Below are 288,358 nucleotides of genomic sequence, written 5' to 3'. Positions count from 1 at the left end.
TTTTTGGAACTCCACTTGATCTACAAACCACTTGTTGTTTCAAGCCACAGAGCAGGCTCTACAGAGTACTGAGGCCTGATTTATAGCACCTGGTACCAGCTAACCCCTCCCCCTTACTCAGCTACTCAGGAAGGAAACTGCAAGGGAAAAATGGTTTTAAATAATGTCCCTCATGCAAACTTTGTAGCAAGCAAGCAATCAATACATATATCACATACAATGGCCCCCCACTTTGTCACACACAACACAGTAAATCAATCCGGTTTTTGGAACTCCACTTGATCTACAAACCACTTGTTGTTTCAAGCCACAGAGCAGGCTCTACAGAGTACTGAGGCCTGATTTATAGCACCTGGTACCAGCTAACCCCTCCCCCTTACTCAGCTACTCAGGAAGGAAACTGCAAGGGAAAAATGGTTTTAAATAATGTCACTTTTGCAAACTTTGTAGCAAGCAAGCAATCAATACATATATCACATACAATGGCCCCCCACTTTGTCACACACAACACAGTAAATCAATCCGGTTTTTGGAACTCCACTTGATCTACAAACCACTTGTTGTTTCAAGCCACAGAGCAGGCTCTACAGAGTACTGAGGCCTGATTTATAGCACCTGGTACCAGCTAACCCCTCCCCCTTACTCAGCTACTCAGGAAGGAAACTGCAAGGGAAAAATGGTTTTAAATAATGTCACTTTTGCAAACTTTGTAGCAAGCAAGCAATCAATACATATATCACATACAATGGCCCCCCACTTTGTCACACACAACACAGTAAATCAATCCGGTTTTTGGAACTCCACTTGATCTACAAACCACTTGTTGTTTCAAGCCACAGAGCAGGCTCTACAGAGTACTGAGGCCTGATTTATAGCACCTGGTACCAGCTAACCCCTCCCCCTTACTCAGCTACTCAGGAAGGAAACTGCAAGGGAAAAATGGTTTTAAATAATGTCACTTTTGCAAACTTTGTAGCAAGCAAGCAATCAATACATATATCACATACAATGGCCCCCCACTTTGTCACACACAACACAGTAAATCAATCCGGTTTTTGGAACTCCACTTGATCTACAAACCACTTGTTGTTTCAAGCCACAGAGCAGGCTCTACAGAGTACTGAGGCCTGATTTATAGCACCTGGTACCAGCTAACCCCTCCCCCTTACTCAGCTACTCAGGAAGGAAACTGCAAGGGAAAAATGGTTTTAAATAATGTCACTTTTGCAAACTTTGTAGCAAGCAAGCAATCAATACATATATCACATACAATGGCCCCCACTTTGTCACACACAACACAGTAAATCAATCCGGTTTTTGGAACTCCACTTGATCTACAAACCACTTGTTGTTTCAAGCCACAGAGCAGGCTCTACAGAGTACTGAGGCCTGATTTATAGCACCTGGTACCAGCTAACCCCTCCCCCTTACTCAGCTACTCAGGAAGGAAACTGCAAGGGAAAAATGGTTTTAAATAATGTCACTTTTGCAAACTTTGTAGCAAGCAAGCAATCAATACATATATCACATACAATGGCCCCCCACTTTGTCACACACAACACAGTAAATCAATCCGGTTTTTGGAACTCCACTTGATCTACAAACCACTTGTTGTTTCAAGCCACAGAGCAGGCTCTACAGAGTACTGAGGCCTGATTTATAGCACCTGGTACCAGCTAACCCCTCCCCCTTACTCAGCTACTCAGGAAGGAAACTGCAAGGGAAAAATGGTTTTAAATAATGTCACTTTTGCAAACTTTGTAGCAAGCAAGCAATCAATACATATATCACATACAATGGCCCCCCACTTTGTCACACACAACACAGTAAATCAATCCGGTTTTTGGAACTCCACTTGATCTACAAACCACTTGTTGTTTCAAGCCACAGAGCAGGCTCTACAGCGTACTGAGGCCTGATTTATAGCACCTGGTACCAGCTAACCCCTCCCCCTTACTCAGCTACTCAGGAAGGAAACTGCAAGGGAAAAATGGTTTTAAATAATGTCACTTTTGCAAACTTTGTAGCAAGCAAGCAATCAATACATATATCACATACAATGGCCCCCCACTTTGTCACACACAACACAGTAAATCAATCCGGTTTTTGGAACTCCACTTGATCTACAAACCACTTGTTGTTTCAAGCCACAGAGCAGGCTCTACAGAGTACTGAGGCCTGATTTATAGCACCTGGTACCAGCTAACCCCTCCCCCTTACTCAGCTACTCAGGAAGGAAACTGCAAGGGAAAAATGGTTTTAAATAATGTCACTTTTGCAAACTTTGTAGCAAGCAAGCAATCAATACATATATCACATACAATGGCCCCCCACTTTGTCACACACAACACAGTAAATCAATCGGGTTTTTGGAACTCCACTTGATCTACAAACCACTTGTTGTTTCAAGCCACAGAGCAGGCTCTACAGAGTACTGAGGCCTGATTTATAGCACCTGGTACCAGCTAACCCCTCCCCCTTACTCAGCTACTCAGGAAGGAAACTGCAAGGGAAAAATGGTTTTAAATAATGTCACTTTTGCAAACTTTGTAGCAAGCAAGCAATCAATACATATATCACATGCAATGGCCCCCCACTTTGTCACACACAACACAGTAAATCAATCCGGTTTTTGGAACTCCACTTGATCTACAAACCACTTGTTGTTTCAAGCCACAGAGCAGGCTCTACAGAGTACTGAGGCCTGATTTATAGCACCTGGTACCAGCTAACCCCTCCCCCTTACTCAGCTACTCAGGAAGGAAACTGCAAGGGAAAAATGGTTTTAAATAATGTCACTTTTGCAAACTTTGTAGCAAGCAAGCAATCAATACATATATCACATACAATGGCCCCCCACTTTGTCACACACAACACAGTAAATCAATCCGGTTTTTGGAACTCCACTTGATCTACAAACCACTTGTTGTTTCAAGCCACAGAGCAGGCTCTACAGAGTACTGAGGCCTGATTTATAGCACCTGGTACCAGCTAACCCCTCCCCCTTACTCAGCTACTCAGGAAGGAAACTGCAAGGGAAAAATGGTTTTAAATAATGTCCCTCATGCAAACTTTGTAGCAAGCAAGCAATCAATACATATATCACATACAATGGCCCCCCACTTTGTCACACACAACACAGTAAATCAATCCGGTTTTTGGAACTCCACTTGATCTACAAACCACTTGTTGTTTCAAGCCACAGAGCAGGCTCTACAGAGTACTGAGGCCTGATTTATAGCACCTGGTACCAGCTAACCCCTCCCCCTTACTCAGCTACTCAGGAAGGAAACTGCAAGGGAAAAATGGTTTTAAATAATGTCACTTTTGCAAACTTTGTAGCAAGCAAGCAATCAATACATATATCACATACAATGGCCCCCCACTTTGTCACACACAACACAGTAAATCAATCCGGTTTTTGGAACTCCACTTGATCTACAAACCACTTGTTGTTTCAAGCCACAGAGCAGGCTCTACAGAGTACTGAGGCCTGATTTATAGCACCTGGTACCAGCTAACCCCTCCCCCTTACTCAGCTACTCAGGAAGGAAACTGCAAGGGAAAAATGGTTTTAAATAATGTCACTTTTGCAAACTTTGTAGCAAGCAAGCAATCAATACATATATCACATACAATGGCCCCCCACTTTGTCACACACAACACAGTAAATCAATCCGGTTTTTGGAACTCCACTTGATCTACAAACCACTTGTTGTTTCAAGCCACAGAGCAGGCTCTACAGAGTACTGAGGCCTGATTTATAGCACCTGGTACCAGCTAACCCCTCCCCCTTACTCAGCTACTCAGGAAGGAAACTGCAAGGGAAAAATGGTTTTAAATAATGTCACTTTTGCAAACTTTGTAGCAAGCAAGCAATCAATACATATATCACATACAATGGCCCCCCACTTTGTCACACACAACACAGTAAATCAATCCGGTTTTTGGAACTCCACTTGTTCTACAAACCACTTGTTGTTTCAAGCCACAGAGCAGGCTCTACAGAGTACTGAGGCCTGATTTATAGCACCTGGTACCAGCTAACCCCTCCCCCTTACTCAGCTACTCAGGAAGGAAACTGCAAGGGAAAAATGGTTTTAAATAATGTCACTTTTGCAAACTTTGTAGCAAGCAATCAATACATATATCACATACAATGGCCCCCCACTTTGTCACACACAACACAGTAAATCAATCCGGTTTTTGGAACTCCACTTGATCTACAAACCACTTGTTGTTTCAAGCCACAGAGCAGATACGATTACAGCGATACCAGATGTTTATAGTTTTTTTTTTATGTCTTATGGCGTTTGCACAATAAAATACTTTTTGTAAAAAATCATTCACTTTTTGTGTTACCTTATTCTTAGAGCCAGAACGTTTTTATTTTTCAATCAATAAAGCCGTGCGAGGACTTATTTTTTGCGTAACGAACTGTAGTTTCGATCAGTACCATTTTTAGGTACATGCGACTTTTAGATCTCTTTTTATTCCATTTTTTGCGAGGTGAAGTGACCAAACAATTGTGATTGTGGTACGGTTTATTATTATTTTCTTTTACGGCGTTCACCATGCGGGATAAATAACGAAATAATTTTGTAGATCAGGTCGTTACGGACGCGGCGATACCAATTATGTATAGTTTATTTGTTTGTTTATATATTTTTATTAATAATAAAGGACTGATATGGGAAAAAGGGGGGATTTTTACTTTTAAAACTTTTACAACTTTTATTTTCTTATTTTTACACATCTTTTTTTAACTTTTTTTTAACTTTATTACTTCGTCCCACTATGGGACATGAGGGCAGGAGGCCCTGATCGCTATTCTAATACACTGCACTACATGCGTAGTGCAGTGTATTAGAGCTGTCAGCTACTCACTGACAGCAAGCATAGTGGGTCCTGACTTCGTCAGGACCCACTAGGCTTCCGTCGATGGCAGAGCCGGACGCCATTGTTTGGTGTCCGGTTGCCATCGTTACCATCGCCAGCCGCTATCGTGTAGCAGGCCGGCGATGGTAGCTTAACCCCTAAAAAGCCGTGATCACTATTGAACACGGCTTTTAAGGGGTTAATCAGCGGGGACACAGCGATCGGTCCCCATTGTAGGAGCTGTGACAGCTGCTGTACGAGACAGCAGCTGTCACAGCTCCTGCATGTGTCCGGAGGACGGCCGAAATGGCCATTACTCCCGCGACGTAATAGTCCGTCGCTGAGCGCTAGCGATACAGTTAGCGCAACGGATTATTACGTCGCTGAGCGGGAAGGGGTTAAGCTCCTCATCAGAACCCCTCCAAATGAGGAAGACATCATTTATGTATCTCTTCAACTCCACAACTTTGCTGAAGTGGTGAGACACATAGACAGAGTCCTCCTCAAGGATCAGCATTATTGTTAATAGTAATAAGAAAAGTGATACCACAACCCCGTGCAAAAGTAAAAGGAAAATAACACGAAAGTGAGTGGCAACAAAAGTCAAGAAGAAAGGCGAATGACAATCGCACTTTATTGTTTAGCAATAATACAAAACATATATATATATATATATATATATATATATATATATACATACATACATACATACATACACAAAAGTCAAAAGTAGGAGCAGCACTGTGATTATTTGCCTATGAAGGCCGGTGCAACGCTTCCAAACAAGGAGTGACCCCCTCCTTGTATAGCATGCATCCAAGAAAAAGAGAACGAAGCAGCACTCAAAAAAACTTGGGTTTATTCAACCAACATCCACTGCAACGTTTCACTCTCTTTATGAGGGCTTTTTCAAGTCAAATGTGTTACAGCATACACGTGTATATATAAGGGGCAAAGCCCAAGCAATCAGTGTTAACAAATTAACATATAGTTCAGAGAAAAAGTGTACACATATAATAAATATACAGTGACCAGTGAAACCAATCTCAAATTACATATAGTAGTTGTCATACAATACAAAAAAGTACAAAATCGATGTTTTATAAATAGCATATAAAAAACAGTGTTTTATCTTAAAGTGCATAAACAAGGTGCAGTTAATTTAAAAACAAAATCAGCTGGTACTCACCGATCTACAGAGAAAAAACAATCATTGGACTCATATGTAACACACATTGTAAGTTCTCAGTGTTCCACAGATCAAACTGCGCATGCTCACAAGCAATGTTTCCATTGGATCAAAGTAGACATCTGACTTAGTCATCACCATGGAAACATGGAACAGCAAGTTCCAGCAAACTCTCGCGAGAGTCATCAGGCAACACACGAGCATCATCCCCTCTCCAGTACTATATCCCCCATCAAAACGTGGAGGTAATAGGGAATTGTCCTTAAAACGACGTGGGTTACAGTGGATCACAAAACTTAATTCCGTCCATCCATATGGTCTAAATATATATTATCCACTTAATGTCTTTAGATAGAACTAATGAGACTAAACTCACTCTTTTTGCCATTTGCATGATATCTTTGGATCCCCTATATATGATGAATGTATATGTAATGGCAGGAAGGAGGTGAAGGGAAAGTGAGCCCTAATCTACCCACCGCCCTGTCCCTGCCTACTTGCAACGACCCGCCCTAGGCGACGAGGTACAACTGGGCGGCGGTCCCTACGCTGGCTAAGTGCACTGGAAGACAAACGGGGAACACGCAAGGGAAGGGGCAGTAGCCACGGAACGCCACGAGGAAACGGGGCGGTGAACGAACAGTCAGGACCAGGACGAAGTGAGTACACCCGAGCGGGCACGGAGACAGAAGCAAGCCAGGGCAAGCAAAGCAGGTCAAGCAGAACTGCAGCAAGGCAGAAGCACGGCAGAAGCAGGCTGGAGCAAGCAGCAGTGGGGCCAGGAATCCAAAAGAATTACAAGCACTGAGGGAGAGCACAGGGCAGGTAATAAAGGGCAGGGGGCGGAGCTAACTCCGAGAGACCAGGCCGCGATAGGCTCTCCCACTCCTGAGCCTGCCACCCTGGTTGGTGGGAGATGGTGTCAGTCGAACAGGTCTGGCCTCAGGTGTGGATTGATTAATCCCAGGAGTATAGCTAGATGAAGTACCTGGCAGATCCCTAACAGTACTCCCCCTTTTATGAGGGGCCACCGGACCCTTACTAAGGGGACCCGGTTTAGTGGGGAAGAGGAGGTGGAACCTCCTGATCAATACCCCAGCGTGAACATCACGGGCAGGTACCCAAGTCCTCTCCTCCGGCCCGTATCCTTTCCAATGGACCAGGTACTGGAGGGAGCCCTGGACCATCCTACTGTCCATAATCTTGGCCACCTCGAATTCCACCCCCTCAGGGGTGAGAACGGGAACAGGAGGTATCCTCGAGGGGGACCAGGACGGGGAGCAGCGTTTAAGGAGGGAGGCATGGAAGACGTCATGTATGCGAAAGGATGGGGGGAGCTCCAGACGGAAGGATACAGGGTTGAGGACTTCAATGATCTTATAAGGTCCAATGAATCGGGGAGCAAACTTCCTGGACGGGACCTTAAGGCGCAAGTTCCTGGACGACAACCAGACCAAATCCCCGACGACAAACCGGGGGTTAGCAGAACGTCTACTATCCGCCTGAATCTTTTGTGCGCTCTGGGACGCCTCTAGGTTCTTCTGAACCTGGGCCCAGACAGTGCACAGTTCCCGATGAACCTCCTCTACCTCAGGATTATTGGAACAACCAGGGGAGACGGAGGAGAACCTTGGGTTAAACCCGAAATTACAGAAAAACGGGGAGACCCCTGACGAGTTACTGACCCGGTTATTCAGGGAAAATTCAGCAAGGGGAAGGAATGAGACCCAATCGAATTGGCAGTCCGAGATGAAACACCTTAAATATTGTTCCAGGGATTGGTTGGTCCTTTCCGTTTGGCCATTAGTTTCGGGATGGAAGGCGGAGGAGAAGGACAGATCAATCTCCAACTTTTTACAAAAAGCTCTCCAAAATAAGGAAACAAATTGTACCCCTCTGTCAGAAACGATATTGACTGGGGCCCCATGGAGACGCAGGATGTGTTTCACGAACAAAGAAGCTAACGTCTTGGCGTTAGGTAGCTTCTTAAGGGGCACAAAGTGGCACATCTTGCTGAAGCGGTCGACTACCACCCACACCACCGACTTACCCTGAGATGGAGGCAAATCGGTGATAAAATCCATGGAGATATGGGTCCAAGGTCTCTGGGGAATGGGCAAGGAACGTAGTAGGCCCGCAGGTCGGGACCTAGGGGTTTTGGACCTAGCGCAAACCTCACAAGCGGCGACGTAAGCCCTAACATCTTTAGGCAACCCAGGCCACCAATAGTTTCTGGTAATGAGGTGTTTGGTGCCCAAGATGCCAGGATGACCAGATAGAGCGGAGTCATGGTTTTCCCTGAGTACCCTCAGCCGGTATTGCAGGGGAACAAACAGTTTGTCCCCAGGGACGTTCCCGGGAGCTGCACCCTGATCAGCCGCGATATCAGAAGCTAAATCAGAATCCGTGGCAGAGACGATTATACCAGGGGGTAAAATACAAGCGGGATCCTTCTCGGAAGGAGGATTGGCCATGAAACTACGTGACAGAGCGTCAGCCTTAATATTCTTGGACCCAGCCCTATAGGTAACCAACAAATTAAATCTGGTAAAGAATAGTGCCCACCGAGCTTGTCTAGGATTAAGCCTCCGGGCCGATTCTAGGAAAACCAGATTCTTGTGATCCGTAAGGACCGTTACCTGGTGTCTGGCCCCCTCCAGGAAGTGCCGCCACTCCTCAAACGCCCATTTAATGGCTAGAAGTTCGCGGTTGCCAATATCATAGTTACTCTCCGTGGGCGAAAACTTCCTAGAGAAGTAAGCACAGGGGCGGAGATGGGTGAGGGAGCTGGTACCCTGGGACAAGACGGCCCCCACTCCCACCTCAGAAGCGTCAACCTCCACAATAAATGGCTCCTCTTGGTTGGGCTGAATCAGCACGGGGGCCGAGATAAAGCACTTCTTGAGAGTCTCAAAGGCCTGGACGGCCTCAGGGGGGCAATGGAGGACATCGGCACCCTTGCGGGTGAGGTCCGTAAGAGGCTTAGCGACGACCGAGAAGTTGGCAATAAATCTCCTGTAATAGTTGGCGAACCCTAAAAAACACTGTAACGCCTTAAGGGAGGCAGGTTGGACCCATTCCGCCACAGCTTGAACCTTGGCAGGGTCCATGCGGAATTCATGAGGAGTGAGGATTTGCCCTAAAAATGGTATCTCCTGTACCCCAAAGACACATTTTTCAGTCTTAGCAAACAGATTATTCTCCCGAAGGACCTGGAGCACCTTCCTGACATGCTCCACGTGGGAGGACCAGTCCTTGGAAAACACCAGTATGTCATCAAGGTACACAACAAGAAATATCCCCAGGTAATCTCTCAGGATTTCATTAATAAAATTCTGGAAGACAGCAGGGGCATTACACAACCCAAAGGGCATGACCAGGTATTCGAAATGACCCTCGGGTGTGTTGAACGCAGTTTTCCACTCATCCCCCTCTTTGATGCGGATAAGGTTATATGCCCCCCGTAGATCGAACTTAGAAAACCATTGGGCTCCCTGAACCTGATTAAAAAGATCCGGAATCAAAGGAAGTGGGTACTGGTTCCTTACGGTGACCTTATTCAGGTTACGATAATCAATGCACGGCCTAAGACCACCATCCTTCTTCCCCACGAAGAAGAAGCCAGCACCTACAGGAGAAGTCGAGGGGCGAATGAAACCCTTGGCCAGGCATTCTTGGATATATACCCTCATCGCTTCACGTTCAGGACATGAAAGATTAAATATCCTACCCTTAGGAAGCTTGGCACCAGGCACCAAATCGATGGCGCAATCGTAATCTCTATGGGGGGGCAACACCTCAGAGGCCTCCTTGGAAAACACATCGGCGAAGTCCTGAACAAACTCAGGAAGCGTGTTTACCTCCTCCCGGGGAGAAATAGAGTTAACAGAAAGACATGACATCAGACATTCATTACCCCATTTGGTGAGATCCCCAGTATTCCAATCAAACGTGGGATTATGCAACTGCAACCAGGGAAGACCTAATACCAGATCAGACGATAATCCCTGCATCACCAGTACAGAGCACTGCTCCAAATGCATGGAGCCAACCAGGAGTTCAAAAACAGGGGTATGCTGAGTAAAATAACCATTAGCAAGGGGGGTTGAGTCGATTCCTACTACAGGGATAGGATAAGGTAAATCAATACAAGGCATCTTTAGAGACATAGCAAATTCCACAGACATGATATTAGCAGATGAGCCAGAATCCACGAAAGCACTGCCCGTGGCAGACCGGCCAGCAAACGAGACCTGAAAGGGAAGCAAAATTTTATTGCGTTTCACATTAACGGGAAATACCTGTGCGCCCAAGTGACCTCCCCGATGATCACTTAGGCGCGGAAGTTTTCCGGCTTCTTATTCTTGCGCCTGGGACAGGTGTTCAGTAGATGCTTGTCGTCCCCACAGTAGAAGCAGAGACCATTCATTCTGCGAAACTCCCTACGTTGTCGAGGGGACATGGGGGCCCCGAGTTGCATAGGTACCTCCGAGTCCTCCGTGGAGGGGCGAGGAGACGGGACCTCGGGGGGAATCGCAGAAAAGTCAGAGGGGAGCACACTGAAGCGTTCTAGCTGACGTTCCCTGAGACGTCGGTCAAGTCGTACTGCTAGGGCCATAACCTGGTCAAGGGAGTCAGGCGAGGGGTAGCTAACCAGCAGATCCTTCAGGGCGTCAGATAATCCTAACCTAAACTGGCACCTTAGGGCCGGATCGTTCCACTGAGAAGCTACGCACCACTTCCTAAAATCAGAACAGTATTCCTCAACCGGTCTCCTACCCTGACGTAAGGTCACCAGCTGACTCTCGGCTAAAGCAGTCCTGTCAGTCTCGTCGTAAATGAGTCCGAGGGCAGAGAAAAAACGATCAACAGAGGAAAGTTCAGGGGCGTCAGGAGCCAAGGAGAAGGCCCACTCTTGGGGCCCTTCCTGGAGTCGGGATATGATGATACCCACCCGCTGGTTCTCGGAACCTGAGGAGTGGGGCTTTAGGCGGAAATACAGTCTGCAACTCTCCCGGAAGGAGAGAAACGTCTTACGGTCCCCTGAGAACCGGTCAGGTAACTTGAGGTCGGGTTCTAGAGGTGAGGTGAGGGGTACTACTAAAGCAGCGTCACCCTGATTGACCCTTTGGGCCAGGGCCTGGACCTGTAGGGAGAGGCCCTGCATCTGCTGGGTCAGGGTCTCAAGGGGGTCCATGATAGCGTCAGCGTAGGAGAAAGGGTAGACTAGGTAAGGGCTTGTAATTATGTAATGGCAGGAAGGAGGTGAAGGGAAAGTGAGCCCTAATCTACCCACCGCCCTGTCCCTGCCTACTTGCAACGACCCGCCCTAGGCGACGAGGTACAACTGGGCGGCGGTCCCTACGCTGGCTAAGTGCACTGGAAGACAAACGGGGAACACGCAAGGGAAGGGGCAGTAGCCACGGAACGCCACGAGGAAACGGGGCGGTGAACGAACAGTCAGGACCAGGACGAAGTGAGTACACCCGAGCGGGCACGGAGACAGAAGCAAGCCAGGGCAAGCAAAGCAGGTCAAGCAGAACTGCAGCAAGGCAGAAGCACGGCAGAAGCAGGCTGGAGCAAGCAGCAGTGGGGCCAGGAATCCAAAAGAATTACAAGCACTGAGGGAGAGCACAGGGCAGGTAATAAAGGGCAGGGGGCGGAGCTAACTCCGAGAGACCAGGCCGCGATAGGCTCTCCCACTCCTGAGCCTGCCACCCTGGTTGGTGGGAGATGGTGTCAGTCGAACAGGTCTGGCCTCAGGTGTGGATTGATTAATCCCAGGAGTATAGCTAGATGAAGTACCTGGCAGATCCCTAACAGTATACTGATCTTTTCCCTTCCTTTGGGCAGTCCTTTTAAATCCTGTTGATATCATATACAAGTGGATATTAGACCATTTAATGTGTTGATTTTGATCATATTTCTAGGTTATTGTAAAGTGACATTCCCCTTTTTCTCTTTTTAGATATCTACTACATTGATGTAACTGGAATGTCACGATCTGAAGGCAGTGTTTTTGGACTCATATGTGATTGATGGTTCTATATATATATATGTGGATGTTATTATTCATAGTAAGTGAATTAAGCGAAACACATAGATAATTATCTTCAAATAATGATCCATTGGTTATATTCTGACATGTGGTACAGCAATGTCATAACAGGTTTTATACTATTTCTAAGTGGATTCATTTGGATTCATCTACTGGGGGAATATTTCCATAATTGAATAAATATTTTATATCCATATTAAGGTCGGTGGCGTCTGGGTTGGCTAAAGATGGGATACAGATTCTTTATTCCTTTAAAATAAAATCATGATATAAATATGTAAAATATAAAGAATTCCTTATCGATATATATGACACGATATATATGGATGAATGTAGATATGGTCCAAGCTAAATTAAATAAAATAAATGTACACAAGGCCCCGGGACCAGATGGGTTACACCCTAGAGTTCTTAAAGAGCTTAGTTCAGTTATTTCTGTCCCCCTCTTCATAATATTTAGAGAGTCTCTCATGAGTGGTATAGTGCCAAGGGACTGGCGCAGGGCAAATGTGGTGCCTATTTTCAAAAAGGGCTCTAGGTCTTCGCCGGGTAATTATAGACCAGTAAGCTTAACATCAATTGTGGGGAAAATGTTTGAGGGGCTATTGAGGGACTATATACAGAATTATGTGACAATAAATAGTATTATAAGTGACAGCCAGCATGGTTTTACAAAGGACAGAAGCTGTCAAACCAACCTGATTTGTTTTTATGAAGAGGTAAGCAGAAGCCTAGACAGAGGGGCCGCTGTGGATATAGTGTTTTTGGACTTTGCAAAGGCATTTGACACTGTCCCTCATAGACATCTAATGGGTAAATTAAGGACTATAGGTTTAGAAAGTATAGTTTGTAATTGGATTGAGAATTGGCTCAAGGACCGTATCCAGAGAGTTGTGGTCAATGATTCCTACTCTGAATGGTCCTCAGTTATAAGTGGTGTACCCCAGGGTTCAGTGCTGGGACCACTATTATTCAACTTATTTATTAATGATATAGAGGATGGGATTAATAGCACTATTTCTATTTTTGCAGATGACACCAAGCTATGCAATATAGTTCAGACTATGGAAGATGTTTGTGAATTGCAGGCAGATTTAAACAAACTAAGTGTTTGGGCGTCCACTTGGCAAATGAAGTTTAATGTAGATAAATGTAAAGTTATGCATCTGGGTACAAAAAACCTGCAAGCATCATATGTCCTAGGGGGAGCTACACTGGGGGAGTCAATTGTTGAGAAGGATCTGGGTGTACTTGTAAATCATAAACTAAATTTCAGCATGCAGTGTCAATCAGCTGCTTCAAAGGCCAGCAAAATATTGTCGTGTATCAAAAGAGGCATGGACTCGCGGGACAGGGATGTAATATTACCACTTTACAAAGCATTAGTGAGGCCTCATCTAGAATATGCAGTCCAGTTCTGGGCTCCAGTTCATAGAAAGGATGCCCTGGAGTTGGAAAAAATACAAAGAAGAGCAACGAAGCTAATAAGGGGCATGGAGAATCTAAGTTATGAGGAAAGATTAAAAGAACTAAACCTATTTAGCCTTGAGAAAAGACGACTAAGGGGGGACATGATTAACTTATATAAATATATGAATACAAAAAATATGGTGAAATCCTGTTCCATGTAAAACCCCCTCAAAAAACAAGGGGACACTCCCTCCGTCTGGAGAAAAAAAGGTTCAACCTGCAGAGGCGACAAGCCTTCTTTACTGTGAGAACTGTGAATCTATGGAATAGCCTACCGCAGGAGCTGGTCGCAGCAGGGACAGTAGATGGCTTTAAAAAAGGCTTAGATAATTTCCTAGAACAAAAAAATATTAACTGCTATGTGTAGAAATTTTTTACTTCCCCTTCCCATCCCACTTCCCCTTTCCCATCCCTTGGTTGAACTTGATGGACTTGTGACTTTTTTCAACCGTACAAACTATGACACTGGTGTCTTTAAGCGATAATCATGACCTGGAATATTACCCAATATAGATCTTCCGGAGGATGATATATCCTCTGGTTGTTAATGTGGTTGCTTGACACTAGTTACTCTCTTATGGTAAATGGGAGATGTTTCTCGTGCTGGGATATCGATTACTATTTATTCCATATCCCTGAGGAATTAGCCTTATGACGTTGTTCACACACACAGTGTGGATGGACTGTTCTCTCCCTTATGTGTGGATATATGTATTTTTTTTAATAATTTAAGGCTAACGCCTTCTTTCCTGTACATGTATGCATATTTACTCTATATGGATAATTTCCTCCCGCTGGATTGAATACTGCAAGTTTTCACATATAAAGATATTAGTGTACTGGCACTTCCCCTTTTCCAAGATGGCGATATAGTACTGGAGAGGGAATGATGCTCGGTGTGTTGCCTGATGACTCTCGCGAGAGTTTGCTGGAACTTGCTGTTCCATGTTGCCGTGGTGATGACTAAGTCAGATGTCTACTTTGATCCAATGGAAATATTGCTTCTGATTATGTGCAGTTTGATATGTGGAACACTGAGAACTTACAATGTATGTTACATATGAGTCCAATGATTGTTTTTTTTCTGTAGATTGGTGAGTACCAGCTGATTTTGTTTTTAAATTAACTGCACCTTGTTTATGCACTTTAAGATAAAACACAGGTTTTTATATGCTATTTATAAAACATCGATTTTGTACTTTTTTGTATTGTATGACAACTACTATATGTAATTTGAGATTGGTTTCACTGGTCACTGTATATTTATTATATGTGTATTATTACACTTTTTCTCTGAATTATATGTTAACTTGTTAACACTGATTGCTTGGGCTTTGCCCCTTATATATACACGTGTATACTGTAACACATTTGACTTGAAAAAGCCCTCAATAGAGAGGGTGAAACGTTGTAGTGGATGTTGGTTGAATAAACACAAGTTTTTTTGAGTGCTGCTTTGTTCTCTTTTTCTTGGATATATATACATACACATGCATGCGTACACATATGTGTGGAACGAAGAGTATCAATGTGAAGTGCTAGAAGATAGATGTATATTAACACCTTCCCGCAAAATCACGTATAGTTACGTGAAGGGGCACTAGTGTGGTAGCGCTTTCCCACATAACTGTACGTGATGGTGCTAGCTCAGAAGCTGAGCTAGCACCATCACCGCCGGGTGCCAGCTGTATGTTTTTAGAACCGGCACCCCAGCAACGTGATCGCTGGGTTGCCGATGGCTGCAATGGCTATCTGAGGCCTAATACTGGCCTCCCAGTCTGTCAGCAATGGAAGCCTCCTATGCCCCACTCACAGGCGGGGCCTAAAATGCTTACGGTACCATCGGCAAGATGGCGCCGGATCAGCTTCCGGCTCAGAAGCTCAGCCGGCGTCATCAGCAGTGGGTGTACGTTGTATGTTACAGCGGACACCCCGCTGTAATGGCAGGAACCGGAGCTAGCTCCAATTCCTGACATTAACCCCTTAGATGCAGCGATCTATCACTGCATCTTAGTGGTTTGTAGCAAATCGACAGACCTGCCATATGATGTCAAGGTTGCCGACTGCTACTATGGCAAGAGGAGGCCTGATCGGCTTGCTGTCAGTGAACAAGTGGCAGTTCTAATTCATTACACTACATAGGTAGTGCAATGTACTAGAACATCAGTCAAACCGTTGGAGCTTCAAGTCCCTTAGTGGGACTAAAGAAAAGTATAAAAAAAGAGTAAATACCTTGAGGGGTGTAGTTTCCAAAATGGGGTCACTTCTGCGAGGTTTCTACTGTTTTGGTCCCACAGTCGCTTTGAAAATGTGACATAGCGCACAGACACCAATATAGCGAAATCTGTACTCCAAAAGCCAAATGGTGCGCTTTCACTTCTGATCCTTGCTGTGTGCCCAAACAGTAGTTTATTACCACATATTTGGTATTTTCGTACTTCAGAGAAGTTGCTTAACAAATGTTGGAGTTCTTTTTTTCATTTATTTCTTGAGAAAATGAAAAATTTTGAGGTAAAGCTACGTCTTATTGAAGAAAAAGGATTGTTTTTATTTTCACTGCCCAATTCTAATAAAATCTATGAAACACTTGTGCGGTCAAAATGCTCACTACACCCCTAGATGGATTCTTCAAGGGGTGTAGTTTCCTAAATGGAGTAACTTTTTTTGGAGTTTTCTCTGTTTTGGTCCTTCAGGGGCTTTGCAAATGCGACATGGCCTCCGCAAACCATTCCTGTTAAATTTGAGTTCCAAAAACCAAATGGCGCTCTTTCCCTTCTAAGCCCTGCTGTGTGTCCAAACAGCTGTTTATTAACACATGTGGGGTATTGTTTTACTCATGAGAAATTGCTTTACAAATGTTGTGGTGCTTTTTCTCCTTTAGTCCTTGTGGAAATGAGAAAACATTTTCTAAACCTACATTTTCTTTGAAAGAATGTAGATTTTCATTTTCACGGCCTACTTCCAATAATTTCTGCAGAAAATCTGTGGGGTCAAAATGCTCACTATACCCCTAGATAATTTCCTCAAGGGGTGTCATTTCAAAAATGGAGGTCACTTGTGGGGGGTTTCCACTGCGACATGGCCTCCGCGAACCATTCCTGCTACAGTTGAGCTCCAATAGCCAAATGGCGCTCCTTCCCTTCTAAGCCCTGCTGTCTGTCCAAACAGCCGTTTATGACCACATGTGGGGTATTGTTTTACTCGGGAGAAATTACTTTACAAATGTTGTTGTAGATAATTTTCTTAAGGGGTGTAGTTTCCCAAATTGGGTAACTTTTGGAGGATTTCCACTGTTTTGGCACCGCAAGAGCCCTTCAAACCTGACATGGTGCCTAAAATATATTCTAATAAAAAGGAGGCCCCAAAATCCACTAGGTGCTCCTTTGCTTCTGAGGCCTTTGCTTCAGTCCATAAGCACACTAGGACCACATGTCAGATATTTTAAAAAACTGAAGAATCTGGGCAATAGATATTGAGTTGCATTTTTCTGGTAAAACTTTCTGTGTTATAAAAAACAATGATCAAAAATGAAGTTTTGCAAAAAAAAATTTGTACATTTCACCTTTACATTGCTTTAATTCCTGTGAAAATTCTAAAGGTTTAAGAAACTTCCTAAATTGTGTTTTGAATACTTTGAGGGGTGAAGGTTTTAAAATGATGTGACTTATTGGGAGTTTCTAATATATAAGGCCCTAAAAGCCGCTTCACAACTGAACTGGCCCCTGTAAAAATAGTCTTTTGAAATTTTCTTGAACATTTGAGAAATTGCTGCTAAAGTTCTAAGCCTTGTAATATCCTAAAAATAAAAGGATGTTCAAAAAATTATGCCAATCTAAAGTAGACATATGGAAGATGTTAATTAGCAACAATTTTGTGTGGTATCACTGCCTGTCTTACAAGCGGATACATTTAAATTTACAAAAATGATAATTTTTGCAATTTTTCGCTAAATTTTGGTGTTTTCACAATTAAATACTGAATGTATCAAGCAAATTTTGCCAATAACATAAAGTCCAATGTTTCACGATAAAAACAATCCCAGAATCGCTTGGATAGGTAAAAGCATTCATAAGTTATTACCACATAAATTTAAACGTGTCAGATTTGAAAAATGAGGCTCTGTCACGAAGGTCAAATGTGGCCAAAGCGGGAAGGGGTTAAATATATGTGAATGTATAAAAGGCATATATATAATTCACAGTTAATATCCTATATAGACATTAAAGACATTAGTTACCAATCTAAGTTCTACCAAAGCCCATACAAAATATAAACTAGTATCTATAAAGTTACAAAAACATTAAAATGCTGACATATAAACTTCAGTCCATAAGTACACTGAGGTGCCTGTCAAGTGCTAACAAGAATAAGGAATAAAAGAGCAAAAAAATCTTCTCAAAATAGACTCTGCCTCTTCAATTAAGACATTTTTCAACATGAATTCATACCCCAAAATATTGCTGTGACACGTGATTCTCATCAGAAAAGAGCTAAACAAATTAAAATAAGCAAAAACAGCTATAAGTACATACATAATGTCAAATGAAATAAAATCAAATAATAAAAAATATTTAAAAAAAGGAAGAGAGAAAAACTCAATAGCCCATCCCATCATTTTAAAAAGAGGAAACAACTACAGAAAAGCATTAAACACAAAGTTTTCATTAAGTCCTTGTGGAACTAAACGCCCTCATTTGTAGATTCATCTATTTTCTAATTGAGCCAATTTTTTTTCCAAAATTACCTCCTCTGGATCCAAGTTGCAGCTTGTCAATGCCTCTAAACGTTAAATATTTCCGATTACATTGATGGCAGAGCTTAAAGTGTTTTGGTATCGTTTTGAGTTTTGAGAGGTCGTCTTCATTCTTGGCTTTCTCGATGTCCCATATGTGCTCCTGTACTCTTAATCTAAATTCTATTGTCGTCAAACTAACATAAATCATCCCACAAGGACAGACTGCATGGTAAATTATTCCTACGGAACCACAAAAGATATTTTGGATGATTTTGTATGTTTTTAGATGTCTTGCATCCTGGAAATTAAAAGCCCTCTCTATATTGAGACATTCTTTGCAGGTGCCACAGGGAAAACACTTCCACCTGGGGCCAGTAGAACCAAAGGAGTAGGTATTTTCTGTAACATAATCACTGTGAACCAATTGGTCTTTTGCATTTTTAGCACTTCTTGCTTTTTTTTTTTTGGAGGACGGGACGTTAAGCTGACATTCAGGGTAAGATCTGAAAGTAGGATCGTCCAGTGTTTTTGGAGAATCTCAACCATTTGGGGTCATTGTGAATGATAAGTAGTTATCATCCTGACCAGATGGTTATCCTCTCTAGGGTGCATATTTGGACAGTGGAGGCTTTGCTCTGTTTTTGTCTTTGCCCTCTAATATCCTTTTTTAATATATCTTTTAGAGAAATCTCTTTCCAATAATCTTACCTCTAGATCTTTTTACTGTTTTTCAAAATTCTGCGCAGATGAGCAGATCCTTTTCATTCTATGGAATTGGCCAACTGGAATGCCTCTGATCGTTGCTGGTAGATGTGCAGATTTGGCATGCAAGATGGAATTAGCTACAGTCCTCTTTCTGAAAACATCAGTATTGATAATCCCATGTTCATTTGCCTGAATTTTGATATCAAGAAAGTCAGCTTTACGTCCGTACTTATATGCGAGTTTAATATTGATAGTGTTGTCATTCAGTCTTTTCATCATACCTTCCAGGCCAACTGCCGTAGCTTCCCAGATAAATAGAATGTCTTCTATATATCTGATCAAGTGGTGTAAATTTTCAATGCCAGGTATTGGTTATGATATAAAAAACTTCTCTTTCAAAGTGTCAAAGTGACAGTAACATATATGAGTAAACGGATAGTGGACAGTGGTAATAAACAGCCTGTTTAAAAACACACTGCACTGTCTGAATTTTTAAAATAAGAAAAAACAGTAAAAATATTAACCCTTTTTGGTAGCAGATGACTGCTGGAACTACTGTAGCAACAGGTTTGGTGTTATTTTAAAGACTATATATGCAGGGGGGTGCATAAGTAGGTATACAAGGGGAGATATTTCAAACAGTCTAATTACAATTTTGTGAGACAATTTGGTATAAAGAAACACATGGAGATGCCATTATTAGAAAAATAACTTGGTCTGATTAAGCGAACTTCAAACCTTCAGGTGCTGTTAATAGGCACAACTGTGTTTACTACTCAACAGAAAACCCCCTTGCAAGAATTGAAGCACATTTGAATCAACCTGGGGTTACAGCTTGGGCGGCCCTTTAATTTAAAGGGTACTTGGACCTATCTTTTACAGTACAACGGTTACCTCAGATCTGTACCTTAACATGCTCCAAGAAAATTTAATACCACAATTGCAGTTGGAGCATAAAAATGAAGACTTCTATTTTTAGCAAGATGGAGACCCACCCCACTATGCTTTAGCAGTGCGTAATTTTCTTGATGAAAAATTACCCAATAGGTGGATAGGTAGACGAGGCCCTGTTGAATGACCACAACGATCACCAGACTTTACCCCGATGGACTTTTTCTTTAGGGAGTTATCAAATATAAGGTATATTCAAGAAAACCTTGCACAGTTTATAACATAATTCAGTTCATAAAAGCTTGCATGCCAAGAAATTAATGCCAATATAGAACTTTGTGCCAAAGTGTGCTTGAGTGTAAAAAATAGATTACAGAATTGTGTAAATAGTGAGGGCATCAATTTGAGCATATAAGAGACTATGCTTAATTGTTTTGTTATATATATATATATATATATATATATATATATATATATATATATAAAAATATATATATATATAAATATATATATATATATATATATATATATATATATATATATATATATATATATATATTCTTTATCACTTCCACTGCCACAACTACAAGTGCCTGTGACTGTATGCCTGATCGTCCCAGAAAGTGAAGTAGCAATGGATGGATCCAAACTGATGTTGATGCATGAGGGCTTGTCCACACGTAATCTAATTGCTACAGAAAATTTCAATTTCGCATAAGCTAGCAGAAATTCAGCTGCGGAAAAACCATTTCCTGTGCTTTTAGTGCGGATTTTGCTGCGTTATTTTCAATGCTGTGAGATGGTAATATCTCCTCTGAAAAAGGCAGCAATTCAGTCCACTTACCGCAGCAGGAATTGACAAGCGGTACGAAAAATACGCATCACATGTGAATTTCTCACCAACTTTGCTGCTACTGTATTCTGCTGCATATTTTCCATCTGAAATTCCGGACGGAAAATACGCAGCAATTCCGTTATGTGTGGACAAGTCCTAATAACGCTCTATAACTGCTTGACGCAGAACAATACACCAATGTTTGGTGGCACTATTAGTTATATGCAAAATAATGAGTGACGTCACGACCGTGCCTGCAGGTAACGTAGAAAAACTGGAAAATAAAACAGGTCTGCCAACATCCAGAAGAATCATGCAGTGTTGGAGTAATATAGATTAATTCTCATATAAAACAGTGGCTATGCGTTTCAACTCCGCACCAGCGTCTTTATCATTCCATTGCAGTAGTACAACAGAGATGCAGTTAAATAAGAGATAAAACACAAAAAAAGAGCCAAAAAACTGGTGACAGATTACACAGCCAATCAGAGATCCGCAGAACAGCACAGTTAAAATATGCATGAGTAGCAGTGAAACTGTAGTGATGTTCATTAACCCCTTCCCTCTTTAGCCACTTTTGACCTTCCTGACAGAGCAACATTTTTCAAATCTGAAATGTTTCACTTTATGTGGTAATAACTTCGGAATGCTTTAACCTATCCAAACGATTCTGAGCCTGTTTTCTCATGACACATTGGACTTTATGTTACTGGCAAAATTTGCTCGATACATTCAGTATCTAAATGTGAAAAACACCAAAATTTAGCGAAAAATGGCAAAAATTAGCATTTTTCTGAATTTAAATGTATCTGCTTGTAAGACAGGCAGTTATACCACACATAATAGTCGCTAATTAACATCCCCCACATGTCTACTTTAGATTGGCATCGTTTTTTGAGTTTCCTTTTATTTTCTAGGACGTTACGAGGCTTAGAACTTTAGCAGCAATTTCTCACATTTTCAAGAATATTTCAAAAGGCTATTTTTACAGGGGCCAGTTCAGTTGTGAAGTGGCTTTTAGTTTTTGTTGTTGCAGAAATTCAATTTTAATCCATTTTTTTTGTAACACAAAGTTTTACCAGATAAACGCAACTCAATATTTATTGCCCAGGTTCTGCAGTTTTAGTAAATATCCCACATGTGGCCCTAGCCTGCTTATGGACTGAAACACCGGCTTCAGAAGCAAAGGAGCACCTAGAGGATTTTGGACACTCCTTTCTATTAGAATATATTTTAGGCACCATGTAAGATTTGAAGAGCTCTTGTGGTACCAAAACAGGGGAAACCCCCCAAAAGTCACCCCATTTTGGAAACTACACCCCTCGAGGAATTTATTTACGGGTATAGTAAGCATTTTGACCTGACACTTTTTTTGCAGAAATTTTTGGAATTAGGCGATGAAAATGAAAATCTACATTCTTTGAAATAAAATGTAGGTTTAGCTAATTTTTTTTAATTTCCAAAATAACTAAAAGAGAAAAAGCACCACAGCATTTGTAGAGCAATTTCTCCCGAGTAAAACAATACCCCACATGTGGTCATAAACGGCTGTTTGGACACACGGCAGGGCTCAGAAGGGAAAGAGCGCCATTTGGCTTTTGGAGCTCAAATTTAGCAGGAATGGTTTTCAGAGGCCATGTCGCATTTGCAAAGCACCTGAGGGACCAAAACAGTGGAAACCCCCCACAAGTGGCCCCATTTTGGAAACTGCACCCCTTGAGGAAATTATCTAGGGGTATAGTGAGCATTTTCACCCTACAGGTTTTTTGCAGAAATTATTGGAATTAGGCCGTGAAACTGAAAATCTACATTCTTTCAAAGAAAATGTGGGTTTAGCTAATTTTTTCTCATTTCCACAAGGACTAAAGGAGAAAAAGCACCACAGCATTTGTAAAGAAATTTCTCTCGAATAAAATAGTACCCCACATGTGGTAATAAACGGCTGTTTGGACACACGGCAGGGCTGAGAAGGGAAAGAGCGCCATTTGGCTTTTGAAGCTCAAATTTAGCCATGTCACATTTGCAGAGCCCCTGAGGGGACAAAACAATGAAAACGCCCAAAAAGTGACCCCTTTTTGGAAACTACACCCCTTGAAGAATTCATCTACGGGTGTAGTGATCATTTTGACCCCACAAGTGTTTCATAGAATTTATTAGAATTGGGCAGTGAAAATAAAAACAATCCTTTTTCTTCAATAAGATGTAGCTTTAGCGCAAAATTTTTCATTTTCTCAACAAATAAAGTAAAAAAAGAACCCCAACATTTGTAAAGCAACTTCTCTTGAGTACGGCAATACCCCATATGTGGTCATAAACCGCTGTTTGGGCACACGGCAAGGAACAGAAGAGAAGGAGCGGCATTTGGCTTTTGGAGCACAGATTTTGCTGGATTGGTTTCTTGACACCATGTCGCATTTGCAAAGCCCCTAAGGTACCAGTACAGTGGAAACTACCCAAAAGGGACTCCATTTGTGATACTACACCCCTTGAGGAATTGGTCTAGGGGTGTAGTGAGCATTTTGACTCCACAGCTGTTTCATGGATTTTATTTGAATTGGGCAGTGAAAAGAAAAAAAATTTTTTTTCCAATAAGACGTAGCTTTAGTGCAACATTTTTCATTTTCTCAAAAAATAAAGCAGAAAAAGAACCCCAACATTTGTTAAGCAATTTCTCCCGAGTATGGAAATACCCCATATGTGGTTATAAACTAATTTTTGGGCACACGGCAGGGCTCAGAAGGGAAGGAGTGCCATTTGGCTTTCGGACTACAGATTTTGCTGGATTCGTTTCTGGTCGCTATGTAGCATTTGCAAAACCCCTGTGGGGCCAAAACAGTGGAAACCTCCCAAAAGTGACCCCCATTTTGGAAACTACACCCTTCAAGGTATTCACCTAGGGGTGTAGTGAGCATGTTAACACCGCAGGTGTTTTGCATAAATTAGTGTGCACTCGATATTGCAGAGTAAAAATGGGATTTTTCAATAGATATGCCAATATGTGGTGCCCAGCTTGTGCCACCATAACAAGACAGCTCTCTAATTATTATGTGTTTCCCGGTTTTAGAATCACCCTACATGGGGCCCTAATCTTTTGCCTGGACATTTGACAGGGCTCAGAAGTGAGAGAATACCATGTGAAATTGAGGCCTAATTTGGCGATTTACACAGAATTGGTTCACAATTGCAGAGGCTCAGATGGGAAATAATAGAAGAAACCCCCCAGAAGTGACCCCATTTTAGAAACTACACCCCTCAAGGCATTTATTAAGGGGTGTAGTGAGAATTTTCACCCCACAGGTCTTTTCCATAAATAAATGCGCTGCGTATGGTGCAAAGTAAAAATTAACATTTTTCCCCAGAATTGCCAATTCAGTGGCAAGTATGTCGTGCCCAGCTTATGCCACTGGATACACACATCCCAAAAATTATTAAAAGGGTTCTCCAGGCTATGGCGGTGCCATATATGTGGAAGTAAACGCTGTAGGGCTCAGATGGGTGGGGGCATAGTCAGGGGGTATAATAATGGGGTAAACAATAAAATAATCCATAGATGTATTTTGCGCTGTGAAGCAATCATTTCTGCACAGGCCAGTGTCGCACTGATAAACGGTGTCTTTACTTATCCCCCTTTTGGTCCACACTCCGCACAATTGCAGTTTGGAGAATTTTGTTAGGAAGTGTTGTCCTGGTATAATACGGGCACCCTCGCTTCTACCACATATGTTTGGGCCCCCCTTCCTGGTTCCATAATTTTAGGGGCCCGATAAATCGCCTCTTGAAACAGACGAAATGTTCCCCTCTGATCTGCACAACTGCATATTTTTTATTTCCTGACTTATGGAAGCCTTAACTAATTTTATTTTTTCATAGACATAGTGATATGAGGGCTGTTTTTTTGCGGGACGAGCTGTAGTTATTATTGGTACCATTTTGGGGTACATGCGACTTTTTGATAATTTTTTATCCTATTTTTTGAGAGGCAAGGTGACCAAAAACTGAAATTCTGCCATAGTTTTTTAGTTTTTTTTTATACAGCGTTCACCATGCGTTATAAATTACATGTTAACTTTATTCTGCAGGTCAGTACGATTCTGGCGATACCTAATTTATAGCACTTTTTTATGTTTTACACCATGTTGTGAGAACCATAACTTTTTTATTTTTTCGTCAACGGAGCTGTATGAGGGCTTGTTTTTTGCAAGACGAGCGTTAGTTTTTATAGGCACCATTTTTGGATACATGCGACTTTTTGATCACTTTTTATTAAAATTTTTGTAGGGCGAAGTGACCAAAAAACAGAAATTTGGGCATCATTTTTAAAGTTTCCCTTGAAAACAGCTCCGTATTTTCAGACGTTTTTGGCTCAGCGTGTGAACATACCCTAAGGGTATGTGCACACGTAGTGACCAAAAATGTCTGAAAATACGGAGCTGTTTTCAAGGGAAAACAGACCCTGATTTTCAGACGTTTTTTGAGCAACTCACGTTTTTCGCTGCGTTTTTCGCGGCGTTTTCGCAGCGTTTTTTACGTCTGTTTTTGCAGCTGTTTTGATTGGAGTCTATGAGAAAACGGCTCCAAAAACGTCCAAAGAAGTGTCCTGCACTTCATTTGACGAGGCTGTATTTTTACGCGTCGTCGTTTGACAGGTTGTCTGCACAGTACATCGGCAAGCCCATTCAAATGAATGGGCAGATGTTTGCCGACGTATTGTAGCCGTATTTTCAGGCGTAAAACGATAATACGCCTCGTTTACGTCTGAAAATAGGTCGTGTGAACCCAGCCTTAAAGAGCAACGGGGTGTCTAATGACAATGACCTGCAACGATCGTCCTGCTCAGGAGACGTGCAGGCTCAGACCATCTCATGGACCAAGAGGGTATATGATATGGAATAATCTAAATGTAGGATCTAGTAAGCCCGGATAGGCGTTAGTAAGGTAAAATTAGTAAAACTATCATCATAGGAATTTGACATCAAATAAAACTAAAGAGGCATGATAGCAGCATCAGATGTACATAACCAAAAAGGAACACAAATATTGGGGAAGGTGGGGAGAGCAGCATGGAATTATATAATAATACATAGTAAAACAATATGATGCACAGCACCATGGTAATTATTAAGCGACCCATGGTTACTATGGGGTATTTCAACACTGACAGGGACAAAAGGAACTCAGGAAAGGGAGAAATAAGGTCTACAGGGAAACGTACAATGATGGGAGTATTCCATTTCTAAATAAAATGGTGGCATAAGGTATGTTAAAAATTAGATTCAATAACATTATTGAGCCGCTTTGGATTCAGAATGGACATTTTGTAGATCCAGTAATCTTCTTTCTGCGTTTTCTGCGTCTAATAAATCTATTTAGAGCAGAGGCTGATAACTGTTCGATGGGGATATAGATATTACATCAAAGGCACAATTGTGGGCTGCAGCACAATGACTGTAGATGCTCTTTTTTATATAGCCTAAATTGGTATTGGATCTGTGCTTATTGATTATCATATGCAAAGGCTGTATAGTGCACCCGACATACTTTAGTTCACAAGGGCAGCGGAGTAAATATACCACATATCCACTACTGCAATTTAGAAAGGATTTAATGGGTCATAGATTTAAAAGTACCCACTCTATGTGAGAAGCTTTGGCAGCATATACATCGTTGTTTTCCATGGTGGGAAACATGTTCTGTACAGGAGTTTTCTTCACATGTAACCTACTCGGTACAAGTGCGTTCCTCAATGTCATGGCCCTCTGTAACGCCTATGGCCGCGGCTTGTCGTTCTGACTTACACTCTGACGGCCGCGGCCAAGGACGTGTGAGTTCTCGGCGGTATCTCCCCCCTGAGAGACGCCGGCACTAACTTCCTGGTTCAGTGACAGTCTCCCGCAGAGAGCGTGCGACCGCGTGTGCACGGCCTTAAAGGGCCAGTACGTGTCCAGTTGCAGTGAATCTGCAATCAATCCAGAATGCTGCTGGACTATAAAAAAAGCTCTGCCCTCTTGATAATTGCCTGAGCATTGTTGTGTTACCTTAGTTTGTCTTGCAAATGGTCTCCTAGTATTTTCCAGTTCCCCGTGTTACCTGTTGCTGCTACCAGTACCCTGTATCCTGTGCTACCGTTCCTCTGTGCCGTCTAGAGTTGAAGTTGAGTTGAGTCTTGCGCTGCATCTATTGTGTTACATCCACCAGGTGTCTGCCTGCTGCCGGAGCCTCATCTTAAGCCTGAGGGTATGTGCACACGGTAGCAGGCTTTTACGTCTGAAAAGACAGACTGTTTTCAGGAGAAAACAGCTGCCTCGTTTCAGACGTAATTGCTCCTTCTCACATTTTGCGAGGCTTCTCTGACAGCCGTAAATTTTGAGCTGTGCTTCATTGAGCTCAATGAAGAACGGCTCAAATTACGTCTGAAAGAAGTGTCCTGCACTTCTTTTGACGAGGCTGTATTTTTACGCGTCGTCGTTTGACAGCTGTCAAACGACGACGCGTAAATGACAGGTTGTCTGCACAGTACGTCGGCAAACCCATTCAAATGAATGGGCAGATGTTTGCCGACGTATTGTAGCCTTATTTTCATAATACGCCTCGTTTACGTCTGAAAATAGGTTGTGTGAACCCAGCCTTAATCACCGCTACTGTCTACATTGCCACAGGTACCTTTCTGGACTATAGACATTGTATTGTACCTGGTTGGCCAGCTGCCTTTCTGCTACGCGATACAGTCCAGTGGATCCACACCCCGCATCGTGACACCCTCCTATATGTCATTTTAGGTTTTTTGGGGCGTATCTCTTTTAGATAGGAGTCACTGCTGATGATGTGCCAATGAGGGTATGTTCACACGCACTAATTACGGACGTAATTCGGGCGTTTTTGCCCCGAATTACGTCCGAAAATAGCGCCTCAATAGCGTTGACAAACATCTGCCCATTGAAAGCAATGGGCAGACGTTTGTCTGTTCACACGAGGCGTATATTTACGCGCCGCTGTCAAATGACGGCGCGTAAATAGACGCCCGCGTCAAAGAAGTGACCTGTCACTTCTTTGGCCATATTTAGAGCCGTTATTCATTGACTCCAATGAATAGCAGCGCCAATTACGTCCTTAATGGACGCGGCGTTCAAGCGCCTGCACATGCCGTTACGGCTGAAATTACAGGGATGTTTTCAGGCGGAAACATACCCGTAATTTCAGCCGTTACGGACACTGTCATGTGAACATACCCTTACGGGCAAGGATATCTACAATGGGAGATTTTTAATTACCCAGATATAAATTGGTGTCATGGTTCAGCTACAACTACAAAGGGGAGACATTTCCTCAACTTGTTGCAGGAAAATGTTATGGCCCAATTTGTAGAAGACCCGACTAGAGGTGAAGCTCTGTTGGATCTGGTCATTTCAAACAATGCAGAGCTTGTTGGGAATGTCACTGTTCGTGAAAACCTCGGTAACAGTGACCACAATATTGTTACATTTTACCTTTACTGTAAAAAACAAACACAGGCTGGGAGGGCAAAAAAAACGTAATTTTAAGAAGGCCAATTTCCCCAGGATGAGGGCTGCAATTCAGGATATAGACTGGGAAGAACTAATGTTAAATAATAGTACAAATGATAAATGGGAGATCTTAAAATCCACTTTGTATAATTATAGTGCAAAATATATTCCTATAGTTAACAAGTATAAACGACTAAAATTGAACCCCACATGGCTTACACCTTCTGTAAAAAGGGCAATATATGACAAAAAAAGGGCATTTTAAAAATACAAATCTGAGGGTAGAGCTGTAGCCTTTGTAAATTATAAAGAGCTTAAAAAAATCAGTAAAAACATAATAAAATCAGAAAAAATACAAAATGCAAGGCAGGTAGCCAAGGATAGCAAAACAAATCCCCCAAAATTACAAAAAGTATATAAATGCAAAAAAGTCAAGGTCTGAACATGTACGACCTTTAAATAGTCGTAATGGGGAGTTGGTCACAGGGGATCAAAAGAAGGCAGAGCTACTAAATGGGTTCTTAAGCGCTGTATAAGAACCCCTCCCACAACGAGATCAGGGGTGATGATGGTTGTCAGGGCAGCCCAGGGGCCTAATAAAGACCCCGAGGACTGCCTTCACTCTGACTCTGTTAAGCCCTGCCTGTGGCAGGGCTTACCGAAGCCTGTAAAAATGACAATATAAGATCTAAAGATCGCTGGTTTAAGTCCCCTAGGGGGACTAATAAACTGTGTCAAAAAAAGTGAAAATAAGTTTTTAGTAGTGAAAAGAAATAATAAAATATTAAAAGTTCAAAAAAAAAAAAACTTTTTCCCATTTTTTCTCTAAATTAAAGAAAAAATGAAAAAGTAAACAAAAATGGTATCGCTGCGTCCATAAAAGTCTCAACTATTACGATATAGCATTATTTAATGCGCACGTGAACGCCGTAAAAACTTAAAATTTAAAACGCCCAAATCATAATTTTTTGGTCAACTTTTAAAAAAATGTCAATAAAAAGTGATAAAAAAAATTTGTATGTACCAAAAAATGGTACTGATAAAAACCACAGTGCATCCTGCAAAATATAAGCAGTCACACATCTCAATCGACGAAAAAATAAAATTCTGTCTCTCAGAATGTGGCGACACAAAACCATTTTTTTTTAACAAAACTTTTTTTTCTTTAAAAGTAGTCAAATATAAAAAAAAAATATATAAATTTGGTATCACTGTAATTGTATTGAGCCACAGAATAAAGTTAAGTTGTCTCTTCAACTGCATGGTGAAATCCATAAAAATGAAACCCAAAAAACAATCGAGGAATCGCAGTTTTTCCAATTTCAGCCCGCAAATATTTTTCTTCCAGTTTCCCAGTACATTATATGGTACTTTAAATACTACCAATAGAATTTACAACTCCTCCCACAAAAAAATAAGCCCTCACACCACTCTTTTGATGGAAAAAGAAAAAAGTTATGGCTCTTGGAAAGCGGGGAGTGAAAAGCGAAAATGAAAAATCAAAAGAAGCCTCAAACATCAAGGGGTTAATAAAGGAGGAGTCCGTCAGTGTCTGTGTGTTAGGCAAGCACAGGCAATCATTGCTGTGAATGAGTGCGGCTGCAGCTAGACAATTCTTACATTTATTTGGGATATACCAATTTTTTACACATCATTTACAAACCTTTGACATTACTAAAGTTGTCTTGACGTTAAAGAGCTTAAAAGGGGTTGGATACAGTCCTTGAAGACCTCAGAGTGTCATACACAACTTTTCAGGGCAATTAAGGCATTTTCGATTCGCAACAAATTTATTCGGATGGAATGTAATCTGACAGCCGGTACAATAGAATCGAGCCAAAACGAATTTCTGTAAATTTGCTCTCCTGTGTTTCTGAATAATTTTTGAAGTGTGGCAGGGCGCATTATCCTTTAGCTTTTTTAGCACTTTGTGCTATAGTAGCTCTTCTTTGAGATCAGACCAGACAAATGCGCATCAATGAGCCTTGGGCATTCATGGACCTTTCACCAGTTCAGCGGTTGTGACTACTTGGACCACTTTTTGGAGGTACTAACCCTACAAGACCTGCCATTATGGAGATGCTCTGACCTAGTCATCTAGCCATTACATTTTGGCCCTTGTTGCTCAGGTCTTTACGCTTGCCAATTTTTCCTGCTTCCAATACATCAACTTCAACAAATGACTGTTCACTTGCTGCCTAATATATCCCACCTCTTGACTGGTACAACTGTAACAAAATAATCAGTGTCATTCGTTTCACCTGTCAGTGGTTTTAATCTTATAGACCCCTAAATAGTGGTAATAGGGAGTTGGTCACAGGGGATCAAAAGAAGGCAGAGCTACTAATTGGGTTCCTTAGCTCTGTATATACAACTGAAGAAAAAGCAGCTAATGTATTCGGTGCTAGTGCTGTTAATACATAAAATGTTATACTGAATTGGCTGAATGAAGATATGGTCCAAGCTAAGTTAAATAAAATAAATTTGCACAAGCTCCGGGACCAGATTAGTTACACCTAAGTATTCTTAAAGAGATTAGTTCAGTTATTTCTGTCCCCTTTTTCATAATATTCAGTGATTCTCTAGTGACTGGTAGAGTGCCAAGGGAATGTAAGCTTAACATCCATTGTGGGAAAAATGTTTGAGGAGCTATTGAGGGACTATATACAGGATTATGTGACAAAAAAATAGTATTATAAGTGACAGGCAGCATGGTTTTACTAAGGACAGAAATTGTCTAATCAACCTGATTTGTTTTTATGAAGAGGTAAGCAGAAGCCTCGACAGAGGGGCCGCTGTGGATGTAGTGTTTTTGGACTTTGCAAAGGCGTTTGACAATGTCCCTCATAGACGTCTAATGGGTAAATTAAGGACAATAGGTTTAGAAAATATAGCTTGTAATTGGATTGAAAATTGGCTCAAGGACCGTATCCAGAGAGTTGTGGTCAATGATTCATACTCAGAATGGTACAGGTTATAAGTGGTGTACCCCAGGGTTCCGTGCTGGGACCACTATTATTGAACTTATTTATTAATGATATAGAGGATGGGATTAATAGCACTATTTCTATTTTTGCAGATGACATCAAGCTATGTAGTGTTGTTCAGTCTATGGAAGATGTTCATAAATTGCAAGCCGATTTTGACACACTGAGTGTTTAGGCATCCACTTGGCAAATGAGGTTTAATTTAGATAAATGTAAAGTTGTGCATCTGGGTACCAACAACCTGCATGCATCATAAGCGAAAAAATAAGGACAAGGAGTCACAGCGCCACAGATAATAGAAATAAGTACAACATTTTATTTAATACAATATCATACACGAAACAAACAGTTAAAAACAATAGCGAGGATCTAAAATACAATATAAGTGTGGACCACTCAAAGATAATGATGTTGCCACGAGTATGCTGTATAGAGCACACAATTGAAACGTGTGTGCACCAGGCAGTAGCAAAAAAACATATGTCAGTGATATGTCATCGCAGTGTCTCACCTGTACTATAGAAATATATAGTTCACATAAGTGAAATAAAGTGCTAAGTAAAGCCCTAATATCAGTAAGGAGCAGAAGAGACACTAGAAGAAAACATCACACCGAACATAAGCTACTTCATTAGGTATACATGAGTCAAAGAGAGGAAATATCCTGGCATGTTCTGTAGTGTAAGTCAAAGCCTGCCTGGGATCACAGATAACTTAGTAAGAAACAGTCTTACCCATGGAGGTGAAAACGATAAGGTGGTCCACAAAATAAAGCCAAGTGTAATGACGCCCCGATGCGCGTTTCGCTGGTACAGATTCCTCAGGGGGTATTAACTGCTCTATGTAAGTGTCCAGTTTATATATGTGTCCCCTAGTGCTCAGCGGGTGTGTTCCGGTGTATCCCATCGTCCGGTCTCTGGCGCATGCGCGTGAGTATACCTGAAGCCACGAGATCTCCGTCGCCTGTTGTCACACCCCCACTGCGCCTGCTTGCCTCCGAGGACGCGTCTCTAGGGAGACAGCGCAGGCGTAGTGCCCGTGTATAGACGAGAGGGGAACGGGGCAGGCACAACCCCGGGGAGGAGAATACTGCTGAAAGTATGTACAAGTCTATTTAATATGGTAGTGTAATGAGTTATAGATCCAGAACATGCCAAGGTAAGTCCCCTGATTGTATTCAAAATAGCATAAAAAAATGTGAAGACAAAAAGACATTGCGCATACTTAACAATTATATGAAAAGCATATATCCAGGATAATACCATGATAGTATGCAAAAGGCTTTTATATCGATGATGAAGTGTCAAAATATATCTACTAAAAATGTAAAAGATGAATTAATCTACATAAATCGCGACAAAGTGAATAATACAATCAAAAACCGCAAAAACAAAATGCAAAGAGCAATAATAAGATATAATAAAGAGCTGAAAAAATTTGAGTTAAGTACATGCAGACCATGTAAGGAAGGCGCGAATTAGAAAAAACTTATAAAGCTCAAAAAAATATAAAATAAAAATTAAAAAATGTGTATTAGCCATAGGAAATATAACAACCAGGGAAAATATAACAGCCAGGGAAAAAACAATTGTCAAATTACACAGGATCGGACATGATGGTTGCATTTAAAAAGACATCATAGACACGAGGAGAAAAAGATCTCTTGTTATGAGAATGTTGCTAGATGCTAGATGCTAGATGGTTGCTAATACGTCTTCAAGAACACCTCAGAATCGAACACTATATAAATCCTCTAGCGAAATCTGGACATAAGTATAAAACAAACAATTAATAACACATATTAAAAATGAAAGACAGAGGAGCTTATAACCACTTATATTTCAGTACAGGACAAAAACAGCCCTATAAAAAGGCAGCGAAACTTAATTTCTCATTGAGACCATGTGGAGTCATGGTTCCCAAGGTAACAATGCACCTACATTCCTTTTGTGCAAGCATCTCCACCTCTGACACCACAATGTATCCTATCTATACCCCATGCCAAAAATGTTTTGGGGTCACATCCATGATATAATTTTACGTGTTTGGGGATCGTCTTCAATACTGTTAGATCATCTATCTCCTTTGCGGCGATTATGTCCCGTACATGCTCGCGGACACGCATTCTCAGTTGTCTAGAGGTTAGGCCTACATAGACCTTTGGACATCCACATGTCGCATAGTAGATGACATGAGTTGTGCTACAGGAAATATAGTGCAAGATTTTGAACCGCCATCCATTTTTAATGGAATCAAAGAAAGATGTTCGTGATACATTAGGGCACTCCACGCAATCCCCACAAGGGAAGCAACCTTGAACTGGACCTCTGGTTGAGAAGGGGTTCGGCTGTTTTGATATGTAGTGGCTTTTAACTAGCATCCTTAAGATTTTTGCTCCTTCTCGCTGTCATCTGAGGGTTTGATGGTAGGGCAGTCGTCAGAGTCGGTTCCAATTGTAAAAGGGGCTAATGTTTTTGTAGTATGGTTCTCATTGTTTGCCACTGATTATTATAAGTGGAAATGAATCTGATCTTATTGTTCGCCACATCTTTCTTATTAGTTCCTATCGGGTGCAGGAGTTGTTTTTGTTCCATTTTTTTGGCCCGACTTTACCCCTGCTTGATGCATCTCTGACTATAGCCTCTATCGCTGAATCGTTCTTTTAAGTGCTGCGCTTGGTTCTCAAATTTTGTCTCCGAGGAGCAGATCTGCTTCATCCTCAGAAATTGACCCACCGGGACAGCTTTAACAGTGGAGTATACGTGTGCCGAGGTCGCATGCAGGAGGGAATTGACCGACGTCTCTTTCCTAAAGACGTCAGTCTGTAGTCTTCCCTCCTCATCTGCCTCAATGGACACATCCAGAAAATCTACCCTTTGTCTATCAAGGATGTAAGTGAGCTTTATGTTCAAGGTATTGACATTTAATTCCTGCATAAAGCTAATAAGTTGTCTTTCTGTACCTTGCCAGATTATGAACACATCATCAATATAATGCAACCAGCACTGCACATGGTCAGCGGCGCAGGCGCCATCACCATGCACAACCTGCCTTTCCCAAAAACCGAGGAACAGGTTGGCGTATGATGGCGCGCACGCCGCACCCATGGCAGTGCCTTGCTTTTGAACATAAAAGACATCCTTGAAGACAAACAGGTTGTGAGTAAGGATGCATTCCAAAAGTTCAACAACCAAATCACACACCTGGCTGTCCCGGTTGCTCATTCCCAAGAAGAAGCGGACCGCATTAACCCCATCCTGATGTCGAATGCTCGTATATAACGACTCCACATCAGCTTTAACTAGGAACATATCTGTCTCCAGGGATATTCCATCTATTCTTGTGAGTACTTCGGTGGTGTTTTTCACGTATGAGGGTAGGCATTCAACTAGTGGCTTCAAGTAAAAATCAATAAACCTACATACCGGGTCACATAGCCCCCCCAATCCCTGACACTATCGGTCGACCTGTTGGATCCACCACGCTTTTGTGGATCTTAGGAAGGAGGTAAAAAGTGGGGGTTCTGGGGTATTTTACTGTGAGGCCATCAAACACCTTTTTAGGGATTATCCCCTTGTCCAAAGCTGTATTTAGAATCTTGTCCAGCTCAGAGGAGAAAGGGCATATCGGGTTATAAGTGAGTTTCTGATATGTCTATTGTCTCTCAGCTGGCGAAATGCTTCTCTCTCATATAATTTGATTGGCCAAATCACGATGTTCCCCCCCCCTTGTCCGCTGCTTTGTATACCACATCATCAAATGACTGTAGTTCGTTCAAAGCCGCCCGCTGAACGGCTGTCAAGTTGTCATATTTTTTGTTGATGGAGATTTGTTTAAAATCTTCCATCACTAGTTTAGTGAAAATCTCCACTTGTGGGCAGAGGGACAAGGGGGGGGGGGGGGGACCTTTTTGATTTAGGAACAATCGAAATTGGAAACCCACCTTGTTCGGAGCGGATTTGTTCTTGTAGTAGTTCTTCCAGGGCTAACAATGCTTCTTTTTCCATCGTGCTATTAAGGCCAACGTCAATTTCACCCCTACCATGACGTTTTTTCAAAATCAGCTTCCGTGAAAACATTAAAGATCTTTTACCGCTGTAAAAAAATCAAATGAATTACTCGGGGAGAAAGTAAGTACCGTACCAAGGATATCGCATTGTGTGTCAGAGAGGATATGCGTTGACAAATTGATTACTTCCAAATTCTTAGATTTTTTTTTCCCTCCTAGATAGGGGGATGGAGTCTTTCGTTTCGCCACTTGCCTTTCTCTGTTCCTCTGAGGGAGACTCAGATCTTGTCTATTCATTGTGTCCCCATTCAATCTAATACCTGTGTGTTCATCATTGGAGGTCTGGGATGATATCGACCCTGATCTAGATCGAGATCCTGGGCGTGATCTTCCATTTCTCCACTTATAGCCACCTGGATATATGCTTTATAAGCTGTATAAGATTACTGTCTGCTGGGGCCATGTATCTAAGCATCTTACCATGACTACATGGTAAGCTTAGATACATGGCCCATGTAACATTACACCCTATATCTAAGCCTACCACATGTGTTGCTAATGGGGCTTTTTGTGTTTGCTTCTTTTTTACATTTTCAGTTGTTGGACTACTTTGGATTCAAGGACTACTTCGATGACGGCTTAATTTATTCTCAATAAAATGGTTAACAAGGGTTGTGTTGAGTTTTTTATTTCAATAAAATATTTTTTCTATGTCTTTCTATTTTTTAAAACTTTATTACTACTGCCTTAGTAATGGCCGCTGGTTGATTAACAGCATCTATTACTAAAGCGGGGCTTAGTGTTAGCCGGTGCAGAGGATAACACTAACCCCCATTATTACACCGGTACCAACCGCCACCAGGGGTACCGATAAGAGCCGAGTACCAGCGATCCAGTACCTGACCATCTGTAGTGGTGGCTGGGCACTGGGGCGACCGCAAGCTGGTATTATTAGGCTGGAAAAGTCCAAAAACAGTGGACCTTCAGTGGTAATGCTAGCCTGCTGCTGCTATGTTTGTATCTAGCTGTTTATGAAAAATGAGGGAACCCCACATTGTTTTTTCCAATTATATATTTCTTTATTTCTTCATTTAATTATTTATTTTAGATACAACATAGCAGCAGCAGGTTAGCTAAAAATAGTAACACATAAAAAAACAAAGCAATAATTATACTTTCCTTTCCTGGGTCCAGCGCTGGAGCCGCAATGTTAGTGAGCTGGGCCCTATATCTAAGCCTATCATATGTGATAAAGTCTGCTAAGCCACTGTATCTAATCCTCTAATCCTATCTCTAGCTATAGGGGTCATAGTGCTATAGATATGCTGTTTTATATATATATATATATATATATATATATATGTACACCGTGTTCCAAATTATTATGCACATTGGATTTAAGTGTCATAAACATTTAATTATGAGTTTTTCAATTAAACTCATGGATGGTATTGTGTCTTAGGGCTCTTTGGATCATTGTAATCAATCTCAGACACCTATGATAATTAGTTTGCCTGGTGTGCCCAATCAAAGGAAAACTACTTAAGAAGGACGTTCCACATTATTAAGCAGGCCACAGGTTTCAAGCAATATGGGAAAGAAAAAGGATCTCTCTGCTGCCAAAAAGCGTGAAATAGTGCAATACCTTGAACAAGGTATGAAAACATTGGATATTTCAAGAAAACGTAAGCGTGATCATCGTACTGTGAAAAGATTTGTGGCTGATTCAGAGCACACACGGGTTCGTTCAGATAAAGGCATAATGACGAAGGTTTGTGCCAGACAAATTAATAGGATTAGGAGAGCAGCTGCTAAAATGCCATTGCAAAGCAGCAAACAAGTATTTGAAGCTGCTGGTGCCTCTGGAGTCCCGCGAACCTCAAGGTGTAGGATCCTCCAGAGGTTTGCAAGTGTGCATAAAGCTATTATTCGGCCACCCCTAAACAATGCTCACAAGCAGAAACGGTTGCAGTGGGCTCAGAAATACATGAAGACTAATTTTTAAACCGTGTTGTTTACTGATGAGTGCCGTGCAACCCTGGATGGTCCAGATGGATGGAGTAGTGGATGGTTGATGAATGGCCACCATGTCCCAACAAGGCTGCGACGTCAGCAAGGAGGTGGCGGAGTCATGTCTTGGGCTGGAATCATGGTGAGAGAGCTGGTAGGCTCCTTTAGGGTCCCTGACGGTGTGAAAATGACCTCTGCAAAGCACGTAGAGTTTATGACTGACAACTTTCTTTCGTGGTACAAAAAGAAGAACCGTGCCTTCCGTAGCAAAATTATATTCATGCATGACAATGCACCATCTCATGCTGCAAAGAATACCTGTGTCATTGGCTGCTATGGGCATAAAAGGAGAGAAACTCATGGTGTGGCCCCCATGTTCCCCTGGCCTCAACCCTATTGAGAACCTTTGCAACATCCTCAAGCAAAATATCTATGAGGGTGGGAGGCAGTTCACATCAAAACAGAAGCTCTGGGAGGCTATTCTGACATCCTGCAAAGATATTCAAGCAGAAACTGTCCAAATACTCACGAATTCAATAGATGCAAGAATTGTGAAGGTGATATCAAAGCAGGGGTCCTATGTTAACATGTAACTTGGCCTGTTAAGTTTTTTTTGATTGAAAGAGCTTTTGATTTCTGTAAATATGACCTCCTGATGCTGCAAATTCAACAAATGACCATTTTAGTTCTCTTTACAACCTTTAAAAAATTTTGATCTCTGTTGTGCATAATAATGTGAAACAATGCATTTTGAGTTTTTTGCTTCTAAAAAAAAATGTTATCATTAGGACATTTTTTCAATAAAATTAGCATTATACTCCAACAGTTGATGGCTTGCAGATTATACTGACTGTCATTTGCATCGACTTTTTAGGAAAATCAGCGAAAAATTACATTTACATAATAATTTGGAACGCGGTATATATATATATATATATATATATATATATATATATATATATATATATATACAGATGTAGCCGTCTCTACCTTGACTTTTAAGGTTTAAAATAGACTGGTCATTGAGGGGTTAAAGCATTAAATAAAGAATGCCTAGATCTCTTATTTTGACTTTTTTTTAATGACTTTTCAATGGCTTTTGTTGTGTGCTATCATGCTGCAGCAAGTTATCAGAGTAAAGCTTACCCCTTCCCGCAAAATTATGGGTCTGGTACGTCGGCATAACAAGCAGCTTCCCGCAATCCGCTGTACCAGACCAGTCATGAAGATGAAGCGGGCACAGGAGCTGTGCCCGCTTCATTTTCATGAGGTGACAGCTGTAATATACATTTGACATCCCGCTGCAACGGCGGCGATGGCAGTTATCGCCGATCGCCGCCTTTTAACCCCTTCAATGCGTCCGCCACATTGAAGTGGTTGACAGAGGGAGGGGGCTCCCTCTGTACCCCACCGCAACAGATCGCGGGTGGCGATGGTTGCTATGGCAACCAGGAAGCCTAGCAACGGCTGACTGGCTGCCAGGTAAGGAAGCCTGCAGGAGCTAATAGGTAAGCTATATTCACACGACAGGGTCCGAGTGTCGGCTGTTTTTCTCGGTCGTTTTGCATCTGTTCCAATTCCGTTCTGGGCTGTGTTGTCGTTTTTAACGGCCGATTTTGACCAGTTTTGCATCTGCTTTTTTTCCTGTCCATTTTAAAATCTGTAGATAATGCCACACACTGCCCTCTGTAGATAATGCCACACACTGACCTCTGTAGATGCTACCACAGCCCCCTGTAGGTAGTGCCACACAGCCGCCTTGTAGGTAATGCCACACAGACCCCCTTGTAGATAGTGCCACACAAACACCCCTGTAGGCAATGCCACAAAGCCCTCCTATAAGCAATGCCACACAGCCCCCTTGTAGGTAGCGCCACACAGACCCCCTTGTAGGTAGTGCCAAACAGACACCCTTGTAGGTAGTACCACACAGACACCCTTGTAGGTAGTTCCACACAGACACCCTTGTAGGTAGTGCCACACAGCCCCCCGTAAGTAATGCCATACAGCCTTCCTGTAAGCAATGCCACATAGCCCCCTTGTAGGTAGTGCCACACAGACTCTATTGTAGGTAGTGCCACACAGACACCCTTGTAGGTAGTGCCACACAGACACCCTTGTAGGTAGTGCCACACAGCCCACTGTAGGTAATGTCACACAGCCCTCCTGTAAGAAATGCCACACAGCCCCCTTGTAGGTAGTGCCACACTGCCCCCTGTAGGTAATGCCATACAGCCCCCTGTAAGTAATGCCACACAGCCCCCTGTAGGTAATGCCACACAGCCCCCTGTAGGTAGTGCTACACAGCCCCCTTGTACATAGTCACCCCCCATAGATGGCACCCCCCTACTTTCCTGTAGGGGACGGCACCAGGAGAAGTCCCTCACTTCACTGTCCATATATGGACAGTGAAGTGTGGGACTTCTCCTGGATTGGAATCCCCAGCCACAGCGGTGAGGATTCCGCTTCAGAAGTCCCTGACGTCACTGTGTCCATATATGGACAGTCAAAGCAGGGACCGCTCCTGGAGCAGAATCCTCGGCCACATTGCCGGGGATTCCGCTTCAGAAGTCTGTGATGTCATTGTGTCCATATATGGACAGTGAAGGCAGGGACTTCTCCTGGAGCGGAATCCCCATCCTCATCGCCGGGGATTCCGCTTCAGAAGTCTGTGACGTCAATGTGTCCATATATGGACACAGTGAATTCATGGACTTCTCCTGGAGTGGAATCCCCAATCCCCGGCCACAGCGAGCAAACAAATACCCTCTTCCTCCTCCTCACATGTACTTCACACTGTGAGGAGGAGGAGAGAGAGCGACAGAATACACGGTCGTCACTTTGAGCACATTTAATTGATGGCCGTGTATTACACGGCCCCATAGACTGCTATGGGAGCAGGGTGGCCTTGTGAATGGCCGAAAATAGGGCATATCCCATTTTACAATCAGTTGTGTGAATAGCCCCATTAGGAGTCTATTGTTCCTACTGCGGCCGTGTGAATCAGGTCTAACTGTCAGATGGAAAATGACAGTTACAATACACTGCACTACATAATTAGTGCAGTGTATTATACTGGGGATCCGAAGATCAGATCTTCAAGTCCCCAGGTAAGAGTAAAAAAATAAAAGTGAAAAAAGTAAAAAAAAATGTTTAAGAAAAATAAATAAATAAAAGTTTTAAGTAATAACTATAAACGCCCTGAATGAAAAAAAAATGTAAAATGAAAAAACTATACATAATAGGTATCGCTGCGTTTAGAATGGCCTGAACTATAAAAATATCACGTTATTTTTACTGCGCGGTGAAAACTGTAAAAAATATTTAATAAAAAACCATGACAGAATTCCTTTTTTTGGTCTCCTTGTCTCAGAATTTTTTTTATAAAAAGTGATCAAAAAGTCGCAAGTACCCCAAAATGGTACTACACGAAAACTACAGTTTGTTATGCAAAAACAAGCCCTACCACAGCGATAGCAACTAAAAAAATAAAAAAGTTATGGCTGTCAGAAAATGGCGACACTAAAACATGAGTTTCGTTAGAAAGTAGTATTTTTATTATGGGAAAGTAGTAAAACGAAAAAAATAAAATATATAAATTTGGTGTCGCTGTAATCGTATCGACCCACAGAATGAAGTTAACATTTTGTTTATACTGCCCGGTGAATGCTGTAAAAAAAGAAGCAACAAAACAGTGCTAGAATTGCTGTATTTTGGGTTCCTTTGTCTCCCAAAATTTTTTATAAATAGGGATAAAAATTTTTTTACCCCAAAATGGAACCAATAAAAATTACAGCTAATTCCACAAAGCCCTCACACAGCTCCGTCAACGGAAAAAGAACATGTTATGACTCTCAAAACGCAATGATGCAAAACGGTGCTAAATGACGGACCAGACTAATTTTAGAGGTCCAGTCGTTTTTCACTAAAAGCCCACATCATAATTTGCTAGACCCCACACGTGGACCCCGTAGATGCAGCGGAGATGAGGAAACTTTAGGGCCTTGTGCTGCTTATAGGGCTAGTGAAGAAGTTAAAGATTAGGCAATACTGGAGCTTTTTAATTTCATGGCCTAATTCCACTAAATTCGGCAAAAAATATGTGGGGTCAAATTGCTCCCTATACTGCTAGATAAATTCCTTCAGGGGTGTAGTTTCCCAAGTGGGGTCACTTTTGGGGGTGTCCACTGATTTGGTCACACAGGGGCCTTTGGAAATGTGACATGGCGCCGCAAACCATTCCAGCAAAATTTTGAGCTCCAAAAGCCAAATGGTGCTCCTTCCGTTCTAAGCCCTGCCGTGGGTCAAAGTTTATTGCCACATATGGGGTATTGCTGTGCTCAGAAGAGGTTGCTTTACAAATGTTGGGGTGCTTTTTCTCCTTTATTTATTGTGAAAAATCTGAGCTAAAACTAATTTTATTAGAAAAAAACGTTGATTTTCATTTTCACGGCCTAATTCCACTAAAGTCAGCAAAAAACGGTGGGGTCAAAATGCTCGCTATATCCCTTGATAAATTCCTTGAGGGCTGTAGGTTCCGAAATAGGGTCACTTTTGGGGTTTGTTCACTTTTTTGGTCCCACAGGGGCTTTGGAAATGTGACATGGCACCCGAATACCATAGTAGCAAAACTCCAAAAGCCAAATGGTGCTCCTTCCCTTCTGAGCTCTGCCGTGTGTCCAAACCGCAATTTATTACCACATATGGGGTATTACCGTAATTGGAAGAAATTTCTTTTCAAATGTTTTTTTTTGTGTCTTTTATGCATTGTAAAAATTGAAAATGTAGAAGTATTTTTGCAAAAATTTTAGATTTTCATTTTCACGTCCTCATTCCACTAAATTCAGCAAAAAAACAAACGGTGAGGTCAAAATGCTCGTTATATCTCTTGATAAATTCCTTGAGGGGTGTAATTTCCAAAATGGGGTCACTTTATTTATTTTTTTACTGTTTTGGTACCACAAAACCTCTCCAAACCTGACATGGTGCCTAAAATATATTGTAATAAAAAGAAGGCCCCAAAATCCTCTAGGTGCTCCTTTGCTTCTGAGGCCTGTGTTTCAGTCCATAAGCACACTAGGGCCACATGTGGGATATTTCTTAAACTGCAGATTCTGGGCAACAAATATTGAGTTGCGTTTATCTGGTAAAACCCTCGGTGTTACAGAAAAAAAAGGATTAAATATGAATTTCTGCCCAAAAAATTTAATTAGTACATTTCACCACTATTTTGCTTTAATTCTTGTGAAACACCTAAAGGGTTAAGAAACTTTCTTAAAGTTGTTTTGAATACTTTGAGTGGTGCAGTTTTAAAATGGGTGATTTATTGGGTTTTGTATTGTATGGACCCCTCAAAGCCACTTCACAACTGAACTGGTCCCTGAAAGAATAGCCTTTTGAAATTTTCTTGAATATGTGAGAAATTACTGCTAAAGTTCTAAACCTTGCAACGTCCTAGAAAAGGAAAACAACGTTCAAAAAACTATGGCAACATAAATTAGACATATGGGATATGTGAAATACTAACTATTTTGTGTGGTATTACGATCTGTTTTACAAGCAGATACATTTACATTTAGAAAAGCACACATTTTTGCAAATTTTTTCTACATTTTGGTGTTTTTCACAAATGAATATTGAATTTATCGACCACATTTTTTCACTAACATAAAGTACAATATGTCACAAGAAAACAATCTCAGAATCGCTTGGATAGGTGAAAGCATTCCAAAGTTATTACCACATAAAATGATACGTCAGATTTGAAAAAATAAGCTTCGTCTTTAAGGCCAAAACAGGCTGTGTCCTGAATGGGTTAAAGATGGCTACATCCGTGTGTATATATATATATATATATATATATACATACACACGTACCCATTTTTTTGGGGGGGACACATATGTATTGGCGCTATTGCCCCTGACGTTTTAAGACCTGGCTTCTAGTGCTACATCGTTGGGTGACTTAGGATGTCGGCCATGAGAAGAAGTTTGGGGGGAGGGCCAAGGAAGACTTTTGCACCAGGGCCCATGAGCCTTTAGCTATGCCCCTGCTGATAACATTAGGACTCTAGTTACGCCACTGCCCCCCATAATGGACTTTCCCAGCTCAGAAGCAGGTCTCATACAGCAGTCAAAATCTAGTGATACTTGTGCTGCTCACATATATACAGTGAAGGAAATAAGTATTTGATCCCTTGCTGATTTTGTAAGTTTGCCCACTGTCAAAGTCATGAACAGTCTAGAATTTTTAGGCTAGGTTAATTTTACCAGTGAGAGATAGATTATATAAAAAAAAACAAAAACAGAAAATCACATAGTCAAAATTATATATATTTGTTTGCATTGTGCACAGAGAAATAAGTATTTGATCCCCTACCAACCATTAAGAGTTCAGCCTCCTCCAGACCAGTTACACGCTCCAAATCAACTTGGTGCCTGCATTAAAGACAGCTGTCTTAAATGGTCACCTGTATAAAAGACTCCTGTCCACAGACTCAATTAATCAGTCTGACTCTAACCTCTACAACATGGGCAAGACCAGAGAGCTTTCTAAGGATGTCAGGGACAAGATCATAGACCTGCACAAAGCTGGAATGGGCTACAAAACCATAAGTAAGACGCTGGGTGAGAAGGAGACAACTGTTGGTGCAATAGTAAGAAAATGGAAGACATACAAAATGACTCTCAATCGACATCGATCTGGGGCTCCATGCAAAATCTCACCTCGTGGGGTATCCTTGATCCTGAGGAAGGTGAGAGCTCAGCCGAAAACTACACGGGGGGAACTTGTTAATGATCTCAAGGCAGCTGGGACCACAGTCACCAAGAAAACCATTGGTAACACATTACGCCGTAATGGATTAAAATCCTGCAGTGCCCGCAAGGTCCCCCTGCTCAAGAAGGCACATGTACAGGCCCATCTGAAGTTTGCAAATGAACATCTGGATGATTCTGAGAGTGATTGGGAGAAGGTGCTGTGGTCAGATGAGACTAAAATTTAGCTCTTTGGCATTAACTCAACTCGCCGTGTTTGGAGGAAGAGAAATGCTGCCTATGACCCAAAGAACACCGTCCCCACTGTCAAGCATGGAGGTGGAAACATTATGTTTTGGGAGTGTTTCTCTGCTAAGGGCACAGGACTACTTCACCGCATCAATGGGAGAATGGATGGAGCCATGTACCGTCAAATCCTGAGTGACAACCTCCTTCCCTCCACCAGGACATTAAAAATGGCTCGTGGCTGGGTCTTCCAGCACGACAATGACCCAAAACATACAGCCAAGGCAACAAAGGAGTGGCTCAAAAAGAAGCACATTAAGGTCATGGAGTGGCCTAGCCAGTCTCCAGACCTTAATCCCCTCGAAAACTTATGGAGGGAACTGAAGATCCGAGTTGCCAAGCGACAGCCTCGAAATCTTAATGATTTACAGATGATCTGCAAAGAGGAGTGGGCCAAAATTCCATCTAACATGTGTGCAAACCTCATCATCAACTACAAAAAACGTCTGACTGCTGTGCTTGCCAACAAGGTTTTTGCCACCAAGTATTAATTCTTGTTTGCCAAAATTCTAGACCTTTCATGTCTTTGACAGTGGGCAAACTTACAAAATCAGCAAGGGATCAAACACTTATTTCCTTCACTGTATATATATATATATATATATATATATATATTTGAGAAAAGTTTTATACTTTGGTCTGCTATTACTCTGTGAGGTTTCCCTTGGTGTGATAGGTCCTTATTGAGTAATTAAATACAAAGAAGCATTATTTTTCTATTTTAAACTTTCCTAAAAAGTATCTGGTCGACTTTTCATTTTTATCTCGTATAACACTACATTAATGAAATTAGATTTACTCAAAGAAAATAAAGAGCACAAAATCATATAATTTATTTCACATCATCATTTAGAAAACCTTCACCTTGAAACCAACTCCTTTTAATCTCTCCACACCTATCAGTCAGTTTATTTAAAATCTAGGGATTAAGAGGCCAATTTTAATATGGAATGCAAGGAAGGATGCATTGCTGACAAACTGATACTGCCATCTGTTCCTCGACCAGGTGCACAAGGTTCCCATGAAACATGTCATTGTTGCTTCAGAAGAAAAGTAATGAGAAGAAATAAGTTCATGCATACTTGATACGCAGATTTAATCAATCTTGGAACATTTTAGAAGAAAACAGGAATTTAGAAATTATATAAATTAAAAATACTATTGAAGAAGAAACATCACTAGATAGAAAATACAATAGATGAAATGTAACAATAAAACAGTCTATTTTAAATGATTTAAAGTGTAGGTTCTTACATGTTTCATATAGTTTGCAATCCAGTCACAGCTCAACAAAAATGAGCTCTAAGAAAGATACTATTGCTACTACTACTACTACTACTACTACTACTACTACTACTTAAAATAATAATAATAATATTTTGCAACATTTCTTATTACTTCAGTGTAACTTGACTAAAAGATTTAAGCAACTTTGCAAATAGTCTCTTAAAATTATCATATAATTTTGTGTATCCAGCTCCTATGCAAGCCTAATTCCATGGTAACAGAATACAAAGCTGCGTGTATAGTCTGGTCCTGCAGACTTGTATTTCTCTTCCTTCTGTCCTCTACTTCTACAGTAGGAGAGGGGGCAGTAGGTAAGAAGGTAGTAATACAATATAAAAGATGCATTGAAACAATAAAAACATAATTTTTAAAACTTGCATATGAAGTGTTTGACCGATAGCTATTAATATGGGGCAGTTTCAGGTGACTGAATTCATGATATGGCTCCTTTGGGTAAATTCCCCTAAGAAACACTGCAATTAACTCCAAGGTCTGATTCATTACCCCACCTAAATATCACTAGTTAATGCATGATCTACATACCATAGAACATTATCTCCTTGCAATTGAAATTTTCCATCTCAGGCACATGCACACTAGGGATAACTTCATAAGGAGACATTTCACCTATTAGTATGTTTCTTGAGTGAGTGAGTAACCTACCTGTAGGAAACCCACCTGTAGGAAACCCACCTAAACATGTGGCAAACATAGCCCTTGGTTAGATTTGAACCTAAGATCTCAGTGCTGCAAGGTATCAGTGCTAACCACTAAACCACTGTGCTCAACACACTCCTGAGTCTGTTTTTTACGCCAGCATGAAAAAGCTGGCTGCCTAAACTTCAGAGAGAGTGGGAACTGGAAAAGGATGTTGTTCATCCACTAAAAAGAATGAATGTAAGGAAAGAACATTAGTCCAATCGTCTTAAAGAAGAGACACAAAATTTCTGAGAAAGTACTCCAGAACATGATTGATGCTTTCCACTTAATCATTGCATTGGTTGTGGTGGGCAGACGAGAAGTCTAAATTAATGGGGTTTATCCCCATGGACAATCCCCACTATTTGGAAGGGTTCTTTGACAATAAGCTGATCACATAGTTTAGGATCCCAGCGATCAACTATAATCTATGGGGAAACCTAGTGGCAATTGTTCAATTACCCTGCAGCGCCACTACAGGAAAAATTAAGCATTACACAGTGTTGATTCACATCAATGGGTCGTCTGTTTAATGCAGGACAGAGCGAGGGACACTCTTTGAAACTGCACTCCACTCTGGCCAAGAGATGAGGATCCTGAACAGAGGACCCCACTCTATTAACCCAGAATTCCCAAATAGAGTATATGAAAATGGGGTTTCTAAACTGGATAACCCCTTTAACTTCGAGTAACTTACAGAGTGTTTTCCAAAACTTAGAAGTGAATTGTACACCTCTGTCAGACACAATATGCTTAGGGAGTTCATGCAGGCAAAATACAGTATATGTTCAAGAGAACAGCCAAACGAAAGAAAGGCCAGGTAGGGGTATGAAGAGTGCCATCTTCGAAAAATTATGAACAAAGACCCAGATCACGTTACAGCTAGAATAAACTAACAAGTCGGTAAAAAAATCCATGAGAGTGTGTGAGTGCATTTAGAGTAGAAAATAAGCAAAGGAAGAAGCGATCCTGTGGGTCTTAACCCTTCCAAGACCGAGCTCATTTTGGCCTTCAGGACCAGCCCCATTTTTTCAAATCTGACATGTGTTACTTTATGTGGTAATAACTCCGGAATGCTTTTGCCTATCCAAGCGATTCTGAAATTGTTTTCTCGTGACATATTGTACTTTATAGTAGTGGAAAAATTTGGTCAATAAATTCATTGCTTATTTGGGAAAAACACCAAAATTTAGAGAAAATGTGCAAAAATAATGATTTTTCTAATTTTAAATGTATCTGCTTGTAAAACAGATAGTAATACCACACAAAATAGTTACTATTTCACATATTCCATATGTCTACTTTATATTTGCATAGTTTTTTGAACATTATTTTATTTTTCTAGGACGTTACAAGGTTTAGTACTTTACCAGCAATTTCTCACATTTTCAAGAAAATTTCAAAAGGCGATTTTTACAGGAACCAGTTCAGTTCTAAAGCGGCTTTGAGGGCCTTATGTACTAGACAGACCCCATAAATCACCTCATATTAAAAACTGCACCCCTCAAAGTATTCAAAACAGCATTCAGAAAATGTCTTAACCCTTTAGGCGTTTCACAGGAATTAAAGCAATGTAGAGGGGAAATTGACAAATTTTTTTTTTTTTGCTGCAATTCATTTGTAATACATTTTTTTCTGTAACACAGAAGGTTTTACCAGAGAAATGCAACACAATATTTATTGCCCAGATTCTGCAGTTTTTATAAATATCCCACATGTGGCCCTAGTTTGAAAATGGACTGAAATACCGGCCTCAGAAGCAAAGGAGCACCTAGTGGATTTTGTGGCCTCCTTTTTTTAGAATATATTTTAGGCACCATGTCGGGTTTGAAGAGGTCTTGTAGTGCCAAAACAGTGGAAATCCCCCAAAAGTGACACGGTTTTGGAAACTGCACCCCTCAAGGAATTTTTCTAGGGGTATAGTTAGCATCTTGACCCCACAGGTCTTCTGCTATATTTATTGGAGTTTGCCTGTGAAAGTGAAAATCTACTTTTTTTCTGAAAAAATATAAAAAAAAAAGATATTTGCAAGGAATAAAGAATAAAAAGCACTCCAAAACTTGTAAAGCTACTTCTCCCGATTACAGCAATACCCCATATGTGGTACTAAACTGCTGTTTGGACCCACGGCAGAGCTCAGAAGGGAGGGAGCGCCATTTGGATTTTGAAGCGCAGATTTTGCTGGATTGGTTTTCAGTGCCATGTTGCGTTTGCAACGCCCTGGAGGGAGCAAAATGGTGGAAACCCCCCAAAAGTGACCCCATTTTGTAGACTACACCCCTCAAGGAATGTGGAAAGAATGCTGTTCCAGAACTGGGCTGGCTTCTTTAGATGTTGTTTGGCAAAGTCTAATGTGGCCTTTCTATTTTTGAGGCTGATTAATAGTTTGCACCTTGTGGTGAACCCTCTGTATTTGCTCTCATGAAGTCTTCTCTTTATATTAGACTTAGATACTGATATACCTACTTTCAAGAGAGTGTTCTTCACTTGGGTAGATGTTGTGAAGGGGTTATTCTTCACCATGGAAGGGATTCTGCGATCATCTACCACTGTTGTATTCCGTGGGCGTCCAGGCCTTTTGGAGTTCACGAGATCACCAGTGGGCTTCTTTTCCAAGAATTTGGCCACTCCTAACATTTGTGCTATCTCTCTGATGGATTTCTTCATTTTTTTCATGATAACAATGGTCTGTTTCACTTGCATTGAGAGCTTCTTTGACCTCATGTTGTGGGTTCACAGCAACAGTTTCAAAATGAAAATGCCACACCTGGAGTCAACTCCAGACCTTTTACCTGCATAATTGATGATGGATTAATGAGGGAATAGCCCATGCAGCCCACTAAATAGCTTTTGAGATAATTGTCCAATTACCTTTGGTCCCTTGAAAAAGAGGCAGATACATATAGAAGAGCTGTAATTCCTAAACCCTTCCTCAAATTAGGATGTGAATACATAGTTACATAGTTAGTACGGTTGAAAAAAGACACCACATGTCCATCAAGTTCAACCAAGGGATGGGAAAAGGGAAGGGAAAAATGTTCACACATTCACATAGGAGCTGATATTTTTTCGTTTTAGGAAATTATGTAAGCCTTTATTACCCTCAAATTAAAGATGAGAGTCCGCACTTTAAGCCCATATCGATTATATAACTGTATATTCAATATATTTTGGTAAACAGCTAAAATGCCAAAACTTCTCTGTCCAAATAATTCTGGACCTAACTGTTTGTATAAGTATATATATATATATATATATATATATATATATATATATATATATATATATATATATATATATATAATATATATATAATATATATATATATATATATATATATATACACAAACTAACTGATATATATTTATATATAGCTATGTATGATCGCACGGAATATATATCTATGCTAACAAAAAAAACTATTGATATATTTTATATATATATGTTGATATAAATATATATATAATTATATATTTCCTACCTGCCCATTCTAAGTATTCTAGTAAAAAGAAAGAAGGTAGATAGATAGATAGATAGATAGATAGATAGATTGATGATAGATAAAAACATAGATGAATAGATTATATAGATAGAAATCTATCTATACAAAAAATGTAGTGTAGGTGAAACACTGTAATTTTTTTTAACACTATTCTTTTACTGCCAGAAGTTTTTAAAACAGACACAGATGTGATCGCTGTCATAGGTTCTCACAGCGATCACATGATCAGGGACCTCACAGATTGGTCCCTGATCTTCTGCCCAGTGACCAGGGCTGTTGGCAACAACGAGGGCACAGGGCTGTGTGCACGCGATCGTGCGTGCACACTATATTTTCAATGGAAATACATGTGATCATTGTGATTGGTTATCAAAGCGATCACATGATCAGGAATCACACAGACTGGTCATTGATCTTCTGCCTAGCGCTGTTGGCAACAGCCAGGGCTGAGGGGTGTGTGCACGCGTTCATGCCTGCACACTATATTTTCAATAGAAATACATGTGATCGTTGTGATTGGTTCTCAAAGCAATGACATGATCAGGAATCACACAGACTGGTCCCTGATCTTCTGACTAGTGCTGTTGGCAACAGCCAGGGCAGAGGGGTGTGCACGAGATCGCGCGTGCACACTATATTTTCAATGGAAATACATGTGTTAGCTGTGATTGGTTCTCACAGCAGTCACATGATCAGGTACCACACAGATTGGTCCCTGATCTTCCGCCCAGTGCCCAGGGCTGTTGGCAACAGCCGGGGCAGAGGGCTATGTGCACGCGATCGCGTGTGCACACTCTCTGAAGCGCCACCATAATTATTCTATATGGTGGACTTCAGAGACACCAACAGCTGGCCGTTAAAACACAGCCAGGGGTCAGGAACCACTAAAGAGAGTCCATAATTGTTTGCCTAAAGGTTTGAAATTTCAAGGGGTAAAATTAGTTAGGAATAGCTGGAGGGGTGGGGATACTGTTATAAAATATTAATAAAAAAGAGACCTTCTGGATTTATACCCTGGGAATTATATTCCCTTGAGCTAATGTAAATATTAAATTAAAGTTCGGTTTAAATTAATATACTTGCACTATTGGATAGAATACAGATATTATATCTTCTTTTATCCTTTTATTTGTATGGGTTTTATATATATTTAAAACTTAGACTCAACATTTGTATTGGCCTTTTTGGCGACACGGGTCTTGATTTAAAACCTTGGTTATCCCCTATTGGTCTTATTCACTGTGGTATGCTGAGTGTTCCATGTTTTTAATTTCATATCTATTTTTATTTTTTATTTTTTATTCTATTATTTTTAGCCCCATATGTGCACGAATTAAAAAATTTCAGGTAATGAAATTTATCTTGTCATTTTTTTTCAAGCTTCTCATTTATTGGCTTCTTTTATTAATAGGCCACAATTGGCAATTTGTAATTGAGCATTGTGAACATGTGATCTGGTTCTTTACCAGCTTCAAGTCACTAGAATTAACAATTTTATGAATGGCTTCTAACCAGATTTGATTGGTTACCTCTCACGTGTGGTCTGATGGAACCTATCACATAATAAGCTTTCATTTATGTATTTGTATATGTTTGCATTATGGGTGTTTACAACACATGTTGGATCGACCCAATTGAGGCTTTTCATTTACTCTAAGCCTTGTCTATTGTAAAGTTAGTGTTATATTTTCGCTGGACATTAGCCCTTGTATAGTTTTTTGGTTATAATCTATGAATGGAGATTATCCCGTTATTTCATTGGCTGTCCTTATCACGTGATTTTCACACACCTCTTGATAGGCCCTTTGTCTGGAGTTTCTATGAATGAACTTGGAGTATTCCTTTATTGATCGATATTGGTCATGTGACCTGAGACACATTTAGGATACTTAGTCGCCTTTGTATTAAATGTAGTTTGTTGTGGTTTTAATGGGGTTGTCAAGGCATGGGGTGGTTTTTCATACTGATGACCTATCCATAGAATAGGTTATCAGTATATGATTGGTGGGGGTCCAATACCCAGACCCCACACCGATCAGCTGTTCCGGCTTCTTTCGAGCATTGGGAGTTAAGTTAAGTGTTTAGTGCCAAAAGCAGATGGCTCTGTACACTGTATAGCGGCCATGCTGGGTTACAGCAGCTCTGCTACTATTCACTTGCAGTTTTCATTCAGCTCAATTCTAATAACAAATATAAAAAATGTCAAAATACTCACTATACCACTCACTGTGGTGTCAAAATACTCGCTATACCCCTAGATGAATGCCTTGAGGAGTGTAGTTTCCCAAATTTAATCACTTCTCACTATTCATTTCTCCTGTAGGCTCTGCAAATGCAACATGGCACCCAGAAGCCAATCCAGCAAAATCTGCGCTCTAAAAGCCGAATGGCACTCCTTCGCTTCTGAGACCTGCTGCCTGCCCAAATAGCCATTTACAACCACATATGGGGTATGTCCTTACTCAGGAGAAATTGCGTAACATATTATGGCATGTTTTTTTATTACCCCTTGAGAAAATAATTTTTTTGGGACTAAAACTACATATATAATTTTATCATTTAAATTTACTCCTTGATAAATGCCTTGAGAAGTGTAGTTTCCCTAATGGATTCACTCTGAAAAGGGGGTGTTCACTATACTGGTACCTCAGGGGCTCTGCAAATGCAACATGGCAATTCATAACTGATTTTGTCCCTAAAGAATTCTGTTGTGGATATAGTCTTGAAAATGCAAACAAATTGCTGCTAAACTTTTAAGCCTTCTAACGTCCTAAAAAACTAAATGAAAGGTTGTTCAAAAAATTATGTCAACATAAAGTAGATATATGGTAAATGTTAATTATATTGTGTGGTATTACTACCTGTCTTATAAAGAGAGATATTCAAATTTCAAAAAGTGCTATTTTTTAAAAACAATTCTCTAACTTTTGGAGTTTTTCACAAATCAACACAAAATGTATCGACCAAAATGTACCACTAACATAAAGTACAACATGTCACAACAAAGAAATCTCAGAAAGTTCTTCCCACATAAAGTGACATTTATCAAATTTGAAAAATGCGGCTCTGTCAGAAAGGCCACAACTGCGTGCGGCAGTTGGAGGTTAACTTTTTTTATTGACAGATCTTACAGAGTTGTCATTTGACATGATTTATTATAATAGCACCTTATGAAAACTGCAATTTAATCGAAAGAGTTTTTACTGAACATACAATAAAAAGACAAAAAGGTTCAAATAAAAATGCAATTCTACTTCGTAGGTGTCATACCATAGTTATGCCCAACTCAAGCTCTGTTGTAACTGATGCCCAACAGAAGATAACATCTATTTAAGAAAATCATGAAAGTAGGAGATTTCCCACTGTAGTTCTTTTAATCTCTTTCTGCTGTCAGCATGACAGACACATGCTCCTTCTCTGCCTTTGCAACCTTAGGACTAACCCTACACGTGCATTATTTACCTCTAGTGCTGTATTTTGTCGCAATGCTATGACTTCTTTCTCCACTTTCACCATAGACACCAGGCAGCTATGTAGTAAACTGGGACACACAGTACCAAACAGTGGGGAACCATATCAATAGACATAGGGGAGTCCCAACAAGTTCCAAACTGCTGCCGTTTAAGTGGTATTTAATTGCAGGAAGCTATAAAGTTGTCATATGACATTGTTCATAAACTCTTATATGTTATAAAATCTTTAAAATATATTAAATAGCACACAATTTATTGCTGCATTTACTATAACTGAAATGCCATAATATCAGGTAGTATAAACTAACAAGATGCATGTTTGAATTGAAAGAGGCCTAAAACTGCCTGTTTTGCCCCCCATGTGTCCTTGTTAGTTACTCTATTCTACTTTTTGACTCCACTTTACAAGCCACATTTCTGGATTATGAATCATATTGAAATATAAAAAATATTTTGGAATGCGAAAAATGAACTGACGCCAATTAGCTTAGTCTGAATATAACATTTATTTTTGAATTCATTTTAAATTAACCATCCAAACCTCAGAATTGTATATACTATTTTGTACAATAATGATTCTTTTTCACACTCAACCATTTATAGCTACAACCAAGTGGGCTGCCAATATGGGCAATGAAAACACTGGTGCAGGAAGGTTTATTTTGATAGCATTAATCATGTTTTCATGGGATTACAGACTTTGTACACCTGCATTATACAAGAGGTTTTTAAATTAATGGCCCAAAGCATAACTTTATTTACAAATTGCTTAGACTTGGCTCTAAGGAGTGATTTAAGTGTGTTTTTCCCCCCAGAAACCAAACAGCTTCAGTGCTCCAGTGCTGCGCATTTTAGCAGACACAGACAAATCTTTATGTTATGTATTTGTACGTGTTTACTACTTACACAGATTTATAAGAAAAATATTTATACTATGGTCTCTGGATTACGCACAAATTTAAGTAGGTAAGTAATGACAGAGTAGGCATTTTATTTATTAGATGGGTTGCTAAATAACTTGCTTTTAGAGATCTGTATTTAGTCTACAAAAAAGAGTGGTAAAAAAGTGTGGAAAACACATGGGTGCCAAATATATTGGATACACTGTAAGCAGGGTGAGTATTTGACTAAAACTGAAAACAAATTGATTTCAAGTAACAAAGACATACATAGTCTATACAATTTATTATTACTTATTATTGTCCACCTTATTATTGTCCATCACCACTACCGGACAACTGATGACCTATCCTTCGGATAGGTCATCGGTGCCAGTCCGACATCCAGACCGGGCACCGATCAGCTGCTCCAGCTGCCTCCGGGAACCGGACGTCCATGCCGGAAAAAAGATGGCTCCAGTCACTCAATAGCGGCTGAGCTGCAACACTGCAGCTCTGCTCCTATTCAAGTGAATACGAGCTGCAGTTCGGCAGCACGACCGCTATGCAATGTACGGAGCCAACTGCTGGAAGCTGTAAATAACATTCTATAATGAGGATGGGAGCATCTTCAGTAGCCTGTACAGTACACAGTGTACCAGAAATTTAACATGGAGCCGCCCTCACCTGGTGTCCATAGGAACAACTCATCCTGGAGCAGGTAAAGAGCAGTACAGGACATGTAGTACCGTATTGTAGAGAGGCGCTACTAGACAGCCAATCAGGGCATGCACTGCATTACAGCAGGTGTTTAACCCGTAAAATGTGCATGCTGATTGGCTGGATCTTCCAGCCAATCACATGTGTCCGAGATCCATACATTTTGTGGCATTGTATGTTGAATGTGGTTTCAAGTTACAATGGCCCAGGAAAGACAATTGTAAGTTGAAAAAATTGTAACCTGAGGCCATTGTAACTTGAGGGACCACTGGAATATGAGCATAAAACTAATACAAATAAATGTATACAAAAATAAAATATTAATTAAAGCTGATATAATTTTTTTTTCTTTAAAAGTCTCTCATCATTTATAATAAACAAAAAATATATCTTATACTCCAAGTCATAGCCTACTCTTCATAAATAAACTAAATAAATCAGATAATCATAAGAGATTAAAGATATATATATATATATATATATATATATATATACATATATATACATATATATATATATATACATATATATATATACATATATACATATATATATATATATATATATATGTATATATGTATATATATATATATGTATATAAAACTATAATAAATACTGCACTGGATTATATGCAGTAAAGCAGATAGTGAACTCTCAGCACAATAAAAATCAGGTCCAATGCATTTAAATAGGTGTTCATGCCAAGTTACCATGAAAATATACATGGAGTGGTGGAAATTGGTAAGGAGAGATACCAATCACTACAAATTTGAGATATCACCTACAAAATCTGGTACAATAAATATTTATATTCATATAGGTTTAAGGTTGATGTCACAAATATAAAATTAATTCATTTATTAGTAAAAATGCATCAAAATATACCCACCAGTAATTAAACTGGGTAGTATAAGATACAGAGATATTGTGATTGGCTAGAGGACATGCCAATCATATTTTGAATCTAATAAAGCGCCAGAAGCCAGGCACATCCACCCCTACAAGAAGCCGAGTAATTACTTGATGAAATGGCTGTCGGGACATTAGGGCAATATCAGGGACAGTACAACAGAAAAACTCGAGCAAAGAGAAGGGAGTCCGGGAAAGCTTTGTACACCGGCTTCCTCAACATAGCAGTCAGTTTTCCCCCTGCACGGCAGCAAGCACAATAGCTGTGCAGAGTGAAGGAAAAGTCGCACCGCTACTTTGTAGCGAAACATTGTTTAAATTTACCTACTGTTATTTCTGCAGTTTAGTCAGCGGTGCAGAGATTTATATACCTGATAAGACGAAGCCCAAAGAATAAATCACAGGCCCCCTGTGAAGGACTAAAGAGTGGATACAGTGTGCTCAGCGAACTGATACAATATAAATCCATTTAACAAACAAGCTTTATACCTGACACAAATAAAGTGTTTATCTGCTATGAATTAACATTAAAAAAAAGACATTCACAAAACACTTATGCTTGAGCTGCTTAACCCTCTAACTACAATACCACATAAGATCATACATTTAGTGAGACTCCAGGATGTCAAGGTGAAAATCAAGTGTAGAACTTTTATTCCATAGAAGGTGACGTTTCGCTTCAACACAAGTAAACCTTTCTCAAGCTAAGTCCTTGGGCAATAAATATGTCATATTTTTGCCTTGTTTTACATATACCCTCTTTCTCTAACATGAGATATCTTAATTGAAGCAATAAAAGTTATATTTTTTAGCATACTTTACCCTTCACTTCTGGCAAGGCAAAAAATATTAATTTTTCCTGAATACACTTCCAGAATATTGAGGCACCATTATAGAAACCGGCTAGAAACAATCAACACATAATAAACACTAGTAGGTAAAGTGACTGAAATTGAGTATCCCTGCAGAAAAACAAAGAAAAAATACAGAAAAAGTAAACTATGTTTGTAAGCAAAACATTTTACCCTCAAAGGTAATACAAAGAAAAAGTCCTAGTGCACAAGCACCACCGTATGTCTGGGGGAGGCAAAAAAAAGGATAATACGGAATCCCTGTGCTTGATATTAAGAAATATTTCAGGAAACCTGCTGATGTAAACAGAATGTTCAAGTGGAGCAGAATTCTTCAATGCAAGAAGAAGCAGGAGCCTTGGAGTGGAGTGGTACAGAGATCTTCTGGGGAATTTTCAACTTTTCCAGTAAAGAAAAAACATCATCCACTCAATGCAGCACCATTGTAATACCGGTTCTTCATATCAGGAGTTTTACAGGGAACCCCCACTTGTATTTTATATGAGCAGCTCGCAATGCCTGCGTGCTCGGAGAAGACTGGTGGCGAGCTTGTAATGTAACATTTGAATATGGATCCAGAAGACGGCCGCGTCTCTGAGCTTCAAACATCAAATGTTCCTTTATTTTTTTAAAAAGGTTTTATTTATAATTTTACAACAGTACAAACATTACAAGTGTAAACTGTGGTAAACATCAACTTCATTGGTTGGCTAACAAATCCTCTTGTTTTTGTTTTTTTTGGTACAAATCTATGACAGTATCATGAGGAGTTGTCTCCCAAAAAAGGAGACGGGGCCAACAGAGATATATATAAATATCGATAAGAGCAACCAACGAAGATAAGGGCAGTCACACAACCCAGTCATACAACAGACATCCATACTGTCTACTCGACTCATCCCAATCACGTACAACGACTCCTATCAAGAGAAGGATGTGACCGCTGTTTCAGACGTATTCAGCCATCTGGCCCAGATTTTCTCAAACTTGTAAGAACAGTTCCTATGAATATACAACGTTTGTTACTAAGGCACATATTTATTAATAAGCTGTAGCCAATGTGCAATACTTGGAACCTCTGTTGCCTTCCATGACATGATGATGACTTTTCTGGCACAGAACAAAACAAATTGAAAGAAAATCTTATCACAGTATCCCGGCACCACCTCATTTATGATCCCTAGCAGACAAACTTGGGGGACAAGAAGCCTAGGAAATTGAAAGTGCAGAAATGCAATAACCGCTGACCAAAAGGGTAAAATCTTAGGGCACAGCCATACACAGTGAAAATACGTGCCAACATCAGATTGACACCTAAAACACGTATCAGATTTGGAGATACCAATTATTTTCAGACGTACTGTAGTATTGGTAATAAGCTTACGTCTAGCAATTTCCACAGTATACGAACAAAGACATATTGCTAACTTAGACCAACATTGTTATATCATACATGTTTTCACTGCAGATAACATTACAATTATCCATACAATGTTCTCTCTTAAGATGCAACTCATTGATATGCACTTACTGGCTACATACGGTCAACTATAATATATAGTCATGCCAACGAATTTATTATATGTTCTTCTGCGAAGGTAAAATTTACATTTACCACTTTGACATTGTGTCATTTTCTTTCACATCAAATTATTATTAACTACCTGTCGGTTTATATCATGTTCTTCTCATAAGAAAACGCATTCTACTCTTATATATCATTAGACCTAATTCACACCCCTTACGATGCGTTAATGTTTATTTTCTCACATGAATTTTATATCATATATGAATTTGCGACATTGCAATAATACTAACAGCATATGCAGTTTACATTTATATCTATAACTGCTGTCCATATACAGAAGCTCTTTGTTGCGGTACTGACAGGTTTCTAATGTACACACAGGCTTATGCCTTCGATTCACGGGTTTCGTTCAGTTTAGGACTTAGCAATAGTTTCTTGTTCGTTGTGATGTTTCTCCACTTCTCAAACACAATCTATTATTTGTTTTGAATAAAGTTTTTTTTATTCTTTCTGCAATAAGATCAATATCTAATACAACTATATTTAACATACTAGTAAGAATAAATTATATTATCAGATCAACATATGCCATATAATACTAATATTTTTTATCTATTTGGGACTTTAGATTATTATAAACATCCAATACGACATAACTTTGACATACTTTATTAATATTAATATTACAATTAAGTTATTGACCTTGATACACATAAACTTTATAACCATAGATCTTTGAACAACCACAGACTTTGAACAGTTTACCATATTATGCAAATACACAATTATCTGTTTTTTCTTCATCTCTTTTTTAATTGCTTCTATATACTAATATTTTTAACGTTTTGATTTGTCAACATGTCATGTTTGTTTTTCATGTATGTATAAGTACAAGTAAGGCCGTGTGTCTTAGTCTTTCCCGTATCAGTTCATCAATGACAAACGGGCTCACCTATTATCAACATCGTTGACGTTATATCCATATATTGTGCCTTCTTTATAAATAGATTAACATTATATTTTCGACGTACACACAATACTAATGTATTGATTCTATTTTATCCATTCTTTACTTACTTGCCCGATAATCGCTAACCACTCTTTAACTGACGCTGCTTGCCAATTATTGACATTTGCATAATGGCTCCAACAGCTGATTGCTCAGCATATAGGGAAACCTCAGACACACGGTCACTACCTTACTTGCCATGATTAAGAACGCAGACCGCGTTCGAAACGCGTATGCTCAAGTTCAAGTCCTGACTACTTGCATCTAGGGACTGCGTCTCCCTTCCGATTTTACAATTTTTTCAAATAAACATGGGACTCTCATTTCCCTTTTAAACTATCATCAGCGCTGGATCACTTTCTTCTCCATATTGTTGTACTGTAGTATAGTAGATTCTATGCAGAAATCTGGGCTGAATGAGGAAATCCCTACCACTCACAGCAGTATCAAAGAAGGATAGTTCCACCTCTCGCAACTCCTCACTCAAAAGCTCTATCAAACAAACAAGGTCCCACAGTGTGCAATGGGTGCTCTGGACCAATTAGCTCAATCACTAACATGCTTGTGCTCTGGCTTCTCAAGTCTGGACTGAGCTTGTGAGCGCACCCTGGTGGTCACTGTGGAGCAGGATGGCCGAATGTGCAGACATCTCTTCAGAGAAGGGCGTCAACTGGATGGAAGTAGTTTGATTACAGTATCCCCCCTCTTACGTCCCCTCCTCTTGGGACCAGAACGAGAAAGAAACCTCTTAATGAGGGTAGGAGCGTTGAGATTATCCTCTGGTTCCCAGGACCTTTCTTCTGGACCAAACCCCTTCCAATCTACTAAATAAAAGGTTCTTCCTTTTACTTTTTTTAATGTCCAAGATCTCCTTAACCTTGAAGGTGTCTGAAGGGCCACTGGAGGCAACCGCAGGGCTTGTAGTCTTGGTAAAGCGGTTCAGAACCACTGGCTTCAGTAGAGAAACATGGAAGGAGTTGGGGATCTTGAGGGTAGGAGGCAGCCGAAGCTTGTAGGCGACAGGGTTGATCTGCTGCAGGATCTCGAAGGGACCGAGGAACCTAGGAGCAAATTTGTACGATGGCACCCTCAGTCGAATATTCCTGGAGGACAGCCAGACCTTCGTGCCAGGAAGAAACTGAGGGGGTTCTCTTCTCCTTGTGTCCGCCTCCCGCTTCATGCGGTCAACCGCCAGCAGGATGGAGGATCAAGTCTGCTGCCAGATCTGCAGATCTATCAGCAGCTGGCACCTCGGACGTATCAGTGACCGGGAGAGGAATTTGTGGGTGCTAGCCATAGACAATAAGGAACGGTGTATTCTGTGTGGACTCGCTGGTATGATTGTTGTAAGAGAACTCAGCCCATGGAAGCAACTGCACCCAGTCATCATGCTGTTTGGAGATGAAATGGCTTAGGTAGTTCTCTAAGATTGATTGATCCTCTCAACCTGACCATTAGACTGAGGATGGTAGGCCGAGGAACAGTCCAACTTTATACCTAGGAGTCCACAGAGGGCTCTCCAGAACTTTGAGGTGAACTGAACCCCCCGATCAGACACAATATGCTGCGGCAAGCCGTGCAGGCAGAATATGTGTTGGATGAACAGCTTGGCCAGCAGAAGGAAGACCGGTCAGAGGAACGAAGTGGGCCATCTTAGAAAATCGATCCACCGCCACCCAGATAATACTGTATCCAGCAGAGAGAGGCATGTCCGTAATAAAGTCCATAGTTATATGCTGCCAGGGGGCATTGGGCACAGGCAATTGCTGGAGCAGACCAGCAGGTCTGGAGTGAGCGACCTTGTTGGCTGCACATACTGAACAGGAAGAAACAAAGTCCATAATATCCTTGGGCAGCGTGGGCCACCAGAAATGACGAGCAATCAGATCCCGAGTCTTACGGGTCCCCGCGTGACCTGCCAGTCTAGAGGAGTGTCCCCAGCAGAGGATTCTTTCACGGTCAGCCAGGCGCACAAAAGTCCTCCCTGGAGGAATGTGTCCAACTTGCAGGGGATTGGCAGAGACAATGCAAGACGGATCAATGTTGTTCTGTGGAATCTCCATGGTGTCTTCTATCTCGAAAGACCAGGACAAGGCATCGGCCCTCACATTCTTGTCGGCCGGGCAATAATGGAGCTCAAAATGGAACCTGGTAAAGAACAGTGACCACCTGGCCTGATGAGGGTTCAGCCGTTGGGCCATCTGAAGTTAGGTAAGGTTCTTATGGTCCGTAAAAATCAGGATGGGATGAGCTGCGCCCTCTAGTAGTTGTCTCCACTCCTCCAGAGCCAATTTGATGGCCAGTAATTCCAGATCCCCAATCAAGTAGTTGCGTTCTGCAGAAGAGAAGAGCTTAGAAAAATATCCACATACCATTGACTTGCCCTTCGAGCCTCTCTGGAACAGGAGTGCACCAGCACCGACAGAGGATGCGTCCACATCCAACGAGAACTACAGAGAGATATCCGGATGATGGAGGATAGAGGCTGACGTGAAGGCATTCTTCAGGCTATTGAATGCGGACTCAGGAGTCCACACCTTGGCACCCATGCCCGTCTTAGTAAGGTTAGAGATGGGAGAATGCAGTGAGGAGAAGTTTGGAATAAACTGCCTGTAAAAATTGGCGAATCCCAGAAAGCGCTGTATGGCTCTCAAGCCTTGAGGACGTGGCCGTTCCAGAATAGACTTTACCTTCTCAGGATCCATCTCAAGACCTCGATTCGAGATGATATAGCCCAGGAAGGGTAGAGCATCTTTTTCAATTTAGCGTACAGACGATTCTCCCTTAACTGCAGCAAAACTTGACAGACATGTCTCTGATGAGTCACAGGATCTGGAGAAAAAATCATGATTTCATCAAGGTAGACTACAACACAAACATATAGGAGGTCATGGAAAATGTCATTAACAAACTCCTGCAAGACCGCGGGAGCATTACACAGGCCGAAGGGCATTACTAGATATTCATAGTGTCCATCACGGGTGTTAAATGCAGTCTTCCATTCATCACCCTGGCGAATCCGGACTAGGTTGTAAGCCCCACGCAGGTCTAGTTTGGAAAAAATCTTGGCACCACGTATACGATCAAACAGTTCTGAGATCAGCGGATATTTATTTTTCATAGTGATCTGGTTGAGACCTCGGTATTCAATACAAGGACGAAGAGAACCATCCTTCTTTTTGATGAAGAAGAACCCGGCTCCTGCCGGGGAGGAAGACTTCCGTATGAAGCCCCTCTCCAAGTTCTCTTTCACATAGGCGGACATGGACAGAGTCTCTGGCAAGGAGAGAGGATATACCCTACCACGGGGAAGGGATGCGCCATGAGTCAGCTCGATAGGGCAGTCATACGCCCGATGTGGAGGCAATGGCTCCGCCTCCCTCTTGCTGAAGACGTCCGAAAATGCAGCATAATGACCCGGCAATCCTGCCAATGACCGAGGCAGTGAAGGCTGAGCCGAATTAATCTGCACCAGGCATTGGCTTTGACACTCAGGGCCCTACTGGAGAACCTCTCCAGAATTCCAGTCCAGGACTGGGGCATGTAGTCAGAGCCAAGGCAGGCCCAGAAACACAGGGTTATCAGCTTTGGATAGGACAGAGAACGACAGGAGTTCGGAGAGAAGAGCTACCACTTGGAGCCTCAGCGGCTTGGTCACAGCTATAACTGGGTCTGGTAGAGGTAGTCCATTCACTGATGCAACTGTCAATGGCCTCTCCAGAGGGGTAGTGGGTAATTGAAGAAGATCCACCAGGTCTCTACGGATGAAATTAGCAGCGGATCCAGAGTCCAGATACGCAGAGACCTGATGCGTTCTCTCGCCGGACACTATGGTCACTGGTATGGACAATTCTGACAGAAGTCCTTTCTTACCCAAGGTTTCCTCTCCTAGCAACCCTAGGCTTTGGGATTTTTGAAGACAGAGGCGCACAAGATGGCCACCGAGGCCACAATATAGACAGAGTCCCGAAGTGCATCTGCGTTTTCTCTCCTGGGTGGATAGCTTACACTGGTCCATCATCACAGACTCCTTAGGAGGATCGACATCTGAGGACAGCAGGGGTTGCTGCAAAGTAGGGACCAGACTAGGAAGGCCCCCCTCCCGACTAACCTCTTGGAGACGTTCTTGGATCCGCATATCAATCCGGGCGGACAGAAGGATGACGTCATCCAGGGTAGATGGTAGATCTCGAGCGGCAAGTTCGTCCTTAATTTTAGGAGACAGTCCATGCCAGAATGCAGCCACCAGGGCCTCATTGTTCCATAACAGTTCTCCCGCCAGGGTGCGGAAGTGGATGGCGTACTCACTCACAGAGGTGACTCCTTGGTATAGGTTAATCAAGGAAGCCGCTGCAGATGAGACCCGTCCAGGCTCCTCAAACACCATGCGAAAAGTCCGGAGGAAGTCCTGGAAGTCACGGGTCTCTGGTCCTTGTCTCTCCCAGATAGGGTTCGCCCATGCAAGAGCCTTGCCAGTGAGGAGAGAGATGATGAAAGCGACCCTTGCGCCGTCAGATGAAAATGTCCTAGTATACAGGCTGAAGTGGATCTGGCACTGGTTCAAAAATCCACGACAGGTACCTGCATCTCCATCATAGCGGTCCGGAAGTGCCAAAGAAGAACACGGGTCAACAGTGCCAGGAGGTGTAGTCTGAGGATCAACACTGCCAGGAGGTGTAGTAGGAGGAACGGCAGGTCGTGCCTCCTGCCGATGTGTGACAATGTTCAAAGCCTGGAGGAGCTGGACCTGTCGAGACCGGAGGTCTAGCATATCCGCCCGCATCTATTGTGACATCGTCATGGTCTTGGATCGACAAGCGGGATCCATGGCCTGGGCTTACAGTCACGTAGGGTTCGTGGACCCACTGGGCCGTACCACCTTGGCGGTATGGCAGCTGGCCAACAGGGCGCAGGCCAGAGTCTATAGTTTATATAGGGTACCTGTGGCAGCTTGGACAGTAGCAAGGCAGGCTTGGCAGGAACTAGGCAGCAGGTAGACGTCAGGCGTGGAGAAGCAGGACAGGCGTGGTATACAGCACAGCACAGCTACAGCTAAGCACGGCACTAGATCAGGATACAGGTTACAGGAACAGGAAACACTGGGAGCAGGAAAAACTAGGGGACCATTTGCAAGACAGACTAGGAATACAACAACAAAGCTCAGGTGTGGGAGGATGGGGCTGGGACCTTCTTATAGCCCAGGGTGCTCTGGACAAATTAGTTCAATCACCAACATGCTTGCGCTCTGGCTTCTCAGGTCTGGACTGAGCTCGTGAGCGCACCCTGGTGGTCACTGTGGAGCAGGACGGCTATATGTACAGACATCTCTTGAGAGAAGGGCGTCGACTGGATGGAAGGAGTTCGTGGTTAGCGACCATGGACATTACAGCTACACGTGCATGCTGAAATTGTATGTAGTGAAAAAAGGCACTTTTGGATACATCATACCTATCCCCAAGATCTGAGAAAGACACAAATGCAGTATCGGCAGAGTACAGCTGGCCCACAAATTTAATCACGGCCTCCGCCCAAATTACCGCCCCGGCAAAGACTCAAGGTGGGATAAATGAGGGTTGCCCCATAAGGGAGTTCTAGGGGTGTATGAGGAGGCATCAGGGTCTGCAAGCAAATCATGCACAATTTTCCACACTCGGGCAACTGTTTGAATTGGAAGGGCCGTCGAACATGGCAACCTATAGTTACATAGTTACATAGTTACATAGTTAGTACGGCTGAAAAAAGACACATGTCCATCAAGTCCAACCAAGGGAAGGGAAAAGGGAAGGAAAAATTTCTACACATAGGAGCTAATATTTTTTTGTTCTAGGAAATTATCTAACCCTTTTTTAAAGCCATCTACTGTCCCTGCTGTGACCAGCTCCTGCGGTAGGCTATTCCATAAATTCACCGTTCTTACTGTAAAGAAGCCTTGTCGCCTCTGCAGGTTGAACCTTTTTTTCTCCAGACGGAGGGAGTGCCCCCTTGTTTTTTGAGGGGGTTTTACAAGGAACAGGATATCACCATATTTTTTGTATGTGCCATTAATATATTTATATAAGTTAATCATGTCCCCCCTTAGTCGTCTTTTTTCAAGGCTAAATAGGTTTAATTCTTTCAATCTTTCCTCATAACTTAAATTCTCCATGCCCCTTATTAGCTTCGTTGCTCTTCTTTGTATTTTTTCCAACTCCAGGGCATCCTTTCTATGAACTGGAGCCCAGAACTGAACTGCATATTCTAGATGGGGCCTCACTAATGCTTTGTAAAGAGGCAATATTACATCTCTGTCCCGCGAGTCCATGCCTCTTTTAATACACGACAATATCTTGCTGGCCTTTGAAGCAGCTGATTGACACTGCATGCTGTTATTGAGTTTATGATTTACAAGAACACCCAGATCCTTCTCAACAAGTGAATCCGCCAGTGTAGCTCCCCCTAGGACATATGATGCATGCAGGTTGTTGGTACCCAGATGCATAACTTTACATTTATCTACATTAAACTTCATTTGCCAAGTGGACGCCCAAACACTTAGTTTGTTTAAATCTGCCTGCAATTCACAAACATCTTCCATAGTCTGAACTATATTACATAGCTTGGTGTCATCTGCAAAAATAGAAATAGTGCTATTAATCCCATCCTCTATATCATTAATAAATAAGTTGAATAATAGTGGTCCCAGCACTGAACCCTGGGGTACACCACTTATAACCGGTGACCATTCAGAGAAGGAATCATTGACCACAACTCTCTGGATACGGTCCTTGAGCCAATTCTCAATCCAATTACAAACTATATTTTCTAAACCTATAGTCCGTAATTTACCCATTAGGCGTCTATGGGGGACAGTGTCAAATGCCTTTGCAAAGTCCAAAAACACTAAATCCACAGCGGCCCCTCTGTCTAGACTTCTGCTTACCTCTTCATAAAAACAGATTAGGTTAGTTTGACAACTTCTGTCCTTAGTAAAACCAAGCTGGCTGTCACTTATAATGCTATTTATTGTCACATAATCCTGTATATAGTCCCTCAATAGCCCCTCAAACATTTTCCCCACGATGGATGTTAAGCTTACTGGTCTATAATTACCCGGGGAAGACCTAGAGCCCTTTTTGAAAATAGGCACCACATTTGCCCTGCGCCAGTCCTTTGGCACTATACCAGTCACTAGAGATTCTCTGAATATTATGAAAAGGGGGACAGAAATAACTGAACTAAGCTCTTTAAGAATTCTAGGGTGTAACCCATCTGGTCCCGGAGCCTTGTGCACATTTATTTTATTTAATTTAGCTTGGACCATCTCTACATTCATCCAATTCAGTATATTAGCCGATATATTAACAGCACTGGCAGCGGCTACATCAGCTGCTCTTTCTTCTGTTGTATATACAGAGCTAAAGAACCCATTTAGTAACTCTGCCTTCTCTTGATCCCCTGTGACCAACTCCCCATTACCATTATCTAGGGGTCCTACATGTTCAGACCTTGGCTTTTTTGCATTTATATGCTTGAAGAATTTTTTAGGATTTGTTTTACTATCCTTGGCCACCTGCCTTTCATTTTGTATTTTTGCTAATTTTATTACATTTTTACAGATTTTATTAAGCTCTTTATATTTTACAAAGGCTACAGCTGTACCCTCAGATTTGTATTTTTTAAATGCCCTTTTTTTGTCATGTATTGCCCCTTTCACAGAAGGTGTAAGCCATGTGGGGTTTAATTTGAGTCGTTTATACTTATTACCTGTAGGAATAAATTTTGCACTATAATAACTCAAAGTAGATTTGAAAATCTCCCATTTATCATTTGTTCCATTATTTGACATTAGTTCTTCCCAGTCCATATCCTGAATTGCAGCCCTCATCCTGGGGAAATTGGCTTTCTTAAAATTAAATGTTTTTGCCCTCCCATCCTGCGTTTGTTTTTTACAGTATAGGTAAAATGTAACTATATTGTGATCACTGTTACCGAGGTTTTCACGAACATTGACATTCCCAACAAGATCTGCATTATTAGAAATGACCAGATCCAACAGAGCTTCACCTCTAGTCGGGTCTTCCACAAACTGGCCCATAAAATTTTCCTGCAACAGGTTGAGGAAATGTCTCCCCTTTGCAGTTGAAGCCGAACCATGACACCAATTAATATCCCGGAAATTAAAATCTCCCATTATCACTACAGTACCCGCCTGTGCAGCCCGCTCCATCTGTTTATATATCTGACCTTCCATCTCCTCAGTTATATTGGGGGGTCTATAGATTACACCAAAAGTAATTTTTTCAGTGTTTACCTCCCTTTCTAGTTCCACCCACAAGGTTTCAACCTCCTCACAGTCTTCACCCACTATTGTCTCTTTCACACTCGCCTTCATATCACTTCTCACATACAGACATACACCACCACCTTTCCTATTTGTCCTGTCTTTACGAAAAAGTGTAAAACCCTGTAGATTTACAGCCCAGTCATGTGAAGAGTCCAGCCATGTTTCAGCAACACCAACTATATCTATATTTTCTTCCAGTATCAAGGCCTCCAGCTCCCCCATTTTACTTGCTAGACTTCTGGCATTTGTGAACATACACTTTAACTTGCCTGTCAGTTTTTCACTTTTATTATCAGAAATGTGATTTGACATTAATCGGTCCTTTTTATTTACACTGATGTTTTGTAACGAAAGGATCTCCTTATCCTGTTGTCTAGTCCTCTCCCCACATTCTGTTTCTCCCCCCACCAATATAGTCTGACCCCTCTCTAACCTGGCTACCCCTTTTTTTTCTACATTGACCTCCCTCCTCAGCCCTAGTTTAAATACTCCGCCACCCAAGCTAGAATTCTCTCCCCCAGCACAGCGGACCCCCTTCCATTTAGGTGCAAATCATCTGCAGAATACAGTTTGTACCCCAATGAAAAGTCAGCCCAGTGCTCTAGGAACCCAAATCCTTCTCCTCTACACCAAGACTTCAGCCATGCATTTAACTCCCTAAGCTCCCGCTGTCTTTCCTGTGATGCGCATGGCACAGGCAGTATTCCTGAGAATACAACCTTGGAGGTCCTTCCCTTCAGCTTGTAGCCTAGTTCTTTAAAATTATTCTTAAGGCTCCTCCACCTACCATTTATTCTGTCGTTGGTACCGACATGGACCACGACAGCTGGATCATCACCAGCCCCTCCCAGCAATTTGTCCACCCGTTCCACCACATGCCGAACCCTGGCACCAGGGAGACAGCAAACCATTCGGTTGAGGTGGTCTTGGCGACAAATAATTCTATCCGTCTTCCTGATTATAGAATCCCCTACGACTATCAATTGTCTTGGCTTACCTGCATTACCATCCCGCCGACTACTAGCTGGGCTGTTCTCCCGGCTGTTAGGGAGATCAGTATCCACTAGGGCTGCCATTTCTGAGACTGACACCCTCGCATCATCACCCAACTTGGCAATTTTGCCTGGAATGTCAGAAACCGGATCGGCCTTCCTTGTCTTTGACCCCTTTCTACTGCCCCTAACTACATTAACCCAGCTACTTACCTGATCCTGCTCACCCATGTCTTCACCCTCCAGTTGTAACCCACTAACTGCATGCTCTGTGAGCAGCAAGCTCCGTTCAAAATTGTCTATCCTCCTCAGTGTTGCATTCTGCTCCTCCAGATCTCTAATACGAGCTTCCAGGTGAACAATATGCTCACATCTGCCACAGAGATATTCACCCTGGAACTCCGGCTCCAGTCGTGCATACATATGGCAAACTGTGCACTGAAGAAAACCTCCAATCTTGCTGTCCATTATCCCAGTTACAAAAAAAACAGCGAACAGGTGTTAATCAAAAAGATAAAGAAGTAGAAGAGCACTTACTTGGCCTTTAACTCCTCTTTTGAACTCCGGTTTTTGGAACTCCACTTAATATACAAACCACTTGCAATTCAAGCCACAGAGCAGGCTCTACAGAGTAGTGAGGCCTGATTTATACCACCTGGTAGCAGCTAAGCCCTCCCCCTTACTCAGCTACTCAGGAAACTGCAAAGGAAAAAAAAGGTTACAAATTATGTCACTTTTGCAAACTTTGTAGCAAGCAAGCAATCAATACATATATCACATACAATGGCCCCCCACTTTGTCACACACAACACAGTAAATCAATCCGGTTTTTGGAACTCCACTTAATATACAAACCACTTGCAATTCAAGCCACAGAGCAGGCTCTACAGAGTAGTGAGGCCTGATTTATACCACCTGGTAGCAGCTAAGCCCTCCCCCTTACTCAGCTACTCAGGAAACTGCAAAGGAAAAAAAAGGTTACAAATTATGTCACTTTTGCAAACTTTGTAGCAAGCAAGCAATCAATACATATATCACATACAATGGCCCCCCACTTTGTCACACACAACACAGTAAATCAATCCGGTTTTTGGAACTCCACTTAATATACAAACCACTTGCAATTCAAGCCACAGAGCAGGCTCTACAGAGTAGTGAGGCCTGATTTATACCACCTGGTAGCAGCTAAGCCCTCCCCCTTACTCAGCTACTCAGGAAACTGCAAAGGAAAAAAAAGGTTACAAATTATGTCACTTTTGCAAACTTTGTAGCAAGCAAGCAATCAATACATATATCACATACAATGGCCCCCCACTTTGTCACACACTACACAGTAAATCAATCCGGTTTTTGGAACTCCACTTAATATACAAACCACTTGCAATTAGTAAGTTGGTGAGGCTTTCATATGAGCTTATGAACGTCAATGCTGTAACGGCGTTGCCCCTATCAATGTCAACCAACCACCGGTCATATACCAATTGTGAAGCAAGATAGTAGAGGTAGAGGTGGGGCTCTGCCATCCCTCCCAGGGACTTAGGAGCTTGGAGAATGTTAAGGGCAAATCTGGGGGGACTGCCGCACCAGTAAAAGGTGCATCTGATACCATCCAGACGTTTAAAGAATTTTTTTGGCAACAGTATTGGCCACGCGTGGAAGAAATACAGGAACTTGGGGAGATAAATCATTTTAAAACATTTCTTTGTATTGGGTTAAAAAAATTAAGGCATACAGTTAGCAATAAGATAGTTACAGTGTTATATTGACCCATAATAAAGGGATTGCATAAAACAAAAGTAACAATAAAAACGTATAAATTAACAAACTATGGTGACATAGTTAGAAAAATTTCCAATGTATACAAAGAGTATGATGCATGTAAATAAGCAATTATATAAGACCAATGTTGGAGAGAGTAGTAATACCACTGAAATGTACAATAATATACATGATATTTTGACTAACAATAGTTCTGAATAGAATCCTTATTGTATTTAGAGTGTAGCCAAATATCCCAATTTTGAAGGAACCGTGGAAACCTGCCTAGACTTAGGGTATGTTCACACGTACACGTCCGTAACAGCTGAAATCACGGAGCTGTTTTCAGGCGAAAACAGCTCCGCAATTTCAGACGTAATGGCAAGTGCAGGCGCTTTTCGCTGCATCCATTACGGACGTAATTGAAGCTGTTTTTCCATGGAGTCAAGGGAAAACGGCTCCAATTACGTCTCAAGAAGCGACAGACACTTCTTTGACGCGGGCGCCTTTTTTACGCGCCGTCTTTTGACAGCTGCACGTAAAAAAAATGTCCGTTGGCACAGAACATCGTAAATCAAATGAATGGGCAGATGTTTGCTGCCGCTTTGGAGCCGTATTTTCGGACATAATTCGGGGCTAAAACGCCCGAATTACGTCCGTAAATAGGGTGTGTGAACCCAGCCTTAGAGCACTTGTTTTTTCAGACGTGCAGTTGTCATTTACCAAATTGATGAATTCTGCCAGTGAAGGAATGTCTGAGTTTTTCCAATATTTTGCAATTTTTAGTCTAGTTGCTACTATATGGAAAACGACTGTCCTAAGGTTATTAGGAAATAAGTCAATGTCAATAGAAAGTAAGCATTGTAAAGGGGATAAGCGAATATTAATTTCACAGATAACTGATAGTAAGTGTCCAACAGCTTTCTACAGTTCGTTCACAACAGTACATTCCCATCATATATGTTTCATATCTGCTCCAGCTCTCTGACATCTCGAACATTTACCTTCCGTTCCTTGGTATAGTTTTGCTAATTTTTTGGGGGTCTAGTATCATCTATAGAGGATTTTTGTGGCGTTCTCCATATGATTAATGCATGAAAGCGGTTTGGTCTGGGTGTATAAGGGATAAAATAACTTTGTTCAGTCTCATAGCCAAGATCTTGGCAAGTATTTTTATGTCTGAATTAAGGAGGGATATGGCCTGGTAGAAATCAGGAAGGGTTGGGTTCTTCCCTGTCTTCAACAGGACAACTATAAGCGCCTCCTGCATAGAGGCAAGGTACCACACTTCTCAGCTGCTGAATATAACTCCGGAATCTAGGCACCAGAATATCTAAGTCAGTTTTATACCAGTCAGCCCCCCACCCATCAAGACCAGGTGTCTTACCCAAAGGTAACGACTGAATAGCAGTAGTGACATCCTCCTCAGTAATCGGGGCATCCAGTTCAGAGTTCTATACATTTGAGAGACACCACAGCTGTATGTCACCCAGGAAATCCCGGACCACTGAGGAGGCACGTCCCTGCGAAATATGAAGGGTACAATAGTAATGACAAGAAGCTTCGTTAATTTCCTTAGGAGCAGTACAAATAGTACCATCTATCGACAGCACAGATGGAATAGAGGAGCCACGACGCTTTGAGCGGGCCAGATATACCAGCAGTTTACATTTTTGTCCCCTAATTCTAATTTGGAAGCCTTGATGGGCAACAAGTGTTTTTGTGTTTGCTCTGTGACCAGGGTGAGAAGATCTTTTTGAGCTTTAACCCATTTAGCCTTGGAGACACTCTCAGGATCAGCCATATACTACTGCTCAGCTCTCTGCACATCTGCCTTCAATAAGGCCTCTCTCTCTTTATGTGAGCGCCCATGCTTCGCCACCCCCGCTATAAAAGCCCCTCTGATTATGGCTTTGTATGCATCCCATTTAACTAAGAGGTATGGGTGTGAGGCGTTACATTCCCAATAATTGTCATGTGCCCTAGAAACCAGTGTCTTACCACAGGAGAAGTTAACCAGGCAGGATGAATTCTCAATACATTTGAGTCAGCCGGAGGGCCTGCCTGAAAACGTATAGACGTAATTTCGGGCTGGAAATCTGGGGAAGCCCAGACGAGGTCAATGCTAGAGAATGTTTTATGCGACGTGGAGTAATACGTATATTGCCTATTCAGCGGGAATTTCCAACGACACACCATAAAGTAGAGGGTTAGAGACCAGGAGTAAAGATGTTCAGAGGCCGAGTCTGGACCACTTGTTCAATCCACCGCGGCAACAGGCACATCATTAAAGTCTCCTAAACAGAGGAGAGGGTACACTGGAAGTTGCATAAGTTTACCAGATACCAACTGTAGTAAATTAGGATCAAGGGGAGGGGGGAAATATAAATTCACTATATTAAAGGCAAAACCATGTAAAATACAGTGTATTATGATATACCTTCCGAAATGGTCACTGGCAACTTGCAACACCTCGATAGGGAGACTTTTGACTATTAAAATGGCAGTGAGTAGGTGGAATGAGTTGAATGGTATCCCCTGGCAACCCAAGCTCGCTTAAGGGTGAGGATCTTCTGCCTGCTCAATTGTGTTTCCTCTAAGCATATTAGGTGCGGGATTGCTTTTTAACAAAATCCAGGTCTACTGCTCATTTAAATTTGCACATTCCATCTCAAAATTGTAATAGGTGCCATAGTATCTTTAGAGGAGACACAAGTGCCCGCAACCATCTGCTACAAGGAACTGAAGGGGTGGATGAGTCAAGAGCACACAACCATACACACACAATCGTACTGAAGCCACAATAATTTACAAAAACATTCCCAAATTAAATTGTAGACCTATACCCACTATCTGTTTAACCCAAGAACAGTGGTGCCTGACTAAGCTACTAATAACTAGAAGCAGGGTCCCGAGACCTGACTCTGTAAGGGAAATGTACACGTAGTACATCAGAATTCTTGACAATCCTGCAGTGTAGCGACATCAAACCAGTCATCTGGAAGGTAAAGCTGCTGATGAAGAATCCGTAGAACTGCTCAGGTGGGGAGGTCCTCCCTGCTAAGTAGGGGGGCACTTCTGCCCATGCCAGGGCCTCATCTGGAGTCGTAAAGAATCTAGTAGTAGGGTGATCGACAACCATCAACCTGGCCGGGTAAAACATGGCATATTTGCCCATTGAAGAAGATGTCTACTTTTTTTCTGGTAGCTTGAATAATGGCATCCCTGTATCGGAAGTGTAAGAGACAGGCCAGCAGGGGTCTAGGAAAGCCCCCAGATGGGCCAGGCCGAGCAGGAACACGGTGCACCCTTTCGATGGTGAAATATGGGGAGAAAGTATCTGCATCCATAAGGGGTTTAAGCCAGAGTTCCAGGAATGTTACTGGATCTGAACCTTCCGTTTTCTCAGGCAGCCTGACTATACCTATGTTATTACCTCAGACGGTTTTCAAAGACATCAGCCCTATCAATGGAAGCAGAAATATGCCTTTTCAGGTTAGCGATTTGCTCCGCAATAGGGAGCAACATGTCCTCAACATCAGAGATTCTATGCTCTGTTTCAGTGGTACGCTCCCTGATCTTATGCATATCATGGAGTAAAATAACAAAGTCCTGCCTTAGTTCATCCGCCTTCATAACCAGCATGGATTGACAGGAGTTAATAGCCATTTGTATCCATATGCGAAGATGTAGTATTCGGATCTGGAGGTGAGAGCGGCCGTGGAGGACTCATGGATCCTTCAAATAGTGATGGGGACGGTGCAGAAGAACTGGACCCTGTTCTGGAGAACCTCTCAAGTTTTTCTGCCGCGCTGCTTTGTATTTAGGATGTCAGCAAGAGGTGCAGTCCCATCTAGGGCAGACAAGGACGAATATCGTGAAACAGACTCATCATCAGAGGAATGCCTGAAACATCTGGCAGAGATTTGCCTCCTCCTCTCTTCCTTCCACCTCCCACAGCTACTTCAGTAAAGATAGCCAGGTACGACTTGACGTATTTGATATTAATAGAGGCTCCAGCCGGTTATTTTATTTGCAGGTCTCCGCTACTGTTGCAGGACTGGTGAGAGCAAAGGGAGACAGTACAAGTACCTGCAAGTTCCTCTCTGCAGGAGCCTACGACAGCTGATTTAAGATGGTGCTGGCTGCAGGATATTGCCTGCACCAGAAAAAAACTGCGACTTCAGGCCACACCAACCACCAATGAGGACAGCTGGAGCCCGGCTCGCAGGAGGTACAGGTGAATTACCACCAGGCTACTCCAACGAAGGCTCCGTACAGCTCACATCCATGCGCCCTGCCAGGTCACCTTTTCGGGCGCGTATATGCACCACTCAGGCACTGGAGCAGTCAAATAATGAAGGGGATATGTTCCGGACGTGTCACAGACCTTCCCCTCCGTGGATCCCAGACACAGGCGGGAGGATGGCTGTGTTCTAGTCAGGATTGTAAGTCAGGGTTCTCGGTGTGTTCCTCACCATACGTCTGCTCAAGTCAGCATCTGGCCAAGCCCCTCTTGTAGGTAGTGCCACAGCCCCCTTGCAGTGGCCTTCATTCTAGGGGCGGAAAGGCAGCTGCTGAGTCGCCGGGCCCTGGCGCATCTGAAACACAAGTACGGGAAGGGAGCCAACGCAGCGCACCCTTCCACCTGCTGGAGTGATGCGCCCTGTGCAATCGCACAGGTCGCACATATCTAAGGCCGGCCCTGGCTGTATGCGATGGTCGTTGCGACGACGATGCCCGCTGTGTCTACATGCTGGGCTGCCATGGTTAGACGGGTCTGTATGAGAGCTCGGTGACGTGGATTCAGATGAAGAAGGTGACCATCTATGGCGAGGCTGGTGCCTGCTAGAACGGCGGGATGATCTATGTCTGGACGAGCGACTATGGGGAGATCTCGGGCGACTATGGTGGGATCTATAATGCCTGTCACGTGCGCTCTTCCCAGAGTTAATAGAAGGAGAACAGGCGGGAGGTTAGGAATGGCAGGAGCAGTAGGCCCCAGCGAGGGCTGTTCCTGCTCGCAGGGAAAAAGGTCTTCACCACTATCTTCCAAAGTAAAATCTTCTCCATCCTTCAGTGGAGGAGGGGAGGTATCGTATCAATTGCCGCTGGATGTTGCCTGAGGCTCAGCGGGCATAGTGGCATCTGTGCCTGATCAAAACGTTGTGTTTTTGTCCTTGCCTGATGAAGAAACCGGTCCGGTCTTGAAAGGCGTAGCATTCATTACATGTATTTTATTTTTCCAAAAAAACGCAATAATAAATGGATAACAGATCCTATCTGCAGTAGTCCAGAAATTCTTTGAAATTCACACAAGCAACTTAATACCGACGGAACCAGCCGGATTTATCTTTTGCACTGGGGAGGAAAAGCGCCGTTCAGTGGGATTCTCTTTGTCTATCGAATTCCGGTAATCAAAACGGACCTAGTATGGTATCCAGTGGGGGAGGGGAGCACCCATCGGTAAGTGGTGAATGCCATGTGTGCAGTAGCGCTCATGGCGGTGCTCCGCGTGACCGCTGGGTGGTGTCTAACCAAACCAAGGCCGGCTCCTTCATCCTGCATACGAATGCAGATGATTTGTTGAAGCTCTTGCCGGTCCATAGCAGCTACAACTAATCAAGCAGATACGATGTGATGGATGTACAGGTAACGGCTAAAAGAGGTGGGAATTACTTGTGACCAGCAGTTTTGTTTTACAAATGGCGGTAGAACCGCCCCTTATCCACCCGGTTTATCCACCCGCTGGTCACTAATTGGCTAAGCCCTATTGCACCATTTTCAAACATTCCCTTAGCCTGCCTCGATTCACTTAACCCCTTATCCGCTGCCCTCAGTCTCTGGCCCAGCGGCTTTACGCCTGTGGGCCTTCAATTACGAAGCTATTCTATTGCTTCTGGAAGGGGGTAACACTGTAACATGAATTCCTACAACTCCTTTGTACAGAGCAGCAAGCAGTCCTTTTGCCATGATGATACAGCCTCCTGTTTAATGGCCAGTTCACACTTTTGTTTAGTTTCTTTTATTTTTTTACAAAACCAACAGTGGATCCTAAAGCAAGGAGAAGTGTAATTGAAAGCTTTATAGTTCTCTATTTTAGATCCATTCCCGGTTTGGTCTAAAAAAAAAAACATTATGCAAAATATGCAGCAAAATGCATAGTGTGAACTAAGCACAAGTTTGTCAAAATCAGCCAGTAAGCTCACATAAGCTGAAAATTGCCAAGGCATGGGTCAAGTCTGCTTACAACATCTAATCCTGTTACACGGGCAGAAATTCTGCACAGCAAACGAGCGCCAAATGACAATACAGCATATTGATCGGTGCTCGTTTGCTCCATTCAAACAAAGTAATGTATGGGATGAACGATTGTTAATACAATTGCATGGGAGATATATTACACAGGGAGATGTGCTTCCAACAAGCGATCTACAGTGAAGGAAATAAGTATTTGATCCCTTGCTGATTTTGTAAGTTTGCCCACTGTCAAAGACATAAACAGTCTATAATTTGTAGGCTAGGTTAATTTTACCAGTGAGAGATAGATTATATAAAAAAAAAAAAAAGGAAATCACATAGTCAAAATTATATATATTTATTTGCATTGTGCACAGAGAAATAAGTATTTGATCCCCTACCAACCATTAAGAGCTCAGCTTTCTCCAGACCAGTTACACGCGCCAAATCAACTTGGTGCCTTAAATGGTCACCTGTATAAAAGACTCCCGTCCACAGACTCAATTAATCAGTCTGACTCTAACCTCTACAACATGGGCAAGACTAAAGAGCTTTCTAAGGATGTCAGGGACAAGATCATAGACCTGCACAAGGCTGGAATGGGCTACAAAACCATAAGTAAGACGCTGGGTGAGAAGGAGACAACTGTTGGTGCAATAGTAAGCAAATGGAAGACATACAAAATGATTGTCAATCGACATCGATCTGGGGCTCAATGCAAAATCTCACCTCGTGGGGTATCCCGATCCTGAGGAAGGTGAGAGCTCAGCCGAAAACTACACGGGGGGAACTTGTTAATGATCTCAAGGCAGCTGGGACCACAGTCACCAAGAAAACCATTGGTAACACATTACGCAGTAATGGATTAAAATCCTGCAGTGCCCGCAAGGTCCCCCTGCTCAAGAAGGCACATGTACAGGCCCGTCTGAAGTTTGCAAATGAACATCTGGATGATTCTGAGAGTGATTGGGAGAAGGTGCTGTGGTCAGATGAGACTAAAATTGAGCTCTTTGGCATTAACTCAACTCGCCGTGTTTGGAGGAAGAGAAATGCTGCCTATGACCCAAAGAACACCGTCCCCACTGTCAAGCATGGAGGTGGAAACATTATGTTTTGGGGGTGTTTCTCTGCTAAGGGCAAAGGACCACTTCACTGCATCAATGGGAGAATGGATGGAGCCATGTACCGTCAAATCCTGAGTGACAACCTCCTTCCCTCCACCAGGACATTAAAAATGGCTCGTAGCTGGGTCTTCCAGCACGACAATGACCCGAAACATACAGCCAAGGCAACAAAGGAGTGGCTCAAAAAGAAGCACATTAAGGTCATGGAGTGGCCTAGCCAGTCTCCAGACCTTAATCCCATCGAAAATTTATGGAGGGAGCTGAAGATCCGAGTTGCCAAGCGACAGCCTCGAAATCTTAATGATTTACAGATGATCTGCAAAGAGGAGTGGGCCAAAATTCCATCTAACATGTGTGCAAACCTCATCATCAACTACAAAAAACGTCTGACTGCTGTGCTTGCCAACAAGGGTTTTGCCACCAAGTATTGTCTTGTTTGCCAAAGGGATCAAATACTTATTTCTCTGTGCACAATGCAAATAAATATATATAATTTTGAAAATGTGATTTTCTGTTTTTTTTTTTTTTTATATAATCTATCTCTCACTGGTAAAATTAACCTCGCCTAAAAATTCTAGACTGTTCATGTCTTTGACAGTGGGCAAACTTACAAAATCAGCAAGGGATCAAATACTTATTTCCTTCACTGTATATTTCTGGCTGCATAAAAGATTAGAACGGCCGATATACAAGTTTTGCTCATTTGTGAGGTGATTGCTATTCTGTTTACACAGGGCAATGATCAGTAACGAGTGTTCATGCTAATGCTTGTTCGCCCGATCATTGGTCTGTGCAAAAGGACTTTGAAAGGCAGCGTGAAGTTCTCTGACAAATTGAGCTTGTAACAAGTTGCTGTTTATTTGAGGTCTATGCAAAGCAACAATCCTAATATTTCTTTATTTCCAGAGGCAAAATTGCATTAACTCCAGTATATCTCATGTTAGCTCAGCCATTTTTGTACCATACTTCTTCTTCCTTTAGTTTCAGATACTAGATGAACCTATTTTTTTTTTTCCACTTTTGTGGATAAGCCCAATGCAAGACATAATACAATGCATCCAGAGACTATTCAGATGCTCAGTTACCTCTTTATTATAAAATGGATGATATTATTTTTGTTCTCTCTCTTTCGCTACAAACATCAGGTCTATAGTAATGTGTGCAAATTTATTGAAAATAAAAAGCTAACATACTGTACTTTGCATACTGTACTTTGCATACTGTAAGTATACAGACCCTTGGCTATCCCTCTTATAGTTGAGCTCAGGTGCATCTTGTTCCCACTGACCCTTGAGATGTTTCTACTACTCCAGTTCCTTGGACATGATTTAGAAAGGCACATACTTATCTATATAAGGTCCCACAGTTGACAGTGCATGTCTGTAAAGGCACAGATCTGGAGAAGGGTACATAAAAGTATTAATAGTTTTTTAAAATTAATTAATAAAATGCAAAGTGAATGAATAGAAAAGAAATCTAAATCAAATCAATACACTTGCATACAGTTTTTGAAGAAACGCGGCAGGGAGGTTGTTCCAAACCTCTTGGAGAACTAACCATAGATCTTCTGTGTATATAGGCTTCCTCAAATCTTTCTGTCTCTTCATGTAATCCCATACAGGCTCGATGTTGAGATCAGGGCTCTATGGGGGACATATTATCTCTTCCAGGGTTCCTTGTTCTTCTTTACGCTGACGATAGTTCTTAATGACATTGGCTGTATGTTTGAAATCTTTGCCTGTTAGAGACCTTGCTGATGCAGTATAGCTAACTACCTTGTGTCTTGCTGCTGTGCTCAGTCTTGCCGTGGTGGACCTGTGCCATGAAACTGTCTTCCACAACCCCACCTTTGTAGGAGAGTTTGGCTGTTCCTCACCCAGTTTTAAGCCTCCTACACAGCTATTTCTGTTAGGGTATGTTCACACCACAGCGTCCGTAACGGCTGAAATTACGGGGATGTTTTCAGGAGGAAACATCCCCGTAATTTCAGCCGTAACGGCATGTGCAGGCGCTTGAACGCCACGTCCATTACGGACGTAATTGGCGCTGCTTTTCATTGGAGTCAATGAATAACGGCTCCAATTACGCCCCAAGAAGTGACAGTTCACTTCTTTGACGCAGGCGTCTATTTACGCGCCGTCATTTGACAGCGGCGCGTAAATATACGCCTCGTGTGAACAGACAAACGTCAGCCCATTGCTTTCAATGGGCAGATGTTTGTCAACGCTATCGAGGCGCATTTTTCAGACGTAATTCGGGGCAAAAACGCTCTAATTATGTCCGTAATTAGTGCGTGTGAATATACCCTAACAGTTAATGACTGTGTTTCAACCTACATATGAAATTGATGATCATTATCACCTGTTTGGTATAATTAGCTAAAGATACACTTTACTATTATCCCTGACTTTGTGCAAGTGTACCTAGAATAATTCATGCTATATTGAAGGCAAATGGTGGTCACACCAAATACGTATTTTTTTTTTATTTCACTTCTGTTCATTTACTTTGTATTTTGTTAAAAAAACTATTAACACTTCTATTTTTGAAAGCATTCTTACTTTGCAGCATTTTTCCACAACTCCCTAAAACTTTTTCTCAGTACCGTATATTGTTTTCCATAAAAAAGGTAATTGATCTCATAGAATCTAAAAAGAAGGTTAGTCATTACTCTGTGTCTTAAAGAGGCTCTGTCACCAGATTTTGCAACCCCTATCTGCTATTGCAGCAGATCGGCGCTGCAATGTAGATTACAGTAACGTTTTTATTTTTAAAAAACGAGCATTTTTGGCCAAGTTATGACCATTTTTGTATTTATGCAAATGAGGCTTGCAAAAGTACAACTGGGCGTGTTGAAAAGTAAAAGTACAACTGGGCGTGTATTATGTGCGTACATCGGGGCGTGTTTACTACTTTTACTAGCTGGGCGTTCTGATGAGAAGTATCATCCACTTCTCTTCAGAACGCCCAGCTTCAGGCAGTGCAGATCTGTGACGTCACTCACAGGTCCTGCATCGTGTCGGCCACATCGGCACCAGAGGCTACAGTTGATTCTGCAGCAGCATCAGCGTTTGCAGGTAAGTAGCTACATCGATTTACCTGCAAACGCCGATGCTGCTGCAGAATCATCTGTAGCCTCTGGTGCCGATGTGTCCTCACTCGTCTGACACGATGCAGGACCTGGGGAAGTGACGTCACAGCGTGATCTCTCGAGAACACGGCTGTGTCTGCACTGCCAGAAGCTGGGCGTTCTGAAGAGAAGTGGATGATACTTCTCGTCAGAAAGCCCAGCTAGTAAAAGTAGTAAAAACGCCCCGATGTACACACATAATACACGCCCACTTAGACTTTTACTTTTAAACACGCCCACATGGACTTTTGCAAGCCTCATTTGCATAAATAAAAAAATGGTCATAACTTGGCCAAAAATGCTCGTTTTTTAAAAATAAAAACGTTACTGTAATCTACATTGCAGCGCCTATCTGCTGCAATAGCAGATAGGGGTTGCAAAATCTGGTGACAGAGCCTCTTTAAGCCTCTGTTGTGGTAGAAAGTTAAAGGTATTCAGAAGAACAAGCTGTGAGGGAGATTACCAGGATGGTCAAAACTACATTTCCTCCTACCCTAAAAGAGAATAAAATGAATTTTTCATAATCATGACATTTTTTATGTCTGATACGTACAGAGTGAAAACACTAACATTAGTATTTGTCCAAGATGTTCACTATCTCAAGCAGATATAAGGTTAAATGATTTTTTGCTTTAGAAAATCTATTTGTATACCCTTTTATGGAATTCTGAGTTAATAAATGGGCGTTCAGGACCCAATACTTTTGGCCACAGCAAGGAGCAGCTACTAAAAGCGTCTCACGCTCTGGAGGACGTTAATGGGAAAAAGTGAACGGCTTAACTTCACCAGCAGTGGCACTGTTTGAAAATTGAGCGCTTGGTACTGGGATTGCTGATCGCTGGGGGTCCCAGCAGCGGGGCATGCTGTGATCAGCTAATCATTGTTCAAAGCAGACGAGCCCTTTACATTTCATACAAAGCAATTCAAACTAGGACTTGAATCAGATGTTTAATTTACCATTTATTTTTTTAACTCTAACTTCTTCTAAATCAAAATAAGGCAGGTTTATCAAAGTTGTGAAACTACAAACTGTCTAAAGTGATTTACTCTATGCCATATTTGTTAAACATCCCAAAGACTTTTAAGACACCTGAGAATTTTTGTGCTTTGTCTTTGAAAGGGGGTGTAACAATGCTGTGGCTTATTTAATCTTCATTGTAAGATATTAAATACCTGCCTACAGAGGACGATAATGCTCGTCCAGAGTGGCGGGTACTTCGCGTATTAGGACGAGCATTCTCGTCCTGTGTGACAGCCGTGTCCGCGCACAATCAGGAGCAGGGTAAAAGCTGTAATACACAGCCGCAGCACCGCTCTAACGGTGGAGATAGGAGAAACCTCTTCTCCCCGCTGTTAACCGCTTGAATGCCACTGTCAAAGCTGATCGCAGCATTCAAAGTAAATAAGAGGAGGGAGGACTGCCCTTTGATCGTGTCACAGAAAATCCCTGTGACGCAATCAAATCCCATAACTTGTATGGCCAGACAGCCTAGGGTCCATTGAAGGACCCCAGGGCTGTCTGACCATATTTCCAGTTGTTAGGGCATACTGAGGTATGCCCCAACAACTGCCCGTGTACAATCAGTACACAGACTAATGTACTGGCATATAGATGTATGCCAGCACATTACAGTTAAAAAATCTAGTCCCAAAACATTAAATAATATAGACATATTTGGTATTGTCATGACCGTAACAACCTGTAGAACAAATGTATAACATTATTTATGATGATCGGTGTATTGTGTAAAAAATAAATTCATAAAACTGCAGCGGAACTGCTTTTTTTCTGCATTTTCGCCAAAATCTAAATTGGTATAAATTAAAGATAATGTATTTATACCAAAAAATGGTACCTACAAAAAGTACAACTCGTCCCGCAAAAAACAAAGTCTCATACAACTATGTCGTACAAAAAATAAAAAAGTTGTGAGCGTCGGGATGCAAAGAGGGAAATCGAAAAATATTGTTCTGTCCTCAAGGCCAAAATTTGCCGTGTCGTTAAGGGGTTGAAGAGGTTTTTCAACGAAAAAACATTTATTACTTATCCACAGGATTTATCACAAATTTCTGATTGGTGGGGCTCCCACCTTGGAGACCCCTACCTATTTGGAGAACAGGTGTGCCCTGAGCCGTGTTCCACCAGGTGACGTAGCTGACAGGTGAAGTGCCGCATCCAGATAGTGCTTAAATGGAGAGGTGGCAGCACATGTCACCAAACAAGTTGGTTCAGCTGTTTCTGTAACTTCCTAAGGCCCCATGCACACGACTGTAAAAAACCTCCGTTTTTGCGGACCGCAATTGCGGTCCGCAAAAACGGAGCCATTCACTTTCAACAAACACTGACACATTTCTGTAGCACTACGGAAGGGTGTCCGTGCCGTGGAAATGTTCCGGGAATTATGGAACATGTCCGTTCTTTTGCATTTTGCGGGCCGTGCTCCCATACTTTGTATGGGAGCACGGCCCGAAAATGCGGCTGTCAGTCGGCGGCCGGCTGTGCCCGCAATCGCGGGACGTGATTGCGGGCACGGTCGTGTGCATGGGGCCTAAGACTTGCAAGGAGAAAGCTGCAAGCATGCGCAGCCACCTCTCCATTTAATCTCTGTTTTGATGCAGCAGTTGGCAGTGAGTGAGCTCTTCTTAGTGGTAGCTGCAAGTCGCCAGAATTGTAAAATTTAAGGCTTTGGCTGTATGAAAAGAAGCAAGGGGTTTTTAACGTAATCACACATTTTTGACCACTTGCAATTTTTTTGAATACTTAAGTGTTTTGCTATAAACATAATACCTAAATGATGATTTCCAAACATTACATTGTAAATTTGACACCTGTTTCAATGTTTTAGGACCACAACACCACAAGTCAATGGTCGTCATTAAATAGCATAATAATGAACATCTGTATTTGCAGACCTGACCTAAATAGAAAAACACATATGGTTTATTAATTTATATGTTAAAAATGGTTGTTTTTTAGTGGCAATTCTAAACTATGCTGTGTTTTACTTGGCTCTTAATACAGCTATGTGCGGAATTTCAATGAAAAATTATCTATTACTTGGCCTGAAATATATTTGGAAAGCTTAAGACCATATGATATTACACATATTTTGTACTGAACATTGCAATGAATTAATGAGCTAAAGTTCAGTGTATATTGTGACATTTCATGGAGAACTCTGTATGTACTTTATGTGTTAACCATTGGTTTAATATGCTTTAGTAAAAAGTAATAATTTATTCCAGTGTAGATTAATTCATCCATGCATTTTAATTGAACATGGTAATATGGCTTCATTAAAAAGAATCAAAGTTATGAAACTATTGAACCGTGTCCTGAATAGAGATGGGGAATAAGTGTAAATCTACTTTGTCAGACATTCGACCTTTAACCCCTTAAGGACGCAGCCTCGTTTGGGCCTTAAGGCTGAGAGCCCATTTTTGAAATCAGACATATTTCACTTTATGTGGTAATAACGTCGGAATGCTTAAACCTATCCAAGCGATTCTGAGTTTGTTTTCTCGTGACACATTGGGCTTTATATTAGTGGTAAAATTTTGACGATATATTCAGTGTTTATTGGTGAAAAATTGCAAAATTTTGATAAAATTTATAAAAATTAGCATTTTTCAGAATTTAAATGCATCTGCTTGTAAAACAGATGGTTATACCACCCAAAATAGTTACTAGTTCACATTTCTCATATGTCTACTTTAGATTTGCATAGTTTTTTGAACATTCTTTTATTTTTCTTGGACGTTACAAGGCTTAGAACATAAACAGCAAATTCTCATATTTTTAAGAAAACTTCAAAAGACAATTTTTTAAGGTGCCTGTTCGGTTCCGAAGTGGCTTTGAGGGGCCTATGTATTAGAAACCCCCATAAAACACCCCATTTTGAAAACTAGACCCCTCAAAGTATTCAAAACAGCATTTAGAAAGTTTATTTAACCCTTTAGGCATTTCACAGGAATTAAAGCAAAGCAGAGGTGAATTTTGCAAATTTCATTTTTCTTGCTGAATTTCAATTGTATTAAATTTTTTTCTGTAACACAGAAGGTTTTACCAGAGAAACACTACTAAATATGTATTGTCCAGATTATGCAGTTTTTAGAAATGTCCCACATGTGGCTCTAGTGTGCTTGTGGACTAAAACACAAGCCTCAGGATCAAAGAAGGACCTAGTACATTTTGAGGCCTCTTTTTTTATTAGAATATATTTTAGGCAGCATGCCAGGTTTGAAGAGGTGTTGAGGTGCCAAAATAGTAGGAATTCCCCAAAAGTGACCCCATTTTGGAAACTACACCACTCAAGGAATTAAATTATGGTTGTTATTACCATTTTGACCCCACAAGTTGTACACAGCACGTATTTGAATTGGGCTTTGAAATAAAAAAAATGAACTTTTTTCCAATAAGATGTCATTTTTCATCAAGATTTCTTATTTTCATACAGAGCGTTAGTTTTTCGGGACACGTGTCACATTGATATATTGTGTCCTTCCTTATCCCCCTCTTATAGAAGACTTTGCATCTCTTTTGACTTTTGCCCTTCTTGCCAGTTTGGGGAATTTCTCCTGGAAAGTGTTACCCTGGTACGATGCGTGTGGCCTTGCTTCCAGAAGTACTGGGTGCCCCTTCTTGGTCCCTAAAAATTAGTTTCTTGATAATCACCTCTTGAAATTCCAGGAAAGTTCCCGTCTGGCCTATACATCGACATTGCACATATGCACATATGCATTGTACAATGCCATCTGTATGCTCTGCAGGGCCAGCTTCTTATACCACACCGCATGGCGCTGTAGGGCTTCAGGACTTGATCTGACAAGTCCACCCCTCCCATGTACCTATTGTAGTCCAGGATGCAGTCTGGTTTGGGGGTCTCTGTACTGGTACCTCGTACAGGTAAATGGGTACTGGTGTGGCCATGTATTGTTGTCAATACAAGGACATATCTCTTGTCTTGTACTTGACACACAATATGTTGCTGCTAGAATGTGCCCTGCTCTCACCCCTTCTGAGTGTTTGCCCAAGCAGAGTCTTAGGGAGGCCTCTCAGATTTCTTCTAGCAGTGCCGCATGCCGCAGAACTTCTGGATGTGAGGCACTTGAAGAGCGGAACGCTGGTATAAAAATTATCCAGGTAGGGGTGGTAACCCTGGTCCAGCAGTGGGTGCACCAAATCCCACACAATTTTTGCATTAACTCCCAGTAAGGGGGGGGCATTCTGGGGGCTGAATACTGGTGTCCTTTCCTTCATATATCCTAAATTTGTAGGTATACCCTGATGCACTCTCGCACAGCTTATAAATCTTCACGCCATACCTTGTCCTCTTACCCGGGACTGGCGGAATTGAAGACTCCATTTAAAATGTACCAAGGACTCATCAATAGAAGTACACTTCTCGGGGGGGGGGGGGGTATGCTTGGCAAAACCGGGCACTGAAATGGTCAAAGCTGGGGTCATCTCGGGGTGGGCACTTCTCATTATCAGTATAATGTAAGAAGCGAAGTATTGCCTCATTGGTTTGTTTTTTTAGGTTCCAGTTCAGTTCAGAACTTGCTTTGAGGGCCTATATATTAGAAAACCCTATGAAATACCCCATTTTAGAAACTAGACCCCTCAAAGTATTCACAACAGCATTTAGAAAGTTTATGAACTTAAGGTGTTTCACAGGAATTTAGAGCAAAGTAGAGGTGAAATTTACATTATTTTTTTTTTGTCAGAAAATCCTTTTTATACCATTTTTTTTTATAACACAAAAGGTTTTACCAGAGAAACACAATTCAAAATTTATTGCCCAGATTCTGCAGTTTTGATAAATATCCCACATGTGGCCCTGGTGTGGTAATGGACTGAAGCACCGGCCTCCGAAGCAAAGGAGCACCTAGTGGATTTTGAGGCCCCCTTTTTATTAGTCACCATGTCCGGTTTGAAGAGGTCTTGTGGTGCCAAAACAGTGGAAACCCCCCAAAAGTGACCCCATTTTGGAAACTAGACCCCTTGAGGAATTCATTGTAGTTTTCATGGGGTGCATGCGGCTTTTTGATCAGTTTTTATTCTATTTTTAAGTGGCGTGGTGACTAAAAAACAGCAATTCCACAATTGTTTTTTTTATTTTATTTTTTTACAGTGTTCACCATGCGCTATAAATGACATATTCAAATTATTCTGCGGGGCGATACGATTACGGCGATACCATATGTTTATAGTTTTTTTTTATGTCTTATGGCGTTTGCACAATAAAATACTTTTTGTATAAAATCATTTACTTTTTGTGTTACCTTATTCTAAGAGCCATAACTTTTTTATTTTTCCATCAAGAAAGCAGTGAGAGAACTTGTTTTTTGCGTAACAAACTGTAGTTTCGATCAGTTCCATTTTTAGGTACATGTAACTTTTTGATCTCTTTTTATTCCATTTTTTGGGAGGTGAAGTGACCAAACAATTGTGATTCTGGTACAGTTTATTATTATTTTCTTTTACGCCGTTCACCGGGATAAATAACAAAATAATTTTGTAGTTCAGGCCGTTACGGACGCGGCGATACCAATTATGTATAGTTTATTTGTTTGTTTATATATTTTTATTAATAATAAAGGACTGATAAGAGAAAAAGGGGGATTTTTACTATTATTACTTTTAAAACTTGTAATTTCTTATTTTTACATATTTTTTTTTACTTTATTACTCTGTCCCACTAGGGGACTTGAGGGCAGGAGGCCCTGATCGCTATTCTAATACACTGCAGCTACTCACTGACAGCAAGCAAAGAGGGCCCTGACTTTGTCAGGACCCACTAGGCTTCCGTCGATGGCATAGCTGGACGCCAATGTTAGGTGTCCGGTTGCCATAGCCACCATCGTGTAGCAGGCCGGCGATGGTAGCTTAACCCCTAAAAAGCCGCGATCGCTATTGAACGCGGCTTTTAAGGGGTTAATCAGCGGGACACAGAGATCGGTCCCCGCTGTAGGAGCTGCGGCAACTGCTGTACGAGACAGCAGCTGTCACAGCTCCTGTATGTGTCGGGAAGATGGCCGAAATGGCCTTTACTCCCGCGACGTACTATTCCGTCACTGAGCGCGAACGGGGCGGTCAGCATGATGGCATAATACGTCGCTGATCGTTAAGGGGTGAAATCAACTTCACACTGATTGTGGACGATCAACTCACCAATTAGGAACAATAAATAATACATCACAGTTCAAATAATATATAACTTTTTTTCCTGATTCCAAGCAGTTTTGACTTTGTCTCTCATATTTAATTACTTTTTAATTTACAGATATACTTTACAATGATCAATATTACATATTTTTTTTAAACTTGTTTTATTGAACACAAAGCTTGCATTAGAAAAACAACATTACAGCATGATACACAATGCAATAGAAAGAGGAAAAGTACATGCCGGCCAATGTGCATACAGTACAAAAATAGATCTCAAACAAATGTACCAAAATATACCTCAGCAGATCAATAATTGTACATAACATCAAGAAAAATAAGAAATATACACTAGAATTCAAAAGTTTGGGGTCACCCAGACAATTTTGTGTTTTCCATGAAAACTCACACTTATATTTATCAAATGAATTGCAAAATGACTAGAAAATATAGTCAAGACATTGACAAGGTTAGAAATAATGATTTTTATTTGAAATAATAATTTTCTCCTTCAAACTTTGCTTTCGTCAAAGAATGCTCCATTTGCAGCAATTACAGCATTGCAGACCTTTGGCACTCTAGCTGTTAATTTGCTGAGGTAATCGGGAGAAACTTCACCCCATGCTTACAGAAGCCCCTCCCACAAGTTGGATTGGCTTGATGGGCACTTCTTGCGTACCATACGGTCAAGCTCTATTGGGTTGAGATCTGGTGACTGCGCTGGCCACTCCATTACAGATAGAATACCAGCTGCCTGCTTCTTCCCTAAATAGTTCTTGCATAATTTGGAGGTGTGCTTTGGGTAAATTGTCCTGTTGTAGGATGAAATTGGCTCCAATAAAGCGCTGTTCACAGGGTATGGCATGGCGTTGCAAAATGGAGTGATAGTCTTCCTTATTCAAAATCCCTTTTTTCTTTGCCACTCTGCCCTGAAGGCCAGCATCCCGGAGTCGCCTCTTCACTGTAGACGTTGAAACTGGCGTTTTGCGGGTACTATTTAATGAAGCTGCCAGTTGAGCGTCTATTTCTCAAACTAGAGACTCTAATTTACTTGTCTTGTTGATCAGTTGTGCAGCGGGGCCTCCCACTTCTCTTTCTACTCTGGTTAGAGCCTGTTTGTGCTATCCTCTGAAGGGAGTAGTACACACCGTTGTAGGAAATATTCAGTTTCTTGGCAATTTCTCGCATGGAATAGCCTTCATTTCTAAGAACAAGAATAGACTGTCGAGTTTCACATGAAAGCTCTCTTTTTCTAGCCATTTTAAGAGTTTAATCCAACCCACAAATGTAATGCTCCAGATTCTCAACTAGCTCAAAGGAAGGTCAGTTTTATAGCTCCTCTAAACAGCAAAACTGTTTACAGCGGTGCTAACATAATTGCACAAGGGTTTTCAAGTGTTTTCTAATCATCCATTAGCCTTCTAACACAGTTAGCAAACACAATGTAACATTAGAATACTGGAGTGATGGTTGCTGGAAATGGGTCTCTATACACCTATGTAGATATTGCATTAAAAACCAGACGTTTGCAGCTAGAATAGTCATTTAGCACATTAACAATGTATAGAGTGTATTTCTGATTAAATTAATGTTGTCTTCATTGAAAAAAACTGTGGTTTTCTTGCAAAAATAAGGAAATTTCTAAGTGACCCTAAACCTTTGAACGGTAGTGTATATATATATATATATATATATATATAAATATATATATATATATATATATATGATGCCAAATTACCACAAGGCCCATCCCACGCAATTATCCTCTAACATCCTTTCCAATGATAAACGTACTGTTCCCTTCGAATCATGAGTCAAGGGGGAAGAGATCCAACCATCACAGATTTTTCTGAACTTGAGGGGGCATTTCCTATTACGGATACTACTCTTTCAAATGAAATTGTTTTGTTAACCAGAGATTTCCATTGTGCTATCGAGGGGGACCTATCCGCCATCCATCTCAGGGCAACAGCCTTTCTAGCCATGAACAGAGTTTCTCTAAGGAAAATTCGTATATGATGCTACCAGCAGTCTTCCTGCAGCAAACCCAACAGGCAGACCTCTGCTGTTTTCGGTACAGGCAATGAAGTGATACTAGTCAGGATGGAAATAACTTCTTCCCAGAATGAACTAATATACGCACACTCCCAGATAAGAGGCATGAAATTTGCCTCTGGAGAGTGACATCTGTGACATTCTGAGTGCGGCCCATTCGGTGTAGTCTAGTAGGAGTGAGGTAGCATTGATATTTTATGTATAGTTTGGATAATCTCTTATTTACTGAAGGAGAAACAAATAAATGTGACTCCAGTGCCTCAGACCACTCCTCCTCATATAAGGAGGGTATGATAGTTTTCCAGGCAACCTATACAAGGAGTGTTTGAGGGTTAATTTTTGTCTAAATTGCAAGTATCGGAAAAATTGGATATGGTCCTGATTATAGCAGTCCACCATTTGTGTAAATGACCTAAGTATGTTATCCTTATAGTCATCACCTAGACAGAGAATTTCTCTAGATTTCCAAAAGTCAGCCCCTTCCGTTATTTGTAATTGGGGAAACATTGGGTTGTCCCACATCGGGGTGTCTACCACCAAATCCCTAAACCCATATATCAACTTGGCTGCCTTTCACACTTTATGTGCAAGTCTGTGAAGCAATAGTAATTTCCCTTTTAAAGAGTGTGGGACTTTACAGGATAGGCCAAAGGGCAGACTGCTTCAGTACATGCCCCAAAGCATATTCGAAAAGGGTTCTTGTATTGAGTTGAGCCAGGTCTTCAAGTAGCAAAGCTGACCTCTCAAGAAATAAAAATAAAAATCAGGTAGCGCCAAACCCCCCTTTATTTTTGGACGCTGTAGTGTAGTAAGGCCAAGTTTCCAATGAGAGTTTCCCCAGACAAAATTGGACATCTAGGAATGCAATTTATTAAAGAAGGAAGAGGACCATTTGCATGCTCCAGTAAATACAGGTCTTTGGTAAAAGGATAATTTTTACCAAATTTACCCTGCCGGCTACCGAGAGGGGCAAGGTCTTCCACGCCATGAATTTCTGAATAAAGAGGTCCTCCAGAGGGTATATATTTTTAGCATGTGAACCAGCAGGGTTTTTCGTTATATATATTACCAGATATTTAAAGCACGTAACAACTGGGAGATTATAATAAATATCTGACCAATCTACCTCCCACAGAGGCATTAGAGCAGACTTGGCCCAATTGATCAGGGACCAGAGAAGGACCCAAATTGATTTCCAATATCAATGGCCCTAGGAAGTGTAGTGTATACTGCAGACATGAAAAGAACCAGGTCATCCACATACAGACTCTCCCTATATCCGATTGTCACACCCTTAAATACGAGGTCTTGGCGAATCTGAATAGCAAGGGGTTCTATGGCCAAAGCGAACAGGAGAGGAGATAATGGGCACCCATGTCTGGTTCCCCTACCTAGCTCAAAAAATGTCGAACCAATTCCATTTACCAGTATGTTTGCTTTAGGACTATTATATAAAATGGATACCCATTTAGAAAAACAGGGGCCAAAGCCAAATTGATCCAACACCACATGTAAGTATCTCCATTGCACGGAATCGAAGGCTTTGGCTGTGTCACAAGAAGCCAATGCCCAATGCTTTTTCAAATAATGTAAGTAGATTTAGCAGTAATGCATATTTATTTATATTTAGTGGCTTAGGTGGCATTAGTGTTCGCAGTGTGCTGTCATCATTTTCTTGTGTGCTGAATAGCATTAAATCTGTTTGCTAAAATTTTGGCCAGTAATTTATAATCTATATTAAGAAAAGAAAATCGGTCTGCATGGCACGCACTCCATGGGGTTTTTGTCAGATTTCAGCAGAATTATAGTAGTGGCTTTGTATAAAGATATAGTTAAATTACCCTTTTCAAAAGCCATTTGATACATCTTAAGCAATTCAGGGCCAATGATCTCAAGGTATTTAGAATACCCCTCAAAGGGATGCCATCTGGTCCAGGTAATTTCATATTAGCCATGTCCCTCACAGCACTTTTCAATTCTTCCAATATAATGTCACTGTCCAGTTGATCCCTATGTTCTGCGGATAACTGCGGGAAAGTGATCCTCACCAGGTACTCAAACAGTGCTCCATCCGAATACCAGCGTTGATAAGCATACAGGTCAGCGTAGAACCTGTGGAATCTGTCCCTAATCTGCTCTGCACTACTAAGCTCTTGACCATTCTCATCTAAGATTTCAAGAATGGCTGGTGAAGATTGATTATTATGCACTAGATGTGCCAATAGTCTATTTGACTGATTCTCCAATTCAAAGGCATTTTGATTAAGGATAAACAGTTTCCTATCACTTTTTTCTTTAAGATGTAACAAATATAATCTACCCACCTGCATCCACATTTGTCTTTGTCTATTTTCCTCAGATGGGTCTGTAGTAAAGGATGATTCTAGTAATTTACAAGATGCGGCTAGTCCCTCCTTAACAGATCTAAATTCTTTTTTGATGAAGGAAATTGTGGATTTCAGACACCCCCTAAGGCACGCTTAAAAAGTATCCCACTTATGTAAGGTATTAGTCTCATCATGATGAATATCCAGAAATTGGGTCAACTGATCAGGAATGCGATCATTCGGACCGATCAGAGATATCCAAAAGGGATGAACTCTCCAGTTTATTTTACTGGCTCCTCGATCATATAATTGAAGTATTGCCTGTAGAGGTGCATGATCCAAAACATTAGGTGGGGCATAGTTAATATTGGACAGCATAAGGCATATAGAGGACGAACCAAACATATAATCAATTCTAGATAGTGCTCCTCTAGATGGAGTAAAGCATGAGAATTCCCAAGAATGAGTGTGTTTTACTCTCCACAATTCCATCCATCCCATCTCATCTATCAAACTCTGCAATTTTGAGGAAGATCTTGGCACTGGGACACTACCCTGGGGCACAAATTTATCAAGAGCAGGGTTCAAGAGCATATTAAAATCCCCATACATAGAATTTTAGCCTCTGGATAATTGGAGGCAAAATTGGCAGCCAGTTGCAGCATCCCCATGTTAGCAGTAGGTGGAACATATAAACCCAAGATCACAAAAGATATACAATTTATATAAGCATGCACAAAAACATATTTTCCCTCTGGGTACACAAGTGACCTAGTTGCATCCTAATGCACTGAGCGATGAATTAACAATGAGACTCCTCGAGAGTAGGACGAGTGGCAATAGTGTCTTGCCCCTGCATTCAGATGCGTCTCCTGGAGACATAAAATGTGTGGGCAAAATTTCTAAACATGCACATATACCGCAAGTCTCTAAGTATGGCCTTTTTCTGTGTTTTCGTATATGTCCCCTTGTTTTTATCGGTTCTGTTGGGATTTACCAAAACTACAGATATTCCACGACATCACTTTTAGTTCAGACATTGAAGCAGTGGCTGATTAAGTAGACCATAGGCCCTGGGCTGTTCCACAAACTTGGGCCCCCTTCCCCACCGCCACACTGCCGTGTGTATAGTGAACACCACCCTTTTGTGTGAGCATTGAGAAATGGTTGCTACGACTCCCCCTGTCAAAGGGCTGTGTCCCTACATACTGACAGTCTCCAACCATCGTTGACTCACAGTATAACACCGTGTAGGGACACTTCCTCTGACAATGGGAATGGTAACACACATTTGTCTATTAGTCCTGGGTACACAATGATATGTAAATACAAGGATTTCCTACAACACACATGTCAGGAGAGGGGACAGATTCCCTATAGATCCAGTGACTCCCAAGTCTTCTCTGATGGGAGTCGTTCTCTTTTCTTCTCCATCTGATGCAGACCATTATGGCGACTTCTCCTGATGAGACATATTTGCCCATTACTTCTGCAGCCATTTCCAGCCTTTATAGAAACACACAAATTTGGAGACCAAGGCCTAGAACCATACATTAAAGGGAACCTGTCACCAGCATTCCACCTATTAAACCAGCAATGCATGGTGGTAGTGGGTGAAAAATCATTTCTATATAACCTATAATTGTCTTCTTAGTCGACTCTGTAGCTTTAATATTCAGTTTTTTAGCGTTCCCACACCGTATGCAAATGAGCAAAAAAGAGTCATATCTTCATTTGAAAAGAGTCATATCTTCATTTGAAAAGAGTCATATCTTCGTTTGAAAAGAGTCATATCTTCATTCCTCAAGTCTTTCCGAGTATTTCCCGCCTCCTTACTTTTGATTGACAGCTCCTCGCCTTCTCCCAGCACACAAAATCCTGCGCTTGTGCATTGATGTCCTCTTCTGGTGTGTGCGCACAAAGGGACACTTGATTATTACGATAAAAGGTGCAAAATGTTTGCAGTCCGTTATTTACAGTCGGAGGAGGAGTTTAGGTGAGGAGATAAAGGTAATGAACTTTTGATAGCAGCGGCCAGTGAGAGATAAGTAAAGTTCAATAGGTGAAATGCTGGTGACAGGTTCCCTTTAAAGGGGTTGCCCGGGCACAGACCGGTTTTTATACTGATGAACTATCGATGTGCCTGGACAACACCTTTCACTCAGACTAATAAATTTGTACCCCAGACTAGATAATAGAATACATACAGACCCCAGACCTTCTAATCTATTGCAGTCCCCAGACCAGACCCGCCTAAACAAATACAGACCCCAGAACAAGCACCCTAAATAAACACAGACCTCAGGCCAGACCCCTAAATACAGACCCCAGACCTGATCCCCTACACTAATAATGACCCCGGACCAGACCCCTAAATTAATACGGACCCCTAAATAAAGACCCCTAAACTAATACAGACCCTAGACCAGGACCCCTAAATACAGACACCATAAACTAATACTGACCCCAGACCCCTAAATACAGACCCCCTAAACACAGACCCCAGACCTCAAACTAATACAGACACCAGACCTGACCCCTACACTAATAATGACCCCAGACCTGACTCCCTTAATACAGACCCCAGACCAGACCCCCTAAACTAATACAGACCCTTAAATAAAGACCCCTAAACTAATAAAGACCCTAGACCAGGCCCTCTAAATAAAGAACCATAAACTAATACAGACCCCAGACGCCTAAATAAAGACCCCAGACCTCAAACTAATACAGACCCCCTAAATACAGACCCCTAAATACAGACCCCCTAAATACAGACCCCAGACCTCTAAATACATGCCCCCTAAATACAGACCCCAGACATCAAACTAACACTGACCCCCTAAATACAGACCCCCAGACCTGACCCCTATACTAATAATGCCCCCAGACCTGACTACCTTAAGTAATACAGACCCCAGACCAGACCCCCTAATCTAATACAGACACCAGACCAGACCCCTATATACAGACCCCTAAATAAAGACCCCTAAACTAAAATAGACCCTAGAACAGGCCCCCTAAATACAGACCCCAGACATCAAACTAATACAGACCCCCTAAATACAGACCCCAGACCCCTTAAACTAACACAGACCCCTAAATATACAGACCCTAAACCCCTTAAACTGATACAGACCTCAAACCCCCTAAATACAGACCCCAGACCCCTTAAACTAATACAGACACTAAACCTCCTAAATACAGACCAGACCCCTAAATACAGGCCCCCTAAATACAGACCCCAGACCTCAAACTAACACAGACCCCCTAAATACAGACCCCAGACCTGACCCCCTACACTAATAATGTCACCAAACCTGACTCCCTTAAGTAATACAGACCCCAGACCAGACCCCCTAATCTAATACAGACCCCAGACCAGACCCCTAAATACAGACCCCTAAATAAAGACCGCTAAACTAAAATAGACCCTAGAACAGGCCCCCTAAATACAGACCCCAGACGTCAAACTAATACAGACCCCCTAAATACAGACCCCAGGCCCCTTTAACTAACACAGACCCCTAAATATACAGACCCTAAACCCCTTAAACTGATACAGACCTCAAATCCCCTAAATACAGACCCCAGACCCCTTAAACTAATACAGACCCCAAACCTCCTAAACACAGACCAGACCCCTAAATACAGGCCCCCTAAATAAAGAAACTATAGTGGTTACACATCCTTCCTCTTCCTCTCCAGGTCAGGAAAATATCATAGTCAACATAACTTTACATGTTCCCGATCAATAGAAGTGGATGCAGCATTTGAAAGGTAACTGTTATTAATGATGTGAGCCTCCTGGCTGCAAAATTAGCCATTCTTCAGCTTCCTTTGAGTCCCCAGAGAAGACGATTTTTCTCCCATCAGATATCTGGAGACGAGCTGGATAAGCCATTGAATAAGGGATGTTTAAATCCCGCATTTGCTTTTTCACTGCAATAAATGTTGCCCGCTTATTCTGCAAAGCAGCCGAAAAAACAGGAAATATCAAAACGCGGGAGTTCTCATATTGAATATTCTGCTGTTTCCAAGACATCTGTAGGATCATATCCCAATCTTTCCAATTTAAGAGACGTGGATTGGTGGTAAGCCGTTCTACTGCAAATGCCGACGAGAAATATGCATCAGGAAAGGTGCACCAGAGCCATTGCTCAATAATGGTTCCAGGTATGGATCCCTCTACCCGTTCCAGAAGCCCTATAATGCGAACGTTGTTTATTTCCGAACGATTCTCCAAATTGTCGCATTTCTGTTGCCACAGCTCCACTTTTTTCTCCATCGCCGACAAGCGATCAGGGATGCGGGCAGTGTTGTCTCCAATAGTAGAAATGCGATGTTCCATCTCCCTCACCCTGTTCCTGAACTTCTGAACATCATGACGGAGCAATCCAAGATCCACCCTCAACTCTTCTATCTTCCCAGCAAGCGAGGTGGTAGACAAATTAATAGCCTGCAGCAGTTGTTCATATACCTGCTGTAGCATTAGATCAGGGCCAGTATCTGAATAGACAAAATAGACGAGGAGACAGCACTTCCAAAATATGTCAGCTTTTTAATCACCCGTGCGACGTTTCAGTCCAGCAGGACTTTTCTCAAGAATAGGACAGGCAGCAGTACCAGGCACTGCCGCCCATATGGCGGAGCCAATTTGCCTGTATAAGCAATGAAGGGACACATAGTTACATAGTTAGTACGGTTGAAAAAAGAAACATGTTCATCAAGTTCAACCAAGGGATGGGAAAAGGGATTCGAAAAATGTCTACACATTGACATAGGAGCTGATATTGTTTCATTCTAGGAAATGATCTAAGCCTTTATTAAAGCCATCTACTGTCCCTGCTGTGACCAGCTCCTGCTCTAGGTTATTCCAAAGATTCACAGTTCTCACAGTGAAGAAGGCTTGTCGCCTCTGCAGATTGAACCTTTTTTTCTCTAGACAGAGGGAGTGCCCCCCTTGTTTTTTGAGGGGGTTTTACATGGAACAGGATGTCACCATATTTTTTGTATGTGTCATTCATATATTTATATAAGTTAATCATGTCCCCCCTTAGTCATCTCTTTTCAAGACTAAATAGGTTTCATTCTATTAATCTTTCCTCATAACGTAGATTCTCTATCCCCGTTATTAGTTTTGTTGCTCTTCTTTGTATTTTTTCCAACTGTAGGGCATCCTTTCTATGAACTGGAGCCCAAAACTGAACTGCATATTCTAGATGAGGCCTCACTAATGCTTTGTAAAGTAGTAATATTATATCCCTGTCCTGCGAGTCCATGCCTCTTTTAATACACAACAATATATTGCTGGCTTGTGAAGCAGCTGATTGACATAGCATGCTGTTATTTAGTTTATGATCTACAAGTACACTCACATCCTTCTCAACAAGTGACTCTTCCAGTGTAGCTCCCCCTAGGACATATGATTCATGCAGATTGTTGGTACGCAGATGCATAACTTTACATTTATCTACATTAAACCTCATTTGCCAAATGGATGCCCAAACACTCAGTGCATCCAAAGCAGCTTGCAATTTACTAACATATTCTATAGACTCAACAATACTACATAGCTTAGAAATAGTTCTATTAATCCCATCCCTATATCATTAATAAATAAATTGAATAATAGTGGTCCCAGCATGGAACCCTGGGGTACACCACGTATAACCGGGGACCATTCAGAGTAGGAATCATTGACCACAACTCTCTGGATACGGTCCTTGAGCCAATTCTCAATCCAATTACAAACGATAATTTCTAAACCTATAGTCCTTAATTTACCCATTAGACGTGTATGAGGGACAGTGTCAAATGCCTTTGCAAACTCCAAAAACACTATATCCACAGCGGCCCCTCTGTCTAGGCTTCTGCTCACCTCTTCATAAAAACAAATCAGGTTAGTTTGACAACTTCTGTCCTTAGTAAAACCATGCTGGCTGTCGCTTATAATTCTATTTTTGTCACATAATCCTGTATACAATTCTTCCAGAATGACTGCGGCCACTCCATTGTACTGATCGGAGCAGGTCCCTGAGGTCTGACCGCCATCAATCAAAAAATTATTTTCTATGCTGAGGATCGGCCATCAAAGTTATAGTCAAGGAGAACCACTGCGATTTTCCAAGATCACCTTGTCTACCTGCTTATTTATTACAACTATTTGTGAGCCATTTGCCAGGCTTCTAACACAAATTTTCACTTCAGCGACTTCATTGTTCTGTGTGTCAGGGGACCCGGGGGTCAGAGGCCCAGTGATCAAACATCGAAGGCCTATGCTAAGTCACTGAGAACCCCTTTTAGTTATATTAGAAAAGGAATCAAGGTAAATATATAACAAATTAGCTACTGTTGAGTGTGTTGTAGGATAGATATAGACAAGAGTAAGCAAGAGAATAGCTTATAGACTAACAAAAGCAGCCAAGATGTTCCATATGTGTCCTGATTACAGTCCTACAGCAAAGATACTTCCTAAACTTTTCATTTAGTAGCCAATACAAGTATGAACTTTGACAATGAAAATTATAAGTTCCTAAATAAGAACATTGTCAAAAATTAACTACCGTAAAACACAGTCTGTATATTTCAAGATCCCTGACAGACTGCCCCCACACTGTAATAAGGACACTAGAATTAACAAATAGCCTTTATTAATTTAGTCTGTATCAGAATTCTTTATGTACAATGATTAGCCAGGATTTAGACAATTACCCTGCCATACAAACATTAATTTCTATAACTTACGATAATGTGACATTAACTTTGTCAAAACAAAATTAATTTAAACTATGTGACAAGATATTGTTTCGTGGGATATTCTAATATAAAGCATTCACTTATCTTGCCCAGGGGAGTGTAAGTTATAAAATTCCTGAACTTTAAAATATTTGAAAAGTTCTCGTTGTAGCCTCATTTATTAGGAAATGTAATGCTCGAATACTCATCCTAAGAAATATGTCATTTTGAAAACATAAAAATATAAAAATTATTACTCAATACAGCTTCAATAAACTTTTCCAATCACGCATTAGGAACCATCAAAGTCCTGCTAACATAACACAAAATGCTAAATTTTTGTCTGCTTTTTCAGGAAATAAACTTCTGGTTCTTGTTTAACCATTTTGCTAGATATTTTTTTATGTTCACCATATTCTACACAGGCATAAAGTACCATCCCAAGTACCAACACAACAAGCAAAATGTATAATTTAACTGACACACATAAAAATGTGCTGTATCCATACGCTATCACAAATCCCAAAGATTCCCAAAGACGATAATTGGCAAAACCAGCTTCTTTGTGATCATCAAATAATAGTCCATAAAGTGCTGGAAAATAAAAAGTACAAATTATTTAGAAATATTAACATTTTAAGGTAGGTAAAGCAATAAAAGCCATAGAAAACAATATTGGATATGATAAAAAAATTACACAAAAAGGAAGGTAGCTCTTTGACACATAATAATAGTGGCAAAACAAGCTATTAATCCCCAAAAAAAGTATAATAAAGATAGTGCCCCACAATAAACAGTGACAAAGACATAAAGGCAGGTTTACTAAGACTGGCGTTTCGTGCGCCAGTGTTAGCACTGAAGCAACCCTCCAGTCCCCCCCCAAAAAAAAAATTACTATACATTGAATATGAATAATCAACTCACCTGCTGCCCCGCTCCTGAATGATCAGACCTCCATTCCTGCATCCTGGGTCCCTGTTTTCCACTTTAAAGATAGCCGCCGCAGTCTTACATTTTGCTATCAAGAGTATCTTCAGAATTCACGAGAAACACTTCCACCCCTCCACTGCCCTGCACTGGACGAGCGCTGATGATGTGGGTGATGTGTCTTGCAGCTCCATCGTCATTAGCTCTCGTCCATCGGAGGGCAGGGAAAAAGGGGTGAGGGAATGTCTCAGACTACCAAAGAAGCTATCCATAGCAAGGTCTGAGAATGCAGTGGCCATCTTGAAAAGCGGAAAACGGTGGCCAGATCATTCAGGAGCGGGGCAACAATTAAGTTAACTCTACATTTCCAATGTGTTTTCATTTTTGGAGGGGGATTGGAGGGTCAATTTAAACCTGCAAGATGCAACTAATTTATTAAGAGTCACGCGTCTCTTAATAAAATTGTTGTATCTTCTGCTGTCTGTGCACCAGAAAGGAAAATCTATGCCAGTAAATGTGTTTAAACCTTAATGGCCCCACCCCCTTTTGCAAAGCGGCACTCACTTTTTTCTAAAGTGCCATGACCTATGTAAGTGCACCAAAAGTTGCAAATTGTTTTGCGCAATTGCTACTTTTGATGCATCTGCGCCTTTTCTTTGGCAGTAAACTGAAATAAATTCCCCGCATAGTGCCCCACAATACAGATAGTGCCCCACATTTAACCCCTCAGTGACCAGCCTATTTTAGGCCTTAATGACAAGTTATTTTTCACGTTTTTCCATCGTCTCATAAGAGCTATAACTTTTGTATTTTTGCGTCGACATAGCTGCAAAAGGTTTTGTTTTTTGCGGGACAAGTTGTATTTTTTAATAGCACCATTTTGGGGTACATAGAATTTATTGATTAACTTTTGTCAACACTTTTTTGGCGGGGAATAGAAAAAAACCCCAGCAATTTCGCCACACTTTTTTCATCCTAAATTCACGCCGTTTACCGTGTGGTATAAATAACACAATAACTTTATTCAGCGGGTTGTTAAGGTTCCAACGATACCAAATTTATATCGATTTCGTATGTAGAGTTTTACTACTTTTTTTATTTTTCTACTGATGCAGTTGTATGAGGCCTTTTTTTTTTTTGCAGTAGACTTACAGTTTTTATTGGTACCATTTTGGGGTAGATGCGACTTTTTGATAACTTTTTATCACATTGTTTTTATGGCGTTCACCGTGCGGGTTAAATAATGTAATAACTTTATAGTTTGGTCGTTATGGACGCGGCGATAACAAATATTTGTAACATTTTAATATTTTTTATTTTTTTTTAATAATAAAACATTTTGTAACTGGAAAACTGTGTTTTTCATTTTTTTTTCACTTATTTTTTTTTATTAACTTTATTAAACTTTTTTTTTACTAGCCCCACCAGGGGACTTCACTATGCAATCCCCCGATCGCATTTAAAATACACTGCAATACTTTTGTATTGCAGTGTATTACTGCCTGTCCGTGTAAAACAGCATCTGCTAGGCCATGCGTCTGGCATGGCCTAGCAGGCATAACTAGTGGCAGACCTGGGGGGCTTTATTAGGCCCCCCGGCTTCCATAGAAACCACCGGCATCCTGCGATCTTATCGCAGGATGCCGGTGGGGTGAGAGAGGGAGCTCCCTCCCTCTCTTCAAAACCACTCAAATGCGGCGTTTGCTATTGAGCACCACATCTGAGGAGTTAAACTGGCGAGATCGATACTGATATCAATGTCGCTCGTTCGAGCAGCGCTGCTCCCATAGCAGGGAGATTTAACGGCTCCCTGCTTTATTTATTTATTCCGATGCAGCGCCGTGGAAAGGCGTATGCATCGGAATAAAGCCCATTGGTGGCCGCCGTGAAAAGGCATATTGGCGGTCACTAACGGGTTAATAGTGTTATACAGAGAGTGCCCCACAATAAATAGTGTCAAGCAAAAAGCATCATATTGAGCCAAGCAAAAGCAGCCAGCAGCTTAAAGACTATCCACACCTTTGATGGACATTTATTAAAATTTTTTAATAAACAGGCCAGTCAGTGTCTTGGTGTCTTGGTCTTTATAAAAAATTTGTTTTACTTTTTAAAATACAGCTGCTCTGTATTCTCTTTGAACAGCAGCCGTATCTTTCGCTATGACCTGAATCCGTCAGTCCTTCGAACCTGACAGGAACTGGATTTAGCACTACGTACAGGTACTCTGAATAGAAAATACAGAGCAGCTGTATCTTAAAAAAGTAAAACTAATTTTTAATAAAAACTAATTAAAAAGTTACACCAAACACACTGAATGACCAGTTTATTAAAAAAAATAATTGAAAATAAGCCCCTCAAAGGTTTACATAGCCTTTAAACAAGGAATCAGGTCTCTCCCAGACAACCGGGGCTGCAATCTGTAAAATAACCTGAAAAAGGGGTGGTCTTGCCCTGCCAGCAGAACAAGCAGGTCTCGCTAGAAGGCTGATAGCAGCCGCCCCTAATGGCAGCTTGCTGCATGACTTTATTTTGTTTCAATTAACTTCACTGACAATTGTATAAATATATTTCCAGGGAATGACCCCTTGTGCCCGCTGCAGACAACAAAAACTCTATAATTTAATACTATGGCTGTGTGTGTAGGGGTGGGAGAGAAGATCTGTTTATTGAGCGGCAAATTTATGTATTTTGTTTCCAGTAAATGGTCCCCTTTAGTATATTGCAAATTAAAATACCCTCTATGCATTAGCCTTGAAAATACAATACTAGAAAGCAGGAAATAAAGCTGATACTTTAATACTTTAATACTTACAATTAGTTTGAGTCTGCCAGATAGCATCTGCCATTCCCCATAAAGCAGGATATATAAAGAACATAGCAAACTGATTTGGATGAGGCTCCCAAAGTAGTAATGCAATTATAGTTGCAAAATTTGTGACTGCAGCTAGTCAAGAAATAAATAACAGACAAATTGAATGGATACTGGACAGACTAAGTGTTTACAAGGCAAACTGGAAATTACATTGTTAAAACTTTATTTTCTTTGTCTTTACATTGTGAATAGACATAAGCAAATCTATTCTAAGCTAATTAAATTCAATCCGAATTTCTCAAAAGTTTCAGCTTCGGCAAAGTCCAAGACGTTTGGGTTTTGCATGAATCGTGGCTGCCAGTCGCTATTTCACAGATTAGAAAAAGAAAGAGGGGAGAAAAAGACATTTAAAAAAAATACCATGCTCCACTTGTCTTCAGGTGCGATGCATCTCTGCCAGCCTCCTGCGATTATGTAGTTTTTGTCCCATGTAACCGCTTCTGCGATGCATCCCTGGTGGCCTCCTGAGATGATGTTGTTTTGTCCCATTTGACCGCTGCAGTCTATCACAGGCTTCAGCGGTTACATGGGACAAAACAACGTAATCTCAGGAGACCGGCAGGACGTGTCGCTTCAGAAGACCAGGGGAGGTGAGTATGGTATTTTTTTTTATGTTAGGGGTGGAATCTTGCGTGTCCGATTGTACTGTTTGACTCTCTGATGTTTTCTAGGACTGTATCCAACATTGTATGTTTACCAATATTATTATAATAAAGGAAAACTTTAATTTAAAGAAAAAAAAGATAGTCCTAAAAGACATCAGAGCGTCAGACAGGGCAATCAGAACACTTGCAATTCGTGGCAAATTTATCCGGACCAAATCAAATTGGACAGCCGATTTAATAGAATTAAACGGCCGATTCAACAGAATTGGACGGCCGATTCGTGTATAATATCATGGCCATAAATTTAAAAAAATTGCCTGTCTGCATTTTGCTGATTTGCTCATTTTGTACTATGGAGCTATATTTGACACATATAAGAAAAATTAGATGACAATACAGATCCATATTTCAGCCCCTAGGGAAATTCACATAGTGTGAATCCCTTGAAACTAGTGAAGTTGAAACTGACATTTTTTTTGAAGATGGGACAAACCCTTTTAATTTTTAAACCCAGAAAGGGTACAAGTTGTGCAGGAAGGTGAGCATTTGTGAATCGTATATCCGTAAGTAAAAAAAAATAATTTGCAAACAACACATTTTCCAATCTATTAGTTAGCAATTTTCTTACCGAAAGAAAAAAGAAATATTCTCCCAGTGTATTGAGAAAGTTTTCCAAACAATAGGGAACAGATGGCATTGGTTGCTGCAAAGCAAATCATCACATATCCAACAAAATGTATCCCAAGAGAGCAGGTAACATAAGACTGGAATCAAGAGATATAATAATTTTACTGACAAATGCATTTGTGAGAATACACTCAGTAGAAAACATCAAGTACTGTATGGGCATCACACCAGGCTCTATGCAGTAATCTGATGTAGGGAAAACTAATTGTCCTACTGCATTATAAGTGCTCAGCTAAGCAGCTAAGGATGTGTTAATCAATACACTTGTCAACCCTTTCTATTAACAATCAGCAGAATTGCTAGCTTGTGTATAATTGTAAGTGGATGAGACATAGTGCTTCTCAGCTTAAGAGGGTTCACTGTTGTATCAGTCTAGGCAATCTTCTATAAAAGGGGTGGGGAACGTCGGGCCAGCGAGCTACGCTTTTTCCGTAAGTCCCATAGAACTGAATGGTAGTTACGGAAACAGCATAATTTGCATGCTACGCTGCTTCCGTAACAGACATTCACTACTATAGGAGTAACGGAAACAGCGTAGCTCAGAGAGCTACGCTGTTTTCTTCTTTATGGTCGGAAAACAGCCGGAACACAGAGAGGTAGTATGGGGTTTAGGGGGCCCTTTTCTAGAGATACGTGCAGGTCCCAGGGGTGGGACCCACATCTATCTGGCATTTATGACGTATCCAGAGGATACGTTATAAATGTCCCTGATGGAAAAACACCTTTAAGTAAGTCGAAACAATTCACTGCCTCGAGCAGTTCTTTTCAAATCTTACCATTGCAAAGAGTCGACTACGCTCCATACTGACCGACACATCCTCAATACCGGCTAACATCACACGCTTCACCAAAGAGAAGCAGTTCCAGTCATCACATTGGGGGTGTGTTATTTAAAAGTTTGACCAAATTGAGCAGGCTCATTTTTAAGTTGATAATTTTGTTTGGCCCCTCAAATGATGTTATAAATATCCAAATGGCCCTTAGCAGAACAAAGGTTCCCCACCCCTGTTCTATGAGCTAAAATCAGCAGAAACTTTTCTTTTCTGTGAGTTTGGTACAATGTATCAGTGTCAATAAATTATATGGACTTCAGACTATTTAGCTTACAGATGATTGTCTAGACTGGATATATTAAAGCCCTTACTCTGTAAAAAAAATTATCCTAAGGCCTCATGCACACGACCGTATTTTTTCCCACCCGTAAATACTGGCGTAAATACGGGTCCGGTGTCACACGTATTCCACCCGTTTTGCACCAGTATTTACGAACCCGTGCCCGTAAATATGGGTCCGGTGTCACCCGTATTCCACCCGTATTTACGGGCACGTTTTTGGCGGCAAAATAGCGCTGCACTAATCGGCAGCCCCTTCTCTCTATCAGTGCAGGATAGAGAGAAGGGACAGCCTTTTCTGTAATAAAAGTTAAAGAAATTCATACTTACCCGGCCGTTGTCTTGGTGACGCGTCCCTCTCTTCACATCCAGCCCGACATCCCTGGATGACGCGGCAGTCCATGTGACCGCTGCAGCCTGTGATTGACCTGTGATTGGCTGCAGCGGTCACATGGCCTGAAACGTCATCCAGGACGTCGGGCCGGATGTCGAGAGGGACGCGTCACCAAGGCAACGGGCGGGAGACCGGACTGGAGGAAGCAGGAAGTTGTCGGTAAGTATGAAAGTCTTTTATTTTTATTTTTTACAGGTTTATACTGATCGGTAGTCACTGTCCAGGGTGCTGAAAGAGTTACTGCCGATCAGTTAACTCTTTCAGCTCCCTGGACAGTGACTATTTACTGACGTCGCTTAGCAACGCTGCCGTAATGACGGGTGCACACATGTAGCCACCCGTCATTACGAGAGCTCCATAGACTTCTATGGACTGTCCGTGCCGTTATTACGGCCTGAAATAGGACATGTTCTATCTTTTTCAACGGCACGGGCACCTTCCCGTGAGAAAACGGGAAGGCACCCGTCGCCAATAGAAGTCTATGAGCCCGTTATTAGGGGTCGTAATTACAACCCGTAATAACGGGAGTTTTTACGGTCGTGTGCATGAGGCCTAAGTATATGTAAAAGATTATCAAGCTTTATTTACAAAAAAACAGAAAACTTGAAGCTGAACTGAAATTGATATTTCAAATTCCTGCGAAAAGACTTACCGTAGCAAATGTGCAAGACATTGAGAAATAAACCCTCCATGTTGAGAAGACTGTTTGTGGTTAATATTATCATTTATATTATTTCAATATTTATATTATTTCACTTCATGATGTCTCTATTAATTAAATAATTATAAAGAAAATAATAAGTTGTGTAAAAGACAAATAAAAAAAACAACCTACATTAACCTCTAACCACACCATGAAGGGCCCCTCACAAGTATATATCAAAACCTATATATGAACCAGAAAAAGAAGGACATGAAGCCCATAATATATAACAATAACATCTTTATCATATATAAATAACAAACGTATCATAAAGACATCTTTAAAAAAAGTGGGAAGAACAATACGGGCTAGATGGAAGAAAAATCCTGACAAAGGTACAGGCGAAATGCGCGTTATATATTATTGATCTATTGTCACCATTTACTATTCTCACCCCTAATGTTAATAAGCCCTCACACCTATTTATCGTATCTCGGGTTTATATATCTGGGCTATGGTGTAGGCATATAGCCCATTTACTTGTAGTTTGATTAGCTGTCTGGTACTCATGACACTCTGGGAAAAAATGAAATCAATTTCCTGTGTAAACAGGGCAACCATCAGCTGATGAATGAGCAAACGTTCATCGGATGATCATATAATTTATGCTGCAGAAACTATTATGAGCGATCGTAGGGCAAACAGCTGCTGATTTTCAGACGTTTTTTAAGCCACTCGCAATTTTCACTGCATTTTTTACGGCCGTTTTTTGGAGCTGTTTTCAATAGAGTCTATGAAAAAGAGCTCCAAAAACGTCCCAAGAAGTGACCTGCACTTCTTTTTCGTGGCCGTTTGTTTACGCGCCCGTTTTTCAAAATGGCAGCGTAGAAAAACGAGCCATCGGAACAAAACACAGTTTTTCCCATTGCAATCAATGGGCAGATGTTTGGAGGTGTTCTGCTTCGAAATTTTTCGGCCGTTTTTCCCTTAGTCTGGATTTGGATGGAGAGATTAATTTTTTCTGTCCCTGGATTTTTGTCCCATCTTGTCCATATTGTTCTGCTCACCTTTTTAACTGTGTCTTTTTTATACAATTGTTTTTTATATTTAATAAAGATATCATTATCATATATTATGGGCATTATGTCCTTCTTTTTCTGGTTTGCATAAATATTTTCATTTAATAGTCAAATAAAGGCATCAAAGATTAAAACAGAGTCTTGTTGCCAAGGGAAGTAGAAATAACCCAAAAATATTTTCAACTACATAAATAATTAGAAACTTAAAACTGAGGGCGCGGAGCCTGACCGCGGAGAGTGATGGCAGCTTAGTCTCTCGGCTCCTCACACACATGATCCAGGATTGCTAAAATAGCAAGGCACGAACTCGAGAATGGTAAAAATTGGCAAGCCTGATACCAGGGACGCTAAAAATTCACAAAGGTCAGGCGGACTTGCACAAATTTTTAAAAATGAAGCCGTCCCAGAAATTAAAAATGGTGCCGCCCGCGGCCATGGAACCAAGACAGGACAATGACTCGGACGACGATAGTAATCAGGAGTCCGTCGCTGCTTCCACATCCTCACGCCAGGAGAAAGCTCCGATCTCCCGAGCATACTTAAAGAAAAATATCGTGCAGGCCCTAACGCTGATGATGAAGGAACTTGCAGATATCAAGGCGGACATCCGCCATATTGCAAACCGCGTGGAGCACTTGGAGTCCGTGGTTACAGACTCGGTCAGTTATTGTGATTCACTGGGCCACAAAGTGCAGCATCAAGAGGCTCAACTTAATAGAGTAATGACGCTTCTGGAGGATCAAGAAAATAGGAGCAGGAGGAAGAATGTACGATTCAAAGGCATACCTGAATCCGTGACATCAGAGGCACTACAAGCTGTGGCCAGGAAAATCTTTGCCGATATGTTGGGCCAGGAACGTGCTTCCGCAATTGTGATCGAGCGGATCCACAGGGCGCTACGCCCTGCACCGAGGGCGTCTCAACCCCCTAGAGATGTTGTATGTGGCTTACTTAGCTTCGTGGATACCTCGGCCATTTTACAAGCAAACAGAGCACGGGCGGACTTCATGCTGGATGGCGCGAAAATTCAGCTATTCCAAGATATCGCGGCCTCCACTCTAGCAAAACGCAGAATGATGCGGCCTCTCCTTCTTAAACTGCAGGACATGCGGCTCTCATACAACTGGATGTATCCCTTTGGCCTAGCCATATTGAAAAATGGTAAACGCCTTATTATTCACACTCCAGAGGATTTACAAGACACCTGGGAAAAGCTAGGAATCGCTCCTATGGCAATCCCCTCCTGGATGCTGGCCCATACGGACTTACATCTGCCGAGTCTACCACAGCTCACACCATGGGTGACAGCGGGAAAGATGCGATCTCCCAGGTCTAAGAAAGGCAAAGCGAGGAATGAAGATGGAGACTTTCCCTGATCAGGGCCTTCCCTCCCTGACCCCACATGTGGTTTGTAGGACTTATTTGCTTTCTGTATACTAGGCATGGGAACAGTGAGTATGTCATAGCAGGTTTACTGAGTTCCCTTCATGTGACACATTTAGAAATAATTTAGAAACTGTTTTTGCTGTGCTTTTGTGTAAATAGTGGGAAAACTGATGTGTAGAGTATATAGTGTATATACTGGTATTGTGTGTGTAGACTGTGTAGCAGTATTGTGCGTAGTGTATGTTGCAATATTATAGGCAGTGGCGTAGCTATAGGGGTCGCAGCAGTCGCAGCCCCTTGCACCACATCAATAAAAAGTTACTATAGTAACTCGGGCCACGGGCCCCTGTTACTATAGTAACTGACAGTACTTACCCTCCTAGTTCCGGAGCACAGTGGAGGTCCTGACGTCACAGCGCTGTGTGCAGCGCATGACGTCACAACGCTATGCGCCGCGCACAACATCGTGATCCTGGATAGAGTTAGGACAGAGCTTCCGCCGCGGCTGAATAGGAGGGTAAGATTAATATCCGTCTGCTGAAGCTGATTGGCGGGGTCCGACTCCCGGGAGCCGGCCAATCAGCTGTTTTGAAGGGGCCGCAGTGTTTGTACGAGAGCTGCTTACCCTTCATTCCGGTCACTTCATTCCGGTCACACTGTGAATCGGTGTCGGCGATTCACAATGTGAGCGAGTAAGGGAAATGAAGGGGAAGCTGCTTCAAAACAGCTGATTGGCGGGTCCCGGGAGACGGACCCCGACACATCAGCTATTGATGGTCTATCCTGAGGATAGGCCATCAATGTTTAGGGACTGGACAAGTCCTTTAAGCCCACGATGTAGCAGGTTTAGAGGGCCCATGAGACAGGATCACAGATTGTGTGATGCTGTCTGCTGGGCCCTGTATCTAAGCCAATCACATGGTAGGCTTAGATACATGGCCCATGTGTGATCCTGTCTGATGGGCCCTGTATTACTGTATAAGATTACTGTCTGCCTGACCCTGTATCTAAGCCTACCTTGTGGTAGGCTTAGATACAGGGTCCCACAGACAGTATCACACATGGGCCCTGTATCTAAGCCTAACACATGTGTTACTAATCGTTTTTTGTGTGTTTTCTTAAATATTTTAGATTCCAGGACTACTTCGATGACGGCTTTTTTTTATTATCAATAAAATGGTTAATGAGGGTTGTGTGGTTTATTTTTATTTCAATAAAATATTTTTTCTATGTCTTTGTGTTTTTTTTAAAACTTTATTACTACCGCCTTAGTAATGGCTGCCGGCTGAGTGACAGCGTCCATTGCTAAGGCGGGGCTTAGTGTTAGCCGGTGCAGAGGCTAACACTAACCCCCTTTATTACCCCTGTACCCACCGCCACCAGGGGTGCTGGGAAGATCCGGGTACAAAGCAGTAATTGACCATCTATAGTGATGGTCGGGCAATGGGGCGGCCGCAGGCTGTGGAAGGCCTTATACAGTGGCCCTTCCAACCCTGGTAATGCTAGGCTGCTGCTGCTTTATTGTATCTGGCTGGTTATGAAAAATGGGGGGGACCCCACGTCATTTAAAAAAATAAAATACAAAATAATTGGAAAGAACGATGTGGGGTCCCCCCTAATTTTCATAACCAGCTAGATACAACACAGCAGCAGCAGGCAGCATTACCAGGGTGGTAGGGGCCACTGTTTTTGGCCTTCCCCAGCCTAATACTACCAGCCTGCGGCCACCCCGGTGCCTGCCCGTCACTACAGATGGACGGGTACTGGTTCGTACACGGCTCTTCCCAGTACCCCTGGTGGCGGTGGGTACCGGGGTAATAATGGCGGTTAGTGTTAGCCTCTGCACCTGCTAACATTAAGCCCCACCTTAGTAATGGAGGTTGTCAATCAGCCAGCAGCCATTACTAAGGCGGAAATAATAAAGTTTAAAAAAGTACAAGCACATAGAAAAAATATTTTATTGAAATAAAAAAACACAACCCCCATTAACCATTTTATTGAGAATAAAAAAACGCTGTCATTGAAATTGTCCTCGAATCCTAAGTAGTCCAACGACAGAACCTCTAAAAAAAAAAACACAAACACACAAAAATAATTAGAAACACATAATAAAGCAAAACAATTATTATTCATACCTTTCCTGGGTCCAGCGCTGGAGCCGCAATGTCATCGTGTGCCCTGTATCTAATCCTATCATGTGTGATACTGTCTGCTGAGCCACTGTATCTAATCCAATCATGTGTGATATTGTCTGTTGAGCCACTGTATCTAATCCTATCATGTGTGATACTGTCTGCTGAGCCACTGTATCTAATTCTATCATGTGTGACACTGTCTGCTGAGCCCTATCTCTAATACTATCATGTGTAATACTGTCTGCTGAGCTGTGTATCTAATCCCATCATGTGTGAAACTCTGCTGGGCCTTATATCTAATCCTATCATGTGTGATACTGTCTGCTGAGCCACTGTATCTAATCCTATCATGTGTGATACTGTCAGCTGAGCCACTGTATCTAATCCTATCATGTGCTATACTGTCTGCTGAGCTGTGTATCTAATCCTATCATGTGTGATACTCTGCTAGGCCTTATATCTAATCCTATCATTTGTGATACTGTCAGCTCAGCCACTGTATCTAATCCTATCATGTGTGATATTGTCTGCTGACCTATGTATCTAATCCTATCATGTGTGATACTCTGCTGGGCCTTATATCTAATCCTATCATTTGTGATACTGTCAGCTCAGCCACTGTATCTAATCTTATCATGTTTGATACTGTCTGCTGAGCTGTGTATCTAATCCCATCACGTGTGAAACTCTGCTGGGCCTTATATCTAATCCCATCATGTGTGATACTGTCCGCTGAGCCACTCTATCTAATCCTATCATGTGTGACTGTCTGCTGGGCCTCTGTATCTAATCCTATCATGTGTGATACTGTCTGCTGAGCCCTGTATCTAATCCTATAATGTGTGATACTGTCTGCTGAGCCAATGTATCCTATCCATAGTTTATAGGGTCGTAGTGACACACACACACACACACACACACACACACACACACTTTTTTGGGCAGACACATATGTATTGGGGCTATTTCCCATGACATTTTAAGTCCTTAGTGACGCCCCCGGCTGCTAGTGCTGCATTGTTGGGTCACTTAGGAGACCCAGCGATGCAACTGAAAGCTGCAGACTGTCGGCCATGAGAAGTTTGTGGGTGGGGGGGACCCAATAAGAACTTTTGCATCGGGGCCCATGAGCCTTTACCTATTCCCCTGATTACAGGTGTATGCAGTATATATCAGTATTATATGTGAGTGTAGTATATAGCAGTATAATAGGTGTGCAGTGAATATAATGGTACAGAATATAATATGTCTACAGTTATAGCAGTATTTTTTATACAAACAATATGTAGTGGTATTATATGTGTACACACATATAACACCGCTATTTAATGTACAGAGTATAAAGTGATTTGATTAATTATACTTGCAGTATATGTTGGACTCTATATGTACAATATATGGCAGCTATATATATATATATATATATATATACATATACAGTACATGGGGGTATTATTCAGTCACTATGTGGTTATGGTGTGGAGGTATTAATCAGTAATAGTATGGGGGTATTATTCAGTCACTATGTGGTTATGGTGTGGGGGTATTATTCAGTAACAGTATGGGGGTATTATTCAGTCACTATGTTGTTATGGTGTGGGGGTATTATTCAGTAACAGTATGGGGGTATTATTAAGTCACTATGTTGTTATGGTGTGGGGGTATTATTCAGTAACAGTATGGGGGTATTATTCAGTCACTATGTTGTTATGGTGTGGGGGTATTATTCAGTAACAGTATGGGGGTATTATTCAGTCACTATGTGGTTATGGTGTGGCAGTATTATTCAGTAACAGTATGGGGGTATTATTCAGTCACTATGTGGTTATGGTGTGGTGGTATTATTCAGTATCAGTATGGGTGTATTATTCAGTCACTATGTGGTTATGGTGTGGAGGTATTAATCAGTAACAGTATGGGGGTATTATTCAGTCACTATGTGGTTATGGTGTGGAGGTATTATTCAGTAACAGTATGGGGGTATTATTCAGTCACTATGTGGTTATGGTTTGGCGATATCATTCAGTAACAGTATGGGGGTATTATTCAGTCACTATGTGGTTATGGTGTGGCAGTATTATTCAGTAACAGTATGGTGGTATTATTCAGTCACTATGTGGTTATGGTGTGATGGTGTTATTCAGTAACAGTATGGGGGTATTATTAAGTAACAGTATGGAGGTATTCAGTAACAGTATGGGGGTATTATTCAGTAACAGTATGGGGGTATTATTCAGTCACTATGTGGTTATGGTGTGGCGGTATTATTCAGTAACAGTATGGTGGTATTATTCAGTCACTATGTGGTTATGGTGTGATGGTATTATTCAGTAACAGTATGGAGGTATTCAGTAACAGTATGGGATATTATTCAGTAACAGTATGGGGTATTATTCAGTAACAGTATGGGGGTATTATTCAGTAACAGTATGGGGGTATTATTCAGTAACAGTATGGAGGTATTCAGTAACAGTATGGGGGTATTATTCAGTAACAGTATGGAGGTATTATTCAGTATTAGTATGGGGTATTATTCAGTAACAGTATGGGGTATTATTCAGTAACAGTATGGGGGTATTATTCAGTAACAGTATGGGGTATTATTCAGTAACAGTATGGGGTATTATTCAGTAACAGTATGGGGTATTATTCAGTAACAGTATGGGGTATTATTCAGTAACAGTATGGGGGTATTATTCAGTAACAGTATGGGGGTATTATTCAGTAACAGTATGGGGGTATTATTCAGTAACAGTATGGAGGTATTCAGTAACAGTATGGGGGTATTATTCAATAACAGTATGGGGTATTATTCAGTAACAGTATGGGGTATTATTCAGTAACAGTATGGGATATTATTCAGTAACAGTATGGGATATTATTCAGTAACAGTATGGGGTATTATTCAGTAACAGTATGGGATATTATTCAGTAACAGTATGGGGTATTATTCAGTAACAGTATGGGGGTATTATTCAGTAACAGTATGGGGGTATTATTCAGTAACAGTATGGAGGTATTCAGTAACAGTATGGGGGTATTATTCAGTAACAGTATGGAGGTATTATTCAGTATTAGTATGGGGTATTATTCAGTAACAGTATGGGGTATTATTCAGTAACAGTATGGGGGTATTATTCAGTAACAGTATGAGGTATTATTCAGTAACAGTATGGGGTATTATTCAGTAACAGTATGGGATATTATTCAGTAACAGTATGGGGTATTATTCAGTAACAGTATGGGGGTATTATTCAGTAACAGTATGGGGGTATTATTCAGTAACAGTATGGGGTATTATTCAGTAATAGTATGGGGGTATTATTCAGTCACTATGTGGTTATGGTTTGGCGATATTATTCAGTAACAGTATGGGGGTATTATTCAGTCACTGTGGTTATGGTGTGGAGGTATTATTCAGTAACAGTATGGGGGTATTATTCAGTCACTATGTGGTTATGGTTTGGCGATATCATTCAGTAACAGTATGGGGGTATTATTCAGTCACTATGTGGTTATGGTGTGGCAGTATTATTCAGTAACAGTATGGTGGTATTATTCAGTCACTATGTGGTTATGGTGTGATGGTGTTATTCAGTAACAGTATGGGGGTATTATTCAGTAACAGTATGGAGGTATTCAGTAACAGTATGGGGGTATTATTCAGTAACAGTATGGGGGTATTATTCAGTCACTATGTGGTTATGGTGTGGCGGTATTATTCAGTAACAGTATGGTGGTATTATTCAGTCACTATGTGGTTATGGTGTGATGGTATTATTCAGTAACAGTATGGAGGTATTCAGTAACAGTATGGGATATTATTCAGTAACAGTATGGGGTATTATTCAGTAACAGTATGGGGGTATTATTCAGTAACAGTATGGGGGTATTATTCAGTAACAGTATGGAGGTATTCAGTAACAGTATGGGGGTATTATTCAGTAACAGTATGGAGGTATTATTCAGTATTAGTATGGGGTATTATTCAGTAACAGTATGGGGTATTATTCAGTAACAGTATGGGGGTATTATTCAGTAACAGTATGGGGTATTATTCAGTAACAGTATGGGGTATTATTCAGTAACAGTATGGGGTATTATTCAGTAACAGTATGGGGTATTATTCAGTAACAGTATGGGGGTATTATTCAGTAACAGTATGGGGTATTATTCAGTAACAGTATGGGGTATTATTCAGTAACAGTATGGGGGTATTATTCAGTAACAGTATGGAGGTATTCAGTAACAGTATGGGGGTATTATTCAGTAACAGTATGGAGGTATTATTCAGTATTAGTATTGGGTATTATTCAGTAACAGTATGGGGTATTATTCAGTAACAGTATGGGGGTATTATTCAGTAACAGTATGAGGTATTATTCAGTAACAGTATGGGGTATTATTCAGTAACAGTATGGGATATTATTCAGTAACAGTATGGGGTATTATTCAGTAACAGTATGGGGGTATTATTCAGTAACAGTATGGGGGTATTATTCAGTAACAGTATGGGGTATTATTCAGTAATAGTATGGGGGTATTATTCAGTCACTATGTGGTTATGGTTTGGCGATATTATTCAGTAACAGTATGGGGGTATTATTCAGTCACTTTGGTTATGGTGTGGAGGTATTATTCAGTAACAGTATGGGGGTATTATTCAGTCACTATGTGGTTATGGTTTGGCGATATCATTCAGTAACAGTATGGGGGTATTATTCAGTCACTATGTGGTTATGGTGTGGCAGTATTATTCAGTAACAGTATGGTGGTATTATTCAGTCACTATGTGGTTATGGTGTGATGGTGTTATTCAGTAACAGTATGGGGGTATTATTCAGTAACAGTATGGAGGTATTCAGTAACAGTATGGGGGTATTATTCAGTAACAGTATGGGGGTATTATTCAGTCACTATGTGGTTATGGTGTGGCGGTATTATTCAGTAACAGTATGGTGGTATTATTCAGTCACTATGTGGTTATGGTGTGATGGTATTATTCAGTAACAGTATGGAGGTATTCAGTAACAGTATGGGATATTATTCAGTAACAGTATGGGGTATTATTCAGTAACAGTATGGGGGTATTATTCAGTAACAGTATGGGGGTATTATTCAGTAACAGTATGTAGGTATTCAGTAACAGTATGGGGGTATTATTCAGTAACAGTATGGGGTATTATTCAGTAACAGTATGGGGTATTATTCAGTAACAGTATGGGATATTATTCAGTAACAGTATGGGGTATTATTCAGTAACAGTATGGGATATTATTCAGTAACAGTATGGGGTATTATTCAGTAACAGTATGGGGGTATTATTCAGTAACAGTATGGGGGTATTATTCAGTAACAGTATGGGGGTATTATTCAGTAACAGTATGGAGGTATTCAGTAACAGTATGGGGGTATTATTCAGTAACAGTATGGAGGTATTATTCAGTATTAGTATGGGGTATAATTCAGTAACAGTATGGGGTATCATTCAGTAACAGTATGGGGGTATTATTCAGTAACAGTATGAGGTATTATTCAGTAACAGTATGGGGTATTATTCAGTAACAGTATGGGATATTATTCAGTAACAGTATGGGGTATTATTCAGTAACAGTATGGGGGTATTATTCAGTAACAGTATGGGGGTATTATTCAGTAACAGTATGGGGTATTATTCAGTAATAGTATGGGGGTACTATTCAGTAACAGTATGGCGGTATTATTCAGTAACAGTATGGGATATTATTCAGTAACAGTATGGGATATTATTCAGTAACAGTATGGGATATTATTCAGTAACAGTATGGGATATTATTCAGTAACAGTATGGGGGTATTATTCAGTAACAGTATGGGGGTATTATTCAGTAACAGTATGGGGGTATTATTCAGTAACAGTATGGGGTATTATTCAGTAACAGTATCGGGAATTATTCAGTAGCAGTATGGCGGTATTATTTGTAATGTTGGTTTTACAATCTATGTAAATTACTGTGGTGGGGGCTGTGGGGAAGTGTGAGTGTGGCAGCAGATGATCAGGCTAAGAGACAGTCTGCAGAGTGGCATGTGATGTACTTTGACATGTAGGTGATACTTACGTAGGGGATGTGGGCCCATAACTTGTGTACAGCCCAGGGCCTAAGATCATATTAATCCACCACTGGCATCGAGCCAGCACAGGCAGACTACTACAATACAGCAGGTAGAGCAAAGAAACCAGCCCAGGTCGTGCCGCTTCAAAACAGCGCTAAGCGCGATCCGTCCTGGACTGGCCTGAATGTAATTGCAGAGAGTGACGCCACAAATGAAACAGGCTGCCGAGGAGAAATATGGGGCAGTGCAGACTGTACTATTTGCACTGCACTGATTGGCAGTAAGAATAATTCTTTAAATATTTTCCATACTTCCATGCCTCAAAATTCCGTTTGAGATTTTGAGGCAGATTTTGTCCCTTCCTGCACGTCGTTTGCCGCGTTTTTAGCTTGCGCCAATTGAGTGCTACGGGCAAAAAACTCAGCGAAATACGCTTTCTCTGCCTCCCATTGATGTCAATGGGAGGTCAGAGGCGTAAAAGCGTGAAGATAGGGCATGTCCCTTCTTTCTCGGGAGGCATTTTCGGCTGGTTTTGACGAGTTTTGCGGAGCGATTTCTGCGCCAAAAAACTCGTCAAAATACTCCATGTGAACAGGGCCTAACAAATAAACATCAAATGTTTTCCTATTTAAAAAATGTATATATTGTGTGTTTGTGTAAAGCTAGCAATGTGAAAACTCCGATAGATTTGGGGGGGGGGGCACCTTTTTATAGTTCGCCTCAGGCAGTCAGGGCCGCCATCAGGGGGGCATTACTGGTACTCCTGTCAGGGGCCCGGCCACATGGACGAAGAAAAGGGGCCCGCCGGGCTGCCGTCGCCCCCCCTCGCAACGCTCACGGGCCCCCCCTCGCAACGCTCACGGCCCCCCCTCGCAACGCCCGCGGCACCCCCCTAGCGACACCCCCCCTAGCGACGCTAGTGAGTATGTTCCCCTATCCATCCTGATTCCCATCCCCCTGACCCCATTTGTAGATTGTATAAAGTTGGTTAAAAAGTTTTTTGGTATATTTTCGTTTTCCTAGCGTTTTTTTGCCGCGATTTTCGTAATCGCGGCAAAAATGGCGCAGTTTTGCCGCGATTATATAAAAATCGCGGCAAAACCGCGTGATTTGTGCCGCAATTACGAAAATTGCATTCAAAAAAAGATACAAAACATGGAAAGTGCTATTAGGCTATATTCTCACAGTGCGGTCAAGTCACGTTTTTGCAAAAATTGTGGCAAAAAAATGGGATTTCACCGCACTGTGTAACTAGACTAAGGCCTTATTCAGACGGCCGCATTCGGTCCGTGACATACGGAGCGTGTATCGGCTGTATCTCACAGGCTGACCACAATTCATGGAGCCGGACTCCTAGCATCATAGTTATCAGTGTTGCTGGGAGTCCCTGCCTCTCTGCGGGAATACTGTCCCATACTGTAATGATGCTTTCAGTACGGGACCGGGGACAGTATTCCCACGGGAACGGAGGGACTATGATCATAGATAACTGTGATGCTAGAAACCCGGCTCCCTGAACTGTGGTCGGTCCGGGAAATATGGCCGATACACGGTCCTTATATCACAGACCGAACATGGACATCTGAATAAGCCACTTACTTGCCTCCTATTTTTGGTGCGGATTGCGCACTGAAAATTCACTACAAATTACAATATAAGGCCTTATTCACACGAACGTGTTATACGTCCATGATACTTATTACGTCGCACGGACTTATGTTAGTGAATGGGGCCGTTCAGACTGTTAGTGAATTTCACGCAGCGTATGTGCGCTGTGTAAAACTCACGACATGTCATATACTTGCCCGTGTTTCGCGCAGCACACACCAATTGAAGTGCGTGCAAATCGTGCACGGCACACGGAAGCACTTCCGGGTGGCGCGCGTGATTCGCGCTACAGTAGGTAAAGAAGTGAAGGGAAACAAAAGCCCCCCCCCTTCTTTACTGTGTTGTAACATCAAAACAGAGTGTCATAATGATGCCGGCTGCGCGAAAATCATGCAGCCGCGCACCATATGCTGACGCCACACTGAACTTTTGCTCGGGCAAAATGCAGCGTTTTTTGCGCGTGCAAAACGGACACGTTCGTGTGAATAAAGCCTAAGGCGATATTCAGACCAACGTGTGTGAAATCAGACGTGAAGAACGGCCGTTTTTTGTGGCCGATTTGCAGCCGTGCGGGACCCGTTTTCACACATCCCTCATAGACTTGAGTCTATTGAGGGATCCGTGAAAACGCACAAAAATAGGACATGTCCTATTTTTTTACAGGCCCTTCACACGGTCCGTTAGAACAACGACCATGTGAATAGCCCCATAGAAATACATGCAGCCGTGTGACGGCCATTAAAAAAACGTCCTTCACACGGACGATTAACACGTTAGTCTGAATAAGCCCCATCTCATGTGAATGGGGTTTGTCAGAACCTCATGCACGTGCAGCATTTCACCCCACAAATAATTTTTTTTCATCTTCCCAGTACATTATGCGGTACAATAAATGGTGCCATGAAAAACTACAACTTGTACCGCAAAAAACAAGCCATCAAGTAAAAAAAATTATAGCTTTTGGAAGGTGGAGAGGAAAAAACAAAAGTTAAAATCCAAAAAATGGCTGAGGAGGGAAGGGGTTAAATAAGCTGCATGCCTATTAGCCCTTATTCACACGACAGGGTTTCCCGGCCGGGTGACGGCTGTTCATAAATCAGCCGTCACCCGGCTGCAGTAGGAACAATAGACCCCTAAAGGGCTATTCACACGACCGATTTTTTGACGGGCCGGGAAAACCGGCCGTCAAAAAATGGGACATGCCCTATTTTCGGCCGTTTACCCGGTCGCCCGGCTCCCATAGAAGTCTATGGGGCCGGGTAATACACGGCCATCACCGGAATGTTTCCCGAGTGATGGCCGTGTCTACCGTCGCTCGCTCTCTCCTCCTCACAGCGCAGAGTGCATGTGAGGAGGAGGAGTGTATCTCATTCAGAAGTAGCGCTCTATGCTGGAGGTAACACTGTGGGGGTACTGCTGTAGCGACGTCCCTGGTCTGCTATGTGCAGGGGTACTGTGTGGCAGGGCTGGGGTGTACAGCAGGTGGAAGGGGGCGCTGCGCTGGCTCCCTTCCCAAATCGCTCTGGCCCGGCGAATCAGCCTCCTTTCCGCCCTGGCGCTTCTTCAGGCATCGCTACAGCTATAGCAGCTGCTAGCGGCGACACCTACCATGGCCGATGGCGCCGCTAGCAGCTGCTGTGGCTGCTACTGCTGTAGCTTCGTCCCTGCTCTGCTATGTGCTAGCCCCACTTTAGCTCCCTGAAGGAGCGGAATCCCTGTGTGTTCGGGGATTCCGCTCCTGGACAGAGCGCTTGATGTCTCTGTCCATATCTGGGCAGTGACATCAAGGGAAACTCCTGAAGCGGAATCCCCGAACACTCTGTGACCGGGGATTCCACACCAGGAGAAGCCAGTAACGTTCAGTGTCCATAAATGGACACAGACGACAGGGGCTTTTCCTGAAGTGGAATCACCGGCCACATGGGGGTTCCCCTTCAGGAGTTGCCCCTGATGTCACTGTCCAGACCTGCCCGGCCCGGAACAGATGCAAAACTAATGCAAACCGCCCGGGAAAAACGGCGGGACACTGTCGTGTGAATAAGGCCTTAGGATATGTTCACACAATTAGCAAAAACAGTCTGAAAATACAGAGATATTCAAGGGAAAACAGCTCCTGATTTTCAGACGTTTTTTAAGAAAACTCGTGTTTGCTCATCCACTTCTCTTCGTTACCACCCAGCTTCTGGCAGTGCACAGACACACAGCGTGTCCTCGCGAGATCACGCTGTGACGTCACTCACTTCCTCCCACAGGAACTTCATCGCGTCGGATGAGCGAGGACACGCTGTGTCTGTGCACTGCCAGAAGCTGGGTGTTAACGAAGAGAAGTGGATGATGCTGATTCGTCAGCATCATACACTTCCATTCACAACGCCCAGCTAGTAAAAGAAGTAAAAACGCCCAGATGTACACACATAATACACGCCCAGATGTACATACACAATACACGCCCACTTGGACATAACTTTAAACACGCCCAGTTGTACTTAAGAAAGGCTCATTTGCATAAATATAAAAATGGTCATAACTTGGCCAAAAATGCTCGATTTTGAAGAAAAAAACCAAAACGTTACTGTTCTCTACATTGCAGCGCCGATCTGCTGCAATAGGAGATAGGGGTTTGAAAATCTGGTGACAGAGCCTCTTTAAGGCCCCTTCACATTGTATTGTTGCCCTAAGTTTATCGTGTAGTCAGGAAATCTCCTACCTTACAGTATAAACAACGTAGACGATAATTCACAGGGCTCCATTATGTCCTTTTAGCCTCCGTCGGGCTGGTGGACGTCGGTTTACCTTCTTTTTGAAGGATGAAATGGCGTAGTAAACTTTGTTATTCCGGAGTCCCCAGGCAGCATCACAAGTGCTCTACCCGTGGACTTTGTCCCTGGGAGCTCCTGACATCACTGTCCATATATGTAAAGTGACATCAGGGGATTCTCCAGGGCCGGAATCCCTGGCCAGAATGTTGCCGACGCTCCGGCTGTGTACTCAGGCTTTGTGCAGCTTCGGACGTCACTTTATGTATATGGACATCAGGAGCGGCGCCATAGTCCCTAGCGCTAGTAGAAGGCTCCAGCCCTGTTCATGGACAGTGACTTCAGTAGTTTCCCCTGGGCCATTCCCCAGGCGACGTATCCCACTATATGCCATACAGTCGGATACGTTTTAGATAAATAGATCAAAATCCGGAGCATGAACCGGTCACTGCCGGCTCCATGGTTTCCTTCACTGTAATTGACATCAGCACCAAAATAATTTAATGCGAATAACGTACAAACGTGAGCGCCACACTTTCCGTTGCCCACCTCCGGTAATGGAGGAGGGGGGCCCAGACATCATGGCTGTATGGGGCCCAGAAATTCCTGATGGCGGCCCTGCAGGCAGTAGAGGGGCTAGGTTCACCCCTGACTACGCATGTAGTGCGTGTATTAGAATAAAGATCAGGGCCTCCTGCCCTCCAGTCCCCTAGTGGGACAAAGCAATAAAGTAAAAAAAAAAAGAAAAAAAAAAGATGTGTAAAAATGAGAAAATAAAAGTTTTAAAAGTATTACAAGTAAAAATCCCCCTTTTTACCTTATAAGTCCATTATTATTAATAAAAAATATATAAACAAACAAATAAACTATACATAATTGGTATCGCCGCGTCTGTAACGGCCTGAGCTACAAAATTATTTCGTTATTTATCCCGCACGGTGAACTCCGTAAAAGAAAATAATAATAAACCGTACCACAATCACAATTGTTTGGTCACTTCACCTCCCAAAAAATGGATTAAAAAGAGATCAAAAAGTCGCATGTACCTGAAAATGGTCCTGATTGAAACTACAGTTCGTTACGCAAAAAATAAGTCCTCGCACGGCTTTATTGATGCAAAAATAAAAAAGTTCTGGCTCTTAGAATAAGGTAACACAAAAAATGAATGATTTTTTACAAAACGTATTTTATTGTGCAAATGCCATAAGACATAAAAAAACTATAAACATATGGTATCGCCGTAATCGTATTGCCCCGCAGAATAAAGTGAATATGTCATTTATAGCGCACAATGAACGCTGTAAAAAAAATTGAATAAAAAAACAATAGTAGAATTGCTGTTTTTTAGTCACCACGCCACCTAAAAATAGAATAAAAACTGATCAAAAAGCCGCATGCACCCCAGGACAACTACAATTAATTCCTCAAGGGGTCTAGTTTCCAAAATGGGGTCACTTTTGGGGGGTTTCCACTGTTTTGACACCACAAGACCTCTTCAAACCGGACATGGTGCCTAATAAAAAGGAGGCCTCAAAATCCACTAGGTGTTACTTTGCTTCGGAGGCCGGTGCTTCAGTCCATTACCGCACTAGGGCCACATGTGGGATATTTCTCAAAACTGAAGAATTTGGGTAATAAGTATAAAGTTGCGTTTCTCTGGTAAAACCTTTTGTGTTATAGAAGAAAATGGTATAAATAGGATTTTCTGACAAAAATAAACATGTAAATTTCACCTCTACTTTTCTCTAAATTTCTGTGAAACACCTAAAGAGTTCATAAACTTTCTAAATGCTGTTGTGAATACTTTGAGGGGTCTAGTTTCTAAAATGGGGTGTTTCATAGGGGTTTCTAATATATGGGCCCCTCAAAGCAACTTCAGAACTGAACTGGAACCTAAAAAAAAAAAAAAGATGCAATACTTCGCTTCTCCTAATGAGCATTGCCTACTCCAAGACGACCCCAGTTTTGACCGTTTGTATAAACGGAGACCCCTATTAGACCGTTTCAGTGCCCGGTTTTCCCAAGCATACACCACCGAGACGTGTATTTCTATTGATGAGTCCTTGGTACATTTTAAAGGGAGGCTTCAATTCCGCCAGTACCTGCCGGGTAGGAGGGCAACGTATGGTGTGAAGGTGTATAAGCTGTGCGAGAGTGCATCAGGGTATACCTACAAATTTAAGATATATGAAGGGAAGGACACCAGTGCTCAGCCCCCAGAATGCCCCCCCCTTACTGGGAGTTAATGCAAAAATTGTGTGGGATTTGGTGCACCCACTGCTGGACCAGGGTTACCAGCTCTACCTGGATAATTTTTATACCAGCGTCCCACTCTTCAACTGCCTCGCTTCCAGAAGTACTGCGGCATGCGGCACTGCTAGAAGAAATCTGAGAGGCCACCCTAAGACTCTGCTTCGGCAAACACTCAGAAGGGGTGAGAGCAGGGCACAATCTAGCAGCAACATATTGTGTGTCAAGTACAAGAGAAGAGAGATGCCACACCAGTACCCATGTACCTGTACGAGGTACCAGTACAGTAACCCCCAAACCAGACTGCATCCTGGACTACAATAGGTACATGGGAGGGATGGACTTGTCAGATCAAGCCCTGAAGCCCTGCAGCGCCATGCGGTGTGGTATAAGAAGCTGGCCGTGCACATCATACAGATGACATGTACAACGCGTACGTGCTACGTCGATGTACAGGCCAGAGAAGAACATTCCTGCAATTTCAAGAGGTGGTTATCAAGAAACTAGTTTTTAGGGACCAAGAAGGGGGGGCACCCAGTACTTCTGGAAGCGACACCACATGCATCGTACCAGGGCAACACTTTCCAGTAGAAGCTCCCCAAATTGGGAAGAAAGGAAAAAGTCAAAAGAGGTACAAAGTCTGCTATAAGAGGGGGAGAAGGGAGGACACAAAATATCAATGTGACACGTGTCCCGAAAAACGAAGGCTCTGTATGAAAGAGTGCATCAAAATGTATCATACATCCCTTGATTTTTAATCTACCCCAGTTTTACATACCCTGATGCACTCCGCACAGCTTATCCCCCTCATCTTTCCCTTCGGAGTCCTGCCATGTGCCCAGGCAGCTGATAACAGCCACATTGAGGGTATTGCCATACCCGTGAGAACCCACATTACAGTTTATGGGGTGTATGTCTCCGGTCAAAATGGTCACTACACCTCTAGATGAATGCCTTAAGGGGTGTCGTTTTTAAAACGGGGTCACTTTTTGGGAGTTTCAACTGTACTGGTACCTCAGGGGCTTCTGCATACATGACTTCGCACCAGAAAATCCCCAGTAGGCCAAATGGTGGTCCTTTCCTTCTGAGCCCTCCCATTGGCACAAACGTCAGTTTATCACCACAATTTTGGCATTTCCGCACGCAGGACAAATTGGGCAACAAAGTGGAGTGTTTTATTTCTTGTGAAAATAAGAAATTTTCAGCCAAAACGACATATTATTGGAAAAAAATAATTTTGTTTGAATTCCCAGCCCAATTCAAATAAGTTATGTGAAAAAACTGTGGGGTCAAAATGGTCACAACACCAATAAATGAATTCCTTGATGGGTGTCGTTTCCAAAATGGGGTCACTTCTGGTGGGTTTCCATTGCTTTGATACCTCTGGGGCTCTGCAAATGCGACATGGCACCCGAAAACCAATCCAGCAAAATCTGGACTCCAAAGAACAAATAGCGCTCCTTTCCTTCTGAGCCCTCCCATGGGCCCAAACGGCAGTTTATTACCAGAAGTGGGGTATTGCTGCACTCAGGACAAATTGGGCAACAAAATGGAGTATTTTATTTCTTGCGAAAATAAGAAATTTTGAGCTAAAACTACATATTATTGGAAAAAAGTTTGTTTTTTAAAATTCCCAGCCCAATTCAAATAAGTTCTGTGAAGAAACTATGGGGTCTAAATGGTTACATTACCCATCAATTAATTCCTTGAGGGGTGTAGTTTCCAAAATGGGGTCACTTCTGGTGGGTTTCCATTGCTTTGATACTTCTGGGGCTCTGCAAATGCGACATGGCACCCGAAAACCAAACCAGCAAAATCTGCACTCCAAAGAACACATAGCGCTCCTTCCCTTCTGAGGCCACCCATGGGCCCAAACGCAAGTTTAGCGCCACAAATGGGGTATTGCTGCACTCAGGAGAAATTGGGTAACAAAATGGGGTATTTTGTTCCCTGTGAAAATAAGACATTTTTATCAAAAATGACATCTTATTGGAAAAAATGTCATTTATTTTAATTTCACAGCCCAATTCAAATACGTGCTGTGTAAAAACTGTGGGGTCAAAATGGTAACAACAACCATAAATTAATTCCTTGAGGGGTATAGTTTCCGAAATGGGGTCACTTTTGTGGGATTCCTACTGTTTTGGCACCTCAACACCTCTTCAAACCTGGCATGCTGACTAAAATATATTCTAATAAAAAAAGAGGCCTCAAAATGTACTAGGTGCTTCTTTGCTTCTGAGTCTTGTGTTTTAGTCCACGAGCGCAGTAGAGCCACATGTGGGACATTTCTAAAAACTGCAGAATCTGGACAATTCATATTTAGTAGTGTTTCTCTGGTAAAACCTTCTGTGTTACAAAAAAAAATTTAATACATTTGAAATTCAGCAAGAAAAATGAAATTTGCAAATTTCACCTCTACTTTGCTTTAATTTCTGTGAAATGCCTGAAGGGTTAAATAAACTTTCTAAATGCTGTTTTGACTACTTTGAGGGGTCTAGTTTTCAAAATGGGGTGTTTTATGGTGGTTTCTAATACATAGGCCCCTCAAAGCCACTTCGGAACTGAACAGGTACCTTAAAAAAAAGACTTTTGAAATTTTATTAAAAGTATGAGAAATTGCTGTCTATGTTCTAAGCCTTGTATATTCCAAGAAAAATAAAAAAAATGTTCAAAAAAACGATGCCAATCTAAAGTAGACATATGGAAAATGTGAACTAGTAACTATTTTGGATGGTATAACCGTCTGTTGTACAAGCAGATGCATTTAAATTCTGAAAAATGCTATTTTTTATAAATTTTCTCGAAATGTAGCAATTTTTCACCAATAAACACTGAATATATCGTCCAAATTTTACCACTAATATAAAGCCCAATGTGTCATGAGAAAACAATTTCAGAATCACTTGGATAGGTTTAAGCATTCCAATGTTATTACCACATAAAGTGAAATACGTCAGATTTGAAAAATGGGCTCTGAGCCTTAAAGAGGCTCTGTCACCAAATTTTGCAACCCCTATCTGCTATTGCAGCAGATAGGCGCTGCAATGTAGATTACAGTAACGTTTTTATTTTTAAAAAACGAGCATTTTTGGCCAAGTTATGACCATTTTTGTATTTATGCAAATGAGGCTTGCAAAAGTACAACTGGGCGTGTTGAAAAGTAAAAGTACAACTGGGCGTGTATTATGTGCGTACATCGGGGCGTTTTTACTACTTTTACTAGCTGGGCGTTCTGACGAGAAGTATCATCCACTTCTCTTCAGAACGCCCAGCTTCTGGCAGTGCAGACACAGCCGTGTTCTCGAGAGATCACGCTGTGTCATCACTCACAGGTCCTGCATCGTGTCGGACGAGCGAGGACACATCGGCACCAGAGGCTACAGTTGATTCTGCAGCAGCATCAGCGTTTGCAGGTAAGTCGATGTAGCTACTTACCTGCAAACGCTGATGCTGCTGCAGAATCAACTGTAGCCTCTGGTGCCGATGTGTCCTCGCTATATCCTATGCTACTGAGCATGGACACGCCTGGGACCCCCACTTTTATAGTGTCCTGGGAAATGGAATTAAACAAGAAGTTCACTGATCAGGAACAGAAATGGATCTTGAGACACTCCCACGGGTTCTCTAGGTCTGTCAAGCTCCAGGAGAGCCATTATAAATTATTAACAAGGTGGTAGAAGACGCCGGAGCGCATGTACCACTTGGGTCTTTCAGTCTCCAGGTTGTGCTGGCGTTGTCAGGGAGCTGTGGGAACATTGTCTCACATTTGGTGGTACTGAACGCTGGTCACAGACTTCTGGAAAGAAGTGTCCCAGGAGATCAACCAGATCTGTGGTTCTGATATTCCCCTCTCCCTAGAACTGATAGCTCTGGCGTTGCCCTCACAGTCATTTAAACCCTCTAAAGCGCATCTAGCAACTCACCTATTAGCGGCAGCTAAATACTTAATCCCCCTTTGCTGGCTTCAGACTACCTACCCATCCAAAACACAATGGTTGGACAGGGTTCATCAGATTTGTAGTTTGGAGGAGTTGACCAGTTGGCAAGACCACACTCATTCACAATTTTTAAACATTTGGAAACCATGGCTAAACTATAGAAGCGGTGTACATTGATTACGCATAAACATGCTTCTGAGACGTAGCTACTACTGTGAACTTTTGATTACACTGAGCCAGTCAGGTGATATTTGACATCTAACTGTAGGTTGCATAATCTTGTTACCCCCCCCCCCTATTTTCTTTCCTTCCCTATCGTGCCATGGCTTTTTTACACTTTGATTATGTATCTCTATATATCTGACATGCTTGTTATTTGACGATGTACGGCTATTAAAAGCTATTGGCCTTCTTGTATGTGTTGGGCTGAGTTATGTTCATATCTTTGTATGTCTGTACTTTTGGTTTTGAAAATAAAAAACAGATTTGACAAAAAAAAAGAAACTTAAAACTGAAATTCTTGTCCCTCTCAGAAATAATCTGGGTGTATTGGTATACTAAAATAGACAAGTCACCGGGTTCGGATGGCAAACACCCCTGAGTTTTGTAGGAATTAAAGGGGTATTCTCATCTGTTTCCGGACTTGGGAGCTACGCTCGCTGTGCTACTCTGGAACTCCCATTCACCTTTGTGCGAGTTACGAAAAGGTAAGACGGGGAACTAGGTACCCCATTCTAGAGATAGGATGCGGGTTCCAGAGGTAGTACCTGCATCTGTTGGACATTTTTGGCACATGCTGCGGATGTGCGAAAAATATTTGAGATGAGAATACCCCTTTAAGTACTGTGATAGACAAAGTCTTTTTTTTTAATATTTAAGGATTCTATCATTAAAGAGTATGTTCCATAGGACTGGAACATAGCAAATGTGGTGTCACTATTCAATAAGAGGTCAAAAAGTGAGCCCGAAAACTAAAGGCCTATAAATTTAAACTCCATTGTGGGTAAAATATTTAAAGGTTTTCTATGAGAGGCTAACCTGGAGTATCTCAATGACAATAAACTTATAACGCAGCATCAGCATGGATTTATGAGGGATTGGTCTTGTCAAACTAATCTGATCAGCTTCTATGAGGCGGTAAGTTCCACACTGGACATAGGTAACGCTGTAGATGTTGTGAACCTAACTTTTCAAAAGTGTATGATACTGTGCCACATAAAATTGTGGGACATAAAATGAAAATGCTGGACTGGGAGAAAAAAATGTGGCTCATTAATACAAAATGGAGGGTGGTTATTTATGGTAGATCCTCAGATTGGGTCAGGGGCGTAACTAGGAAAGACTGGGCCCGATAGCAAACTTTTGACTGGGGCCCCCCCTCCCCTGGGAGTCACACAACCCCCCGCCCCCCTTGTAGATATTGCCTTTTTTACAGCCCCCCTGTAGATAACGCCATACAGCCCCCCTGTAGATAACGCCATACAGCCCCCTTTGTAGATATCTACAGAGGGGGACTGTATGGCGTTATCTACAGGGGGGACTGTATGGCGTTATCTACAGGGGGACTGTATGGCGTTATCTACAGGGGGGACTGTATGGCGTTATCTACAGGGGGAACTGTGTGGCGTTATCTACAGGGGGGACTGTGTGGCGTTATCTACAGGGGGGGACTGTGTGGCGTGATCTACAGGGGGGACTGTGTGGCGTTCTCTACAGAGGGGGCTGTATGGCGCTAACGCCATACAGCCCCCACGATAGAGAACGCCATACAGCCCCCCCTGTAGAGAACGCCACACAGCCCCCCCTGCAGGGAACGCCATACAGCGCCCCCCTGCAGGGCACAGCATACAGAGCCCCCCCCTGCAGGGAACGGCATACAGCGCCCCCCCTTGTAGGGAACGCCATACAGTGCCCCCCCCTGCAGGGAACGCCATACAGTGCCCCCCCTGCAGGGAACGCCATACAGCGCCCCCCCTGCAGGGAATGCCATACAGCGCCCCCCCCTGCAGGGAACGCCATACAGCGCCCCCCTGCAGGGAACGCCATACAGCGCCCCCCCCCTGCAGGGAACGCCATACAGCGTCCCGTCCCCCCAAAAAATGCGACCTACAGTGTTGTTGTGTCCTACAAATAACATGCATCCCCTATCCACAGGATAGGGGATACATGTGCGATCGCTGGCATCCCCCGTTTTTGCCTCTCTGCGTTTCAGCAGCCATAACTTTTTTATTTTTTCATTGACGTGGCTGTATGAGGCCTTGTTTTATGCGAGAGAAATAGTATTTTATTTTTCACACAGTTTGGGGGTTAAAAAATTTTTTTTTACGCCGTGAATATAGGAAAAAAACAATTCTCGGAATAGTTTTTTTGGTTTCTTTTTTATCCCGTTCACGTTTCACACTAAATAACCCGTTAGATTAATTCTTCAGGTTATTACGGTCGTGTAGATACCTAATATGCGTAGGTTTTTTGTTTTTATTTAGTGTAGGGGCAATAAAATGTATTTAATGCAAAATAAAGACTCTTTTTGGCACTTTTTTTATTTATTTATTTATTTGTTTTGTTATTTATTTATTTTTTTAATCCCATCAAGGGATAACTTTATTTGTAACTTTATTTTTTACTTGTAATGTATTAGCATACTTCTGTATGCTAATACATTACACTGTGTCACCATGACACAGGCTGCTGATCGGGCAGCACATTGTGTGCCCGAACAGCAGGCACACGGAACAGACAGCCCTGGGGTCCTTTGTAGGTCCCCAGGACTGACTGCAGAGGGATTCCCCGGTGTTTGATCACATCACTGGAATCCCGGTGATGCGATTAAAGAGGGAAATTCCCTTTGATCATGCCGCGGTCACGGACCGCGGTAATCAAAGGGTTACACAGCTGGGGTCCGAATGTTTGCCGACCCCAGCTGTGTTCAGGAGGCTGCTCTATGATCAGGAGCTGTTAGTAACAGCTCCTGCTTAGAGGATGAGTGCTCACACGAGCGCTCATCAGCCTGATCTGCAGCGACGCCAAAAGACGTCTCTGTAGATTAAGCACCCGCACCGCCTGACGTCAAAAGACAGTGGGCGGTCGGGAAGGTGTTAAACAAGTTCAAGATGGGCCAGGATGCTTTTCTTGAAAAATATAATATTACAAGTTATGGGAACTAGATTCTGGACATGCCACGTCAATCCTGAGAGTTATGATAGTTGCTGAAAATAATTTTTCACCAATTTTGCAATTGCCATCCATCTCATGGAAGTTTTTTGCCTTCCTCAGAATCCACACGGTAGGATTAAAGGTTGGACAAGATGGACCCGTGTCTTTTTTCAATCTTATCAAATATGTATCTACTGTATGTCAAGTATTTAAGAACAGCTTGGATATATTTTAATTAATGATAAAAGATAGAGAAAAATACCTTTGTATAGTCTCCAGCCAAGAATCCTTGTTCAAAACCACTCCACATTGTGAGAGGAATAAGAAGACACTGGCGTTTATCTTTGAGATGTGTTAGTGTTTCCATAATTTTTAGCCAAAATGATTTGTCTTTGATATCCTCCTTGTCTTCATCTTTTTTCAGATTGATATTATCCAAAAATACAGAAACCAGCAACACTGCAAGCACTCCGCTACCTGAAATAAAAATGTAAAAAAGTTTAAACTATGAAAAAATAAACTTTCCGTGAAACTTGTTAAGGAGTAGACGTACAAAGGAAAGCACTCAGGTGTACTGTTAGGCCACTTTCACATTTTGTTTCCCCTGCTTGTTTGATGTATATGCTCTTGTAGGATTGTAGGAATCAGTAGTAGGAATAAATCTTGTATCTGCATAGTGGGAAATAATCTTATTCTTTCATCAATAAATATAGGTTTGATCCCTAGACTATGGAAAATCACTCACTCTCAAACAATTAAAGATTCATTAAAATAAATTCTTTATTTGACTGAAACAAATGCAAAGTCTGAGGCGCATAACACTACATGGAGAGACTGGTTGGTTTTATCTACCTCCTCCCCATATAGATCCTACTTATAATGTTCTCAGCTCAATGCTATTTGCTAATCCCTTCTCTAAATTCCCTTTCCTTCTCCTTACCCCACTTCAAACCTGTGCTGGTACGCTGAAATACCTAGTACCCTATTATGGTTACTTGCTCTGATGTAGCATGTATTTTAATATGCTACAAGTTGAGCCAATCGATTTCCAAATACTTTTTTGTACTGATTCAACTATATGTCGTTATTGGTAACCCTAAATGCCATCTTACCTGCTATGGGAGGTGATTTACCTTAATTGTATTCTACAGTTGTTTTCTAAACTTTGTTTGTCCTAATATTCCCCTAATTTTCCTCTCTCTTCCCCTGTTTTACAAATGGTCTCTTCTTCAAAAAAGATTTAAATACATAAATAAATATAGGCTCAGTGTCTTTCAGGAATTTTTAATGGCAGTCTATGGCAGACCTGTGCAACCGTAAAAGCATACAGATAAATATGTCTTGTCTCTACATTCAGTAGGATCGTTTCAAATGGTTTTCCTGATCATAAACACCAGACGTGGTGTGAATTTACGTCTAAGGCTGGATTTATACACTGCGTTTTTTTTTAAGTTGGGATGTTTGATTCAATACTGTACTACAATGAAAATACTGTTATGGCCGTGTCGTCGGACACTGCCTCCCCGCCACCACATACATACCAGTCCCGGGCATCTTCTGGCTCCTGGCCACTAGGGTGTGCATATACTGACTCTTTCTGCCTGAAAGGGCCATGCACACGCCAATTCACCCAGCTTTCCTGGATCCCCTCCCCCTTGCTCTGTGTCTGAGCAATTAGGTTCTATTGCATTGCACTGTCTGCCGCCACCCCTGACCTACTGTTATTTATAGCTTGCCTGTCACCGTCAGCTGTTGCCAGTAGAGACTAGTCTGGGGGTAGCTACCTGGGGATTCTAGCAGTCATGCCTATATTTGCATACGTAGCGTTAAACGTGAATACCTAGCAATCCCTTAGGCCTCATGCACACAACACAAAAAACCCTTGTTGTGCGTCCATGTGTCATCCGGAATCACGGATCCACAGCAATTCACTAGTATTGGTGAATCCGCAAATCCGGTCCGTAAAAAGACCAGTCCTGAGTTTTTGTGGTCCAGAATTGTGTAAAACACGGTCGTGTGCATGGGGCCATAGAAAAGAATGGGTATGAATTGGTCATGTGCATGAGGCCTTAGACTCCGCTCCCTAGTTTATCCCAGCACCAAATTTATTGGCAACAAAAAGGGTCCACAGCATTCTCTGTTGCTCCCGTGACAGTCACCAATCACCTATGTCTACGGGCCTTGTGACAGTTTGCTCAGGCCATGAACCTACAGACATACAGATGCAGCCATCTTTAACTTGATTCTGATAACTTGCTGCAGCGTGATATCACACCACAAAAGCCATTGAAAAGTCATTGCAAATGTCAAGATAAGAGATCTAGCCATTGTTTATTTAATGTGTTAAAAGTCAAGGTAAAGACGGCTACATCTGTACCCCTGCCTGAAGTTTATGACCTGGTCCAAAAATTCTCCAGACAACGTGTCTGCCAGGATTAATTGTTTCAGTTCTTGCACAATGTGTCTTCTTGTTTAAATGCCTTGTCATCCCCCGCTGCCTCACCTGTGGCGCAAACGCCACCACCTCAATCAGCTGCCTTCAGCCCTGGTCTTTACCTGTCTATTCCCTCTCAATATAATGGCGACTCCAAGTCCTGCAGAGATATTTTGAATCAATATACAATCTATTTTGAAGTGATGACGCATCAGTTTGCTTCTGATAGGGTCAAGGTGGCCTGCATCTTGTCTCTACTGTCCCTAGAAGCTCCAGCCTGGGCATCGCCTTTATGGAAACTAAATTATCTAATCATGTCTAATATAGAAGCTATCCTATGTACGTATAAAAAGTCTTTGAAGAACCAAGTTGGACTTGATATGCGTCTTCCTCCTTACTCGGATTTCGTCAAGAACTTCATTTGTTGGACATTATGCCACCCAGTTCTGTATCCTGGTTACTGAGTTGCAATGGAATAACAATGCCCTTGTGGCCACTCTTTGTAGGGTCTGGCAGGCTGCATCAAAGATGAATTAGCAGATTGAGATTTACCAGTTTCAATTGACAATTTAATCTTCTTAGCCAACTGTATTGAAATCCGGTTTTGTGGAAGGCATCGTGAAACAGACTCTGTTTGGGAAGTACACCGACTGGAACCCACTTTTCAGAAAACTATACTAGCCCCCGTTCCAGCTCATCCTGATGAACGTATGCTGGTGGGAATACATACTCTGTAGAAGAACACCAAAGTAGGCGTACTAATAATCTGTGTCTGTACTTTGAGGTTAAGAGACATTTTTTAAGTGATTTTACGGAGAGGCCAGGGAACTTCAACGCCTAGAGCAAGTAGGAGAGGTTATCCTAGGTAAAGTATATAACTCTCAAGAATGACATTACCAGTTTTTCTGTCCACTCCTGGGGCTTGCATCCCAGTTCCAGCATTTCTGTATTCTGGCTTGCAGAAAATTTCCAAAGTAAAGCTCTAGTCTCCCGTTTTTTGGATCCCTGTGCTCAAGTTAGACAAGTTCTTTTCCTTTGCCTCAGTGGATTACTAAACCCATCTTCATGCAAGTGGGTGCAATTCGTCATTTTTTATGCTTTGAAGAATTCCCTTAGTCCTCTTCTCCAGAGCATCCCTGGTTACAAAAAAAACACTCTCCAGTTATAGATTAGACTTTTGGTCAGATAACCCGATGGGGTGAAACTTGCCACCAAATGTCTACCTGTCATTCGGCCCTCTAGGCCTTGACCTGTGAAACAAGTTTGGAACAGTATGAAGTTTTGAATTCATACTCCACCTCAGGCTATAGTATATCCATTGTCTATTCCTGAGACTGAAGCAAGGTCACACTATAGCAAGGAAAATCTGGAACGGGGATTATTCACAAATCCTTATCCACTGCTAGAGCTGTCTTCTTTGCCATTGAGAAGAAAGATGGTCCTTACCGGCCCTTCAGTAACTATCGAGCGCTTAATGAAATCACGATACAGCACAAATATCCTCTGCCATTAATTTCCTAGCTTTTAGACCTATTGTAGACCTATTGTTTAGACCTATTGTGGGAGTGAAGATTTTCACTAAGCTTGATTTAATTTGAATTTGAGAAGAGGATGAATAGAAACCTGCATTTAATATAAGAGATCAACAATTTGAGTACATAGTCATTCCTTTTTGTCTCAGTAATGCTCCTGCTCTCTTCCAAGAATGTGTTAATGACATTTTTCGAGATCTCCTTTAGACCTCCTTCAAACACATAATTATTCTGGTGTTTTAAACTGCATCAAAAAAATGCTTCTAAAAACGCGAGGTGTTTTTGGTGTCACTTTTAATTTGGTGTTATATTGTACATGCTTTTTTTCAGGCATTTTTGAGGCCCTATTCAGAAGCCTTTGGAAAAAAACAGCTTAAAAAGATGGAATACCCAGAGCATGCTGCGTTTGGAAAAAAATGCCACTGACCACAAAATTGCTTTAAATAACGCCACAAACCAAAAAGCAGTCGCGTGTAGTGCATTTTACTATATACTTTATTGTGACATCTAGCCACACATTAAACTGCACAAAAAAATTGCCGCTGAAAACGACATGAAAAGCGGACAAAAGTGCTGTGTGTGAATCCAGCCTCCCAGTTGTGTGGTGGTGTATATTTGGATTATATTCCTGTTTTCTTCCCAGATCTCAATAGTCATCACAAACGAGTGCGATTTGTCTTGCAGCGTCTCAGAGAAGAACTATCTTCAAGCAAAGCTGTAAAGATGCCTTTTTTAAGGATCCAGTTTACTTTTACTAGTTTATATAATTTCTAATTAACCACTTCAGATGGATCCATGCAAAATAGACGCAGTACGAGAGGCACAGCTAGGGGAATAGCACAGGAGGGGCGAAACACATCTGAGTGGGCCCCAAGCCTGCTGGTCCCTCACACAGTATAATGGCCACTTAGTGGCCCCCACACAGGGTAATGCCCCTATGGTTGCCCCAACACAGAATAATGCTCCCATAGCTGCCCACACACAGTATAACCCATTAGTGCCCCTCACATAGTATAATGACCCGCTAGCGTCCCCACAAAGTATAATGACCTCTTAGTGGCCCCCACACAGTATAATGCCCCTATAGCTTCCCCACACTGTGTAATGCCCCATATATTGCCCTCCCACACTGAATGTCCCCATAGATTCCCTAGCACAGTATAATGACCAGTATGGCCCCCACACAGTAGAATGTCCCCATAGCTGCCCCCAGATTATAATGCCCCCATAGTGCCTCCCACACAGTATAATGAACCTAGAGTGCCTCCCACAAGGTAAAATGCCCCCATAGTGTCTTCCACACACTATAATGCTCCCATAGCTGCCCACACGCAGTATAATGCCCCATAGCTGCCCCATACCGGATAATGCCCCATAGCTGCCCCCCCACAGTATTACCTCCAAAGCTGCCCCATACAGTATAACGCCCCAAAGCTGCCCACATACAGTATATTGCCCCCTAGCTGCCCTCATACAGTATAATGTCCCCATAACTGCCCTGTACAGTATAATGCATCCATAGCTGCCCCTACACAGTATAATGCCCCCAAATCTGCCCCAAGACAGTATTGCAGCCCCCCATACCCAGTATAATGCCCCATAGTGCCTAATAAAAAAATAATAAGATAAATACTCACCTAGCTCCGTTCCCACGACAAGTGGAGGAAATCCCTCTGCTCCTTCGCTCTGTGCTGTTTGTGGCTTGGTGCAGATAGGCACGATTACGTTACTACATCACGCCTGTCTGTGTCGAGCCGCTCACAGCTGCCATTACTTAGTGAATCCTGGAGCAAGGAGCCGTCTGCAGATATAGTTGAAACCGGGACATGTCATCGCTGGGGGATCGGCCCTGGGCCCCACCATCTCAGTGGGCCCGGGGCCACCGCCCCCTGTCCCCCTGCTAGCTACACCTCTGTGCAGTACTGAAGTGGCCTTGTCCCCAAGGATTCAAAGCCATACAGCGATATATAGAATTTGCAAATTATTATCCACAATTCATTCCTAATGTTTCTTCTATGTGGCACTCTTCTCTGTTATTACTAAAAAGCTTCTTAAGGCTATGTTCACACGGAGTATTTTGGGGGAGGAATATCTGCCTCAAAATTCCGTTTGGAACTTTGAGGCAGATATTCCTCTCCCTGCACGCCGATTTTCGCGGCAATTATCGCGCCGTTTTTCGCCCGCGGCCATTGAGCGCCGCGGGCATAAAACAGCGAGATATACGCTTTCTCCTGCCTCCCATTGAAGTCAATGGGAGGTCGGAGGCGGAAGCGCCCGAAGATAGGGCATGTCGCTTCTTTTTACCGCGAGGCAGTTTTACTGCTCGCGGGAAAAAGACGCCGACACCTCCCATTGAAATCAATGGGAGGCGTTCTCGGGCCGTTTCTGCCGAGTTTTGCGACGCGGTTTCCGCGTCAAAAAACTCGGCAAAATACCCCGTGTGAACATAGCCTAATGCTGAAGATTTGACTCCTGAGGCTGACTCAGCTTTCCTCAGTCCAAAACAAGCCTTCTCCTCTACCTCGGCTCTTCATAGACTGGATCCCAGCAAATCTGTTGTACTGGAAGTGGATGTTTCATCCGTTGGAGTTGGTGCTGTCTCAAATAGGAGATAAAGGTAATACACTTTCCTGTGGGTTTTTCTCTAAAGCCTTTTCAGCCGAAAAAAATCATGGCATCTGTGATTAGAAACTCCTGGCCATCAAATTGGCTATCGAAAAAAGGAGATATTTGTTGGAAGGAGCTCGTCGTTCCATTACCATTTATACAGACCATAAAAATTTACTGTACCTTCAGACAGCAAATCGTTTGAATCAGGCTCGTTGAGTAGTGTTCTCTCATTTAATTTCTTCCTCCTTGATTGACCAACAGGCAAGAACGATAAAGCCGATGCCGATCTCATTTCTTTGACTCTGAAGTTCAGGTTCCAGAACCTTAATACATCATAGATCCCCGTCGCATTGTGCCATTGACTAAGGCTGAAGTTCTTAATATTCCTCCTGGAAAGACTTTTTTCCTACTACCCTAAGAAAACTAATTCTCATTCTTCTAAGTTCTCAGGACACCCTGGAAAACAAAAAAACTCTGGATTTAGTCTCTCATACCTATTGTAGCCTTCAGTACCCCATGACATTAAGGGTTATGTTGTAGCTTATTCCACTTGTGCACAAAACAAAGCTTTACATCAAAGGCCTGCAGGGTTTCTACTTCCTTTGATTATTCCTGATTCTCCTTGGGCTTACATTAGTATGGATCTTATTACCGTCTTACCAAGTTCCCCTGGCTGTGCCGTGACTTGGGCCTTTGTAGACTGTTTCACGAAGATGGAATACTTCATACCTCTGCCAGGCCTGCCTTTTGCTACCTGTTTGCTCGTTCTTTTTATTGAACATATATTTCGCCTGCATGGACTCACTAAGCAAATTACTTCCATGCTCTGGAAAGCATTCTGAAACCCACCTAATGGTAAGTTATACTTTGTGTCACCTATTCAGGATAATTGGACTAACCTTCTACCCTGGTTAATATTTGCTTATAATAACAATTTTTTTTTCAGTTTCTTTTTAGTGTACAACCCCAAAGAATTCCCATGACAGTTCCTGCTCTTTTTCAAGTCCCAACAACCAGCATTTCTGATGCTGATCTCTTGCGTAACTGGCAAAAGACCAAAGAGCCAATAAATAAAGTTGTGACTGGCTTCAAGAATAATGCTGTCAGGAAGAGCAAGGATCCTTCTGAGTTCTGTCTAAGAAACAAGTTTTGACTATCCTGCAAACATATTCATAGAAACATTTTTGGGTCTCTATGTTGTCTTAAAATAAATCAATCCAGTATCTAGCTTCGTCATTGTCAGTCTTTGCGTACCCCCAATTCTTTTCATGTATCGCTCCTCAAACCTCAGGTGTTAATCATTTATCTAAGGAGATTCCATGTCCACGTCCATTAAATTCCTTGACTTCAAGAGATCCATAGGTCTACTCCTATTCCTCATTGATTGGAAGAATTTTGGTCCCCATGAGATCTCCTGGAAATCTGAGCAGCATATTCACGCTAATTCGCTCATCAAGAAGTTTTTCCTATAGTTTTCTCCTGTAGTTTTCTCACAAGTCTAAAAATAGGGGGCATATTTATGGCCACGCCCTTGGTCGCTGCCTCCTGTTCCCGCCACCACATACATACCTGTCCTGTGAATTCTGGCTCCTGGCCTACGCCACACTTTTCTCCCCCGGTCCACACTGCTTGTGGCCTCCCTGACTACCACTCTTCTTCAGCTCCTTTGTTTGCCACTCGTGCTGACCCTTACTGTCATAAACGGCCAGCACGAGCCAAACAACCCAGCTTTTCTGGATACAATAGGCGCCATCCCCCACTGCTCATTGCCTGAGCAATTAAGTTCTATAGTCTAGTTTACTAGAACTAATCTTCTATTTGTTCCAGTTGATTATCTGTTGTCAACCTTGCTTGAACTTGAGCTTGTCCTGTCTGCCGCTTGCCCTGACCTTTTCCTTGTTTACTATGAATACAGTCGGCTGTCTGCCCTGACCTCTGGCTCTGCTAAACGTAAGTAATTGTCTGTCGCTTCAATGACCTTTGCTAGTACGGACCCTGCAAATAGTCTTCTGTTGTTTATGTCTCACCTGGGTATTCTAGAGGCCAAGTCCACATCTCCATACAGAGGTTAAAGGGTGAATACCTAGCAATCCCTTAGACTCCGCTCCCAAGTTTAGTCCTATACCAAATCTGTGTGCAAGACTAAGGTCCACACCATCCCTTGTTAGCCCAGTGACAGTCACTAATAAGTTACATATACAATATTGAAGTGAATGTTTACATTTAACAGTTTTCAATTATTGGCTATTTTTTTTTTTTGGGTACATGCGACTTTTTGATCAGATTTTATTCTCTATGTTGGGAGGGGTGGTGACCAAAAAATAGCGATTCTGATGTTGTTTTTTTAATTGATTTTTTTTGGGGTGTTCATCGTGCAGGAAAAATAACATTATAGTTTTATAGTTTGGGTCGTTACGAAAGCGGTGATACCAAATATATGTACTTTTTTTAACGTGTTCATTTTTTTCCTATAATGAAAGTCTTATTATAGGAAAAAAAGCATTTTTTGCTTATATAACTTATAACTTTTTTTTTTACACTTTTAAAAAAAAAAAAAAATTATTACTTTTTTTTACTTTTTTTACTTGTCCCACTAGGGGACATTTGGACTTGCAGCTTTAGTCGCTGCTAGAGTACATTACACTACCTACGTAGTGTAATGTATTCTGTCATTGTGACGTGACAGTCACACTGACAGGAAGCCTAGGAGGAGCAGCCTCTGGCTGCTCCTCCTAGGCTTCCATACATGGCAACCCGGAGGCCATTGTCTGGCTTCTGATTGCCACGACAAGCATCGGCAACCCCCACAATCACTTCGTGTGGGCTGCCGATGTGCTTCAAACCCCTTAAATGTGGCGATCGCAATCGGTCGCCGCATTTATGGGGTTAATTGCCGAAATTAGCAGCGATGGTCCGCTGACCGGCAAGACCGGAGTGTCAGCTGTCGGGGACAGCTGACCTCCTAGTTCCCGGACACTGTCCGTTAAGCCAGTGTGCGCCGGAAACCGCTCCGCAACTGTATGTCCTGGTGTGGGAAGCAAGCCCTCTCCAGGATTTACAGTTGCGGCGCAGCGCGTGAACAGGTTAATGCTCCATGACGAATATATTTGTCATGGCATCAAACCGTCACAGACAGCTGACCATCACCGCTAGCCCGCCCGGGACCAATAAGAGCAGTCCTGGATCGGCGATCGCTCTGATGGGTCCGTGGATTTTCACGGACCAATCAGAGCAATTTCGCTCCTGGATGTACTATTAGGTCATGATGAGCGCAACGTTCGCGCTCCATGACCTAATAGTTCCTTGACGGCAGATACAGGAGCTGTGACAACTGCTGTCTCATACAACAATTGCCACAGCTCCTGCAGCAGCAGTAGAGACCGATCGCGGTGGTCACCCCTGATTAACCCCATAGAAGCCGCTTTCAATAGCGTTCGCGGCTTCTTAGGGGTTAAAACACCAGCGACGTTCTGCGACATGATCGCGGGCGACGATTTTTGCTATGGCAACCAGAAGCCTAACAATAGTAAAAAAAGTAAATATAATGTTGTATAAAATTAAAAAAATAAACGTTTATAAGTGATAAAAGTAAAAATCCGCTTTTCCCTTATCACTCTTTATTATAATTTTTTTTAAATAAAATAAATAAACAATGCATAATTGGTATCACCGCGTCCGAAATGGTCTGAACTACAAAAGTATTTAGTTATTTATCCCGCACTGTGAACGCTGTAAAAGAAAATAATAAACCATACCAGAATCATAATTTTTTGGTCACGTTACCTCCCAAAAAATTGAATAAACAGAGATCAAATATTGATGTATTGCATGTACCCACAAATTGTACTGATCGAAACTACATTTCGTTACACAAAAAACAATCCCTCACACGGCTTTCTTCATGGAAAAATAAAAAAGTTATGGCTCTTAGAATAAGGCAACACAATAAGAAAATGATTTAAAAAAAAAAAAGTATTTTATTGTGCAAATGCCATAAGACATAAAAAAAAGCGATAAACATATGGTATCGCCGTAATCGTATTGCCCCGCAAAATAAAGTGAATATGTCATTTATAGCGCACAGTGAACGCTGTAAAAAAAGGTATAAAAAACTATAGTAGAATTGCTGTTTTTTTAATCACCACTCCTCTTAAATAATAGAATAAAAACTGATCAAAAAGTCACATGCACCCCATGGAAACATGGAAACTACTTTTAATTCTTCAAGGGGTCTAGTTTACAAAATGGGGTCACTATTAAGGGGTTTCCCCTGTACTGGTACCTCAGAAGCTCTGCAAATGCGACATGGCGCCCAGAAACCAATACAGCAAAGTCTACATGCCAATTAGCGCTCCTGCCATTCTGAGCCCTGCCGTTTGTCTAACTAGCAGTTTATGACCACATATGGGGTATTGCCGTAATCGAGAGAAATTGGTTTTTAGATGTTGGGGTGCTTTTTCTCCTTTTTTCCTTGAAAAAAATTTGTACCTGTGGCGTCTAAATGCTCACTATACTCGATAAATTCCTTGAGGGGTGTAGTTTGCCAAATGGGTCACTTTTGGTGGGTTTCCACTGTTTTGGCACCTCAAAACCTCTCAAAACCTGAAATATATTCTAATAAAAAGCAGGCCTCAAAATCTACCAGGTGCTCCCTTGATTCTGAGGCCTGTGCTTCAGTCCATTAGCTCACTAGAGCCACATGTGGGATATTACTAAAAACTGCAGAATCTGGGTAATAAATATTAAGTTCCGTTTCTCTGGTAAAACCTTCTGTTTTACAGAAAAAAAATGGAATAAAAAGGATTTTCTGCATTAAAAATGAAATTTGTACATTTCACCTCTACTTTGCTTTCAATTACTGTGAAACGCCTAAAGGGTTAAGAAACTTTTCTAAACCTTGTAGCGTCCTAGAAAAATAAAAGAATGTTCAAAAAATTATGCCAACATATAGTACACATATGGGAAATGTGAACTAGTAACTATTTTGTGTGGAATTACTATCTGTCTTACAAGCAGATACATTTAAAATCAGAAAAAATGCTATCTTTTCAAAATTTTCTCAGAATTTTGCTACTTTTCACAAACAAACACTGAATATATCGAACATATTTTACCACTAACATAAAGTCCAATGTCTCACGAGAAAAAAAATCTCAGAATCACTTGGAGAAGTATAAGCATTACAGAGCTATTACCACATAAACTGACAGGTTAGATTTGAAAAATGGGCTCGGAGCTTTAAGGCCAAAACTGGGCTGCGTCATTAAGGGGTTAATCACTTAATTTAAGAAAAGAAAACAACAGCAAAAGTCTTACCTGTATAAATTCCCAAAAGTGTGTAAATTAAAGATGTAGTTGGCTTTTTCATACTGGTACTGTTTACATTGTTTTCTTCAACATATGGGCAATCATTTGCTCCGCAGTGTGTATAGTTTGGTAAACTTACATTATATCCTGCAAAAACAGTAACAATAATCAATATTTAACATTAAAGAACTGAAAGATTAACAATAAAATCAATTCCTACATTACAAAATGTTTTCCTGCATTTGAGGAAGGTTAATATATAGCATGGATGGCTGATTAAATGAGTTTTAGAAACATGACTCAATCATTGAAGCATGACCTAGTAAAATGACTAGAGCAACACCTAGTAGCTAGACAGCATGCCACCATGCAGTGCCAAAGTTGTGGGTGCCAAATAGGAGTGTGTCACGATTCAACCACAGAATGCCCTATTTTCCAGGCAGCAGCTATTCTCATTGAGCTTGTGCTCCTGACAGCTCCAGTGCTGAATCTATTGTCTAGCTTCTCTTGTTACTTGCCTTTTGAGATTCTTGCTTGATTAACTCTCATCCTTTTGGCTTTCTATAATTGCCTGGACCTTGTACTTTCTTTTTGCCAGACTATTGAGCTTCCTGTCTATAGTCTAGCTCATTGATGCCTTACTCTGCAATCTATTGCTGGTTATTTGAGTACAAAACTTGGATTGTTTCCTGACCACATCTCTGCCTTATACTACCAACTATTGACACTTATTTGTGTACCGAACCCAGATTGTTTCCATGTCTCTGCCTATTGTTACAAACTGTTGCTGCTTACCTGTGTACCGTGCCTTGGGCTGTTACTTGACTACTCTTGCTAATATCACCCACTTTCCAAATTATTTCTGACACTGGACTCTGAATCTGCTTCCAGACCTTGACAGAATAGTCGGCGCCGTTAAAACATGTTCTTTTGCATCTATGAGAATTTGGCACCACCTACCATGAAACATGTTCTCAGCTGAAAAATCTAGTGTGAGATCAACAAACAGAGATTATTGAATTGCAAAGAAAACTTCTGGATGTGCATGGCTCAACCGCAGATTCAAGTTCCAGGCATGCTACTATCACACATGCCACTAACTCGTCAAAAAACTCAGTGTGAACAGGGCCTTACCAGTAAAAAGAAAAGGGAATTGTTTACAATCAATCTTCTGACAGATGAAGCTCTAGTGTGTGCCTCTCCTTATGTAGAAAAGAATAGTAATCTTCTGAATGATTTGGAGGACTTTATCACTGCTGTTAACCACTTCCTGTCGTCATTTTAACTTTTTTCTCCCCACCTTTCAAAAGCTTTTTCATTTTCGATATAGTCCTATGAGGGCTTGATTTTTGCAGGATGACTTGTAGTATTTCGCAGCACCATTTAACCATTTATTGTGCCATATAATGTACTATGAAATGGGAAAAAAAATTATTTCTGGGGTAGAAAATGAAAAAATTAGCGATTCCTCCATTGTTTTTTGCACTTCGTTTTTACGGAATTGACCGTGCAATTAAAACAATATGTTAACTTTATTCTGTGGGTCAATACGATTACGGCGATGGCAAATATATATAGTTTTTTCTATGTTTTACTACTTTTACAAGGAAACCACTAAGTGTAAAAAATGTAATTAATTTTGTGTCGCCAAATTATGAGAGACATAACTTTTTTATTTTTCCATTAATTAAGTGTTATGAGGGCTTATTTTTTGCAGGATAAGGTGCAGTTTGTAATGCTACCATTTTAGGGTACATGTGAGGTTTTGATCAGCTTTTTATTACATTTTTTGTGGGAGATGAGGTGACCAAAAATGTAAAGAAAAAAAGATTTATATTTTTTTTACGGCGTACACTGTGCGTGTTAAATAATGATATATTTTAATAGTTAACACTATTACGGATGCGGCAATACGAATTATGTTTATTTATTTTTTTACAATGCTTTAGGGGGAAAATTGGAAAAGTTTTTTTTTAACTTTTAATATATATATTTTTGTTTTTGCATAAAAAAACTTTATTTTACTGATTTTTACTTGTTTTATTATACTAATTTTTACTTGCTTTATTAGTCTCCCTAGGGAACTTCAACCAGTGATTGTTGGATCGCTTGCACTATATACTGCAATATTAATGTATTGCAGTATATCATCTTTCTGACAGGCTTCTATTAAGGTCTGCCAGAGGCAGGGATAACAGGAGCACAAAGATGACAGACCTGGGGGCCTTCGTTAGGCTCGCAGGCTGCCATAGCAACCATCACCACCCCACGATTGGATTGAGGGGTGCGCGATAAGCTGCTAGAGGGGGTCGCCCCACTCTTTCTTATGATTTCAACTTATTGACCAAGGCATTTAACGGGTTAAACGAGCAGGATCACGCTCGGGCGCGATCCCGCTCGTTACTGTGAAGTGTCGGCTGTAAGATATAGCCGACACCCGCATTGTATGGAGCGTGCTTACTCCGTGAGCCCGCTCTATACTTCCCCTACCTGGCTGAAGCTGAACTGCATAACCTGGAAGGAAGGAAAACACTTTGTTGCTGAATATAGAGCAGAATTTCATCTTTGGGTAGCTTATACCTTGCATCCCCGAAGAGTCAATTTCGGTGAGCACTTTCAGAGCAAGTGAGCGATGAACTTTCCAGAGTGGAAACTACAGATGAGTTGAAGTACCTAATTCAATTGTGCATTGAAATTGATATGGGACTTATTGAAAAATGAAGAGAAAAACTGAGGGCATTTGGAAATGATCCTGCCTTCTCCTTCGGTCAACCAACACTGGAGACCCAGCAAAATACTGAATTTATATTTGTACCTATGTAAAATAATTTTACTCAAAAACCCTTTTCTACAGTAGGAAATGAGAGGTGACGTACATAAAATCTCTGCCTTTATTGCAAGGTTCAGGGCACTATACTGTTTATTGGCCAAATAAGATCCATAGGACAATCGCTGTCACTGATGCCTTCAGGACATTGGAATGGACACTTTTAGTATCTTGTAATGTCTTTTGGACTATGTAATGCAACAGCCACTTTCCCACATGTTATCAATGATGTTTTCAGGGACTTATTGGATTCATTTGTAATATCCTACTACCAGGATGATGTCTTGATTTTTTTCAGACAATCTTCTAAAGCATTGCAAACATGTCTGCACCATACTACAGCTTAAAAACATTGCTTGTACATTAAACTTGAGAAACGTGAGTTTTAACAGAGTGCAATTAATTTTCTAATTACATAATTAAATTTTATCTCCACAAGATCGGAGTATGGAGAATAGTAAAAACAAGGATGTTGTTTATTGGCCAACCCCAAACAATGAAGAAAGATATTTTGGTTTTGCTAACTTCTATGGAAAAACTGGAGAACTTGTTTCCCGTTCCTTTTGGTGTGTAATCTTTAAGAAGGAACTGAAAGATCTAATCAGACTCTTGAACTGTACAGTACCTTCTATAACGTCCGCGGCCGCAGACCGCAGACTCCTCTCATCCTGCCGACGCCTTCCTTCCCGGAGATGCCAATACATGTGGCCATCCAGGCCTGCAGTTACCACTAGGGTGCGCTCGTGCGAGCTCAGTCCCGGCCTTAAAGGGCCAGCGCACACACATGTTTAGAATTGTCCAATCACCTTTGACTATAAGAAGGGCCCCGCCCCATCACTCATTGCCTGAGCGATGTTGTGTTTTTCTGTCAGTCTAGTAAATGTTCTCTTAGTGTTTTCCTGTTCCCAGGGTTCCCGTTCCTGCTTCCTGTATCCTGTGATACCTTGTTCCTGTGCCTTAAAAGAGTTGGAGTCGTGTTGTGTTACACCACGCCTGGTGTCTGCTGCCACGGTCCCATCTGAGCCTAGCCATTGCTACTGTCTGTACTACCACAGTTATCCTTGCTCGGACTATAGACTTTACTTGTTACACTGTTTGGCCAGCTGCTATCCCGCTACGGCGGTACGGCCCAGTGGGTCCACATACCCACAGATCATAACAGTACGATCAGGCCATGGACCCCGCTGGTCAACCCAAGACCGTGACGACATCACAAACCATCCAGGTGGATATACTGGTTTGCCAATTACGACAGGACCAACTCCTCCAAGCGGTGAACATTATTGCACATTGGCTGGATACGCATGCTGCAGTTTCCCCGACACATGCTCCTATTGCCTCTACTGTTCCTCCTGCTGCACCTCCTAGCAGTACTGACTCCCCAACTACACCTCCTGGCAGTGCTTTCCCCCGATTTTCTCTGATACTACCTCATTGCTATGATGGAGATGCGAGGACCTGCAGGGGATTTCTGAACCAGTGCCAGATCCACTTCAGTCTACATGCCAGAGCATTTTTTACTGACGGCGCAAGGGTTGCTTTCATCGTCTCTCTTCTTACTGGCAAGTCCCTAGCATGACTAATGGGAACGTCAAGGACCAGAAACCCAGGACTTCCAGTGTTTCCTACAGATTTTTCGCATGTTTTTTTGAGGAACCTGGACGAGTCTCCTCAGCAGATGCATCTCTGCTGACCCTTAGCCAAGTGGACACCTCCATCGTCGAGTACGCCATTCAGTTACGCACCCTGGCGGCAGAGCTGTCCTGGAACAACGAGGCCTTGGGGGCTACATTCTGGCAGGGACTGTCTCCTAAGATTAAAGACGAGCTCGCCGCTCGTGATCTGCCGCCTACCCTGGTTGACTTCATAATTTTAGCCACCCGGATTGACATGAAGATCCGGGAGCGATCCCAAGAGGTTCGCCGGGAGGCAAGATTCCCACCAGAGGAGTCTATGCAGGTGGACCTGTTTAAACAGTCTTTCCAAGAGAGACACCGCAGACGCACTTCAGGACTTTGTCTGTATTACGGCTTTGGAGGCCATATTGTGCATTGGTGTCCGCAGAGGCAAGCGAAACAACCGTGCCTAGGATTGGTTGGAGAGACAACCCTAGGTGGAACTGCACTAGGGAGAGAGTTCTCCTTGAGACTGTCCATTCCCGTGACCATAGTATCTGGTGAAAAGACGCATCGGGTCTCTGCATATCTGGACTCAGGGTCCACAGCAAACTTCATCCGGAAAGACCTTTTGGATCTTCTTCAGTTGCCCATGGTCCCCCTGGGGACATCTTTGGCTGATGCCTCGGTGAATGGAGTGCCTCTGCCCGACCCAATCATAGCTGAGACCAAACGGCTCAAAACTCCAAGTTGGAGCCCTTCATACGGAGCTAATCTCATTTCTCGTTCTGCCCAAAGCCATCACCATGTGCTGCTGGGTCTGCCTTGGCTTCGACTACATGCCCCAGTTTTGGACTGGAATTCCAGAGAGGTTCTCCAATGGGTTCTCAAGTGTCGCAATTGCTGTCTGTCGCAGATCCATCTGGTCCTGTCTCCTTTGCCTTAGTCATTGGCAGGATTGCCTGCTCAGTACTCAAGAAGGAGGCTGAGATGCTCCGTCTACACCAGGCTTATGACTGTGCCATTGAACTGGTTCCAGATGTGTCCCCTCCCCGTGGACGGGTATTCCCTCTCTCCTTGCCAGAGACTCAGTCCATGTCGATCTACATCAAGGAGAATCTGAATAGCAGTTTCATACGGAAGTCTTCCTCCCCGGCCGGGTTCTTCTTTTTCAAGAAATAAGACGGATCTCTTCGGCCTTGCATTGACTACCATGGTCTCAATCAAGTCATGGTCAAAAAAAAATATCCATTACCCCTAATATCCAAACTATTTGACAACATACAAGGAGTCAAGATCTTCTCTAAACTGGACTTGCGTGTGGCTTACAACTTGATTCGAATCCGTCAAGGTGATGAGTGGAAGACAGCGTTTAACACTCGAGACGGGCACTATGAATACCTGGTGATGCCCTTTGGTCTGTGTAACGCTCCGGCGGTCTTCCAGGAATTAGTCAATGACATCTTCCATGACCTCCTCTATGTCTGTGTTGTGGTCTATCACTATGACATTTGAATTTTTTCTCCAGATCCGACAACTCATTGGAGACGTGTCCATCAAGTGTGCTGCGATTAAGGGAGAATCGCCTTTATGCCAAGCTGGAGAAGTGCGTGTTTGAGAAAAACTCTCTCCGCTTCCTGAGCTACATACATCTTTCCGATGTATCTCTACAGTTTTCGTTGGAGGTGGATGTCTCCTCTGTTAATGCAGGCTCACTTCTGTTCCAGAGAGGCTCCAAAGGGAAAGCAGTGGTATGTGGTTATTATTCTGGACTTTTTTCTTCCGCAGAGCGCAATTACTAGATTGGGAATCGGGAGTTATTGGCCATCAAATTGGCTCTTGAGGAGTGGAGACATCTACTAGAGGGTGCAGCTCACCCCATCCTGATATATACTGAACACAAGAACCTCACCTATCCCCAGTCGGCCCAACAGCTGAACCCCCGTCAAGCCAGGTGGTCGCTGCTCTTTGCTCGGTTCCAGTTTATGCTCCACTACCACCCTGCCGACAAAAATGGGAGGGCCGATGCCTTCTCCAGGTGGTTCGAGACAGAGGACACCGTGGAGTCTCCACAAAACATCGTTGATCCATCCTGCATCATCTCTGTTAATCCCCTGCAAGTTAGAGACATCCCTCCGGGGAGGACTTTTTTACACCTTGCATACAGGAGGAGAATCCTTCGCTGGGGACATAGCTCTAAACTGGCAGGGCACGCTAGTGTCCGTAAAACCAGACATCTGATTGCCCGTCAGTTCTGGTGGCCTACACTGCCCAAAGACATCGTGGACTTTGTCTCGTCCTACACGGTGTGCACGGCTAACAAGGTTGCTCACTCCAAGCCTGCTGGTCTGCTTCAGCCGCTGCCTGTGCCCAATGCCCCCTGGCAGCATATAGAAATGGACTTTGTCACGAACCTGCCCCCCTTTGCTGGATGCAGTACAGTCTGGGTGGTGGTGGACCAATTCTCGAAAGTGGCCTACCTTCTGCTTCTCGACTGGCCAACCTCTTCAACCAACACATCTTCTGCCTGCACGGCTTACCTCTGCATATCATGTCTGATTCAGTTCAGTTCACCTCAAAGTTCTGGAGAGCCCTCTGTAAATTGATGTAATGTTGGACTTTTCCTCAGCCTACCGCCCCCAGTCCAATGGTCAAGTCGAGAGGATCAATCAGATCATGGAGAACTACCAATGACACTTCATCTCCAGGCAGCATGATGACAGGGTGCAGTTTCTTCCTTGGACCGAGTTATCTTATAAAAACCACACAAGCGAGTCCACTGCTGCCACACCGTTCTCCATCGTATATGGCCAACACCCGCAAATTCCTCTCCCGCTGTCAGCTACGTCCCAGGTGCCCGCAGCGGACTCTTTATTCAGGGACTTCCTGCAGATATGGCAACAAACCTGATCCTCTACTCTGCTGGTGGTCGACTGCATGAAGCGTAAGGCGGACACAAGGAGATGAGAGCCGCCTCAGTTTCTTCCAGGTACCAAGGTCTGGCTGTCCTCTAGGATTATCCAGCTGAAGGTGCCGTCACACAAGTTTGCTCCCAGGTTCCCCGGACCCTTCGAGATCCTGAAACAGATCAACCCTGTCTCCTACAAGCTTCGGCTGCCTCCTACTTTCAAGATTCCCAACTCCTTTCATGTTTCCCTCCTGAAGCCTCTGGTCCTGAACCGCTAATCCAAGACTCCTGATCCTGCAGTTACCTACGGCGGTTCATCTAATACATTTGAAGTTAAGGAGATCTTGGACACCAAAAAAGTAGGAGGAGGAACCTTCTATCTGGTGGATTGGAAGGGATTTTGTCCAGAGGAGAGATCCTGGAAGCCAGAGGAAAACTTCAATGCTCCTACCCTCATTAAGAAGTTCCTCTCTCGCTTTGGTCTCAAGAAGAGGGGGTGTAAGAGGGGGTATACTGCAATGTCCGCAGCTGCAGATCACAGATTCCTCTCATCCTGCCGATGCCTTCCTTCCCGGAGATGCCAGCACATGCTGCCTTCCTGGCCTGCAGTTACCACTAGGGTGCGCGAGCTCAGGCCCGGCCTTAAAAAGCCAGCACGCACACATGTTTAGAATTGTCCAATCATCCTGTTCTATAAGAAGGTCCCTGCCCCTTCACTCATTGCCTGAGCGTTGTTGTGTTTTCCTGTGTCAGTCTAGAAAATGGTCCCTTAGTGTTTTCCAGTTCCCAGGGTTCCCATTCCTGCTACCTGTATCCTGTGCTACCTTGTTCTTGTTCCTTAAAAGAGTTGATGTCGTGTTGTGTTACACCACGCCTGGTGTCTGCTGCCAAGGTCACATCTGAGCCTAGCCATCACTACTGTCTGTGCTACCACAGGTACCCTTGCTCGGACTATAGACTTTACTTCGTACACTGTTTTGCCAGCTGCTATCCCACTATGGTGGTATGGCCCAGTGGGTCCACATACCCACAGATCGTGACACCTTCGATGCTTTGTTAGTTATCTTCAGGGTGATTGGTTGCTTACCCACAGCTGAGTTTGCATACAATTACACCAAGCATAGTTCAACATTACAAATCTTTTCTATGGCAATACAGGCCTTTACCCAGTCATTCCTGAATTACCAATTTCTACCTCTCTTACAGCACTGACTGAACACTTGACAACATCACAAAAGGTTAAAGAAAAAGTTGTTGAAAGTTTGCATGATGCTCAAAAACAAATTATACAGTCTGCTGTTAAACACCTTTAAAACAACTCTTGCATTTATGTAGGGGACAAATTGTGTCTTTACACCCAAAAATTAAAACTGTAGGTACCTTCTCTAAAACTGGGCCAGAAATATAATAGGCAATTTCAAATTTCTGCTCAAATTATTGAGCTTCCTTAGTATAAAACTTCCTGAGACTATGAAAGTGAATTCTGTTTTTCATTGTTCTCTCACCATTTCTTAACAATCCTTTTCCGGTTGGCAATTTGCCTCCTCCACCACTAGTAAATGTGCAAGGTCAAGAATATGTTGTTGAAAAGATCTTGAACTCCAAAATCTATCTTGAGAACCAGAAGAAAAGGTTCCTGTTCCTAGGCTTACAAAATATTTTTTTTTCATTGAGATCCTAACAAGCCAGCACCTATGGCATCCAGAGGACATCCTGGTAGAAGTGGAGTACTGTCAGGATTTTAACCCAGGAACGCCTGTGTCCCAGAAAGTAGCTCTTCTCAATTAGCTAAAGGCGCTGCTAAACATCGCCAATGTTGCATCTATTGTCTAGCTTCTCTTGATACTCATCTTTTGAGATTTCTTGCTTGATTTACTGTTTAGTGCCACCCTTTTGGCTTCCTATATAAGTTTGGCCCTTGTACTTCCTCCTTGCCAGACTGTTGAGCTTCCTGCCTCTAGTCTAGCTAATGGATGCCTTACTCTATACACTATTGCTGCTTATTAGAGTATCAAACTTGGATTTTTTCGTGACCATGTCTCTGCATTATACTACAAACTGTTGACGCTTATCCGCAAAAAATGCACCGTTTTTCATGTGTTGCAGTTCCATGTGCCATCAGTTTTTGTTCCGTGTGTCATCAGTTTTTCATGTCAGTGTTGGTGCACATTTTTTTATTTACTTATTTTTTTCTCAGCATTTCTTTAGCAACTGGTGCTTGAATCGACAGCACATGGATGACTCCGTGTGCTATCCGTGATTTTCACGCACCCATAAACTTCAATAGGCGACGTGGTCCACAAAATGGACCAGAATAGGACATGCAGTGAGTTTCATTTAACGGTAACACGCTGCATGAAAAATCACTGATGTCTGAATAGCCCCATTGAATTGCATAGGTCCATGTGATGTCCGTTTTGTTAACGGACAGCACACGGATGTATACAACTTTCGTCTGAATATGGCCTTATTCCTGGATACTTGATCTAAAACCAAACAAAGTGGTATTTTTTAAAACTGAGGCCTCATGCACATGACTGTAATGATTTTTACTGTCCGCAAATAAGGATCAGTAGTCATCCACAAGTCATCCGAATATAGGGAACGCTGCCGCAAATACGGTCAGTAGTGCATCCGTATTTACGGATCCACAATAAAACCCAGGTAGCAATCTTGGGTAATCTCCTGGTGTCACATAGCAACAATTCCACAATTACGGACAGCCGTAGATCCACCCCTATAGCCATCCGCAATTGCGGAAACGCCCATAAACTTCTATGGGGAGTCTGTTACGCAATTTCGGACAAAAATTGGACATGTTCTATAATTTTCGGATCATTTCTACGGCACGGACACAGATCTGTAAATATATTGAAAGGTGTCCGTGGCCAATAGAAATGAATGGATCTGCAATTTGAAAACTACGGTCATGTGCATGGGGCCTTAAAGGGAAGGTGTCATGAAATATATATATTTTTTATCATATTGCTTTTAGTATGATATGAACATAAATTGTATTTATTTGTGTTCTTGTGTTCTACTTTTTACTTTTTTCTTACCATTACTTCTCTATGGGTGCTGCCATTTCTTTTTCATCTCTGTATGTGTCGATTAACGACACATACAGAGATGGAATACGGCACATACATCCCCATAGAGAATGCGAACGGGAGCCGTTCCATTCTCTGCAGCATACGCCGTCTGTGTGGGAACGGCGCATGCGCCGCTCCCACACAGACCAAAACGAAGTTTGTTAGCAGAGCGAAATCCGGCGCCATTTCATGTGGACCGGAAGCCGCTGCTGGACAGTAAGATGACGACTTCCGGCCGCGGCTTCCGGCCATATGTTCGAGGAAGCGAAGACGCAAGGAATAAGATCGGAGGCGACAGCGGTGGCAGGAGCAGCTAATTTATGTTTGTGTATGTGATGTGTGTATTATGTTCGTGTATGTTCATGTTATACTTTCTGCTTAGCACCGTATCTAATCCTCCTACACTGTGCAGCCGCTCAGAAAATGGCGGCACACAGTGTAGGAGGTTTAAAAATTCAAACCCCTCCTTCTCCTGGCACTAGCCAGAATAAGGGAGGGGGGATTGTGTGAGGACACTAGAGCGAGTGTGTCTACCCCAAATTTGCAGCATAAAGCAATGAGGTTGCTTTACCACATTGACTATGCTGTAATTTTGGGAACTGCTCCCTCTAGTGACCAGCACATGGAAATGTTATAAATTATTATCTAATTTATAATATTTCCTGACTTGTGAAAAAATAAAAAAATAAAAACAATGTATAAACATTTAAATAATAATTGTTTAACTGAAAAAAAAATTCTAGCGACACATTCCTTTTAACCCCTTCCCTCAATTTCACGTAACCGTACGTGATGGGATGCGGTCTGTTCCCGCATTTCCACGTACAGTTACGTGAACGCTTTAAACGGTCGCCGCACCGGGATGTGTGGCGGCAGTTTAAAGCAGACGGCTGTCCGAGACAGCCTAGCAGCTGAGGATGCCGGCCGAGGACCAATCACAGCTGTCCTCGGCTGGCGATGGAGTTGATTGGTCCATCAGTGCAGATGGACCAATCACAGCTTAGTGTGATGTTTCGAACGATTTAAACTTCCGCCGCACATCCCGGTGCGGCATAAGTTTAAAAAAGACGGCTGTCAGAGACAGCCTAGCAACTCTGGATGCCGGCCGAGGACCAATCACAGCTGTCGTCGGCCGGCGATCGCTGTGATTGGTCCATCAGTGCAGATGGACCAATCACAGCTTTATTTGACTTTGACAGCGTTACATTTCTGGAAATACGGCTGTCCAAGACAGCCTAGTAACAGGGGATGCCGGCTCAGGACCAACCACAGCTGTCCTTGGCCGGCGATCGCTGTGACTGGTGCATCAGTGCTGATGGACCAATCACAGTTTATTATGACAGTTGGAGAGGGGATTTTAGTGTAGTCTCCGTCTCTGACCGCTTCACTTCTGTCAGGGAAGCGATCAGAGAAGGAGCTGCTATTGCTAGATAGATTATAAATTAGTAATTAACCATATAAATTAAGCCCTGTATCACCCAGCAGCCAATCTACTGTGCCCTATACCTGTCCTGTGCCCTATACAGGTGTCCTGTGCCCTATACAGGTGTCCTGTGCCCTATACAGGTGTCCTGTGCTCTATACAGGTGTCCTTGCCCTATACAGCGGTCCTGTGACCTATACAGCTGTCCTGTGACCTATATAGGTGTCCATCACCTGCCATCTATACCACAGTACCCTTGGTGCCTGATAATAAGACTGGTAGCCTCATGCTCTGCATCCTGCCTCGTGCGCCGCATCCAGCCTTGTGCGCTGCATCCAGCCTCGTGCGTCGCATCCAGCCTCGTGCGCCGCATCCAGCCCCCCTGTGCCGCAACCAGACCCCCTGTGCCGCATCCAGACCCCCTGTGACACATACAGGCTCCTGTGCACCAAGACGTCTGTTACTGCCCAGCGTTTAAAATAAAAAAATTAATCCCATCATTGACTCGCCACCCTCCTGTGCTTGATTGGCACCAATCAGCCTCATCAGCACTCTGCCACCAGTATCACCTGTGATGCCTGCAAATCACTGCCCACCTGTAATTATCCTGTGATACCTGCAAATCACTGCCCAGTGACATGTGTGAAAAGTGAGGTGTAAAATAAATTCACCCCTTCATTGTCTCATCGCTACCGTCCTGTATTCTGCGCCTAATTCGGACATACCAAACTCCATCCACCTGCGTTTGACACCTGTTACCCGGGAGTTTTTGTAGATAGATTAAAAAAAAATACCTTGGTTTTAGGGAATTAGTTATTCTATAAAATAAAAAAAAAATAAAAAAAAATACAACAAAAGTCTTACGTTACTTTCAACGCCAGTGACACATTGTTACTAAGTTTACAGAAGAAAAAAAAGCGTCTGTATACTGCCAAAGAGGCATATGCCATGTTCTTTGAGGACTCTGATTCTGGTAGTGGGGAAGAGGTGACATTTTTAGTGTCCTCTTCGTCTAGTGACTCATCTACTGATAAACCGCCACATAGGCGTCCAAGGGTAGGCGTCAGGAGTGCACAATTGCAGCCAAGTACAGCTGGCTCCACATGGATCCCCGCGGATAATTTTGTGCCCCAGGAGCCTGAATTCACTGCGACTCCAGGCATCAATGTAGATAACGCACTCTTCAGTGAAATTAACTATTTCCAACTGCTCTTCACTGATGACCTTGTAAATTTGATTGTGGCACAAACTAACATATATGCCCAGCAATTTATTTCCCGCAATCCAAATAGTTATTATGTCAGGCCCCAAAAATGGATCCCCACAAACCCCACTGAAATCCGCAAGTTCTGGGGACTTCTATTGAGTATGGGCATTACCAAAAAACCCACGATACGTTCCTATTGGAACAGAGACATCCTTTATCATTCCCCTCTTTATTTTCTTGCCATGCCCAGGACCCGTTTTGAAATTTTATTAAAATTCATTCACTACAACAATAACGTTGAGTGCCCTTTCCTCAAATGACCCCAATTATGATAGACTCTATAAAGTTAGGCCAGTAGTTGAATACTACAACTTAAAATTCAGTCAGGTCTATACGCCCCAAAAATGCCTAGCAATGGACGAATCCCTAGTCCATTTTAAAGGCAGATTACACTTCCGCCAGTACCTGCCCAATAAAAGGGCTAGGTATGGAGTGAAGCTGCATAAGGCCTGCGAAAGTGTGTCTGGGTATACACTGCGCTTTCGTGTATATGAAGGGAAGGATTCAAAGATCGAGACAACAAACTGTCCCCCTCTCCTGGGAATAAGTGGGAGTATAGTATGGGATTTGCTCCACCCCATACTAGACCAAGGATATCACTTGTATGTGGACAATTTTTACAATAGCGTCCCCCTCCTGAAGTGCCTTTCTGCCAGGGGCACACTAGCATTTGGCACAATTCGGCTAAATCAAAAGGGTCTCCCCAAGTCCTTTATAGAGCAGACACTGCGCTGTGGGGAAAGCAGGGCTGTTTGCTCCGAAAATGTGATGCTTGTCAAATATAAAGACAAGCGTGATGTCTTTGTTTTGACCACACTGCATGCTGATTGATCCACCCCAGTTCCAGTCAGAGGAGCCACATAGCAGACCACCAATCCTGTGTGCATCCAGGACTATAACCAATTCATGGGAGGGGTGGATCTTTCGGACCAGGTACTGCAGCCCTACAGTGCCCTAAGAAAATCTAAGGTGTGGTATAAAAAAAATTGGCGGTATACCACACCCAAGTGGCACTCTATAACGCCTTTGTTCTCTACAGAACAGCAGACAATACGGAGAATTTCCTGGGATTCCAAGAAAAAATTATTAAAAAAATGATTTTTGGAGACCAGGAAGCAGAAGGTAGCAGTGAAGGTAGCAGCACTTCTGGGATCTCCAGAATAATACATGGCCACAGCATTTCCCGGGAGTACTTCCTCCCACAGAAAAAAAACAAAAAACCCCAGAAAAGGTGTCGAGTTTGCTCAAGCAGAGGGATTAGGAAAGACACCACTCAGTACTGTATGAGCTGTCCCTCTAAACTAGGCCTCTGCATCGGAGAATGCTTCCGTTTTTATCACACCTTTGTTGATATTCGTTAAATCTAATTTTTACTCCTCCAATGACATCATATCCATTCCATTTATTTCTTAAATACCCCCTGGGCATTTATTTTCCAAATTAATTTGATATCTCAATAATACCACACCCGCCCCCCCCCCCCCCCCCCAAAATACAAATTCCCATTATACCCCTAGATGAATACTGTGCTTTGAAGGGTGCAATTTTATTAAATGAGGCATTTCTTGAACTTACTTTATGTTCTGGAGACTCTGCAAACATAAGGTGTTGCTTAAAAATCATCCATGTAAAAAGTAGGCCCTAGAAACCTACTGGAACTGTGTAAAAATTATATATGGAGTATTATTCAGCACAAGATCCAAAGACAAAATGGTAGGCCTTCCTTCTGAGCCCTACAGTATGCCCAGGCAACAGTTAATGGCCACATATGGGGTATTGGCCTTATCCGGAGAAATTGCACAACAAATTTTGGGGTGCTTTTTTTTTATTTTTATTATTATTACCATTGTATAAAAGAAAAATTTGAGGATAAAGCAGGATAAGCTTTATTGGAGAAAATTAAATTCTGCATTTTCACGGCCCAGTGTTTATAACTTCTAAGAAGCACCTTTCGAGTCAAAATGTTCACTACACCCCTAAATAAATTCCTTAAGGAGTGTAGTTTGCAAAATGGGGTCACTTCCTGGGGGTTTCCACTGTACTTGTACCTCAGTAGCTCTGCAAACGCGACATGGCACCTGAAAACCATTCCAGACAAATCTGAGCTTCAAATAGCGCTACTTCTCTTCTGAACCCTGTTGTGGGTCCAAACAGCAATTTAATACCACATATGAGGTATTCCCGTAATCGGGAGAAGTTGCTTTACAAATTTTGGGGTTCTTTTTCTCCTTTATTCCTAGTAAAAATTAAAAATGTCTACGTTTTCTCAGAAAAAAAGTCAATTTTCATATTCACGGCCGAATTCCACAAAATTCTGCAAAAAACCTGTGGGGTCAAAATGCTAACAATTCCACTAGGAAAATTCCTTGAGGGGTGTAGTTTCCAAAATGGGGTCACTTTTGGGGTGTTTCCACTGTTTTGGTCCCTCCAGGACGTTGCAAACGCGACATGTCACCGAAAACCAATCCAGCAGAATCTGGACTCCAAAATCCAAATTGCGCTGTTTCTATTGTGAGCCCTGCCGTGGGTCCAAACAGCAGTTAATTACCACATATGAGGTATTCACGTGATCACTGGGTTGCCGGTGGCTGCAAAGTTGATCGGAGGCCTAATACCTACCTCCCGGTCTGCCAGCAATGGAAAACTCCTTTACCACGCTCGGCGGCGGGGCCTAAAAGGCTTCCGGTACCATCGGCAAGATGGCGCCGCTCAGCTTCCGGCTCAGAATCTGAGCCTGCGTGAACAGCAGGGGGTGTCCGTAGTATGTTACAGTGGACACCCCGCTGTATCGGCAGGAACCGGAGCTAGCACCGATTCCTGCCATTAACCCCTTTGATGCAGCGATCCAAAGTGATCGCTGCATCAAAGTGGTTTTTAGCAAATCGGCAGCCTGCCATGCGATGGCAATGCTGGCAACTGCTACTATAGCAACAGGAGGCCTAACAATGGCCTCCTGTCTGCCATTACGGAAGCCGATTAGGCGCCGACCGGAGCCGAAGCCTGATCGGCTTGCTGTCAGTGAATAACTGACAGTTCTAATACATTGCACTACATAGGTAGTGCAATGTATTAGAATATCAATCAAACAGTCGGACCTTCAAGTCGCCTAGTAGGACTAAAGAAAAATGTAAAAAAAAGTGTAAAAAAAATAAAATAAAAGTTTCAAGTAATAACATAAAACACGATCGCCCTATTTCCCTTATCAAGTCATTTATTATTGTAAAAATATTATAAAACCATAGATATTTGGTATCACCGCGTCCGTAACAACCTGAACTATAAAAATATTATGTTAGTTGTCCCTCGCAGTGAACGCCGTAAAAAACAACCTATAAAATAATGGCAGAATTGCTTTTTTGGTCACTTTGTCTTACGAAAAGTTAAATAAAAAGTGATCAAAGTCGCTTGTATCCAAGAATGGTATCTAAAAAAACTATTACTCGTCTCGCAAAAAACAAGCCCTCAGACAGCTCTGTCTACGAAAAAATGTAAAAGTTATGGCTGTTACAACTTGGCGACAGAAAAAATACATTATTCTTACAAAAGTAATTTTATTGTGCAAAAAGTTGTAAAACATAAAAAAGTGCCATAAATTAGGTATCGCCAGAATCGTACTGAACCGCAGAATGAAGGTAACATGTAATTTAACACGCATGGTGAATGCTGTATAAAAAAAACGATGGCAGAATTGCTGTTTTTTAATTACCTTGCCTCCCAAAAAAAAGGATAACAAGTGATCAAAAAGCCGCATGTACCCCAAAATGGTACCAATAATAACCACAGCTCGTCCCGCAAAGAAACAGCCCTCATACCACTACGTCTAAGAAAAAATAAAATAAGTTAAGGCTCCAATAAGTCAGGAAAGAAAAATATGCAGTTGTGTCCGCCCGAGGGGAACATTTCTTCTGTTTCAAGAGGCGAATTATCAAGGCACTAAAATTAGGGAACCAGGAAGGGGAGGGCCGCGAACATACCCGCTGGAAACGAGGGTGCCCGTATTATACCAGGACAATACTTCCTAGCAAAATTCCTCAAACTGCAAAGGTGCGGAGTGTGGACCAAATGGGACATAAGTAAGTACACCATTTATCAGTGCGACACCAGCCTGAGCAGAAAGGATTGTGTCACAGCGTAATACGCATCTATGGATCATTTTATTGTTTACCCCATTATAATACCACCTGACTATGCCGTATTCTGCCCAGCTCACATATGCCCCACATTATAAATTGAAACACCAGTAATACTCCAAGCAAAACTACTACCAAGCAAACTCCACGCTCCAAAAGCTAAATGGTGCTCCTTCCCTTCTGAGCCCTACAGCATGCCCAAACAGCTGTTTACTTTCACATATATAGCATCGCCATACCTGGGAGAACCCTTTTAACAATTTTTGTGATGTGTGTCTCTAGTGGCATAAGCTGGGCACAACATATTTCCCACTGAAATGTCACATCTAGGGAAAAAATTTAATTTTTACTTTGCTCCATCCGCAGCACAATCATTTATGGAAAAGACCTGTGGGGTGGAAATGCTCACTACACCCCTTAATAAATGCCTTGACAGGGTGTAGTTTCCAAAATGGGGTCACTTCTCAGCGGTTTCTTTTATTATTTCACATCAGAGCCTCTGTAATTGTGAACCCATACTGTGTAAGTTGCCAAAGTAGGCCTCAATTTCGTATGGTACTCTCTCACTCCTGAGCCCTGTCGAATGTCCAGGCAAAATATTAGGGCCACATGTAGGGTGTTTCTAAGACCAGGAAACACAGCATAATAATTAGAGCTGTTTTGTTATGGTGGCAGAAGCTGGGCACCACATATGGGCATATCTATGGAAAAAATACAATTTTCACTCTGTTACATCGAGTGCACACTAATTTCTGCAAAACACCTGCGGGGTTAAAATGCTCGCTACAACCATAGGTGAATACCTTGAGGGGTGTAGTTTCCAAAATGTTGTCACTTTTCAGGGGTTTTCACTGTTTTGATCCCAAAGGGGCTTTGCAAATGCGACATAGTGCGCAGAAACCAATCCAGCAAAATCTGCACTCCAAAAGCCAAATGGCGCTCCTTCCATTCTGAGCCCTACCGTGTGCCCAAACAGCAGTGTATGACCACATATCAGGTATTGCCGTACTCAGGAAAAATTGCTTTCCAAACGTTGTGGTTCTTTTTTTCTTTTATTTATTGAGAAAATGAAAAAATTTGAGCTAAAGCTACGTATTATTGAAGAAAAAGGATTTTTTTTATTTTCACTGCCCAATCCTAATAAAATCTATGAAACATTTGCTCACTACACACCTAGGTGAATACCTTGAGGGGTGTAGTTTCCAAAATGGGGTCACTTGTGGGGGGTTTCCACTGTTTTAGTCCCACAGGGCTTTGCAAATGCGACATAGCAAACAGAAACCAATCCAGCAAAATCTGTACTCCAAAAGCCAAATGGCACTCCTTCCCTTCTGAGCCCTACTGTGTGCCCAAACAGCAGTTTATGACCACATATCAGGTATTGCCGTACTCAAGAGAAATTGCTTTACAAAAGTTGAGGGTTTTTTTTCTTTTATTTATTGAGAAAATGAATTTTTTTTAGCTAAAGCTACGTCTTATTGAAGAAAAATGATTTCTTTTATTTTCACTGCCCAATCCTAATAAAATCCTTGTGTGATCAAAATGCTCACTACACCCATAGATGAATTTCCCAAGGGGTGTAGTTTCCAAAATGGGGTCACTTGTGGGAGGATTCTACTGTTTTGTCCCTTCGGGGCATTGCAAATGTGACATGGCCTCCGCAAACCATTCCTGCCAAATTTGAGCTCCAAAAGCCAAATGACGCTCTTTCCCTTCTAAGCCCTGCTGTTTGTCTAAACAGCCATTTAGGACTACATGTGGGGTGTTGTTTTAATCAGGAGAAATTGCTTTACAAATGTGGCAGTGCTTTTTCTCCTTTAGTCCTTGTGGAAATTAGAAAAAATTTGCTAAACCTACATTTTCTTTGAAAGAATGTAGATTTTAATTTTCATGGCCTACTTCCAATAATTTCTGCAATAAACCTGTGGGGTCAAAATGCTCACTATACCCGTAGATAATTTCCTTGATGGGGCTAGTTTCTCAAATGGGGTCACTTTTTGGGGGTTTCCACTGTTTTGGCACCGCAAAAGCCCTTCAAACCTGACTTGGTGCCTAAAATATTTTCTAATAAAAAGGAGGCCCCAAGACTCACTAGGTACTCCTTTGCTTCTGAGGCCGGTGCTTCAGTCCATAACCAAACTGGGGCCCCATGCGGGATATTTCTAAAAACTGCAGACTCTGGGCAATAAATATTGAGTTACATTTCTCTGGTAAAACCTTCTGTGTTACAACATTTTTTTATTAAAAATTAATTTCTGCAAAAAAAAAAATGAAATTTGTAAATTTCACCTCTACTTTGCTTTAATTCCTGTGAAACGTCTAAAGGGTTAAGAAACTTTCTAAATGCTGTTTTGAATATTTTGAGGGGTGAAGTTTTTGAAATGGAGTGACTTATTGGAGGTTTCTAATATATAAAGCCCTCAAAGCCACTTCACAACTGAACTGCCTCCTGTAAAAATAGCCTTTTGAAATTTTATTGAAAATGTGAGAAATTGCAGCTAAAGTTCTAAGCCTTGTAACGTCCTAGAAAAATAAAACAATATTCAAAAAATGATGCCTATCTAAAGTAGACATATGGGGGATGTTAATTAGCAACAATTTTATGTGGTATAACTGCCCGTCTTACAAGCAGATACATTTAAATTTTAAATGTTTTTCACAATTAAATAATGAATGTATCGAGCAAATTTTGCCACTAACATAAAGTCCAATGTGTCATGAGAAAACAATCTCAGAATCGCTTGGATAGGTGAAAGTATTCCCAAGTTATTACCACATAAATTGAAACATGTCAGATTTGAAAAATGAGGCTCTGTCAGGAAGGTTAAAATTGGCCAAAGAGGGAAGGGGTTAAAATTTACGGCTCTTGCCTCCAATAACAATTATTTTTACGGCAGCACATTTGATGAAGATTATCCCCTTAGTGACCAGTCTATTTTAGGCCTTAACCCCTAGGCACACCACACGCAACTATACGTCTTGGTGGCCAGTGTCTTAGTGCACGAGGACGTACAGTTACTGCACGGTTCCCGATGCACACTGTCGGCGACAGTGTGCATCGGGAACCAGAAGGCCAGCTGTCCCCGACAGCTGACACTCCACTGTTGCCGATGAACGGCTAATTGCCGCTGATTTAGTCAATTAACCCCATAAATGCGGCGATTGATTGCGATTGCCGCATTTAGGGGGTTGGAGGCACTATGGCAGCCCCCATGCAATTGTGGGGGTTGCCGATGGTTGTGATGGCATCCGGAGGCCAGACAACGGCCTCTGGGTCTGCCATGTCGCGAAGTCTATGAAGACTAGCCTTTGGCTGGTCCTTATAGACTAAGGGCACGTTCAGATGTGGCAGAATGTTATTTTTCCCGCACGGAGAATAACGCAAAAAAAAGAAACGAAAAACAATGCCAGAATTACTATTTTTTGGTCACCACCCCTCCCAAAATATAGAATAGAATAAAAAGTGATCAAAAAGTCGCATGTATCCCAAAATAGTACCAATAAAAACTACAGCCCATTCTGCAAAAAACAAGCTTAAATAGCTTTTTTGAATGAAAAATAAAAACGTTATGGCTCTCAGAATATGGTGACACACAAAAAAAAATTGTTTTATAAACAAGGGATTTTATTGTGCAAACCCTGCGCAAAACATAAAAAAACTATATACATATTGTATCGCCGTAATCGTACCGACCCAGCGCATGATGAACGTAAGAAATAAAGAATTTTTTGGTCACCTTAGCGCTAAATAAAATGTAATAAAAAGTGATCGAAAAGTTGTATATACCAAATAATGGTACCAATAAAAACTACAGCTCGTCCTGTCAAAAATAAGCCCTCACACTGCTCAATCGACCAAAAATAAAAAAGTTATGGCTCTCAGAATATGTTGATACAAATTTTATTTTTTTTAACAAATAGTCTTTTCTTTGTAAAAGTAGTAAAATATAAAAACACCTATATAAATTTGGTATCACCGTAATCGTATTGAGATGCAAAATAAAGTTAAGTTGTCTTTTTTACCACACGGTGAAAGTGGTAAAAACCAAACCCAAAAAACTATTTTTTTCCAATTTCACCCTACAAAGATTTTTATTTTCAGTTTCTAAAATGGAAAAGCAAAAAAGGATCAGTCTTGCAAAGGTTAATACATTTCTAATAAAAAAAATAGACACTACAACTTCTCCCGCAAAAAATGAGCCCTCACCCCACTCTATTGATGGAAAAACAAAAAAGTTATGCCGTTTAGAAGGCTGGGAGTGAAAAACTAAAATGGAAAAGCAAAAAAGGATCAGTCCTGCAAAGGTTAATACATTTCTAATAAAAAAAACAATTACCACATGTGGGGTATTGTCGTATAGAGATTGCTTTACAAATGTTAGGTGGCTTTTTCTCCTTTATCCATTGTGAAAATGAAAAAATTCAACATTTTAGTGGACAAAAATGTTGATATTCATTTTCACGGCCTAATTCTAATCAATTCTGCAAAAGATCTGTGGGGTCAAAATTCTAACTATACCCCTAGAAAAATTCCTTGAGTGGTGTAGTTTCCCAAATAAGGTCACTTTTGGGGTGTTCCACTGTTTTGGTCAGAAAAACCATTCCAGCAAAATCTGCGCTCCAAAGTCCAAATGGTGCGCTTTCCCTTCTGAGCCCTACTGTGGGTCCAAACAGCAGTTTATTACCACATATGGAGTATTTCCGTAATCGGGGGAAGATGCTTTACAAATGTTGGTATGAATTTTCTTCTTTATTCCTTGTAAATATTACAAATTTCTGTGTTTTCAGAAAATAAGTAGATTTTCATTTTCACAGACTAACTCCAATAAATATAGCAAAATACCTGTGTGGTCAAAATGCTAACTATACCCCTAGATAAATTCCTTGAGGGGTGTAGTTTCCAAAATTGGGTCACTTTTGGGGGGTTTCCACTGTTTAGGCACCACAAGACCTCTTCATACTTGACATGGTGCCTAAAATATAACCAAAAAAAAAGGAGGCCCCAAAATCCTCTAGGTACTCCTTTGTTTCTGAGGCCTTTGTTTCAGTCCATTAGGACACCAGGGCCATATGTGGGATATTTCCAAAAACTGCAGAATCTGGGCAATAAATATTGATTTGCGTTTCTCTGGTAAAACCTTCTGTGTTCCAGATTTTTTTTTATTGCATATGAATTTCGGAAAAAAAAAATGAAATTTGTAAATTTCCCCTCTACTTTGCTTTATTTCCTGTGAAACGCCTAAAGGGTTAAGAAACTTTCTGAATGCTGTTTTAAATACTTTGAGGGTGCAGTTTTGAAAATGGGGTGATTTATTGGGGCCTTCTAACATATAAGGCCCTCAAAACCACTTCAGAACTAAACTGGTACCTGTAAGAATAGCCTTTTGAAATTTTCTTGAAAATTTGAGAAATTGCTGCTAAAGTTCTAAACCTTGTAACGTCCTAGAAAAATAAAAGGACGTTCAAAAAACAATGCAAACATAAAGTAGACATATTGGAAATGTTAACTAGTGACTATTTTGTGTGGTATTACTATCTGTTTTACAAACAGATCCATTTACATTTAGAAAAATGCAAATTTTTAAAAATTCTCTAAATTTTGGTGTGTTTTACTAATAAATATTGAATTTATCGACCAAATTTATCCACTATCATAAAGAACAATATGTCACAAGAAAATATTCTCAGAATCGCTTGGATAGGTAAAAGCAGTCCCAAGTTATTACCACATAAAGTGACACGTCAGATTTGAAAAAATCGGATGTGCTACAAGGCCAAAACATGATGCGTCCCTTTCTGCCATTTAACATACGGCGACGTCATGGGAAGTATGGAGTGGGCTCCATACAATGCGGGTGTAGGCTGTATGTTACAGCCGACACTTCACAGTAACGAGCGGGATTCACAGAAAACAGCAATTGTTGCATTGTTTTTATTTTATTTTTTACGGCGTTCACCGTGCGGGTTAAATAATGTGATAACTTTATAGTTGGGGTTGATACGGACGTGGCGATACCAAATATGTGTAACAATTTAACTTTTTTTGTTTTTTTATAATAATAAAGCATTAATCAACGAGGGTTTTTAATTTTTTTCCCACTTATTTGGTTTTATTAACTTTATTAAACTTTTATTTTAACTTTTTTGCTATTTCCACTAGGGAACTTCACTATGCTATGCTCTGATCACTTTTATAATACACTGCAAGACTTTTGTATTGCAGTGTATTAGTGCCTGTCCGTGTAAAACGGACAGGCATCTGCTAGGCCTCTGACATGGCCTAGCAGGAATTACCTAGTGGCAGACCTGGGGACCTTTATTAGGCCGCCGGCTGCCATAGAAACCACCAATACCATGCGATCTTACTCAGGGTGCCGGTTGGGTGAAAGAGGGAGCTCCCTCCCTCTCTCCAAAACCACTCAGATTCGGCGCTCGCTATTGAGCACCGCATGTGAGGGGTTAAACTGGTGAGATCAATACTGATATCGATCTCGCCTATTCCAGCATGGCTGCTCCTAGCCCTCAGCTACTGGATGTAGCTGAGAGCAGGGAGATTCAACGGCTCCCTGCTCTGTTTGTTTATTCCGATGCAGCGCCGTGAAAAGGCGTATTGGTGGTCACTAATGGGTTAAAGGTAAACAATAATATTATTGTTTATTGTTAATCTTCTCCTTAACCCGTTAGTGACCGGACCATCGTGTTTCTACGTCGGTCACTAACGGGCCTTATTCCGATGCCATAGACTTTTTACGTCGCGGCATCGGAATAAGTTTACAGAGCAGGGAGCTGTCAAATATCCCTGCTCTCAGCTGCTAGAGGCAGCTGAGGGCTGGGAGCATCCCTGCTCTGCCGGGTGAGATCGATATTAGTATCGATCTCACCCGTTTAACCCCTCAGATGCGGTGCTCAATAGCGAGCACCGCATCTGAGTGGTTTTGGAGAGAGGGAGGGAGCTCCCTCTCTCCCCCACCGACACCCGGCGATACGATCGCCGAGTGTCTGTGTCTCCAATGGCAGCCGGGGGTCTAATAAAGGCCCCCAGGTCTGCCTGGAGTGAATGCCTGCTAGATCATGCCGCAGGCATGACCTAGCAGATGCCTGTCCGTGTTAAACGGACAGGCAGTAATACACTGCAATACAAAAGTATTGCAGTGTATTATATATGCGATCGCAGAATCGCATATTATAGTCCCCTAATGGGACTAGTAAAAAAGTGAAAAAAAAGTTTAATAAAGTTAATTTTAAAAAAAATATGAAAAAAAATGAAAACCCCAGCTTTTCCCCTCACAAAATGCTTTACTATTAAAAAAACAAAATAAGTTAAAAAGTTACACATATTTGGTATCGCCGCATCCGTAACGACCCCGACTATAAATCTATTACATTATTTAACCCGCACGGTGAACGGCGTAAAAAATGTAAGAAAAAACTATGGAAAAATTGCTGTTTTCTGTGAATACTGACTTTAAAAAAATGTGATAAAAAGTGATCAAAAAGTCGCATCTACTCCAAAATGGTACCAATAAAAACTACAAGTCTTCCTGCAAAAAAAAAAGCCCTCATACAACCGCATCGGAGAAAAAATAAAAACTTTACGGCTCTTCAAATATGGAGACACAAAAACAAATAATTTTGAAAAAAAAGCGTTTTTACTGTGTAAAAGTAGTAAAACATACAAAAACTATACAAATTTGGTATCGTTGCAATCATAACAACCCGCTGAATAAAGCTATTGTGTTATTTATATCACACGGTAAACGGCGTAGATTTAAGACGCGAAAAAGAGTGGTGAAATTTCAGGTTTTTTCTATTTCCCCCCAAATAAAAGTTCATAAAAGTTAATCAATAAATAATATGTCCCCCAAAATGGTGCTATTGAAAAGTACAACTTGTCCCGCAAAAAACTAGACCTTATACAGCTATGTCGACGCAAAAATAAAAACGTTATAGCTCTTGGAATGCGACGATGGAAAAACTTAAAAAATGGCTTGGTCATTAAGGTCCAAAATAGGCTGGTCATTAAGGGGTTAATCTTCTTCTTCATTAACACTGGGTACTTATTGATAAACTTACCCTAAAATTAATAAATAACGACAATAATTGGCCAATAAAAACTGGCCTTTAAAGGGGTTGTCCCATCTTTATATACAATATTCATTGTATAGTTTAAAAAAAATTAACACGGTTTAAAAAATGTTTAAAAAAGAAAACAGTCCAGGGAAGTGGTATGACATTTACTTACATATTATGGCGCCAGCTGGTATTCAAACTGCATAGCTATGTGTACATCCACCTACTGAGCTAAGTGCTGTTGGAGACGCATGCTGAGTCACTCCCCCCATAGCTAGTTCTCTGCTCAGTGATCCTCTGTTCACTGCAGAGTAGCCAATAGAAATGACTTTCTGCCCTGCTTGTCAGGAAAGGAGCAGAGCCACTTCAGTAGAAAGACAGTATAGTTGAGAAGACTCCTTTTGCAGGGGAAGTAAGAAGGGACTATAGTGGTAGCTGCCACGGGGAGAAGGAGACTGATTCTGCTCAGAGCCCACCCTAGAACACACAGTTTAGTAGCAGCACCAAAGGGGACACATGAAAGCAAATAAAAATTAAATGTTTTCACACTGCAAATTACTTTAAAACAGCTATAGTAATTAGGTTATTTAACTTTATTTTTAAATGGAAAATTCTCTTAATTTGTTATCTCTGCTCAATCTTTTGGTTTTGATCTTGTGGGAGTCCAGATTAATTTAGCAGTCACATAGTTACATAGTTAGTATGGTTAAAAAAAATACATTTGTTCATCAAGTTCAACCAAGGGATGGGAGAAAGCGAAGGGATGAAACAAAAATTCCACACATTGATATAGGAGCTGATACTTTTTCGTTCTAGGAATTTATTTAAGCCTTTTTTTTTTAAAGCCATCTACTGTTCCTGCTGTGACCAGCTCCTGCGGTAGGCTATTCCACAGATTCACAGTTCTCACAGTAAAGAAGGCTTGTCGCCTCTGGGGATTGAACCTTTTTTTCTCCAGACGGATGGAGTGCCCCTTGTCTTTTGGGGGGTTTTGCACAGAACAGGTTTTCACTATATTTCTTGTATGGACCATTCATATATATAAGTTAATCATGTCCCCACTTAGTCGTCTCTTTTCAAAGCTAAATAGGTTTAATTATTTTAATCTTTCCTCATAAATTAGATTTTCCATGCCCCTAATTAGTTTAGTTGCACTTTGTATTTTTTCCAACTCCAGGGTATCCTTTCTATGAACTGGAACCCAGAACTGAACTGCATATTCTAGATGAGGCCACACTAATGCTTTGTAAAGTGGTAATATTATATCCCTGACCAACGAGTCTACGCCTCTTTTAATACACCACAGCATCTTCAAGGCCTTAGAAGCAGCTGATTGACATTGCATGCTGTCATTTAGTCTATGATCAACAAGTTCACCCAGATTCTTCTCAACAAGTGACTCTTACAGTATAGCTCCCTCTAGGACATATGATGCATTCAGATTTTTGGTACCCAGATGAATAACTTTACATTTATCCACATTAAGCCTCATTTGCCAAGTGGATGCCCAAACACTCAGTGTGTCCAAATCGGCTTGTAATTTATGAACGTCTTGCATAGACTGAATAATACTACATAGCTTGTTGTCATCTGCAAAAATATAAACAGTGCTATTAATACCATCCTCTATATCATTAATAAAAAGTTGAATAATAGTGGTCCCAGCACTGAACCCTGGGGTACACCACTTATAACCGGTGACCATTCAGAGTCGCAATCATTGACCACAACTCTCTGGATACGGTCTCTGAACCAATTTTTAATCCAATTACAAACTATACTTTCTTAACCTATAGACCTTAATTTACCCATTATGCATCTGTCACGATGGGTGCGTATGTTGACCCACTAGGTTGCACCACGGTAGCGGAGTAGTAGCTGGCCAAACAACAGTATACACAGTCTATGCAAAGTCCTAGTACAAGAGTACCTGTAATAGTCCAAACAGTAGCAGAGGCTTAGGTACAGATGGAACTTGATGGTAGATAATGCCAAACGCGGATGATGCTAGGCGTGGCAGAAGACACCAGACGTGGCGTATGACAGCACACATGGCAGATGGTACAACATGACTCCAAACACTAGAAAGGGCACGGTACAAACACAGCATGGGATACCGGTAGCAGGCCACGGGAACACTGGGAACAGGATAATAAGGGACCATTTGCAAGACTAACATTGGAATACACAACAACGCTCAGGCAAGGAGTGAAAGGGCAGGGCCCTTTTGATAGTCCAGGGTGATCTGGTGATAATTAATTAATTAAATACATATGTGCGCGATAGCCCGTTAAGGCCAGGAATGAACGCGCGCGCGTTCCCTAGAGACCGGTGCAGAGCTGGGCAGATGCGAGCGCTGGCGTCTCCTGGGAGGGATGCGCTGGCCCGAACATGGAAGTCTGTGGTCGCGGCCGTGGGGGGGTGAGTAAGAGCGACAGTCCACGGCCGCAGACGTTACAGTACCCCCCCTTACGCCTTCTTGGGTTCAGAGCGTGAGAGGAATTTCTTAATGAGGGTAGGGGCATTAAGGTTATCTTCTGGCTACCAGGATCAAACCCTCCCCAATCCACTAAATAAAAAGTCCTTACTCCTACTTTCTTGTAGTCCAGGATCCCTTTTAATTCGAACACAATCGAAGAACCGCTGGGAGCAACTGCAGAACTAGGATAGGAGGCAGCCGAAGCTTATAGGAGACAGGGTTAATCTGTTGCAGGATCTCAAAAGGTCAGAGGAAACTGTGAGCAAATTTGTACGATGCACCTTGGGGCGAATATTCCTTGAGGACAGCCAGACTTGGGTACCCACTATGCACTTCATGCGGTCAACTGCCAGCAGAATAGAGGACTGGGTCTGCTGCCAGACTTGTACAAAGTCCCCAAATACAGAGTCAGCAGCGGGTACCTGAGATGTAGCCGGAACAGGAAGAGGGATTCGGGGATGTTGGCCGTAGACAATGCAGAACGGTGAGGAAGTAGTGGACTCCCTTGTGTGGTTGTTATATGAGAACTCGGCCCATGGAAGAAGCTGTACCCAGTCATCATGCTGCATGGACATGAAGTGATGAAGCTAATTCTCCATGATTTAGTTAATCCTCTAGACTTGACAATTGGACTGAGGATGGTAGGGTGAAGAAAAGTCCAATTTCACGTCCAGGAGTTTACAGAGGGCTATCCAGAAATTTGAGGTGAATTGAACCCCCCGATAGGACACAATATGAAGGGGCAAGCCATGCAAGCGGAAGATGAGCAGAATGAAGAGATTTGCCAGTCGAGGAGCAGAAGGTATGCCGGTCAGCAGGATAAAATGTGTCATCTTCGAGATCCGGTCCACCACCACCCAGACAGTATTGCATCCTGCTGACGGAAGAAGATCTGTGACAAAGTCCATTGCAATTTGCTGCCAGGGAGCGTTGGGCACAGGCAGAGGTTGGAGCAGACCGGCAGGCTTGAAGTGAGCAGCCTTGTTAGAAGCATAGACAGTGCAGGAAGAAACAAAGTCCACAATATCTCTGGGCAGCGTGGGCCACCAGAAATGACGAGCTATCAGATCTCGAGTCTTACAAACACCCGCATGCCCAGCAAGTTTGGAACTCTGTGCCCAGCGAAAGATTCTCCTCCTGTCTGCCAAACGTACAAAAGTCCTCCCCCGAAGGGATGTCTCTAACTTGCAGGTGAATAGCAGTGACAATGCAGGACGGGTCTATGATACATTGAGGGGTCTCCACAGTGTCCTCTGTTTCAAATGACCTGGACAGGGCATCGGCCCTAACATTTTTGTCAGTGGGACGGTAGTGGAGCACAAACTGAAAGCGGATGAAGAACAGCAACCACTTGGCTAGACAGGGGCTTAGCCATTGAGCCGACTGTAGATAGGTGAGATTCTTGTGGGCTGTGTATATCAGAATGGGATGAACTGCGCCCTCTAGCAGATGTCTCCACTCCTCTAGTGCCAACTTGATGGCCAGTAACTCCCGATCCCCAATAGAGTAATTGCACTCTGCTGGAGAGAAACATCTAGAATAATAGCCACACACTACTGTCTTTCCTTTGAAGCTTCTCTGGAACAGAAGTGTACCTAAACCAATAGAGGAAGCGTCCACCTCCAACGAGAACTGTCGAGACACACGTCATGATGATGGAGGATCGAGGCTGAAGTGAAGCCACTCTTGAGGCTATTAAACACTAATTCTGCGTCTGGAGTTCACACTTCATTCATTTCTTTTTTGGTAAGGATAGAGATAGGAGCCATTAGAGACGAGAAGTTTGGGATAAACTGCAGGTACAAGTTGGCGAATGGAGTGGAATGGAGATCGGTACTGCCGGGAGGTGTAGCAGGAGTAACAGCAGGAGCAACAGGAACAATCGGAGCAGGTGCCATGAAGGCTGCAGCTTGTGTATCCAGCCGATGGGCAATGAAGTTCACCGTCTGTAGGAGTTGGTCCTGTCATGACCGGAGGTTTCACATATCTACCTGTATGATTTGCGATGTCGTCAAGGTATTTGGTTGACCAGCGGGGTCCATTGCCTGAGCCTACTGTCACGATCTGTGGGTATGTGGACCCACTAAGCTGCACCACCGTAGCGGAGTAACAGCTGGCCGAACAACAGTATACACAGTCTTTGCAAAGTCCTAGTACAAGAGTACCTGTAATAGTCAAGACTGTAGCAGAGGCATAGGTACAGATGGAACTTGATGATAGTTAATGCCAAACATGGTGGATGATACCAGGCGTGGCATATGACACCAGATGTGGTGTAGTAATAATAATAGCGCCAACATTTTACGCAGCACTTTACAATTTAGAGGGAACATAAACAGACAATAACAAGTGTATGACAGGAGGCGTGGCAGATGGTACAACATGACTCCAACACTAAACAGGGCACAGGAAGAAACACAGCACGGGATACAGGAAACAGGTAGCAGGGCACGGGAACACTGGGAGCAGGATATGACTAAGGGACCATTTGCAAGACTAACATGGGAATACACAACAATGCTCAGGCAAGTAGTGAAAGGGCAGGGCCCTTTTTATAGTCCAGGGTGATCTGGGGATAATTAATTAATTAAATACATACGTGCGTGCTGGCCCTTTAAGGACAGGAACGAGCGCACGCGCGCCCTAGAGACCAGTGCAGAGCTGGGCGGATGCAAGCGCTGGTGTCTCCTGGGAGGGAGGCGCAGGCCCGAACATGGAAGTCTGCGGTCGCGGCCGTCGGGGGTTGAGTAAGAACGACGGTCCGCGGCCGCGAACGTTACAGCGTCTATGAGGAACAGTGTCAAATGCCTTTGCAAAGTCCAAAAATGCTATATACACAGAGGCCCCTCTATCTAGGCTTCTACTCACCTCTTCATAAAAACAAATCAGGTTCCTTTGAAAACTTCTGTCCTTAGTAAATACGTGCTGTCTGTAACTTATAATACTATTCTTTGTCACATAATCCTGTGTATAGTCCTTCAATATCCCCTCAAAATTTTTTCCATGATGCATGTTAAGCTTACGAGTCTATAATTACTCGGGGAAGACCTAGAGCTCTTTTTGAAAATAGGCACCACATTTGCCTTGCGCCAGTCACTTGGCACCATACCAGTCACTAGAGAATCCCTGAATATTATGAAGAGGGGGACAGAAATAACTGAACTAAGTTCTTTAAAAACTCTTGGGTGTAACCCATCTGGTCCCGGAGCCTTGTGCACATTTATTTTATTTAACTTAGATTGGACCATATCTACATTCAGCCAATTCTGTATATCAACTGATATATTAACAGCACTGGCACCGGCTACATCAGCTGCTCTTTCTTCTGTTGTATATACAGAGCCAATGTACCCATTTAATAACTCTGCCTTATCTTGTTCCCCTGTGGCCAACTCCCCATTACTACTACTTAGGTGTCATACATTTTCAGACCTTGGCTTTTTTGCATTTATATACTTGAAGAATTTTTGGGGATTTGTTTTGCTGTCCTTGGCCATCTGCCTTTCATTTTGTATTTTTGCTGATTTTATTATAATTTTTTTACAGAATTTACTAAGCTCTTTGTAATTTACAAACGCTACAGCTGTACCCTTGGATTTGTATTTTTCAAATGCCCTTTTTTTGTCATATATTGACATTTTTACAGAATGTGTAAGCTATGTGGGGTTTAATTGTTTACACTTGTTACCTATCGGAATAAATTTTGCACTATAATTATACAAAGTGGATTTTAATATCTCCCATTTATCATTTGTACCATGATTTGACATTAGTTGTTCCCAGTCTATGTCCTGAATTGCAGCCCTCATCCTGGGGAAATTGGCCTTCTTAAAATTAAGATCTTTGCCCTCCTAGCCTGTGTTTGTTTTTTACAGTATAGGTAAAATATAACTATACTGTGATCACTGTTACCGAGGTTATTATGAACAGCAACATTCCCAAAAAGCTCTGCATTATTAGATAAAACCCTTTGTCGGGTCTTCCACAAACTGGCCCATAAAATTTCCCTGCAACAGGTTGAGGAAATACCTCCCCTTCGAATTTTTAGCCGAACCATGACACCAATTAATATCTAGGTAATTAAAGTCTCCCGTTATCACTACAGGACCAGCCTGTGCAGTCCGCTAAATCTGTTTAAATAGCTGACCTTCAGTCTCCTCAGTTGTATTGGGGGGGGGGGGGGGCGTCTATAGATTAGATTACACCAAAAATAATTTTTCAGTGTTTACCTCCCTTTGTAATTCTAGCCACGAGGTTTCAACCTCCTCATAATCTTCACCCACTGTTGCCTCTTTTACACTCGCCTTCATATCACTTTTAACATACAGACATAATCCACTGCATTTCCTATATGCTCTGTCTTTTTGAAACAGTGTAAAACTTAGAAAATTTACAGACCAGTTATCAGAAGAGTCTTTCCATGTTTCAGCAACACCAACTATATCAATATGTTCCTCAAGTACCAAGGCATCAAGTTCTCCCATTTTGCTTTCTGGCATTTGTGAACATACACTTTAACTTGCCTTAAAATTTTTCATTCAGTATCAGAAATGTAATTATTTAACATTTTGTGAGCATTTTTATCTTCAATTTTGTTTTGTTTCCAGGTTGAGCCGGAGGGGGAACTCACGGCGGCAATAAAATGGCAGAAAACTTCACTTTGTGCCCCCATATAGACGTTAGGCCCTGTTTATGCCACCATATAGAAGTTAGACCCCAAGTTTGTACCCCCATAAATTTAGTGCCCTCTGTAGATAGTACCTCACAGCCCTCCTCCCAGGTAGTGCAACACATAACCCTCCCAGGGAGTGCCACACAGCCCCCTACACCCAGGTATTGCCACACAGTCCCCCTTCCTGGTAGTGCCACACAGCCCCCTCCCTGGTATTGCCACACAGCCCCCTCCCTGGTAGGGCGACACAGCCCCCCTCCCAGGTAGTGCCACAGCCCCCTCCTCCTAGGTAGTGCCACACATCCCCCTTCCTGGTAGTGCCACACAGCCCCCTCGCTGGTAGTGCCACACAGCCCACCCTCCCATGTAGTGCCACACAGCCCACCCTCCCATGTAGTGGCACACAGCCCCTCTCCCCGGTTGTGCCACACAGCCCTCCTCCCAGGTAGTGGCACACAGCCCCCCTCCCAGGTAGTGCCACACAGCCCCCTCCTCCCAGGTAGTGCCAAACAGCCCCCTCCTCCCAGGTAGTGCCACACAGCCTCCCTCCCTGGTAGTGACACACAGCTACCCTCCCTGGTAGTGCAAAACAGCCCCCCTCCCTGTAGGTAGCACCTTTGGGGTTCCCTCTAGGAGTGGAATGCCCGGCCAGAGCATTGCAGATGCTCTGGCTGGGGACTCCGCATCAGGAGAAGCCCCTGATGTCACTGTTCATATATGAACAGTGTTGTCAGGGGCAACCCCAGAGCCATAGTCCCGGACAGAGCTCTACTAGTACTCTGCTTGGGACTCCTGCACTGCTTCTGGCATCGCGGTCCATATATGGACAGCGATATCAGGGGCTTCCCCAGAGACCGATTCCCGAAACAGAGCCGCTAGCGCTCTGCCTGAAACTCCTTCTCTCCTTCTGACATCACTGTCCATATATGGATAGTGATGTCTGGAGCAGAGCTGAAGTCCCGGGCAGAGCGCTAGTAAAGTCTCTGTTCCGGTACTTAGCTCTGGGGAAGCCCCAGACATCACTGTTCATATATGGCTAGTGATGTCAGGGGCAACTCCAGAGACAAAGTCCCGGGCAGAGCGATGCTAGCACTCTGCCTGGGACACTGCTCTGCTCCTGACAACACTGTCCATATATGGACAGTGATGTCAGGGGCTTCCCCAGAGACGCAGTCCTGGAGTAGATCCACTATTGCTCTGCCTGGGCCTCCTTCTCTCCTACTGACATCACTGTCCATATATGGACAGTGATGCCGTGACGATAGCAGCGTCAGCACCTGGCTGCCGAGTGGGCCCCCCCAAGGGTAGTGGGCCCTGGCATTTGCCCGGGTTTGCCTGGTGCTGACACTGGCCCTGGTCTGACCCCTCTCTATCCTAACTACCCCTTTATTTTCCCCATTGTCTTCCCTCCTCAGACCAAGTTTAAATACTCCGCTACTCTGCTAGAATTCTCCCCCCCCCCAGCAAGCGGACCACCTTCCATTTAGGTGCAAATCATCTGCAGAATATAGATTGTACCCTAATGAAAAGTCAGCCCAGTGCTCTAGGAACTCAAAGCCTTCTCCTCAACACCAAGACTTAAGCCATGCATTTAACTCCCTGATCTCCCACTGTCTTTTCTGCGATGAGCATAGCACAGGCAGTATTCCAGAGAATACTACCTTGGAGATCCTTCACTTCAGCTTGTTGCCTAGTTCTTTAAAGTTATTTTTATGGCTCCTCCACCTACCATGTATTCTGCCGTTGGTTCCCACATGGACCACAAAAGCTGGATCATCAGCAGCCCTTCCCAGTAATTTATCCACCCATTCCACCTCATGCCGAACCCTGGCACCAGGAAGACAGCAAACCATTCAGTTGTAGCGGTCTTGGTTGCAAATTATTTTATCTAGCTTCCGGATTATAGAATCCCCTCCTAATTGTATTGCCCTTTCTGCATTACCATCCGACCGACTACTAGCTGGGCTATTCTTCTGGTCTAGGGAGATCAGTATCCACTAGGGCTGCCATTTCTGAGACTGATACCCTCGCATCATCATCCAACATGGCAATTTTGCTTGGAATAAAAGAAACAATATAGTCCTTACTTTCCTTGGACCCCTTTCTAATGCCACTAACAACATTAACCCAGTGACTTGCCTGGTCCTGCTAACCCATATCTTCACCCTCCATATCTATCCCACTAGTGCTTAGTGAGCAACATGCTCCACTCAAAATTGTCTATCACATTGCATTTTGCTCCTCCAGATCTCTAATGCGAGCTTCAAGGTGAACAACATCTTCATATATGCATTAGATGTATTCACCCTGGAACTCCTGCTCCAGTCATTCATACATATGGCAAACTGTGCACTAAAGAAAACCTCCAATCTTGCTTTCCATTATCAGTGAATAATTGAAAAAGTAAGAGAAAAGAAAAGTACTTACAGGGACTTTAACTCCCATTTTCAACTCCGGTTTACTAACTCCATTTATTTCACAAGCCACTTAGTCCACCAAGCTAAATGAGAGCAAGCTGAAAAATTAGTCCTGCAGTTTGCTGCCCTACCAGGATTTCTGGACTATTAAATGACAGATCAAATAAATTTTACTGCATCTTGCAATACTTTGTTTGTACTATTTCGGAGATACAGCATACATTATACTACAGATTTTACTACAATTTGTTGGGAGACACACCCCTAACAGTTTAGCTAAGATGCTCTAATGCAATGCCTTCTGTTACAATACATTGTTGTAGGGTACAGAACTCATAAAAAATACACAAACTCTGAGGGGGGACTTTAATAAGGGTTCTATGCTAGTATTCTGTAGCACTTGCCACAAATATCACACAATTTGCACAAAAAATAGCGGGCTTTTTAATCGCTCACGCCTCTTTTCCTAAAAAGGGGGCAGGGCATAGTGAAGGGGCGGGGTCACCCAGGCCCAACACATTTACTATAATTTCTGCTAGAGCGTGATGTAAATGATAGCATTAACGTACTGACCTTCTAGTGCACAGATGGCCAGAGATGAACCTAATTTATGAATTAATGTATTAATCATTTTATTCCAGCACTGTTTAGATTAAGACTGGCATATGACACACCATTCTTAATAAATTATCCCCTGTGTTCATATGCAAATGCAGTATATAAGTATTTGAAAACTAATATGTAGTAAAAGGTAAACTTACATTTTAGCTATATGGTACATACACATACAGTAATTATGCTATTTCCTTGCTGGTATTCCCTCTTCTACTATACTTTATATAGTCAATTTCTACAATATGTCATACATTTGTACTGTATTTACCTATATCTGGTGTTTGTCCAAATATTAAAGATGAAATTAAATTTCCCCATACACCAGATGATTGAAATATGAGGAAAAAAAGTCCAAAATATTGATTGACAATATCTTTCCCAACCTTTCCAACTTTCTCCGCATATCGATTACCGCTCACTGTCAGATATGTACATTTTGCAGCCCATAATGGTGCACCTCCAAATCCCAAAATCACAGATGTTGGTATGAGGGTATACCTAGAAGATTAAAGTTTACATAGTTTTAATTTCACATTTGCTAAGACAAGCCATAATAGTAACTTGAAAAAAAAAGTATAGTTTCCGATAATCTTTATTTTTCAGTCCTTTCACAGAATATTCTTGGTGTCACCAACAAGTCACTTTACATCACAAAAAGACAAAAAAATTATTAAAACTAAACTAATCATGATGTCAATTCAATATAGATTATACATTAAATTTAACATTATAAATACAGCTTAACAATGGCGTAGCCTGAAGCTTTTGGACTCCAAAGAAAAATCTGCAAAAGGGACCCTTGCCTAACATTTGCTTTTTACTTTAATACTGGTGTCTTATTATCTTGCAGGAGGGCCATTGGGCCCCCTTAGGTACCAGAATTATACCTCTGTACCTTGCAGCTTATTGCACAAAGCCCTAAGAAGTCATATAGATATAAATGACTTAAAGGGGTTGTCCACTACCAGACAACGGATGACCTATCCACCGGATAAGTCATCAGTACATGATCTGTGGGGTCCGACACAGCTGCCTCTGCGCATCGGACATACATGCCAGAAGCAGTTGTCTCCGGTCACGGAATAGCGGCCGAGCTACAGTACTGCAGCACAGTTGTTATGGTATGTATGGAGCCAACTGCTTCGGGCTCAGTACATGGCATAATGGGCAATAACATCCAGTGCCCACAGGCCACCGGAGTGGCTGATCGGTGTGGGGTTCAGGTGCCGGACCCGCACCGATGATATTCTGATGACCTGTCTGGTGGATAGGTCATCAGTTGTCCGGTAGTGGATCTAGGCAAGTAAAGACATAATTGGAAATGGTTCCGTATATTTTGATAAATCAACCAGCTTTTTTGTTACTCACTTACTGAGTTGTGTTATCACAGTATCCCTGTATATTACTACCATTTAATTCAGACTAATAAGCAGCTGTAGCAAGGCTAGAATTGCAGGTAAGAATATTGTAGACCGCTAAATCAGTGGCCCAGAATTGTAAAGGCAGAATAAGGCTGGGTTTACACTACCTATTTTCAGACGTAAACGAGGCGTATTATGCCTCGTTTTACGTCTGAAAATAGGGCTACAATACGTCGGCAAAAATCTGCCCATTCATTTGAATGGGTTTGCCGACGTACTGTGCAGACAACCTATCATTTACGCGTCGTCGTTTGACAGCTGTCAAACGACGACGCGTAAAAATACAGCCTCGTCAAAAGAAGTGCAGGACACTTCTTTCAGACGTAATTTGAGCCGTACTTCATTGAACTCAATGAAGCACAGCTCAAAATTTACGGCTGTCAGAGAAGCCTCGCAAAATGCGAGGAGGAGGAATTACGGCTGAAACGAGGCAGCTGTTTTCTCCTGAAAACAGTCTGTCATTTCAGCCGTAAAATCCTCTCATCATGTGCACATACCCTTAATGTTCAATGCTGTCTTTACTTACCTATTGAAACAGAGCTGTTTGCACTGGAGGTAGTAGCACTGTTAGGGTATGTGCACACACACTACTTACGTCCGTAATTGACGGACGTATTTCGGCCGCAAGTACCGGACCGAACACAGTGCAGGGAGCCGGGCTCACAGCATCATAGTTATGTACGACGCTAGGAGTCCCTGCCTCGCTGCGGGACAACTGTCTCATACTGAAAACAGGATTACAGTACGGGACAGTTGTCCTGCAGCAGGCAGGGACTCCTAGCATCGTACATAAGTATGATGCTAGGAGCCCGGCTCCCTGCACTGTGTTCGGTCCGGTACTTGCGGCCGAAATACGTCCGTCTATTACGGACGTAATTAGTGTGTGTGCGCACATACCCTTACGGCCAGTTCACACCTGAGTAAATACTGCGGATTTTCAGCAACGGAATTCGTTGCGGAAAATCCACAGCAAATACAGTAGCAGCAAAGTGGATGAGATAAAACAAATCTCATCCACACGCTGCGTAAATGTTGAGTGGAAAAACCGGTCAGAAATTGACCTGCAGTGCAGAGTTTTATTCCGCAGCATGTCAATTGAATTTATGTAAACGCTGCTTATTTGTTGTGGGATTTCCCCATTGAATTGAATAGGGATGTAAATCCTGCATCAAATAGCAGTTGTCCACGCCGCAAAAAACGCAACTCAGAAAATAAAAAAATATATTAAACTTACCTAGGAGTCTGTGTTTCATCCTCCTGGGATCACGCTTCATCCCATGTGACCGCCGCTGCAGCCAATCACAGGCTGCAGTGGTCTCCTAGGATAAGACGTCATCCCAAGAGGCAGGCCGGCTAAGTGCTGCAGTTTTTCGCAGCGGACATCCTGGGCGAAAAACTGCACCACAGTGTGGTGCGCTTTTTCGCACCGGAATTCCCTGCGGCGCACAGGGCGGATACGCTGCGTGCTATTATGCAGTGTATCCGCCCCGTGTGAACTCAGCCTTACCGCTCTGTAAATAGCTCTTATTAACCCAAAGTTAGTGAGTTATTATATTGCTACTCTTTGCAGTCGCCTGGTTTGAGCTTCTCTGTAACTGCAGAGCTGTGCGCTCTTTAGATGGTAATATTCTCCCGTGCTGCTTTGTGTAAAGAACCTATTTGTTTGGAGGTTACAGAAGTAGCCATCTTTAACTTGACTTTTAACGCATTAAATACACAGTGGCAAGAAACTTTAAATTGACTTTTCAATGTTTTTTTTCAATTTCTTAAGGGCTTATTCAGACGAACGGGATATACGTCCGTGCAACGCGCGTGATTTTCCCGTGCGTCGCACGGACCTATATTAGTCTGTGGGGCCGTGCAGACATGTGCGTGATTTTTACGCAGCGTTGGTCCGCTGTGTAAAAGTCACGACATGTCCATTCTTTGAGCGTTTTTCGTGCATCACGCACCCATTGAAGTCGATGGGTGCGTGAAATCCACGCATGCCACACGGAAGCACTTCCGTGCAAACAGCGTGATTCGTGTAACAGCTGTGAAAAGGATGAATGAAAACAGAAAAGCACCACGTGCTTTTCTGTTTACAAACATCCAAATGGAGTGTCATAATAATGGTGGCTGCGCGAAAATTATGCAGCCGCGCATCATATGCTGAGGCCACACGGAGCTGTTAAGTGCCTTTTGCGCGGGCAAAACGCCGCATTTTTTGCGTGCGCAAAAAGCACACGCTCGTGTGAATCCAGCCTAAGTGATACGTTTTCACCCTGCAGGACGTTTGACTAATTTTGCTAAGATTATCGAGATATCTGTATTTGCTTAGCTCCGAGATACTAAAAAGCAGATACCCGACGTGTGTTACACCAGTCTGGAGCTAGCTGCAACTAGGGGTCATAACTGTTAATTCCCTGGATGAAGCCAGTTCCAGTTGGGAGTCCATCACGAAATTATTTTTAAAGGCTGTCTAGAGCTCATGAAGTATTATTATTATTTTGTATTAATATTTCACATTGACACAATGAATGCTAATACATTTGAAAGGATTTAGAAAAATTGCGTACAAATTTTACATACAACACTATCCCTTTTCTTGGTTAGTTTAATGTTAGATGTTGTGCACCCAAACATATTAGGCACTGTTCTCACTTGCCTTAAGCTCAGTTTACATCTCCGTTCATATTTTTGATTTTCTGTCCTGCCATAGGAACAGAAAACTAAAATAACGGCAGTGCCGATTCTGTCACATGATAGACGAAGACAGCGTGTGCTACAGCGCTGTGCTATTTTTTCTGGCATTTTTGATGGAATCTTTATCGGAAACTCCTTTCAAACCCAAAGTCCCTTTCCATCCGGTTTTCGTTGCTTTTCCAATGTCAGAGTAGCGTTGCATGCTGCGCTATTCTATTCAGAAAAAAAACTATAGCTGATGGAAAACTGACAGACCCATTATAAGTCAACGGGAGTTGTAAAACACGGATCATAACTGATCATGTCATATTATGATGATTTTGTCATGTCCATCATGTATCCTGTAAAGACTGAAAAAACTACGCCAGTGTGAACAGAGCCTTACTTGGTACCAATGTTTAGAGACTGAAAAGTGGATAATTTTCTATGTACCCATATCCTACTTATCTATGTACTTTGAGAATATAGGGGATTACATGCGTCAATAAAATGTGAGTGCATATCATCAAAAAGTTTATTTATTTCAGTAATTCAATTCAAAAAGGGAAACTCATATATTATATAGATTCATTACACACAGAGTGATCTATTTCCAGCATTCTTTGTCTTTTAATATTGATGATTATGGCAAACAGTTCATGGAAACATAAAATTTAGTCTTTTAGAAATTTAGAATATTGGGTAAAAGTTGAAGATTGTAGACTCATGGTGTCACACTGTAATCAGCTAATCAGCACAAAACACCTGCAAAGGTTTCCTAAGCCTTTAAAAAGGACTGGTCTGTTACATAGTGGTCCAAAATCCTGTTTTCAGATGAAAGTAAATTTAGCATTTCATTTGAAAATCAAGGTCCTAGAGTCTGGAGGAAGAGCGGAGAGGCATCAATCCAAGTTGCTTGCGTACCAGTGTGAAGTTTCCACAGTCAGTGATGGTTTAGGGAGCCATGTCATCTGCTGGTGTTAGTCCACTGTGTTATATCAAGTCCAGAGTCAACGCAGCTGTCTACCAGGAAATTTTAGAGCATTTCATGCTTCCCTCTGCTGACAAGCTTTATGGAGATGCTGATTTCATTTTCCAGCAGGACTTGGCATCTGCCCACACTGCCAAAAGTACGAACACCCGGTTTAATAACCACAGTATCTGTGCTTGATTGGCCAGCAAACTCGCTTGGCCTAAACCCTATAGAGAATCTATGGGGTATTGTCAAGAGGAAGATGAGACACCAGACCCAACAATGTAGACGAGCTGAAGGCCGCTATCAAAGCAACCTGGGCTTCCATAACACCTCAGTAGTGCCACGGGCTGATCACCTCCATGCCACACCGCATTGATGCAGTGATTCATGCAAAAGGAGCCCCGACCAAGTATTGCGTGCATATACTGCACATATTTTTCAGTAGGCCAACATTTCGGTATTAAAAATCATTTTTTAAATTGGGCTTATTTAACATTCTAATTTTCTGAGACACTAAATTTTGGGTTTTCATTAAGGCGCTAAAGGTACATAACAGCTCCGTGTGTCAGCAGCATATGATGCGTGGCTGCGTGATTTTCGCCCAGCCGCCATCATTATGACACTCTGTTTGTATGTTTGTAAACAGAAAAGCACGTGGTGCTTTTCTGTTTTCCTTCATAGTTTTTACTGCTGCCGTGTGCTGCGCGTGATTTTCACGCACCCATTGACTTCAATGGGTGCTTGATGCGCGAGAAACGCACAAATATAGGACACGTCGTGAGTTTTACGCAGCGGACACACGCTGCGTGAAAATCACGGACTGTCTGAACGGCCCCATTGACTAGCATAGGTCCATGCGAGGCGCGTGAAAATCACGTGCGTTGCACGGACGTATATCACGTTCTCCTGAATAAGCCCTAACTGTTAGCCATAATCATCAACATTAAAAGAAAAAAATGCTGGAAATAGATGACTCTGTGTGTAATGAATCTATATAATATATGAGTTTCACTTTATGAATGAAATTATTGAAATAAATCAATTTTTTGATGATATTCTAATTAATTGTGAAGGACTAATTATATATATATATATATATATATATATATATATATATATATATATATATATATATATATATATATATATATATATATATATATATAGAGAGAGGGAGAAAGAGTGAAAGATATTAGTGTACAGATCTCTCAATCTTTCTCACTCACTCTCCTTCTCTCTGTCAATATTTGTCATGCTCTATTATTCGAGTGCAGTGTCAGTGTGACACCAAGTGGTGGGAGATGACTATTACATATCTTATGTGTGCTTGCCGCAAATGTTTTTGAGGGTGACACAATATAATAAAAAGACCTTGAACCTGCCTTTCAGATATATATACAATGAAATGTCTAGGATTGAAGCAGTGATGAAGGGAAAGAACATACAGTGGGCATTAGGTCAACTTTGCCTAAAAAGTTAATTTTCAGTTTCTTCTCCCAAAGATTCAATCCTTTTGCTTTTGGCTTAAAACAATTTTTTTTTTTCTTAACTTTTAGGTAAAGTTTGTCTAATTCCTTTTGCAATAGATCTCTTACCCATCTCAGAGCTGTCCAACTGTATCTGTGTTCTCAGAAATGCAGATACAGTTGAATACAATGGTGAAGCAGGGAGCCGTCAGCTCCCTCCCTCAGCATTCCCTCTCTGATCCCTGCCATCGGCTGCAGACCTCACAGGCACTAGGTATTAAATGTATTCGTTTTATTAATTAGGGACACTATTTCTGCCTGTGGAGGCACTTATGCACATCGCTACTGTGTGAATTAAGGAGGCATGTGTTTGGGGCACTTAACCCCTTAATGACCAGCCTATTTTAGACCTTAATGATCAGGCCATTTTTTAAGTTTTTCCATTGTCGCATTCCAAGAGCTATAACCTTTTTATTTTTGCGTCGACATAGCTGTATAAGGTCTTGTTTTTTGCGGGACAAGTTGTATTTTTTAATAGCACCATTTTGGGGGACATATTATTTATTGATTAACTTTTATTAACTTTTATTTGGGGGGAAATAGAAAAAAAACCTGAAATTTCGCCACACTTTTTCGCCTCTTAAATCTACGCCGTTTACTGTGTGATATAAATAACACAATAACTTTATTCAGCGGGTTGTTACGATTGAAACAATACCAAATTTGTATAGTTTTTGTATGTTTTACTACTTTTACACAGTAAAAACGCTTTTTTTTCAAAATTATTTGTTTTTGTGTCTCCATATTTGAAGAGCCGTAATGTTTTATTTTCTCGCCGATGCGGTTGTATGAGGGCTTTTTTTTTTGCGGGAAGACTTGTAGTTTTTATTGGTACCATTTTGGAGTAGATACGACTTTTTGATCACTTTTTATCACATTTTTTTTAAAGTCAGGATTCACAAAAAACAGCAATTTTTCCATAGTTTTTTATTCAATTTTTACGGCATTCACCGTGCGGGTTAAATAATGCAATAGATTTATAGTCGGGGTCGTTACGGACGCGGCGATACCAAATATGTGTAACTTTTTAACTTTATTTAGTTTTTTTAATAGTAAAGCATTTTGTAAGGGGAAAAGCTGGGTTTTTCATTTTTTTTCAATTTTTTTTTAAATTAACTTTATTAAACTTTTTTTTCACTTTTTTACTAGTCCCACTAGGGGACTATAATATGCAATTCTGCGATCGCATTTATAATCGCAGTGTATTACTGCCTGTCCGTTTAACACGGACAGGCATCTGCTAGGTCATTACTAGCAGGCATTCACTCCAGGCAGACCTGGGGGGGTTTATTAGACCCCCGACTGCCATTGGAGACACAGACACTCGGCGATCGTATCGCCGGGTGTCGGTGGAAGAGAGAGGGAGCTCCCTCCCTCTCTCCAAAACCACTCAGATGTGGTGCACGCTATTGTGCACCGCATCTGAGGGGTTAAACGGGTGAGATCGATACTAATATCGATCTCACCCGGCAGAGCGGGGACGCTCCCAGCCCTCAGCTGCCTCTGGCAGCTGAGAGCAGGGAGATTTGACAGCTCCCTGCTCTGTTTACTTATTCCGATGCCGCGACGTAAAAAGTCTATGGCATCGGAATAAGGCCCGTTAGTGACCGACGTAGAAACACGATGGGCCGGTCACTAACGGGTTAAGGGGCAAACATAATATTTGGGAGCACTATTAATGTAAAGGGGCAGTATTACAGTGTGGGGGCACTAATACTGTGCAGACCCCACAGGGGAGTACTATTACTGTATGGAGGCACTATTACTATGTGTGGCACAATGGGGCACAATTACTTTATTAAGGTAATATTACTATGTGTGGCACAATGGGGGGCACTTTTACTGAGTGGCACACTAAGGGGGATCATTATTACAGTGGGGGCACTATCAGTTTTCAACTATTATTTTGGGGGGCAGTATCTGTGCGATACTATTTTTGCAGTAGTAGGACATAGTTAAAGGCAGTAGCAGGAGGGCACGTTTCTGTACAGGGTCAGGTGTGCTGGAAAAGCAAAGTGCTAAAGACATCTGGGCAGTAAACTCTGCAGAGATGAGTCATGGCCAGGAGAAGTTGTCGTGGCAGTCTGGGTTGGATGGAGAGAAAATGTTAAAAAGAGAGAAAGCGCTCAATAGTACAATAAATACAGGGGTGTAAAATTAGTAAAATCATACAAGTTGTGCTCACCAGAGTTGGTTGTACAATATGCAGGCACAACACTGAGAAGCGTATGACATGATATGGGATGGGAGTCCAATCAGTGGAATAGCTGCATGTCCACAAACAAATCAAAGAGTAGAAAGAGTAGAAGGTAAAAGGCAGGAATGAAATGAGCGCTATAATATTTATTTAAAAAACAATGCGTTTTGAGGATGGTCCGTTTATATACATGATAAAGGCATTAGTCTGGCCTCGAAACACATAATATTTTTAAATAAATGTATTTTTTACATTCATCTATACAACGTTGCATTCCTGCCTTTTACCTTCTACTTTTTGAAAGGAGAAGAAACCATGGAGGAGGAATGTAAGCAGAGAAGATGTCACCTGTGAGTCACTGGATTTAGCTATACTCTGTGTGATTACACTCTGTAGAGCACCAGTGTGGTTCTGGTTTGTGACCTCCATGGGCACTCTATGGTGATAATATTGGTCATATTGGTCTTTGTCATAGTTATATCAAGTCTTGGTGTGGGGGTATTATTTGGTCTTTGTATAGTGCAGATTTATATTTATTATTTATGTATATATTAAAGGCTATGTAAACCTTTGAAAGTGATTTTTTTTTAAAAATGTCAGTCATTGTGTTTTGTGCAACTTTCAGATGAGTTTTTATTAAAAATTATTTGTAATTTTTGACATACAGCTGCTCTGTATCCTGTATACAGAGCAGCTGAATCTTTCGCTAAGACTTGAATCTGTCAGTCTCGCGGATCTGACGGGTTCAGTGTTAGCAAAACCTGCTTGTCTCTAACATACAGGATCCACCTGTAATCTATCACATCTAAGTTATGAACTATGAGCAGCTGTATCTCAAAAAGTACAAATAATTTATAATAAAAACTAATTTGAAGGTTGCACCAAATACACTGACTGACAATTTTCTTTAAAAAAATTAAATAAATAAATAACTTTCAAAGGTTTACATAGCCTTTAAGATTTATATTAGACACCCTGAATCTTATGTAGTAATAATCATACAATAATGCATAGTATTCGTATTACATGATAATAAGGGTGACTAGTATAAATATTACACAGAGGTGGGGCTCCTAAGTACAGACCCATACAGGCACCATGCGCTGATGTACAGTCTCTGTCAGACTCTGCATGTATGGAGATATTCCGCATTAGAAGCAATGCTGAGAGCATCACCATACATACGCAGTCTGATAGCACATGTCCCATTTCATGCTTGTGCGTAATATAAGAAAAAAAACTCTGCATGCCTTTAATCCTATAATTTAAGGGTCCACAGCGCTATTTTAATGCTGCATCCCCTTCACAGTTTTTTCCTGCACGGTGACACTAGACTGAGCAGAATTGGGCTTGCAGTGACAGGAATTTGGCAGGGTTAAATGCGTGGCATAGCATAAAAAAAATTATCCCTTTTTCCATTCTTTGAAAGTTGGCAGGTATGTATATGTTCTAGTCTATGCTGTTTTTACATTTATAAAACATGGATTATATAACTGAGGAACAGTTTTTAAGGTCTTCAGAGTATTGTACACCTTCAAAAGCTTTTGTGGCAAATGCACATATAGTAAGCAATGTAAAAGTCATAGTCATCTCCTACCAATTAATGCCATGCACAAAATCGAGCACTGCTTCATAAGTGCAACACACACTTAATTTTTGCTAAATCCAGTGCACTTCAAGGATAAACAAAATATTCTTAATTTAACAAGGATTAACAGCATGTTAATTTAAAGAGGCTCTGTCACCAGATTATCAAATCCCTATCTCCTATTTAATGTGATGGGCGCTGCAATGTAGATAACAGCAAAGTTTTTTTGTTTTTTTTTTAAAAACGATGATTTTTGCCCAAGTTATGAGCACTTTTATATTTATGCAAATGAGCTTTTCAATGGACAACTGGGCGTGTTTTCTCGTTTTACCAACTGGGCGTGTATTGTGTTTTTACCAACTGGGCGTGTATTGTGTTTTTACCAACTGGGTGTTGTGAATAGAAGTGTAAGACGCTGACAAATCAGCATCATGCACTTCTCATCGTTCCCACCCAGCTTCTTTCACTGCAGAAATACAGCGTGACGTCACCCACAGGTCCTTCAACCTTGTCGTCGGACAAAGAAGATACATCGGCTCCAGGCGTCCAAAATGTTTATATGCTCGTCTCTAGGGAGTTTGCTATGCTTACCTGCACATGATGATGCTGCTGCAAATTCAACTGTACTCTCTGACGCCTGGAGCGGATGTGTCTTCTCTCTTCCGACGCTAAGGTTGAAGGACCTGTGGGTGACGTCACGCTGTGTCTGCAGTGAAAGAAGCTGGGTGGGAACGATGAGAAGTGTATGATGCTGATTTGTCAGCGTCATACACTTCTATTCACAACGCCAAGTTGGTAAAAACACAATACACGCCCAGTTGGTAAAAACACAATACACGCCAATGATAAAATGAGAAAACACGCCCAGTTGTCCATTGAAAAGCTCATTTGCATAAATATAAAATTGCTCATAACTTGGGCAAAAATTATGGTTTTAAAAAAAATAAAACTTTGCTGTTATCTACATTGCAGCACCCATCACAATCAATAGGAGATAGGAATTTGATAATCTGGTGACAGAGCCTCTTTAACTTATCTTCAATTAATACATTTCAATTTTTCTAGAACATTTTAGGTTAAAATACCTTACCAGCTAGGGTAGAAGTTGCCAAGAGAATATGTAATGTAACAGCACATTGAGGCAACAATTGTCCATTTACAGCCAATTTTCTTAATTACAATTGGAGGAACAAACATTGAAGAGATAATTAGAGCTCCATAGATGATACTTAGTGAAGCAACACCGAGGCCATCATCTGCATTGAGGCTGCTCTAAAAAAAAAAAAAAAAAAAAAAAGTGTATATACATATATAGAATATTTATGGTCATAGTCTATGAAGAATTAAATACTGTATTATGATCAGTTGTACAATATGGCAAATTGCTTTGCTACTTTGCATAAAATATTAAGGCATTGTATAAGCAACATTATCAAGTATGAAAAACAAAAATGATGGCTTTCCTCAGGGATGTACACAGAAGTCATACAGCCCCATAGAAAAATTGAGAATTGGGGTCCCCTCCCCGTATTTTAGGTCCAAATTTCTTTAGCTGTTTAATTTCACAATATATCTGTATAGTGGAAGCTCTGTTTTTCTGACATGATAGACTATATACTAATAAATAGCAAAAAATTAAAGGGAGTCTGTCACCAGAATGTCCGTATTAAACTAGTAACAGGGAATTGTAGAGGAGACTAACCTGTTTCTAGCGTTTATTTTCATTTTCTGCTTACTGCCTCCTTTGTAGAGAAATCCGTTTTATTAACTTCATGCTAATGAGCATTTAGGGGCAACAAGGGCGTCACTGTTGCCCCTAAATGCTCTTATGTCACTCCCCAGTTTAACCCCCCTTCCTTCCTTCTAAGGGTATGTGCACACACACTAATTACGTCCGTAATTGACGGACGTATTTCGTCCGCAAGTCCCGGACCGAACACAGTGCAAGGAGCCGGGCTCCTAGCATCATACTTATGTACGATGCTAGAAGTCCCTGCCTCGCTGCAGGACAACTGTCCCGTACTGTAAACATGATTATACTACGGGACAGTTGTCCTGCAGCAAGGCAGGGACTCCTAGCGTCGTACATAAGTATGATGCTAGGAGCCCGGCTCCTTGCACTGTGTTCGGTCCGGGACTTGCGGCCGAAATACGTCCGTCAAATACGGGCGTAATTAGTGTGTGTGCACATACTCTTACATTGATTGACAGGGGCCAGGCAGCGTAATCAGCACGTTCATGCCTGGCCCCGTACTGTCTGTAACGCGCGTGCGTCCCTGCTCTTTACTTGGCGCATGCGCAGTACGATGTTTCTGCTCTCCTTTCTAATCGGTACTGTCGGTGCTTACCATGCTTCCTGACGCACAGTTATAGCATTTGTCTGCATCCCCCACTAGGGGGAGCTAACAGCATATGGATTTATACATCTAGTTTTGACCTCAATATGTCTATATAAATCTGTTAGCAGTGAACTCCCCCTAGTAGAGGCTGCAGACAAATTCTTTGTCTATGTGACTGTAATATACACATCATGATTCTGACTGATGGTGTGGACTTCAAAGGATCTGGAAAGCAACTGATCAGAAGCAGGTTCCACAATATACAGTATCTGGAGTTATAATTTGCCTTGTATTTCTTGGAATATGTTTTTTCCTTCATAAATTTTTAGGTGTCTTGTTTCCAAATCTAATAAAATATTACAGGGCAACCCACATTTCCCATGCCACCCTTTTGGTCATACTTCCTCAGCTCCAATTCAGGTCTCCCTAGAGTGAACATTATTCACCCCATATACGGTCAGCAGCCTCTTTTGTGTTAAAGGGCCGCTGCCACCCAGTATTAAGGGTATGTTCACACAGAGTTTTTTTTGCCAGCTGCTGGAGTCCTTTCCTTGGAAGAATTTCCCCCTCTTGTCTCCTCAGGTGCGATCCAGATTAAGAGAAAGGTGAGGGGCAGCCAAGCTGCTGATTCCTCAAAGAGAAAAGTAGTGGAAATCTGCGAAGATTCCCTTGCACAGCAGGAGGAAATGGAGCAGATGGTGGAGTAACTCGCGTCTGAACCTGAGGTCATCAACTTCACAACAGACATCCAGGTGGCTTCAATCCTGGAACAATATTTGTCAGAGAGCCTGCTGCATCTTCCGGACCCGCTAGGCTCCAGAGAGGAGGATCCGCCCGACCGAATTGGTAACTAAGGTGTATCGTTTGCAATAACCTTCTTTATTCTCCCTCATGGCTGCTAAACTTAATATCTTTCTCCTCAATGTGAGGAGTGTTAGAGATAGGACTAGATGTCAGATGGTGCTAACTTTTCTTTCAAGACAGTCGAGTCATGTATTTATGCTGCAGGAATGTACTCTCCCCTCTTCCAGGTCATACTACCATCTGGCCAGGCAGTGGACCCATGGCCGGCCTACTGGTCTGGTGAGGGCGACTGTAAGTCTGCAGAGGTTGCCATCCTGATTAGGGGAAGCGTGTTCACTGTTGACTCTGTCCAGGAGCTCGTCTGCGGCCGCTTGTTGGTTGTAGACAGATCCTGGGTGGGAGAGCCGATTAGGTTCATCAACGTGTACGCTCCCCCCTATGAAGGCTGAGCGCCTGGAACTATTCCAAACCCTGCGGACCCAGTTCGCCACCACTAGGGCAGTGGTGATGGCCGGAGACTTCAACTGCCCCATCGAAGAGGATGGACGAAGTTCCGGCACTTCAAGCAAGCTGGATGTCAGTTCCAAACTGCTTATCGAGATGGTATCTGAAGCATTCTTGCAGGACGTTGTGGGCTCCATGGGGAACGGCTCTGTGAACTATTCATGGAGCCGACCCGATGGCTCACTTCGTTCTCGGATTGACTTTGAGTTCACCTCCCGGGCAGTCAAGCAGCAGGGGCACTCCATGGTCCCCTGCTTCTTCTCTGACCACAGGGCCACTCTCTTCCAGAGTGCCATCGGCCATGGTTTTCCTCCCAGCCCTGGCTCCTGGAAGCTGAATTGCACCCTGCTGGAAAGAGAGGAGGTACTGGTGGAACTTAGAGATGCCTATATTGTTTGGAGGAATGATAAAGTTTTCTTTGACAAATCCTGTGACTGGTGGGAATATGTTAATGTTGAATTTCGTTGTTTCTTTTAGGCAAAAAGTCGTCAACAGGCGTGTGAGAGGAAGGGAGACTTCAGAGAGATGCAGCGTCAGAAGCGATCCCTGCAAGACCTCCTTCAATGTGGCTGGTACATCAGGAAGGAGCTGGAGGAAGCTAAAAAGGACCTGAAAAGGCACTTTGAGGAGGAATCCAAGCGAATTGTCTTTCGTTCCAAGGTCGAGAAATGTAACTCGTTCTTTTTCAGGAAACTCCATGCCGGCCACACGCCCTTGAAGGAACTCCAAAATGAGACTGGAAACATGCATTCTGGGAAGAAGGAGGTGATGGGAGTCGTCAGACTACTACCGAAGCCTCTTCTCCCCGAAGACCACTGACCCCGAAGCCGCCAATAAATTCCTGTCAGGTATCACTAATCATCTTGATTTTGCAGGTACGGAGGCTGTGGATGTTCCCCTGACGGTGGAGGAACGGCTCTCTGCTGCTAAATCCTTCAGACCTGGCAGGACCCCGGGCAGTGATGGTCTCCCAGCAGAGCTCTATGTAGCGCTGGGGGACTTGATCTGTCCGGACCTGCTTGAGCTCTATGAAGAGATGGTGGTGGAGGGCAGAATGCCACCGTCCTTGAGAGAAGGCATGATCACAATCTTGTATAAGCGGAAGGGGGAGAGATGTGACCTGAAAAACTGGTGTCCCATCTCTCTCCTGAACGTGGACTACAAGATCTTCGCCAAAGTATTGGCCAACAGACTGAAGGTTGTCATCGGACGGATCATCGGAGTGGACCAAACCTGCGGCATTCCTGGCCGTAGGGTGGCCGACAGTCTTGCCCTTGTGAGGGACACGGTGCATTACATGCAAAGCCGCCGTACACACGGGGCCCTGGTCAGTCTTGATCAGGAGAAGGCTTCTGACTGGGTCTCTCACGAATTCATGGGTAAGGCTTTGCGTAGGCTGCGGCTTGGCAGGATGTTCTGTTTGTATGTTAACCTTATGTATTCTGACATCTACAGCACAGTGCTGGTGAACGGCTGGAAGACTGACCCCTTTCCTGTACTGTCGGGGGTTAGACAAGGCTGTCCTCTTTCACCTCTCCTTTTTGTTTATGTTATAGAGCTCTTCGCAGAGGCTATCCGGCAGAATGGAGAGATCAGCGGGATCACCGCACCAGGTCCAGGACACTTCGAGGTCAAATGCTCGCTGTACATGGATGATGTGACCGTCTTCTGTGCTGACCAGAGTTTGGTGACTGCACTCGTCCAGACCTGCGAGGAGTTCGGACGCGCTTCATGGGCAAAAGTCAGCTGCGGGAAGTCAGAAGCTATGCTCTTCGGAAAATGGTACCTGCCTTCTCCTGCCTCCTTCCCATTTACCATCAAGCCAGACTTCATCAAAATACTGGGAGTCTGGTTCGGGAAGGCCAGCCCTAAATTCAAGGGAAGAACGCTTGGCCAAAGTTAACCAAAGAATCGGACTGTGGAGACAACTCACTATTGAGGGCAAAGCAATGGTCCTGCGTAACGAAGTCTTGCCTGTGCTACAATACACTGCGCAGGCATGGCCCCCTCCTGCCATTGTCTTGAGGGCCATTACCAGGACTGAATTTCGCTTCATCTGGGGCTCGAAAATGGACAGAGTAAAGCGGACTGTTATGTACAAGGAGCCCCGCAAGGATGGGAAGGGTATAAACAGTAAAGAAGGGAGGGAACCTCCAGCTCACCAGTTTGATGCATCTCCAGACTCGCCGCTCGGATCCCCGCTACGGCTGGCGGTGTATAATGGAAGAAAAGAAAGAAATGATCCAGCGCTGAGTCGTGCTTCAAGTTAAAAAGGAAACGATATTCCCACCTTTATTGGAGTGTAGAGGATTAAAAATGTAGGGAGACGCAGTCCCAAAACAAGTGTGAATAGTAGGCAGTTGTGCCTTAGCCTACGCGTTTCGAGCACGTCCTGTGCTCTTACTCATGGCAAAAGAATTCTTTTGATTGTTGGGGACGTCAATCAAAGGTTGTTTACATTCCCCACCGTTACCACGAACAATCAATTGGGGGGTTGTCCCAATGTTGGTTGATCTATTTTTGGAACTATTCCTAAAGGATCTGCTGTAGGTGAAACTTTTCTCTCGAGGGGTAATAGAATTGGTCTGAATGAATTTATTCCCTTTCGGAAAAATATTAGACTCGGGCATGGTGGGGTTTGTCTGAACGCTAGAGAGGGAAGCAGGTCTCCATTCACCGGATGGGTTACGGCTGTAGTCGGTACGGTCCCTCAATAATTTTTTCGCTTTCTTAGAAATGAGTTCTTTCTCAAAAAGAGTTAGCCTATTAATAGTGGATTTCTCTAGTTTGTAGAAATCACAATGGTCTTCAAAATGTACTAGTTGTTCTTTGATTGACGTAATTTCGGAGCTATATTTAATGCTGAGTGAGGTCCGTTTATTATGTAGCCTTTCTAAGTAACCTGAATGGCATGAGACAGTGAAATTATTCCAGTCAGTGCTGAAAATAGTGTCGTCAGGATAAGGGTTAGAAGTCAGGATCCTCAGACCTCTAGGTGCAATCTTTTCAGAAATATACAACAATAAAAACCGGCAGTCAATGCTCTGTAGAGCTTCTTTTTTCAGGACATCTTCTAGGGATAGATAGAGGTCAGTCATTCTCTGGGTTTCTACCGCAGAGGGGTTCGTACTCACTATGTGAGAAGGTCCAGGAAGGGCATCGTTTCCAATGGATTCCAAAATAAGCCGTTCACGTAGTGAGTTCCTGTTGGTGACGAAATCCAGCATGATTCTTGGGGGAATCAGGTGTTTAGATGAGTAAAGATGATACTGTAGATGAAGTTCTGGTCGCTCTCAAAAGTTTATGCGGCTGCCAGTGCAGGAGGGAAATCCAACAACCAGTGGGTGGGATGGTGATCTCGCCCAGGTAGAGGTGCTCCTGTAATCGGGATGTCAGCTACGGAGGGAGCCGATAGAAACCGATCTAAGTGCGGGGTATAGAGAAAAGACCACGGCGCCACATAGCGTAACTCAGTAGGGTAAGCTGATGAAGGATAACAATATCATGCTCACCAGATAGCTTTAGGATAAAAGCGGGTAAACCACGAATGCTGCTGCCAGATCCAAACCGGTTGCCGAGGGAAACCGCTGATTTAGTGGTAGGTTGGTAGGGAGAAAAAAGCGGATCTATCACGGCGCTGCTAGGTGGTGCAAGACGATGGAGAAACAAGTAGTCTCTTGTAATATTTGCTGATAGTTTTATTGCAGTAGCAACGCGTTTCGACACCGGACTGGCGTCTTCATCAGGCATAAAATTGTGTAAAACATGACAGTATATATACAAACCACTGAGTGGTGATTGGCCCAATTCAGATGGGGCAGAGGTTGACATAAAAAAACCGCCAAAACACATTGGGGGTCAAAGTTCAAAATAATACAATAAGAATACAAATAAAATGAGCAAATAACATGGAAAACAATATGCAACTGAGGTTTAGGAGATAAACATAAAGGATACTGGAAAAGCAAATGTTTAAAATGTATAATAGAGGATAAATCGAAAAGGAAAATGTGTCACATCTGGATTACGGGACTAATGGGGGATCGGTTTTTTATTATTATTAAAAGGTAATAAATAGGTACGGGAAAGTATCTAAAACTGTGGTAGGACGCCAGAGATGGTTGTTCATTTATATATTTTACTTTTTACTTATTACCTCCTCTCGTGATAGTTTTTTAGTGTTTAAAGCGTTGTCAAGGAGACCATGTAAACTACGGTGGCCGATGGGGACCAAGGTTAGAACGCATGGGGTGGAACGCATGGGGTGGAACGCACAATGGCCCGCACAATGACCCGCATACTCCGGCTGGTTTTTGTGGACGGCATAGGAGAAAAACGAAAGGCTTCTGCTGGGGGTAACTTAGGTGAGGAGATTTGGTAATACTGCAGTAAGACATTAATATGTATGTACATGGGGGATGTTGTTTTAGACTTAACATGCCCGGGTTTTTGTGTATCGGGACATGGTTGCTAGTAGTATTTCAAGCAAGTAAAGGAACGTATGGGCTAGAAGTTGTTGGTATGGTTAATCTAAGCATGATTCTGAAATGTCATTTAAACCCCTTGGATGTAGTGTGTCCATTTTGAAAATCCAATAATTTTCCCGTTGCTTTAATTTATTGAACCTATTTGGGACATCTGGATGGATATGTTCTATAGGAGTGATGTTAATTAAGTTAAATTGGCATTTATGTACCTGGGCAAAATGCCGAGACACACTGTGTTTTATGAAACCTGTGTTAACGTTGAACCGGTGGTTATTAACCCGGGTTCTCAGGCATTGGGTGGTTCTACCGATGTATTGTAGTTGGCATGGGCATTCAATAAGATAAATCACGTATGAACTCCCACAATTAAGGAATGTTCTGATAGGGAAAGATTCATTTGTTACCGTTGATGTATATGTATGTTTTTTATTACATATGATGTTGCAACATAGGCAACGGGAATGACCGCATTTATAGGATCCTTTCAGACCGGACAGGAAATGTGTGTTGGATGACAATTGTTTTTTGATTCTACTGGGAGCTAGAATATTTTTTAGGTTTAGAGACCGTCTGAAGGTGATGTTAGGTTTAGTCGGGATCAGGTCTTTTAGAAAGGGGTCGCTCCTAATAATGTGCCAATGTTTGCCCAAAATTGCCCTAATAATTCTGTTTCCTTTGTTGAACGTGGTGATGAAATTGTTTTTGTAACTATTAGCAGGTGCCGTTTTTTTGAGGGACGGATTTAGGCAGGAGTATTGCGTTAATTCGGTGGCTTTTGTTCTTGCGCCTTCTATTAATTTTGGGGGAAAATGTTTGTCAATAAAACGTTTTTCTAGAACATTACATTCCTTTTGATAAATTTTCTCTGTACTGCAGTTTTTCCTGATTCTCCTAAACTGTCCAAAAGGTATGTTTAGGAGCCACGGGCGATAATGGGCGCTTCTGAAATCGATGTAGCTGTTAACATCAACCTGTTTAAAATGTGTTTGTGTGATGAATTTGTTGTTGACTTTATCGTGGCTGAGGGTAAGATCTAGAAAGTCAATGGAAACAGGGGAAAATGTGTATGTGAAGGTTAATTCGAAAGTGTTGCTGTTGAGGTTTTCGATGAATTGGGAAGCTTCTTCGTTGCTTCCTTTCCAAACTATGAACAAGTCGTCTATATAACGCCTGTAGAGTAATATGTTATTCTTGAACTGATGTGAGCTATGGATATATGTATTTTCGAAGGCACCCATGTAGAGGTTCGCATAAGCTGGTGCAAACCGGGTGCCCATGGCACATCCTTTTACTTGATTGTAAAATTTATTGTTAAAACTGAACGTGTTGTGGTATAGAATGAATCTAATGCAGTTAATAATAAATTGGACCTGCAATTCAGGGATTGTGGTGTTGGATGATAGGAAAGATTCGGTTATTTCAATGCCTTTATTGTGTGGTATGTTGCTATACAGTGAGGTGACGTCGGCTGTTAAAAAACTGATTTGGGGTGTGAGAGGATCAAAGTTGAGGTTATTCAGGTCTCTGATTAATTGCGCTGAGTCTTTGAGGTATGATGGTAGATTGAGTACTAGTGGTTGCAGGTGAAGGTCGACGAAATGGGACAGATTACTGGTGAGAGAGCCGATTCCAGATATAATCGGGCGTCCTGGGGGGTTAGCAAGTGATTTATGGATTTTGGGTAGGTGATAAATGAAAGGCATGTTCGGAAAAGGGACGGTCAGAAAAGTTTTCTCTTTTTTAGTGAGGAGACCATCAGTGTCGGCATTGTCTATAAGGTTTTTGTATTCAGATATGTAAGTGGATAATGGATTAGAAGTAAGTGTATGATAGAAGGACGTGTCACTTAGAATTCTTGTAGTTTCGTGGAGATATTTTGTTTTATCTTGGATTACTATGCCTCCTCCCTTATCTGCCGGACGGATGACAATGTCGGCATTTTTCTGGAGAGTTTTCAGTGCTTTCCTTTCATTTGGGGTTAAATTGTCAGAGTGGTGTGTTGGTGTTTCAATAGATCTAAAGTCATTATTGACAAGGGTGGAGAAAGTTTCCAAAAGGGGACCCTGGTGATGAGTTGGATAAAATGTTGACTTAGGGTGAACGTCTACTGGGATAGCGTTGGTAACAGAATTATTTAGGGGTTGTTCAGGAACAGCAACAGGAGTGGAAATATGTTTGGCCATAGCAAAATGTCTTGTCAATGTTAATTTACGTATGAATCTGTTGAGGTCCATGAATAGTTCAAAAGAATCGATTGGTGATGTTGGGCAAAACGAAAGGCCTTTACTTAGTAGACTGTGTTCATGAGAATTCAAAGTGTAAGAAGATATGTTGAATATTTTTGTTAATCCTGGTGGGGGACAAGATTCCTCTTTTTCCTGAGGGAAGGTTTGTTTATTTCTGTTTCTATTTTTTCCTCCTCTCCGTCCTCTAGGTCTGTGGCCAACTTTCTTTTGGTGGAGATTTTGTGTAACATGGAGAATAGGTTGGTGATGGTTTGTGCTTTCGGGCTTCTGATGAATGGCATTAGTGATTCCTCGCTCATGATTGTGGGAGTAAGAGGGGGGCCGACTAGCTGTGAGGGAAGACCTAAAAAAGACGTTGCAGTGTACGTGTAGTCGAGGGCAGAGGTGGCTAGGTCTGTTTCAGTAAACGTGGTAGTGTGCTTATGTACGGGATCTGAATTACCTGGAGGCTGATGAAACATGTCCGTAGCTGACATCCCGATTACAGGAGCACCTCTACCTGGGCGAGATCACCATCCCACCCACTGGTTGTTGGATTTCCCTCCTGCACTGGCAGCCGCATAAACTTTTGAGAGCGACCAGAACTTCATCTACAGTATCATCTTTACTCATCTAAACACCTGATTCCCCCAAGAATCATGCTGGATTTCGTCACCAACAGGAACTCACTACGTGAACGGCTTATTTTGGAATCCATTGGAAACGATGCCCTTCCTGGACCTTCTCACATAGTGAGTACGAACCCCTCTGCGGTAGAAACCCAGAGAATGACTGACCTCTATCTATCCCTAGAAGATGTCCTGAAAAAAGAAGCTCTACAGAGCATTGACTGCCGGTTTTTATTGTTGTATATTTCTGAAAAGATTGCACCTAGAGGTCTGAGGATCCTGACTTCTAACCCTTATCCTGACGACACTATTTTCAGCACTGACTGGAATAATTTCACTGTCTCATGCCATTCAGGTTACTTAGAAAGGCTACATAATAAACGGACCTCACTCAGCATTAAATATAGCTCCGAAATTACGTCAATCAAAGAACAACTAGTACATTTTGAAGACCATTGTGATTTCTACAAACTAGAGAAATCCACTATTAATAGGCTAACTCTTTTTGAGAAAGAACTCATTTCTAAGAAAGCGAAAAAATTATTGAGGGACCGTACCGACTACAGCCGTAACCCATCCGGTGAATGGAGACCTGCTTCCCTCTCTAGCGTTCAGACAAACCCCACCATGCCCGAGTCTAATATTTTTCCGAAAGGGAATAAATTCATTCAGACCAATTCTATTACCCCTCGAGAGAAAAGTTTCACCTACAGCAGATCCTTTAGGAATAGTTCCAAAAATAGATCAACCAACATTGGGACAACCCCCCAATTGATTGTTCGTGGTAACGGTGGGGAATGTAAACAACCTTTGATTGACGTCCCCAACAATTTAACCAAGAGTAATATCCCCAACACTGTAGATAATATTTCCCGTCCAAAAGATGTCATAACGCAGATACCCATCAACGCATTTAAATCCTCTGATCTAGACCTTCATCTCTCCAGACTCATTTCCACCACTGAACCAATGGAACTGCCCCCCACCAGCAACTCCCCTACATTCTCCCTCAACGATACAATTGACGACAGTAATTCATCCCTATTACAATTATCCACTCACAACTTTCCCCAGTCCCCCAATCCAGACTCACCCGCCGTCTTGTTTCATCAGCCTCCAGGTAATTCAGATCCCGTACATAAGCACACTACCACGTTTACTGAAACAGACCTAGCCACCTCTGCCCTCGACTACACGTACACTGCAACGTCTTTTTTAGGTCTTCCCTCACAGCTAGTCGGCCCCCCTCTTACTCCCACAATCATGAGCGAGGAATCACTAATGCCATTCATCAGAAGCCCGAAAGCACAAACCATCACCAACCTATTCTCCATGTTACACAAAATCTCCACCAAAAGAAAGTTGGCCACAGACCTAGAGGACGGAGAGGAGGAAAAAATAGAAACAGAAATAAACAAACCTTCCCTCAGGAAAAAGAGGAATCTTGTCCCCCACCAGGATTAACAAAAATATTCAACATATCTTCTTACACTTTGAATTCTCATGAACACAGTCTACTAAGTAAAGGCCTTTCGTTTTGCCCAACATCACCAATCGATTCTTTTGAACTATTCATGGACCTCAACAGATTCATACGTAAATTAACATTGACAAGACATTTTGCTATGGCCAAACATATTTCCACTCCTGTTGCTGTTCCTGAACAACCCCTAAATAATTCTGTTACCAACGCTATCCCAGCAGACGTTCACCCTAAGTCAACATTTTATCCAACTCATCACCAGGGTCCCCTTTTGGAAACTTTCTCCACCCTTGTCAATAATGACTTTAGATCTATTGAAACACCAACACACCACTCTGACAATTTAACCCCAAATGAAAGGAAAGCACTGAAAACTCTCCAGAAAAATGCCGACATTGTCATCCGTCCGGCAGATAAGGGAGGAGGCATAGTAATCCAAGATAAAACAAAATATCTCCACGAAACTACAAGAATTCTAAGTGACACGTCCTTCTATCATACACTTACTTCTAATCCATTATCCACTTACATATCTGAATACAAAAACCTTATAGACAATGCCGACACTGATGGTCTCCTCACTAAAAAAGAGAAAACTTTTCTGACCGTCCCTTTTCCGAACATGCCTTTCATTTATCACCTACCCAAAATCCATAAATCACTTGCTAACCCCCCAGGACGCCCGATTATATCTGGAATCGGCTCTCTCACCAGTAATCTGTCCCATTTCGTCGACCTTCACCTGCAACCACTAGTACTCAATCTACCATCATACCTCAAAGACTCAGCGCAATTAATCAGAGACCTGAATAACCTCAACTTTGATCCTCTCACACCCCAAATCAGTTTTTTAACAGCCGACGTCACCTCACTGTATAGCAACATACCACACAATAAAGGCATTGAAATAACCGAATCTTTCCTATCATCCAACACCACAATCCCTGAATTGCAGGTCCAATTTATTATTAACTGCATTAGATTCATTCTATACCACAACACGTTCAGTTTTAACAATAAATTTTACAATCAAGTAAAAGGATGTGCCATGGGCACCCGGTTTGCACCAGCTTATGCGAACCTCTACATGGGTGCCTTCGAAAATACATATATCCATAGCTCACATCAGTTCAAGAATAACATATTACTCTACAGGCGTTATATAGACGACTTGTTCATAGTTTGGAAAGGAAGCAACGAAGAAGCTTCCCAATTCATCGAAAACCTCAACAGCAACACTTTCGAATTAACCTTCACATACACATTTTCCCCTGTTTCCATTGACTTTCTAGATCTTACCCTCAGCCACGATAAAGTCAACAACAAATTCATCACACAAACACATTTTAAACAGGTTGATGTTAACAGCTACATCGATTTCAGAAGCGCCCATTATCGCCCGTGGCTCCTAAACATACCTTTTGGACAGTTTAGGAGAATCAGGAAAAACTGCAGTACAGAGAAAATTTATCAAAAGGAATGTAATGTTCTAGAAAAACGTTTTATTGACAAACATTTTCCCCCAAAATTAATAGAAGGCGCAAGAACAAAAGCCACCGAATTAACGCAATACTCCTGCCTAAATCCGTCCCTCAAAAAAACGGCACCTGCTAATAGTTACAAAAACAATTTCATCACCACGTTCAACAAAGGAAACAGAATTATTAGGGCAATTTTGGGCAAACATTGGCACATTATTAGGAGCGACCCCTTTCTAAAAGACCTGATCCCGACTAAACCTAACATCACCTTCAGACGGTCTCTAAACCTAAAAAATATTCTAGCTCCCAGTAGAATCAAAAAACAATTGTCATCCAACACACATTTCCTGTCCGGTCTGAAAGGATCCTATAAATGCGGTCATTCCCGTTGCCTATGTTGCAACATCATATGTAATAAAAAACATACATATACATCAACGGTAACAAATGAATCTTTCCCTATCAGAACATTCCTTAATTGTGGGAGTTCATACGTGATTTATCTTATTGAATGCCCATGCCAACTACAATACATCGGTAGAACCACCCAATGCCTGAGAACCCGGGTTAATAACCACCGGTTCAACGTTAACACAGGTTTCATAAAACACAGTGTGTCTCGGCATTTTGCCCAGGTACATAAATGCCAATTTAACTTAATTAACATCACTCCTATAGAACATATCCATCCAGATGTCCCAAATAGGTTCAATAAATTAAAGCAACGGGAAAATTATTGGATTTTCAAAATGGACACACTACATCCAAGGGGTTTAAATGACATTTCAGAATCATGCTTAGATTAACCATACCAACAACTTCTAGCCCATACGTTCCTTTACTTGCTTGAAATACTACTAGCAACCATGTCCCGATACACAAAAACCCGGGCATGTTAAGTCTAAAACAACATCCCCCATGTACATACATATTAATGTCTTACTGCAGTATTACCAAATCTCCTCACCTAAGTTACCCCCAGCAGAAGCCTTTCGTTTTTCTCCTATGCCGTCCACAAAAACCAGCCGGAGTATGCGGGTCATTGTGCGGGCCATTGTGCGTTCCACCCCATGCGTTCCACCCCATGCGTTCTAACCTTGGTCCCCATCGGCCACCGTAGTTTACATGGTCTCCTTGACAACGCTTTAAACACTAAAAAACTATCACGAGAGGAGGTAATAAGTAAAAAGTAAAATATATAAATGAACAACCATCTCTGGCGTCCTACCACAGTTTTAGATACTTTCCCGTACCTATTTATTACCTTTTAATAATAATAAAAAACCGATCCCCCATTAGTCCCGTAATCCAGATGTGACACATTTTCCTTTTCGATTTATCCTCTATTATACATTTTAAACATTTGCTTTTCCAGTATCCTTTATGTTTATCTCCTAAACCTCAGTTGCATATTGTTTTCCATGTTATTTGCTCATTTTATTTGTATTCTTATTGTATTATTTTGAACTTTGACCCCCAATGTGTTTTGGCGGTTTTTTTATGTCAACCTCTGCCCCATCTGAATTGGGCCAATCACCACTCAGTGGTTTGTATATATACTGTCATGTTTTACACAATTTTATGCCTGATGAAGACGCCAGTCCGGTGTCGAAACGCGTTGCTACTGCAATAAAACTATCAGCAAATATTACAAGAGACTACTTGTTTCTCCATCGTCTTGCACCACCTAGCAGCGCCGTGATAGATCCGCTTTTTTCTCCCTACCAACCTACCACTAAATCAGCGGTTTCCCTCGGCAACCGGTTTGGATCTGGCAGCAGCATTCGTGGTTTACCCGCTTTTATCCTAAAGCTATCTGGTGAGCATGATATTGTTATCCTTCATCAGCTTACCCTACTGAGTTACGCTATGTGGCGCCGTGGTCTTTTCTCTATACCCCGCACTTAGATCGGTTTCTATCGGCTCCCTCCGTAGCTGACATCCCGATTACAGGAGCACCTCTACCTGGGCGAGATCACCATCCCACCCACTGGTTGTTGGATTTCCCTCCTGCACTGGCAGCCGCATAAACTTTTGAGAGCGACCAGAACTTCATCTACAGTATCATCTTTACTCATCTAAACACCTGATTCCCCCAAGAATCATGCTGGATTTCGTCACCAACAGGAACTCACTACGTGAACGGCTTATTTTGGAATCCATTGGAAACGATGCCCTTCCTGGACCTTCTCACATAGTGAGTACGAACCCCTCTGCGGTAGAAACCCAGAGAATGACTGACCTCTATCTATCCCTAGAAGATGTCCTGAAAAAAGAAGCTCTACAGAGCATTGACTGCCGGTTTTTATTGTTGTATATTTCTGAAAAGATTGCACCTAGAGGTCTGAGGATCCTGACTTCTAACCCTTATCCTGACGACACTATTTTCAGCACTGACTGGAATAATTTCACTGTCTCATGCCATTCAGGTTACTTAGAAAGGCTACATAATAAACGGACCTCACTCAGCATTAAATATAGCTCCGAAATTACGTCAATCAAAGAACAACTAGTACATTTTGAAGACCATTGTGATTTCTACAAACTAGAGAAATCCACTATTAATAGGCTAACTCTTTTTGAGAAAGAACTCATTTCTAAGAAAGCGAAAAAATTATTGAGGGACCGTACCGACTACAGCCGTAACCCATCCGGTGAATGGAGACCTGCTTCCCTCTCTAGCGTTCAGACAAACCCCACCATGCCCGAGTCTAATATTTTTCCGAAAGGGAATAAATTCATTCAGACCAATTCTATTACCCCTCGAGAGAAAAGTTTCACCTACAGCAGATCCTTTAGGAATAGTTCCAAAAATAGATCAACCAACATTGGGACAACCCCCCAATTGATTGTTCGTGGTAACGGTGGGGAATGTAAACAACCTTTGATTGACGTCCCCAACAATTTAACCAAGAGTAATATCCCCAACACTGTAGATAATATTTCCCGTCCAAAAGATGTCATAACGCAGATACCCATCAACGCATTTAAATCCTCTGATCTAGACCTTCATCTCTCCAGACTCATTTCCACCACTGAACCAATGGAACTGCCCCCCACCAGCAACTCCCCTACATTCTCCCTCAACGATACAATTGACGACAGTAATTCATCCCTATTACAATTATCCACTCACAACTTTCCCCAGTCCCCCAATCCAGACTCACCCGCCGTCTTGTTTCATCAGCCTCCAGGTAATTCAGATCCCGTACATAAGCACACTACCACGTTTACTGAAACAGACCTAGCCACCTCTGCCCTCGACTACACGTACACTGCAACGTCTTTTTTAGGTCTTCCCTCACAGCTAGTCGGCCCCCCTCTTACTCCCACAATCATGAGCGAGGAATCACTAATGCCATTCATCAGAAGCCCGAAAGCACAAACCATCACCAACCTATTCTCCATGTTACACAAAATCTCCACCAAAAGAAAGTTGGCCACAGACCTAGAGGACGGAGAGGAGGAAAAAATAGAAACAGAAATAAACAAACCTTCCCTCAGGAAAAAGAGGAATCTTGTCCCCCACCAGGATTAACAAAAATATTCAACATATCTTCTTACACTTTGAATTCTCATGAACACAGTCTACTAAGTAAAGGCCTTTCGTTTTGCCCAACATCACCAATCGATTCTTTTGAACTATTCATGGACCTCAACAGATTCATACGTAAATTAACATTGACAAGACATTTTGCTATGGCCAAACATATTTCCACTCCTGTTGCTGTTCCTGAACAACCCCTAAATAATTCTGTTACCAACGCTATCCCAGTAGACGTTCACCCTAAGTCAACATTTTATCCAACTCATCACCAGGGTCCCCTTTTGGAAACTTTCTCCACCCTTGTCAATAATGACTTTAGATCTATTGAAACACCAACACACCACTCTGACAATTTAACCCCAAATGAAAGGAAAGCACTGAAAACTCTCCAGAAAAATGCCGACATTGTCATCCGTCCGGCAGATAAGGGAGGAGGCATAGTAATCCAAGATAAAACAAAATATCTCCACGAAACTACAAGAATTCTAAGTGACACGTCCTTCTATCATACACTTACTTCTAATCCATTATCCACTTACATATCTGAATACAAAAACCTTATAGACAATGCCGACACTGATGGTCTCCTCACTAAAAAAAGAGAAAACTTTTCTGACCGTCCGTTTTCCGAACATGCCTTTCATTTATCACCTACCCAAAATCCATAAATCACTTGCTAACCCCCCAGGACGCCCGATTATATCTGGAATCGGCTCTCTCACCAGTAATCTGTCCCATTTCGTCGACCTTCACCTGCAACCACTAGTACTCAATCTACCATCATACCTCAAAGACTCAGCGCAATTAATCAGAGACCTGAATAACCTCAACTTTGATCCTCTCACACCCCAAATCAGTTTTTTAACAGCCGACGTCACCTCACTGTATAGCAACATACCACACAATAAAGGCATTGAAATAACCGAATCTTTCCTATCATCCAACACCACAATCCCTGAATTGCAGGTCCAATTTATTATTAACTGCATTAGATTCATTCTATACCACAACACGTTCAGTTTTAACAATAAATTTTACAATCAAGTAAAAGGATGTGCCATGGGCACCCGGTTTGCACCAGCTTATGCGAACCTCTACATGGGTGCCTTCGAAAATACATATATCCATAGCTCACATCAGTTCAAGAATAACATATTACTCTACAGGCGTTATATAGACGACTTGTTCATAGTTTGGAAAGGAAGCAACGAAGAAGCTTCCCAATTCATCGAAAACCTCAACAGCAACACTTTCGAATTAACCTTCACATACACATTTTCCCCTGTTTCCATTGACTTTCTAGATCTTACCCTCAGCCACGATAAAGTCAACAACAAATTCATCACACAAACACATTTTAAACAGGTTGATGTTAACAGCTACATCGATTTCAGAAGCGCCCATTATCGCCCGTGGCTCCTAAACATACCTTTTGGACAGTTTAGGAGAATCAGGAAAAACTGCAGTACAGAGAAAATTTATCAAAAGGAATGTAATGTTCTAGAAAAACGTTTTATTGACAAACATTTTCCCCCAAAATTAATAGAAGGCGCAAGAACAAAAGCCACCGAATTAACGCAATACTCCTGCCTAAATCCGTCCCTCAAAAAAACGGCACCTGCTAATAGTTACAAAAACAATTTCATCACCACGTTCAACAAAGGAAACAGAATTATTAGGGCAATTTTGGGCAAACATTGGCACATTATTAGGAGCGACCCCTTTCTAAAAGACCTGATCCCGACTAAACCTAACATCACCTTCAGACGGTCTCTAAACCTAAAAAATATTCTAGCTCCCAGTAGAATCAAAAAACAATTGTCATCCAACACACATTTCCTGTCCGGTCTGAAAGGATCCTATAAATGCGGTCATTCCCGTTGCCTATGTTGCAACATCATATGTAATAAAAAACATACATATACATCAACGGTAACAAATGAATCTTTCCCTATCAGAACATTCCTTAATTGTGGGAGTTCATACGTGATTTATCTTATTGAATGCCCATGCCAACTACAATACATCGGTAGAACCACCCAATGCCTGAGAACCCGGGTTAATAACCACCGGTTCAACGTTAACACAGGTTTCATAAAACACAGTGTGTCTCGGCATTTTGCCCAGGTACATAAATGCCAATTTAACTTAATTAACATCACTCCTATAGAACATATCCATCCAGATGTCCCAAATAGGTTCAATAAATTAAAGCAACGGGAAAATTATTGGATTTTCAAAATGGACACACTACATCCAAGGGGTTTAAATGACATTTCAGAATCATGCTTAGATTAACCATACCAACAACTTCTAGCCCATACGTTCCTTTACTTGCTTGAAATACTACTAGCAACCATGTCCCGATACACAAAAACCCGGGCATGTTAAGTCTAAAACAACATCCCCCATGTACATACATATTAATGTCTTACTGCAGTATTACCAAATCTCCTCACCTAAGTTACCCCCAGCAGAAGCCTTTCGTTTTTCTCCTATGCCGTCCACAAAAACCAGCCGGAGTATGCGGGTCATTGTGCGGGCCATTGTGCGTTCCACCCCATGCGTTCCACCCCATGCGTTCTAACCTTGGTCCCCATCGGCCACCGTAGTTTACATGGTCTCCTTGACAACGCTTTAAACACTAAAAAACTATCACGAGAGGAGGTAATAAGTAAAAAGTAAAATATATAAATGAACAACCATCTCTGGCGTCCTACCACAGTTTTAGATACTTTCCCGTACCTATTTATTACCTTTTAATAATAATAAAAAACCGATCCCCCATTAGTCCCGTAATCCAGATGTGACACATTTTCCTTTTCGATTTATCCTCTATTATACATTTTAAACATTTGCTTTTCCAGTATCCTTTATGTTTATCTCCTAAACCTCAGTTGCATATTGTTTTCCATGTTATTTGCTCATTTTATTTGTATTCTTATTGTATTATTTTGAACTTTGACCCCCAATGTGTTTTGGCGGTTTTTTTATGTCAACCTCTGCCCCATCTGAATTGGGCCAATCACCACTCAGTGGTTTGTATATATACTGTCATGTTTTACACAATTTTATGCCTGATGAAGACGCCAGTCCGGTGTCGAAACGCGTTGCTACTGCAATAAAACTATCAGCAAATATTACAAGAGACTACTTGTTTCTCCATCGTCTTGCACCACCTAGCAGCGCCGTGATAGATCCGCTTTTTTCTCCCTACCAACCTACCACTAAATCAGCGGTTTCCCTCGGCAACCGGTTTGGATCTGGCAGCAGCATTCGTGGTTTACCCGCTTTTATCCTAAAGCTATCTGGTGAGCATGATATTGTTATCCTTCATCAGCTTACCCTACTGAGTTACGCTATGTGGCGCCGTGGTCTTTTCTCTATAAGCCTGACTTGTGAAAACCTAAGACGATCCACAAGCACATCAGAGCAAAGGACTTGCCGGAGTCTGTTCCAGGACTTCATGCCGACACGTTGGAGACTGTTTGGACTAACGTGTCATCTGGCAGGTTGACTAAGGGGCACAATGGATGCCAATCCAGGGAGGACTACCTCTTAGGTCATTCATGCATGCCCGCAACCTGTGTAAGACCCGGTACTGCCCCAGGTGCCCCTTCACGGAGGAAGCATCTTTGCACACTTTCTGGCAGTGCCCCATAGCACAGGGTCTGTTGAAAGCCTTGGAACACGAACTCAAAGACTCAGTTCCCAGGAACAGACTGTCGTACGGCTCGGTACTTTATGGACTATTTCCTGGGAGTAACACGGATGGAGCAATCCAGGAGGCCTGGCACCTTATGAACTGTTTTAAGGACGCTATATGGTATGCCAGGAATCGTCTAATTTTGCGGAGAGAGTGTGTCCGTCCAGGACTGCCGTAGGCTGATCCAGAGCCTGCTCAGAGACTATTCCACCTGGGACAGCCCGGACGTCGATGAGGAAGAGGACTGATACTCCCCTTCCCCCCACTCTCCCTTCTTGTGTGTTGTCTTTCAATATAGCTTCGGGCCTGTGATTCCCCTCCCCTATCCCCTCCTACCCACTCCCCCACCCCATCACTGGTCTGTAATGCTTTGTTGTTTGGCTTTAGTGAATGCAAGAATGTTAGTGTAGTATGTGGTGTGATGTATAGCATAGGCTAGCCTGTACTGTGTATTATACTGTCATGTTATGTTTGGCGACTGTTATTATTTATTATCTACTGCTTCATGGCTTGCGCTGTGTCGCAGTAATGTTTTTATGATGACGATTGATTGTCAATAAAGCTTTTTCAATCAAAAATCTGTTCTTATCAGTATAATGTCTGATACGTCCCCTATCTGGGGACCATATATTAAATGGATTTTTAGAACAGGGAGATGGAAATAGAGCTTGCTCTGTCCAGTCCACGCATTGACCTGGTATTGCAGTATCTCCAGGACCGGTGCACCCCTTCCTAATCGAGTGAGTAAAATCAGATTTGAAAAGTGCTTTTTGTTTTTGCCATTGTTTGTTTCTTGCTGATTGGATCTCTCCATTAATCCCATTATTTTAAAGCCTTGATACAATGCATTTTTGTAATGTGTGATAATGAATGACCTGATTATTAAATGACTTCATTAATAGATTGCCAGAGTTTTTTGAAAGCAGAAAATTCTGGCTGTAAAAATCAGCTCCGTTTTTCTTGAAGAGCTTTTGCACCACAGACGTTTTTTGCCACGTTTTTGCCTTGTTTTCTGCTGAGATTTTTTTCCGCGGTATTTGACACATTTTTTACCTATTTCTTCAACAGGCAAAGGGAAAAACCGCAAGCGTTTTTTTTACATAAAACACGTAAAAAAACACATCAAAAGCTGCGTCGGCCGTTCGCAATGTTTTTTCCGTCTCACATTGATTTCAATAGGGTTTTTGAGAAGGAAAACGCCTCAAGATAGGGCATATTGCTTTCTTTTTGAAAACAAGGGGAGGCAATTGCGGCAATTTTTTTCCGCGGTTATTGCCACGGTTTCCACAGAAAAAAACAGCACCTTAAACATTTATTCCCTTTTACATAACACTCATTACTTGCATGGAGGCCTTTACATTTCAGTTCCAAGTACAAACAAACCCATCCCTAATGCTAAGAATCCTTCACAAGCTGATGTTTTCACCAGTGCATTAACCTTGAGGCCATGTTTACATAGCGGATTTGAACACAAATTTCAGGGCGTCACAAACAGCATCCCATAGATTTTAATGGGAAAGTGCCCCGCTGTTCATACGGCACAGATTTGAAAACCAAATTGAGGCACATGTCCCTTTTTTACTTACTGTCCGCATGTATTTCGGGCGAAAACCGCATCTGGTGGCCAAGTGCAAATTTGCTAATCTGCGTGCAGATCTGCTGCAGATGACACTGTCGTCCTCAGATTTCTGAACACATTCTTATATAATACTGGGAACAGAGACTTAATGTCATATCTCTACCTGGAAAAGTGGTGCGATAGCTGAGAATTAGTCATGAAAGTAAGCCACCAAAGATTTTTGTTATTGCTCCAATGTATCAATAGATAAAATAAAAAATGAATAGACACCATTTTGTGTCTAGAGCTTTTTGCTACTTCTTGCTTAAAGAGGCTCTGTCACCAGATTTTGCAACCCCTATCTGCTATTGCAGCAGATCGGCGCTGCAATGTAGATTACAGTAACGTTTTTATTTTTAAATAACGAGCATTTATGACCATTTTCGTATTTATGCAAATGAGGCTTGCAAAAGTACAACTGGGCGTGTTGAAAAGTAAAAGTACAACTGGGCGTGTATTATGTGCGTACATCGGGGCGTGTTTACTACTTTTACTAGCTGGGCGTTCTGATGAGAAGTATCATCCACTTCTCTTCAGAACGCCCAGCTTCTGGCAGTGCAGACACAGCCGTGTTCTCGAGAGATCACGCTATGACGTCACTCACAGGTCCTGCATCGTGTCAGACGAGCGAGGACACATCGGCACCAGAGGCTACAGATGATTCTGCAGCAGCATCGGCGTTTGCAGGTAAGTCGATGTAGCTACTTACCTACAAATGCTGATGCTGCTGCAGAATCAACTGTAGCCTCTGGTGCCGACACGATGCAGGACCTGTGAGTGACGTCACAGATCTGCACTGCCAGAAACCCGCGTCGCAAAACTTGTCAAAAACTGTCCGAAAATGCCTCCCATTGCTTTCAATGGGAGACGGAGGCGTCTTTTTCCCGCGAGCGGTAAAACCGTCTCGCAGTAGAAAGAAGGGACATGCCCTATCTTTGGCCGTTTACGCCTTTGACCCCCCCATTGACATCAATGGGAGGCAGAGAAAGCGTATTTCGTGGTGTTTTATGCATGCGTGCTCAATGGCCGCGAGCGAAAAACGCAGCAAAAAATGCAGGGAAAAATCGGCGTGCGGGCAGAGGAAAATCTGCCTCAAACTTCCAAACTTTTGAGGCAGAATTTCCGCCTGCAAAAAACTCATAGAGTGATCCGGCTATAACTGACCACCTGAATACATTGTAGCATATTCTATATGATACATCTCTAGCAAAATCATGGGACTACTGTACTTCTTACAGCATGGATCAGTCTAGATGTTCTAGCAACATTGGATTATTATTGTTATCATAGCGCTCTGAATTATAAGACACCTTCATTTTCTCCTTGCTTCCACAGACTACTTAGGCTCTGTTCAGATCCCATTTATGGCCTCCGTTTTACATATATGCCAGTGGAATTCATCACCCATAGGGTACCATTGTAAAACTATGTATACCGCGCAGTTTACAATTTATACTGGATACCTCTGTATGAAATAGCATATACCAGCCAGACGAAGGCCAAAAGAACACTCTTTTGGCCTCCGTTGAGCTAATGTAACCCTATGGACACATTTAGCGCTTAAAATACGTCACAAACATGTTATGAACAAGGCCTCACTACTCCTCCAAAATCACAACTAGATATGGATCCCAAAACAACCTAGTATGTTGATTTTTTGTTTTATTGCATAGTAATATTGTTATTTTGTTCTTTGATATATCGTAATATTAACCCCTTCCCGACATCCGCCGTATATTTACGGGCGCTGTCGGGCATGGGTTCCCGCAACGCGCTGCACCGTTGCGTCGCGGTAATGGTGTGGGCTCAGAAGCAGAGCCATGTGAGAATATTACAGCTGACATTCCGCTATAACGGTCAGGACCGGAGCTAGTCTCTGATCCGGCCGATTAACCCGTCAGATGCCGCGCTCAAGAGAGAGCATCTGAGGGGTTTTGAGTCGACCGTCAGATCAGCGATATAATCGCTGGGTTGCCGATGGTTGTTATGGCAACAGGAGGCCTAACAATGGCTTCTGACTGCTTTGTACGGAAACCTATGGCTGAGTCTACACGGGGCAGATACACTGCATAATAGCACGCAGCGCACCGCAGAGAATTCTGGGCGAAAAAGCCCACCAAACTGTGGTGCAGTTTTTCGCCCAGAATGTCTGCTGCAAAAAACTGCAGACTGGGGTCCTGGGATAACGTCTCATCCGTGACCACCGCTACAGCCTGTGATTGGCTGCAGCTGCGGTCACATAGGATGAACCGTCATCCCAGGAGGATGAAACACAGAGTGTAAGGCCTTATTCACACGAGTGTATTTCACGTCCGTGTTACGTGCGATAAAACAACGGATGTCACACGGACCTATGCAATTCAATGGGGCCATTCAGACATTCAGTGTTTTTACCGCAGCGTGTGTCCGCTGCGTGAAACTCACTGCATGACTTATTTTTGTGCGTTTTTTTGCGCATCACGCACCCATCCAATGTTGTCCGTGATTCACGCAAAAGTTGCTAAAGAAATGATAAAAAAAACCCCACCTCTTTAATTTTTTTGTGATGACATAAGAAACGCGTGACAGACGGATGGCATACGCGCGTAAAATACGCAGATGTACATGGAACTACAACACAAGAAAAATATTGCATTTTTTACACGCGCAAAACAGGCACGTTCGTGTAAATAAGGGCTAAGTTAAAAAAAAAAATTTTTGTGTTAAGTTCTTTGCGACAGGAAAGCCGCGAATCCACGCAAGAAAGAGAATAACTGTTATTTGATGCAGGATTTAGATATCTGTTAGATGGAACTAAAACGTGGACACCACAACACTACTCTGGTTTTCTTTATAAATCTTTACTTAATCAATCACCGTATAAACAGATGAAATCAGCAACAGAATAAGTTCAACAGTCTATTTATCTTTCAATGGCTCCGTCTGATATCAGTCTCTTTCCTTTACGCGTCTCCGGACGCTACGGGGTAATAGCGGCGGGCCTGGCAGGGGTTCTGTAATCGGCTGATGGCTCACCTTAGCAGTATGCGCGGTGTCCAGTTAGTCCACTCTTTGGATGGTTGAGCCAAGGGTGTTTCTCTCGTGTAATAGCAGCAGCCTGGTCACCGTTGCTCCCAGTCTCTCGCTCAGGGTACCAGATAGCAGTCTGTAGGATATGACTCCTAGGTTCTTCTTTCCCTCACACGGGTCTGCAGCTCCTTATCCTGCTGTTCTCTCTTTCTTGCTGTTTACTTTAACTTTCAATGTCTCTTCCCTGAGCTCATATCGCATGCTCCTTCTCTCTCTCTTTAAACATGGCTGCCCCCTCTCCACTTGCTTGTCCTCCCTGTTCCGTTTTTAGCTCCTCCCTCTTTAACCCCATGTTTTCATGTCCAGTGTAATCTGTCCAGCAACTCACTGTAACTGCTCTACCACCATCTAGTGGTCACTAACGATATAACAGGCATTATATAATAATAAGTAACAAACAATGCTTCAACCTCCTACACAAATAGGAGGTAGGGGTGAGTAGACAGACACCCAGGGGCTGACAAAAGGGGAGAAACAGAAGGGGGCTGGGACCCCTGTGACCGACGTTGGGAAGGGGGCTATTACCCCTATCGTACAAGGGGGCTGGGACCACTACGATATCGTGAGTACGGAGGGGGCTGATACTCCTATCACCCAAGGGGGCTGGAAACCCCCATAACTGGTCTGGTATATGTGGGGAGTGGGACCCCTTCCACAGCATGGGGGCTGGAACCCCTCCTACATATCCATTAAATTCAATGGGGAAATCCCGCAACATATAAGCAGCATTTACGTAAAGACAATTTACATGCTGCGGAATGAATTTCCGCACCGCATATCAGTTTCTAAGGCCTCATGCACATGGCCGTGCCCATAATCACGTATGGGAGCACAGCCCGTAAAATATGAAAAGTAGGACATGCTCAATAATTCCCGGCACGGTTCTACATCACGGACACTTATCATTAGCGATACGGAAAGGTGTCCGCGCCCCATAGAACCGAACTGATCCGTATTACAGTCCGCAATTATGGAGATTTTTTACGGTCGTGTGCATGGGGCCCAAGTGTATTTCCACTCTATATGTACGCAGCGTGTGGATGAGATTTGTTTAGTCTCATCCACTTTGCTGCTACTGTATTTGCTGCAGATTTTCTGCAATGAATTCCATTGCGGAAAATCTGCAGTATTTACGCAACATGTGAACTGGCCCAATGAGTGAATCACTGACAGCGCTAATACAATGCACTGCGTATGTAGTGCAGTGTATGGGCCAGTTCACACATTGCGTAAATACTGCAAATTTTCCACAACAGAATTAGTTGCAGCAAATACAGTAGCAGCAATGTGGATGAGACTAAACAAATCTCATCCACACACTGCGTAAATACTGAGCGGAAATACCACTCAGAAATTGACCTGTGGTGCAGAAATTCATTCAGCAGCATGTCAATTGTCTTTACCTAAATGCTGCTTATATGTTGCGGGATTTCTCCATTGAATTCAACTGGGATGCAAATCCCGCATCAAATAGCAGTTGTTCATTTTTTGCAGCGGATTCGCAGCAATCCCGCTGCAAAAAACGGAACTCAGAAAAAAATAAATAAATGAAACTTACCTGTGTTTCATCCTCTTGGGATGACGCTTCATCTCATGTGACCGCCGCTGCAGCCAATCACAGGCTGTAGCGGTGGTCACATGGAATAAACGTCATCCCAGGAGGCCAGCCTGGATGACATCAGAGAGCTGGCCTCCTGGGATGACACTTCATCCCATGATATTGCAGGAGGCTAGTATGCTAGTTGCCGGCTAAATGCTGCAGTTTCTCGCAGTGGACATTCCGGGTGAAAAACTGCACCACAGTCTGGTGCGGAATTCCCCGCGGCGCACAGGGCGGATTTGCTGCGTCCTATTACGCAATGTATCCACCACGTGTGAGCCTCTTAGTAAAGACATCGTAGGTGCAGGCCTTCAAGTCCCCTAGTGGGACTAATAAAAGAAGTAAAAAAAAAAAGGTTGTAAAAAAAGAAAATAATAAAAGTTTGAAGTTAAAAAATCCAAAATATATTTTTTCCTATAATAAGTCTTTTATTATTGGAAAAAACAAACAAAAAAAACTAAACATAATTGGTATCGCCGCGTCCGTAATGACCCAAACTATAAAACTGTTATGTAATTTATCCCCCACGTTGAAGGCCTTAAAAAAAGAAAAACGCAAGAAACGCTGTTTTTAGGTCACATCTCCTCGCAAAATATGGAATAAAAATGTTATTTATGGCGCACAGTGAATAACCAAAAAAAAAAAAAATGTAATTTATCCCCCACGTTGAAGGCCTTAAAAAAAGAAAAACGCAAGAAACGCTGTTTTTAGGTCACATCTCCTCGCAAAATATGGAATAAAAATGTTATTTATGGCGCACAGTGAATAACCAAAAAAAAAAAAAACAATAAAAAACTATTCCAGAATCGCTTGTTTTTGGTCATTTCCTCTTCCAAAATTTTTTTATAAAAAGTGATCAAAGAGTCGTATGTGTCCCAAAATGATACCAATAAAATCCACAGCCCATATCGCAAAGGACAAGACCCCAACACAGCTCCATCAACAGAAAAATAAAAAAGTTATGGTACTAGTAATGCAGAGATGAAAAAACATCCTGATGTGCAGGCTGGAGGGGAACATTACTTAAGTTTCGGGGCCCTGGTATTTAGGAACCAGGAAGGGAAGGGACATAGCACATCTGCTGGAAGCGAGGTTGCCCGTATTATACCAGGGCAACACTTTCCCAGCAAAATTTTCCAAACTACAAAGGAGGAAAAGTCCCCAAAAAGTGAAGAGTGTTACAAAAGGGGGATAAGAATGGATACCGTTTATCGGTGCGACACCGGCCTGTGTACAACGGATTGCTTCTCAGCGCACCACATATCTATGGATATTTGTATTTATTTACCCCATTATTATACCGTCTTATTATGCCCTGATGTTCTCCACACAAATTACATATGCCCCCACATTATAAACTGAAATACTCAATATACCCCTAGATGATTCCTCAAGGTGTGTAGTTTCCCAAATGGAGTCACTTTTGGGGTGTTTCCACTGTACTAGTACTACAGGGGCTCAGAACATGTGACATGGCGCCCAGAAACCATTCCAAAATCCAAATGAGCCCTTCCGTGTGTCCAAACAGCAGTTTATAACTACATATGGGGTATTGTTTTGCTCGGGAGAAATTGCTACTAAATTGTACTTTTTCACATTTAGTCTTTGTGGAAATGAAAAAAAATTTGCTAACCTATTTTTTCTTTGAAAAAATGTAGATGTTCATTTTAACAGCCTACTTCCAATTTCTGCAAAAAACCTGTCTGGTCAAAATGCTCTCTATACCCCTAGATAATGTAATCAAGTGTGTAGTTTCCAAAATGGGGTCACTTGTGGGGAGTTTCCACTGTTGTGTCCCCTCAGGGGCTTTGCAAATGTGACATGGCCTCCACAAACCATTCCTGCTAAATTTGAGCTCCAAAAGCCAAATGGTGCACTTCCCCTTCTGAGCCCTGCCGTGTGTCCAAACAGCCGTTTATGACCACATGTGGGGTATTGTTTTACTCGGGAGAAATTGTTTTACAAATGTTGTGGTGCTTTTTCTTCTTTAGTCCTTAAGGAAATTTACGGCCTACTTCCAACAATTTCTGCAAATAAACTGTGGGGTCAAAATGCTCTCTATACGCCTAGATAATTTCCACAAGGTATGTAGTGTCCAAAATGGGGTCACTTGTGGGGGCTTTCCACTGTTTTGTCCCCTCAGGGGCTTTGCAAATGTGACATGGCCTCCACAAACCATTCCTGCTAAATTTGAGCTCCAAAAGCCAAATGGCACACTTCCCCTTCTGAGCCCTGCCGTGTGTCCAAACAGCCATTTATGACCACATGTGGGGTATTGTTTTACTCGGGAGAATTTTTTTTCCAAATGTTGTGGTGTTTTTTCTTCTTTAGTCCTTTACTGCCCACTTCCAATAATTTCTCCAAAAAAACTGTGACATCAAAATGCTAACTATGCCTCTAGATAAATTCCTTGAGGGGAGTAGTTTCCCAAATGGGGTCACTTTTGGGGGATTTTCACTGCTTTGGCACCACAAAAGCTCTTCAAACCTGACATGGTGCTTAAAATATAATCTAAGAAAAAGGGGGGCCCCAAAATTCACTAGGTGCTCCTTTGCTTCTGAGGCCTGTGCTTCAGTCCATTAGCACACTAGGGCCACATGTGGGGTATTTATAAAAGCTACAGAATGTGGACAATAAATATTGAGTTGTGTAAATTTCACCTCTACTTTGCTTTAATTCCTGTGAAACGTCTAAAGGGTTAAGAAACTTTCTAAATGCTGTTTTGAATAATTTGAGGGGTACATTTTTAAAAATGGGGTGACTTATTGGGGTTTTTTAATATATAAGCCTCTCCAAGACACTTCACTGAACTGGGCCCTGTAAAAATAGCCTTTGAAACTTTTGGAAAATGTGAGAAATTGCTGCTAAAGTTCTAAGTCTTGTAAACGTCCTAGAAAAATAAAAAAATGTTCAAAAAATGAGGCCAACATAAATTATACATATGGGGGATGTTAATTAGCAATTATTTTGTGTGGTATAACTGCCTATCTTGCAATCAGATACATTCAAATTTAGAAAAATGCTAATTTTTGCAATTTTTCTCTAAATTTTGGTGTTTTTACAATTAAATACTGAATGTATCAAGCAAATTTTGCCAGTAACATAAAGTCCAATGTGTCACGAGAAAACAATCTCAGAATCGCTTGGATAAGTAAAAGCATTCTGAAGTTATTTTCACATAAAGTGAAACATGTCAGATTTGAAAAATGAGGCTCTGTCAGGAAGGTTAAAAGTGGCCAAAGAGGGAAGGGGTTAATAGTCCATAAATTGATGTTTGGTTTGTCTTATTATCATGCTGTAAAATGCTTGTACTCTGTAAATCTGTATATAGCATGGTGAAATCCTCTCCTAAGTGCTTATTGCAGATGTTGTTTCTTATGCTTTTAACGGGTGTGAATATCATATTCTCCTGTGGGTATACTATTTTAAGGAATATGTGTATTGGCATTGTTGGACTGCTTTGTATATATGCTATCTATTTGATATGTATATCGTGTTGTTCTTTGTCCTACATTGGTTTGGGGTCTGAGATTTTGTGGACTGGCAGGCCGCGGTTCACGATGGAGGCACTGTGTCCTGTTAGAGTAGCTGGGAAGTAGTAATGCTATTCTCCTGGCTGCAAGCTTGTAGTAGAAAAAGGTAGTAGAAGGCATCAGCACTGACCCAGGAAGAACCTGACACTGATGTAGGTTTGTTTGTTGTGTCACTGAAGTGCTGTGCTACAACGCTGGTAAAAGTAAAACAGAGGGTCATCTTTTTAAGGGCAATGGAAGTAGATCCAGTCATTGGCCTGTAAGCAAAGCAGCCGGGCTTGTCCATAAAAAAAGGTGCAATGGTGAACTGGAAGCTATAGCAAGCGACAGTGTGCCTGAGTAAGAGCTGCGGAGTGTGTCCGCTGAAGTTTTCACAGAGAACCAGAGGTCCAAAGTGCCAGGGGGGTACGACACAGCAAGGGCCGAATGAGGCCACGGAAAGACAGACAGTTAGCTGACTGTGAGCAGTCATCTGTATGTCTGTGGGGGGCTGTGGCGGAAGCTATGTGGAACTTCAGTCCCTGGGAGAAGCGGCAGCGGCATTAGAGTGGAATGCGTGAGACCCCCAACTTCGAGGGTAGGTTAGTGGATAGCTAGAAAGTGGCTGCCCTGTGGCCTGTGTGTTCCAGTCCTGTAAAAGCAGTGAACTGGTGGCATTTAGAAGGAGAGTGTTAGCCCTATGAGCTCTTAAAGGATGTCAAGTAATTAGAGAGTATCCCTCCTCCAGGGAGCAGTTAAAAGTGAAATATTGCTGTTATGTCGGGGTAGGGAGACAGACAGGTGAGCCCTAATCTACCCGCCACTCAGTCCCTGCCTACTTGCACGGCCCGTCCTAGGCGACGGCGTACAACTGGGCGACGGTCCCTACGCTCAATATGTGCACGACAGACAAACAGACAAGGGTACACAGAAGCTAAGGGAAATGGGACAGTTGCCCACGGCAACACCGTGAGCAACGAGAGTAGTAAACGAGCCGAGTCAAACCAGTAGCGTATGTGGTGCCAAACGCAGAGCAGGAGAGTAGTTAGTAAAGCCAGAGTCAATATGAAGCAGAGGTCAATAAGAAAAGCAGAACAGCAGAGCCAGGAAGCAAAAGATTCACAGGCAAAGGGCAAGAAGCAAATTAAGGTATAAGTAGACCAATGGCGGGAGCTAGGACCGTCTGGCCAGGCTGTGATAGGTTCTCCCACTCCTCAGCCTACCAGCCTGAGTGGTAGCAGATCGAGTCACTCCAGCAGACCTAGGAACAGCCCTCCTCTGGAGGACGAGGGCTGGCCATGAAGCTACGCGACAGTGCATCAGCTTTAATATTTTTAGACCCAGCCCTATAGGTGACCATAAAGTTGAATCTAGTAAAAAACAACACCCATCGTGCTTGTCTCAGGTTTAGCCTCCGGGCAGATTCTAGGAAAACCAGATTCTTGTGGTCGGTAAGGACCGTTACCTGGTGCCTAGCCCCCTCCAGGAAGTGGCGCCACTCTTCAAATGCCCATTTAATGGCTAAGAGTTTGCGGTTGCCAACGTCATAGTTACTCTCAGTGGGGGAGAACTTCCTGGAGAAGTAGGCACAGGGACGGAGATGGGTGAGAGACTAGTACCCTGGGACAAGACAGCACCCACTCCCACCTCGGAGGCGTCAACCTCCACGATGAATGGCTCCATCTGGTTAGGCTTTATCAGCACTGGGGCAGAGATAAAGCACTTTTTAAGGATCTCAAAAGCCTGGACCGCCTCCGGATGCCAGTGGAGGAGATCAGCACCCTTGCGAGTAAGGTCCGTAAGAGGCTTAGCGATGACCGAGAAGTTAGCAATAAATCTCCTGTAATGATTAGAAAACCCCAGGAAGCACTGTAAAGACTTCAGGGAGGCAGGTTGGACCCATTCAGCCACAGCCTGAACCTTGGCAGGGTCCATGTGGAATTCTTTAGGAGTGAGGATTTGACTCAAAAATAGTATCTCCTGCACCCCCAAACACAAATTTTTCGATTTTAGCAAAGAGTTTGTTTTCCCGCAGGGCCTGGAGCACCTTCCTGACATGCTCAATCTGGGAGGACCAGTCCTTGGAAAACACAAGTATATCATCAAGGTACACTACAAGAAATACCCCCAGGTAGTCTCTTAAAATCTCATTTATGAAATTCTCGAAGACCGCGGGAGCATTACACAACCCAAAGGGCATGACGAGGTATTCGAAATGACCTTCGGGCGTGTTAAACGCAGTCTTCAACTCATCCCCTTCTCTGATTCGGATAAGGTTATAAGCCCCCCCGAAGATCAAACTTAGAGAACCATTGAGCCCCAGTATTCCAGTTAAACGTGGGATTATGCATCTGCAACCAAGGAAGGCCTAAAACCAGATCGGACGATAATCCCTGCATCACCAACACAGAACACTGCTCCAAATGAATGGAGCCAACAATGAGTTCAAAAACAGGGGTAGGCTGCGTAAAATAACCATTAGCAAGTGGAGTGGATTTGATACCCACTACCGGGAGAGGTTTAGGCAAATCAATCAATGGCATAGCTAGAGACATAGCAAACTCCACAGAAATAATATTAGCAGAAGACCCTGAATCCACGAAGGCACTGCCGGTGGCAGACCTACCATCAAACGAGACCTGAAAGGGAAGCAAGACCTTATTATATTTAATATTTACAGGAAATACCTGTGCGCCCAAGCGACCTCCCCGATGTTCACTTAGGCGCAGAAGTTTTCCGGCTGGAGTATTCTTACGCCTAGGACAGTCGTTCACTTGATGCTTGTCATCCCCACAGTAGAAGCAGAGACCATTCTTCCTGCGGAGCTCTCTACGTTGTTGGGGATCCAGGAGATAGGGGGATAAAAAATGGAATATCCGAGGGCGCAGCTGTACTGGAAATAGCTTTTATTTGTAGTTGTTGTACAAATAAAAGCTATTTCCAATACAGCTGCGCCCTCGGATATTCCATTTTTTATCCCCCTATCTCCTGGATCTACATAGTGGATTTTTATTAATCTTCGAACCGAAATTTGGGCTGCAACTATCTCAACCTAAGTATAACTTGGACACGCACCATGGGATGTTATGCTCCGAGCATAACAACATCAGGTCAGCACAATTGACCACTTTTATCCAATTGTCCTCATATTTTACAGGCTCATGCACTATGTGCGCTTTGTTCCCTTTTTCCCTATAGCGTGATACGTTGTTGGGGAGACACGTAGGCCCCGAGTTGCATTTTCCGTGAAAGAACGAAGCAACGGAACCTCGGGAGCCAACATAGGAGAGCCAGATGAGAAGGCACAAAAACGTTGTTGTTCCCTAAGACGTCGGTCAAGACCTACCGCTAAAGCCATAACCTGATCTAGAGAGTCAGAAGAGGGATAACTAACTAACTAACTAACTAACTAACTAACTAACTAACTAACTAACTAACTAACTAACTAACTAACTAACTAACTAACTAACTAACTAACTAACAGGTCTTTCAGGGCGTTCGACAGACCCAATCTAAACTGGCACCTCAAGGCAGGGTCATTCCACCGAGACGCTACACACCACTTCCTAAAGTCAGAACAATACTCTTCAACGGGTCTCTTACCCTGACGTAAGGTCACCAGCTGACTCTCGGCAAAGGCAGTCTTGTCAGTCTTGTCATAGATGAGCCCGAGAGCAGAAAAAAAAAATTAAACAGAAGAAAGTTCAGGGGCGTCAGGAGCCAAAGAGAAGGCCCATTACTGGGGGCCGTCCTGGAGCCGGGACATAATTATACCCACTCGCTGACTCTCAGAACCTGAGGAGTGGGGCTTTAAACAAAAATAGAGCCTACAACTGTCCCGAAAGGAGAAAAAAGTCTTCCGGACCCCTGAGAACCGGTCAGGCAACTTGAGGTGGGTTTCAAGAGGTGAGGTGGAGGGCACCACCTGGGTCGCATCACGCTGGTTGCACCTCTGAGCCAGGTCTTGTACCTGTAGGGAGAGATCCTGCATTTCCTGAGCCAGGGCCTCAAGGGGGTCCATAGTTGTGTCAGGGACCAGGGTAGAAAAGGTATAGGGCCTGTGATTATGTAATGTCGGGGTAGGGAGACAGACAGATGAGCCCTAATCTACCCGCCACTCACTCCCTGCCTACTTGCACGGCCCGTCCTAGGCGACAGCGTACAACTGGGCGACGGTCCCTACGCTCAATATGTGCACGACAGACAAACAGACAAGGGTACACAGAAGCTAAGGGAAATGGGGCAGTTGCCCACAGCAACACCGTGAGCAACAAGAGTAGTGAACGAGCCGAGTCAAACCAGGAGTGCACGTGGTGCCAAACGCAGAGCAGGAGAGTAGTCAGTAAAGCCAGGGTCAATATGAAGTAGAGGTCAATAGGAAAAGCAGAACAGCAGAGCCAGGAAGCAAAAGAATCACAGGCAAAGGACAAGCAGCAAATGTAGATTCATCATGGATTGTATTATTTGTTTTGTTTCTCCAATGTAGATTCCTTTATTGATGTACCTTGTACACAGTATCATTTACACAGGGCCAACCATAGTATAGATGGCGCCATGTGCAAAATTTTCTTTTTGTTCCCCACTCCGTCTTAAAAAAAATAATGCCCCAAAAAATAGTTTAATACCCCCACACAGTATATTGCCGCACACACCATATAACGCCCCTTTAATGCCCCCAACACAGTATAATGTCCCCCAAGTGTCCACACAATGTATGAATAATGCCTTGAAGCAGGGCCGGCTCCAGGTTTATGTTGGCCCTTTGGTGACACAGAGTTAGTGGGCCCCTTTGCGGGGGACTCACGGCGGCAGTAAAATGCCAAGAATCGTCACTTTGTGCACCCATATAGACGTTAGGCCCTGTTTATGCCCCCATATAGAAGTAATGCCCTCTGTAGATAGTGCCATACAGCCCACTTCCCAGGTAGTGCCACACAGCCCCCTCCTCCCAGGTAGTTCCACACAGCTCCTGACGTCACTGTCTATATATGGACAGTGTTGTCAGGGGCAACCCCAGGTCCATAGTCCCAGGCAGAGCACTACAAGCACTCTGCCTGGGAGTGGCTTAGCTAAATGCTCATGGGCCCTGGTGCAAGAATTCAGCTTAGGCCCCCTTGTACCTCCCCAACACCACAAGACCCCTGCGCACGGGCGCCACACAAACACCGCTTGTAGATAGTGCCTCCCTGTAGATTCCGCCACACAGCGCCCCCGTAGATAGCACCATAGAGCCCTGTCCTTGTATAAAGCGCCATGCAGCCCCCCCTTTAGATATCGTCATACTGCCCCCTCCCTGTCAAGGGCGTAGCTAAAGGCTCATAGGCCCTGATACAAAAGTCCTTCTTGGACCCCCCCCAGCTTCTCATGACCACCGGCCTGCAGCTTTCAGCTGCATCGGTTAGTCTCCTAAGTGACCCAACGATGCAGCACTAGCAGCCAGGGGCGTCACTAAGGTCTTAAAACATCAGGGGCATTAGCCCCAATAAATATCCCCCAAAAATGTGTGTGTGTGTGTGTGTGTGTATGTATGTGTGTGTATGTATGTGTGTGTCTGTATATTTATATATATATATATATATATATATATATATATATATATATATCCACACCGTGTTCCAAATTATTATTCAAATGTTATTTTTCGCTGATTTTCCTAAATAGTCGATGCAAATGACAGTCAGTATAATCTTCAAGCCATCAAGCGTTGGAGTACGAATTTTATTGTTAGGGATCTGCCAGGTACTACGTCTAGGTATACTCCTGGGATTAATCAATCCACACCTGAGGCCAGACCTGTTCGACTGACACCATCTCCCACCAACCAGGGTGGCAGGCTCAGGAGTGGGAGAGCCTATCGCGGCCTGGTCAGTCGGAGTTAGCTCCGCCCCCTGTCCTTTATTACCTGCTGTGTTCTCCTCCTCAGTGCTTGTAATTCTTTTGGATTCCTGGCCCCACTGCTGCTTGCTCCAGCCTGCTTCTGCCGTGCTTCTGCCTTGCTGCTGTTCTGCTTAACCCGCTTTGCTTTGCCTCCGGCTTGCTTCCTCCTCCGTGCTCACTTGGGTATACTCCACTTCATCCTGGTCCTGACAACTCATTCACCGCTCCGTTTCCTCGCGGCGTTCCGTGGGCTACTGCCCCTTCCCTTGCGTGTTCCCTGTTTGTTCTCCCGTGCACTTAGACAGCGTAGGGACCGCCGCCCAGTTGTACCCCGTCGCCTAGGGCAGGGACAGGGCGGTGGGTAGATTAGGGCTCACTTTCCCTTCACCTCCTTCCTGCCATTACATAATTACAAGCCCCTTACCTAGTCTACCATTTCCCCTACGCTGACGCTATCATGGACCCCCTTGAGACCCTGACCCAGCAGATGCAGGGCCTCTCCCTACAGGTCCAGGCCCTGGCCCAGAGGGTCAACCAGGGTGACGCTGCCGTAGTAGTTCCCCTCACCTCACCTCTAGAACCCGACCTCAAGTTACCTGACCGGTTCTCAGGGGACCGTAAGACGTTTCTCTCCTTCCGGGAGAGTTGCAGACTGTATTTCCGCCTTAAACCCCACTCCTCAGGTTCCGAGAACCAGCGGGTGGGTATCATCATATCCCGACTCCAGGAAGGGCCCCAAGAGTGGGCCTTCACCTTGGCTCCTGACGCCCCTGAACTTTCCTCTGTTGATCATTTTTTCTCTGCCCTCGGACTCATTTACGACGAGACTGACAGGACTGCTTTAGCCGAGAGTCAGCTGGTGACCTTACGTCAGGGTAGGAGACCTGTTGAGGAGTACTGTTCTGATTTTAGAAAGTGGTGCGTAGCTTCTCGGTGGAACGATCCGGCCCTAAGGTGCCAGTTTAGGTTAGGATTATCTGACGCCCTGAAGGATCTGCTGGTTAGTTACCCCTCTTCTGACTCCCTTGACCAGGTTATGGCCCTAGCAGTACGACTTGACCGACGTCTCAGGGAACGTCAGCTTGAACGCTTCAATGTGCTCCCCTCTGACCTTTCTGCGATTCCCCCCGAGGTCCCGTCTCCTCGCCCCTCCACGGAGGACTCGGAGGTACCTATGCAACTCGGGGCCTCCATGTCCCCTCGACAACGTAGGGAGTTTCGCAGAATGAATGGTCTCTGCTTCTACTGTGGGGACGACAAGCATCTTCTGAACACCTGTCCCAGGCTCAAGAATAAAAAGCCGGAAAACTTCCGCGCCTAAGTGATCATCGGGGAGGTCACTTGGGCGCACAGGTATTTCCCGTTAATGTGAAACGCAATAAAATTTTGCTTCCCTTTCAGGTCTCGTTTGCTGGCCGGTCTGCCACTGGCAGTGCCTTCGTGGATTCTGGCTCATCTGCTAATATCATGTCTGTGGAATTTGCTATGTCTCTAAAAATGCCTTTTATTGATTTACCTTATCCTATCCCTGTAGTAGGTATCGACTCAACTCCCCTTGCTAATGGTTATTTTACTCAGCATACTCCTGTTTTTGAACTCCTGGTTGGCTCCATGCATTTGGAGCAGTGCTCTGTACTGGTGATGCAGGGATTATCGTCTGATCTGGTATTAGGTCTTCCCTGGTTGCAGTTGCATAATCCCACGTTTGATTGGAATACTAGGGATCTCACCAAATGGGGTAGTGAATGTCTTATGTCATGTCTTTCTGTTAACTCTATTTCTCCCCGGGAGGAGGTAAACACGCTTCCTGAGTTTGTTCAGGACTTCGCCGATGTGTTTTCTAAGGAGGCCTCCGAGGTGTTGCCCCCCCATAGAGATTACGATTGCGCCATCGATTTGGTGCCTGGTGCCAAGCTTCCTAAGGGTAGGATATTTAATCTTTCATGTCCTGAACGTGAAGCTATGAGGGTGTATATCCAAGAATGCCTGGCCAAGGGTTTCATTCGCCCCTCTACTTCTCCTGTAGGTGCTGGCTTCTTCTTCGTGGGGAAGAAGGATGGTGGTCTTAGGCCGTGCATTGATTATCGTAACCTGAATAAGGTCACCGTAAGGAACCAGTACCCACTTCCTTTGATTCCGGATCTTTTTAATCAGGTTCAGGGAGCCCAATGGTTTTCTAAGTTCGATCTACGGGGGGCATATAACCTTATCCGCATCAAAGAGGGGGATGAGTGGAAAACTGCGTTCAACACACCCGAGGGTCATTTCGAATACCTGGTCATGCCCTTTGGGTTGTGTAATGCCCCTGCTGTCTTCCAGAATTTTATTAATGAAATCCTGAGAGATTACCTGGGTAATTTTCTTGTTGTGTACCTTGATGACATACTGGTGTTTTCCAAGGACTGGTCCTCCCACGTGGAGCATGTCAGGAAGGTGCTCCAGGTCCTTCGGGAGAATAATCTGTTTGCTAAGACTGAAAAATGTGTCTTTGGGGTACAGGAGATACCATTTTTGGGCAAATCCTCACTCCTCATGAATTCCGCATGGACCCTGCCAAGGTTCAGGCTGTGGCGGAATGGGTCCAACCTGCCTCCCTTAAGGCGTTACAGTGTTTTTTAGGGTTCGCCAACTATTACAGGAGATTTATTGCCAACTTCTCGGTCGTCGCTAAGCCTCTTACGGACCTTACTCGCAAGGGTGCTGATGTCCTCCATTGGCCCCCTGAGGCCGTCCAGGCCTTTGAGACCCTCAAGAAGTGCTTTATCTCGGCCCCCGTGCTGATTCAGCCCAACCAAGAGGAGCCATTTATTGTGGAGGTTGACGCATCCGAGGTGGGAGTGGGGGCCGTCTTGTCCCAGGATACCAGCTCCCTCACCCATCTCCGCCCCTGTGCTTACTTCTCTAGGAAGTTTTCGCCCACGGAGAGTAACTATGATATTGGCAACCGCGAACTTCTAGCCATTAAATGGGCTTTTGAAGAGTGGCGGCACTTCCTGGAGGGGGCCAGACACCAGGTAACGGTCCTTACGGATCACAAGAATCTGGTTTTCCTAGAATCGGCCCGGAGGCTTAATCCTAGACAAGCTCGGTGGGCACTATTCTTTACCAGATTTAATTTCTTGGTTACCTATAGGGCTGGGTCCAAGAATATTAAGGCTGATGCCCTGCCACGTAGTTTCATGGCCAATCCTCCTTCCGAGAAGGATCCTGCTTGTATTTTACCCCCTGGTATAATCGTTTCTGCCACGGATTCTGATTTAGCTTCTGATATCGCGGCTGATCAGGGTGCAGCTCCCGGGAACGTCCCTGGGGACAAACTGTTTGTTCCCCTGCAATACCGGTTAAGGGTACTCAGGGAAAACCATGACTCCGCTCTATCTGGTCATCCTGGCATCTTGGGCACCAAACACCTCATTACCAGAAACTATTGGTGGCCTGGGTTGCCTAAAGACGTTAGGGCTTACGTCGCCGCTTGTGAGGTTTGCGCTAGGTCCAAAACCCCTAGGTCCCGACCTGCGGGCCTACTACGTTCCTTGCCCATTCCCCAGAGACCTTGGACCCATATCTCCATGGATTTTATCACCGATTTGCCTCCATCTCAGGGCAAGTCGGTGGTGTGGGTGGTAGTCGACCGCTTCAGCAAGATGTGCCACTTTGTGCCCCTTAAGAAGCTACCTAACGCCAAGACGTTAGCTTCTTTGTTTGTGAAACACATCCTGCGTCTCCATGGATCCCCAGTCAATATCGTTTCTGACAGAGGGGTACAATTTGTTTCCTTATTTTGGAGAGCCTTTTGTAAAAAGTTGGAGATTGATCTGTCCTTCTCCTCCGCCTTCCATCCCGAAACTAATGGCCAAACGGAGAGGACTAACCAGTCCCTGGAACAATATTTAAGGTGTTTCATCTCTGACTGTCAATTCGATTGGGTCTCATTCCTTCCCCTTGCTGAATTTTCCCTGAATAACCGGGTCAGTAACTCGTCAGGGGTCTCCCCGTTTTTCTGTAATTTTGGGTTTAACCCAAGGTTCTCCTCCGTTTCCCCTGGTTGTTCCAATAATCCTGAGGTAGAGGATGTTCATCGGGAACTGTGCACTGTCTGGGCCCAGGTTCAGAAGAACCTAGAGGCGTCCCAGAGCGCACAAAAGATTCAGGCGGATAGTAGACGTTCTGCTAACCCCCGGTTTGTCGTCGGGGATTTGGTCTGGTTGTCGTCCAGGAACTTGCGCCTTAAGGTCCCGTCCAGGAAGTTTGCTCCCCGATTTATTGGGCCTTATAAGATCATTGAAGTCCTCAACCCTGTATCCTTCCGTCTGGAGCTGCCCCCATCCTTTCGCATACATGACGTCTTCCATGCCTCCCTCCTTAAACGCTGCTCCCCGTCCTGGTCCCCCTCGAGGAAACCTCCTGTTCCCGTTCTCACCCCTGAGGGGGTGGAATTGGAGGTGGCCAAGATTATGGACAGTAGGATGGTCCAGGGCTCCCTCCAGTACCTGGTCCATTGGAGAGGGTACGGGCCGGAGGAGAGGACTTGGGTACCTGCCCGTGATGTTCACGCTGGGGTATTGATCAGGAGGTTCCACCTTCTCTTCCCTACTAAACCGGGTCCTCTTAGTAAGGGTCCGGTGGCCCCTCATAAAAGGGGGAGTACTGTTAGGGATCTGCCAGGTACTACGTCTAGGTATACTCCTGGGATTCACCAATCCACACCTGAGGCCAGACCTGTTCGACTGACACCATCTCCCACCAACCAGGGTGGCAGGCTCAGGAGTGGGAGAGCCTATCGCGGCCTGGTCAGTCGGAGTTAGCTCCGCCCCCTGTCCTTTATTACCTGCTGTGTTCTCCTCCTCAGTGCTTGTAATTCTTTTGGATTCCTGGCCCCACTGCTGCTTGCTCCAGCCTGCTTCTGCCGTGCTTCTGCCTTGCTGCTGTTCTGCTTAACCCGCTTTGCTTTGCCTCCGGCTTGCTTCCTCCTCCGTGCTCACTTGGGTATACTCCACTTCATCCTGGTCCTGACAACTCATTCACCGCTCCGTTTCCTCGCGGCGTTCCGTGGGCTACTGCCCCTTCCCTTGCGTGTTCCCTGTTTGTTCTCCCGTGCACTTAGACAGCGTAGGGACCGCCGCCCAGTTGTACCCCGTCGCCTAGGGCGGGTCGTTGCAAGTAGGCAGGGACAGGGCGGTGGGTAGATTAGGGCTCACTTTCCCTTCACCTCCTTCCTGCCATTACATTTATTGAACAAAATTCCTAATGATAACAGATTTTTTTTTTAGAAGTAAAAAACTCAAAACGCACTGTTTCAAATTATTATGCACAACAGAGATCAAAACATTTTAAAGGTTGTAAAGAGAACTAAAATGGTAATTTGTTTAATTTGCAGCATCAGGAGGTCATATTTACAGAAATCAAAAGCTCTTTCAATAAAAAAAAACTTAACAGGCCAGTATAATGCCCCCCATAGCTGTCCCATACAGTATAATACCCCCATACAGTATAATGCCCTCCATAGCTGCCACGTACAGTATAATGTCCCCGACAGCTGTCCCATACAGGATAATGCCCCCTCAGTAGCTACAATAGGACCCCCTCCTTTACCTAGTATAATGCCCCCATATGTACCTAATAGAAAAATAATAACATAATTACTTACCAACCCCCGTTCCCACGACGTGTGGAGGATCCTTCTCCTCCTCCGCACTGTGCTGTGAGTGACTCGTTGCACACAGCCACGATGTAGTGAAGTCACTATATCGCGCCTGCCTGTGCCGAGCTGCTCACGGCACAGTGAATGCTGAAGCAACTTTCCATGATTCAATCCAACTGAATCTGCGTCCTGCGGACCCAGGCTCAGTTTGGGGTGGGACCAGTGCGGTCAGCCTGGGACACTGCTTTGTTCCTGGCATCGCTGTCCATATTCACTGTCCATATATAGACAGTGATATCAGGGGCTTTCCCAAATACGGAGTCCCGGAGCAGATCCGCTAGCTTGGGACTCCTCTCCTTTTTACATCTGCCTGATGCCTGAGCAACGGTAGCGTCAGCACCCGGCGGCCGAGTGGGCCCGGCACTTGCCCGGGTTTGCCGGGTGCTGATGCAGGCCCTGCCTTGAAGGCCCGGGGAATGAGTGTTGGTTGGTTTTCACTCACTACTGGGCGCTCCTTCTCTGCTTCGGCCCCGGCGCTGCACTGAGTCTGACATTATTGTATTCTAATGTCACATGACACGTCACATGTCAGTTTCAGTGCAGTGCACGCATCAGAGCAGAAAATAATCGCCTGGGCCGGAAGGCAGCTGCAGAGTCGCCGGGCCGGGTTTTAGACAAAATGTGGCCCTGTGCAAATGCTGAATTATTGTATCAATAATGCAATCAATTCAGAAGACGGTGTGCAGAGAACTGCATCGCTGGTTTGTACCGTGCCTAGGAGTGTTGCAAGCCCTAAAGCATATGTCCCCCCTCATAAAAATCTATATATATAGTGTTACTGAATAATACCTCCACATCATAACTACATAGTGACTGAATAATACCCCCTGTACGGTTACTGAATAATACCACCACACTATAACCACATAGTGTCTAAATAATACCCACATACTGTTACTGAATAATACCCTCATACTGTTACTTACTGAATAATAACCCCACACGATAACCACATAGTGACTGAATAATACCCCACACCATAACCACATATAACCACATAGTGACTGAATAATACCCCCATACTGTTACTGAATAATACTCCCATACTGTTACTAAATAATACCGCAACACCATAACCACATAGAGAGTGAATAATACCCCCATATTGTTACTAAATAATACTGCCACATCATAACCACATAATGACTGAATAATATCACCATACAGTTACTGAATAAAAAACACTAAACAAAGACCAATATTGCCACTATATAGTGCCCATATAGTGGTAGATGCCAGTTATGCACAGAAGCTCTGCAGACCATATAATATTAATACCATATAGCGACCATATATTGGTAGATGGCAGTTATACACAGGAGCTCTGCAGAAGATATAAGTGATTACAGCACATTTATATCTAGTGTCTCACAGGTGATGTTTTCTCTGATTAGAGTCGTTCACTTTACCTTTTTTTCCCCAGACCACTCTGACGACTTATTCCAGCCACGACTCGTCTCTGTAGAATTTGATGCACAGACATGTTGGTTTCTCAATTTTCCAGCATCCCCCACACCTATAACCCATCCTCTAAACAAACTATTAATCCACAGTGCCCCAGATGGTAATATTGATCCCTCAGTGCTCAACACAATAAAAGTGCCCCATCAGTAACCATGTCCCCTTTGTGCCCCGACACAGTAGTAATGCCCTTTGTGCCCCACCGATAGTACCACTGCATCCGCTGTAGACAGTGCCACACACACACAGCCCCTGTAGATAGCGCCACACACACAGCCCCCCCTTTGTAGATAGTGCCACACAGCCCCTCCTTGTAGATAGTGCCACATCCTTCTTGTAGATAGTGCTAGGGGCGTAACTAGGAAAGACTTTGCCCCATAGCAAACTTTTGACTCGCCCCCCCCCCAGGTGCCACACGCAGCCCCCATTATAGATAGTGCCCCCTGTAGATACTGCCTCCTGTAGACTGAGCTATACAGCCCCCTGTAGACAGTGTCACAGCCCACTTTTAGATGGTGCCCCCCACCTCCCCCTTATAGATAGTGGCATAAAGCCCTCCTGTAGATATCGCCATAAAGCCCCCCATGTATATAGTGCCACACAGCCCCTGTAGATAGAGCCACACACAGTCCCCTGTAGATTCTGCCATGCACAGCCCCCTATTAGATAGTGCCACACAGCTCCCCCATGTTTATAGTGCCACACAGCCCCCTTGTATAGTGCCATACAACCCCCTATTGTATATAGTGCCACACAGCCCCCTCTTGTATATAGTGCCACACAGCCTCCCTTGTAGATAGTGTCACACAGCCCCCTCCCTTGTAGATAGTGCCACACAGCCCCCTCCCTTGTAGATAGTGCCACACAGCCCCCTGTAGATAGCGCCAGACACATCACCCTGTAGATATTACCACACACAGCCCTCTGCAGACTGCACAACACAGACCTCCCCCTTGTAAATAGTGCCATACAGCCCCCTAGTAGTGTCACACAGCTCCCCCTTGTATATAGTGCCACACTTCTCCCCCTATTATATAGTGCCACCCTGCTCCACCCTTCTATATAGTGCCACCCTGCTCCACCCTTCTATATAGTGCCACCCTGCTCCCCCTTGTATAGTGCCACACAGCACCCCTTAGTAGATAGTGCCACACAGCCCCCTGTAGATAGCACCACACACAGAACCCTGTAGATTCTGCCACACCCAGCCCCCCTAGTAGATAGTGCCCCACAGCCCCCTAGTCGATAGTGCCACACAGCTCCCTCTTGTGTATATTGCCACACAGTCCCCCCCGTATAGTGCCATACAGCCCCTTCTTGTATATGGTGCCACACAGCCCCTTTTGTGTATAGTGCCATATAGCCCATCTTATATATAGTGCCACAGAGCATCCCTTGTAGATAGTGCCACACAGTTCCCACTCTTGTAGATAGTGCCACACAGCCCTCCCTTCCAAATAGTGCCACACAGCCCACTGTAGGGAGCGCCAGACACAGCCCCCTGCAGATAGCACCATACACAGACCCCTGTAGATTGCACCACACACCGACCTCTGTAGATTGTGCCACACAGACCTCCCCCTTGTAAGTGCCATACAGCCAGTGGCGGATTATCATTATGGCGGTTCGGGCGGCAGCCGAACCACACATGATCGCACGGCACCCCTCATGCCCGGTGGGGCGTCGCTAGAACCGGAGAGGGCCCCGGTGCTAGCGGCAGCCACATTCACACATCAATTAAAAGTTACTATAGTAACTGAGGCCTATGTAATAAACTACACGGGCCCCTGTTACTATAGTAACTGACAGTACTTACCCCTCCTCTTCCTGGAGCGCATCGGACTTTCTGACGTCACAGCGCTGTGCGCTGTGAGCAGCGCGCAGTGCACAACGTCACGACACTTGATGGAGTGAGGACCTGCGGCCGAAGAGGAGGTAAGTTTAATTCTAGTATCTTGCTGAAGCTGATGGGTTGGGGTCTGACACCCGGGACCCCCGCCAATCAGCTGTTTTGAAGGGGTTGCAGACACTCGTACGAGCGCTACTTCCCCTTCATTCCGGTCACTTTCTCACACTGAATCGCCGACATGGTCGTGTCAGCGATTCACACTGTGAGCAAGTGAGGAATATGAAGGGGAAGAAGCACTCATACGAGCAGCTGCAACCCCTTCAAAACAGCTGATTGGCGGGGGTCCCGGGTGTCTGACCCCAACTCATCAGCTATTGATGGCCTATACTGAAGATAGGCCTTCAATGTTTAGGGACTGGACAACCTTTAAAGCCTACCATGTGTTAGGCTTAGATACAGACCCCCAGCGTATACTGCATAAGAATACTGTCTGCTGGACCCTGTATCTAAGCCTACCTTAGGCTTAGATACAGGGTCCAACAAACAGTATCACACATGCACATGGGCCCTCTTCACATCACCGTGCGCAAGGGGGGCTCAAGTTTGGGTAACAGCACAGGGCCTATTGTCTACTTAATCCGCCACTGCATACAGCCCCCCTTGTATATAGTGCCACACAGCTCCCCCCTTGTTTATAGTGCCACCCTGCTTCCCCTTTGTATATAGTGCTACCCTGCTCCCCCCTTGTATATGGTGCCACTCTGCTCCCCCCTTGTATAGTGCCACACAGCCCCCCTTGTATACAGTGCCAGTCTGCTCCCCCCTTATATATAGTTCCACACTGCACCTCCCTTGTATATGGTGCCACCCTGCTCCCCCTTGTATATAGTGCCACACATCCCCCCTTGTATATAGTTCCACCCTGCTCCTCCCTTTGTATATAGTGCCACGCTGCTGCCCCTTGTATATAGTGCCACACAGATCCCCCTTGTATATAGTGCCACCCTGATACCCCATTGTATATAGTGCCAACCTGCTCCCCCTTGTATTTAGTGCCATCCTGCTCCTCCTTTGTATATAGTGCCACCCTGCTCCCCCCTTGTATATAGTACCACAACCCCCCAATAAAATTTGTACTTACCTTGCACTGTTCCCGTGACAAACAGAGCACTGCACATCCTCCGAGTGGGACGTATTCACAGACCAGTATGATGCAGTGACGTCATCACGCCGGCCTGCGCAGGGAGTCTTCCTAGCGCCTTATAGGCTGCAGGCCTAATGTGGCCTGCAGCCCATAGTTTTCATTTGTATCTGCATCCTCAGAATGCAGATATAAGTGAATGTGGCTGACGCTAGCACCTGGGCACCCTCCAGGACCCGTACGGCTGCTACAGCGGTAGTTATGCAACTGGATAGTGCCACAACCCCCCTTGTAGATGGTGCCATTCTGCCCCCCTAGATAGTGCCATACAGCCCCCTAGATAGTGCCAAAGAGCCCTTCCCCTGTAGTGCCAAAACAGTCCTCCTCCTGTAGTGTTAAACAGCCCTCCTCCTGTAGTGTCAAAAAGCCCTCCCCCTGTATAGTGACAGCCAGCCCACCACCCTGTGTAGTGCAACACAGCCCTCCCCCTGAATAATGCCACACCCCCCCTTGTAGATGGTGCCACACAGCAATCCCCTCATTTTAGTTACACAGCCGCCCCTTGTAGATAGTGCAACACAGCAACTCCCCCTACCCCTGTTTTAGATACACAGCCCCCTTGTAGATAGTGCCACTCAGCAATCCCCCCTGGTTTAGATACACAGCCCCCCGAAAAAAAATGTTTACTTACCCAGCCCTTTTCCCTGAGCTCCACTCCATGGCCTCCAAACAGGATACATGCGCAGACCAGCGTGATGCTGTGACGTCATCATGCCAGACTGCGCAGGGACTCTCTGTCCGTAACGTGGCCTGCAGCCTATATTATTCAATTTTATCTGTGACCTAAGGATGCAGATACAAGTGAATGTGGCAGTCGCTAACACCGGCCCTCATGGTGCTATCGACACCACCAAGCCGTCCCGCCCATACATTTTATGGGCCGGGTTAGTGGGCACCTTCATGCCACGGGCTCCTTCAGAGACACAAGGAGAGGGGAGACAGCACAGTGCCCCCTTCCTCTTGCTGGGATGATGCGCCATGTGCGATCGCACTGGTCGCGCACCCCAAAGACCGGCCCTGCAAGTGCACTACATTGGAGGTTGTACAAAAGAACATGCCAGTGATTTTATAGTCCTGTTGCGTGTTAGGTATGTAGATGGTGTTTGATGACAAGATGTTGGTACAGGTCTGACATTGTCTACTGTTGCAAGGAAAAGTGCCAGTCTCTGATGGTGATGAGAGGGCACTTCTGACCAGGCGATTCTTTGGGTTTGGTGGCTGTTTGTATGCAAGGAGAGGCAAATCCGGGAATATTTCCTTCAGATTGTGAAATATGGGTTGGAGATCAGCAGCAATTTTCCTCAAGATGTTCATTTGGGGGTTGTATAAGACCACTAGGGTTGTCTTCCTTCTCTTTGTACTCCAGAGTATTGCTGCTTGGAATTCTTGTGGCTCTGTAGATCTGATCATGTATAATTTGTGGATGGTATCCCTGTTGTAGGAATGTATTCCTCAGTGATAGCAGGTGTTGTTTTCTGTCTTCACTGTCTGAACAGATCTGTATGTACCTCAGAGCCTGGCTCTAGATGATGGATTCCTTTATGTGTCTTGGATGAAAGCTGTTCCATCTCAGATATGCTGGACCGCCTGTAAGTTTATGGTAGATTGTGGTTTGTATGCGATTGTTTCTCATGTATATGGTCAAGTCCAGGAAATGTAGTTTCGATTTTAAGTAGTTGAGAGTGAGTCTGATGGTAGGATGGAACTTGTTAAAGTCTTTATTGAAAGATAGCAGTTCATGTTCTGAGCCTGAGATTATCAGCAGGTCATTAATGTACCAGATATATGCTAGAGGTTTAGTTGTGCGGGTTGAACAGTTTAGCATATATTGTGCTACCCATAGCGCTACCCATACATTGCAGATATATGTCTTTGTCAAATAAAAAATAATTGTGATGGAGTACGAACCTTATGAGTTGTAGGGCTGGCTCTGTCATTCGTATTGTTCTTTTGAAGATACGGCTATGCCATCCTCATGGGGGATTTTAGAGTATAGAGACTCCACGTCCGTAGTTGCCAATATTGTTTCCTCTGGTAGTGGACCTAGGGCTGAGAGTTTGCAGAGGACGTCTGTGGTGTCCTGGACATAACTGGGCGCCTTCACCCAGTCAGAAATATTCCCAGTTAAAGTCCCAACAACCGAAATGGTTGGTCGCCCTGGATTGTCTTCTGTATATATTTTAGGTAACATGTAGAAAGTACCCATCCTGAGATTGTCCAGTATAAGGTCCAGTACACTGTCTGAAACAGCCTTGAAACTATTGATGATATGGACAAGATCCTCTGTGTATTGTTTGGTGAGGTCTTCATTAACCCCTTCCCGCTCCTTGACGTACTATTACGTCATGGCAGCTCTATCGTTCGCGCTCCATGCCGTAATAGTACGTCTTGCAGTTAGAACAGCGGTGCGCGCGCCCGGCGCGTTCATGCGCTGTGATAGCTGCTGTTTCTGACAGCATGCTATCACGGCATAATGGGCCGGGACCATTTACTATGGTCCCGCCTCGCCGATCGCCGCTATTGGCTAGTCAGTGAGTAACTAGCCAATAGCAGCGATCGGTCTCATTCAGCACAGCAGTGCTCGAGCCCGGCGTTCCTGAGCTGTGATAGCTGCTGTTTCTGACAGCATGCTATCACAGCATAATGGGCCGGGACCATTTACTATGGTCCCGCCTCGCCGATCGCCGCTATTGGCTAGTCAGTGAGTAACTAGCCAATAGCAGCGATCATTCTCGTCACTTCCTCTCTCTGACCTCACATCCTGCTGCAACCGCCCTGAACGCCCTGTTGGAGTTAGCGAGGCGTTGAGATCGGTTGTGAGCAGAGAGTCAGAGAGAAAAGAAGTGAAAAAAAGTGAAAAAAAGTTTCTAAAACAACGTTTTTTTTGCTTCCCACCACCCCATCCACTACCCACTCCTGTTCCCTTCCTCTTTGAGTTCTACCCACGTTTTTTGGTCAGTGATCTCCTATCACTGACCACTTTTCAGTCTTCAGGACCACATTTCTTGGTCCCTGGGGATTTTTTTTTCATTTTTTTCTATATAAAACATAAAACAAAAAAAAAAATATAAAAAGAAAAAAAAGAAACAAAAAAAAATAGTTAGTTTAGCCAATTTTGAAAATTTAACTGGTTAGTTTAGTATTAGCCCCTTCCCGCTCCTTGACGTACTATTACGTCATGGCAGCTCTATCGTTCGCGCTCCATGCCGTAATAGTACGTCTTGCAGTTAGAACAGCGGTGCGCGCGCCCGGCGCGTTCATGCGCTGTGATAGCTGCTGTTTCTGACAGCAGGCTATCACGGCATAATGGGACGGGACCATTTACTATGGTCCCGCCTCGCCGATCGCCGCTATTGGCTAGTCAGTGAGTAACTAGCCAATAGCAGCGATCGGTCTCATTCAGCACAGCAGTGCTCGAGCCCGGCGTTCCTGAGCTGTGATAGCTGCTGTTTCTGACAGCATGCTATCACAGCATAATGGGCCGGGACCATTTACTATGGTCCCGCCTCGCCGATCGCCGCTATTGGCTAGTCAGTGAGTAACTAGCCAATAGCAGCGATCGGTCTCATTCAGCACAGCAGTGCTCGAGCCCGGCGTTCCTGAGCTGTGATAGCTGCTGTTTCTGACAGCATGCTATCACAGCATAATGGGCCGGGACCATTTACTATGGTCCCGCCTCGCCGATCGCCGCTATTGGCTAGTCAGTGAGTAACTAGCCAATAGCAGCGATCATTCTCGTCACTTCCTCTCTCTGACCTCACATCCTGCTGCAACCGCCCTGAACGCCCTGTTGGAGTTAGCGAGGCGTTGAGATCGGTTGTGAGCAGAGAGTCAGAGAGAAAAGAAGTGAAAAAAAGTGAAAAAAAGTTTCTAAAACAACGTTTTTTTTGCTTCCCACCACCCCATCCACTACCCACTCCTGTTCCCTTCCTCTTTGAGTTCTACCCACGTTTTTTGGTCAGTGATCTCCTATCACTGACCACTTTTCAGTCTTCAGGACCACATTTCTTGGTCCCTGGGGATTTTTTTTTCATTTTTTTCTATATAAAACATAAAACAAAAAAAAAAATATAAAAAGAAAAAAAAGAAACAAAAAAAAATAGTTAGTTTAGCCAATTTTGAAAATTTAACTGGTTAGTTTAGTATTAGGGTTAGTTAGTGTCAGGGAACCGTCAAAAAGCGTAGTTAGGTATAGTGTCAGGGAATTTAGCGTCAGGAATCGGTCACCGTAGATAGGCTTAGCGTTAGGGATCCATCACCGTAGTTAGGTTTAGCGTCAGGGAAGCTCGGAATAATTAGATAGGTTTAGTGTCAGGCACCCGTCACCGTAGTTAGGTTTAGTGTCAGGGAAGCTTGAAATAATCTAGATAGGTTTAGTGTCAGGGAATCGTCGCCGTAGTTAGGTTTAGCGTTAGGGAAGTCCACATAAAATTTAGTTAGGTTTAGTGTTAGGAACCCTCGCCCTAGTTAGCTTTAGTGTCAGGGAAGTCCACTTGCTCTCTAAAAACAAAACACACATTTGTGCTAGTTGTGCTATCCTATTGCTCCCAGTTAGGGATTTATTTTTTTGCAGTATATAAATTTTGTCTTCGCACAACAAGCATGTCCCAACGGACATTTACTGCTGAAGAGGCGTATGCATTTCTGGCCTCCGACACAGACTCGTCGGATGGCGATACAGTATTTTATTTGTCTACCTCCTCATCCAGCGATGAAGAGGAGGGACCCCCTAGGAGACGCCCCAGGACCACCACCATAGTAGAAATCCCTGAGAGAAGTGACCCCACAACAAGTGATACCCCTGAGCGAAGTGACCCCATTTGGACACCCACACCAGACCATTATGAACCCCAAATCCCTGAGTACACGGGCAGCCCAGGCATCAAATTTAACACGGCAGGGTTCAGTGAGATGGACTTTTTCAAGTTCTTCTTCACTGATAACTTTATAGAGCTAATGGTCACCCAGACTAATTTATATGCCCAACAGTATATCACCAAGAACCCCAACTCATTTTATGCCCAATCCCAGAGGTGGACTCCTGTAAACGCAGCAGAGTTGGGCAAGTTCTGGGGACTGCTCTTGAACATGGGGCTTCTAAAAAAGCCATCCATTAGGACCTACTGGAGCACGGACATCCTATACCACACCCCGATGTACCGTATGGCCATGTCCAGGATGCGTTATGAGGCAATACTTCGCTTCCTACATTATGCCGATAATGAGCAGTGCCCACCCCGAGATGACCCCAGTTTTGACCGTTTATATAAACTGAGACCCCTATTAGACCATTTCAGTGCCCGGTTTGCCCAAGCATACACCCCCGAGAAGTGTATTTCCATTGATGAGTCCCTGGTACATTTTAAAGGGAGGCTTCAATTCCGCCAATACCTGCCAAGTAAGAGGGCAAGGTATGGCGTGAAGTTGTATAAGCTGTGCGAGAGTGCATCAGGGTATACATATAAATTCAGGATATATGAAGGGAAGGACAGCAGTATTCAGCCCCCAGAATGCCCCCCCTTACTGGGAATTAACGCAAAAATTGTGTGGGATTTGGTGCACCCACTGCTGGACCAGGGTTACCACCTCTACCTGGATAATTTTTATACCAGCGTCCCGCTCTTCAAGTGCCTCGCTTCCAGAAGGACTGCGGCATGCGGCACTGCTAGAAAAAATCTTAGAGGCCTCCCTAAAACACTGCTTGGGCAAACACTCAGAAGGGGTGAGAGCAGGGCACATTCTAGTAGCAACATATTGTGTGTCAAGTACAAGGACAAGAGAGATGTCCTTGTATTGACAACAATACATGGCCACACCAGTACCCATGTACCTGTACGAGGTACCAGTACAGAGACCCCCAAACCAGATTGCATCCTGGACTACAATAGGTACATGGGAGGGGTGGACTTGTCAGATCAAGTCCTGAAGCCCTACAGCGCTACGCGGAAATCGAGGGTGTGGTATAAGAAGCTGGCCGTGCACATCATACAGATGGCATTGTACAATGCGTACGTGCTACGTCGATGTGCAGGCCAGAGGGGAACTTTCCTGGAATTTCAAGAGGTGGTTATAAAGAACCTAATTTTTGGCGACCAGGAAGGAGGGGCACCCAGTACTTCTGGAAGCGAGGCCACACGCATCGTACCAGGGCAACACTTTCCAGGAGAAGTTCCCCAAACTGGCAAGAAGGGAAAAAGTCAAAAGAGGTGCAAAGTGTGCTATAAGAGGGGGATAAGGAAGGACACAACATACCAATGCGACACGTGTCCCGAAAAACCAGGGCTCTGTATGAAAGATTGTTTTAAAATTTACCATACATCCATTGATTTTTAATTTACCCTGATGCACTCCGCACAGCTTATCCCCCTCATCTTTCCCTTTTGAGCCCTGCCATGTGCCCAAGCAGCAAATAACAGCCACATGTAGGGTATTGCCGTACCCGGGAGAACCCACATTACAATTTATGGGGTGTATGTCTCCGGTGGCACATGCTGGGCACAATATATCGGACACTGAAATGGCATATATGTATAGGAAATTGCAAATCTCACTTTGCACCATCTACTGCGCATTACCTTTTACACAATAACTGTTGGGTCAAAATGCTCACTACACTCTAGATGAATGTCTTAAGGGGTGTAGTTTTTAAAATGGGGTCACTTCTCGGGGGTTTCAACTGTACTGGTACCTCAGGGGTTCTGCCTACATGACTTAGCACCAGAAAAGCTCCAGTAGGCTAAATGGTGGTCCTTCCCTTCTGAGCCCTGTCGTGTGCCCAGGCAGCTAATAACAGCCACATGTAGGGTATTGCCGTACCCGGGAGAACCCACATTACAATTTATGGGGTGTATGTCTCCAGTGGCACATGCTGGGCACAATATATCAGACACTGAAATGGCATATATGCATAGGAAATTGCAAATCTCACTTTGCACCATCTGCTGCGCATTACCTTTTACACAATAACTGTGGGGTCAAAATGCTCACTACACCACTAGATGAATGTCTTAAGGGGTGTAGTTTTTAAAATGGGGTCACTTCTCGGGGGTTTCAACTGTACTGGTACCTCAGGGGTTCTGCCTACATGACTTAGCACCAGAAAAGCTCCAGTAGGCTAAATGGTGGTCCTTCCCTTCTGAGCCCTGTCGTGTGCCCAGGCAGCTAATAACAGCCACATGTAGGGTATTGCCGTACCCGGGAGAACCCACATTACAATTTATGGGGTGTATGTCTCCAGTGGCACATGCTGGGCACAATATATCAGACACTGAAATGGCATATATGCATAGGAAATTGCAAATCTCACTTTGCACCATCTGCTGCGCATTACCTTTTACACAATAACTGTGGGGTCAAAATGCTCACTACACCACTAGATGAATGTCTTAAGGGGTGTAGTTTTTAAAATGGGGTCACTTCTCGGGGGTTTCAACTGTACTGGTACCTCAGGGGTTCTGCCTACATGACTTAGCACCAGAAAAGCTCCAGTAGGCTAAATGGTGGTCCTTCCCTTCTGAGCCCTGTCGTGTGCCCAGGCAGCTAATAACAGCCACATGTAGGGTATTGCCGTACCCGGGAGAACCCACATTACAATTTATGGGGTGTATGTCTCCAGTGGCACATGCTGGGCACAATATATCAGACACTGAAATGGCATATATGCATAGGAAATTGCAAATCTCACTTTGCACCATCTGCTGCGCATTACCTTTTACACAATAACTGTGGGGTCAAAATGCTCACTACACCACTAGATGAATGTCTTAAGGGGTGTAGTTTTTAAAATGGGGTCACTTCTCGGGGGTTTCAACTGTACTGGTACCTCAGGGGTTCTGCCTACATGACTTAGCACCAGAAAAGCTCCAGTAGGCTAAATGGTGGTCCTTCCCTTCTGAGCCCTGTCGTGTGCCCAGGCAGCTAATAACAGCCACATGTAGGGTATTGCCGTACCCGGGAGAACCCACATTACAATTTATGGGGTGTATGTCTCCAGTGGCACATGCTGGGCACAATATATCAGACACTGAAATGGCATATATGCATAGGAAATTGCAAATCTCACTTTGCACCATCTGCTGCGCATTACCTTTTACACAATAACTGTGGGGTCAAAATGCTCACTACACCACTAGATGAATGTCTTAAGGGGTGTAGTTTTTAAAATGGGGTCACTTCTCGGGGGTTTCAACTGTACTGGTACCTCAGGGGTTCTGCCTACATGACTTAGCACCAGAAAAGCTCCAGTAGGCTAAATGGTGGTCCTTCCCTTCTGAGCCCTGTCGTGTGCCCAGGCAGCTAATAACAGCCACATGTAGGGTATTGCCGTACCCGGGAGAACCCACATTACAATTTATGGGGTGTATGTCTCCAGTGGCACATGCTGGGCACAATATATCAGACACTGAAATGGCATATATGCATAGGAAATTGCAAATCTCACTTTGCACCATCTGCTGCGCATTACCTTTTACACAATAACTGTGGGGTCAAAATGCTCACTACACCACTAGATGAATGTCTTAAGGGGTGTAGTTTTTAAAATGGGGTCACTTCTCGGGGGTTTCAACTGTACTGGTACCTCAGGGGTTCTGCCTACATGACTTAGCACCAGAAAAGCTCCAGTAGGCTAAATGGTGGTCCTTCCCTTCTGAGCCCTGTCGTGTGCCCAGGCAGCTAATAACAGCCACATGTAGGGTATTGCCGTACCCGGGAGAACCCACATTACAATTTATGGGGTGTATGTCTCCAGTGGCACATGCTGGGCACAATATATCAGACACTGAAATGGCATATATGCATAGGAAATTGCAAATCTCACTTTGCACCATCTGCTGCGCATTACCTTTTACACAATAACTGTGGGGTCAAAATGCTCACTACACCACTAGATGAATGTCTTAAGGGGTGTAGTTTTTAAAATGGGGTCACTTCTCGGGGGTTTCAACTGTACTGGTACCTCAGGGGTTCTGCCTACATGACTTAGCACCAGAAAAGCTCCAGTAGGCTAAATGGTGGTCCTTCCCTTCTGAGCCCTGTCGTGTGCCCAGGCAGCTAATAACAGCCACATGTAGGGTATTGCCGTACCCGGGAGAACCCACATTACAATTTATGGGGTGTATGTCTCCAGTGGCACATGCTGGGCACAATATATCAGACACTGAAATGGCATATATGCATAGGAAATTGCAAATCTCACTTTGCACCATCTGCTGCGCATTACCTTTTACACAATAACTGTGGGGTCAAAATGCTCACTACACCACTAGATGAATGTCTTAAGGGGTGTAGATTTTAAAATGGGGTCACTTCTCGGGGGTTTCAACTGTACTGGTACCTCAGGGGTTCTGCCTACATGACTTAGCACCAGAAAAGCTCCAGTAGGCTAAATGGTGGTCCTTCCCTTCTGAGCCCTGTCGTGTGCCCAGGCAGCTAATAACAGCCACATGTAGGGTATTGCCGTACCCGGGAGAACCCACATTACAATTTATGGGGTGTATGTCTCCAGTGGCACATGCTGGGCACAATATATCAGACACTGAAATGGCATATATGCATAGGAAATTGCAAATCTCACTTTGCACCATCTGCTGCGCATTACCTTTTACACAATAACTGTGGGGTCAAAATGCTCACTACACCACTAGATGAATGTCTTAAGGGGTGTAGTTTTTAAAATGGGGTCACTTCTCGGGGGTTTCAACTGTACTGGTACCTCAGGGGTTCTGCCTACATGACTTAGCACCAGAAAAGCTCCAGTAGGCTAAATGGTGGTCCTTCCCTTCTGAGCCCTGTCGTGTGCCCAGGCAGCTAATAACAGCCACATGTAGGGTATTGCCGTACCCGGGAGAACCCACATTACAATTTATGGGGTGTATGTCTCCAGTGGCACATGCTGGGCACAATATATCAGACACTGAAATGGCATATATGCATAGGAAATTGCAAATCTCACTTTGCACCATCTGCTGCGCATTACCTTTTACACAATAACTGTGGGGTCAAAATGCTCACTACACCACTAGATGAATGTCTTAAGGGGTGTAGTTTTTAAAATGGGGTCACTTCTCGGGGGTTTTAACTGTACTGGTACCTCAGGGGCTTCTGCATACATGACTTAGCACAAGAAAAGCTCCAGTAGGCCAAATGGTGGTCCTTTCCTTCTGAGTCCTGCCATGGGCCCAAACATCAGTTTATCACCACAAATGGGGTATTGCCGCACTCAGGACAAATTGGGCAACAAAATGGGGTGTTTTATTCCTTGTGAAAATAAGAAATTTTGAACAAAAATTACATCTTAATGGAAAAAAATATCATTTTTTTAATTCACAGCCCAATTCAAATAGGTGCTGTGAAAAAACGGTGTGGTCAAAATGATAACAACAACCATAAATGAATTCCTTGAGGGGTCTAGTTTCCAAAATGGGGTCACTTCTGGTGGGTTTCCATTGCTTTCATACCTCAACACCTCTTCAAACCTGGCATGCTGCCTAAAATATATTCTAATAAAAAAGAGGCCTCAAAATGCACTAGGTGCTCCTTTGTTTCTGAGGCTTGTGTTTTATTCCACGAGCGCACTAGAGCCACATGTGGGACATTTCTAAAAACTGCAGAATCTGGACAATACATATTTAGTAGTATTTCTCTGGTAAAATCTTCTGTGTTACAGAAAAAAATGGAATAATATTGAAATTCAGCAAGAAAAATGAAATTTGCAAATTTCACCTCCACATTGCTTTAATTCCTGTGAAATGCCTGAAGGGTTAAAAAACTTTCTAAATGCTGTTTTGAATACTTTGAGGGGTCTAGTTTTTAAAATGGGGTGTTTTATGGGGGTTTCTAATACATAGGCCCCTCAAAGCCACTTCAGAACTCAAGAGGTACCTTAAAAAAAAGGCTTTTGAAATTTTCTTAAAAATATGAGAAATTGCTGTTTATGTTCTAAGCCTTGTAACGTCCAAGAAAAATAAAAGAATGTTAAAAAAACGATGCCAATCTAAAGTAGACATATGGGAAATGTGAACTAGTAACTATTTTGGGTGGTATAACCGTCTGTTTTACAAGCAGATGCATTTAAATTCTGAAAAATGCAATTTTTTCAAAATTTTCTCTAAATTTTGCAATTTTTCACCAATAAACACTGAATATATCGACCAAATTTTACCACGAACATGAAGCCCAAAGTGTCACGAGAAAACAATCTCAGAATCGCTTGGATAGGTTTAAGCATTCCGACGTTATTACCACATAAAGTGAAATATGTCAGATTTGAAAAATGGGCTCTGAGCCTTAAGGCCCAAACTAGGCTGCGTCCTTAAGGGGTTAAGCAGGCTGCAGTACAGTATTTTTTTGTCTGAGAGTTGTCTGTGTGCCTCCTGGATGTAATCACATATATTCAGAATTACTACAACCCCTCCATTATCAGCTGGTTTGATGATGATGATGATGATGATGATGTCTTTGTTGGATTTTAGTGATTTTGTAGCATTCCTTTCCTCCATGCTGAGATTGTGTGTTACTTTGTTCTGTTTTATTTTATACAGTTAGTTTTTTCCTTGTAAAAGTAGTAAAATATAACAAAAACAATATAAATTTGGTATTGCCGTAATTGTATTGAACCGCAGAATAAAGTTAACATGTTGTTTTAGTTGCTTGATGAATGCCCTAAAAACAAAGCACAAAAAACTATGGGGGAATCGCTGTTTATTTTTTATTTTTCACCCCACCAAGAATTTTATTCCAGTTTACTAGTATATTATATGGTACAACAAATGGTGCCATGAAAAACTACAACTCGTCCTGCAAAAATCAAGCCCTCAGAGAGCTATATAGATGGAAAAATATAACATTATGGCTTTTGGAAGGTGGGAAGAAAAATGAAAATGAAAATCTGAAAAATAGCTGCGACAGGAAGACGTTAACCCCTTCACGACTGCCATACGGCTATATACTTTCCAACTGCCGATGCCCCGTGCAGTTGTCACGTATATAAACTTTGGCAACAGGGTTTAATAAGTGCAGGGCTACTTCTGTTTGAGCAGCGCTGCACTCATGTCTGCCGGGGCTTTGGGAGCCCCGGAATACACCCCCCACTGTAGATAGCGCCACACACAACCCCCTGTAGATAGCGCGAAACACAGTGCTCTGGCCGGGGATTCCCCTCTTAGAGGGAGCCCCCAACGTCTCTCCATCCCCGCTGTGGATAGTGCCACCTCTCTGAAGATAGCGCAACCCCCCTGCTGTAGATTGCATTGCACCCCCTCACTGTAGATAGCGCCACCTAAACTCCCTCTAGGAGCGGAAACCCCGGTGTCAGATCGCACTGGCCGGGGATTCCACTTCTAGAGAGAGCCCTAGTCGTCACAGTCCATTTGGACAGTGATCGGTGCTCTCCCTAGGAGCGGAATCCCCAGCTGACACTCTGGCCATACATGTATGGACAGTGACGTCAGGGGCTACTCCTGGAGCGGAATCCTTGCTCTTGCAGGGGATTCCGCTTTTAGAGTTTACCCCTGAAAACTCTGTCCATATATGGGACTCCCTGTAGGAGCGGAAATCCCTGGTTACAGGGAGCTACAGTGGTGCTATCTGGGAAGGGGGTTCCATTTATGGGGGGGGGGGGGGTGCTATCTGCAGGGGTTATGTTGCTATCTACAGAGGGGGTGGCACTATCTGCAGGCGGGGTGGTGCTATCTGAAGGGGGGTTGCACTATCTGCAGGGGGATGTTGCTATCTACATGGAGAGGTGCTATTTTTAGGGGGTGGCACTAATTACAGATGGTGTGGTGCTATATACAGGGAGTGTGGCACACAGGGGGTTGGGACAAAAAAACCCTAACGATTAAAATTCATCAATTTTTTTAACATCCATGAAAAAAGGATGGCAAATGGCGGTTAGGGAAATTGATTAAAATTTTGAGGCCCACTGATGCAAAACAGCCATGAAAAACTGACAATTGATCTATTGCTAACGGCCCTTTTTTCATCTTTTTGTGATTTGTCTGCTCATAATAAAAATGAAAAACACGGAATTAATTAAACTAATCTACAAAATGAAATCCTCATAAGTCTTGTAAAATTAAAGTAAAAATAGTTGTGATGTTCAAAGCGGTTGCAAAGATATTATCGTTTAACCCCTTCCCGCTCCTGGACGTACTATTAGGTCATGGTAGCTGTATCGTTCGCGCTCCATGACCTAATAGTACGTCTCGGGAGTAACGGCCGTTTCGGCCGTCCTCCCGACACATACAGGAGCTGTGACAGCTGCTGTCTCGTACAGCAGTGTCACAGCTCCTACAGCGGGGACCGATCGCTGTGTCCCCGCTGATTAACCCCTTAAAAGCCGTGTTCAAAAGAGATTGCGCCTTTTTAGGTGTAAAGCTGCCATCGCCGGCCTGCTACACGATAGCGGCCGGCGATGGTGACTATGGCAACCGGACACCAAACAATGGCATCCGGCTATGCCATCGACGGAAGCCTAGTGGGTCCTGACAAAGTCAGGACCCACTATGCTTGCTGTCAGTGAGTAGCTGACAGTTCTGCTCTTACCATTACGTGGCTCTCAGTCTGTTACCTCTCCTCCACTCCTGTCCTCAATAACACCTTCACATGATTGGCAAGTCACCACCCCGCACAAGATCCGCACGCTCATCTCCTGAAATACTCTGTGCTGCTGTGAACTCTGCTCTTACCATTACGTGGGGACTTGCCAATCATGTGAAGGTGTTATTGAGGACAGGAGTGGAGGAGAGGTAACAGACTGAGAGCTACGTAATGGTAAGAGCAGAGTTCACAGCAGCACTGAATCTGCACGCTCCTCTCCTGAAATACTCTGTGCTGCCTTAAACTCTGTGGACAGGTCAGGATCCTGTTTCTTTTAAATGCTGCACTGTAGCGCAGCCTTATATAGTGGATCGAGCGGGTTCCCCAGCAGCATTTAAAAGAAACAGGTTCCTGACCTGTCCACAGAGTTTAAGGCAGTGCAGCACAGAGTATTTCAGTAAAGGAGCGTGTGATTGGCTGCAGAGGCCGGTACAGCCTGTGATTGGCTGCAGAGGCCGCTGCAGCCTGTGATTGGCTGCAGAGGCGGTCACGTGGGATGAAGCATCATCCCTGGAGGCCGGCCTTCTGACGTCATCCTGACGTGCGTGACCGCCACTACAGCCTGTGATTGGCTGCAGCGGCGACATGGATGAAACGTCATCGCTGGAGGCCGGCCAGGAGGAATGCAAGTATGAACGTATTTTTTTATTTTTTTTATTACATTAAGGGCAGATTCAGACGAACGTTGCGTTTTTGCGCGCGCAAACAACGCGGCGTTTTGCGCGCGCAAAAAACATTTGACAGCTGCGTGTGGCATCTGTGTATGATGCGCGGCTGCGTGATATTCGCGAAGCCGCCATCATAGAGATGAGGCTAGTCGACGCCCGTCACTGTCCAAGGTGCTGAAAGAGCTAACTGATCGGCAGTAACTCTTTCAGCACCCTCGACAGTGAATGCCGAACACAATATCGAGAAACCTGTTAAAAAAAAAGAAAAAGTTCGTACTTACCGAGAACTTCCCTCCCGGCCGTTGCCTTGGTGACGCGTCCTTGGTGACGCGCCTCTCTTGACATCGGGCCCCACCTCCCTGGATGACGCGGCAGTCCATGTGACCGCTGCAGCCTGTGATTGGCTGGAGCTGTCACTTGTACTGAATTGTCATCCCGGGAGGTCAGACTGGAGGAAGAAGCCGGGAGTTATCGGTAAGTCAGAACTTCGTTTTTTTTTACAGGTTCATGTATATTGGGATCGGAAGTCACTGTCCATGGTGCTGAAACTGTTTAACTCTTTCAGAACCCTGGACAGTGACTATCTCCTGACGTCGCGTACCGGAAAATTTTTTGCCGGGTTCGGCCAAAACGAGTTCGGCCGAACCCGGTGAAGTTCGGTTCGGTTGTCCGCGTTCGCTCATCTCAAAGACACTCCGTTTGGATGTTTGGAAACAGAAAAGCACGTGGTGCTTTTCTGTTTACATTCATCCTTTTGACAGCTGGTGCGCTGTTTCAGTCGGTTCGCACGAAAGTGCTTCCGTGCGACCTGCGTGGTTTTCACGCACCCATTGACTTCAATGGGTGCGTGATGCGCGAGATATTGAACCTGGCGTGTTTTGTATGCAGCGAACAAACGCTGCGTAAAAATAACGCACTGTTTGAACTGCCCCATTGACTTCTATAGGGCTGTGCGTGGCGCGCGAAAAAAACGCGGCCTGCACGCACGAAAATCACGCTCGTGTGAATCCCCCCTAAGATTGTATTTTCCGTGCGCTGAGCATGTACTGTCAAGGTTGCTGAAAGAGTTAGTGCAGCCCTTTGACTCTTTCAGCACCCTGGACAGTACCATGCTCGGCGCACGGAAATTACAGGTTCAATATAAGGACAAGACCCTAGTAAAAAGGTTAGGGAGCAAATATCAGCATTACTGGTGTGCAAGCTGGGTTGGCTATATTGTCACAAATCAAATCCTGTCAGATGTTCAAAACATTCACTATATATAAAGTGACAAAGTTGTATAAACTCTATGTTGAGTCTGAAACAGATAAAGAGGGATTCCAGCTATCTAAGTCAGGTGTTAGTACAAAGATACATGGACAAAAGCTTACCCATAATATATTGTGGTTGCAGTCCGATAAGTGCTCCAGCACAAAAGCCCCAATGCGCGTTTCGCTATTAGATTGCTTCCTCAGGGGGAGATGTGTGTCTGTGTCCTATGTCTTACCACCCTTTTATAGTGTGTGCCTCTACAGAGAAATGCCGATGATTATCGGCGCATGCCCAGTGACACGGCCGGAAGCGAGGACTGCCCCACTTCCGTCTCCACATGCTGGAGCGCACATCCGGATTCCCGACGCGTAGCGGGAGTTCCGGGCATGCGCAGTGCATCAACAGAGACGGAGCGGGGACAGCGTCGCGACAACGGCCGGGTCTGGGCATGCGCACACATCGTATTGATGGACTCATGAATCTGTAAGTAGAGTGATATCTGTTTGAGTGTAATGCATTATGTATGTATACGAGGACATTTGTCAAACTACCATAATTTGTAAACAGAGCTGATTGTGAAACAGTGTGACGGTGTGGTTACAAACAACAATTAGAAAGAAGCACGAAACAAGCCGTACTATGACAAAAATATATATATAAAGTGTGTACATATGTAGGAAAATGCTAGGTGAAAATAAATAAATGCCGCGGACCATGTTCATCTGTGGTTTACGGTACATAGATGATATTTTCTTTATTTGGCAAGGATCGGAGTCTGGGCTGGTGAATTTCATGCAGCAACTCAATGTAAATCCTTACAACATTAAATTGACATACAAACATCATCAACAGAAGATTGAATTCTTGGATATACAAATATTCACAGATGATTCTGGTCTTTTACACACTGATGTTTTTCGTAAACCTACAGTAGTCAATTCTTTGTTGCATGCTTCATCAGCCCATACTCCGTCCACCATTAGAGCCATCCCGGTTGGACAATTCCTGAGGATCAGGCGGATCTGTTCCTCTAATACCCTATTTGAAAATCAGTCTAGGGATCTAAAAACTAGATTCAAGGATAGAGGGTACAGCAATAGAGTGATCAAAACAGGGTATGGGAGAGCAAGGAATACATCACGAGACGAGCTCCTCAGACCTAAACTCCATCAATCAAGTGACTCAGAAATACATTTTATATCAACGTATAATAGACAGTGGAATCAAATGAGGGCTATTTTAGAGAAACATTGGCCGATTCTAAAATCTGAGCCACAACTACCTCAGAACTTATCAGAGAGGACAATCTTGATGGCAAGAAGAGCCAAGAATTTGAAGGATTTTCTGGTCAAGTGCCATTACATACCTCGCCAGGTTTGTCCATTCGGCTCCCGAAGACCCAAAAAGGGTTGCTATCCCTGTGGGGAATTGTAGGGCTTGCACTAATATATGCCGGGCGACTAATTTTTCATCAGCTGACGGGTTGAGACAATTCGAGATTAGGGACTATATTTCATGCAGCAGTACACATGTGGTATATTATGCCACATGTGGTTGCCAGAAAATTTACATTGGACTCACATCTAGGGAACTGAGAACTCGCAGTAGGGAACATGTGCGAGACATTATTAAAGCAAATGAAGTTGAGGATCTCTTGAGCCTCAAAACCCTACCCAGACATTTTAAAAAACACCATAATTGTAATCCAAAAAACGTTGTCGATACGTGGTATCGACAAAATACATTGTGGCATCAGAGGGGGCAATGTGAAGAAACTTCTGTCGCAAAGGGAATGTAAATGGATCGTGATGATTGGATCCATGAAACCTCATGGCCTGAATGAAAACTTGAGCTTCGCTCTATTTCTATGATCTCTGCCATCTATATAATTTTAACTTTGTTTCTGTATTTTCTAATTGTCTGTTTTTATTTAGGTTTCTAAATAGTGTTCCTATATGCGTGCTGCCCAAAGATGTTTTTGAGTGATGCTTCTACCCTTCTTTCCACCAACTAAACATCAGGAAAACAAGAATTTCTGATCTATTGTACTGTATACTATGGATTTGTAATATAGATTTTTTCTATGTATAGTGTTCTCTATAGTAAATGCTAGAACGGTTCTCTGCCTGCATATATGGTGAGAATTTGGGAAATTGATAGACATACATTCCCTTTTCCTCTTTCTTGCCTTACAAAATAGGTTATTTTGTTTAACCCTATATTGCTGTTACTATCTAATGAATGTATTAAGCTCTATATGATGGCTTTATGTATCTTGTAATTGCATTATACATCGATTCATGTCTCTACCTTTATATATATCATGTATCACTTTTTTATCTGGTTCTTCCTGTATCCAGTACGTTAGCACTGTGTATATGGTCGATACATTTGCTTATTGTACATGTTCTCCCTCTCAGTATTTGTGATTGTCACAATATATTATTTGATAAAGAATAAAAAACGGGATACTGAGGCGCTGCTTGATAAAGAGTTAATACATTTAATTGAGGTAGTATAAATAGACAATTGCTACGCGTTTCAACGCCGGACTGGCGTCTTCCTCAGGCAGAGGAAGACGCCAGTCCGTTGTTGAAACGCGTAGCAATTGTCTATTTATACTACCTCAATTAAATGTATTAACTCTTTATCAAGCAGCGCCTCAGTATCCCGTTTTTTATTCTTTATCAATCAATTTTGGCATCTCTTTGGAGTTTTGCGTTGGGATCGGCAGCAGCTTTGTACTCGCGGATTACTTTTAACTTTACAGGTGAGCAGTTACGATCTTTTGCCCATCAAAATCATAATTGATACACACATGTGGCGCCGTGTTTTTTCACTCTACTTTTACAATATATTATTGTCACTTTTGATATCAATAGCCTGTGCTATTGTCTTATTTTGCACTTTCTATATTATATTTTTCTTACTCCTGTTACCTTTCACCCCGTTCTCTTCTATTGCCTTATATTGTGTTTAGTCCGTGAGTGCTTCAGACAATATACTCTCAGCCTTAATTAACTTTTATTTATTTATTTTCACCTAGCATTTTCCTACATATGTACACACTTTATATATATATTTTTCTCATAGTACGGCTTGTTTCGTGCTTCTTTCTAATTGTTGTTTGTAACCACAGAGTTTGTCACTTTATATATAGTGAATGTTTTGAACATCTGACAGGATTTGATTTGTGACAACATAGCCAACCCAGCTTGCACACCAGTAATGCTGATATTTGCTCCCTAACCTTTTTACTAGGGTCTTGTAGTTATATTGTATTTATACATTATTTTTTCCAAAATTGTTTGTCTATATATGTTAATAAAATTTTTACTTTTTATATATCTATAAGCTCTTTTCTTTCCCTGTGTTCTGATATGGGAAATGTGAACTAGTAACTATTTTGGGTGGTATAACCATCTGTTTTACAAGCAGATGCATTTAAATTCTGAAAAATGCTATTTTTTCAAAAATTACTCTCAATTTTTCAATTTTTCACCAATAAACACTGAATATATCGACCAAATTTTACCACGAACATGAAGCCCAATGTGTCATGAGAAAACAATCTCAGAATCGCTTGGATAGGTTTAAGCATTCCGACGTTATTACCACATAAAGTGAAATATGTCAGATTTGAAAAATGGGCTCTGAGCCTTAAGGCCCAAACTAGGCTGCGTCCTTAAGGGGTTAAAGAAGTGCATATCAGAAATTGAATATTTGACCTGGACAAAGGGGCATCAATGACCCTTGGTCATGAAAGGGTTATGCTTAATGTGCCACCTCATGTGATTGTAACCATCAATCCTAGTACAGAAGAGGATAATACCTTCTGTTCAACCGTTGAAGGAAACGTGTCATTAGAAAATAACCTATTGTTTAAATACATTTTTATGTTAGGATTCATTCACATCTGCGTCGGGCTTCCATTCATGGGTTCCGTCAGAACTTTCTGTCAGGGGAACTTATGAACGGAAACCAAAGCTTCTCGTGTTTTTGGCTGAATTAATAGCGCAGTTTACTACACTATTGATTCCGCCAAAAAAAAATCGGAAACCTTATGGAACGGAGATAAACGGAAACCATTTGCAACGGAAGCATTACCATTGAAATCAATGGTAATGCAAACGGAAAACTTTGGTTTCCATTTGGTTTCTGTTTATGGGTTCCCCTGATGGAAAGGCCTGACGGAACCCATGAACGGAAGCCCGACGCAGAACGAAGCCTTAAACATAAAATAATTTTTGGGGATTTTGTTTTTTATTTTCTGTGTTATAATCTACATTTAACCCTCTTCCCGATATGATGTATTCCGGCAGGGCTTAATAGAAGCCTGTCAGAATCACGATATACTGCAATACATTAGTATTGCATTATATAGTGCAAGCGATTTAATGATCGCTGGTTGAAGTCCCCTAGGGGGACTAATAAAAAAGTAAAAATTTGTAAAATGAAGGTTTTTTTTAATGTAAAAAAAAATAAAAAAATGTAAAGATAAAAAAAAAACCTTTTCCCATTTCCCCCCTAGAGCATAGTAAAAAAAATAAAAAAATAATCATAATTGGTATCGCCGCATCCGTAACAGGAATTAAGATGCTAGTGTCATTATCCTGGAGAGAGATGCATCACTCTCCCTAAAAATAATAAAAAGATATATATAGTAATAAATAAATAAAGAAACAAGAAAAAGAAAAAGAAAAAATAAGAAAAAGGAAAAAAGAAAGAAAAAAAAGGAAGAAAAAGGGCAATACAAAAAGGAACAAAAAATCCCAAACATATTGCGAGTAGCGATATTCTGTTTCCTTTACAGATCACAGAGATATATATTAAACAGAGTGTCACAAATTTGTCAAACATCACCTAAATCCAAAGAATAATATTTTAAGTGAGAGATGGAGATCTCTCCAGGATAATGACACTAGCATCTTAATTAAAGTTATTAATGAGGACCAATTTTTGGTCGTATCTGCTTTCGGCAATCCTGGTAATATTTTCTAACGAAATTATTCTTTATTATGATTACCTTTCTGAAAATGGTTTAAGATGTATTGTACATTTGTTTATTCTGTACTTGAAGTTTATTCACAATATTCTACTGCATGTAAGCGATTGAGTTATTGAAACTGACAATGTATCTTTAAATGCCTGTGTTATAAAAGCAGGTACTATCGTGAACATGATTTCCTGTCTCTGATGAAATCCCAGCTGGGATGAAACGCGTAAGACGTATGCACGGTGGTGAGAGACGTCATCACACCGTTTTCCTCAGGCGTGGTTACCTGTAAACTCCATGCCTCAAACCACGCTTGGTTTGTTACCTACTTCCTTGGCTGGTATCTCTTTATTGGGTCCCTGGACTTGAGATTCTTAACCTTTACTACTTACGAGGTATGGGACATAACATCTAGAGCAGGGGTCTCAAGCACGCGGCCCGCAGGCCGCATGCGGCCCCTGGGGCTGTCATCTGCGGCCCGCGGGACACAGAGCTGCTAGAATCGGCTCTGCTCCGAGACTCTGGAATTCCCTGACATCGCTGTCCACATATGAACAGCGATGTCTGGGGCTTCCCCAGAGCCAAAGTCCCGAGCAGAGCGCTGGTGTCGGCTCTGCTCCGGGACTCTGTGGAATTCCCTGACATCGCTGCCCATATATGGACAGTGTGTCAGGGTCTTCCCCAGAGCGGAGCAGAGCGCTGGTGTCGGCTCTGCTCCTGGACTCTGTGGAATTCCCTGAAATCGCTGTCCACATATGAACAGCGATGTCTGGGGCTTCCCCAGAGCCGGAGTCCCGAGCAGAGTGCTGGTGTCGGCTCTGCTCCCGGACTCTGTGGAATTCCCTGACATCGCTGCCCATATATGGACAGTGTGTCAGGGTCTTGCCCAGAGCGGAGCAGAGCGCTGGTGTCGGCTCTGCTCCTGGACTCTGTGGAATTCACTGACAACGCTGTCCACATATGAACAGCGATGTCTGGGGCTTCCCCAGAGCCGGAGTCCCGAGCAGAGCGCTGGTGTCGGCTCTGCTCCAGGACTCTGTGGAATTCCCTGACATCGCTGCCCATATATGGACAGTGTGTCAGGGTCTTCCCCAGAGCTCTGGGCAAGCCCCTGACATCACTGGGGCAGCCTCTACAGAGGGCACTGGGGCAGCCTCTACAGAGGGCACTGGGGCAGCCTCTACAGAGGGCACTGGGGCAGCCTCTACAGAGGGCACTGTGGCAGCCTCTACAGAGGGCACTGTGGCAGCATCTACAAGTGGGTGTGTGACAGTATCTGAAGAGGACACTGGCATTATCTAGGGGTGTGTTGCATTATCTACAGAGGGCACTGTGGCCTTATCTACAGAGGGCACTGTGGCCTTATCTACAGAGGGCACTGTGGCCTTATCTACAGAGGGCACTGTGGCCTTATCTACAGAGGGCACTGTGGCCTTATCTAGGGGTGTGTTGCATTATCCACAGAGGGCACTGCGGCAGCATCCACAGAGGGCACTGCGGCACTATCTAAAAGGGGCTGCCCTATCTTGACATGTGTGCTAACTGAGCCGCCGGACTGCATTTAGCGACACTTAAACTGGAAAGCTGAATTGTTGAAATAAGCACGTGGAGAAATATCTAAAATTTTAAACCTAGCGCTATTATTATAGTAATGTAGTATTATTATTCTAGTAATATAGTGTTATAGTAGTTCAAGTAACTAATTGATTAACAATAATTTTGTATTGTATCAAATTTGAAAGTAATGCGGCCCGTCAACTTGCCATTTTTTCTATATGCGGCCCACTTACACGGCCGAGTTTGAGACCCCTGATCTAGAGGATATTAATTGGCTGTTTCAAACTTGAAGCAAGAACTTTGCATGCACGCTACACCAGCCCTTAAATTCACCTGTACCCGGGAATTAACCCATCCTGTTACGGACAAGGAAGCAAGGGAGAAATCCACTCTGTGTATAATCAGGAATCCGCCTGCTTGAAGGAATCGAAGTGACCAAGAATACAATTCTAAGGTCAGATACACGTGGCTGTTAAGTTGCACTGAAACTTCAAAAATGATAAAGACCATCTATGGACTGATGTGCACACAATAGATGAGTATGCGGAAAATCATTGTGGATCATTTATATTCTCATTGCTCACTCTACTTTAGCGTATTTATATTGGTTCCTGGATGTGCTTAACAATTTTGCCGTCCTGACAGGTTTGTATTTACTGTCCCTTCTAGGCTGTAACTTGTTATATGTATCTTGCCGAAATATCTGTTTGTATCTCATATAGCATATTTATGCTTATATCGATATATACCCAAAATTATCCCTGGCCAAGTAGTTTTTAAATTGTATTCTATTACTGTATATGAATTTTGTGGGAATTTGTCTGCATTATTTTTCCCTTTTTTCTATGAATTAAACTAATTTTATATCACAATATTTATAGATATATTTATTTTTTATATATCAATATCTGAATTTCTCTTACCCAGATTAGTGCTTGTTTTGTCCTGGATAGTTTTTTGGTTAATTGTTTTTGGTTTAGTTACTAGGACGGCACCGTGTGGCCCTTCAACCACAATATTCTGGGATTCTGGATATTCTATTCTATTTTTTGTTATATTATTATTTAACCCGGTCGTGAACGCCGTAAAAAAAGTAATAATGTAAACGCCAGAAACTCTATTTTTTGGTCACCTCATCTCCCACAAAAAATGAAATAAAAAGTGATCAAAACGTTGCATGTACCCCAAAATGGTATCATTAAAAACTACAGCTTATCCCGCAAAAATTAAGCCCTCATACCACTTAATCGACGCAAAAATAAAAAAGTTATGGCTCTCGGAATTTGGCGACACAAAATAAAATTTATTTTTTACACTTAGGTTTTTACTTGTAAAAGTAGTAAAATATAGAAAAAATATATATATATTTGGTATCGTCGTAATCGTATTGACCCACAGAATGAAGTTAACATGTGGTTTTAGTTCCACAATGAATTCCGTAAAAACAACGCACAAAAAACAATGGAGCAATCGCCCTTTTTTTCATTTATTACCCCACAAATAATTTTTTTATTGTTTCTTAATTAGTACATTATATGGCACAATAAATGGTGCTACGAAAAACGACAACTCGTCACGTAAAAATCAAGCCCTCATAGGACTATATTGACCGAAAAATAAAAAAGTTATGACTGTGGGGAGGAAAAAACTAAAATGAAAATCTGAAAAAGGGCTGTGGCGGGAAGGGGTTAAAAAAGAATCCTGAAAACTTGCAGTTTTCACACTGGCCACAGAGCCTCACAATACACTGAAACTTTCTGTTCACTTTCTGTTCTGTAGAAATCACTTCTCTGCAGTCATCTCATTATTATTATCACAGGCAGGATTATCATGGAAAGTAACACTGTCTATATATATTGTCAATAGATGATGGATGCAGCTTCACTTCTATATTTTCCTGCACAATAACCTCTGCACAGGTCACAGAGCATGACTAGAAAACTCTCCTATAGAAATTATTAGGTTCCCTCCAGTTCCTATAAGCCATGTGGCTGCTGTAAAGCATATCTCCAAATGCTGTTAACAGCAGCTCAGGCAAGGTAGCTGCCCAAATAATAATGTAGAGAAAATAGAATTAAAAAAATCTACAATCAAAAAATAAAAACAAATTAGAAAAAAATAATATCTTTCAATATCTGCTTTTAATTACGAAAAAAAAAATAGGTGATACGTTTCCTTTTAAGTTCTGCGATCATTCTTAAAGGGGAAAGCAAAACCACCCCTTACATGTTTACTTTTAACACATGCCTTTGAAACTAAAATAAAATATTCATTTATTACAAAACACAATTTATATAGCAGTAGCATATGCAACATTATTTAGTAGGCTTAGGCTGGGTTCACACGACCATGTTACGTCCGTAAAGGACGGAACATATTTCGGCCGGAAGTCCCGGACCGAACACACTGCAGGGAGCCGGGCTCTTAGCATCATAGTAATGTGCGATGCTAGGAGTCCCTGCCTCGCTGCAGGACAACTGTCCCGTACTGTAATCATGTTTTCAGTACAGACAGTAGTTCCACGGAGAGGCAGGGACTCCTAGCATCGTTCATAACTATGATGCTTGGAGCCCGGCTCCCTGCACTGTGTTCGGTCCGGGATTTGCGGCCGAAATACGTTCCATCAATTACGGACGTAACATGGTCGTGTAAACCCAGCCTTAAGATTCAATTTACTTACCTGCAAGCTCTGAAGCCCTCCAAAAGCTGTAAATAATAGCAAAAATCCAAAAGATACAACAAGAATGTTTTTTAAGTGTCTATCCATTCTTCGTCTTTTTCAGGTGTTCCCTTTCCTGTTTATATGCAGCCTGGTATTTTCATATATGCAAGGTGAAAAGTGTTGTGTTACCCGCTTGTGAAATACTCTGAACTTAAAACAAGAAAAGATTAGCGATATTGAAAACGGTTACTGATTGACTTATTCTACACCAATACAGAGCAAAAGGTCATATGATTACAGGCATTATCAGTTTATACAGAACTGTTATTTATACTGGGACAGAAAATAAATGGACTGAAATAAAACAGAGAATTGCAATAATATAAATTCTTCTTCTTCCATGGTATTGTATTTATCTTAAGAAATACTGTATGTTAATGACCCCGCTCCCCACAGTTCTAATTCCACAGCTAACTTTTGCTTCTAGATTGCCAACAATTTGTGGCCTGAGCTTTGGGTTTTGGGATTTGACATTTACCTAGACCTTGGGTTTTAGGATAAACATTTTTGAAAAATCTAATTGTTGATATTATTAATTGATATACATCGTGGTGCAGGTTTTTGGGCGTAATCGCCGCTGCGGAAATCTCATTAACTTTGCTAGTACTATAAATGCTGCGGAATGTCCGTAGATAATATGTGGATATTTGGCATGTAGATTTTGCTGGATTGGTTTCTGGGAGCCATGTCGCATTTGCTGAGCTTCTGAGGTACCAGTACAGGGGAAACCCCTTAAAAGTGACCCCACTTTGGAAACTAGACTACTTGAGGAATTAATTTAGTGTTGTACTGAGCATTTTCACCCCACAGGTTTTTCATACATTTTATTAGAATTAGGCAGTGAAAATGAACAATTATTTTTTTCCAAAAAGATGTAGCTTTAGCTCCCAATTTGTAATTTTCACAAGGAATAATACGAGAAAAACACAACAGAATTTGTCACTCAATTTCTTCCCAAATATGGAAATACCCTATATGTGGCCCTAAATTGCTGTTTGAGCACTTGGCAGGGCTCAGAAGGGAAGGAGCACCATTTAGATTTTGGAGAGCAGATTTTGCTGGATTTGTGTTCGGGCACCATGTCGCATTTGCAACACCCCAAAGGTGAACCCATTTTGTAAACTACATCTCTAAAGGCATTTAGCATTTTCCTTGACATATGCCAGAGCTCAGGAGCGAAAGAGCACCATGCGCATTTGAGGCCTACTTCGGTGATTTTGACAACATTGGCCCACAATTGCAGGGCTAAGAAGAACAAATAGTAAAACAAACCCACAAGAATTGACCTCATTTTGGAAACTACATACCTTAAGGCATTTGTTTAGGGGTGCAGTGAGTATTCTGACCCAAAAGATGTTTTTACTAGAAAATAATGCGCAGTGGCACAGAACACAAATATCTCATAAACTGTTAAGTGGGTTCCCCGGGTATTGTATTGCCATATATGTGGATGTAAACTGCTGTTTGGGCACAGTGTAGGGTTCAGAAGGGAGGGAGCGCCACTTGGCTATTGGAGTGCAGATTTAGCTTGGCAGTTGTTCTGTTCGGGTTTTTTATGGGTATTTCAGTTTATAATGTGGGGACATATGTAAGCTGTGCAGAGAACGTCAGGGCATAATAAGAGGGTATAGTAATGCGGTAAATAAATAATAATCTGAAGATATGTTTCCAGTGTTGCACTGATGAAAGGTGCCAGATCTTATCCCCTTTTGGAACACTCTGCACCTTGTGTGTCGCCATATTCTGAAACAGAACGTTTTAATTTTTTCCACTGAGTTGTGTGAGGGCTTATTTTTTGCGGGACAATCTGTAGTTTTCATTGGTACCTATTTGGGGTACATGCAACTTTTTGATCAGTTTTTATTCTATTTTTAAGAGGTGTGGTGACTAAAAACTGCAATTCTACTATCGTTCTTTATTAATTTTTTTACAGTGTTCACTGTGCACTATAAATAACATATTCACTTTATTGTGTGGGTCGATACGATTACGGCGATAACAAATGTATACAATTTTTTTAATGTTTTATGGAGTTTGCACAATAAAATATTTTAAAAAAAAAATTACTTTTTGTGTTTCCATATTCTAAGAGCCATAACTTTTTTATTTTTCCATCAAGAAAGCTGTGTGAGGGCTTGTTTTGTTATGGAACTAACTGTAGTTTTGATTAGGAATACTTTTGGGTACATACGACTTTTTGATCTCTTTTTATTCCATTTTTTAGGATGTGAAGTGACCAAAAAAATAGCAATTCTGGTATGGCTTATTAGGGTTTTTTTTTTACGGCGTTCACCGAGCGGGATAAATAACAATTTTTTTAATAGTTTAGGCCATTACGGACGTGGCGATACTAATTATGTATAGTTTTCTTTCAAATGTATTTAATAATAAAAGACTTAATAAGGGAAAAAGGGCGATTTTTACTTTTATTACTCTAAAACTTTTATTTTTATAAAAAAAAATTTAACTGTTTTTTTTTTGTCCCATTAGGGGCTTGAAGGCATAAAGCCCTGATCACTATTCGAATACACTGCACAACATGCGTAATGCAGTGTATTAGAGCTGTCAGTTACCCACTGACAGCAAGCCTAGTGGGTCCTGCCTTTGGCAGGACCCACAAGGCTTCCGTAGATGCCAGACCCAGAGGCCATTGTTAGGCGATCACATTGCGGGGCCATCGATGATGTTCTAACCCCTCAGAAACCACGATCGCTATTGAAAGCGGTTTCTAAGGGGTTAATCGGCAGGGACCACAGCGATCGGCCCCTGGGGAAGGAGATGTGACAACCGCTGTACACGTAACAGTAGTTGTCACAGCTCATAGATGGGGGGGGGGGGTGGAATGGCGGTTATTCCCATGACGTATTATTACTTCACTGAGCACGAGCAATGCATTTAGCATGACCTAATAGTATGTCATGGACCAGGAAGGGGTTAAACTATAGCTACCACTTCTTAATGACTGTGATGGCACCTAATCTTACATATTACCACAGTTTCCTCAGTGGAGAGGGTAGGTAGAAGCTGGTTAGTTGCTCACCAGCGTCTGCCTGCCGCTTCAGTGTGCTGCGGTGGGGAAACAGAATATATATATATCTGAATTTTTTTTCAATGGGTAGCTACACTATATGGACAAAAGTATTGGAACACCGACACATTACACCTACAAGAGCTTTTATGATATCCTATTCTAAATTCATAGGCATTAATATGGAGTTGCGCCCCCCGCCCCCCCCCCTTGCAGCTTAACCAGCTTCCACTCTTCTGGGAAGGCTTTCTATAAGATTTCTGAGTTTGCGGCCCATTCATCCAGAAGAGCATTTGTGAGGTCAGACACTAATGTTGCATGAGAGGGCCTGGCTCGTATTCTCAATTCTAGTTCATTCCAAAGGTGTTCGATGGGATTGAGGTCAGGACTCAGTCTGGGCCAATCAAGTTCTTCCAGATCAAACTCACCCATCCTTACCTTTATGGACCTTGCTTTGTGCACTGGGGCACAGTCATGCTGAAAAATAAAAGCGACTTCCCCAAATTGTTCGAACAAAGTTAGACGCATACAATTGTCCAAAATCTCTTGGAATGCTGAAGCATTAAAGAGAACTTTTCACCTCCCCAAACATGTGCAGCTGAGTGCAGCATGTTATAGGAAAGGCTTCACAAACACGGTCCCACGTAAAATTATTTTTCTAACTCCCTCCGTTATTTAAATTCGGTGCCGTTACATTTGACGCCCGATATGTAAATAAGCCCCTGAACTGTCAATGGGGCGTTTCTAAGTAACTAAAAGGCAAGGGGGCGTGATGTCGTCGCTCTGACACTGTCCAATCAGCTGCGGACAGTGTCAGGGCGGCTTGCGCTGTGTTCCCTCCCTCAAGAACACACACAGACTTGGTGCTTGTGTTGCAGATAGCGTGTGCAGGCGCCCTCAAGATATATCTTAACCAGAACTAAGGGACCTGGCCAAACTTTACAGCTGGCACAAATGCATTCAAGCATGTTACATTCTCCTGACATTCACCAAACCCAGACATGTCCTTTGGACTGCCAGAGAAAGAGCGTGATTTGTCACTCAACATAACACGTTTCCACTGCTCCAGAGTCCAGGCTGGTATGCAGCTGCTTGGTCATGGAAACCCACGCCATGAAGCTCCTGGGGAAGTTTTTGTGCAGATGTTAATGCCAGAGGAGGTTTGGAACTCTGCAGTTATGTGCCTCAGCACTCGGCGACCCTATTCTGTAACTTTATGTGGTCTGCCACTGAGTTGCTGAGTTAGTGTGGTTCCTAAATGCTTTCACAGTTGATCATGGAATATCTCCATTTCTGGCCTCCATGAGAACCAGTACGCATGCATGTATCCTTGAGATGTCCCTCATTCCAGCATACTATGTACTGAGCCTGATTATAGTTTTTATTCATGCAGGCATTTTGGTGAGTTTGCAGAGATCTGTTAGTGGTGAGTTTGCTACTATCTCACTGCATGTTTATTTAGGTCATTAGTCAAAACAAGTCAATGTAAATCTCGACCTAATGCCTCACTTGTAAGAGGAAGAATGTAGATGGCCAAATGGAATCTTTTTTTTAAATTATGTTTCAGATCTGAACCAAATGTTCTTTATGCTTAGTTTAAAACTACATAAGAATGAGTGTGATCTTTAATGAATATAATGGAGAGTTTTGCTACTTATGGTCCCATGGAATAGATAGTTAAATGTAAATATTACAGGACTGATATTTAACTCTGATGCAATCATCTCTCTGACATTTCTCATAGACTGTCTCCCATATTCCCTATCACACTAATCCTCACCCAAAACACCATAAGGGCCAGTTCACACAGAGTTTTTGTACACATTTTTTGACGCGGAAACCATGTCGGAAACCACACCAAAAAATGGCCGAAAATGCCTCCCATTGATTTCAATGGGAGGGGGAGGCGTTTTTTTCCTGCGAGCGGAAAAACCGGCTCGCGGGAAAAGCAAGGGGCATGAGAGGCAGAGAAAGCTCAATGGCAGGAAAGCGCCACAAAAATCGGCATGCAGGCAGAGGAAAATCTGCATCGATTCCAAACGGAATTTTGAGGCAGATTTTACTCCTGCAAAAAACTCTGTGTGAACCCATGATCACATCAGAGCTTGGCTGCATCAAAATCACAAATTAAGTATCCAGATATAAACTGCACAACACAAGTCCTCATACTCACGGTCGTGCCCGTGATCATGGGCCGCGGACAGCCGACCGCATTTTCATCCCGTGCTCCCATACGAAGTATGGGAGCAAGGATCCTAAAAAGCACAGGATAGGACATGTCCTATCTTTTGCGGTACACTTCTGCGGCCAAGACACCTTCCCGTAAATAAACACGAAGGTGTCCATGGACAATAAAAGTGAATGGGTCCGAAATTGCGGCCCATAATTCAGAACGGTCGTGTGCATGGGGCCTCAATGAGTGGATATACAGTAATTCTTCTAGTAACATACTTACTCCTGTGTAACAAACATTCATTTATATTCTGGCCTGCATTCTATTGTTTTTTTTTCTCCTTCTGTTGTGTAGTTATTATTAGTTAATATGCCAGTCTGTTGGATGCATGTTATGTTGCGTAAAGTAAAATAGCATGGATTACGAGCTGTGACCAAGCTTAACTATTGACAATTTACATTTTTTTGTCTATTATATAAATGGCTCAACTTAGAAATCACATTTATACAGCGACACAGAGATGGGTTAGAAGACTTTGCAATAAGCAGAGAATAGAGATCTGCTGTAATCTGTGGGGCAATCTGGTGGTAAGGGTATGTTCACACAGAGTGTTTTTAGGCGTATTTCGGTGGGTTAACGCCTCGAGAAACGGAAGTAGAACACCTCCAATCATCTGCACATTGATTTCAATGGGAAATACGGCGTTCTTTTCCGACGGGGTGTTTTTTTTTATGCCTCGTTTTCCAAAAATGGCACGTAAAAAGACGCCTGTGAAAAAGAAGTGTATGTCACTTCTTGAGCCGTTTTTCATTGACTCACATTGAAAATTGCGAGTGGCTTAAAAAACGTCTGAAAATCAGGAGCTGTTTTCCCTAAGGGTATGTCACACAGAGTGTTTTCAGCCGTTTTTCGGCCCTAAGGGTATGTGCACACATAAACTCAAAAACGTCTGAAAATATGGAGCTGTTTTCAAGGGAAATTAGCTCCTGATTTTCAGAGGTTTTTTAAGCCACTCACGATTTTCGCTGCGTTTTTGACTGCCGTTTTTTAAGCTGTTTTTCTATAGAGTTTATGAAAAACGGCTCCAAAAACGGCTGAAGAAGTGACATGCACTTCTTTTTACTCGGCCGTTTTGAAAAATGGGCGCAAAAAAAACTGCCCGTCGGAACTGAATGACGTTTTTCCCATTGAAATCAACGGGCAGATGTTTGGAGGCGTTCTGCTTCCGATTTTTCAGAAGTTTTTGGGGACGTTTACGGCTCGAAAAACATGTGAACATGCCCTTAGTGTTTAATTTCACTAAAGAGCCCATTCAAATTTAATGGGTTGTCTATGTAATGCAGGAAAGGACAGGTCCACCAGAGTTAGGCCTCATTCAGACGAGCTTGACTCTTGTCCGTGTGCTGTGCTTTGAAACAATGCAGAGCACACGGACCCATTGATTTCAATAGGGCCATTCACACATGCGTGAGTTTTCCTGCAGCGAATGTTCGATGCGTAAATCTCACTTTATGTCTTATATTGGTGCGTTTTCACGCACCTTGTAGCCCATTGAAGTCCGTGTTTCTGTCCGTGTTTCACGCATCAATTACATTGGAAAAAGAAAACTGCAGCGCTCACGGGCAGATTTAGGCGCTTTTTTTGTAACCTTACCTTGCACAATTTTGTTTCTCTATCTAAGAGTGAATGCTCACTCTGTAATACTGGTCAGAGCTTTGTTTTTCTTACACAAAGATTGAAATCTGCTTTTCTTCACACAACCACAGAGATAAAAGATGAAATTGTGGCTGCCAGTAGCCATTACTTAGAAGAAGAAGAAGCAATGTAGTGTAAATTCCACCATGGATATCAGTAAAATCTGCATCTCAGCTGAGCTAAAAATGTGCAACTGTATATACACGGTTTTACACACGGTTTAGCTGTATCCAACTGCAATGGGCGAAATCCGTGGCTTTCAGAACAAATTCTGCCCAAAGAATGAACATATCAGGGATTATAAAGTCTGTGACTCGTTCATCAATCTGCACAGTGTGTGAATGGGGAATAGAAAACCGCATTCACATGCACTGGCGGTGGCAGGGCAGCCACCAGCAATTCCTAGGCCCCATACTGCGATTAAGTCTTGGCCCCCCCTTATGGGGGGGGGGTGTGCGGAGCGGTTAAGAGGAAACACAAGTTTGCAGGTGGGTCAGATGCAAGGTAGAATGAGCTTTTGCGGGAGGTAGGGCGGCAGGGGCTTTGTGAGAGGACAGCAAATACAGAAAGAGACAGGGGTTTTGTTTGCGGTAGAGTGGACATCTTCTGCATGTGGCAGGGGCTCTGTGAGTGAGGGCAAGGACATGGAAGACAAATGGTTGAAAGGCCTTTCTTAGGGGAGGAAGGACACAGAGGGTGGAAGGGGCACTGCATGTGATGGGGGCATAAAGTGGCAGGAGCTCTGTAGGAACAGGGGTGCAGAATGAGATAGGGGCTCTGTTATGGTAGAGGTAAAATGCAGGTGTCAGGGGCATGCAAGACAAAAGATGGCAGGTGCTCCGTTAGGGGAGAGAGATACAGAAGGTGGTAAGGGTACTGTGGGGGACATGTGACTGGGGAACAAGTTGGCAGGAGCACTGTGGAGGCATGGGCATTGATGATAAAAGGAAGTAGGGACTCTGTTTGGGAACGGGGACAAAGAAGGGGGTAGGAGTAGTGTGGATGGTAGGGTACAGTGGGACAGAATGTGGCGGTGGTTTTGTGGGAGGAAGGGGGACAGAAGATGACTAGGGTCTGTTGGGGGTAAGGCACACATGTTGGCAGGGGCACTTTGAGGGTGTAGGGGCACAGAAAGTGGCATTGTCTTTGTGTGCATTCTGTGGAGGAAGGGTTACAGGAGCTATGTGGAATGGCAGGGGGGACACAAAGTGAGAGGCAGGCACAATTTTCTTACCTATCACTGTTGCATAGGCTGACCTTATGGCCTGGCTTCACTGGCACTGCTTCTGAGGGCTGGTGATGACATTATCAGGCACTAAAAACTTCCGCCGCTGCGTCCCACCACAAAGGGAGCTCCACCTCCTTCTAGAGATGCAAACGCATGTCTCATCACTGTGAGGAGAAGAGGGGGCAGGGGGAGCCAAATGGAGATAAGGGTGGACACTGTGTGTTGCTTGGGTTAAAGCAGGGGCGTAGTTAAAGCCCCATGGGCCCCGATGCAGAAGTCCTTCTTGGGCTCCCCAACTTCTTCTCATGGCCGATGGCCACAGCTTAGAGCTGCATCGCTGGGTTTCCTAAGTGACCCAATGATGCAGCAATAGAAGCCAGGAGCGTCGCTAATGTCTTAAAATGTTTGGGGCAATACTGTCTGCTGGGGCACTGTATCTAAGCCAACTATGTGTAGGCTTAGATACAGGGCCCACCAGATAGGATCACACATGTGCCATGCATCTAAGCCTACCATGTGGTAGGATTACATACAGGGCCCAGCAGACAGGATCACACCAGGGGGGTGTTTGTTACACTATCTACAGGGGGAGGTGTGTGGCGCTCTTCTACACATTGGGTCACACGAATCTCCTATACATGGGTAAGTGCATCCGCTAGACCTATTCTGGCTCTATGCCGTTTTTCCAAGGCACTAGTCACTTGGAGTAATTACAGGTTTTTTGACTTTTTGAGTTTTGTATACTCTGTTTTTTGCACTACTTGTACTTTAAACTACTTCTATTGATGCACCCCGTGTTGGAGCTACATTGAGCTGTATTAATCTTACATACCACATGTGTAATGTACATATATACTGTAATCAATGTATATATTTGTGATCCGTACAAGGATTTATTTTAGATTCTCTGTTTTTGTTATTTTTTGTATTTAATGTTATCAATAAAGATGTTTCATTTTTTCATATGTTGATATGTATGCACTCTTTTTTCTCTACTTTATTATCTATTGTTAGAGTCTTTATCTCTAATTATTTGTATGAGTGGTTGAGATTTGTCTCCCACCTTGATACGTACATGTCCTGTGAGACTTCTTGTCTAATCTGTATTTAGGGAGTCTGATCTGGGGTCTGTATTAATGGGGTCTGTATTTATTTAGGGGTCTGGTCTGGGGTCTGTTTTTAGGGAGTCTGGTCTGGGGTCTGTATTATGGGGATCTGGTCTGAGGACCGTATTAACATAGGGTATTATGGGATCTGTGTTAAAGCTGCCCTTAGACATGAAATAAATGTAGGCCAATAACATGATCAACCAGGTTGGAAAATTTGGAGACTACATGTTGATGACATGATCGGCCAATTATTTGCGGTTTTGGGCGATCAGGGAGTTAGTTATTTTAAAAAATCTGCCTCCCTGGGGCTTTTGCAAGTTGTCTCTAGTCGATCAGTTCTGTAGCTGGTGGGATCGTTTATACAATTGCATTTTGGCCAATCATTATCTTAAATGTGGCCGGCTTAAGGGGGAGTCTGGTTTGGGGTCAGTATTTATTTAGAGGGTCTTTATTAGTTGATGTCTTTATTCATTTGTGGGATGAAGTAAGACATATGTACTATTTGGGTTTCAAATGCAGTAGGTTGGGGGCATGTACTATATAAATGAGCGAGGCATAAGGCCAAAAATTTTGCGTGTATTGTAGCTCTGTGATCAGCGTGTCCATGTACACTACCGTTCAAAAGTTTAGGGTCACTTAGAAATTTCCTTATTTTTGAAAGAAAGCAGAGTTTTTTTCAAAGAAGATAACATTAAATTAATCAAAAATACACTCTATACATTGTTAATGTGCTAAATGACTATTCTAGCTGCAAACGTCTGGTTTTTAATGCAATATCTACATAGGTGTATAGAGGCTCATTTCCAGCAACCATCACTCCAGTGTTCTAATGGTACATTGTGTTTGCTAAATTTGTTAGAAGGCTAATGGATGATTAGAAAACACTTGAAAACCCTTGTGCAATTATGTTAGCACCGCTGTAAACAGTTTTGCTGTTTAGAGGAGCTATAAAACTGATCTTCCTTTGAGCTAGTTGAGAATCTGGAGCATTACATTTGTGGGTTCGATTAAACTCTCAAAATGGCTAGAAAAAGAGAACTTTCATGTGAAACTCGACAGTCTATTATTGTTCTTAGAAATGAAGACTATTCCATGCGAGAAATTGCCAAGAAACTGAAGATTTCCTACAGTGGTGTGTACTACTCCCTTCAGAGGACAGCACAAACAGGCTCTAACAAGAGTAGAAACAGAAGTGGGAGGCCCCGCTGCATAACTGAGCAACAAAACAAGCACATTAGAGTCTCTAGTTTGAGAAATAGACGCCTCACAGGTCCTCAACTGGCAGCTACAGTGAAGAGGCGACTCCGGGATGCTGGCCTTCAGGGCAGAGTGGCAAAGAAAAAGCCATATCTGAGACTGGCTAATAAAAGGAAAAGATCAATATGGGCAAAAGCACACAGACATTGGACAGAGGAAGATTGGAAAAAAGTGTTATGGACAGACGAATCGAAGTTTGAGGTGTTTGGATAACACAGAAGAACATTTGTGAGACGCAGAACAACTGAAAAGATGCTGGAACAGTGCCTGACGCCATCTGTCAAGCATGGTGGAGGTAATGTGATGGTCTGGAGTTGCTTTGGTGCTGGTAAAGTGGGAGATTTGTACAAGGTAAAAGGGATTTTGAATAAGGAAGGCTATCACTCCATTTTGCAACGCCATGCCATACACTGTGGACAGCGCTTGATTGGAGCCAATTTCATCCTACAACAGCACAATTACCCAAAGCACACCTCCAAATTATGCAAGAACTATTTAGGGAAGAAGCAGGCAGCTGGTATTCTATCTGTAATGGAGTGGCCAGCGCAGTCACCAGATCTCAACCCCATAGAGCTGTTGTGGGAGCTGCTTAACCGTATGGTACGCAAGAAGTGCCCATCAAGCCAATCCAACTTGTGGGAGGTCCTTCTGGAAGCATGGGGTGAAATTTCTCCCGATTACCTCAGCAAATTAACAGCAAGAATGCCAAAGGTCTGCAATGCTGTAATTGCTGCAAATGGAGCATTCTTTGACGAAAGCAAAGTTTGTAGGAGAAAATTATGATTTCAAATAGAAATCATTATTTCTAACCTTGTCAATGTCTTGACTATATTTTCTAGTCATTTTGCAACTCATTTGATAAATATAAGTGTGAGTTTTCATGGAAAACACAAAATTGTCTGGGTGACCCCAAACTTTTGAACGGTAGTGTATGTGATGAGTTTGCCTCCATGTAAATTGATCTGCCGTGTATTAGCCTTACATAGAGGCTTGATGGTACTGTAGTTTGGGCTACCAGTTTGGGTCAAACTACCAGGGGAAGCAAGAGGGCCAAGCCTCTGTGGAAGCAAGAGGGTCCAATCTATGTGGGGTAGGGTTGCGGGGAAGTGACAAAAGGTGGCAGGGGCTAATTAGGGAGGTGCAACAAAGCAGGGTCTCTGTGTAGGGAAATAAGCACAAGCAGGGGGCGACACAAAGAGGTAGGGTAGGTGCGGGCAAAGTAGCAGGGCCCCTGTAAGGGTAAGGGAGCAATTGCATGGGGGAGACAAAAGATTGCAGTAGCTCTCTGGGGGAAGCGGGCACTAGAGGATATACACCTTGACAGGGGCTCTGTGGGTAGGGTAAAGGGAGGACAAAACCACTAGCCTGGCATTGGCACTGTAGGGAAGGTGTGGGGAGTAATAGTGGTTGGCATAGAGAAGTTTTTACAAAATTATAATAATGGGTGACGGGAGGATGGGGGGCCTGGACGCTGATGGTTGTATGGGGCCCAAAAATTGCTGAGCCAGCCACACACATGAAATACTGGTTATCCAAACAAGCTATTTTGGCCAGATCTACCATTATTTTGCACAGTTGTCTTGGTTGCGCGCACGCATGTTTATTTCAATGGGGGCAGGGTATATGAATGCCATCAAACAGATTTAATTGACTTATAAAGGGGGTCGTCGGGCTTACATTGAGATTTCCGCTGTGTTGACGGCAAGAAAAGTGCTGCGTCCTGCCCTACCTTGCCGTCAAAAGAGATGAAAACCTGGACACAACACCTGAACAAAATTTCATGTGTATATATGAGCATAGCCTTACCGGGTGTTTTATTAAGCTGTACTTCATAATTATTCTCCCCTTGCTGTTATTGAAATCAGCTTTCCAAGCTGTGATTTCTTGGTGAGTCTTTGGTAGACCTGTGTTTATATATAGCAACCAATCTGAATGGGCAGAGCTGCAGTGGGCAGGGTTGAGAGCAGCTGCCTGAACCAATGATGAAGCAGAAGGTGGATTTAAGACTACCTCAGACTGCCTGTTGGCACGGCAGCTAAACTGTAATCAAAGATCACAACTTTGCACTAATGACAAAAGCAACGGTTAAACAGCAAGTAACCATTATCTATAGGTACATATTAACTTATATACCCCTATAAGCTGCCAAATGGACTAACTGCAGCATCACATGGCCTGCACCGTCAACGTAGGGCGTTGAACTACAAGCAGAGCAGAGGGAGGGGGTAAGTATCAACGTTTTTTTTTCTAGCGCTGCTTTCCACAGCGGAAATTCCATCCGAAAAACCGCACCAGATTGTGGTGCGATTTTTTGGGACGGAAGGTGCTGCGGGTCCCAGGTCGGATACGCTGAGCAGTTTTTACGCAGCGTATCCAATCCGTGGGAACCTGGCTTAAGGCCGGGTTCTCACGTAGCGTAAACGCTGCGGAATTTCCGCAACGGAATTCTGTGCAGAAATTCCGCTGCATTTTTTGCAGTAAAAAACAAAGGAAATGGTGTGGTTTTTCCACAGCGGAATTACTGCTAGTTTCTGCGGAATTGCGGCAGAAATTTTCTGCAGCAATTCCGTTATGTGTGGACAAGCCCTAAGGCCGGGTTCTCACGTAGCGTAAACGCTGCGGAATTTCTGCAACGGAATTGTGTTTGGAAATTCGGCAGCATTTAAATTAGCAGCAAAGTGGATTAAATGAAGAAAATCTTATGCCCATGCTGTGTGAAAAACACGCAGCGTAAATGTTAATAAATTGACCTGCAGTGCGGAATTTCATTCCGCAGCATGTCAATTTATGCTGCGTTTTTGTTAATTTTCTGCTGCAGGTTTTCCCCATTGAATTCATTTGGCAAACAAAACCCTCAACAGAAAGCCAAGTGTTGCGACTTTTGCGGCGGAACTGCAGCGATTACGCTGCAAAAAGTAAAAAATACAAAATCATACTTACCCAGAACGCTCTCCTTCCTGCAGTCTGGATCCTGCAATGACGTTTCATTCCATGTAACCGCTGCAGCCAATCACAGGCTGCAGCGTCACATGGCCTGCAACGTCATCATAGGATGCCGGACTACACGCAAGGAAGAGGAAGTGGGTAAGTATAAACTTTTTTTTTCACAGCGCTGCTTTCAGCGATGGAAATTCTGTTCGAAAAACGGTTGGATAGGTTGCGCTGTTTTTACGCAGCGTATCCGACCCGTGGGTACCTGGCATTAGTGTAAAATGTATTTATTTGTCCAGTATGGTTGGTCAAAACACAGAAAAAGTGCATTCTGTAAACGTTGAATATTACCTAAAAAATATGTATTTTCGTAATGCACATTTCATAATGTATTTTTTTTATAAGACAATATGCAATGCATGCTTTCTACTTTGCCATTTTTATATTCTAGCACAACATGTATCAGGCGCATAATTTAAACAAACATAAAATAAAGCCTTAATACATTAAAAAAATTGAATCATATTTTACAATTCCAAAAAAGTGAAAGTTCGTCCCATTTACCATAGGCTATTAAATAGTAAAGAACACAAAAAAAAATGATATAGTAATCTTTGAAAATTATCATATATACTTGTTGTGTAAATATATTTGTTACTAACTTTCATTGTAGCAATCATTTTGTTCTGTCATTACTTTATTTTTCCATTTTCCATTAATATGTTAGATTTTATATATTTTTTCCATCATTTTTTGATCAAATCATAGATACTCTATTTGTACCGCCATATGCTTTATGCTTGTTACGAACAGACACCAGTACTTTGTGTTATATCAACCAGTCTACAATGTATAGTTAGTACAAATATTTTATTCCATGTGTCGAATGTATTCTGTTACTCACCATTATTATTATTATTTATTATTTTTTTATGCCAATAACAATCTTTCGTTCTCCTATTCTATGTTTTTCTTTTTCCGATTTTCTTTCCCTGTCTTTTATTATTCATTGTTACTCATTAGTGTTGCCCTGTGAGCCTTTTCGAGTTTTCATTCACCACTGATACATTTTTTGTAACTGTAAAGGATCTGCCAGGCACAACTTCTGTGTATACGCCCATAGGTAATCGGTCTGCACCTGAGTCTATGTCTCTGAGACTGACTCCATCTTCCACCACTCAGGATGGCAGGCTTAGGAGTGGGAGAGCCTATCGCAGCCTGGCCAGACGGAGCTAGCTCCCACCCTCTGTCTATTTATACCTGCCTTTCCTGTTCCTACTTTGCTTGTGATTCTTCTCGTGTGGTTTCCTGGCCCAGTTACAGCTTCTGATATTTGATCCTGCTCCATACTGACCCTGGCTTACTGACTACTCTCCTGCTCTGCGTTTGGTACCTCGTTCTCTCCTGGTTTGACTCGGCTCGTTCACCACTCTTGTTGCTCACGGTGTTGCCGTGGGCAACTGCCCCTTTTCCCTTAGCTTTGTGTACCCTTGTCTGTTTGTCTCGTGCACTTACTGAGCGTAGGGACCGCCGCCCAGTTGTACCCCGTCGCCTAGGGCGGGTCGTTGCAAGTAGGCAGGGACAGAGTGGCGGGTAGATTATGGCTCACTTGTCCGTTTCCCTACCCCCATCATTACATAATCACAAGTCCATATACCTAGTCTCCCTGGTCCCTGACACTACTATGGACCCCCTTGAGACCCTGACCCAGCAAATGCAGGGTCTCTCCCTACAGGTCCAGGCCCTGGCTCAGAGGGTCAACCAGCCTGACGCTGCCATGGTAGTACCCCTCACCTCTTGAACCCCACCTCAAGTTGCCTGACCGGTTCTCAGGGGACCGGAGGACTTTTCTCTCCTTTCGGGAGAGTTGTAAGCTCTACTTTCGCTTAAAGCCCCACTCCTCAGGTTCTGAGAGCCAGCGGGTGGGTATAATTATGTCCCGGCTCCAGGAAGGGCCCCAAGAATGGGCCTTCTCCCTGGCTCCTGACGCCCCTGAACTTTCCTCCGTTGACTGTTTCTTTTCTGCTCTCGGACTTATTTATGACGAGACTGACAGGACTGCCTTTGCCGAGAGTCAGCTGGTGACCTTACGTCAGGGTAAGAGACCTGTGGAGGAGTATTGCTCTGACTTTAGGAAGTGGTGCGTAGCTTCTCGGAGGAATGACCCTGCCTTAAGGTGCCAGTTTAGGTTGGGTCTGTCGAACGCCCTGAAAGACCAGCTAGTTAGCTATCCCTGTTCTGACTCCTTAGACCAGGTTATGGCTTTAGCGGTACGACTTGACCGACGTCTCAGGGAACGACAACTTGAACGGTTTTGTGTTATCCCCTCTGACTACCCCATGATGCCTCCCAAGGTCCCGTTGCTTCCCTCTTCCACGGAAGACTTGGAGGTACCTATGCAACTCGGGGCCTCCGTGTCCCCCCGACAACGTAGAGAGTTCCACAGGAAGAATGGTCTCTGCTTCTATTGTGGGGATGACAAACATCAAGTGAACACCTGTCCTAGGTGTAAGGATAAGCAGCCGGAAAACTTCCGTGCCTAAGTGATCATCGGGGAGGTCACTTGGGCGCACAGGTATTTCCCGTAAATATGAAACGTAATAAAATCTTGCTTCCCTTTCAGGTCTCTTTTGGTGGTAGGTCTGTTACCGGCAGTGCCTTCGTGGATTCAGGGTCTTCTGTTAATATCATGTCTGTGGAATTTGCTATGTCTCTAGCCATGCCTTTGATTGATTTGCCTAAACCTGTCCCGGTAGTGGGTATCGACTCCACTCCTCTTGCTAATGGTTATTTTACACAGCATACCCCTGTTTTTGAACTCCTTGTTGGCTCCATGCATTTGGAGCAGTGCTCTGTACTGTTGATGCAGGGATTATCGTCCGATTTGGTTTTAGGCCTTCCCTGGTTGCAGTTGCATAATCCCACGTTTGACTGGAATACTGGGGAGCTTACCAAATGGGGTAATGAATGCTTGACGTCATGTTTTTCTGTTAATACTATTTCTCCCCCTGAGAAGGTGAACACGCTACCTGAGTTTGTTCAGGACTTCGCTGATGTTTTCTCTAAGGAGGCCACCGAAGTGTTACCTCCTCATAGAGAATACGATTGCGCTATCGAATTGGTACCAGGAGCTAAGCTCCCTAAGGGTAGGATATTTAATCTTTCTTGTCCCGAACGTGAAGCCATGAGAGAGTATATCCAGGAATGCCTGGCCAAGGGTTACATTCGCCCCTCTACTTCTCCGGTGGGTGCTGGCTTCTTCTTCGTAGGGAAGAAGGATGGTGGTCTTAGGCCATGCACTGACTACCGTAACTTGAATAAGGTCACTGTAAGGAACCAGTATCCCCTTCCTTTGATTCCTGATCTCTTTAATCAGGTTCAGGGGGCCCAATGGTTCTCTAAGTTTGATCTACGGGGGGCGTATAACCTTATCCGCATCAAAGAGGGGGATAAGTGGAAGACTGCGTTTAACACGCCCGAAGGTCACTTCGAATACCTCGTCATGCCCTTTGGGTTGTGTAATGCTCCTGCGGTCTTCCAGAATTTCATAAATGAGATTTTAAGAGATTACCTGGGGGTATTTCTTGTAGTGTACCTTGATGACATACTGGTGTTTTCCAAGGACTGGTCCTCCCACATTGAGCATGTCAGGAAGGTGCTCCAGGTCCTTCAGGAAAACAAACTGTTTGCTAAAACCGAAAAATGTGTGTTTGGGGTACAGGAGATACCATTTTTGGGTCAAATCCTCACTCCTCATGAATTCCGCATGGACCCCGCCAAGGTCCAGGCTGTGGCGGAATGGGTCCAACCTGCCTCCCTGAAGGCGTTACAGTGTTTCTTGGGGTTCGCTAATTATTACAGGAGATTTATTGCTAACTTCTCGGTCATCGCTAAGCCTCTTTTTCGGACCTCACTCGCAAAGGTGCTGATCTCCTCCACTGGTCTCCTGAGGCTGTCCAGGCTTTTGAGGTCCTTAAGAAGTGTTTTATCTCGGCCCCGGTGCTGGTTCAGCCCAACCAAATGGAGCCATTTGTCGTGGAAGTTGACGCATCCGAGGTGGGAGTGGGGGCTGTCTTGTCCCAGGGTACCAGGTCCCTCACCCATCTCCGCCCCTGTGCCTACTTCTCCAGGAAGTTTTCGCCCACTGAGAGTAACTATGATACTGGCAACCGCGAACTCTTAGCCATTAAATGGGCATTTGAAGAGTGGCGCCACTTCCTGGAGGGGGCAAGGCACCAGGTAACGGTCCTTACCGACCACAAGTATCTGGTTTTCCTAGAATCTGCCAGGAGGCTAAACCCGAGACAAGCTCGATGGGCGCTATTTTTTACCAGATTCAACTTTTTGGTTACCTATAGGGCTGGGTCTAAAAATATTAAGGCCGATGCACTGTCGCGTAGCTTCATGGCCAGCCCTCCTTCGGAGGAAGATCCTGCTTGTATTTTGCCTCCTGGTATAATCATTTCTTCTATTGATTCTGATTTAGTCTCGGAAATTGCGGCTGATCAAGGTTCAGCTCCCGAGAACCTTCTTGAGGACAAGCTGTTTGTTCCCCTGCAATTCCGGCTAAGGGTACTTAGGGAAAGTCATGACTCCGCACTATCTGGTCATCCAGGCGTCCTGGGTACCAAACACCTCATTGCCAGAGACTATTGGTGGCCTGGGTTGCCTAAAGACGTTAAGGCCTACGTCGCCGCTTGTCAGGTTTGTGCTAGGTCCAAGACTCCCAGGTCCCGACCAGCGGGCTTACTACATTCTTTGCCCATTCCCCAGAGACCTTGGACCCATATCTCCATGGATTTTATCACCGATTTGCCTCCATCTCAAGGCAAGTCGGTGGTGTGGGTTGTAGTAGACCGCTTCAGTAAGATGTGCCACTTTGTGCCGCTCAAGAAACTACCCAATGCCAAGACGTTAGCTACCTTGTTAGTCAAACACATCCTGCGTCTCCATGGGGTCCCTGTCAATATTGTTTCGGACAGAGGGGTACAATTTGTTTCGTTGTTTTGGAGAGCCTTCTGTAAAAAGTTGGAGATTGATCTGTCCTTCTCCTCTGCCTTCCATGCTGAAACTAATGGCCAAACGGAGAGGACTAATCAGTCTCTAGAACAATATTTAAGGTGTTTTATCTCTGACTGTCAATATGATTGGGTCTCATTCATTCCCCTCGCCGAATTTTCCCTTAATAACCGGGTCAGTAATTCGTCAGGGGTCTCCCCCTTTTTCTGTAATTTTGGGTTTAATCCACGGTTCTCCTCCACTTCACCTGGTAGTTCCAACAATCCCGAGGTAGAGGTCGTTCATCGGGAACTGTGCACAGTCTGGGCCCAGGTTCAGAAGAACCTAGAGGCGTCCCAGAGCGTACAAAAAACTCAGGCTGATAGAAGACGTTCTGCTAACCCCTTGTTTATGGTCGGGGATCTGGTGTGGTTATCGTCTAGGAACTTGCGCCTTAAGGTCCCGTCCAAGAAGTTTGCTCCCCGGTTTATTGGGCCGTATAAGGTCTCTGAAGTCCTCAATCCTGTCTCCTTCCGACTGGAGTTGCCCCCATCGTTTCAGATACACAACGTGTTTCATGCCTCCCTCCTTAAACGCTGCTCCCCGTCCTTGGCTCCCTTGAGGAAAATTCCTGTTCCCATTCTCACCCCTGAGGGGATGGAATTCGAGGTGGCCAAGATTGTGGACAGCAAGATGGTCCAAGGCTCCCTCCAGTACCTGGTCCATTGGAGAGGATACGGGCCTGAGGAGAGAACTTGGGTACCCGCCTGGGATGTTCACGCTGGGGTATTGGTCAGGAGGTTCCACCTTCGTTTCCCCAACAAAGCAGGTCCACTTAGAAAGGGTCCGCTGGCCCCTCATAAAAGGGGGGGTACTGTAAAGGATCTGCCAGGCACAACTTCTGTGTATACGCCCATAGGTAATCGGTCTGCACCTGAGTCTATGTCTCTGAGACTGACTCCATCTTCCACCACTCAGGATGGCAGGCTTAGGAGTGGGAGAGCCTATCACAGCCTGGCCAGACGGAGCTAGCTCCCGCCCTCTGTCTATTTATACCTGCCTTTCCTGTTCCTCCTTTGCTTGTGATTCTTCTCGTGTGGTTTCCTGGCCCAGCTACAGCTTCTACTATTTGATCCTGCTCCATACTGACCCTGGCTTACTGACTACTCTCCTGCTCTGCGTTTGGTACCTCGTTCTCTCCTTGTTTGACTCGGCTCGTTCACCACTCTTGTTGCTCACGGTGTTGCCGTGGGCAACTGCCCCTTTTCCCTTAGCTTTGTGTACCCTTGTCTGTTTGTCTCGTGCACTTACTGAGCGCAGGGACCGCCGCTCAGTTGTACCCCGTCGCCTAGGGCGGGTCGTTGCAAGTAGGCAGGAACAGAGTGGCGGGTAGATTAGGGCTCACTTGTCCATTTCCCTACCCCCATCATTACAGTAACATTGTTATATGTACCATTTCATCACCCTTCAGGTTCTTATTTTGGGACCATGATATTCCTATTGCCAGTTTATCATTCTACTTATCGTTTACTGCCCAGACTTATCTATACTGTTTGGTCCTTTTCCCCCTTTTCTTATTTTTCAACATTGACAGCAGGGGTTAAACCTTCCCCTTGCAATATCACATTCTCAGGGCGTTGCCGTTGTCTGGGCACCGCCTTTTACCTGTTTGGCATATAACTACACCTATGGCTCACAGCAGTAAACTAGAACTAGCCATGAATAAGAGCACAGATCGTGCTTGAACCGCGTAGACTGCTTTATACCTGCCATTTTTAACCATCTTGCCACAATATTCTGTTCCTGTGTCCGTTATTTATTGTCCACAAACCAATAAAGTGGAAACTGAGTTTCCCCACATTATTTCATCTCGCTGGATCCTACTTTCTTCTCTCTTGTGCTAATTACCGCAGGCCTGCGCGGAGATCCGGGCGAGACTTGAACGTGGAGCTGGTGAGCTGGAGGTTTCCTCCTACCCCCTATTTTCCTCTATCAACTTCTGTGTATGAATACGGCTTTATCCTCCGTGCATGCCAGCGTTATTTCCAGCTTATACTCCAGGATCACATATATCTACTGTTATTGTATATTCCTGTGGAGTATCAGCCTCAAGGTGGTTTATTATTATCTATTGGCATTACGGGAAAATAAAGATTCCCTGAAAGAAACATTACGTGTATGGTCAGAGATTGACACTCATATTACGGCTATCTTCGAACGTATTTGAATTCCAACATGTCACAGGACTTCACTAGATCTAGAGCCGAGAGGGCAGCAGCAGTTTTCGGAGACACAAGTCTCTCACAAAAATTTAATACAATGTTAAATAACCAATTCAGAGAATTGGAGAAATTATCCGCTCATGAAGCTAGAGTTTGGTGGGACCTAACTACATTGCAAATTTATATCTCTAAAAGCATGATCCCAAGAGGCTTACGCCTACGGAAAATTCCCACTTTTAAAGTATTCAGCCGAATTTTCACAAGAGTGGAATACCATCCTATCTGACTGTACATTTAACCTCATGAACCTTTTCACAAAATATGAGGAAATAAAATTGGCTGAACTACACATGGACATTAACAAACTTAAGGAGGAAATTAACAAATCGACCAGCTCACCCGACTTTTGCACTCTGGAAGCCAGGACACAGAAATACATAGACCAACTTGAAAAGTCCATTATGGATACCAAGAGAACTAAATTCCAAAGGGATACTGAGGACTATGCCAAAGAAGAGGTTTACAACTGGAGCCAGAGGGATAATTCCCATTATAGAGCCAAATCTATTCTAAAGGATCGGAGGAGACCCAGACAACGATACACTAGCCAACGCAGAGTCAGTTTTAGCTCCACGGAGCAGGAGACAACTGATAGAGCAGAGGGGGTATCAGACATGGATTCATCCAGAGAATCGGGTTCATTCAGACACTCTTTTCCTGCCAGACATGGCCCCTCAAAAAACGGTGGAGGAGGGGGGGCAGGGAACATCGGAATCACGGATATAATACAACCACGCCGATTACGGAACCAGAGACTAACAAACAATATGGATGTGATCAATTTGTCTAAATTGTCTCTCACCCCTACACAAATTGAAGTACTCGCTCTTGGCCTTAACTTTGCTCCCAATAGGGATTTTTACATTTTTCACACCCTTTTAGACATCAATAAATTCATACGAAATCTATAAAAAGGCATTTTTATCTAGACGCAGATGTCCATACAGAGATTAATCCTTCAACCCCAGATAGGAACTCACCTAGCTATAACATCTTTTGTCTATTTATGTTTCAAGAGCAAGTCGCTTTGTTAAATCTGGTAGAGTTAGCTGAGCAGGATAAATCACTTGTATGTCTGCAAGCAGCAGAATTTCCTACATCAAACCCAACTTTTTATCCCATCCAGTCCAGGACAGAGTCCATGGACAGATTTCAGTCTACAATAGAGAGGGAACTACATAAAATCGCAAGCCGTAGCAGCAATAGTAAATCCCAACACAATCTTACGGAAAGTCAAAAGAGCGCAATTAAATCCCTTAGGGACAACAAAAATATTATGATCCGCATGTCTGATAAAGGAGGTAGTGTGACCGTTATGGATCGTGACATATATGTCAACCAAGTGAAGGAGCTAGTATCTGATAGACACTTACACTATATTGGATCACAATCCGACCTCTGATTTCCAGCAGCTCCTTGTGAACCTGCTTGACAGAGGCCTGGGCAGTGGCACAATTACAAAGAAACAATATGATTATTTGTCAGTCAAAAATCCGATCACCCCTATTCTTTATGCTTTACCTAAGACGCATAAGACAATCATCCCCCCAGCTATGCGTCCCATCGTCTCCGGCATTGGGTCACTTACTGAAAAATTATCGGAGTGGCTCGACTTCCTTTTACAGCCTCTTGTACAGAGAACCCCTGGTCATCTTAGAGACACCAAGGATGTCTTACAAATTTTCCACAATAAAGTTTGGGGTCATAATCACACCTGGCTGACTTGCGACGTGGTGTCACTATACACATCTATACCCCACCTCATAGCCACCCAAGCCTTAGTACATCATTTACTCAAGTACAGTTCATATGATAATACATTACAGCTTTTCATGTTAGATGTGCTCCAGTTCTTAATGACCCACAATTATTTCCAATACGAGGGTAGCTTCTTTCTTCAAAATAGAGGGGTTTCTATGGGTGCCAAATTTTCCCCATCCTTAGCCAACCTGGTTATGGCATGGTGGGAGGAATGTACTCTATTTTCTGCTCTCAATCCGTTCCTCCACCGGGTTCATTGGTATGGCAGATACATCGACGACCTCGTGTTCATTTGGGGGGGGGGGGGGGGTGATGTATCTGCCATACCTGAATTTCTGAAGTGCATTAACAACAATTTTTTCAATTTGAGATTCACCCATACCTCTCATCATACTATCATCAATTTCATAAACCCATTTCTGGCAATACCATCCTTCACACCTCCAGCAGTCACCCCAAGCACACCATTTCCTCAATACCGGTCGGGGAACTGACTAGGACAAAGAGAAACTGTACTAACAATCAGAGCTTTTTACTAGAACAACTAAAAATTTGTAAAAAACTATCAAATAGGGGGTACAAGAATTGGACTCTCAATAGAGCTCAAGCTATAGTCCGCCCTAAGGACAGGAGGGACTTATTATCTATTGACAATTTTAGGTCAAAAAGTGACCATTCTGCTGCTCAGGGAATACAAAAACCCACATTTGTCCTCCAATTTAGCAACCAATTTAACGAAATAAGGGACATGGTACATCGTTACATTCCCATACTCTTCGAGGATGCTAAACTCGAGATGATACTCAAGAATGGCTGTCGAATAGTATCCCGTAGGGCACCAACTTTAGGGAACATTTTGTCCCCGTCATATTTGTCACCCAATCAAACAGTTCCAACCTGGTTGCATTATACGGGCTTTTACAGGTGTGGTTCTCATCCCTGTAAAGTGTGTACTGTCAGTAAAATTACAAAGCAATTCTCCAATTCCAGTGGTACAACCAATTTCCCAATAAAAAGATACATCAATTGTAACAGTGACTATGTAGTGTACATTATTGAGTGCACTAGCTGTAATTTGAAATATGTTGGCTGCACCACCAGGAAATTTAAGACCAGGATTCTAGAGTATTTAAGTTACATAGTTACATAGTTAGTACGGCTGAAAAAAGACACATGTCCATCAAGTTCATCCAAGGGACGGGAAAAGGGAAGGAAAAAATTTCTACACATAGGAGCTAATACTTTTTTGTTCTAGGAAATTATCTAACCCTTTTTTAAAGCTATCTACTGTCCCTGCTGTGACCAGCTCCTGCGGTAGGCTATTCCATAGATTCACAGTTCTTACAGTAAAGAAGGCTTGTCGCCTCTGCAGGTTGAACCTTTTTTTCCCCAGACGGAGGGAGTGCCCCCTTGTTTTTTTAGGGGGTTTTACTTGGAACAGGATTTCACCATATTTTTTGTATGTGCCATTAATATATTTATATAAATTAATCATGTCCCCCCTTAGTCGTCTTTTTTCAAGGCTAAATAGGTTTAATTCTTTTAATCTTTCCTCATAACTTAGATTCTCCATGCCCCTAATTAGCTTCGTTGCTCTTCTTTGTATTTTTTCCAACTCCAGGGCATCCTTTCTATGAACTGGAGCCCAGAACTGAACTGCATATTCTAGATGAGGCCTCACTAATGCTTTGTAAAGTTGCAATATTACATCCCTGTTTCGCGAGTCCATGCCTCTTAATACACGACAATATCCTGCTGGCCTTTGAAGCAGCTGATTGACACTGCATGCTGTTATTTAGTTTATGATTTACAAGTACACCCAGATCCTTCTCAACAAGTGAATCCGCCAGTGTAGCTCCCCCTAGGACATATGATGCATGCAGGTTGTTGGTACCCATATGCATAACTTTACATTTATCTACATTAAACTTCATTTGCCAACTGGATGCCCAAACACTTCGTTTGTTTAAATCTGCTTGCAATTCACGAACATCTTCCATAGACTGAACTATATTACATAGCTTGGTGTCATCTGCAAAATAGAAACAGTGCTATTAATCCCATCGTCTATATCATTAATAAATAAGTTGAATAATAGTGGTCCCAGCACTGAACCCTGGGGTACACAACTTATTACCGGGGTCCATTCAGAGTAGGAATCATTGACCACAACTCTCTGGATACGGTCCTTGAGCCAATTCTCAATCCAATTACAAACTATATTTTCTAAACCTATAGTCCTTAATTTACCCATTAGGCGTCTATGGGGGACAGTGTCAAATGCCTTTGCAAAGTCCAAAAACACTATATCCACAGCGGCCCCTCTGTCTAGGCTTCTGCTGACCTCTTCATAAAAACAGATTAGGTTAGTTTGACAACTTCTGTCCTTAGTAAAACCGTGCTGGCTGTCACTTATAATACTATTTTTTGTCACATAATCCTGTATATAATCCCTCAATAGCCCCTCAAACATTTTCCCCACGATGGATGATAAGCTTACTGGTCTATAATTACCCGGGGAAGACCTAGAGCCCTTTTTGAAAATAAGCACCACATTTGCCCTGCGCCAGTCCCTTGGCACTATTCCAGTCACTAGAGATTCTCTGAATATTATGAAAAGGGGGACAGAAATAACTGAACTAAGCTCTTTAAGAATTCTAGGGTGTAACCCATCCGGTCCCGGGGCCTTGTGCACATTTATTTAATTTAATTTAGCTTGGACCATATCTACAGCACTGGCTACATCAGCTGCTCTTTCTTCAGTTGTATATACAGAGCTAAAGAACCCATTTAGTAACTCTGCCTTCTCTTGATCCCCTGTGACCAACTCCCCATTACCACTATCTAGGGATCCTACATGTTCAGACCTTGGCTTTTTAGCATTTATATACTTGTAGAATTTTTGGGGATTTGTTTTACTATCCTTGGCCACATGCCTTTCATTTTGTATTTTTGCTAATTTTATTACATTTTTACAGATTTTATTAAGCTCTTTATATTTTACAAAGGCTGAAGATGTACCCTCAGATTTGTATTTTTTAAATGCCCTTTTTTTGTCATGTATTGCCCCTTTCACAGAAAGTGTAAGCCATGTGGGATTTAATTTTAGTCGTTTATACTTGTTACCTAACGGAAAAAATTTTGCACTATAATTACCCAAAGTAGATTTGAAAATCTCCCATTTATCATTTGTCCCATTATTTGACATTAGTTCTTACCAGTCTATATCCTGAATTGCAGCCTTCATCCTGGGGAAATTGGCTTTCTTAAAATTAAATGTTTTTGCCCTCCCAGCCTGCGTTTGTTTTTTACAGTATAGGTAAAATGTAACTATATTGTGATCACTGTTACCAAGGTTTTCACGAACATTGACATTCCCAACAAGATCTGCATTATTAGAAATGACCAGATCCAACAGAGCTTCACCTCTAGTCGGGTCTTCCACAAACTGGCCCATAAAATTTTCCTGCAACAGATTGAGGAAATGTCTCCCCTTTGCAGTTGAAGCCGAACCATGACACCAATTAATATCTCCCATTATCACTACAGTATCCGCCTGTGCAGCCCGCTCCATCTGTTTATATAGCTGACCTTCCATCTCCTCAGTTATATTGGGGGGTCTATAGATTACACCAAAAGTAATTTTTCAGTGTTTACCTCACTTTCTAGTTCCACCCACAAGGTTTCAACCTTCTCACAGTATTCACCCACTATTGTCTCTTTCACACTCGCCTTCATATCTCTTCTCATATACAGACATACACCACCGCCTTTCCTATTTGTCCTGTCTTTCCGAAACAGTGTAAAACCCTGTAGATTTACAGCCCAGTCATGTGAAGAATCCAGCCATGTTTCAGCAACACCAACTACATCTATATTTTCTTCCAGTACCAAGGCCTCCAGCTCCCCCATTTTGCTTGCTAGACTTCTGGCATTTGTGAACATACACTTTAACTTGCCTTTCAGTTTTTCACTTTTATTATCAGAAATGTGATTTTTATTTACACTGCTGTTTTGTAACAAAAGGATCTCCTTATCCTGTTGTCTAGTCCTCTCCCCACATTCTGTTTCTCCCCCCACCAATATAGTCTGACCCCTCTCTAACCTGACTACCCCTTTCTTTCTACATTGACCTCCCTCCTCAGCCCTAGTTTAAATACTCCACCACCCCAGCTAGAATTCTCTCCCCCAGCACAGCGGACTCCCTTCCATTTAGGTGCAAATCATCTGCAGAATACAGTTTGTACCCCAATGAAAAGTCAGCCCAGTGCTCTAGGAACCCAAAGCCTTCTCCTCTACACCAAGACTTAAGCCATGCAGATGGGACATGATTAACTTATATAAATATATTAAAATAATATAACATCCACTAAGATAGTTGGGCTAATACATGCATATAGCAACTCAAATGAACCGTGTGATATACAAATATGAACACCTATATAAGAAATTACACATGAACCATTATTAGCGAAAAATAGACAATATTTTATTGAAAGACAAAATCATTAAAAATAAGTACATTGGCAGTAACATTACCCATAGAAAAAGGATCCCCACATAGGTCGGGTCCCACAGCCTCTATAGTAAAGTTCAAATAGTACATGCAAAGACTGGTACATAAGTAATACGATGAATATGGATAGGAACCATCCAAAGCAAAGTAATATAAAAAACCATACAGCAGAAAGGTACAATTAAGGAGGCATACAGACCAGAACTATGGGGGGATCAACCCCAACACGTGTTTCGCACGTAGCTTTCTGCCGAGGGCTATACCAAGAAGCACAGATATGTGGGTATATAAAGCACAACCCACCAATGAATGGCTAAAACATACAGCTGGTAACAAACAGCTATTTACCTTTAACCCCTACCCACACGAGTAAGTAACTGTACGTCGTTGCGGGAGGTTACTTCCGGCACGAGGATGTATAGTTACTGAGATGTTTCCGGTGCACACTGTCAGCGACAGTGTGCACCGGGAACCGGGAGGTTAGCTGTTGCCAGCAGTCCTTTGCCGCTGATTTTGGCGAATTAACCCCTTAAATTCGGCGATCGGTTGCAATCGCCAAATTTTAGGGGTTTCTAGTCAAACAATGGCTTTCGTGTCTGCAATGGACTGAAGCCCATCAGGACCAACTTTCGGCTGGTCCTGATAGGCTTCCAGTCAGAGTGACAGGAAATCACTGTGTCATTCCCGATGCACACTGTCAGCGACAAGGCAATTAGCCCGATAAATGTGGTGCTCGATTGCGATCGCCACATTTAGGGGGTTTGTAGCACATCAGCAGCCCCCATGCAATTGTGGGGGCTGCTGATGCTTGTGATGGCATCCGGAGGCCAGGAAACGGCCTCCGGGTCTGCCATGTATGGAAGCCTATGAAGACCAGCCTCTGGCTGGTCCTCGTAGACTTACCGTCAGAGTGACTGTGACGTCACACTGACAGTTGGAATATGTTACACTACCTAGGTAGTGTAATGTATTCTAGCAGCGATCAGAGCTGCAGGTCAAAAAAATAAAGCGTAAAAAGTAAAAAAAAAAGTTAATAAACAA

At 42.9% G+C, this 288,358-nt stretch overlaps 1 protein-coding gene and 1 pseudogene across 1 annotated transcript; one reads left to right on the top strand and one right to left on the bottom strand.

Moving 5' to 3' along the window:
• Nucleotides 1–98,958: 98,958 nt before the first annotated feature.
• LOC142761154 (protein unc-93 homolog A-like) lies at nt 98,959–260,452 on the bottom strand. Its single transcript, XM_075864348.1, has 8 exons — nt 260,298–260,452; nt 189,544–189,725; nt 178,350–178,579; nt 142,575–142,712; nt 130,945–131,159; nt 104,075–104,210; nt 102,782–102,913; nt 98,959–99,636 (listed from the first exon to the last, which is right to left on the bottom strand). Exons 1-8 carry the CDS (start codon nt 260,382–260,384, stop codon nt 99,374–99,376), a joined length of 1,383 nt encoding a protein of 460 aa, XP_075720463.1. The 5' UTR covers nt 260,385–260,452; the 3' UTR covers nt 98,959–99,373.
• Nucleotides 210,217–210,389, top strand: LOC142761462 (U2 spliceosomal RNA; annotated as a pseudogene).
• Nucleotides 260,453–288,358: the final 27,906 nt, after the last annotated feature.

Source organism: Rhinoderma darwinii, chromosome 4 (genome assembly GCF_050947455.1).
Source record: "Rhinoderma darwinii isolate aRhiDar2 chromosome 4, aRhiDar2.hap1, whole genome shotgun sequence".
Classification (NCBI taxonomy): Eukaryota; Metazoa; Chordata; class Amphibia; order Anura; family Rhinodermatidae; genus Rhinoderma; species Rhinoderma darwinii.
The sequence above is the reverse complement of the archived record's forward strand: the minus strand, read 5'-3'. Positions and strand labels throughout refer to the sequence as shown.

Bases quoted from the DNA above. Each gene is read 5' to 3' on its own strand.
- LOC142761154 (XM_075864348.1), bottom strand. From the start codon at position 260,384: ATGGATAGACACTTAAAAAACATTCTTGTTGTATCTTTTGGATTTTTG. The intron at 131,160-142,574 runs GTAAGACTTTTG...TTTTTATTTCAG, and splicing joins ACTTTTGGGAATTTATACAG to GTAGCGGAGTGCTTGCAGTG. The intron at 99,637-102,781 runs GTAAGTATTAAA...TTTATTTTCCAG, and splicing joins CTGGCAGACTCAAACTAATT to CACTTTATGGACTATTATTT.